The following is a 273833-nucleotide window of genomic DNA, read 5'->3' as shown; positions in this document are numbered from 1 at the left end:
TTTAGTCTCCATCTCCTCTTCAGTCGTGCTGCTTTTTGGAGCTGGCGAGTTGGCTTGCCCTTTGATGAACTGAGTTATGTTACTTTGTGATTTGCGCATCTGGAGATCTGGATGGCTTCTCAGGTTTGGTTTGTAGCTCCTCCCTCCCTCCTGTGTAGACGTGTCTACGGCAGCAGGTGCTGTCGCTGTGTCCCCGCCCACCAGTGCAGGGTACGCCTACCAGAGCGGGCGCTGTCGCCGGGGGCCCCGCCCTCCTGTGCGCTGTGCGTTCAGTGCAACAGGCACTTCGGCGGGATATGCCTCCCAGAGCAAGTCCTGGGTTGTTGGGTTGTGCTTGCGCCCTCCCACGAGTCCGTTGGGGGGGGGGGTATGTGTGGGGCCCAGTGGGATCGACTGTCCGGGTGTGGCTTGGCACCTTCAGACCTCACCTCCGCTGCGAGGAGGGGATGTGATCAGGCCCAGGTGACTCTGCTGGGCTGGTATTGCCCACCAGCGCCTGTGGTTTTAGTTGTAAGAGTCTGCGAGGTCCAGGCGCCTCAGGTGGGGTTTGCACAACCGGCTGTCTCCCGGCCCCTGTTGGGAAGGGGGCGGGGCCGGTTCTGCCAGTTCAGGAACCTGTGGGGTGTCGGTGCTGCTGAGCCCTTCCCCTGCTAAACTGACTTCCCAGCGCCTGATGGGAGCTTCCCCGCCTGATTTGGGGGTTCTTTGTTCCCTCAGGGGTGGGGGAGGGGGGAGGGGAGGGCACTCACTTTTGCTGCTTTGTGTGTGTGTCCCGCGCCCGTTGGCCCTCCAGGGGTTGGCTAAGTGTCGTGGTGGCTTCCCTGGTTCCCGATTTCTGCCGCGCTGGGTTCCCTTGTCCGAACCTGGTGTGGACCCGAACTTCTCGTCGCTGCCGGTGTGTCTTGGTCCGCACCCTGCCTTGTGTCCGTGGGGTCTCCCCCTATATGAATTCTGCGCTCCTGGCAACCTGTCTGCCGATCGCCGGGTTCCCCTTTCCCAGCCTGACCCTGTTTGGGCCAGGGTCGGCTGGAGGGGGGAGGGTGCCCCGGTGAGTCTCCGGCTCCATGTAGGTTTTCGGTTCTTCTTTTTTGCTCCTTTTTGTTTTCCTGCGTTTCTCCACTGCTTCTGGCTGCTGGTTTTGCTGGGTTCTTGATGGGGTGTTGGGTGTTGGGGTTCCCAGCTCACTATGCCGTTGGAGCGAGTCGGGGTGCCTCCCTATTCTATCGGCGCCATCTTTCTTCCTTCCACACCATTCTTTCTTGAGAGTCACATGTTACCGTTTGTTACTACACAGACTTCAAAATATTTAAATTATTCATGTATATTTTCTAACAATAGTGGAATTAAGCTAAAAATATCAACAACAAAGACAATTAGAATCTTTCTAATGGCCTGGAGACCAAACAATGTACTTCTAAATACTCCATGGATCAAAGTAGAAATACATCAGAGATGATGAAATAATTCAAACTAAATGGATGGTGCTGATGCAACATGTCAAACATGTAAAATGCAACTAGCACAGTATTTGGAGGGAAGTGTAAAGCATAGGGTTAGGAAAGAAGAAAGGCAGAAAACCAATCATGTAAGGTCCCAACTCAGAAACGAATAAAAAGAACAGCTAAGGGGCTGGGGATATGGCCTAGTGGCAAGAGTGCCTGCCTCATATACATGAGGCCCTGGGTTCGATTCCCCAGCACCACATATACAGAAAATGGCCAGAAGTGGCACTGTGGCTCAAGTGGCAGAGTGCTAGCCTTGAGCAAGAAGAAGCCAGGGACAGTGCTCAGGCCCTGAGTCCAAGCCCCAGGACTGGCCAAAAAACAAACAAAAAAATAATAATAATAAAAATAAAATGCTTTCTTTTTTTTTTCTTAAAAAAAAAGAACAGCTAAAAATACGAGGGAAGATAGCAAATAAAAATAAAGAATTAAAAAGGCAATGCAATAGTAAGAGAAAAAAACAGTAACGAACTAAAAATTAATAAGCTCCTAGTAACACTGATTGAGAGAGAATACAATGCCAATGTCAGGAATAAAAAATAAAGGAGGGAAGAGGGAGTCATTACGGATCCACTGAGTGTATGGGTCAAGTAATAAGGTACTTGCTCAATAAGAGCAAGTCCTTGACTTCAAATCCCAGAAGGAACAGGGAAAGAAAGAAAGAGAAAGAGAACGCGAGGAACCGCACTCAGTGATGAGCACACCCGGAACACAGCTGCTCAGGAGGCTGAGGCCGGAGAACCAAACGTCCAAAGGCAACCTAGACTGCGTAGTGAGACACCGCCAGCAAAATTACAGGATAGTACCAACAATTGCACACCAATATAACTTGAATAGTTAAATAGGAGAATTGGGGGCGGGGGGGGGAAGTGTGTCCTCTCATTGACAGTTTGACTATGACTAGAATTTTCCAGTCCTTCTGGATGTGACAGAGTAACACCACCATAAATAATACAAAACTAGACAACATACATGAAGAAACTTTTTTTTTTGTTTTTCTTCAGATATTGACAATGGCAGTAGAGAGCTGTAACTCCTGAGAGAAGAATCCATGACGCTCAGGCTTGCTTTTCTGGAAACTGCTTTTCAAGAACACAATGAGAAAGCAGGCATGAGACTCCTACAGTTGCTTAGATAGCTGCAATTTGTGAAGGAGCCACCAGGAGAAGGAGCTCCAGAAATCTACCTAGGAGTCTCGTCCCGGCTTTGCATCTCCATCCCAGCGTGGAGAGGTGAGTTCTCTGCGCACATCCCATGAGGAGGAGCTGGGAGCTACGGGCGGACAGGCCGCGGGGTGGGGAATTTCACTGAGCTTCAGGGAGGCCACAGCCCGGGAGTACAGCGATCCTCTCAAAACTATTCCTATGAAAAGCGAGGGCTTATCGAGATCAGCACTCCGACAGCTCAAAACAAGCCTCCAGGACAAAAAGCAGACTGGTGCACTAGGAAACTGATCATCTGCTCAAATAAACCTCAACAGCGGTTCAGGGAATCACAAAATCCCAACAACATAGAGTTTACATCGTACTACCAATAAAAATTCATTAGCAACAGCAACATGTACCCTATAAGTAAGGGGAGAAAGTTGTTTTTTTTTTTTTAAAAAAAAAGCAACCCCAGACATGATAGCAATATTAGAATTATGATACATGCCTTAAAACAGCCAGTATAAATATATTTAAGGACTTACAGAGAAAAACAGGATAACCTGAGTGAACAATGAAGAAATTCAGTAGCTCAATGGAACATAAAAAGCTCAAATGAAAATTCTAGCGCTGGAAAAGTCAGTGAGAGGGTGAATTCTTTACTGCATGAGTGTAAGGAAAGACCGGACAAGCAGGAAGGAAAACCCAGCAAATTCCATGGTAGGATCATAGAACTGTCCAAACAAATCACAGAGGAGAGCAGGGTTGGGAAGGAGGAAGCGTCTGCGTGGCTGGCGGGGCAAAGCCCAGCAGCGTGACACGTGTGTAATTAAGTCCTCGGAGGAAAGGTGAAATATTGTGGCAGGAAAAAAAAAGTGTTTCGATGAATTATTTTCAAATGTAATAGGAAAAGAAAATACTCGACAGACCTAAGAAGCCCAAATGCTGAAAGCTAAAGATAAATAAAAGAGTTTTTTTTTTTTTTAAAAAATCATAGAAAATGAAAGTGAATGAAAAAATAATAATAAGCAAACCCTGACAAGCTGGGTACCTGTGGGGCTCACGCCTGCCATCCTAGCTCCTCGGGAAGCTAAGATCTGAAGATCGAGTTTCAAAGCCAGCCTGGGCAGGGAAGTTCAATTAACCAACAAAACAACACAGAACTAGAACTGTGGCTCAAGTGGTAGAGCAGGAGCTTTGAGCAAAAAAGCTCAGGGGCAGTGCCCAGGCCCCAGTTCCAGCCTCAGAACTGGGGGTGGATCGCTAGGGGGGGAAACCTAATGTTACATCTATGGGAGATGGCTTCATGTGCCCCATTGGCTCATTAGGTAGTTGCCAAGAAATAAATGGATAAACAAAGCATAAATGGAGAAAGCAACAGTCTGACTGGATAATCAGATCTGTGCTTCCAGGGAAGGGCAAGTGGACAGTTTTATCACCGACCCAATGCCCTGCAAAAGATCCAGGGTCTCCTAGGTAATAGTACTGCTGAACCTAATTGAGAAGAAACACCTGCTTCCTGCTGGCATGCGATCGTGAAGTGCGCAAAATTGCCTTGGGAGTGTTCTGACAGGCACACTCAAGCTGTTTAAAACCATCAGATAAATCCAGAGTGACAGACTTTTCACAAGAAGCTCTACTCTCGCGGGTGTGGCGAGGCATACCTGTAATTCTTGAACTCCAGGGCTGAAGAGGATGAGTTTCAGCCAGCCTTCGCTGCACAGGGCGATTCTGTTCCTAAAAGGAAGAAAGCAAACCACTACAAAGTGTAGGTGGGCAGATGTGGTTGGGTAGGTGTGAGCAGGCAGGCATGGGCATGCCAGGTTAAAAGAGAAGAAGCAAACATTGTGACTGGCACCTGGTATACTGTCATTTCTGTAATCACCTGTATGGTCCTGGGTAAGGAATGACCAAAAATAATCTGTACAGCACAGACACACTTTCTCTGCTATCTCCTGCCTGCGGTTGGTTGGAATTGCAGATGCAGAACCCATAGGTCCTGGGGACAACGAACTATGTTTAGAGGTGAAATGGCATAATGCCTCCAGTTCTTTTCTTTTTTTTTTTTTAGTGTAGTTTATTGTTCTTATAGAGATGATGGGCAGAGGGGTTACATTCACACGAGTCGGGTAATGAGCACCTTTCCTTTCGGACAGCGTCTTCTGTTTCCTTCACTCTCTCCCAGCAACCCTTCCCGTCTCCACCCACGACTTGTATAGTTCACTTTCATCTGTGTCCAGTGAACCCCACTGCTGCACCCCTATTCCCTTGAGTTCTGTGCCCTCCCTTCCACCCTCCCAAAGATAAACACATGAGTACATAGACAGAATCATCAAAAATGAAAAAAGGGAAAAAGCCCTTTGTTTGCCTATCTTGGAGTGGGTTTCAGCATGTGTATTATTTCACATAAACATGAAGAGGCGGTTAGGCAGTGCGCCTCTGTGATTCTCTCCTGAGAGTATCCTCCTGTGGTGCCACCGTGTGTGAGTATCTAGAATGCGGTACCACATTCCAGTATCACATCCCAGTGCGTTTTAGATCAGATCGAATATGTGCCATCTGGCTCTCCAAGCTTGGCTTACCTCACTTAACATGATTTGTTCTAGTTCCATCCATTTCCTTTCAAATGACATTATTTTATTCTTTCTAATGGCTGTGTAAAATTCCATTGTACATAGGTACCACATTTTTTTAACCATTCATCTATTGTGGGGCACCTGGGCTGATTGTGTGTCTTGGCTACTGTGCATAGTGCAGCAGTGAACACTGGTGTGCAGGTGTCCTGATCATATCCCAGCTCATGATGTTCAGGGTAGATGCGAAGGAGTGGTATGGCTGGGTCATAGGGTATGTCTATGTTTAGTTTTCTGAGGAATCTCCAGACTGCTGTCCAGAGTGGTTGTACTAGTTTACACTCCCACCAGCAGTGCAGTCGGGTTCCTTTTACCTCACATCCCCGCCAACATTTGCTGTTGGAACTCACCATGTTGGCCAATCTTACTGGGGTGAGATGGAATCTCAGAGTGGTTTTGATTTGCAAAGTTTGGGAGGGGTTAGTTTCTTGAGCTCCTTGTATATATTGGATGTAAGGCCTTTGTCTGATATGTTGCTGGTAAAGATCTTTTCCCAGTTGGTTGGCTGTCTTTCCACTGTAGTAACTATGTCCTTTGCTGTGCAGAAACTTTTTATTTTGATGTACTCCCACTTTTTGGGTCTCTCTCATATCTATTGTGCCCCTGGGACTCTATTCAAGAAGTTTCTGCCTACACCTGTAAGTTCTAATGTTTCTCCTAGTCTCCCGTAGTAGTTTCAAAGTTTCAGGTCTGACATTGAGGTTTTTAATCCACTTTGAATTGGTGCTAGTGCATGGTGACAGAGACCCACATTTAGTTTTCTGCATATTATTGCCCAGTTTTCCCAACACCAATTGTTGAAGAGGCTCTGTTTTTACCACTGCGTGTCGCTGGCTCCGGAGAAGCTGCAGGGCTCCTGGAGAGAATTGCACCTTAGCCATTCTGGGAACGGGAGCAGCATTGCGGCCTCAGTTTCTCTTTATAACGGTGACATGGAAACAAATGCTTGCGGATGCCCAGCATGAATTTGGGCAGAGCAGCAACAAGAGTTCCCACCGCGACAGCCCCCTCACCCGCAGTCCCCACAGGACACCCCCAGGGTTTCTGAAGCGACACACACACGCACCACATGGGGGCAAACAGCTCCCATCAGTCCCAGGAAGATGACATTGAGAGGAGGCGAGACGTTGAAAGCATCTTGCAGAGAAACTCCGACTGGACGTGGGATGGGGGAGCCGGCCAGAAAATATCCTTCCCCCCTCCCCAAGCAGTTCCTTTCTAGGCACGGAACGGAACGCCCAGCTGCGCCCAGCAGGGGGAACCCGGTGCTAGGGAGGACAGGGGCGTTTTCTCAGCTGAGTTTCTCCACCGCTCCCTTGTCTGCTGGCCATTGGGTTGGGGGTGTCCACGGGAGGCGCTTCACCCCCTCCGCCAGCACCTTCCGATGTGTTTAGCCACTGTGTTTATCCATGCTGTAAATGCGGCTTCCCTCACTTAGGAGTGGAAGAACAGACCCATGAGCACACCGGAGGATCAGTGAGGAGACCCACTGTGGGCTTTGCTAATAAGGTTCCTTTGGGTATTAGATATGGATAGTATGAATAACTTTAACGAACTAGCCATGATGCATGTACTGTTTAAAAATGAACTGGAACTTGAATTCAACTAATACAGTTTACATTTCAAAAGATTTAAAAATGTTGATCGCCGACGCCCTGCAGTAAGAAGTTTGTTCTAAAGGGAATAATGTCGCCTGATAATTACACCATTGGAGAAAATACAATGTATTTAGTTGAAGTGAAAGCCGGTTGTCTACAAAGAAGACTTGATCATGTGAACCACTGAGTACAAAACAGGGACCGGGGCGTTTGCAGGTGCCGTGCAGTGTGTTCCTGGCCGTGGACTTGGTGCTGGCGGCCAGCCATGCTGCCCCTCCGCCCTCAGTCCGCTGGATTGCAGCGCGAACCCCGGTGCTCAAGTTTTGTGCGCTCGTAGCAATCAGCGGCATTGTAGGCAAACCTGTTTCCGTTAAAGGACTGGAAATGGCAAAAGCATGAAGCTTTGCCAAATCTTTTCAGCGATTATTGGATGAGTTAAAAACAAACATGAAAGCTTCTATTAAACCAGGAAAAAAAATTATCAAGCAGAAAAATGTGAAAGAAAAGGTAAGAGCTACTAAGGATCAACCCAGGACTCCAGTCGAACTGTATTTCTAGAAACTGACAGCAGAAACGTATGGCAGGTCGGGAAGAGCTCTCAAAATACAAGCCAAGAAAGCTTCCTACAGCTGGAGAACATGTGACTGTATCCAAGATCCCAGAGCAATGAGGGGAAACGGTCTCACCAAGGTGCTCGAGACCCCATCATCATGGAGGTTCAACGTGCTGAGGATTCATGGATGACTAAGGAGTTCAGAGCTACAAGGGAGAGAAGGAACACGCTACCTACAAGAGTCAAGAAGGAGGCCAGGCGTGGTGGGCGCATTTGTGACCCCAGCACTCAGGAGGCTGAGGCAGGAAGATTGTCAGTTTGAGGCCAGCCTGAGATAAATAGTAGGATGTTGTCAAAGAAGGGAGGGGAGGAGATAAAAAAAACCAAGTAGGGGTCTCAGTCCTTATCACAGATAAGCAGGATGCTCGCAGGCCCTGCGAGAGTACTCCTTATCAGAAGAAGCCCTAAGTATTAGGATGGTGGGCTTCTTTTCAGAAAAGTTCTTTTTTTTTTTTTTTTTTGCCCAGTTCCAAGTATTTGAACAAGTTTTGTTTCCGTATGAGTGCCCAAACCAGGCACACTAGCTACGCAGGAGGCTGAGATCTGAGACTCCATAAGCCAGCTAGCTGACAAGTCCAAGAGCCTCTTAGCTCCAAATGACCAGTGAAAAGCCAAAGATGAAGGTATACCTCAAATGGTAGAGCGCCAGCCTTGAGCGAAAAAGCCGAGAGAGAGGAAGAGGCTCAACAGGAACACCAACTTATTTATCTTTATATATCTTTCTCTTTGTTGTTTCTAAAGTCCTACAAAGAATACACAAAGTTCCTTTAAACAAACCGTAGTGGTCCTCTGCCTCTCATTCTCTGTGTCATCATTTCCTTCTCTCCCTTTTTCTGGCCCCTCTTTCTCTGCGCGCTTAGTTCTCTTGGAAATACCAGTTGAGAATCTGGGCAGGGCCCGGCCATGGGGTATTAGATGGTCAAAGACCAGCCCTGCTCCTATTCTTGATAGGAATTGATGATGGAGTTGATTTTATGGCTTTAGTTTCAACGTTTGGCTAGCTTTAATCTATGGGATTTCCCATAGGGCCGGAGTTCTGAAAGGAATGGCATTTTCTGCTCTCTACGATACAGGTAGAATCCATTACACAGGCTCCCGCCAGGGCAACCTCCTTTTCTTGTGAGTTGCTCTTTAAAAGGGGGACACCGCAGCACACAGATGAAGCCCCAGCAGTGTCTGCTTCTCTCTCCCCAGAGCTTTGACAATGGCCTCGAACCTGAGAGAGGATGGTGGCCGACAGTGGAGCCCTAGGTGGCATCGAAGGGCACCTGGGAGGCTCTCTGCAGACAGCTCCCTGGAACGAGCTCTCCCTGGCGGTCACAACAGGAACTGGGGCACCCTCGGCCAAGAAGAAGATCAACAAGGCCTTTCTACCTGTGCTCCATGCATGAACACACACACACACACACACACACACACACACACACACACAGAGACCCTCTGGGTGTCAATGTTAATGATGAAATTCAAGATTCAGGACCCTCCCTTTAACAAAGCCCTTCAGAGGTAAGGGAGAGGATATATAGGTTTGCCTAGTTTGCAAAATAAGGAAAGAGGGAAGGAAGGAAGGAAGGAAGGAAGGAAGGAAGGAAGGAAGGAAGGAAGGAAGGAAGGAAGGAAGGAAGGAAGGAAAGGAACAGAATATAACTGAGGGTCTGGTCAACTGTGGCAAAGCTGGCTCTCAGCAGCTGGCAGTGTGCAAGGCCTTCCAACAAGGGAGAACTCTCCCGGTCCAGGGAAATCACCGAAGGGGTTAACCAGGAAACCACTCACCTTCACCAATACCTAGATGGTCTAAATGTGTGCCTCGCGCTCTTCAAAGAGCTTTACACAATCACAGTCACATCTAATTCAGCACCCTTCCAAAGCAGACCCACCAACCTTAACCGCAATTCCCCAATGTGAAACTGCGAACCCAAAGATTTTTATAACGTGTTTGGCATCGGAGTTTGAGCTGTACTGACACAAGGCTATTTCTATCTTCATTTTCCCCCCACGTAATGTGAATATTCATATGTTTCACTTCAAAAATACCATTTGATTGCCTCAGATCTCACTAGGGTTGTTAAGAAACATATGACACATGCAAAACAGTGCCTTTTATGAAACAAAATAATTCTGGATTCTAAAACATATGTAGCCCCGAGAGTTTTTGGTAAGTAAAATCTGTAATTATCCTCATTTTTACAGTTGAGGAAACTGAAAGGTAAGTCGTTTTTCCATATTTACAAAGCTTATAATAAGAGAGCTGATAAAATAAGAGCCCAAACAATTTGGCCCCAACATTTCTTCTGTCCCCGGTCTAAGCCATTCTCTGTTTTTTGTTGTTGTTGAGGATGATGAGGGTGATGGTGGTGGTGTTTGTGGTTTTAAGGTGCTGGTACTAGGGCTTAAATGCAGAGCCTGGGCACAGTCCCTTAGCTTTTTTGCTCAAGGTTCATGCTCTACCCCTTGAATCTCACAGATCTTTCTTCCCAGGCAGGCTTTGAACTGTGATCCTCAGAATCTTAGCCTCCTGCATAGCTAGGATTACAGGCGTGAGCCACTAGTGCCCTGCTCATCCTGTTTTAAAAGTATGTCCGGAGTTACAGTAGGACAAAAGATTAGAGGAAGGACAAGTCAGAAAGCCGAGGAGGAAATAAAAGAAAGTAGAAAGCCAAGCCAGGCCCCAAGATAGTCCAACAGTAGGTAAATAAGGGAGCAGGGATTCAAGAGATATTGAAAAGTGAAATTAAGAGAACCTAATGGTCACGCGTTGGAGTGGGGTCCCTGAAAAGATCAATGAAAGGAGACACCTGGATTTCTGAGAAATAAAGGAGAGAAGGAGAAAGAAGAAAGTTAGGACATGGTAGATACACAGGACTGTGTTTAAGAAAGACGCCTGGGACCAAAATAAATAGTTTGAGGTGTGGTTCAGTGGTAGAGCACTTGCCTAGCATGTACATGGCCCTGGGTTTAATCCCCAGCACTACTATTAAAAGTTCAAAAAGTAGGAGGAGGCTGGGAAGTGCTGAGTGTAAGTGACCATTAACACAGGACCGCATTCAGAATGCTAAAGGGTGAAGCGTGGAAAGGAGAATGCAAGAGGTACGAAAGAATAGCTCAACCTGCATGAAGCCGGGGACCCTGCCTCAGAAAGAAGGAAAAGTTCAGAGATGTTGCCTGCTCCTTCCTGCTCCACCTGCCTGTGGAGGTGGACCTGGAAAGGTGGGCGAGACCTCTTTCTAAGAACTGGTTCTAGCATTCCACAATCCCAGGTCCTAAGTTCAAGCCCCAGAACCTGCAAGAAAGGGGCGGGGGAGAGGGAGGGAAGGAGAGAAAAGGGAGGAAGGAAAGGAAGGAAAAGAAGGAAAGGAAGGGAGGGAGGGAGGGAGGGAGGGAGGGAGGGAGGGAGGGAGGGAGGGAGGGAGGGAGGGAGGGAGGGAGAGAGAGAAAGAGCAGGAAGTTGTGCCTCAGTGAAAAGTGGGTTGGAGTCCTGATGACAAAACTACCTCCCTTTACCCAAATGTACCAAAACCTTGCTTAGCCTTTGCGTATTCTGGTCTTCCTGCCTAAGAAGCTGTCCTCCATTTCCTCCCCTAGCCTAAGTCTGCTCACTTCTCCACCTGGCTCCAGGATGACCCTTGAGGCTGTGACACGCCATTGGTATTGTACCATTGTCTCCAAGGGTGTTTCAGCACCGCAATGCTGGGGTGTGGACACCCCAATTCATGTCTGCATCTTCAATATTCATCATAGTGCTTGTCCTTTGATAGAGGCTCCTTTGTAATGTGTGACGTGACTGAGATGGAAAAACAAAATGAGTCAGGGGGGCCTAGAACATGGGGGTGGAAGGATTAGAGGAGACATCCAGGAATTGCCCCACAGGGAAACTACCCAAGATGAGGGGGCCAACAAGTGGCATGCTGAGGTGTTTGAGGGAGGTGATCAGGGAAGAGGAGAGTGCGGGGAATGTGCTCAAGAGTGAGGGATTTCCCCGTGTCTAGAGAAAAGCAGGAGGCGCGGACCAGGAGGTGCCTCTGGGAAAGAAGAGTGGACTTCCGCGGCCCCTGTAGCAACCAGGAACTAGCAGCCTGCGCTGGCCAGAGCCTGACCTCACATCCTGTCGAGCTGGAAAAGAAAAACAGATTGGGGATCTCCAGCGGGCTCAGACATCCCAGCCAGAGGAACCTGAGAGCCCCCAGCCCCGCGGTTCCAGGGCAGCGTGCGCCCACACAGAGCCCTACCTCCTCAGCCACAGAAAGGTCGAGGAGGGCCTGCGGGTCACGGTGCTCAGCGCACCACCCAGGATGGGCGGCGCCTCTGCCCAAGCAGTAGGACAGGCAGGGGAGGTATGGTCCAATCTTCTTCACCCTCCTGGAGTCCACCCCCCCACCCCCCACCCCTATTTCTTGCTATGATCCACCCCTAAGATAAGACAGGAAGCCCCCCCCCAGCCTCTCCTGTGTTCCTCTGGCTCTCTGAGAAGCAAGGGTCGCCATGATCTCTGACTTACTCCATTGTCAGAATGGTTTCAGCCGCTAGCTACAAACCTCGGCCCACATCACCTCAAACAATAGGATTTAGTGGTGCATACACGGAAAAGTCCAGGGCAGGGAGAACTTTGATCCCCTGATTCCCACAAGGTTTCCCAACATTTCTCTCAATAACACACAGCCACCCACAAGCCAAACACAACAACCGAAGGAAGAAAAGAAAATCTTCCCTGTATGTCAACATAAGGATATTAAGAGAAACGACTTCTTGGCAACAGTGCTATCAACAGTTTCTTAAAAAGTTGAACATGTAACTACCAGCAATTGTTCCGAGAATTCCATTCACATGTATTTACCCAAGACAAATGAGAGTTTATGTCTATACAATGACTTGTACACAAAGGTTCATCAGAATCTTTGTTTTTGTTTTTGTTTTTTGCCAGTCCTGGGGCTTGGACTCAGGGCCTGAGCACTGTCCCTGGCTTCTTCCCGCTCAAGGTTAGCGCTCTGCCACCTGAGCCACAGCGCCACTTCTGGCTTTTTCTACATATGTGGTGCTGAGGAATCGAACCCAGGGCTTCATGTATACGAGGCCAGCACTTTAGCACTAGGCCATATCCCCAGCCCATCAAAATCTTAATGGTGACAGCTTCAAATTAGTCTGGAAATGGCCCAAATGTTTGCCAATATATAAAATGATCAATGGTAGTGTATCTATGCAATGGAATATTATTCTGTAGTTTAAAAATGACATGCAGCCAGGCAACGGTGGTTCACATCTGTAATTGCGGCTACCCAGAATGTGGAGATCTGAGGATCACTGCTCAAAGCCAGGCAGGAAAGTCTGTGAGACTCTATCTCCAAGGAACCACCAAAAAAGCCAAAAGTAGAGCTGTAGCTTGGAGCAAAACGCTCAGAGACAGCATCTAAGCCCTGAATTCAAGACCTGGGACTCATACACACACACACACACACACGTATACAACAAGAATGTAGGCAACATCATAAGTGAACCTAAAACTAAGAATGCAAAGTGAAATAAAACAGCTAGAAGCCTGGCACTGAAAGCTCTCACCTCTAATCCTAGCTAGTCAGGAGGCTGAGAACTTGGGACTGTGGTTCAAACCCAGCCAAGAGAGGAAAGTCTGTGAGCCTCTTACCTCCTATGAACCACCAAAAAGCCGGAAGTAGAACTTTGGTTCCAGCAATAGAGTGTTGGCCTTGAGCAAGAAAAAAAAAAAAACCCTCAGGGACAGTGCTCAGGCCCTGAGTTCAAGTCCCAGGAAAAGCACAAGATAAAAAAGACAGAAAGAGTACACACTGTATGGTTCACTTATAAAAAATTAAAATGTCCCTGCAGTGACAAGAATAGATCCTTGCTGGCCCAGGTGCAGAGAGGGCAAAGGAAGGAATTCCCAAGGGCACAGGGAAACTCTGGGACACAATGGATATGTCCATTATCCTCATCGTTTATTGTATATCTATTATGCCTCAGTAAGGCTACTTAGAAAAAAGAGCCCCAAATGTTCTCAGTACTTCTCTTTTTCCTCTTACGATCTTCCCTTTGAGGGCTTTATATTTTATGTTATATTATTTTATTGTGTGTGTGTGTGTGTGTGTGTGTGTGTGTGTATGTGTGTGTGTGTCTTGAACTCAGGGCCTAGGCGCTGTCCCTGAGCTTCTTTTCCTCAAGGCTAGCACTCTGTCACTTGAGCCACTTCTGGTGTTTTTTTGTACGATTAGTTAGAGATAAGAGTCTCATGGATATTCCTTCTCCAGCTGGCTTCGCACCACGATCCTGGGATTTCACCCTCCTGAGTTTCGGGGATTACAGGCATGAGCCACCGGCACCAGCTAGGACTTTGTTTTAAAGGTCCTTTTTTTTTTTAATGGATGTGGTGGCACATGTTTGTAGAAGGCAGAGGCAGCAGCCCTATGAGTTCGAGGCCAGCATTGTGAAAATAGTGGCAAGACCCTGCCCCCAAAAACAAACTTGGTAGAGCATTTGCCTAGCATGTACAGGGCCCTGGGTTCAAACCCAATCACTGGGGGGGGGCAGGTAAGATATATGTTCTTGCCCAGTCTCTCACCTTCAGTTTCACAATATGCTTAAATTAGGCAAAACTCTTCCCTCTGGACAATAATATCACTCCTTCATAATGAGATGAGTCTACTCCTGGGGTGAACACACCTTCTGTGTCCTTTCATGGTGCCAAGTTGTTAGTCCTATTGCTCCTGGCCCTTCTCTAATTCTCTCAGAGAGCAAGGCACACTCTCCAGAAGGGGTGGATCTCACAACTATAGTTATCTCCTGGTGATAAAGCGAGCAGAGGCGTGTTTTCTGGGAAACATGACTGACTTCTGACCAGTCGCTAAATACCTGCTCCAAGAATAGGAGCTGTTTCTATACCTTTTATCACTTTCTCTAGGGGCGAAACTTGTGACTCATAATTGCACATTTCTTGTATCACTTAATGGACAATGTTCCTTACTCGTGAAAAGAAAACTAAAAAGCCAACAAAGATGGTTTCTAAACAAAGAAGGATTTGTAACAAGGAAATTTTTACCTATTTTAAGCATTTTCAATACAACTCCGGCTATATGCATTACAACTATAAATAATAAAGCCTGCTAATTTCACCTACTTCTTGTCAATGGAGGCTTTGTGGGGAGGGCTAGCGCTCTCATACTCTTCCCCGGCTTTCTGACTCATGGCTGGCACTCTACCACTTGAGCCATACCTCCAATTTGACTTTTTTCTGGCCAATTGGTGATAGAATCTCAAGGACTTTTCTGTGGGCTGGAAGCACAGTCATCCATCCAGGCCTTAGCCTCCTGACTAACTAGGATTACAGGTAACAGCCACCAATGCTCAAGTCAATGGCAGCATGTTTCCAAGATCAGATGGCCTCGCTCCATTGGTTTTATGCTTTCAAGTTCCCCCTTCCAACACCATGACCAAGTGATGTTCACCACCGGCTTCATTTTTCCATCACCCAGTCCTTAACTGATGATATCCATCTGGCTTTGGGCTCAATAGGCCCCAGCAGCCTCAGATGCTGTCCTTGTGACCTTTTCTCAGGGCTATCTAGCACCTGTCTAGTCCTTCCTCTCCCTCTGCCTTTTGCTGAGTCTTGCTACTTCCCAATTACACCAATCCATGGACTTCCCAACTGTATCCCAACCCCTTAAGTATGGCTACTTCCGAAATCCTATTTTTGGCTGGCTTTTCCTCTCTATGTACATAGTCTCTGAATATCTTTTATCCTCCCATGCTTCAAGTTTTCATTTATTATTCAAATGACTCCCAAATCTATGTATCAAGCCCTATCCAAACTTAAAATTCACAGATGGCAGACTATAAATAAGATAAATCCCTAACAAATGAAAGGAAAGAAGAAAAATTTTTTTTAATCTGCAACTCAAATCATGAAGGGGTCCTTTGGTGGGACAGAAATCATGGAAAATTCCTAAAAACAAAAGGTTGATGGGATGAAGATGGGAGTGGATTGAAGAAAGAAGACACAGTGCGAAATATAGAAGGGAGATCACTGTGCCCAAAGAAAGAAGGCCTTTGGTTGCTGGAGAGAGCGGAAGCAGCCCGCATGGAGAACCACCAAGAAAAGATGCCATGAGCTTGCCCTCTGCAGACCCATCCTGGTCCCCGTACACATGAAGACTCAGCCGGCCAGAGGCCCCCACGGGCTCCCCATCAAGAATACAACGGGTGCATTCCCCAAACCAGCTCCTGCCGGAGCCTCCCTCCAGTTGCCCACTCGGCCCCACCCACTTGTTCACTCCCATCCCACGCCTCTCGCGAAGAGCACAGCTTGGGTTTTGTTTCTTTCCCATTGCTTTGCTTGGTGTCGATTAGCAGGGCTTAAACTCGGGCTCTTGCGCTCTCCCTCCGGGTTTCTTTACTCACTGCTGGAGCTCTGTCACCCGAGCCACGCTCACAGGCTGGCTTCGATTGCTGGTTAGCTAGAGGCAGAGTCTCACGGTCTTTATGCCTGGGCTGGCTTTGAACTGCGGTCCTCGGATCTCAGCTTCTTGAGTAGCTAAGATGACAAGAGTGATACTAGCTACTAAGGGTGATACTAATACTAGCTCAGATACTAGAAAAATCTAAGTTCAACCATGAACACAGTCAACAAATACTCGAATAAAGCAAACATAAGGAAAGAAACAGAACAAATGAAAAAACCACAAATTTATGCCTGGTGCTGGTGGCTCACACATATAATCCAAGCTACTCAGGAGGCTGACATCTAAGGTTCGTGAGAAAGGAAAGTCCATGAGACATTTATCTCATGGACTCGAGTGGTGGAGCACCAGCCTTACGCAAAAAGCTCAGGGATAGCACTCAGACCCCGAGTTCAAGCCCCAGTACTGGCACACACACACACACACACACACACACACACACACACAATAGTCTAAGTTATAAATATATGTCCCCAATGTCAGAGCACCCAGAGAGTCAATGCCAACGTTGAGAGAACTGAGAGAAAGAGACAGCATAATAGTGGGATATTTCAGAACCCACATTTCCAATAATGGAAAGAGCATTCAGACATAATATCAATAAGGAAATGGGGAACTGAAAAAAATACAGACAACTGGATCTTGCAGACATATACAGAACATTCCACCCAGGAACCACAAAATACATATTTCCCCCAAACCTAATAGATCTTTCTCCAGGATAACTCCCATGTTCAGTCACTAAACAAGTCCTAACCAATTAAAGAAGATGGAAATTCTGCCAAGTATCTCTTCTGACCACAATGGAATGAAACAAAAAATCAACAGCAGAAGGAAAATTGGAAAATTCACAAATATGTAAAAATTAAACAACATGCTCTTGAACAACCATGGGCTCCAAGAAGAAATCCAGAAGGATACTAGAAAATGGCTTGAGGCAAGCAAAAATGAAAATACTAAATACCAAAATCTGGGGGGTGCAGCACAAGCAGTCTTAAGAGGGAAGTTCATACTGATACATTCCTACGCTAAAAAGAAGATCTCAAATAAGTAATCTGACTTCACACTTTAAGTAACCAGAAAACAAACGAATACCAAAGTTAGCCAAAGGCAGGAAATAAGGAAGCTAAGAGCAGAAAGAAGCAAAATAGAGAGCAAAAAATAGACCTGCTGCCAGTGGCTCAGGCCTGTCATCCTAACTACTCAGAAGGCTAAGATCTGAGGATTGCGGTTTAAAACCAGCCCAGGTAGGAAAGCTCATGAGACTATTATCTCCAATTAACACCACCCCCCCAAAAAAAAAAACCAAATGAACAACAAAAACAACCCAGAGTGGAGCTGTGGTTCAAGTGATAAACCACTAGAAATGAACATGAAAACCTCCCATGTCCTGAGTTCAAGCCCCAGGAACAGGAAGGAAGAAAGAAGAAAAGAAAGAAGGAAGGAAGGAAGGAAAAGAGAGAGAGAGGAAGGAAGGAAGGAAGGGAGGGAGGGAGGGAGGGAGGGAGGGAGGGAGGGGAAGGAAGGAAGGAAGGGAGGGAGGGAGGGGAAAGGGGGGAGAGATGGAGGGAAGGAGAGAGAAAGAGAAAGAAAGGAAGAGTGAAGGGAAGGAAGGAAAGAAGGAAGGAAGGAAGGAAGGAAGGAAGGAAGGAAGGAAGGAAGGAAGGAAAGGAAGAGAGCAGAAAAACAGTGGGGAAATCAAAAATTGATTTTTTGAAAGATAAACAAAATTAACAGACCTTTTGCTGAATTATCTCAGAAAACAAAGAGAAGACTCAAATCAGAAAAGAAGGGGGAACAACAACAACAGGAAACAAAAACATTACACCTGATGCTACAGGAAAAAAAAAATACTAAGAGACTTATCAATTCCCCATCAGCAAGCTAGGTAACTTAGAAGTGAACAGATTTCTACAAATATATGGCTTACTGAGACTAGATAATGAATAAATAGAAAGTATGAAGAGACTTGTAACTAGTGTGAAGATTTAATTACTAATCAAAAGCCTTACAACAAAGAAACAGCCAAGAAAAAATAACTTCACTGGTCTGAGTATTTTTTCCAGGCTGACCTCAACCTCTTGGACTCAAATGATTCTCCTACCTCAGCCTCCCATGTGTTGGGACTACAGTCAATACCACCATATCCAACAAATGGATTTTTTAGCATGTGGGACTTTACTGGCAGTATGTGTGGTGTGTGTGTGTGTGTGTGTGTGTGTGTGTGTGTGTGTGTGTGTGTGTGTGTGTGTAACTGAAGTACATGCATGTATTAAGTTGGGGAAAATCTACAATATTAGCTCAGCAGGTCAGAAAAAGCATTTCACAAAGTTCAATATCTTTTCATGATATAAAAAACAAACAACAACAAAAAAAAATAGCAGGGCACTGGTGGCTCACACCTATAATCCTAGCTACCCAGGAGGCGTAGATCTGAGGCTCAGGGTTCAAAGCCAACCCAGGCAGGAAAGTCTGTGAGATTCTTATTGACAATTAACTACTCAGAAAAGGCCTGAAGTAGCCCTGTGGCTCATGTTCCTTGATCAAAAGAAGCTCAATGATAGCTCTGAAGCCATGAGTTCAAGCCCCAGGACCAGCAAAAACAAAACAAACCACTCAGTGGGTCTGGGGGTATGGCTCAGTGATAGACTGCTTGCCTAAGAGGCTCAAAGTTCTGGGGTCCAAACTCATCACTGTTAAAAAAAAAAAAAAGAAAAGAAAAGAAAAAAAACCACAATCCTCAATCAGTTGTCACACCTTTACCCTGGAATCTGCGATCTGAAGATCAAGGCTCAAAGCCAGTCTTGGTAGACAAATCTGAGGGACTCTTATCTCTAACCAGTAAAAAGCTGGAAGTGGAACAGTGACTCAAGTGGTAGGGCAACATCTATGTGCCAAAAAGCCAGGTTCAAAGTCCTGAGTTCAAGACCCAGTACTCGCACAAATATAAAATAAGCCAGGTGACAGTGGCTCACATCTATAATCCTAGCAACTCAGAAGGCTGAGATCTGAGGATTGTTTTTTGAAGCCAGCCTAGGCAGGAAAGTCCATAAGACGCTCAACTTCAATTAAACACCAAAAAGAAAAAGGTGGAAGTGGAATGTGACTCAAGTAACAAAGTACTAGCCTTGAGCAAAAGAAGTTCAGGAACAGTTCCCAGGCCCTGAGTTCAAGCCCAAAGAGTAGCACAAAAACAAAATAAAAATCCACTCAACAAACTAGACATAGAATGAAAGTACCTCAAGATAATAAAACCCATATATGATAACTCACAGTTAACACCATAGTCAATGGTGAAAAGCTGAAAGCTTTTCCTGCAAATCAGGAACAAGGCAAGGAGGCCCTCTTTAACCACTTTTTTTTTTTTTTTGGCCAGTCCTGGGCCTTGGACTCAGGGCCTGAGCACTGTCCTTGGCTTCTTCCCACTCCAGGCTAGCACTCTGCCACCTGAGCCACAGCACCCCTTCTGGCCGTTTTCCATATATGTGGTGCTGGGGAATCGAACCGAGAGCTTCATGTGTAGGAGGCGAGCACTCTTGCCACTAGGCCATATTCCCAGCCCTCTTTAACCACGTCTATCCAACATCTAGGCAGAGCAATTAGTCAATGAAAGGGAATAAAAGGCACTGAAATGGAAAAGGAGGAAATGATGCCAAAGTTGTACTGTCTTCTTCTTGTTTCTTCATTCTTCTGTAAGCCCCTGACTCCTGTCAGGCAGGTTTTGGTTTACCATCCTATCCTGCCATTTGTGAGTTCTATAGGCCACAATTCCCTGATTTGATAAAGGCGGTCTATAAAATCAGAGACAATATTTGCAATCCATGGATCTACTAAGAACTTTCTAAATTATATAAGAAATGTTTACATAAAAATGGTGGGGGCGGGGCTGGGAATGTGGCTTAGCACTAAGTTGCTTGTCTGCCATGCACAAAACCCTGGGTTCCATTCCCAGCACTGCATAAACAGAAAAAGCCGGAGTGCTAGCCTTGAGCGGGAAGAAGCCAGGGACAGTGCTCAGGCCCTGAGTCCAAGGCCCAGGACTGGCAAAAAACAAAACAAGCAAAAAAATCTATAATAATCATTTGGAAAATGCTAATCAAAATAATGAGATATTACCTCATACCTTCATGATGCTTAATGTCCTAGTAAATAAATAAATGACAAATATTAGCAGAAACATGGAGAAAAGTGAAACCTACCTATGATTAATGGGAATGTAAGGTGGCACAACAAGTTGTAGAAACAATGTAGAAGTTGCTCAAAATATTATAAATAGAGCCAGGCATTGGTAGTTCATGCCTGTAATACTAGCTGCTCAGGAGGCTGAAGCCTGAAGACTGAGGTTTAAAGCCAACCAGGCAGGAAAATCTGTGAGATTCTTATCTCCAGTTAATCACCAAATACCTGGAAATTGAGCTGCAGCTCAAGTGGTAGAGCAGCAGCCTTCAGGTCAAAATCTCAGGGGCAGTACCCTGGCCCTGAGTTCAAGTCCCAGGACCAGCACCAAAAAATAAAAAATTAAAATTAGAAATAGTATTGCCATATGATCACATTTATCCAAATGAGTTAAAATTGGCATCTCAAGGAGGTATCCCTCATCTATTTTCCTTGAAGCACAATTCACAGTAGCCAAGACGTAAAAATAACTGTGTCCATCATAGATGGATATAGAAAAAAACTCTCTCTCTCTCTGACACACACACACACACACACACACACACAGAGAGAGAGTATTTTAAAAGCAGGAAACTCTACAATATGTGACAACAAGGGTAAATCCTAAAGACAATATGCTGAATGAAATAAGAAGACAAATATTTCATGATCCACCTATATCTACCTAACATAACCAAATTTGTGGAATGGAAGCGAGAATAATGATTATCTGGGTTTGTGGGAGTTACTAATCAATTGGCAGGAAGTTTCAGTTGAAAACAATCAATAAGCTCTAGTGATCTGCACATCTAGTGATGTGTAGCACTTACTGATGATCCATAATTAAGTATTAAACACTTATAATTTTGTTAAGAAGGTAGAAGCTCCCAGGTGCAGGTGGTTGAGATCTGAGGATCTTGGTTTGAAGCCAGCTTGGGCAGAAAAGTCCATGAGACTCTTACCTCCAATTAACCAGCAAAAAGTCAGAAATGGAGCTATGGTTCAAGTGGTAGAGCAAGAGCCTTGAGTAAAAAAAAGGCAAGCAAGAGCGTACGGTCCTGAGTTCAAGCTCCAGCACTGACACTAATTAATTAATTGATTGATTGGTTGGTTGAAAGCTAAAAGTACAAAATAGAACAGTAGATACTGCAATGCCGTGCTCCCAGCAACCAATGGTGATCTTTATAACGCATTACCAAATGTGCTTCACGCAAGTGGTGTGTGCATGTAGCTCCCACATGCCCAAGTTCTAGGGCTTTAAACTCAGGACTCTTTTGCTCTAGGATAGTGCTCCACCACTTTGGAGCTCCACCTCCACTGTGAGCTTTTTGCTCATGGGTGATAAGAAGCAAGCATCTCATGGCCTCAAGTAATGGTTTTTTGAGCCAGGGTTTCAATATATACTCCAGGCTGACCTTGAATTCTTGATCCTCTTGTCTGTGCTTCCTGACTGAGTGTTAGGACTGTAGGCATTGCCACCAGCAGCCATGTTTTAGGAAACTGAAATGTTACAGCTAATGCCAACAGCCCTATTGTACTCAAGCTCCACCCTCTCCAGTAGGGCAGCAATCACTGTCATAAATGTTTACCATTTGTACATGCCTTTCCAATACAGTTAATACAGAGCACAGTGGTGTGTATTATATAATATATATGATGCTCTTGTATGGGTTCTGCAACTAGCTTTTTTGTCCCTGAGAAGTACATTTTAGCTCTCTTTACAATTGTGAAGAGTCAGTTAATTTCTCTATACTGTTGTAGAATGCCATTGTAGGACTGGCTGTACCACATTTTTACACAGCGCTTTATTTATAAATGGACTTCTACAGTAACTCTACATTGTTGTGATCATGAAACAATGATAATAATAGTAAATTGTGTTTTACGTTCATAGCTTTTTGGTGATTAGTTGGAGATCAGAGTTTCCTGGGCTTTCCTGGCCAGGCTGGCTTCACATTGTGCCCCTCAGATCTCAGCCTCCTGAGTAGCTAGCTGGTCTTAAGATGTGATCCACTTGCACCCGGCTTCATTCCTTTTATGCATTTTTTTACATCCTGACTAAGCATTGCCTACCCAAATGTCACAAGGCTCTCTCTAATGTCTCCTAAAAGTTTTAAGGATTATATTTATTTTAGAGTAGGGAAGCATACTTAATTTTATGTCTTTCCATGTGAATAATAAATCTTCCAAGCATCGCTTACTTTAAAAGTAATGTCTTTCTCCGACTGATTTGCGATCACAGCTGTTGTGTCTTTTTCCCATCTGTGCGTGGGTCTCTTCCTGGGCTCTCTGTTCTGTAGCAGCACCTCACTCTATTACCATTCCTTTAGAATACCGCGACGTCTTGTTCATTTGTAGATTACGTCCTACTTCCTTGTGTTCTTTTCCAAAATTATCTACCTGTCCATCCTCCATTCAGATTTTCAGGTCCGCTTGTCAAGTTCCACCTAAAACAAAACCTCATTGGCATTTGGACTGAAATCTCCTTGAATGTGTGGATTTGGGAGGCGCTGGTCTATCCAGGGTGCCACGTGTTTTGATCCATGAACACATGTCTCTCCGCTTCTTTTCAGGTCTTGTTTTTATTCTTTCACCAATGGTGTGTCATTTCCCTCATTAAAATATTTGCATGCTTTCTGGGTACCTCATGCTTTACCTTGCCATTACAGAGGAGGATCTTAGTTTCTTCTATTATATTTTCTAACTGGTCCTATTGATGAATAAGAAAACTAGTGATTTTTCTATGTTGACCTTGTAACCAGCAGTATGTCTGAATTCATTTAATGTATCTAGTGGTTTACCTAGAAATAGTTTTTAATCACCTATGTAGACATTTATCGTCTTCAAAAAAGAGACTTGGATTTTTTCCGCTACTGTTCTTTTAGCTACCCTCTCCCCCTTTTCTTTTCTTCTTTTCTTTTTGCTCAAGCATAGCTAGGTTGTCCACGGTAGGAAAGTAGCCACAAGCACAGACATCCTTATCTTATTCCTGAGTTTAAAAGAGTGGCTTCTGACTGTGTAGTGCAAATATGCTTCTGGCAATTACAGGTGACATTTAGCATGACCGGTGTTCCCTGCTAGTCACAGTTTGAACAGTTTTCCCATGACAAAAGGTCAAATTTTACCAAAGGCTTTTTCTTCATCTATTAAGATGATCATGTATTTTTCCGTGTGTGTGTGTGTGTGTGTGTGTGTGTGTGTGTGTGTGTGTGTGTGTGTGTGTGTGTGTCTGGGGCTTGAACTCAGGTCCTGGGCACTCTTCCTTAGGTTTTTTGCACAAAGGGCACTCTTCCTTAGTTTTAGTGCTCTACCACTTGAACCACAGGTCCACGTCCCATTTTTCTTGGTTAATTGGAGATAAGAATTTCATGGACTTTCCTGCTGGAGTTGGTTTCAAATTTCAATCCTCAAAATCTCAGCCTCTTGAATAGCTAAAATTACAGGGGCAAATCAAAAGCACACATTTTAAAGTTATATCTTTAGCTACAAGAGGTTGGAAATAAAAAGATACCAACAGTGAAATCCTTCAAAGTCATAGCAACTGGGGGAACCACAGAAGGATGTGGGTGGGCTAGTTTAAGCTACGGGGAGGACTATCCCACGGTTCCCAGATCACGCATGCGTGCTGCCCCGACAGCAGATGAAAGGATTCCTCCCCAGAAGTCAGCCTCAGTGATCGACGCCTGTAGTCCCAACCTATTCAGGAGCTTGAGATCTGAAAATCACAGTTCTAACCAGTCCAGGCAGACAATATATAGGAGGCTATCTGCAATTAACCAGCAAAAAGCCCAAAGTAGAGTAGAAAGGAAGATCCCTCCCTGGAAAAGCCAACTAGCCCTAGAGAAAAAATAATCTGCACAGATTTATTGGCTCACGGGAAAAGGGTCCAGCCAGATCACCCTACGGTGAACGCTGTTGGGAACAGGGCCCCCCCATATACAATGAGCCCCAGAGAGTTTCTTAGTGCTTTAGCCTACATGTCAACAAGCAAGGGTGATTTAAGTTCATTCCGGCAGCTATAACAAAATACCATAAGCGGGTTTCTCTTCATTCGAAAGCTAGGAAGCCCAAGATCAAGGCAAAGTCAGCATCCAGTGAGAGCCCACGTTCTGGCTCATAGGTGGCATCTTCTTGCCCTTTGCTCACACAATAGAAGAGATAAGGGTTTTCCCTGGGGCCTGTTTTGTAAGGACACTGGCCTCACCCATGAGTCCTCAGCTCCTATGACCTAATTACCTGCTTACATCACGATATTGCAGGTGAGGATTTCAACACCGGAATTTGAGAGTGACACAAGCATTGCAACCACAGCAAAGGATTGCAGGACATCTGAACTTCCCATGTGAGAGACAAGAGAGGAAAGATAGAAAGAAAGAAGGAAGGAGGGAGGGAGGGAGGGAGGGAGGGAGGGAGGGAGGGAGGGAGGGAGGGAGGGAGGGAGGGAGGGAGGGGAAAGAAGAGAGATACAAGGGAAGGAAGTTTTAAGAAAACTAAAACAAGTGGGAGGAGGGTGAAGCAGCACTCTTGTGAGTTTGAGGCCTGCATTGTGTCAACAATGGGAAAAAAGCAGAGTACTTGCTTCAAAAAATAAAATATGCAATTAATATCCTTAGAGAGATAAGCAGAGAGCTGCGGAATATATATGAGAAGAAATAAAAACTATAGAAAAAAAAGTGGAAATAAAGATCTCCCTGAAAGCAAAATAGATTGAAAACGAGAGAGAAAGAGGTAAAACTTCTAGATATCAGTCAAGAGACCCAACATCCAAGTAACAAGACATCTATAAGGAGAAATGGAGGAGAGAGAAAAGTACTAAAGGAATGATTCAAGAAAAGAAAAAGACATGAGTTCCTAGTTTAATAGGGTCTCCACAGTCTCCGTACAACGAATTTCAGAAGGCAGCGACGAAGGCAGATAATCACTATGCGTCAGAGCAATGATATAAAAGGCCTCAAAAGGGGGGAGGGGGGGCTCTGGCCATGGGTGGCACACACCTATAATTCCAACTACTCAGGAGGCTGAGACCTGAAGATTCAAGCCAGCCTAAGCAGATAAGTCCAAAAGACTTTATTTCCAACTAACCAGCAAAAATGCTGAACAGGGGATGTGGCTAAAGTGGTAGAGCTCCAACCTTGAGCCAAAGAAAGAAAAAAAAAATCTGAGTTCAAACCTTGTTGCCAGAAAGAAGAGGAAATTCTGCATGTGGACTCTGGAATCAAAATAGCAATGGGCCAGGGATGGGGGTTTGGCTCGGTGGAAGAGCAAGACCCCAAGTTCAGTCCTCAGCTGGGCGGGGGCACAATGGACCACTGAACAGTAACACCTCAAGCTAAATGAAAAAGAACGTGTCCTGACATTATGAGAGAAATACAGAGTGCAGCCTAGCAATGACTGGAGTGACTCAGAGATGAATGGCTTCAGAAGGAGTACCTAGTCTTTGTTTTGTTTTGCTTGTACCTAGTCTTAGGCACTCTCACTTGGTACTGTTTTCGTGTCCCTGCTGGGACTTGTGTTCTCGTTTAGCATTTTTGCTCCAGGGTAGTGCTTCCGGCCACAGCTCTGTCCTGGCTAATCTCACTAAACCTTCCTGCCTGCAATGGCTTTGAACCCAGATTCTCAGATTTCAGCCTCCTACGTAGCTAGGATTGCAGGCATGAGTCACCAGCACCCAGATTTTTACGTGCTCTTGCTAGGCAGCTGTTGGAGAAAATACTCTATGCAATATGGAATAAACAAAGAGGAAGCCACGGGGCACAGAAGGTGTAGGCCAAGTGGCTCTGCAGAGTGAAGAACGGCAGCCCAGGACACCAGCGTTGAGTGGGCCTCGGAACAGCAAGCCCACAACGGGATGCAGGGAAAGAATTTCAGGGGGAAAAAAGTACCTAAGTTAATACCTAAGTTCAGACATTCTGAGGGAAGATGAATTTCTCATGAGAATAGAAATCTCAGCAGAAAAGAAGAGGCCATTATTCCGGTAGGAAAAAACAAAACAAAAAAAGTTACAAGAAAGGAAATGTAATCCCATTACCATAGCCAGAAATAACACGGCTATGGTAATGCTAAGATTAGCACTAACTAAAATGTATGCTATAACTACCTTGAAAGGAGGAGAAGGAAAGTTTGGGAGGAAAAAAAAAATAGCATCATCTACCATAAAAGGAAGTCAGTACAGGACTAAGATAAAAACAGTAAGAAGAATATAAACAAGGTAAATAGAAGCATAAAGATAAAACAAAATATGAAGGAAAGGGGCCAGAAGTGCTTGCCTTTAGGACTGGGACCTAGGTAGGTGAGAACCAGGACTATGCTACCTGTTACGAACCGTCCCTCAAGCTTATCAGCTTAGTGTAACAATAAACACCTGTTAGCTCACATCGTTTGGGTTAATCAAGAATTGGAGAGCAGTTTGGCCGGTAGTTCTGGTTGAAACTCTCCTGAGGTTACTGTAGACTCTGGTGAGGTCCAGGTGCCCCCAGTTCACACCTACAACTCTGACTACTTGGGAGGCGGAGATCTAAGGATAGCAGTTCAAAGCCAGTCCAGACAGCAAAGTCTGTGGGACTCCTACCTCCAATGAACCCAGCAGAATTTAACTGGAGACAGTCCTGGGACTTGAACTCTAGGCCTGGGCGCTGTCCCTGAGCTTCTTTTTGCTCAAGGTGAGCGCTCTACCACTTGAGCCACAGCGCCACTTCCTGCTTCTTTTCTTTCTTTCTTTTTCTTAGTAGTAGTTTATTGGCAGTAAGAGTCTCATGAATGTTCCTGACGGGCTAGCTTCAAACTTCGATCTTGTAGAATAACCAAGATTACAGGTGTGAGCCCCCAGCAGCCAGCGACAAGTCACTGACTGGATTACACCATGAGGCTCGCTCCTTGCTACATGATACAGCCCTCTTCAGCAATGCTTAAGTGTTCTTACTATGTGGCTTGTCTTCCCCTGAGGTGAGAAGTCCCAGAGAAAACTGGTGACAACTGAAGGAAACCCACCACATGGTTGAGGAGTTTATTGGGGGGAAGCGAACTGCCAGCCCTCATAAGATGGAGGTGTGGGGAGACAGAGGGGAAGGAAGAAGGGAAGAAAGGAAAGAGAGAGAAGAGAGAGAAAAGGAAAGGAAGCGGGGACTGTGTTGAGCCGGGTTATACAGGAGAAGGTAGGAGATCTGGCCAGGTGGGTTGGTTCTGACCTCAGAGAAGGAGGTAACTACCTCCAGGTGAGCCCGTTACCTAGTTAATGCAGGTACTGGGCACGGGCTTAAACAGGTGGGGGGCATCTGCATGGAGCCCCCCGGGGGTGGACCTTACACCTACCGTTGGTTAACCTCAGGTGTCATGTGCCATTGTTTTCTGCAGCTTTCTACTGGTTGTGCAGGTCAGCCCTATTCGTCTGGGGAGGGTTTGACCTGAGGACGTGAGGTACGACATAGTAGATGAGGGTTGTTGGGAGCCATGCAGGAAACTGGCGATCACATGAGCCTTCTAGAATCATTTGACTTTTTAATAATAGGCACATGTGGCTGGGTGCTTGGTGGCCCCTACCTGTGATCCTGTAATCAGGAGGTAAGATCTGAGGACGACTGGTCACAGCCAGCCCAGACAAGCCAGTCCCCGAGACTCTACCTCCAATGAACCAGCAAAAAAGTTAGCCGTGGAGCTATGACAAGTCGAGTACTAGCCTTGACTACGAAAGCTAACAACAGTGCGGAGGCCCTGAGTTCAAGCCCCAGGACTGGCACAAAAACAAAACAAAAAACAAAAGGATGTGTGTCTTTAATAAAAATCAGAATTTTAGAGCTGGGCAGAGATAGGGATTTTAAAGAGTTTTTGTTTACAGTCAATGGTTATGTAGCTCTGTCAACATGTTTTTATCGAATTCCATGCTTATTGTTGGGTTTGTTTGTTTTGTGGTAACAAGTTGGGGCCTATGCCTACTAGGCAAGGTACTCTACCACTTGAGCCACGTGCCCAGCCCTTGGTGCTCTCAGTCTTTTCCAGAGTCTCGTTTTTGTGGCTTACGTGAGCCTTGATTGTGACCCTATGTAAGATCCCCGGGGAGCTGGGATGGCAGATACAAATCACCACACTCGACTTTTTATTGGTTAAAATTGGAAGGAGGGGAGTATCTCACCGATTTCTTTGCCCAGACTGGCCTTGAGCCGTGAGCCTTCCAATCTCAGCCTCCTGAGCAGCTAGGATTTCAGGGGTGAGCCATTGCACCCCGTTATTTTTTTTTCTCAAGAGCTATGGTAAGGGTCTCTTTGCCTTTGGCATTCTGTAATCTCCCCCAAGGAAAATCCCCAGCTACAACCTCCCTAGCCACTGCTACCCTGTCATTCCTTCCCTTCGCGTCCCCTGTGGCCCCTCTGGGACCTACAGCTCCCTTCCTCCACATGCTCTCCCTAGCTTTCAGCCTTGGCCTCCACGTTCATGTCCAAATCAAATCTTGTAACTCAGTGACTCTCTATATCTAATCTACATCTTGTTCTCTCTGCTGTTTTTAGTATGGTGACTGTTAGCCCCTCTGCTCCCCCGCTGAAAATGGCCCCGTCCCTTTGTCCTCTCCCATCCATGTGTCCCTGGCTAGAAGTGCCCACCCGGCACTGTAATCTTGGTCACTGGGACCCCAGGGGGCAATGGGAGGTTCTCCGGGCCCTGAGGTCACTTCTGCATCCATGTGGACCACGTCCTATGTCTCCTATATCACCTCTTTCCTTGCCACAAGTTGGCCCTCTGCACACCTCCACTTGGTGCCAGGGACGGCTTGGTTCTGCTAGTAAACTCTCTTCTGCTGGAACAACCACATGGAGGTCTCCTTTCTCCAAACCTTACAATGATTAACTCTTTATTTCCAGAGTTCTATCATTTGTTTCTATACCTATTTATCCTCTCCACTTTTTTCTACCTCCATCTATTTCTCATCAATTTTCAATGGTGTAAGGCCTTTATTCACTACCACCCCTTTTTTGTCAGTCGTGGGGCTTGAACTTCGGGCCTGGGTGCTCTCCTGAGCTTTTTCACTCAAGGCTGGTGCTCTACCACTCTGAGTCACAACGCCACTTCCAGTTTTCTGGTGGTTCATTGGAGATAAGAGTCTCACACAATTCCCTGCCTTGGCTGGCTTCAAACCACCATCCTCAGATCCCAGCCTCCCGAGTAGCTAGGATGACAAGCCTGAGTCACTGGCGCCCAGCTTTTATTTGCCTTTTGTTCCGCTTCCTAAGCATTATTTTTACTTCTGTGAGATTGTCACAAAATTAATTTAATTTGAAGCGGATTCATTTTCCAAATGTTGACTTTTGTGAACTGATTTTCCTAGCCAGTATTTATTTTCCATATGTTTTGATTTACAACCTCACAGTGAGTTGAAGGATCATTTTTATTTTGGTTTCACATTTCTGTTTTTCACCCTGTTTCCAATTCTCCTAAGCCCAGTAGAGACCAGATGTTGACAGTGTTTTAGACCTTGCTCGCCCTCTTAGTGGCACAGACACAGAGGTAGAGGACAGCTCTGCGTCAGGCTGATGCGTGTAGCTCACCCCTGGAATCTTAGCTATTCGGGAGGCTGGGATATGAAGATCCCAGTTTGAAGCCTGTGATGGCAGATAAATCGTTATGACTCTTACTACAATTAACCAGCAAAAAATAGAAAATGGGGGTGTGGCTCAAGTGGTAGAGTGCCAGCCTTGAGCGAAAAGGCTAAGCAAGAGTGTGAAGCCCTGAGTTCAAGCCTCAGTCTAGACACACACACAAATGGAGTGGGTCTCCGTCCCCCCAAATCTCGAGCTCCAGTCTGGCTGCGTGGCGTCAGCTCTAGCTACCAGGGACCATGCCTCTGGTAGCGACTGCCATTTGAAGACCCCCCTGGCAAGCCCCCCACCGCCCGCCCCCTGCCCATTTGCACTTCCCATGTTTGATCCGCTGCTAATACACAGACATAGCCACTTTGGTCTGGGGCCCAGCTATGTCCTTTTGTGTATCATTTCTTTCTATTTTGTTTGTTTTTGATGTGTGTTTGGAACAGAAGGAAGGCTACAGCATGAACTCATTATACCAGCTTCCCTGGAAGTCAAGGACTGAACTGTGTCACGGTTGTTAGACCGGTAGGGAACTCCCACAGTTCCTTGTATGAAATGCAAAAGAGGAGAGATGGTGAGATCAACCCTCCAGGGCCATGGACCAAGCTTCCTCTCACCTCTCAGCATAGATGCCCCCAAGGGTCTGGAGTCTGCCTGCCTGTCTGTCTGTCTGTCTCTCTCTCTCTCTCTCACACATACACACACACACACACACACACACACACACACACACACACACACACACACACACACACACTGCGAGTGGCTCTCCGAAAGGGGAGGCACGCAGAAGAGACCCCATCCTCACCCGGTCCTCAGTTGATCCTTTCTCCTCAGAACAGAGCTGTGGGGAGGATAAGAGCAGGCGCCGCCTTGACCTTGGGTGCCACCGCAGAGGACTAGGAGAGGCTCCTCTGCAGACGCTTCCCGGTGAACACCGCCCCCTGGTGGCCAGGAGAGGAGGCTGTGGCCCTCGGCCAAGCGGAGGGTCAGAAAGGAAGCCACGGTTCCCTACACCCCGAAACCTGCGGATCTGGGAGCTGGGAGGATGGCAGCGCCCATCTGGCAGTCCTCGCCCCTGCCCGCCCTGCTTCCCCGGGGGGCAGAGCCCCCCCCACCCCCCGGCCTGGACCAGTTCTGTGGAGGTCGCTGTTTCCTGCCCGGCCCTTCTGAGCATCAGAGGCTTGACATGGGTGGCCATTAGGACAAGACGGCTCTCAGGACGGGTCCCGACACCCCTTAAAGCCACACCGAGAGCAGCCTGTGTTCAGGGGCCGGAACACAGGCCTGGGGATGAGACAGACCGGATCTGAAACGCTCCTCTGTACTCATCTGCTGTGCATTTCTAGGCCAGCTAGTCCACCCCTCTGTGCCTCTGGTTCTTCATCTCAGTGGTGTGCTCACTGATGGACTGCATCTCCCCTGTTTTGTTTTGTGGGGGTTTTCCTGGGGGGGGGGTCCCCCTCCAGGCTCATTGCTGGAAGCCAATGGCCTTCCTCGGCCTCTGCTGGGCATTGGGCGGCAGAGATGGGGCGAGTCTTGAGAGGAGCCAGGCTCAGATGAAGTGCACAAGGCAGGGCCCCCCCCACCATGGGGGCCAACGTCCTCCGGGGGCCCTGAGACACACAAACCTGCTGCTGTTTCTTTGTTTAACTATTTCCCCGCCAGAGGCCTGCAGGTCTCACACTCCAGTGAACACGGGCAGCATTCTGCATCCTCTGCCAGAGGCACAAAAGCAAAGGATGATGAGTAAGCCCTCGGCTGGCCCGGCCACCAACGGTGTGGAAGGTGCCAGAAGCCAGCGTGGGCTTCTCCCTGAGGCGTCCGCAGCGGGCCGGGACGGGGTCCACTCCCCCGCTGCTGGCCGGGCACCCGAGTGGAAGCCCGGCGAGCCGCTCCATGTGCACGGCCCTCTTCCCACCCACTGCCTGCGCCCTGCCAGGCCCCCGTGACGGGAAAGGAAACGGTGACCCTGCTGCCCGGGTCTGAGCGACACCCCCGCCAGGCCGAGGCGTTCAGCTCGTGCTGAACGTAAACAACGTCACAGGACATCAACCTCAGGCAACAGCACGCTGTAGCGGGGCTGGATCGAGACACACACAGGCCCCAAGCCGCTACGTGTTTCTGACACCCCCTCACTAAGACGCCCTCAGTGCCCCGGGCCGTGTTCCCCTCCACTGCCACAAGCCATAAACCCAGTGCTCAGCCACAGCTGGGCTCCTGGTGGCTTCTGGGTGGAGGACGTTGCAGTGAGGACTTCACACCGGAGCCTGAGAGAGAGGAGGCAAGGGGCCTGGGGAGAGGTGACAGACAGACAGCGGGAACACCAAAGCACTCTCCCACTGAGCTATTTCCTTAGCCCAATAGTTTCTTTTTGAGCAAGACCAAGTGAAAGAAACTCCATGCATTCCAGCTGACTCCTTCATGCTATCATTAAAGAACAAAGACAATAAGAGCAATCCTCCTGCCTTTTCAGATCCTGCCAGATAACACCACGGACATACACACAGGCCCCCAACCATACCAAAGAAAGCCCGTCCCTTTGGTTCAGATCTAAAGGACAACCCAGGCCAACCATATGGGTGACCCAATGTGATTGAGTAGTGAGCAGGAATGAACAAATTTCATCACCCAGCTGCAGTTTATGACCCAGAAAGAATTTTTTAAAAAAAGAATCTGCCTTTTAGTTGCTGGCAACATAAACTGGAAATTCCCTGCAGTGTCTCAAGGCTGCAGGTGTGAATACACAAGCACACACATGTGCTCACACACACACACACACACACACACACACACACATCACTGAGTCTCAACCCCAGCCGTCTGACAGCTCCTGGTGCCTAACAATGAAAGCTCCAGAACTAATATTTGTGAACAAAACTAAACTTTTGCTTCTTTCCATCTCTAGGGATCCAGACATTTGTGGCCCATTAAAATGAATAAAACTGCCAGGTGCTGGTGACTCACACCTGTAATCCTAGCTACTCGGTGGCTGGGATCTGTGGATTGATTGAGGAAAGCCAGCTGGAACAGAAAAAAATCTGAGAGATTCTTATCTCCAACCTACCAGCAAGAAGCCAGAAGTAAAGGTGTGGCTCAAGGGGTAGAATGCTACCCTTCCGCAGAAGACGCTAAGGGATCACAGGAGTCCCTGAGTTCAAGTCCCAGTAACTTCATTTTTTTTCCTTCGGGTCTGAGGGCTTGAACTCTGGGCCTGGACGCTGCCCCTGAGCTTTTGTGCTCAAGTGTTCTACCGCCGTGAGCCACAGCTCCACTTTGGTATTTTTTGCAGTTTAGTGGAGATAAGAGTCTCACAGAATTCCTGCCTGAGCTGGCTTCAAACTGTGATCTTCAGATCTCAGCCTCCCGAGTAGCTAGGATGACAGGCGTGAACCAGCAGGGTTTGGCTGCTTTGGTTATTTTTTTAGACAAGGTTTTGCGCTTCTTGCCTGGGGCCAGCCTCAGACCACCCTACTACCTATGCCTCCTCTGGAGCTAGAATTACAAGCATGAGCCAGCACCACCAGGTTGTTTGAGAAGAGTTCTCAGCTTTTTTGCTCAGGTTGGCCTTGAACTGTGACCCTCCTGAACTCTCTCATAATTCCTGGGTTTGTAGGAGTCTCTTTGCTTCCTGTCTGACAGCTTTCCTCCATCTGCTCCCATCATCATGAGTTCTGCCCCACCTGCTAGCCTCATGCCCATAGCCATGGAACAAGCTGACCATGTGGGCCCGTGAGTTTTGCACTACATTATAAAATCAAATTGTTCATGCTAACGAGGACTTCACAAAATTTATTTGTCCAGGGACTTAATATATTAGGGGCTTCCCTAGGATGAAGCTTCTGAAATTATGAGCCTCTTTTTAAATTGTTTCTCTCAGAGAAACAAAAAGCTAACACACCCACCGACATAGGTGCCGTGGAATAAAGAGAAGAGGAAAGTTGGAAGAGTTTTTTGATGGAAATTCTATTTGCCTGGACTCTAGGGTGCCCAGATAGCTAACAAAATAGAATATTTGAATGTGTCTATGGAGTTATTTCCAAAAGATATTAGCATTGGATTGTTATAGTGACTAAAGAAGACCCACCCTCAACAGTGTAAGGAGGCATTAGCCAATCTCTTGAGAGCAAACAGAACAACAGGGCAGAAGAAAGGTAAATTATTTGTCTTCCTGAGATAGGAAAAGTCTTTTTTTTTCTTATTTATTGTCAAAGTGATGTACAGAGAGGTTACAGTTTCATACATTAGGCACTGGATACATTTCTTGTAGTGTTTGTTACCTCCTCCCTCATTCCCCCCTCCCCCTCCCCCTTTCCCTCTCCCCGCATGAGTTGTTCAGTTGGTTTACACCAAACAGTTTTGAAAGTATTGCTTTTGGAGTCCTTTATCTTTTTATCCATTGTCTCTCAATTTTGGTATTCCCTTTCACTTCCCTAGTTCTAATACCAGTATACACAGTATCCAGGGTACTCAGATGAGATACAGTGATAGTGCGGGGACAACCACAGGAAGGGGATACAAGAGGATCATCAACAATGGAAGCTACGGTTCCACGTGGCATGTTGAAAGTAATTACAACAGTGATATATCACTCATTTCCATAACATGGAGTTCATTTCACTTAGCATCATCTTTTGTGTTCATAAGGACATAGCTATTGGGCTCTTGTGATCCCCTGCTGTGACTAGACTAAACCTGTGCTAATTCTTCCCTATGAGGGAGACCATAGAGTCCATGTTTCTTTGGGTCTGGCTCACTTCACTTAGTATGATTTTTTCCAAGCCGGACATTCCACGCACCTAAAGCATACAGCAGCGACCAGGAGGAAAGTCTTACCTTCAAACATCGGAGCTTCTAGTCCTCAGGCCTTTAACTTGGGCTGAATTCACTATCGCTTTCCTACAGCCCCGACTTGCAAAGTGTAGACAGTGGGACTTCTCTGTCTCAATAATTATTTGAGCCAATTCCCACAATAAGGCAATTCCCTTAAAACCTTATGGTATGTGTACATGTGGATAATGTGTGTGTATGTGTGAGTATGTATGTCATTATGCATGTGTGTATGTATGTATCTCCTATTGGTTCTGTTGCTCTGCGCAGCCCTAGTACAGAGAGAGCAAAACTGGTTGGACATGATGACTCATTGACTAGGGGATGGGAGTGAAAGACAGAAAGAGCCCAGGTCACGTCCAGGTTGATGGCGCAGCCATTTGGCATGCCTTCTCTCACCATCCTCCCTTTCCTCCTGACCTGCGACCGGTTCATCCCCCAGTCCAGCTCTCGTACGATTCCTCATCTCTTGTTCCCCCAAGTTGAGCTGGTCTATGGAGTTAGGCAGCCACATAAACACAGAAGACAGGGCCCTGGGTCATTGGGTAAGCAGCGCCTGTCCCTCAAGGCCAAGAGGGATAGGAATACTCACAGGAATGAGAGGTAGGGGTCTAGGACCTCTCCATGCTGCCCAAGGCAAGGCCACCTCCAGGGTACCGAGGACCCAGACAAATAAATGTTGTAGCCCTTGCCAGCATACAAATGTGTGGTTTCATAAGGTATTACAAAAATCATGGGTCTACAGGAGCTACACTAATTGACTGAAGAGGTACATTCACACCTGACTGCTGTCCTGTTAGTGTACACGAAGCTTCTCCATCGGGTGCAGACTCCAGTTCTCCTGCGCAATCCAGAACCACTGCTGCGCCTCCTTTCAGGTCGAGGGGTTATTTCTGGCTCGCTTCCTAAGTCTCAGGTGGGAAGGCTAGTCATGCTCACACGGCTCTGACTCTTCAGAAACCATTTCTATTAACACAACCGAGTGAGCGCTGGTAGCTCACGTCTGTAATCTTAGTGACTCTACAGGCTGAGACCTGAGGATCCCAGTTCAAAGCCAGCCTGGAAGACTAACCAACTAAAAGCTGCAAGTGGAGGTATGGCTAAAGTGGGAGAGCCCTAGTCTTGAGAGGCAAAGCCAAATGAGAGCTTGAGGCCTGACCCCATCGGCGCACACACCACAGGCCGCACGATGAATGCTGGTTCCATGGTTCCTCCGGAAGCTGAACCCCCCGTGCTGGCTTCCAGTATTTCCCTCCAAAGCCGTGACAACACTTCCTTGATAAAGATCACAAATGCAATCTTGCAGGGAGTAGGCAAAAGAGATGAGCAATATTTGTTTTCAGAGTATGTCAAAGTTATCTTGGGGAATTTTATAACATAAACATAGAACAGTAAGTCATCTAACCATGACTCCTGTAGAATTCCTTTAGCCATAATCACCGACTCCCTAGAAAGGGATCTTCTTCCTTCTTGACCCCACTCCAGCAGGAAGGATGGACCGGGAGGCCATAGGCAGCAGTACAGCCTCATCTGCGCTCCACTAAGGCCCTTCCGAGTGGACGGCCCTCGCCGGTGTCCAGCTGAGAGCCCTGGAGAACAGCCTGACACATCGCGTGAAGACCGCAGAGGGCCTGGGCTAACTTTCCAAATGCCAGGGGCAGGGCAGGAATCCCACAGGGCACCTTGGCCACCACCACGCTCGGTCGCTGCAGACCCAAGGTATTTTGGTCAGAGGACGGGGTGAGAGGTCGCGCATCCTAAGCGAGCCTTGAACTTGTCATTTGTCTAACAAACTCCTGTCGTTCCACGAAAGAAATCCTGTGCTCGCCAGTGAAAGCCACCCGCTCAGCAGGCTGCCATCCTGGTAGCGGGGTCCCAGGACGACCCGGGAAGTTCCCTCCACCCCGAGCAGAGGGTCAGCGGCCATTTCAACAGAGAGTAACAGGGGCCGGGCCCCACGTGGGTTCTGAGCTGACTCAGAGGTCTGCGGGGAGAGCGGCCCTGGCTGTTCTTACTCACCAGAAAAACCTTTAAGGAGCAGCGTCATTCAGCTCAGGGCTTGGTCAACATGTACGGGAACATCAGACCAAAGAGACGTGAGCTTTGGGGTCCTTGGTTCCTTTGTGCAGATATACACAACCTGCCCTGCCCTGGTTGCCCACACCTGCCCGTCCTGCCTTATCTTCCGCCCCTCATCCCCGCTTCAGCCCCGTTGAAGCCACTCTTCTCTTGCTATTTCTCCCCCCCCCCCACCCCCCCGCCAAGGACCCTTGGTTTCTTCGCTCGTGTCAAAAGCTACTTCCGCTCTGAGCTCTGCCCTGCTTCTCCAGGTAGGATGTATCTCCCTCCCCATCTCCAGTGGCCCCGTGGGTGTGATCAAAGGCCTGTATATGCATGGAGTACGCTGACAGGGTCACCCAAAAGCCAGGTGATTGCGTCTGTTGCCTTTGTTCCTTGATGATAACATTGAAGAAAATCTTGAACAAATGGAATTCCTTCCACTAGCTCTTGCTCAAAAAGAGGATGTTTTGGTTAGGAATATAGCTCAGTGGAAGAGAACCTTGTCTAGGGCGCAGAAGGGCCTGGGTTCCATTCCAATACTGGAAGAAAGCTTGCTTAGTGGCATTAATATTATGTGCATACGTCAAGTGTCTCTCCTCTCTCTCTCTCTCTCTCTCTCTCTCTCTCTCTCTCTCTCTCTGTCTCCCACCCCCAGTTGTGGGGCTTAAACTCAGGAACTGGGCGCTGTCCCTGAGCTCTTTTGCTCAAGGCTAGCACTCTACCACCGTGAGCCCCAGCTCCCTTCCCGGCTCCTGAGTGGTTAACTGGAGATAAAAGTCTTCCAGGGACTCTTCTGCCCGGCTTGGCTTCAGAGTGCAATCCTCAGCTATCAGTCTCCTGAGTAGCTAGGATTATAGGCATGAGCTACTGGCACCAGCAGGTCTCTCTTATTGGGAATAAGACTCCAAAGTGCAGCCAGGCACCAGTGGCTCTCATCTATAATCTTAGCTACTCAGAAGGCTGAGATCTGAGGATCGTGGTTCACAGCCAGCCCAGGCAAGAAAGTCTGTGAGATTCTTATTTCCAATAATCACCAAAAGTCAGAAGTGGAGCATGGGCAAAGTGGTAGAGCATTAGCCTTGCACAAAAAAGTGTGGGCATAGTGCCCAGGCCCTGAGTCCAAGTCTCAGGTCTGACACACACACACCCTAAAGAATTCAAAATGCAAGGTCTATATTGGTGCAAGGCCTTGACTAGTATGAGGAATGAGGAAGGAAATCCAGGAACCCAGGAAAGGAGCAGAAAAGCTAAATGGAAGGCAGAAGGCAGGATGGCCACAGTAAAAATCAAGTCCTGATTTCTTTAGAGCAAAAGAAACCAAGTTATTAGAGATATGAAGAGATGTTCAACATCTCTGGCCATACAAGATATGCAAATCAAGACAACGTTGCGATTCCACCTCACCGCAGTTAGAAGGGCCATTACCAAGAAAACTAACAGTAACAGATGCTGGCTGGGATGTGGTGAAAAGGAAACACTACTACACTGTTGGTGGGAGTGTAAACTTGTTCAACCATTCAGGAAAGCAGTATGGAGGCTCCTCAAAAGACTAAACAGAGCAGATGTACCAGTCCCACGGGTCTGTGTCTTGAGTCTATAGTGTTTGGATGGAACAGACCCGGGGACTCCTCTTTTCCATCACCAGTTGCCTTCGAATCTCCTCTCCACTCACAACCTCTGACCCTTATCTCCTCGCCCTTTTCCTGCTTCCAGGACCAACCATCGCCGTTGTGTGTGTGTGTGTGTGTGTGTGTGTGTGTGTGTGTGTGTGTGTGTGTGTGTGTGTGTTTAGCTCTGAGTCTAGCCATGAGCTCCCAGATTCGTCAGAATTATTCCACTTAGGTGGTGGCTGCTGTCAACCGCCTGGTCAACTTGCATTTGAGGGCCTCCTCTCTCTGGGCTACTATTTCGTTTGGGATGATGTGGCTCTGGAGGGCACGGGCCACTCGTGTCTGGAGCTGGCACCCACCGCCTCCTGAAGATGCAGAACCGGCGTGGGGGCCGCGTGCTGCTCCAGGATGTGCAGAAGCCTTCTGAAGATGAGTTGGGGGAAACCGTGGAGGCCATGGAAGCCGCCCTGGCCCTGGAGAAGAGCCTGAACCAAGCCATTTTGGATCTTCATGCCTTGGGTTCTGCACGCACAGACCCCCATCTCTGTAACTTCCTAGAGAACCACTTCCTGCATGAAGAGGAGAAGCTCATCAAGAAGATGGGCGACCACCTAACCAACCTTGGCAGGCTAGCTTCCCCTCAGGCTGGGCTGGGCGAGTGTCTCTTCAAACATCTCACCCTCAAGCACGACTAGAAGACTCCGGAGTCCAGCAGCCTTTGGGCGCCATCTGTGCATCGCGTGACATCAGCGTTTCCACCTTGAGCCTCTCCCTCTAGCCACTGGGCAACTTCCTAACTAACCACCCCGGAGCCCTTCCCAAGCCTTGGACCAAATGAAATAAAGCTTTTTGCATCCAAAAAAAAAAAAAAAAGACTAAACATAGAGCTTCTCTATGATCCAGCAATCCCATTCCTGGGCCTTTATACAGGCCACACTAAAGCCACCAGTACAACCATGTTCATTGCAGTATTGTTTACCATAGCTAAGGAAATCAACCTAGATGCCCTTTGATGGACGAATGGATCAAGAAAATGTGGTAAACATACACAATGGAATTATATGCTTCATCATAAAGAATGACATTGCTCCATTTGTAAGGAAGTGGAAAGAAAGAAATAGATAGATCGATCAAAAGATAGATAGATAAAGAAAAGTTAGCCAGATCCAAAGAAATATAGTTGTATGGTATCCCTCATTTGTAGTAATTACAATAGGCCTATAAATCTACACATAAACATAATGGATGGTAAAAGACAAGATAATTGGACATGAAAATTAAACAGGACTCCAGACATCCACACAGTGAGGCCAAAGAAGGATATTCTTAGCAGAAGATCAAAATGACTCAATACCTATGTGCATATGATCATATAAAATGATGCTTATTGAAATGAACTCCAAGAAACAGAAACAAGAGGTTTTTTATTGTGCTGTTTGAGGTGTTTATTTTTTCCATTTATCGCTGATTTCTTTATGTACCCTTTGTCTGGTATGTAAGTTTATCTGGTTTGGGGAGGGTAAGGGGAAATGGTGGGACAAAGGGTGAATTAATTCAGCAGTGATACTTACCAAACACTATTTTGGGAATGAACTATACAGCTTGGGGGGAGGGAAAAAACTGGAAGGAAGTGAGGGAGGGGGTGACACTGTTCAAAAAGAAATATACTCAAGGGGCTGAGAATGTGGCATAGTGGTAGAATGCTTGCCTAGAGTGCATAAAGCCCTGGGTTCGACTCCTCAATACCACATAAGAGAAAAACCAGAAGTAGTGCTGTGGCTCAAGTGGTAGAATGCTAGGCTTGAGCAAAAGAAGCTCGGAAACAGTGCCCAGGCCCTGAGTTCATGCTCCAGAACTAGCCAAAAAGAAATGTACTTAACATCTGATTTATGTAACTGCAACCTTTGTACATCACCTTGACAATATAAATTGAAAAAAAAAAAACCCAAGTTATCAGTGCATCACCACTATTTCTATCCACACAAATAAATACACTTTGACCGCTAGGAAATAACTGCCTGGCTCCCCGTGTTCTCTCCCTCTCTTTCTCTGAATGCGTACCTTCCCTACATACCCACACTCACAATCATGATTCTACTGTGTGACTGCATTCTCTGGCCAAATTCCATCTTCAGGAATTGGGTCTCAAATACAGCTAGGGACTCTGAACACTGCTAGAAATGAGTATCTGTAAACTGCGAGGCTGTACTCCGATTCAGAAAAGCAGAAAAGACCTGTGTCCAGAAGAGGGCTATAGCAGATGAGCCAAAAGAAGTAGTGGTCAGAGCTTATTTAGAAACAAGTGAGCAGGGCACTGGTGGACCATTTCTACAGCCCTAGCTACACAAGAAGCTGAGATCTGAGGATTGTGGTTCAAAGCCATCCCAGGCAGGAAAGTCCATAAGACTCTTACCTCCAATTAACCACCAAAAAGGCCAGAAGTAGAACTGGGGCTCAAGTGGTAGAATGCCAGCCTTGAGTGGGGGGGAACAAAAAGCTAAGGGCAAAAACTCCGGTCCTAAGCTTAAGCCCCAATAATGGCATGCATGCGCGCACACACACTGAAGTGCCACATTGACTTGGGGGTTGGGGGGGGGGTTCCAGGCACTAGAAGAGGTGGGAAGACTTGGAGAAGCATTGTAGGCAGACCCCCAAGTGTCCTCACCACAGTCCTGTAGAAAGGACAGCCATCAGAGAAGCCCTAGCTCCAGACAGCTTCAGCCTCCTGGATCCAAAAGCAGAGGCAACTGCCCCAGTGCTCACCAAACCCTTCCCATCCTCCACATAGATTCTCTTTTTGGCTAAACTTACTAGGGATGCTCTGTCACTTATGCCCCAAAGAGCAAGAAAACCCCAACCACACAGAGCTGTACCAACTAGGAAAAAGTCTAAATATTTTAGTTACACTAAGACCTTAATAGTAGCTATTTCTGAGTATTGAGATTTTTTAGATTCCCTCTTTACATGCTTTTAGATTATTCACCTAGGTTATATTTTCAATAAATATGTCTTATTTATAGATATACATATGTTTATTAAGCAAATACTAAATATTTTATGTGGCGAAGACTGTTCAGAAAAACTACAGAAGTTTTTCAGCAAGAATATTGTACTCAGAGTTTATGATTATTAGCCACTTGGCTTCTTACTCTAATGAGCACACGTACATACCCATACGCCCTCGCCCTGTGCGCCCTTTGAAATTTTGAGTGATATCACCTTGTATCCATTAAGTTGTCTAACTGGTACAAGGTGGTATCGTTCAAAACATGTGGTTTCTTATTCGCATAATTTGTGCTGGGGTGTCTTTCTTCTTTTTTCTCTTCTTTCCTTTCTTATTTGTTTATTTAGTTATTTATTTTGGCCAGTACCAGTGCAGCATGCTTGCTTGACTTGTTTGACCATAGTTGGTGCACTACCATTTGAACTGCGCCTCTAGCCTAGCTTGTTGCTGGCTATTTAGAGATGACTTTTCTGCCCAGGCTGGCTTCAAATGACAATCCCCGAGACCTCAGCCTCTTGAGTAGGTGTGAACTACTGGCTATAACAGGGGTTCATTGTAACATTTCCATACGCTCATACAATGTGTCCTTATCAAATCTGCCCCTCTTCCTAAAACCTCCTCCACTTCCTAATTCCGAAAACAATTTCCACAGGTTTCATTATTCTGTTGTTGTTGCTTTGTGCCAGTCCTGGGGACTTGAACTCAGGGCCTGAGCTGTCCCTGAGCTTTTGTGCTCAAGGCTAATGCTCTACCACTTGAGCCACAGCTTCACTTCTAGCTTTTTGGTAATTAATTTAGAGATATGTGTCTCATGGACTTGCCTGTTCTAGCTGGCTTCAAACCATAATCCTCAGATCTCAGCGTCCTGAGTAGCTAGGATTATAGTGTCTGGCTTATTGTTCTGTTATCATACATGCAAATAAACTCTTGGTCCTCACTCACCCCCTCTGGGGTTCCCCCATTGGTACCCACTCCCCAGCTGAACCTATTTTACTACCTTGTCATTCTTGTTTTCCCTACTATGTATGAATTATACCAATGGATTTCTAGTATTCAATACATGCATATTTTATATTTTAATTAGACAGCTTTCTTTATTGCTTCCTCTTTCCCTGACCACCCCCCCCAACTCCAATGATCAACAGCTTTCACTGAGATTACTCACGCACCGTTTCACCATAATTTGAAATTATTCACTGTCTTTCTAAAAGATATGTTTTACATCCATGACAAATAACTTGAACACTAATCCCATTTGAGATCACACAGACATACAGCAATAATACATTACTGAAAGCCAGGCACTGATAGAGAGCTGAGGATCAAGGTTCAAAGTCCCACAAAGTCTGTGAGACTCCAGTTAGCCACCAGAAAAAGCCAGAAGTGGAGCCGTGGCTCAAGTGGTAGAGCACTAACCTTGAGTTCCTTGTCCCTGAGTTCAAGCACCAGGATCGGAATAATAATAATAATAATAATAATAATCCATTATTTGGTAGATGTGGGGCAGGGTGAAGAGGCTCAGCGAAAGCTCAAAGCAGAGCAGCGGCTGGAACGCCAAGAAAGAAAGCACTGAGAAGGAGGAAGTAAGTCACACTCTGCCACAGCAGAAGGTCAAGGCCAGCAGTGAAATCAAGATGGCCTGGGAGGCTGCTCTCAGACACCTCAAGCTTGCTTCCTGGCTGGAATACTTATCTCTGAAGTTAACAGGCCCGGGGACGCCTGGTTGACGGGTGTGCATGGCTGACGGGACAGGAGGGGGCCAAAGACTGACCATCAGAGAGAAAACAGAAAACACAAAAAACCCAAGTGATCAGTGCGTCGCCACTATTTCTATCCACACAAACAAATACACTTTGACCGCTAGGAAATAACTGCCTGGCTCCCCGTGTTCTCTCCCTCGCTTTCTCGTACCTCCCCTCCATCCCCACGCTCGCGATCAGAATTCTGCCGGGTGACTGCACTCTCCCGCCAAATTCCACCTTCAGGACCTGGGACTCTGAGCGCTGCCAGAGACAGAGGGCCATGCAGGGAACAGGGAGACGCGGGAGACGGAGGCAGATGCTGGAAGCAGGAATGGAGAAGGCCTCTAAGTTAGGGGTGCTGTCGTTCATGAGAGGTGCGTTCTACCTCCATCCTCCTCCGCATGGCAGCCCGCCTGAAGAAACAACAGGGGGACAGGCTTTGGCCTCATCTTTTGGTAGTTGCCAGAAATGGGTCCCGCACCCTGCTGTTTGAGACAAACAACCTTAGCCAAAGCCCCTAGGGGTGAGGAGCCTCTGGCATCCCCACAGGGTGGTCTTCCTTCCTGAGCACACGTGATAAGGTTCCTACCGTGACAAGAGTATCCCGGGCCCTGACTCCTTCCCTGGGGGCTGCGCGGGCGCTCTGGACAGGCTGGCCCTGCCTCCTGGTGTCGCCCTGGGAACTGTCTTTGTCCTCTCCCTCACCGCCACCAGACTCCCAGAGGAGCTGGGTAAAGCCCCGGCCTGCAGGAGTACACCCTCGGAGGACAGAGAGTTTGTAAATCTCCAAGTCAGGCTCCTCACGACGAATTGGCGTCTTGCAAAAGCTCTCCAAGCCCCACAAGGGAACGGCCACAGACGCCACACACTGTAGGAGGCCCCGCAGATCGCTCCTCGCCCGGGGGCCGGGTCCTGAGCACAGACCCAGCCCTCAAAGCCGTCCTGGGTGCAGGTTCTGTGGGGTCAGATCGCCTTCGAATCCCCACTCAATCACTTAGTAACAATGAGTCTCTGTATACATTAGTTAATCTTACAAAGCCTCCATTTCCTGTTCTATAAAGTGGGAATGACGGAAGCTGCCCCAGGATATTCTGAATGAAATTAATGTATATCACAAAGCAAAGAGGCTTTAGACCACACCACACACACACACACACACACACACACACACACACACACACACACACACACACACACCACACACCAGGTGGTTCCTGCTCAGAAATTTGTGTTTACAAGTTCATTTGGTACCTCCTGTTGTAATCCAATGGAAAATAGAGAGCGGCGTTCCTATGAACTATTCCTGTCAAACATTTAAATTAAGCTGGACACCAGTGGCATGCCTATAATCGTAGCTACTCAGGAGGCTGGGATCTGAGAATCATGGTTCGAAGCCAGCCACTGGAAAGTCCATGAGACTCTTATCTCCAATTATGTAACCCCAACACACAGGAGCCAAGGAAGGAGGAAGGAAAGGCCAAATTCCAGACCATCCTGGGCTACATAGCAAGATCATACCACAAAAAGAAAACGACAAGAAAAAATAAAAAGATGCTATACTTAGTTTCAGAAAGCTAAATTAAATGTTACTATAAGTAGGCAAAAAAAATAAATCTACACTGTGAATCATTCTCTAGAGAGAAATAATCCAACAATGTCTATGCCAAATTAATAGCAGTAAGTACAGTCGGAAGGGGCTGCCAGGCTCCAGTCGCTCATATTTAAAATCCTAGCTACTCAGGGGAATGAGATCTAAGAATCAAAGAATCGTTCCAGGCAGACAAAGCCAAGACTCTATCTCTAATTAGCCAGCAAAAAACCTGGGACTGGAGGCTTGGCTTAAGTGCTAAAGTGCCAGCCATGAGTGAAAAAAAAGCTGACTGAGAGCAGGAGACCCTGAGTTCAAGCCTCTGTACATCACACACCCACACCTACACACACACACCGTGTACACACACACACGCACACACACACACACGAGTGAATGAAGGGACAATGACAGAATAAAATGATAGTATGAACAAAAGATGTTACTTGGCAGCTAGAGTGGGCTGGGAAGATGGCCTAGTGGTAAAAGTGCTCGCCTCGTATACATGAAGCCCTGGGTTCGATTCCTCAGCACCACATATATAGAAGAAAAAAAAAAGCCGGAAGTGGTGCTGTGGCTCAAGTGGCAGAGTGCTAGCCTTGAGCAAAAAGAAGCCAGGGACAGTGCTCGGGCCCTGAGTTCAAGCCCCAGGACTGGCAAAAACAAAAACAAAAACTTGGCAGCTAGAGTATTCTTAAAGATATTTAAAGAGCAATTCCAAAGTTAATCATAGCAATTTTACTAGTAGATATATACCCAAAGAATTAAGTGCAAGAACTTGAACATACGTGTGTGTGTGTGTGTGTGTGTATGTGTGTGTGTTGCTCCTGGAGCTTTCACTCAGTGCCTGGATACTGTCCCTGAGCTTTTTCTTTCAAGGCTAACCCTCTACCACTTGATCCACAGCTCCACTTCCAGCTTTTGGGGGGTTTAATTGGAGATAAGGTCTTATGGGCTTTCCTGCCTGAGCCAGCTTCAAACCGCGATCCTCAAATCTCACTCTCCTGAGTAGCTGGTAAGGTTACAGGTGTGAGCCACCAGTGTCTGGTTGAACATGCTTTTGCACTGGCTTTATAGCAGCATTGTGTGTGTATGTGCCCGTGTGTGTGCTGGTCCTAGAGCTTGAACTCAGGGTCTGGGCACTGCCCCTGAGCTTTTTGGAGCAAGCCTAGCACTCTAACACTTGAAGCTCCACTTCTGGCTTTTTTGTGATTAGAGGTAGGAGTCTCACAGACTTTCCTGTCTGGGTTGGGTTCAGACCACAGTCCTCAGATCTCAGCCTCCTGAGTAGCTAGAATTCCAGGTGTGAGCCGCTGGCATCTAGCTTATAACACCATTATTAATAATAGTCAAAAAGTAGAAACAACCCAAATGTCCATCAAAAGATAAATGGGTAAAGAAAATATGGCAGAGAGAGAGAGAGAGAGAGAGAGAGAGAGGTACATAATGTAAAGCTACTCAGCTTTAAGAAGGAATGAACTCTGATGCATACGACTGCTTCATGGGTGAAACTTGCAAACATATGCTGTGTGAAATAAGCCTCACATAAAAACCAATACTATACAATTCTGTATAAGTGTGTCAACTGTAGAATAACTAAACTCCTGAGACAGAAAACAGAATAAAGAGCATGGGTGGCCCATGCCTGTAATGCTAGCTGCTCAGAAAGCTGAGATCTGAAGATCACAGTTCCAGCCTGAGCAGAAAAATGCCTAAGACTACTATATCCAATTAGCCAACAAAAAGCTAGAAGTAGAGCGTGACTCAAGTGGTAGAGTACCAGCCTTGAGCGAAAAAGCCAAGTGGAAACACAAGGCCCTACATTCAAGCCCCAGTACTGGCACAGAAGAAAAAGGAAAGAAACAAGAAAGGAGGTTACCCAGCACCCTGGGGGAAGCCGAGTTACAGAGGCAAGGAGTTGTTTAATACTGCAAGGTTCTATCTGGTAAGGCGAATGATTCCTAGTAATAGATAGTGACCGTGGTTGCACGACATTGTAAATATACTTTTTTTCATTATTTCACTCTGTACTGTGCTTATTAATGGCCTAAAAGAGGAAGATGGGAAGGAGAGTACCGTCACAAGACTCCACAGAACCAAGGGTGCAAATCAGTGCCTTCTCCTGTCTCTGTCTGAGACACCCAGGAGAAAAGGGTGCGGTGGAGCTGGAGGGATTCCATTTGCTCTGGATTTTTCCCCTAGCCTTTCTGTACTGTTGTTGCTGAATAAAATAAAATAAAATAAAACAACAAGAAGAAACGGTCAGATGCCGGTGGCCCATGCCTAAAATCCTAGCTTTTGAGGAGGCTGAGAAGTAAGGCTCATGGTTCAAAACCAGCCTGAGAAGGAAAGTCCATGAGACTCTTATCTCTACTTAACTACCCCAGAAGCTGGAAGGGGCGCTGTGGCTCGAGCGGTAGAGGGGTTCCCTCACCCGCAGACCCTGGGGCGCCACCCTTGGTGGCTGCGGCCTAAAGCTACAGCAAGGGGCGCACCCTGAGGCGGGGCGCGCTCCCCAGCTCCTCCTCTGCCGGGCAGAGCTTCAAGGGGAAGCTCGGAGCCATGGGCAGAGACAGAGGCCGTCCCATCGGCAGAACTGAAGCCACCTGCCTGGCTAGCAGCCCACGGGCTCGAGTCCCGGCCTGGCTTTCAAGGCCTCGCGGGGAAGAGCTCAAGGCCGTGCACAGAACCCCTACGCACTGTCAGCAAGCAACACAGGAGGGACCCCAGGGTGCTGGAGGAAAGCCACCCCAGTGCTCCAATCCCTTCCACCGTGATGGAATTGACGGCACCCGATTAAATCAAATTTAAAGGTAACATTTTCTATTGTGTGTTACAAATGTTACTACAAAAAGGAAAGGGACCCCAGTTTTTTATTCATCTCCTGAAAAATAGTGAAGGACCCAGGAACAAAGTCTACCTAATTTCTGTACACCTATCCACTCCCCTCTCAGCCCCCAGAAACCTGGCCACACGTCTCCAGACACCTCCACCCCCCCACCCCCCTCTACATCCATCGCTCCTCCCAGGGGATCCCCCCTCCCGCGCCTCCTCCCTCCTCCTCCCTCTCCCTCTCCCTCCCCTTCCCCTCCCCCTCCCCCTCCTCTCTCTCTCCTCTGTACACACCTCCTTCTCCCTCGTCTCTGGGTAGGAAAGGAGGGTGAGCTTCCTGTCGTGACAGAGGATTCTCCTTGACAGACCGCGCAGCTGGGCATCCAAGGATGTTTCTAGGCGCAGGGGCAATGGCCGCCCTTTCTATCTGGAATGTCCCCGCCACGGGGAGCGCTCCAATCCTCCCCAAGCTCCTCACAGCCGCCAGCAGAGCCAGCGAGTGCCGACCATACGCCAGGCACACCGCAGACAGACAGGCCTGGCCACAATCGCGCAGGTGACCGCCATTCTCACCAAGGACATCTCCAAGGTCACCCAGCTCACCAATCCGGTCTTGGATCCAAATCTCTCTATGCAGCTGCTGCCAGTTCAAGACTCATCCTGTTTCTGGGACATCTTCACAAGCAGGTAAACCGAGGTGACAGGCGGGGGTCAATGGCCTAAAGGGCCACTGGCGAAGTCGGATTTTCCTGCTCGCTCCTGGGGGGCTCGTGGGGCCCCAGATGCTCCCCGCCCGGCGCACAACGTCAGTGTTCCGGGCCCTCATCCACTCAGCTGTGTCTTCTTGGCAGCCGGGGTGAATACACACGTTGCAAAGTATTAAGGTAACCACAGCTATGTGGGGAGCCCGCGCCTCGGGGGCTTGGACGGAGCTCCAGGCAGCCCTCGGCCCCCCTCTTGGAAACGCACCCAGCCCCTGCCTGCGCCTCCCGGTGGCTTCGGCCTCATTTTGGGTGTCCCAAGTCCTCTCTCCTCCACTGGCACGGTGGTGGCCAACTCTGTGCCCTGCGGTCAAGGAGAGCCCCGCGCGGGCCCACGGGAGGGCGGCCTGCTACAGGGCCTGCTTCCTCCAGATGTGCACCACAGCAGCACCCCACCCCCACCCAGCCATGGCCACAGCCAGGAGAAGTGGGGGTGCTAGGACCACGCCAAGAACACGGGGTAAGCTCCACGACACACACACAGAAGGAAGAAAACCTTTCCAAAGACCTGGATTCCCCAGAAAGCATTTTTTTGTTTTCCTGGTTTGGTTTGTATCGTTTGTTTGAAAAAAATTTTAGACAGATGTTTTTTTCCCCCTTCAAGCAAACATCTTTCTAACTAAGAAGGTGATTCAGCCAGGCGGGATGGCAGATGCCTAAAACCCCAGCAAGGAGGCGGAGACTGGAGAGCTCAGGCAGCGTTCAGGGCCAGCTTAGCCACACAGGAAGATACTGTCTTCAAGAAAAGTGCCATCCAAAACGTGGAGAGACAGCCACGCACCGCCGCTCACGCCTGCCTACTCAGGACGCCGAGGCCCGCAGATTGTGATCCTAAACCAGCGCGGGCAGGAAGCCCTGTGAGATCCTCTCTCCAGTTAACTGGAAGAAGAAACAAAAACGCTAGAACTGGAGGTGTGGCGCAAGTGGAAAAGCGCTAGGCAAGGGAGAGTGTGAGGTGCTGAATTCAAGCTTCGGTACCAGCACAAAAATTCATTGCGAGATAAACCACGATGCATTAGATGTGTGTGTATGTGTGCATGCATGTGTGTGTGTGTATATATTTCTCCATATACGTATATATGGAGAAAAACCAACAGTAAAACTCAGAGCAACTAGATCACTCCATTTTATGCAGCTGTTTTCCAGAACTTGGTTTCTAGTGAAGAATCATTACATTTTTGATCAGATAAAAATAAACTACTGGGCTGGGAAGATGGCCTAGTGGCAAGAGCGCTTGCCTCGCATACATGAAGCCCTGGGTTCGATTCCCCAGCACCACATATACAGAAAATGGCCAGAAGTGGTGCTGTGGCTCAAGTGGTAGAGTGCTAGCCTTGAGCAAAAAGAAGCCAGGGACGGTGCTCAGGCCCTGAGTCCAAGGCCCAGGACTGGCAAATTAAAAAAAATAAATAAATAAACTACTGGGCTGGGAATATGGCCTAGTGGTAGAGCACTTGCCTCGCATACATGAAGCCCTGGGTTCGATTCCACAGCATCACATATATAAAAAAAGCCAGAGGTGGCGCTGTGGCTCAAGTGGCAGAGTGCTAGCCTTGAGCAAAAAGAAGCCAGGGACAGTGCTCAGTTCCTGAGTTCAAGCCCCAGAACTGGCAAAAAATAAAATAAAATACTATTTCTTTTATTACTGTCAAAAAAAAAATCCCCTTGCTCATCTGTCACTGGGAGTTGTTGTTGGGGGGAGAGGGAGCCGTTAAGGTACTTCTGAAGATCTTTCTAGGTGCCACTTACAGTGGTGCCGCCTTGGTTAGAACCTATAAGAAAAAATTTCCTTCACAATGATGTCAGCCTTTCTTTAAAAAAAAAAAAGAAAAGTCTCTAAAACTCATGAAAAACACAGTTGATGTGAATCATATGGCTGAGTGGCAGCGTTCCCGCTGAGCTGGGCGAGCGCACAGATGTGCAAGGCAGAAATTCCTCTACACCCAGTGACTGTTGCTCCTTGGAGCCAATGAAGGTAAATAGTCTGACCCTTGCCAGTGTCAGGCCTGCAAGCTGCCTGCGAGCCGGCCCGGATCCCTGCCTTCCCGCCCCACGGGTCACCTACGCTTTCTCTAACCTCCTTGCAAAAAGAAAAGAGAAAGAAATCTGACCATAATTATGCCCACCGACTGATTATACTTTCGCTAATGACGGAATGTCATAACCAGTCATTAGCACTTCCAAACTCCTATCCACATTCGCTGAAAAAGCTCAGCTATCAGCCCAGCACTGCTGATTCCCACCTGGAATCTTAGTTACTCCAGAGGCGGAGGACTCGTGTCTTCTGGCAGGGTGCTTCCTTCGGCAGTATTCAGTCCGATTTCAAACTGCAACCTGCCTTGTGGGCCAGCCTGGAAGCTCTTTCTGCTTTCTGTGGCACTTTAGCCTCTAACATTGCAGACCGCCTAAGTACATGTTTGAATTACAACGCTTCCTCAGTGGAGATTTTATGATAGGTTCCCTCCCTAGTTCTGAATAATTCTGCCTTCTCGTTCCTCTTTTTCAGACTCCCGAATGCCTAGGTGGGTTGTAAGCAAACTCATGCAAGCACTGACACACTCACGTGTGTGACCTAGATTGCGAGATAATGGTATCTTCTCTCTCTCTCTCTCTCCCTGCCTCTCTCTCTCTGTCTCCGTCTCTCTGTGCCTCTCTATCTCTGTCTGTCTCTCTGTTGCTTGCTCGCTCTCTCTCCTTTTGTGCTAGTACTAAGTCTTGAACTCAGGGTTTGAGTGCTGTCCATCCAGTGGCTCTAGATGGCTGAGGGATGGCCTAGGAGGAGAAAGAGATGCTCTAGATACCACCTGCGGCGGTGGCATGCAGTGACTAGCTATTTGACTAAGCGGATCAAGTGGAAGATAGCTAAAGACCCCAGCTGCTTTTCTGTGGGGTGCGTCTCCCTCCCTGGCTTTCTTCCTCAGCAGCCTCCTTGTCCGGCTGCTTCTTGGCCCCTGCTGCACCTCCTTCCGGTACTGCTACCAGCATGGAAGGCAGAAAAGACTACACAAGTTTTGAGTTTTAAAGAGTAAGTTCTAGCCAGGCATGGGTGGCTCATACCTGTCATCCTCACACTCGGGAGGCTGAGGGCTGAGGATGGCAGCTCCAACCCAGCCCAGGCAGAAACGTCTCTGAGACTCCTATCTCCGATTAACGACATACATGCATACGTGCATACATGCATACATGCATACATACATACATACATGCATGCGTACATACATACATACATGCAGCTAGAAGTGGAGTTGTGGATCAAGTGGTAGAACACTAGTCTTGAGCAAAAAGAAGTTCAAGGACAGCACTCAGGCCCTGAGTGCAAGTCCCAGGATAGGGAAAGAGGAGGAGGAGGAAGAAGAGGAGGGGGGAGGGGAGGGGGAGGGGGAGGAGGGGGAGGGGGAGGAGGAGGAGGGAGGGAGGAGGAGGAGGGGGAAGGTAGAGGGGGAGGGGGAGGGGGAGGAGGAGGAAGAAGGGAGGGAGGGAGAGAGGGAGGGAGGGAGGGAGGGAGGGAGGGAGGAAGGAAGGAAGGAAGGAAGGAAGGAAGGAAGGAAGGAAGGAAGGAAGGAAGGAAGGTTTAAAGCTCTTGTTTTATTCATACAAAAAGCACGCCCTGCCCTGCTCCTCAGTGTCCCAGGCCTCCATGCCCAAGGTCCCAAGCCACCAGAGCAGGGGACAGGGCTGGGCCGGGCCGGGGCCCGCTGTGCGTGCCGTCCCCACGGCTGCCCTGGCATGTGTGGAAAGCCAGGGCCCCGGCCCCGGCCCCCGCTGCGCTCCCACCTGCTTCTTCCCGTCGGCCGTGTGGGCTCCGCGGGCTGCGGGGCGGGAGGCATGGACTCCGCAGCCTGGCGGCCCTGCCTGCGTGGACGAGCCCCGCGTGGTCAGCCCGCCGCCCCCTCCGCGGTGCCGGCTGCTCCTGCTGCTGCGCCCCAGCGCCGGCCTGAGCCGAAGGGTCGAGGGGCAGCGCCCAGGTCCCAAGGGCAAAGCCCCGAGACTGGCGTGTGCACACACGTGCACACACGCACACGCACGCACACACATGCACACGCGCGCGCACACACGTGCACACACGCACACGCATGCACACACACAGGGAGCCTCTGTCCCCAAAGTGCAGCAAGGACCCCAACAGCGTGTGAGGAGTTTCAAAAGAGGAGAAGCCCCCTGGGAGGCCCAGCCGGTCACCCCAGCCCCCCAGGAGGCTCAGCGGGTCACCCCAGCCCCCCGGGAGGCCCAGCCGGTCACCCCAGCCCCCCGGGAGGCTGGGATCTGGGATCTGAGCGGCACAACTTGAACCCAGCCTGGGCAAAAAACCAAAAAAAAGTCCATGCGAATCTCATCTCCAATTAACCAGCGAAAAGCCTGGCGCGGAGCTGTGGTTCAAGGGGTAGAGCATCAGCCTCGAGGGAAAAAGCCAAGCAAGAGTATGAGGCCCTGAGTTCAAGTCTCAATAAGTGTGTGGGGGGGAGAGAGAAGAGAGAAGGAAGAGAGAGAGACAGAAGGAGAGAGAGAGAGACAGACAGACAGACTTCAGAGTCTCACAAGAAATGTGTAGCTCACCAGCCTGGCCAAGGAAAGTAGAGAAGAAAAATGTGCCCTAACTGCCCCTCCCTCCATGCAAAGCAGGGGGGTCCTCACTGCCTGGAAGCATCCCCCCCTCCGCTGCCCCCGTGAGCACCACCCCTAGGCCCGCTCCACATCCAGCCCGGACCCCATTTTTAGTTCTAGTCCATTTGCTGAAAATCACATCACTGAACGCCAATTTCCCCAGTTCCCTGAGCTGCTGAGTGTTTCTCCAGCTCTCCGTTCCGCGCCTCTCCGGAAGAGTTCTCTCCCGTGCCCTCCCCCGTCCTCCCTCTGGGATCCGCTCCAGCTCCGCAGCCCAAATTAGGGCCTGCGCACTACTTCACGGCTGGCCGGCGAGGTGAGGACTCGGGTGCCCCGCGGCGTGAGGCAGGTGGGCAGGGCCAGGCCACTGGCTTGACATGTCCAACTTTTAAAACTACTCTCACTTTTTTAGTCATCGCCAGAGTTTAGAGAAACAGGTGAATTTTTCTTTTTCGCACACTTGCATATTGCCGTAATTATTCACAAATGGGTGTGTGTGTGTGTGTGTGTGTGTGTGTGTGTGTTGGGGCTTGAACACAGGGCCTGGACATTCACTGTACCTTGGGCCTTCTTTTGCTCAAGCCTGGTTAGCGCTCTACTACTTGAGCCACAGCTCCACTTGCAGCTTTTTTGGTGGTTAATTGGAGAGGAGAGTCTCACCATTCCTTAATCCTCAACCCAGCCTCTTGGGTAACTGGGGTGATGGACATAAACCATTGGCACCTGGCTTTGGAGTTTTTTCCATCAGTATCTCACTTTGCAGCCTAGCGAGCCTAACTTTTTTTTTCCAGCTTAAAAACTCATCCTCTGACAAAAGGCTTTACTGACAACTCTCTATACAGTCAAAAAAAAAAAAAAAAGGGCAGAAGACAGTATTTCATACACGAGGAGCCAGCGTAACAGAAATTTCCTTCTTGTTGTTGTAAAAAAATAAAAAAGAAATCCCCCAAATCTAGGGCTATCTTCACATGAATGAAAAGAACGCAGCGCTGGGTAGAGACGCGATCAGATGTGAAACGATTGTGGCTGGAAAGCACGGGTGTGGACTGGGTGGTCTTCTTCCAGCTTGCCCCGGGTCCTCAGTGCTGACTGCAAGCTAGCCTCTCACTCTTGATCTTCTCGGCTCAGCCTCCCCAGGGCTGGGACTCCAGGCACGCACCTCCACACCTAGCCATGATGGTTTACTTTGAGGCTGAGCGATTTGGGCAGCCCCCTTTGTATAACACATGTGTCAAAAGCAAACACCGGGTATTCAGATGCTCACACAGGCATTGCTCTGGCGACTTGACCAAAAGCGAACTGGGGGCTGTTGCCAGCCCTACCATGAGGTAGTTCTGAACTGGTAGCTGTTTGTACTCGGACATGCCAAAACCTGGACTGGACCCGCAAATAAAACATGGTGGGAATGTCGCCAGGAATACAAGTGGAAGGCGGCAAAGTAGAACACTATATGTAGAGCTGTCGCTTTGAAAAGCAGGTGTATTAGAACCATCTCATCTGCCCATCACCCAGCTTCTGTGCTCCATCTTCCTGCCAAAGAAGCCCAGCCATCCTGCCAAGCCCTCGTGGTTTGTATTTTGCAGTACTGGGGTTTGAGCTCAGGGCCCCCACACTTGGGAGGTAGATGTTCTTTATCTTTGACATGGGTCTTGTTTCCTACCTTGACGTGATCCATCTGTTAGATTTCCCCCTATAGCTAGAATAACAGGCACCTATCACTGGGTCCAACTCTCCATCGAGAAGGGGGCTCGCAAATTTTTCCGCTTTGGCTGGCCCCAAAACCACAGTCTACCCAATCTTAGCCTCCCAAGTAGCGAGAATTACGGGGGTGAGCCACCAGTGTCTGCCTTAGAAACCCAATTTTAAATCCTACCAGTCACTGGTTTTTGAGACCCTGAAATACTCTACCCAGGAAAATGAGCCTCTCCTTGGTTTTTTGTTGTTTAGGCGAGGCTTTTGCTGTGTTTTCTTGCCTACTTGGCTTGGTTTCCTTAAAGAAGGGAAAGAACCTGGAGTCCCTTGCTTACAGCTGAATGGCTGGGGTGCCCTCTTGAGGGCTTCTGCATGCCAGGCTTTGAGGCACCTCTCCCGGAGCTCAGCAAGCCCCCTGCCCAGGTGCGCACGTCCCTCGCGCTGGGGCTGGCCAGGCACAGGCCTGTCCAGCATGCGTTGGAATGCAGGCTAGGGAAGGGAACGCTGGTCTGAGAACTTTGGTCTGAAAAAGACCCTGCTCGGCCTGGACCCATCCCCTAGTCGGCTCACAGCCACTGAGGGCAGCTCTGAAGCCCTGCTCTGTGCCCCAGCTCAGAACCAGGGGAGGAGCAGCCCCCAAGCCATTCTGTGAGGGACTGCTTCAAGTCCCTGTCCCCTCCCACAGGAGAACAGTACCATCGGCACATCCATTCCCGACCAAATGCTCCTTCACACCATGCCTGGCGCTGCGCTCGGTTCTCTGCACTTACACCCAGGCGGAGTCCTCCTGACCCCTCTACTGTGACAGTCGAGGCTCTGGCCCTGGGCAAGTTTCCTTGACTATTCTGTCAAATGTAACGGATGCCCATCTTCACCCTCCCCCCTCCCTGCCTTCCACACCGCCTCTCGTTCCAAACCACCTCCTGAAATCCCACCACGGCTAGAGGGCCTCTTCCACCCAACGCACGCCCGGTACTGAGCGCGTCCTGTGAGAGACACATCTGCCACATTGAAAGGAGTGGGGCTCACCAAAGCGAAGTGACTCAGCCAGTTAACAACAGGACTCAGACTTGCTTCTTTAACAGGCTGGGCCTAATGCTAAATGCAAAGGCTGATTTCTCTTCCCTCTGGTCTACCAGGTGATCAAATCCCAGACTCATTTTGCCCTGCATCATTTATACAAACTAGGACTGCAGGTGCACAGGTCTCCTGGAGCCTGCGGGATCCATCAGAAGGCCCTGGACTTGATGGCAGGAATGGCGGGGGGGGGGGGGGAGGGTTCTCATCCTATTCTGCCCATCACACCGAGAGAGCTCAAGATGACCTCAGTCGAGAACTGGACGTCAGCTGCTTCGAACCCACTCTGACCAGGACTTGCACCCAAAGTGGCCCAGAATAGAATTCATTTCCAGAAAAAAACAACTGGAGGGGGGCGGGGAGCCAATGACTCAGTTTCGACAAGGACAGTAAAGGCTGCAGTCACTTTCATTTCCCTTTCTGGAGCAAGTTCAAACTTTGGAGTCAGCAGAAACGCCAGCGCTGTTTCCCTCGACTTGAGTCTAAATCCTAGACGCGCCAGTGTATCTGAGAGTCCCGATTCCCCCTGTGGGAAGCAGGTGTTTCTGCCAGCCTGCAACCTTTCCGGGAGTCCCGCAGCTCCCCACGGTGAGAGGGGAACCCCTGAACCCCCGCTTCTTCCTATCAGGGCCTCCTCTCAGATCCTTCCCCACTCGTCACAGAGCCCGCCCTGAGACACTGCGGGCACGGCTCGAATGGTAGAGCGCGAGCTGTGAGGAAAACAGCTGAACAAGTCTCAGTAGCAGCACAACAGACGTAAATAAAGTCACTGTGGTTTAAACAAACAAACAAAAAAAGAGCCTACCTTGAGCCCAGAGACAAAAGAAAAAGTTTTAATAAATACAAAAATCTCTAATAATGACTCTGCTCAGCTCAGGGGCAGCAGGAATGGTGTCAGGGGACCCTTGGGGCTGAGTGAGGATAAATTAAAAAATCACAACAAGCCAGTGACACTATGTACAGAATGAAAGGAGCTGGGCTTCCAGGGCAGGGGCCAGAGGGGAGCAGGGCAGAGCTGGAGCGGACCTGGCCTTGCTGGGGCTGCCCCCGCCCTGGTGAAGGTCTGCTTCCCGGAGGTAGTGGGGAAGGGAGAAGAGGCGGAGCGGAGGGGCCCAAGGCGCAGAGTTTCCCCCTGGAAGACGCAGCGTCCTCAGCGCCAGCCCTGCCCCAGCTCAGGCCCTTCCTTCCTCTTGGTCGTGAGGCCTGGCGGCTGCTCCCTAGGAGCCTTCCGCGTCTTTCTCTGGCTGTGGAACCGTCCTGGTCTCCAGTCCTGCTGGAGAGAGAGGGAGTGATCGTTGGGGAGTAGCAACAGTGTCACAGAGGGAGGTACAAAGCAAAGGCCTGACTTTCCCAAGCAAGGTCGGTTCCACCGGCTGCGTAACCTTCATCTGGGTTCTCAAATGCCCCGAGCTTCAGACATCTCATGTGTAAAGAAATGAAACGAAGGGCTGGGAAGGGGGCCTAGTGCTGGAGCGCTTGCCTAGCCTGCATGAGCCCTGGGTTCGATTCCTCAGCACCAAAGACACAGAAAAAGCCGGAAATGGCGCTGTGGCTCAAGTGGTAGAGAGCCAGCCGGGAACACAGAGAGGCTCACAGAGCCCAGGCCCTGAGTTCAAGTCCCAGGACCGGAAAAAGAAAGAAATGAAGTGAGAGCCCTGCCCGCATGGACTAGAAAGGCAGTGGGGGGCAGACTGCATGGCTCCGGGGGCAAAGGGCTCCCTCCCTCCGGGCACCCCACACCCAGGCCCACCGCCGCGCCCCCCCCCCCGCCCCCGGCCGCCCTCACTCACGCCGTCGGGGTGTGCAGTGGGAGCAGCACCGAGCCTCCTTCCCCGAGCCACAGGACAGTGCTGGGGAGCAGTCCTTGCGCTCACAGTGGGGCACCCCCGCCTGGGGCGGAACAGAGCAGCTGGTGAGAGTTCCAGGAGCCCCTGGGTGCGACGGCCCTCAGCCTCTCCAGAGACGCTTGAGCCACGCGTCTGCGTCCTCCCCCCCGGAAAGGGCTCCCCGCTCTGACGGCGGGACCCCAAGGCTCACCTCCCACAGCCTCACTTACCCCGCATCGACAGGTGATGCAGCTCATCTCCCCAAAGGGGGGCACTGAGGGATGCCAGCTCTGGCTTTCCGGGAACCACTGCCCGGCAAAACGGCAGCCCCGGGGCCCATCAGCCTGCATGGGGTCCCCCAGTTGGGGGTGGGCCACTGACCCTACTGCCGGGAGGGAGAGGGACAGAAGTCAGCCTTAGAGGGCCAGTTGGCTTTGGTTTCTCTGTGGGTCCCCGGCAGCTAGCAGTGAGTGGGTGACAAACAAGCGAATGAGGATGGGTAAATGGATGGATGAGAGGACGTGTAGATTTCTACTCATCTGCACAGGTAAGTGGGTGACTACAGAAATGTAGGTGAGTGGGCGAATGGTGCGCGAAGGGATGGGTGAGTGGATGGAAGGTGGGTGGGGGGACCGGAACTAGGCCGGTCTCACCCCGCTGCACCTACGCGTGCTTTGCGCGGCACTCAGAGTGCTGGCTTCCGGCTACTCCCAGAGCGACCCCCAGTAAGCGCTGAGTGGTGGAGAAGCCCTTCCCGCATGCTCATCCCGGTGCCTTTCCCCACGACAAGGCCTGCCCCGACCCCAAGGGCGGGGGGGGGCGGGGGGGGGGGCCTCACCTGGACACTGTTTGCAGCAGTCGGTGGGGTTGGCGCGGACGGGCTGGGCGCAGGCCAGCCGGGGACATTGCACCTTCTCACAGTGCACCTCTCCGGTGCCCCCCTGTGGGGAGCCAAAGGAGGGGGTCAGCGTCCCCCACCTGGGGGGACTACATTCGTGACCTTTAACTCTGAGGCCTGGGCTTGGCTCCTGTAGCTCAAGTCAAACCTCACTGTGCCCTGCAAGGCAAGCGCGCCCTGTTTGCTCACAGGAGGAAAGTGGGGGGAGGGGGGCTCGGACAGGTTCAGAAAGTGCTGGGGTGGCGGGGAGCCAGCCAGACGGCAGGGCAACCGTCCGCCACCCACCGAGGCCTGCGACCCACCGAGGCCGCTCCCCCATCCCGCGGCGCAGGAGGCTCCCAGATCTCAGGGGCTTTGTTTAGTTCCAACCTTGAGCCCTTCTCAGCAAGAAGGGGCTCCGCGCTCCGGGCCCCCCGCCCCAACTCCGCAGACCCCGCCGGGGAGGGCAGCAGCGACGCTTGGCCGGCCATACCTTGCAGGTGCAGACAGCACACTTAATTAAGCCAAAGGGGGGTACGACGGGGTGCCACCGGGTACCTGCAGCCCGCCAGCTCCGGTCACCATCAAAATAACAGCCTGGGGGGGGGGGGGGACAGGGCCCAGGCGCCATTGGTTCCCCGCTCCTCCGCCAGGCCCGCCCCCGGGGCTCACTCGCGGGCCACCAACCCTAAGGGGGCAGCCAGGGGGTCCCCCCCACCCCGCTCACCCTCTCCGGGGTCCCGGCTCCTCGGCAGCCCTGGCAGGTCCCTGCCGTCTTGTTTCTCTGCGGAGCCGAAGGAAGAGCCGGATGGCGCCCCTGGCCGCCCCGTCCCCAGCCCCGCGCCCGCCCTCCCGCGGGCACTCACGAGGGCACACGGGGCAGCACTGGCCGTGCGTCTGCACGGGGTGCGGGCAGCCGGGCGCGGGGCACACCACCGGGTCGCAGATCACCGTGCGTCTCTGCGGGGCAGGGCGGGCCGGGAGGGCGAGGGCTTCCGCGGGGCGCCCCCCCCACGCGCCGGGGCCGCCCGCCCCACCCGCGCCCCGCCCCCGGCCCGGGCGCCTACCTGGCAGGTGCAGAGCGAGCAGAGCGGGTCGTAGTGGGGCGCCCAGCGAGCCCCGTGGGGGCGCTGCTGCCCCTCGAAGAAGCACGTGTTGGGGTCCCGGGGCCGCCCGACGCCTCCGGGCTTGGCGGGCGCGGCTGCCTCCGGGGCGGGGCCCGCGGGCCAGGCCGGGAGCGCGGCGTCCGGAGCCCCGGGCGCCCGAGCCCGCGGCGCCCCGGCTGCCCCGACGGCCGCCAGGCGCAGGCCCCCCGCCTCGCACTGGTTGGCGATGTGCACCTGGGAGGGGAGGCCGAGGCTGCGGGCTCCACCCCCTCACCCCCCCCACCCCACCCCCCCGCGGGGCCGCCGCCCCCCTCCGGAGAGCCCCTGCCCGCCGCCCTGGGCGCCTGCCTCGGGGGCCTCACCAGCCCGGGTTGGAGGCCCCGCGGGTGCGGCCCGGCCCCGCCGCCCACCTACCTGCCCTCGGAGCTCCCCGCGGGGGCTGCCCTTGGTGGCGATCAGCAGGGACGCCGTGCCCTGGGCCAGGTGCCCCAGCAGCTGGGGCTCCAGATCCTTCACCACACCCTGGGCCTGGGGAGGGAGGCGGGGGGGCGGGGGCACTTCCTTCAGGGTGAAGCCCGCGGTCCCCCATTTGCAGACAAGGAAACTGACCCACTCCGATGTGCGGGAGAGCAGAGCCCCTTTGGCAGCTCCTGGGTGCGGAGTGGGGGCTGGCTGCCGCTCAGCTCGTGGGAGGGAGGGAGCCCACGGAGCCCAGGCCTGTCTCACTCGCCAGCTCTGTAACGCAGGCTCCCGCCTTCTGCTTCCTCAACCCCAGGCCCACGCGGCCTTCCAGTGCACGAGCCCTGCGCTAAAGCGTGCTGGTGGCTCTCGCCCGCGAGCCTAGCTATGCAGCTGATGCCATCAGGGCATCAGAGTTCAAAGCCCGGCCTGACACCAGAACCTGTGCCACCCTGATCTCCACCTCAGCAGCAAAAAGCGGCAAGCAGATGCGTGGCTCAGGCGGTAGAATCCAAGCCAAGCAGGAGCATGGGGCCCTGAGTTCAAGCCCCGCACTAGCACCCGGGAGAGGAGAGGTTTTCCAAGCCCCTCCTCCCATCCCATCCTTACCTCCGGGCCGTAGAACCCTCTGAGCAGCCGCCGGGGTCCCGGGGTCCCGGGCGGCCCCAGGAGGTGAGCGGTGACGGTGCCCTGCTCCGAGCCCCCGAGCCCGGCCAGCAGCACTTCGTAGTGTAAGTGGCAGTGCGCGTCCAGGGACAGCCACGCGTGTCCCGCCGCCGGGCTCCGCACTCGAGGCAGCACCAGCGCTCCAGCCAGGGGCACCGGCGACGCTGGGGCCGGAGAGGAGGGGGCAGATGAGACACTGGCCGCCACTCAGCGGTCCCCCCTCAGCCCCGGCAGGGCCGGGGCAGGAGGGGGCTTTCGATGCCTTGGGCCGCGCGACGCGGGGAGCGGGCCGGCACGGTCACTCCCTCCGCCCCATGTGCCCCTGGTCCCATCCCTCGCGCGCGGAAGGGCAGGCAGACCGGGCCGCTCACCGTCGTGGCGGGCACTGTGCCCGCTGTAGGGCAGGGCCGCCACGTGGCCCCGCAGCTCTCCGTCCGGGAAGTCCTTGGTGCCCACGTTCAGGAACAGCTCGTTCTGCAGCAACATGTGAGCCCCGCGGGCACCGAGCCCTGAGCAGACGCCCGCAGCCTGGGGGGACAGCGGAGGACGAGCCGCCTCAGCTCCCCCGAGCCCAGCTGCGGAGGAGGAGGCCTCTCCCGCGTCCTCTCCACGCCCTGACACTCGGCCTCGCAGGAGCCCTCTGCGCGTTCCTTGCCACACGAAAGCCTTACAGAGTCACTTACCCTCTCTGAGCCCCCAATTCCTTATCTACAGGATGTATACGATGAAGCAAGCGACGCAGCATCTGGGACATACGACGGCCCTGTCGTAGCCGTCACCTGATATTTCTTTTTGAGCCAGTGGTGGGGTTTGAACTCAGGGCCTGAGCACTGTCCCTAAGCTGCTGTGTGCTCAGGACCAGTGCTCGACCACTTGAGCCACGGCGCCACTTCTGGTTTTTTGAGGGGTTAATCGGACATAAGAGTTTCAGGGGAACTTTTTTGCCTGGGCTGGCTTTGAACCTTGATCCTCAGACCTCAGCCTCCTGAGTAGCTGGGATGGCAGGACTGGGCCACAGGCGCCCGGCCCGCTGGCGTTTCTCACACGGCCTATTGTACTATCCTCCTTCACACGGTCCGCCGTGCCTAGCCCCAGCTCCGCTCGGCGCGTCACAGGAAGAACGGAAGCCGTGAGCGAGCCCGTGGACCACAATCTATTTCCCTGCTCGGCCCCTCCGGCTTCCCGGGGCCCACGGCTCCCTAGAGCCCTCACCGTGCGTCCTCCGGGCTGCAGTCCAGCCAGGCGGCACAGGACAGTGCGCTGGTCCCTCCGCGGAGGCTTGGTCTCCAGGGTCATGGCCACCACCTCGCTGCCGGTCCCTACGACCTGTATCTGGGTGGCGGGTTCGAGAAGGGTCTGTGGGAGTGGCAGCCAAGGTGGAGGGCCTGAACTCCTGCACACCAAGGCCCTGGCCTGTCGCCCCCCCCCACACCCCCCGCCCCCAGCCCTGACTCTTACCTGGTAGATCAGGGAGCCGTTGCCTAGCAGCGTGAAGCTGGCAGAGCCAGCGGCGCCGGTCTGGACGGGGACCAGGGCCTCCGCCCCGCAAAGGACGCTCTGCAGGACTGCAAGACAGGGGGCGGCAGGATCACCCAGCACCCTTCTCCCCCGGGACCTCTCCCTCCCTCCCCCGTCCACCGTGGCCTCTTCCCTGGCACGGCATGGGCCTCCCGGTTGTGTGTACCCCAGGGGCCAGCCCCCCCCCCGCCCCGCCTCACCCTCGCAGCTCTGTCTGGCAGCCACGTGTCCGCTGAGGCGCAGCTCGGGCTCCCCCGCCCTCTCCAGGGCCATCTGCAGCTCCCCGAGCCCCAGCCAGTCCATCTCCTGGGCTGTCAAGTGGGGCAGCACCTCGGCGAAGCCCGGCTCCTGAGGGCAGAACAGAGTGTGGCCGACGACGGCGGCGAGAGGCCAGGGCGGGCGGGGGCCGGGGCCCGACCCTCCCTCACCTGCGCCGAGACGTTGGCCTCGAGCTCTCGCAGCAGCTGCCCCTGGTGCAGGATCTGGAGCCTCACGGGAATCTGGGCCGGCGCTGGAACGGCCACGCAGGTGGGTACTTGAGACACAGACACCGTCCCTGCGCTCTGACGGGCTCCCCTCCCGCTTACCCCCGGTCCTGGGGCCCAGCAGCCCCCGGAAGAGCAGTAGAAAATGCAGGGAGTCCTCGGCGTCGCTGAGGGTGAGCAAGGCGATGCCGCCCGTGCCCTCCTGCTGGGAGCCCTCCAGGGTCAGGATGGCACTGAATGTCTCTGGGGAAAGAAGGACCCGGAGAAAATCCATCAGGAAATCCTCTCCCGCGCCTGCCCCGCTCCCGGGAAAGAGAAACCTCAGATCTTCACGTCGGGGAAGACCGGGCTGCTGACCCCCTTACCTGCAGCCAGGGCCCGGTGGCGGAGGAGAGGACCCCAGACCTCCCCTGAAGGGTGGGTGGGCGTCACAAGCGCCACATGGAGCTGTTCTGCCCTCAGGAACCGCAGGGACAACCGAGGCACAGCCCGCCAGACCCCGCAGATCTGGAGCGCGGGGGAAGAAAGAAAGTCTGCAGTCAGGCAGCATCAAGGACGGGCCAGCCAGTGGGCCGGGACTGAGGAGAAGGGAACGTGGAAGAGACCTCCAAGTCCTCTTAAGACAGGACCCAGGAGCCAGGTGGCTGGGTTCGAACCCTAGCTTTACCACTATTAGCTATGTGGCCTTGAACAAAGCGTCTCCCACTCCTCATCCGTAAAACGGGCATCCCAGGGACAGGGCTACCCTCCCACGGGGCGGCGCAGAGCGGGCTCTCTGCGCAGTACCCCGACCTACTAAGCACTCAGAAACAGCACCATCTCACCAGGCCATCGCGGATGGGGGCTGCAGGGTGTTCAAACAGGACAGTCCCGGTGGGGTCGGAGAATCGGACCCTGCTGGGGCGCTCCAGTCTGTGAAGGGGAAGCCTGGTGAGACGGCATGCAGATCTACCCCCCCCCCAGGGCAGCAGGGGGACCCCCCTGCCAGCTTCCCCCCCCTGCCAGCTTCCCCCCCCCCCGCCCCGCTCACCGCTGGTAGGAGATGGAGAAGCGGAGGCTGGAGCGGAGCAGCGAGACCCGGGCGCGAGCCACGGCCCGCGACCTCGGCCCGGTCAGCAGCGCCACGAAGTCTGCGAGGAGGGGAAGATGCCCTGAACTCCATCCAGCCCTCGCCCGCGGCCCGCCCCGACGGCCGTCCCTCCCCGCCCCCCCACCCCGAGTCCCCGCCTACCCGAGTGGCCGTCGGCGGCGGCGCGGGGCCGGTCCTCGGCGCGGGGCGCCCCGCGGTCGCTGTAGCTGCGGTGCTCCGGGTCCCGGGGATACTCGAAGGGCAGGCCCGGCGTCCGCGGCTCGGGACCGCTGCGCTCTGGGCCGGGGTAAGAGGCGCGGGCTGGGGCTGAGCGCCGTCCGCGGGGCGCGGGGCGCCCCCTCCCCGCCGGGCCCCGTCCCCCCCCCCCCGGCCGGCCTTACCCTGGGGGCAGGTCTGGCAGCAGTGTCCCGGCAGCTGCAGCGGCTGCCCGCAGGCCGGCGGCGGGCACTCGGGGCTGACGTTCTTGCAGCTCACCCGGCCGGGGCCCCTCCCGCGGCGACCCCACGGGGGCTGAGCGCGCGGCGGGGCGGAATCGAGGGCAGGCGGGGGTCGAGCGGTCAGACCCCGGCGGGTGGGGGGCGGAGCCCCGGGGCCGGGGCGAGGTGGATGTGCTGCCCCCCCCCCCGACGGCTCACCCACCCGGGACTCGCCTCCGACCCCCGCTGCGCCCCGGGTCCCGGCCTGCGGGGCGGGGAGGGGGGCTGGTGGGAGACGGGGGGGGGGGGGTCCGCCCGCACCTGGCGCTTGGAAGTGGGGCCGCCTCCCCCTCCGCCCCGCGAGGGGGGACCGCCAGCACCTCCCCCCCCCCGCCCGCCCCACTCACCGCCTCGCAGGCGCACAGCACGCAGCGCATCACCCCGAAGGGCTCCCCCAGGTCGGGGTGCCACGTCTCGTCCAAGGCGTAGACCTTCCCGCCGAAGGAGCAGCCTGCGGGGACGGGCGGGACTGGCGGCCGCGGCCCCGCTCTGCCCCCCGCCCCGGGCCCCGGCCCCGCGCGCCTCCCCGGCCCCGCGCGCGGCGCCCAGCCACCTGCGCCCGGGGCCCCGCCGGGCTCCCCGCCCGCCCGCCCGCCCGCGCCACGCGCCCCCCTACCTGCCGCTCCCCGCACCGGCAGCGGCTCCTTCTCGGAGCGGATGGGCAGCGCGGGGGGCTCGGGGCCGGCGCCGCGGGCCGCCCGGGAGCCGAGCAGCAGCAGCCCGAGGAGCAGGCGCGGGGCCGGCGGGGCCGGGAGGCTCGGCATGACGCGCGCGGGACAGCTGGGGCGGCGGGCGGGGCCGGGGCCGGGGCCGGGGGGCGGCGCGGAGCGGGGCCGGGGGGCGGCGCGCGGGCCGGGGCCGGGCCGGCGGGCGGGGGCCGCGGCCGGGGCCCGGGCAGGGCGGCGAGGGGCTGGCCGGGCGGCCGCGGAGTCGGCGCCGGGCCGGGCCGGGCCGGGCGGGGCGGGGCGGTCGGAGCGCCCGGGAGGAGCGCGGGCGGGCGGGCGGGCGGGCGGGCGCTGACCCGGGCCGTCCTCGGCTCCCGTGCCTCGGGGCGCCGGCGCCGGCTCGTTTTATGCCCCTCGCCCGACGCCCCGGCCGGGGGCCTCCTCCTCAGCAAACGGGGCGGCGGCGGCGGCTCCGCGAGGGGCCGGGCTGAGCCCGGGGGGTCCGGCCCAGCCGCGGCGGCCCGGATCGCGGGCGGGGGAGGGGCGGGAGGGGCCGGGACCGGGCGGCCGGGAGGAGGGAGGGGCCCCGGGGGGAGGGGAGGCGCGGCGGGCCCCGAGCGCCCCCCGCCCCCCGCCCCCCGCCCCGCCCGCGGCCCCCGGGCGGCTGGACCCGGAGGTGCGCGTCGGGTCCCGGGCCCGGGAGAGGCAGAGCGGGGCCCGGGGCCTGGACCCGTCCCTGGGCCAAATCCGCTGGAAGGATGAAGATGGCTTCGGGGGCTCGGCTGCCCGCCCGCCCCCGCCCCCCCCCCCGCCTCGGTGCCTCCTGGGTCTCCCCCTCCCCTCCCGGCTCGCTCCCGTTCTAGACTCCTCCAGGTCGAGGACCGAGCCAGAAACAGGCCGCGGGTCCCCTCTGTGGAGTGACAGCCGTGCCCTCCCTCTAACCTGCCCTGGAGCCCATCCCACCAGCACCCCGCATCCGAGGGACCCGGCCCGTCCTCACCCTCCTTTGTCCGGGCTTTCGGCTCGTGCCTCCCTGCCCCTCCCATCCCCTCCATCCTCCCCGCTATCCCGCACCCTCCTTTCCTAATCTCGGGAGGCATCTTGCGACTGAACTGGAGAATTCCGGGATCTAGGCCATACTCCTTCGCAGACAACCAGCCCATCCTTGCGAGGAGGCACCGGAGAGCGCCTAAGGAAGAACGGGGGGGTGGGGGGAGGCAAGGTCAGTCCAGGAGGCCCAAGGACAGACAGGCTATGGGGGGACTGGGACCAAGGGGGGGAAAGCGAAGGAGCTGCAGCCAGGGCCAGAGGAAGAGGGGGGCCAGCACGGAGGTATTTGCGGGGGAGGTTCAGCAGCTGTCTTTCCTAAGACAGGGACACATGGGCCTGGTTATGGCTCTTGTCACATGGAAAGTGGTTAGAATGGAAGAGGGCAGGAGACAGGGCAGGCCGGCGCAGAGGTAAGCAGGGGTAGCGGTCCCCAGCCCCCAGGGCCGCAGCAGAAGAGCTCAGGTTAACTCAGCCCACGCCTGCATCCTCCGTGCCCTCAAACTATCTGCGCCTTTCCCCGTGACAGGATCCCGGACCAGGTCTTTCTCTGACACAGGCAACAGCGGGTTTCCACTTGGAAGGGGGAAATGACAGGAAAGGGACTCCCTGAGAGAGCACCAGAAATTAAGAGTCTCCTTGGATTTCTGCAACAGGTGTGGTGTCCAGGTCAAAGAAATGTGGATAGCCAGGAACTGAAAAATCCCACCAATCTAACCTAGGACCTCTGTGTCTCTTCCCCCAAGAACGAACATGCCTTGCCAGATTTCTCCTGTGATTCTCTCCCAACTGTCCTCCAGCTAGGTCCCAGGTTCCCATCTCCCAGACAGAGATAGACTCCTAGGTAAATCCTGCCCGTGGTGTGCATGGGTGGAGGACCAGGGCTCTGTTAGTGGACCATGGTCCAGCACCGGTAGGAAACATCGTCACTTCCGGGGGCCTTCGCCAGTGTCTAGTGGCTCTCTGCTCTCTGATTGGGCAAAAGTGGCCTGGGCAGGCGTCTGTTCCCACTGCAGTGGAGGGGCTGCGCCCCAACGCATGTCTTCCTACTCATCTGCCCCCCCCCCCCGAGTGCTGGCCTGCTGCGCACCTGGGCGCCGGAGCCCTTCTCCCCGGGTGAGTGGCACGCAGGGCCTGGGGCTCCCGTGAGGGGACGGTGGGAAGGACAGCAGAGCAGAAGTAGGCTCTCCGCGGGGGGAGGGGCCGGCAAACTGGAACCTACAGGCACTGACCTTTGTCGAGAAGAGTGGAGCTTTCCCAGAATGGGAGGAGCAGGGCAGAGCAGGGGTAGGGGGTTGGGTGCTGGTTTCTGAGCCACTGATCACAGACTTAGTGGGACACGGCACCGTCCGGGCCGGCTCTAGGGAAAGGAGACATGGGCCTCTGGAGACAATAAGAAAGGAGATGTGTGTGGAGTTCGAGAAACCAGTACCAAGGTGGACGTAATGCTCACGTCTGTTCCCACCTGGCCATTCCTTGCTCCTTTCGGGTTCTGGTTGCTGGGCCTGGGGAAGCTGTGTCAGGCAAGCCAGGATACAAGGAGAGGGTTGGTGGGAGGAGGGCTCATGGATGTTGACAGACCTACAGGAAATCCCAATATTGAATCAGGTGCAGGCCTCTTTGCACAACTTGTGAAAGGAGGAGGAAGCCGCGTGGGGGGTCCTGGGAAGGAACCGGAAGGGGTCTGCAGAGGGGGCGGGGAAGCAGGTGCGGCTAGGAGATGGTTATGTCGGTGCCGCGTCTGGAGTGGAGTCAACTTTGCACGGTGGGCATCCCCTCGCCCAGCAGGGGCCGGGTCCTGGGCCCTTTGCCTCAGGAAGGAAGTCCTGGAACAGTTGGCCCATCTTTTTGACTTGGATTACAGGGTAGCTCAGAACTTGGAGGCTTTAGGTGTCGAGTAAATAGGGAAGGGACGGGAAGGTGATGTCTTTCACGCCACATGTTAATCCCTGCCCCTCTGGGGGTCCCATTTCTATCTGTGCCCAATCCGCCTCCTCTCCGCCCCTCCCCGGCAGCGAAGCCGCGCACATCCGTGGGCTGCGCATGCCCTGTGACTCCCCATCCTAATCCCACGTCCATCCCGACTCCACGCGCCTCTTCAGCTTGCGCCACCCAGTACCCCCCTTCCCTAGACTCAGCCCCGGGGTTCTCCCGCCCTTCCACCCAAGCTGCTCAGAATTTGGGGCCAATTAAGATGTGTACGCACGCTTCTCCTGTTGAGCTCCTCTCAGGAGGGTGGAGGGAGTATGAGAGTCACCAAAGCGCCCACACAAGTCGAAGACTCCGTCTGCCACAAGCCCAGGGAAAGCTGGGAGCCGCCGGAGCTTCGGTGGGTCTGGGCTGGCCCGCAGCTCGAGGCCTGGTGACATCCGTTCTCCTCTTGGGGGACCTGCTCACCACTCCTGTCACTTTCAGGATAGACTCCAGACCCTCTTCCCCGGCCCACCTGTGCCCACCCTACTCTTCCCGGAAGCCCAAGGGCCGAGCCGCCTCCATGGCCCCAGGAAGGACTCAGGGGAGAGGCCCCACCCAGGGAGCCGCTGCAGACAGACATCCTGGCCAGAATGGAGCTGACTGGTAATAAAACACTTGAGGGACTAGGGCCAAATGGGAATATGGCAGGGGGGAAGAGAAAGGAGGCATGCCGCGCTGGGAGGGGGAGGGGAGGGGGGAGGACGCCACCCAATCTCCCAGGAATACAGGGTCTGTCTAAGCAGAAGATCCCCCCCCCCCCATTTCAGTGGGAATTCCTGGATCACCGGATGATGGTTTCTTCTTTGTTCCCCGCCCCCAACCTCACCTGTCCTCACGGAAGAATTGCTCCTCGTGGTCATGCTTCTCCTCACCGCCAGACTAACTCTATCCAGCCCAGCTCCTCCCGCCTGTGATCCCCGACTTCTAAACAAACTGCTCCGAGACTCCTACGCCCTTCACGGCAAACTGGTGAGCTTCCCCAAGCACTGCCCCTCGCGGCCCTCCTGACCGGTAAGGACGTTCCCTCCCATCACTTCCTCTCGTCCCCAGCCCATGACTCTTCTCCCAGGGTGATCCCAGCTCCCGGGCAAGAACTGTGATTTGCACGAGTGGCCCTTTTAGAAGCTCCAGTATGATTACAGTGCTCACAGGAGACTATCCCGGTCACATCCAACCGCCCCAGTGGACTCAGACACTGCATGGCCGGCCTGGGGTTCACTTACTCAGGTTCAAAGTCAGTCTGGACTTCAACTGTTAGAAGCTACCAGTTCCCTTCTATCTCAGCCCCTTTCTTCCCCTACCCATCGTTCTCCACAGAGCCAGTGCCCAGACGTCCGTCCCTTGTCCACACCTGTCCTGTTGCCTGCTGTGGACTTTAGCCTGGGAGAATGGAAAACCCAGATGGTAAGAAAGCCATCCTGTCACTGTGGCGCGTGCCTGTGATCCTAGCCACACAGGAGGCTACGATCTCTGCATCACAAAGGCCAGCCCTGGTAGACAAGTCCACGAGACTCCTACATCCAATTCATCCGCAAAAACTTGAAAGTTGGAGGCGTAATTCAAGTGGTAGAACACAAAGGCCCACCAGGAAGGGGTGCTGTAGCTCACGTGGTAGAGCAAGAGAGCTCAGGGACAGCATCCAGGCCCTGAGTTCAAGCCCCATGACTGACAAAACAGCAATGACAAAAAGGCCCACCAAATTTGTGAGGGTCTAGTGCTTGTGCCTGTGTGTGCACACGCACGCGCAAACACAACCTCAGTCAATCATGCACTTGCCAAACATACTCAAAAGGACCTGAGGTCAATCTCCAGCACCACAAAGATAATAAAAGAAGGGGAGAGGAAGAGCAGGGAGGGGAGAGGAAGAGAAAGAGGACAGAGACACAGAGAGAGACAGAGAGAGAGAGAGAGAGAGAGAGAGAGAGAGAGAGCGAGCACGCGAGTGAACGCTAAGCGATGTGGTGGTCATCAGGTCTCTACAGCTTCCCACAAACCTTTCAAAATTCTTTATTTAACTCCCTAAAAATATCTTAACTTCACTTTGGCTCTGCTAACCCAATCTATGATGATATTTTAGGGATAAGAGAATAGATTTGAGGCTCAATATTTCAAATAAATTCTAGGTTAAAACCATAAAAGGCTGGATAGAAACCTTTGACCTTTCATGCCAACTTCTGATCTGCAACCCGCCATCCATAGATGACCCAAATCTGGGAAGTATCACTAAAATAACAAAGGCCAGAATTAAGATTCAAATCAGTACTGGTCTTCGTAGCACCTGTCTGTAATCCCAGAACTAGGGAAGCGAACGCAGAGGATGCAAGTTTAAGGCCCGCCTGGGCTGCACTGCAAGTTCAGGCCAATCTGAGCTATAGTGCCCCTACCACAAAAACAAGCATGACCAGGGATAGCGCCATAGCAAAACAGTTGCCAAACATGTGCAAGAATATGGCTTCCATCCCAGCACCACATGACAAAAACAAAAACCAAGGTGAAATTTAAGAGTGATGTATATATAATTCTACATGTGTAATTCCTATTCCAGTTTTTAAGCCACGGCACGTTGATTTCCTCCTTTAAACTTCTAGCTCTCGTACTCCCTACCAAAAAAGATTTGGGAGTATTAAATAGACCTTAAATTTAGTATGTAACATATTATTGAAGCAGCTACTTTTTAAATTTAATTTCATTTTGTTATAAAGGTGATGTACCGAGGAGTTACAGTTACAAACATTTCTTGTTGAACATTGTTACCTCCTCCCTCATTTTTCTTCCAATCCACCCCCCCCCCAAGCAGCTACTTTTCTTCATTCTCTTCCCCCATCTCTTTCTTTCTCTCCCTGCATTTTTGTAGTGCTAAGGATAGAACCCAGGGTGTTAGGTGTGCCATGCAAGTACTCTACCACTGAGCTACAGCCCTGGTCCTAAAGAAACTACTTTGACTGCTTTTGATGTTCAACATCCACATTAGAAAAACATCCCTATAGAACTCTATAAGAAGTATTGGCCTGAATAGTGGACATCTCATTCCTCTTGAGACATATGTTAATTTCTTAGGAGGAACCACATTCAATTAACATGTGTTCAGAAGCAAGCAACCTGAACAGTAAGAGGCCGGAAAATGTGTTGTACAAGGAATGGTTGAGAAAACAAAGCCCAGGGGCTGGGAATATGGCCTAGTGGTAGAGTGCTCGCCTCGCATACATGAAGCCTTGGGTTCGATTCCTCGACACCACATATACAGAAAAAGCCAGAAGTGGCGCAGTGGTTCAAGTGGCAGAGTGCTAGCCTTGAGCATAAAGAAGCCAGGGACAGTGCTCAGGCCCTGAGTTCAAGCCCCAGGACTGGCCCAAAAGAAAGCTGAAAACCTATCTGATTGGCTTGGAGAGATGAGGTAGACAAGAAGTGCTTTCACCAGAGACCCAGACACCTGCTAGGAGGAAGCAGTCTCCTGTGCCTAAGATCCCTGCAATCAGGTGTGCGAGGGCCACTGGCCCACGGGAGAAAGGCAGCCCCTATCAACTGCTTCTATTTCCAGCCAGGAGTCCCTGCCCTTCCCTTTTATGATCATTATGGTTGTTTTATCTTTACATTTAACTTAAAACGCTGTACCACTGACTCTGTAACACTAGAGCCTAGAGCCACAAACTATCCTCGGGCAGAGCTTCCTGACTGGAAGTCAGTGTGACCAGGCTGGGCTGGCCGACGCTGGAGTTATTGAAGCCGAGGCCGATGACCAATCGTCGGGAGACTGTGAAAGAATTCCTGTGCTGGGTGGGACCGTGGTCCTGTCCAATTCTCGGCTCCTATGATTCATCCTGTTGGCTACTCCTGAGGGCACCCCACCCACTGTTAGCACACGCTCTGAAGCCCGGCCGTTCTCCGTCCATCTTTCCCAGGAGCAGAGCAAGGCACAGGACATTCTGGGAGCAGTGACCCTTCTGCTGGAGGGGGTGATGGCAGCCCGTGGACAACTTGGTCCCACGTGTCTCTCGTCTCTCCTGGGACAGCTTTCTGGACAAGTCCGTCTCCTCCTCGGGGCCCTGCAAGGCCTCGTCGGGACCCAGGTAAGTCCTCAGCGAAGGAGCTCAGGAAACTGAACTCCGTTTCTGAAGCGTTGAGGAAAGGAAGCGGTCCCGGGGTGCCCCGTCGCCCCATCAGGTCTGGAGGCTGCAAGCACGTTCGTGCGGTCAGGGAAGGGCCGCGGGGGGCTGCTCGCTGGCCTCAGCCCGTCCTCCGCCTGCAGGCTCCTCCCCAGGGCAGGACGGCCGCTCACGAGGACCCCGGCGCCATCTTCCTGAGCTTCCAGCAGCTGCTGCGGGGCAAGGTGCGCTTCCTGCTGCTGCTCGCAGGGCCGACCCTCTGCGCCTCGCCACCCCCCGCGCCCCACACGCTCCCCAACAGGACGCTGGGGGCGCTGGAGACGGCCGTCCGTGCCTCTGCCAGAACCACTGGCTCCGGACTGCTGAACCAAACCTCCAGGGCCCCACATCGGACCCCGAACAGGACGCACGGGCCTCTGCACGGAACTCGGGGACCCCCGCCCGCAGCCTCCGCCCGGCCCCCCGGAGCTCGGGACACAGGCTCCCTGTCCCCCAGCCTCCAGACTGAGCACCCTGCGGGGCAGCATGCTCTCCTCTCTCCCTCGCCCACCCCAGCTTCGCCCCCGCTCCACCCCGTGGCTCCTGACCCTCCCGCGCTCCCCCCCAGCTCCCCCAGCCCTCTCCCCCTGTCGGCCCACCCTCACCCCCAGAACCGCTCACGGGAAGGATGAAGCCAGCACCCAGCACGGCCGGCCGCGGAGAGACGGCCGCGCCGCAGCAGATGCCCGCTTTCACCGGAGCCCAGCGCCTTGCAAAGGACGGACGCACGACGGAAAGGGACTGTTTGCACTGTACAGCAGAAAACTTCAGAAGCTATTTTTGTAAAATTATTTCCAATATTCATCAGAGCAGCTAGTTATCTGTGGTCTATTTTCTGTATAAATGTACAGATCACTAAGGTTCTCTATGCTCTGATTCAGCCGAGTCCAGGCCCGGCCTCTGCAGCGAGGAAGGGCTGTTTGCCTCACGTCCAGTTTAAGGCCTTGCGCGGTTCCCATGCCGTTCCCTGTCACTCCGTGAGCGCCTGCGTGGCCCTCTGTTCTGAAGGATAGATAAACGAGCAGCAAGTGTCAAAGGCTGCTGCTGGAGCTGCAGGGACCGGCGCAGGAGCTGGAGACGGGAGGGTGGAGTTTGAGGTCAGCGAAACCCTAGAAAGAGGAGAGAGAGACCCCGCGCAGAGGGCACGCTTGAGCCCGTGAAAGAACGAGAGAGCCCACAGCCACGCAGAACGCCGGCAGAACATGTTCCCCACGGGGCGCTCGGCCCCCCGCCCACCCGAGAGCGCGCGCCGCGCCCCCAGGTGAGGCCGCGAGACCCGCCGTGGATGGCACAGCTGAGCAAACAGCTCGCCCCTCGCGGCTCAGCGGGCAGCCTCGCCCGGCCGGGCCCCTGCCTCCCCCCTGCGGAGGCCCGGGGAAGCGCAGGCAGGGCCACGGACGGGGCTCCCGCAGCCCACACCGCGGGACGGCCAGCACCGCGCGAGCTGAAGCTCCTGCCCCCGGGCGCCCCGAGGAACCCCGCCAGCCCCGCCGGGAGCGCCGTCAGAGGCGGGCAGGCGGCTGGGGCTTCGCAAATGGGGCCCGGGCGCTAACACCACAGGTCGCCGCAGCAGGGTGAGCGGGAACAAGGCAGAAAGGCGAGACGTGCCAGGACCCCAGAGTTCCCCACAGGGCCACCAACTGCGCAGGGCACTTGAAGGCCCACAGGGCGAGAGCCACGAGCTGTATGTCGTGTAGGAACTTAAAAAAAAAAATGCTTACGCAATTCTGCAAGACAGGTATTATCCACCTTGTATTCTGCAAATGAAGCAACTGAAGCCCAGAGAAGCCTAGTCAGCCCACCGTCCGTAGCAGGGAAAGGAACAGCTTTGGGTGACTCACTGTCAACCCCGTAAGCTCCCCAGGGTGGGGTGACATGCAGCGTATCCCCAGGGTGGGGTGACATCCAGTGTATCCCCAGGGTGGGGTGACATCCAGCGTATCATCCGCTGATTCTACTTCCCACGAAAGACCGCCAAGCCCCAAGGGACTAAATACAGACACTACTGAAGAACTCTGAGTAGGAAAAGCAAACGCGTTGGTAGGAGGTGACCATTGCGGACATCTCCATGTGTTCCTCCTCCTGAGCACAGAGGAAGAATCCACAAATGCACAAAATGCAAGGATTTCAGATGTCCAACTCTCAGATGGGAAAGAATTACTTTATCCATACTAAATTTCCAGCTGAAGCTAAGGGAGAAAATAACAAGTGGAAATTGTTATTTATTCAAATACTAAGTAGGTTAAAGTCAAGCACTGGTGGCTCATGCCTGTAAACCTTCTCAAGAGGCTGAAATCTGAGGATGACAGTTTGGTGGGGTTTTTTTGTTTTTGTTTTGTTTGTTTGTTTTTTTGCCAGTCCTGGGCCTTGGACTCAGGGCCTGAGCACTGTCCCTGGCTTCTTTTTGCTCAAGGCTAGCACTCTGCCACTTGAGCCACAGCGCCCCTTCTGGCCGTTTCTATATATGTGGTGCTGGGGAATCGAACCCAGGGCTTCATCTATATGAGGCAAGCTCTCTTGCTACTAGGCCATATTCCCAGCCCCGAGGATGACAGTTTGAAGTCAGCTAAGGCAGGAAAGTCTGTGAAATTCTTACCTCCAGTTAAACTATCGAAAAGACTGGAAGTGGAGCACTGATACAAGTGGTAGAGCACCAGCCTTAAGCAAAAGAACAAAAGAACAGTGCCCAGGCCCTGAATTCAAGCCCCAGGTTTGGGAAAAAATAATGAAAATTAAAAAGTTTAATGATCAAATGAAATATTTGTGGACACATGAAGAACCAATATCCATGACAAAATACACCAAAGGGCCAAAGAATTACAGGTCTCAACACAGTCACACAAGCAGTAAGGATGTAAAGCTGCAAATGTAGCTGGAAAGTTCCAGTATACTGGCATTTGACTTACTACAGGTTCAGAGCAAATCCAAGTAACTCATGAGCTTCTCCCATGTGAACTAATCTGTCCTTCTTAAAACTCTAATCCAGCGCTGTAGCGCAAGTGGTAGAGCCTGTCCCAAGAAAGCAAGAGGGCCTGAGTTCAAAACTCATTACACAGGCACGCATGCATGCACCCCAATCTAACCTAGGCCTGAGTATGGAGAAATAGAATTCCAAGTATGAAGCCAACTTGGGCTGTAGTGAGACCTTGGTGTTTTGTTTTTTGTTTTGTCGGTTGTGGGCTTGAACTTAGGGCCTGAGCACTGTCCCTGAGCTGTTTTTGCCCAAAGCTAGCACTCTACTGCTTTGAGCCACTGTGCCACTTCCGGTTTTCTGGTGGTTAATGGAAATAGAGTCTCAGGGCATTTCCTGCCCAGGCTGGCTTTGAACCTTGATCCTGAGATCTCAATCTCCTGAGTAGGATTACAGGCATGAGCCACCCAAGCCCAACTGAGACCTTGCTGCTAAAAAAAAAAAAAAAAGAATTCAACCCACTCTCAAATTATTATGCTTGATTCTATCCCACTTTCCTTTGACACACACAAAAAAGCAGGAAAACTTATAGAGGAATGGTAGTCTATGTCTACAGTCCTAGCATTCATGAGACTGAGGCAGGATCTTGAGTTCAAGACCAGCCTAAGCTACATAACAAGTTCCAGGACAAACTGGGAAAGTCAATAAGACTGCCTCCCCCCCCCCAAAAAAAAAAGTTCAGTGTGATGGTCCATGCTTGTAATCTCAGCATTTGGGAGGCTAAGGCAGAAGAATTCTAAGTTTGAGGATGGCCTGGACTACAATGTGGAACTCAAAAAACAAAACAGGCTGGGGCTAGTGGCAAGAGTGCTTGCCTTGTATACACGAAGCCCTGGGTTCAATTCCCCAGCACCACATATACAGAAAATGGCCAGAAGCGGCGCTGTGGCTCAGGTGGTAGAGTGCTAGCCTTGAGCAAAAAGAAGCCAGGGACAGTGCTCAGGCCCTGAGTCCAAGGCCTAGGACTGGCAAAAACAAAAAACAAAAAAACACCAAAAACAAAACCTCCCTCCCTGGGGCTGGAAGCATGGCTTAATAAGTAGAACACCTGCCTTAGTAAGACTTTGACCACAGTGCAGCCAAAACAAAACATCTTTACAACTACGACACTCTTATGCCTACTCAACTACTTGGTTTTGTGTGTGTGTGTGTGTGTGTGTGTGTGTTTCCCCAATCTAGTCTATTACAACATCCTAGACACTGTTACAGATAATTGGATCTCCTACCCTAAATTCATCTTTCTATTAAAAATTACTAAGGAAAAAAGTGCTAAGATTCCATAAAACTACATCTTGGCTCTCAATACCCCTCAAGGGAAAAGAAACACACGTTCCTGTTCCCTGCTGAGGGCCATCTTCAACACAGGTCTCTAACTGCTATTTCTAACACCTCATGTAAAGCAGTGGGAACGCCTGAGACCCCACTGCAGGCAGCCCAGCAGGGAACTGGCATCCGTGTGGAAAGCAGGACATTAAAAGAAACAGCTGAAAGCAAAGATTCCACCCCCACCCCACCCCCAACACAGAGGAAGAGTCCCACACTTTCCCAGACTTCCAACCCAAGTGGAGACCCGGCTCCCATGCTGGATGGAGCCTGGGCCGCCATCACTATTCCCTTCGTCTTTTCCTTCCCCAACTACTGAGTGCAGTGAGTCAGGCTCCTGTGTGTGTTGTTTGCACTGGAACTGGATTGCCAGCCTCATTGGTATTGGTGCCTTGTCCACCTCACTGGTCTGCGCAGCAGCTTCCTGTGCGGTGTCACCAGTGGGAGCTACCCTTGTCCTCCTTCTCCATAGAGAAGAACAGAGAGCAGACATCTCTGCCTGCTTCCATAGCCACCAACTTACCTCTTCCTTGTCATAGACTAGGTCTAGAAGCCTGCACCCCAAGTTCCACGGAAATGAGGATTTCCGGACTATGCAAGAGACTCATTCAAGTCAACGTGAACTGACTTTCTAAGAGACTGAAGGAGCTGGAAGAACACAAGCAGGGCTCCTTGCCAATTCAAAATTCTATGCCAAATGGGTGGTATCTTCCGGGCCTGGGGTTCTACCCTCAAGAGCCAAAGCACACCACTTTCTCCCAGATTGAAGACCACATTGAGGAATAAATACTGCCAACAGCCAAGAAACTAAGCCAACCCTAAGCCCGGATAGCAAGACTGGGGAAGATCCTCTATCGATAGGTGATGGCCTTGGGCCAGAAAGGTAGCACAGATAAATTGGGAGAAAAAATTATAACAAAGAAACCAGTTGAATTTGTTTTTAAAAGGGGGGAACAGGGCTGAGAGTGATTTTCTTTTTAAAAAGTACATTGTATGTATGTATGTAAATGACTAATAATGTATAACAAAAAAATCTTCCCCCCAAATTTTGTTTGGGTTTTTTTTTTTTTTTGCCAGTCCTGGGCCTTGGACTCGGGGCCTGAGCACTGTCCCTGGCTTCTTTTTGCTCAAGGCTAGCACTCTGCCACTTGAGCCACAGCGCCCCTTCCAGCCTTTTCTATATATGTGGTGCTGGGGAATCGAACCCAGGGCTTCATGTATACGAGACAAGCACTTTACCGCTAGGCCATTGTTCCCAGCCCCCCAAATTAAGACTTTTAAGGAAAACAAAATTTCTTTAAAGGGAGAGGAAAACCCTGGGCACAGTGACACAGGACAATAAACCCAGCACCGGGGAGGAAGAGGATCTTCAGTTTAAAGCCAGCCTGGAGGTGGGTAGTGGGGGCTCACGCCTGGAATCCTAGCTACTCAGGCGGCTGAGATCTGAGGATGGTTCAAAGCCAGCCTGGCAGGAAAGTTCCTGAGACTCCTATCTCCAATTCGCCACCAGAAGACCAGAAGCGGTGCTGTGGCTCAAGTGGCAGAGTGCCAGCCTGGAGCTGACGAGCTCAGGGACAGGGCCCAGGCCCAGAGCTCAAGCCCCATGGCCGACAAAAACTAAACAAAGTCAGCCCGGCTACATAGCAAGACTGAGACGAGGGAATGAGCGCTTCAAAAAGTAAAAATACAACAACACAACACCCACCAAAGGGAGGAAGGGGTCTGAAAAAGTAAAGTTTAATTTTTTTAAAAATCATATAGATAAAACAACGTCGGATTCGTTTTAAGCTCTCCCGGTGGGTCTTTCACAAGCAAGGGTCGGTTTCCCACTGAATCCAGACTGGCTCAAGTTTCGCCCAAGGCGGACCTGAGCCAAACTCTGCTCCACAGGTGAACGACAGCAACGCGTCTTCAGACCGGACCCACGCCGGCGGCGCGGCGGGCGGGCGGGCGGGCGGCCGGCTTCCCGGGAAGCTCAGAAGGCCAGCTTCTTCATCAGCAGGTAAACTCTGGAGTCCACCTCGAACCCGTGCAGGTTGTTTGCGTCCCCCTGCAGCCTCATGAGCAGGCCCCCGTAGGACACGTAGGCAGAGCTGGAACAGAAAGCCGGCCCGTCCTGAGGCTGCACGAGCGCTGGACGGCCGCGCCGCAGCAGTGTGTGTGTGTGTGTGCGCGCGCGCGCGTGCGTGTGTGAACTCAGAGCCTGGGCACTGTCCCTGAGGTTTTTTGTTTTTGTTTTTTGCCAGCCCTGGGGGCTTAGACTCTGGGCCTGAGCACTATCCCTCAGGTTTTTGTTGTTTTTGTTGTTGTTTTTGTTTTCTGCCAGTCCTGGGTCTTGGACTCAGGGCCTGAGCACTGTCCCTGGCTTCTTTTTGCTCAAGGCTAGCACTCTGCCACTTGAGCCACAGCGCCACTTCCGGCTTTTTCTGTATATGTGGTGCTGAGGAATTGAACCCAAGGCTTCATGTATATGAGGCAAGCGCTTTACCACTAGGCCACATTCCCAGCACTTTTTGTTGTTGTTTTTGACTCAAGGCTGGTGCTCTATCACTTGAGCCAAAGCTTCACTTCTGGCTTTTTTTTCTTTTCCCTAAACAGAATCTCACAGAGTTTCCTACCCAAGCTGGCTTCCAATTGCAACCCTCAGATCTCAGCCTCCTGAGTAGCTAGGATTACAGTGTGCGCCACAGGTGCTTGGCAAAGTAGTGTATTTTTGATCATCAAGGGTGAAAAATAGGGAAGGAGTGACATTACCCTAAAAGAAATATCCTCTCTACCTGACCTATGTAACTGTAACCTTTGTATATCACCTTTATAATAACAAAAAAAAAACAAAAATTTTAAGGAGAAAAATATCTATGTGCCCCAAATTAGAGAAATAGGCAAGCAAATTAAGATATACTGACTTACTAGTATGTTATACAGCTATTCACATTTAGGAAACATTTTAAACTAACTAGGGAAGAAAAGAAAGCCTTATAATGAAGAACATTATTTCAAAATCTTACAATTCTTAAAACTAATGACAGGAAAGTAAAGGAAGCTCTGTTGGAGCATAGGTACTAAAGGAAAGGGGGAGGGGCAAACAAGGAGGACGAATACTGACGGGTATGGTCCAAGGCATTTATTATTGTCATGCATGAAAACTAAGCAACAAAGCCTGCTGAAATTGTTTTAAGGGGGAGGGGGAGAAGAGAGAGTGAAAGCAATGAGGTTGACTGGATACACTGTATACACATATGAAAATGTCAGGGTGAAACTCCCCTCGTACAACTAACGGATGCTAATAAAAATGAACAGCCAGATGCTGGTGGCTCACGCCTGTCCTCCTAGCGACCCAGGAGGCTGAGATCTGAGGACCCAGGTTAGAAACCTGCCCAGGTGGAGAAATCTGAGAGATGCTTACCTCCCTCCAATGAGTCAGCAAAAAGCTGGAAGTGGAGGTAGAAGTGTGGCTCAAGCAGGAGAGCACCACCCTTAAGCAAAAAAGCGAAAGGAGAGTGCCCTGCCTCAGTTCAAGTCCCAGTACTGGCACGAGAACAAAAATAATGACGTCTTTGCCATGTTCTCACATCATCTCAAAAAAAATTAAAAACCTAGAATGTTCAAAATGTTTATGCAAAAGATTCCCTCTGGGGGCTGGGAATGGGGCTTAGCAATAGAGCGCTTGCCTAGCATGCACGAAGCCCTGGTTTGATTCCTCAGCACCACATACACAGATAAAGCTGGAAATGGCGCTGTGGCTCAAGTGGTAGAGGGCACTTGAGCAAAAAGAAGCCAGGACAGTGCTGAGGCCCTGAGTCCAAGCCCCAGATGTGCAGCTCACTTTTTTTCCCTTCATCACATTATTACTGTTTTAAAATTTCTTATAAACATATACTGCTTTAATTAAATTTGTAAAAGAAAAAAATAGGCAGGTAGACTAAAGAACTAAGGCTTGGGGTACAGAGTAGTAGAACATACATGTATACACAAATAAAAACAAAAAAGCCTACCCATTTAATAACTTAATGCTGCCAATAATTCCTAGGGAAGCTACTTTCCTTTGCAGTTTATACAACAAGATTACCAGTTTCTCATTTGAACCACTAATGGATTGGCAAAATGAGCTCTCAATATTGCAGACTGGGCCTGGTGCCAGTGGCTCATGCCTGTAAACCTAGCTACTCAGGAGGCTGAGATCTGAGGATCACGGTTCAAAGCCAGCCTGGGCAGGAAAGGCCGTGAGACTCTTATCTCCTATTAACCACCAGAAAACCGTAAGTGGCTCTGCGGCTCAAGCAGTAGGGCATTAGCCTTGAGCTGAAGAGCACAGGGACAGCACCCAGGCCCAGAGTTCAAGGCCCCACAACTAACCAAAACACACACACACACACACACACACACACACACACACACACACACACTGCAAACTGGTAATTTCTAAGATTTTTTTTTTTTAATGCTGTTGGTCATAGGTCTTGAACCTGGGTGCTGTCCCTGAGCTTTTTTGCTCAAGGCCAGCACTCTACTGCTTTGAGCCACAGAGCCACTTCTGGTTTTCTGGTGGTTAGCTGGAGATAAGAGTCTCACAGACTTTCCTGCCCGACCTGGCTTCAAACCATGACCCTCAGATCTCAACCTCCTAAGTAGCTAGGATGGCATGAGCCGTCAGTACCTGGCTCTCCCAGACCTCGGTCCGACCTAGGTCTGAAGTGCTTGAGAAAGACCAGCAGAGGAGTCAGAATCATGGCCCAAACTCTCAGAACAGGGAGTGGGAAAAGAATTCCCACCAGAATACAGAACTTACAGGCGTGTTGCTGCTTCCGTAGACGTTTCGTCTCCCTCAATCCGGTACACTTTCCCATACATGACGTATTCAAACTGGTCAGCCCTGTGAAACAATTGTGGCCCAGTTATTTCTCCATGGTAATGAACAGTATAGGAGGCCCTTTTAAAGTGGCAGCTGCTAACTAAGTACCAGCATTGTAACCAAGCACCTCAGAAGCACGGGGCCGAGTTCTCGTGGCAGTTGTGTGAGGTAGGCGTGATCTGCTCTATGTTCCTGACGAGGAAGTGGAAGCTGAGGCAACTGAGGTTACAGGGACTTAGCAAATAAGCAGAGCTGAGAATTGAACTCAAGCTTCAAAGCCTTTCCATCACAAGACACAAGGCCTACATAGCCAAAGTCAATCAACGGTTATTTCTTCAGCCTTGAAGAAAACTGCATCTCGCTGGGTGCCAGTGGCTCACACCTATAATCCCAACTACTCATGAGGCGGAGAAACTGAGGATCACCGTTTGAAGCCAGCTCAGGCAGAAAAGTCCCTGTGAGACTCTTATCTCTAGCAACTCAAAAACCAGAGTGGCGCTGTGGCTCAAAGTGGTAGAGTGCTAGCCTTGAGCAAAAGAACTCTGGGACAGCACCCAGGCCCTGAGTTCAAGCCCCATGACTGACCGCCCCCCCCCACCAAAAAAATAAGGCTACATCTCAAACACATAGTCAACTACTGCTTCAATAAATAATAAACCTGGTTGTTGTTCAAATTCCTTTTCGTAATTAAGGTATTTATTAGCAAACAGAACAATAAAACCTGTTGAAATTGTTTTTGGAAGAAGGCAGAATGATGAAAGGAGTAAGACTGATAAGAATATATTGTAAACTCATGGAAATGTCCAACGAAATCCTCCCTGTAAAATTAATGTCAAAATTTTAAAAAGGTTTCTATTACTAAACACAATATATACCCTATCAACCTCATCCCCACCTACCACTTTTCCTATCTTCTTAAAACAATTTCAACAGGTTCCATTGTTCCATGGAACAATGCACAGAAAGTACTCCAGCCACATTCTCCTTTCTACCGTCCCAACAAAGCCTGTTTTACTTTCCTCTCATTCATGTTTTTAGTTGTACTAGGGAGTTTCACCATGTTATGAAATTCTTGTTTATTTTTTATTATCTTTAAGTAGGTGTACAAAGGGGTTTCAGACCAATGTATCAACTTATGTTGGTTATAAAATTCCTTTTTTTGGGGGGGGAGGGGGTGCTAGTCCTGGTGCTTGAACTCTGGGCCTAGGCACTGTCCCTGAGCTTCTTTTGCTCAAGGCTCTACCGCTTGAACCACAGCTCTACTTCTGGGTTTTTGCTTGTTAACTGGCCATAATAGTCTCAGGGATTTTTCTGCTCAGGCTGGCTTGGAACTTCAGTTTTCAGATCTCAGCCTCCTGATCAGTGAGGATCACAGGCGTGAACCATCAGTGCTCAGCAGTTGTAAAAATCTTAAGCATGCCAACTTCTTTCCCATTACAGATTCAGCTAATCATCCCTTATTCCAGGAGTAAAATAAGTCTCAATCTATAATACTTGTCTACTTTAGTCCCTTCTCTTACCTGGAAGGTCTGTCATCTGTAGGGTTGTATTCACCATCATCCAGGGTACCATCTTCATATAAGGTACTAGCTATAACCAATCGGAACTTGTCGCCTGAAAAGAACATCAATATCCGAGGGCGAAGAGACCCAAAAACCTCTTGTTATTATCCATGTTCAATACTTACCCAAGTCTACAGGGTAAATCTGAATGTTTACATCCAAGATGAGGTCCATCTTGAAAGATTCACTCTCACAATGTAGTCGAGATACTGGGGAAAAGTAGGGGGGGGGGAAATGAATGAGGCAGATGCTGGTGGCTGGTACCTATAATCCTAGCTACTCAGGAGGCAGAGATCTGAGAATCAAGGTTCAAAGCCACCAAGTAGACAAATTCAAGGGGCTATTTCCAATTAACTGGCAAAATGCTGGAAGTAGAGGCATGACCCAAATGGTAGAGTGCCAGCTGTGAGTGAATGAAGACCCTGAGTCCAAGCACCAGCAAAACGAAACCAAACAAAACAAAATTAAACAGAACATTTAATCTGCCCCGGGGTATACCCACAGACCCATTTTGCGCCCGGCTCAGTCAAAACCAGAAATGCAAAGAAAACATCACAAGTGACCAGGATCTCCAGGGAGAATCAAAGCGCTAGGAGCAAATTAAGATCTAGGTTCCTGTCCTGTGTGAATGATTTAGAACCTGACTCTGGACTTGTTATTCATTCATCCAATGGTTTCTTTTTTCTTGCGTGAGGCACTATGCTGAGGGAATTTTCAGGATGCATACAAAAAACTGGTACCTGGGCTGGGTGATATGGTTCATGCTGGTAATTCTACCTACTCAGGAGGCTGAGTCCCAGAGGACTGGGGTTCCAAGGTAGCCTGGGCAGAAAAGTTTGTGCGACTCTGTCTCCAATGAACCACAGCACAACCAGCCTGGAGATGCCACGCAAGTAGCAGAGCACCAGTCGATGAGCAAGTAGGAGGCACTGAGTTCAAACCCAGTTACCAGCCCCTCACTCAAGAGAAAGTAACTCCTTTCTGTCCTGAACATCATCTCAGTCTCCAGACAAAAGCCAGGGAGAAACAATTACTCATCGATGGCAAAACAGAGGCGAGAGTCGAGCTGTTAGCTTGAACTTGGAGAACTTCATGAGACGCTAGGGCTCCAAGGACAACAGGAGGATGTGTCTGGGGGCCAGCGGCTCACACTGGCTGAGATTCTCGGGGTTCGAAGTCAGGCTGGGCAGAAAAAAGAACCCTGAGCCTTCCATCTCCAAAACATAACCCAGCAAAAACCTCAGGCTGGAGGCGTGGCTCACGCAGGAGAGCAAGCCCGAGGCCCCGGATTTAAACACCAAGATGATGATGATGATGATGATGATGATGATGATGATGATGATGATGATAACAGTAGAGCCTAGGAGCGCAGCTGGGGGGCGGGCTGCTTCCACCCCCTCGGAACACAATGGAGGGAGGTAGCAACCTCCCTCCCTCCGATTCGTGGGGGAATGAGCGGGGGGGGGGGGGGAGAAGTGTGTGACACGCGCACGACCCGGCGCGTGGGGCACCGACGCCGCTCGCTCGCGGGAAGCCCGGGAGGTGGGCGGGAGGGTGGGTGGGAGGGTGGGCGGCCCCGCCCCGCGGCGTCCGCCTCTCCCCCGTCCCCCCACGTGCGCTCCCCCTCACCTTCCCTCCCCTCCCCCCCCCCACGTACCACTCACCACGGTCAAACTTCTTCCCCTCCGGGTCGATGTCCTTCACGTCGAAGATGTCCTCAAACAGGATGCCCGCCATCGTGAGAGGGCGGCGGAAGGGACCGGGCTGCGGCCGCGCGGGCGGCCCGAGCCTCCCGCCGCACCCGGGGGGAAGAGACCGGAGCCGCCACACACACGCGCGCGCACACGCGCACACACACACACGCACACACACAGAGACGCGCGCACAGCGGCCCGGAAGGCGGACGGCGCGTGCGCACGGACCAGCGGGGACCACTTCCGCCGCCTCCCCGCCGAGCGCCCGAACTTCCGCTCCCGAGGACCGCTTCGGATTGGCTGAGGGGCGGAGGGCGGGCCTGCGGCCGGGCGGCTCCGCCCAGGGGGGCGGGGACTCCGCGGGCCCCGCCCCCCGGCCTGCGGCGGCCGCGGCTCCGGGCCGGGCCGGGCTCCCCGGCGCCCTCTCCCGAGTCGAGGCTCTGAAGGGTGGACCGCGCCGGGGCCTAACCCAGACCAGGACCTTGATCCTTGGCCCAGAGACGCCCGGCCCTGCCCTGCCGGCCCGCGTGCCCTCCGGGCACAGTCCGCTCCGGGGCGAGCCGGGGCCCGCCTCCCGGCCCCGCCAGCTGGCACCGCGCCCCGTCCCAGCGCCGGCCCGGCCCGGCCCGGCCGGTCGTTACCCGAGCCGGCCCCGTCGGGCTGGGGAATTTGCCATGATGTCACCGCGGAGGGCAGGAAAGGCCGCACTGCCCCCGCCCCGGCGGGACGCTGATCGGCGCGGACCTCGGTCCCGGGACAGCCGAGGACCGAGAGCCCCTCGCTCCGCCCCGGCCCGGCCCGGGCAGGCCCGGGGCTGCGGCTGCCCGCACGCACCGCCCGTCTCCGGGACGCTGCCTGGCGGTCATCCCGGCCCGGCCTTCCTCCCGTCCCCCCCCCCCCTCCCCCACCCCGCCGGCCGAGCCGCTCCAGGTGCACCTCCCCGGGGGAGCCTGGAGGAAGGAATTCACGCGAGGGGGTGGGCATGAGGAAGACCGCCCGCAGCCTCGCCCTGGGGCGCCCCCAGCCCGGCCCCGCAGCCCCGGGCCCCCCGGGCTGACCCCGGCCCCCCGCCCCGAGGGCCGGCTCCTCCGGGGAGGCGGATCGGGGGCCGCTCCGGCGGGCTGGGCCACGACCGGGGGATCTAGACCGCCCTGCGCCCCCCCAGCGCACCCCGAGCCCCGGCATCGGCAGCCCCGCCCGCCCCGCGCGCGCCGGGCCCGGCCCCTCCCCCTCCACGTGCCCGCCGCCCCGCCCGCCCTCCCCGGCCCGGGGCCCGCGCCGGGCCCTCCCCCCTCCTCCCGGCCCGTGGGCGCGGGCTGGCGCGCTCCCAGCGCCCCCTGCCGCCGCCGCCGCCGCTCCCGAGCCCCGGAGGCGGCCCCCGTGCGGACCCCGGCGGGGCTGGGCCGGCGGGCGGGCGGGGCGGCGCCCCGGGTCCCCGCCCTCGGCCCGCCCGCCGGGGAGGGGACGCGGGCGGGAGGCTGCGCCCCGCGGCGCCCGCGCGGGACCCGCGGCGCTCACTCTGCGCTCGGCCGTCCCGGCGGCGGGGAGCGCACGGGGGCCGGGCCGGGCGGGCTCTGCGGGCCGCGAGCCGGATCCCAGGCGGCGGCGCCCCGGCGGCCGGGCGAGGCGATGGCGGCCGCGGCGGCCCCGGCGGCGGGGGAAGGGATGGAGCCTCGGGCGCTGCAGTACGAGCAGACCCTGGTAAGCGAAGCCGGGCCGAGCCCCGGAGGGTGCGCACGCCCGGGCACCGCCGCCCTGCGGGGCGAGGGGATCCGGGGCTGCCCCGGCTCGCCCTCAGCCTTCTGAACTGGGGAAACTGAGGCCTGGAGGTCTGAGAGGCTGCAGGGCCGGGGCGTTGGAAAGCTGCCTGCCGGGCGGGGGGGGGGGTCTGCGGAGGACGTGACACCCGGTGCTCGGCCCAGGTGGCCCCGGCACACGTTTCCTTCCCAGCACCGCACTGCCCCGTGCACACCCGTGAACTTTCTCCACACCCCCCGTCTCCACCACTCAAGACGGTCCGTGCCCCTCGTGCCCCTGCCTCGTCCACAGCACCGGGCTGGGCAGAGGAGCCCAGAGTGCGGGGTAGTCAGATGGTCAGGTCCGAACCCAGCCCCAAGCCCTCGCCTGGGGGGGAGGGGGAGGGACGACCTAAACTCGAGCCCTGGCGGGAACCCCTCGGTGGATCCTTTGGGGAACAGGAGGCCTACCACCATAGGAGGAGGCAGAAGCTTTAAGAATGTGGGTGTGGGAATTGGGACCTTTGTTCAAGCCAGGTCTGGAGAGGCAGCCCCACCTGCCCGAGGGGTGTCCCTTGACCCCATTAGAAGCAGGGGTCCTATGCTCAGAGCTGACTCATGGCCATTACTGGTACTTGGTACTTGGGAAACCACACCGTGTGACCCTTCTTAGAGGTCTGTCACCGGGGTGGGGGACCCAAGTAAAAGGAACGGGCCCGGTGGCTCCTTTTTATCAGGCTGGGCTGGAATTTGCCCGGGAAGGTGACAGGGAGGAACCACTCTAGGAAAGGGCCTGGGCTGTTCCCCGAGGGAGGGAGGTGCCCAATTACCGGACAGAGTGACTGTGTGAAACTGGGTGACTGGGAGAGGTGGGAGGTGGGAGCACAGGGAGGGGAGAGGGGCGAGCCCCTGGAGTCTGAGGGGAGGACTGCTGTCAGTCTGCAGCGGCCGGGGAGAGGAGCCAGCGCGGTCCCCTCGGGGAAGCCGGCACCTGAGTCCCGAAATGGTGTCACTGTGGCCCCAGCCACATCTCCCGTCTCCTTCCCGGTGTCCCTATCTCTGGAATGAGCTTTCAGGGTCAAGCTCTCTCCTGGCCAGGCACTGTGTGCTCCGGCCTCTCCCCCTTCTCCCTCTCACCCCTTTGTCTCTCCCTCACCCCTCCCACTTACTGGGTCTCCTTACTCCCTGCTCTCTTCCTGCTCCCCGCTCCACCATTCATCCCCCTCCTGGGTTGCGCTCTCCCCTCATCTCCTCTCTCTTTTGCCTTCTGTCTCCAGTTCCTTTCCCCTCTGCTACTTCCATTCTCACTATCTGTCACCCTCTCTGTGTGTCTCTATCTTTCCCTCCCCCCCCCCCCCCACCCTGGGCCCAACAGGAGTCCTTTGTGTCCTAAAGCTCTGCGGGTGGCAGCCGGAATCTACTCCTCCCCACCCCCCAACACATGGCCAGCTTGGCAGGTCTAGCCCCGGCTCCGCGACTCTCCGGTCGCATCGCCCCATCTTCCCCGGTCCCAGCCTCTGCCGTCCCCGGACCTGACACCAGGCCACCGCTACCCACTCTCCACTCCCGCAAGGAGGCTTTCCGCTCCCAGCCGGGCCGGCTGGCCGGCCAGTGGGGGGGTAGGGGTGGAGAATGGGGACAAGGGGATTAGGGTGGGTAGGAGGAGTGCAGCTGAGTTGGTCACAGGCCAGAGGCCCAGCAGGAACGTGATAAGGATTGGGGCCCCGCCTGCTCCTAGGCCCATCTTGGCTGCCCTCAGCTCTACCAGGCTCTTATTGTTGCCCATACGCCCTTGACCATTTCTCGCTCTCTGACCTTTCCTCCTCCCACCTTCTGACTGTGCCTTCGGTTTTTCCATCCTCTGGGCCTTTACCTCCCACTCCTCCTCAGAGCCCCTCTCCCTCTCCCTGGGAGAAGAAGACCGATTATTCCACACGTGCACACCCCCCCCCCCCAGAGCTGTGGCCCTGTACCTTGGCTGTCCCCATCCCCCTGACCAGGACAGCCCCCACAGTCTGCAATCACTGTGCATTGTTCCCACCCGCGGGCAGAGAGGGAACTGTGGGTTCAACAGGGGGTATACAGCGTGGAAGCTGGGAGAAGGGGATGTTGAAGCCCCAGGAGCCCCCTCTGCACACCGATGCCAACACCCCCCGTCTTGCTCCAGATGTATGGCCGGTACACTCAAGAACTCGGGGCCTTTGCCAAGGAGGAAGCCGCTCGAATCCGCCTGGGGGGACCCGAACCCTGGAAGGGGTCCACTTCCGCCCGAACCCCCCCAGAGCTCCTGGAATATGGACAGAGCCGCTGTGCTCCGTGCCGCAGTGAGACCCGAACGGGGGGGCCCAGGGCCTGGCTGTGCTGGCCGGTGGGGGAGGGGCGGGCAGGGAAAGGGACTGGAGGATTCGGGGTGCCACCCTCCCCGTGCGTGTCCCCTCTCCTGCCCTAGTCTGCTCCGTACGCTGCCACAAGTTCCTGGTGTCCAGGGTTGGTGAGGACTGGATCTTCCTGGTCCTGCTGGGGCTGCTCATGGCACTGGTCAGCTGGGCCATGGACTACGCCATTGCCGTCTGTCTCCAGGGTGAGGGGACGGCCTGGGGAGGGCTAGCCTGCTTCTTCTACACCGCAGTTGTTGGGGCGTCTTGGCTGCTGAGCACTTTCCCCGGCCGGGCATAGCGAGCTGTCACCCCCACGGGCCGCGGCTTACCTGCGGTGGGCTCTGGCCCCGCGCAAGCCCTGTAGGTCCCAGATCCTGCCCCCTGGGGCCAGGCAGGGGGTGGGGGAGGGGGGGGACCCAGCAGCCCTTCTCTCCCCCACAGCTCAGCAGTGGATGTCCCGGGGCCTGAACACCAGCATCCTGCTCCAGTACCTGGCCTGGGTCACCTACCCGGTCGTGCTCATCACGTTCTCAGCCGGATTCACGCAGATCCTGGCCCCTCAGGCTGTTGGTATGGAAGGAGGGCAGGGGTGGGACCTGGAGCACTAAGTGCGCGCGGCGTGACCCTCCCGCCCCGGGCCTGCACCCCGGCAGGGTCCGGCATCCCCGAGATGAAGACCATCCTGCGGGGAGTGGTGCTAAAAGAATACCTCACCCTCAAGACCTTTGTGGCCAAGGTCATCGGGCTGACCTGCGCCCTGGGCAGCGGGATGCCCCTCGGTAAAGAGGTAACTCAGGGACCCCCCCCCCCCAGGACGAGGCCGGGCCCAGGTCGGGGCGGCCCCGCCCCCACTCACCGCGGTCCTCACCCTCCAGGGCCCTTTCGTGCACATCGCCAGCATGTGCGCCGCCCTGCTCAGCAAGTTCCTCTCCCTCTTCGGGGGTATCTACGAGGTAAGGGGACTGGGGGCGGGGGGCAAGGGCGAGGGGGCCGCTGAGGGCGGCCTGATGTCTCCCGCCCCCCTGGCAGAATGAATCCCGGAACACAGAGATGCTGGCGGCCGCCTGTGCCGTGGGAGTCGGTTGCTGCTTCGCGGCGCCCATTGGAGGTAGGCGGGGCTCCGCCAGCGCCACGCCCACCGCTGCCCTCGGGGTCCAGGCCCCCCCCCCCCCCCCCCCCCCCCCGTGTGCAGGCCTCAAGCCCGGCCCTCCCGGGCCTCCCCACCCCACCCCCAGGAGTGCTGTTCAGCATCGAGGTCACCTCCACCTTTTTCGCCGTGCGCAACTACTGGCGGGGCTTCTTTGCGGCCACCTTCAGTGCCTTCATCTTCCGAGTCCTGGCCGTCTGGAACAGGGATGAAGGTGGGGGTGCCTGTGGGATGCTGGGGGGGGGGGGGGACCCAGGAGGCGAGGCCCGCCAACCCTCCCTCTGTTCCTCCCTCCAGAGACCATCACCGCTCTCTTCAAAACCCGCTTCCGGCTGGACTTCCCCTTCGACCTGCAGGAGCTGCCCGCCTTCGCTGTCATCGGGTGAGAGCCGGGGGCGGTGACCGGTGGAAGGAGGTGTCCCGGAGAAGCCCTCCCCCCCCCCAATGCCCCGGTGCTCCCCTCCCTCCTCCAGGATCGCCAGCGGCTTCGGGGGAGCTCTCTTCGTCTACCTGAACCGCAAGATCGTCCAGGTGATGCGGAAGCAGAAAACCATCAACCGCTTCCTCATGAGGAAGTGAGTTCGCCCGGCCTCTTCTCCAGGCCACCTTCTCCGGCCATGTGAGGGCCACGGGGCGGGGGGGGGGGGGGGGACAGGGAGAGACGTCAGCCAGTGGCGTCTCTGGGCTGGCCGAGGGTCACGACGTCTGCGGGAATGGCCTGGGGACGGACGCTTCTGAGAGTTTAGTCAGGGACGGAGGGCATGTCGTGAGGAAGCACTGAAGCCTTCCCCCGCGTGCGCCAGCTAGCCGTGCTTCCCTGGAGGACGACCGAGCCTCAGTCTACCCTGCAGTCCGTGGGGAGGGACATGGTTCTCTCACTCGTGACCTGAGGGTCGTGAGAGGAAAAGCCCGAGCTGTGACTTCTGTTGGGCCTGCAGTCTGGAGGGAGGGAGGGAGGGGCGTGTCACCTGAACCTGCTCCCCTTCGGCACCTCGGTCAGCTTCACAGTGACCCCCATGCCTCCCCCCCTGCCGAGACACAGGCGGGGGCATCCCTCCCCTCCATACACCTGCCGAGACACAGGCGGGGGCATCTCCCCCCTCCATACACCTGCCGAGACACGGGCGGGGGCATCCCTCCCCTCCATACACCTGCCGAGACACAGGCGGGGGCATCCCTCCCCTCCATACACCTGCCGAGACACAGGCGGGGGCATCCCTCCCCTCCATACACCTGCCGAGACACAGGCGGGGGCATCCCTCCCCTCCCCTGCGCTCTTCAGCCAGGGCGCTCTGAGGGCTGAGGTGGACCTCCTGCTGCTGCTACCCACTGGGGAGTCAGGACAGACAGAAAGGCCTGTGGTCAGGTTCCCCCCCACACACACTCTTATCCCTCCCCCTTCCGTTGGGTCTGCGTGCTTCATGGAAGAGCCCCGGCTCTGCTCTACCCCGGCCGAGGCGTGTGCCCACGGGTGCCCGGCCCTCCACGGAAGGGGAGCCCCCGCGTCTGATACGGCGGCATGTACCCTCCAGGCGCCTGCTCTTCCCAGCCCTGGTGACCCTGCTCATCTCCACGCTGACCTTTCCCCCAGGCTTTGGACAGTTCATGGCTGGACAGGTAACCTTGATTAAACAGAGACACGCATCCGCTTCCCAGATGCGTTCTTTCCAAAGCCGACAGCCCCGGCGGCGTGCCCGGGAATCCGCGCGGCCCCTTCCCAAGACTCCGTCTGAGCCCCGGCCCGCCATACCCCTGTTCACTTTAGCTGTCACAGAAAGAGACACTGGTCACCCTGTTTGACAACCGGACCTGGGTCCGCCAGGGCCTGGTGGAGGATCTAGAGCTGCCCGGCACCTCGCAGGCCTGGAGCCCGCCGCACGCCAACGTCTTCCTCACTCTGGTCATCTTCATTCTCATGAAGGTAGAGCCGCTTGCCTGGTCACACGCGCGTCGACAGCGTCCGCCCGGGTCCCTAGGCAGGGCTCCTGTTGGAAGGCTCCGCCGTGCCTTCGCTCCCGCGAGGCAGGCATTCTTCTTGTGGGCCAAGAGGTTATTTGGCCCCAAGTCGCCACCGCTGGATGGTGTGAGAGGATTTAAGCCCAAGCCATCTGCTTCCAGAGCTCGGCCCCCTCCCTTCACCTCTGGGGGTGAGGGGGAGCAGGGAGGACTGCACCTGCCAATGCCAAGTGCGGAGGCGGCTGCCTGTACTCTCAGGGCCCAGGCGGCCAAGGAAGGAGGGTTGTGGATTCTGAAGCCAGTCTGCACTAGGACTAGATAGCAAGACCCTGTCTTTAAAAAAAAAAAGCCCGGTTCTGGCTCACCTCTGTAATCCCAGCTACACTGGAGACTGAGAGCTGAGGGTAAAGGTTCAAAGCCGGCCGGGACAGGAAAGTCGTGACACTCTCATCTCCCATTAGCCACCTAAAAACTGGAAGTAGAGCTTACAGTGGCAGAGCGCTAGCCTTGAGCAAAGAACCTCAGGGACGATGTCCAGGCCTTGAGTTCAAACCCCACGACCCACAAAAAACATAGTAAAAAACTAAGAACCCCGCGTTGTGCCTGCAGTTCTGGATGTCGGCCCTGGCTACCACCATCCCGGTGCCCTGCGGGGCCTTCATGCCGGTCTTTGTCATTGGTGAGTCTGCGGCTTCCTGCGCCCCCTCTCCCCCCCCCCCGGCCAGCCCCAGCCCAAACCCCCACCCTTGCAGGGCTGACTCCTGCACTGAGTGACCCCCCGGCCCCCTCCCTACCCTCTGACCCTCTGTCTTCCTAGTGCCCCCCGCCCTCCCCCTCCACTACCTCTCTCTCTTCCCGCCCCCCTCCCTGAAGGAGCGGCGTTTGGACGCCTGGTGGGTGAAAGCATGGCGGCGTGGTTCCCGGACGGGATTCACACGGACAGCAGCACCTACCGCATTGTGCCTGGGGGCTATGCGGTGGTTGGTGAGTGCCTGGGTCTGGGGTGGGGGGGGGAGAGTGGGGGGGGTTTGCAGGCTGCCCCTGCCTTAGAAAGCCTCTTGACCTCATCAGAGTCTGGGACTGTGGTGCCCCCTGCTGGCAGATGCAGAAGCCCCATGGGGGGCGGGGGAGGGGGCAGGCTAACTGGGGAAAGGAGGGTCCTTTAAAGGGGGGGGTGCCTGGGAGAGACTGAGCGCGGCTGTCCCCAGGGGCGGCCGCGCTGGCCGGGGCGGTGACGCACACGGTGTCCACGGCCGTGATCGTGTTCGAGCTGACGGGCCAGATCGCGCACATTCTGCCCGTCATGATCGCCGTGATTCTGGCCAACGCCGTGGCCCAGAGCCTGCAGCCCTCGCTCTACGACAGCATCATCAGGATCAAGAAGCTGCCCTACCTCCCCGAGCTGGGCTGGGGCCGCCACCAGTATGGAGGGATGGGGGACGGGGGGGGGGGGAGGCTACGGCACCCCAGGGCCCCCCAGAACCACTGGGGTACAATAAAGCTAGGAGACTGGCCACGTTGCTCCCTGGCCAGTAGCTGGCCCACACTGATGAGAGAGAAAGGGGGGCCCCCCGACCTTGACCATTAGCCCCTGTCCCCCCCCCCACCCCCCCCCTCTGGGCTGTGCCCCCCCCGCGCCGGCCACAGACGGGGCGTCTCCTCCGCCCCCAGGCAGTACCGGGTGCGAGTGGAGGACATCATGGTGCGGGACGTGCCCCACGTGGCCCTCAGCTGCACCTTCCGGGACCTGCGCGTGGCGCTGCACAGGACCAAGGGCCGCATGCTGGCCTTGGTGGAGTCGCCCGGTGAGGAGGCTGGGGGGCGGCCCGGGGGCCGAGGGGGGCCAGGCTCCGCCCCCCGGGGCCGAGGGGGCCCAGGCTCCGCCCCCCGGGGGCCGAGGGGGGCCCAGGCTCCGCCCCCCGGGGCCCAGGGGGCCCAGGCTCCTCCCCCGGGGGCCGAGGGGGGCCAGGCTCCGCCCCCCGGGGGCCGAGGGGGGCCCAGGCTCCGCCCCCCAGGGGCCGAGGGGGGCCAGGCTCCTCCCCCGGGGGCCGAGGGGGGGCCCAGGCTCCGCCCCCCGGGGGCCGAGGGGGGCCAGGCTTCGCCCCCCGGGGGCCGAGGGGGGCCAGGCTCCGCCCCCCAGGGGCCGAGGGGGGCCCAGGCTCCGCCCCCCGGGGGCCGAGGGGGGCCAGGCTCCTCCCCCGGGGGCCGAGGGGGGCCCAGGCTCCGCCCCCCGGGGGCCGAGGGGGGCCAGGCTTCGCCCCCCGGGGGCCGAGGGGGGCCAGGCTCCGCCCCCCGGGGGCCGAGGGGGGCCAGGCTCCGCCCCCCGGGGGCCGAGGGGGGCCAGGCTCCGCCCCCCGGGGGCCGAGGGGGGGGCAGGCTCCTCCCCCGGGGGCCGAGGGGGGCCAGGCTCCTCCCCCGGGGGCCGAGGGGGGCCAGGCTCCTCCCCCGGGGGCCGAGGGGGGCCAGGCTCCGCCCCCCGGGGGCCGAGGGGGGCCCAGGCTCCGCCCCCGGGGGGCCGAGGGGGGCCAGGCTCCTCCCCCGGGGGCCGAGGGGGGCCAGGCTCCGCCCCCCGGGGGCCGAGGGGGGCCCAGGCTCCGCCCCCGGGGGGCCGAGGGGGGCCAGGCTCCTCCCCCGGGGGCCGAGGGGGGCCAGGCTCCGCCCCCGGGGGCCGAGGGGGGGCCAGGCTTCGCCCCCCGGGGGCCGAGGGGGGCCAGGCTCCTCCCCCGGGGGCCGAGGGGGGCCAGGCTCCGCCCCCCGGGGGCCGAGGGGAGCCAGGCTCCGCCCCCCCTCCTGAGCCCTCCCGCTTGCCCCGCCCAGAGTCGATGATCCTGCTGGGGTCCATCGAGCGCTCGCAGGTGGTGGCCTTGCTGGGGGCCCAGCTGAGCCCCGCGCGCCGCCGGCGGCACCTGCAGGAGCGGCGGCGCGAGGCCCAGGCGTCCCCGCCCCCCCCACCCCGACGGCCCCCCCGGCCCGGAGCCCCCCGCCCGCTTCCAGGTGAGGCGAAGCGCCCCCCGCCACCCGCGCTTCCCGGGCGGCCCGGGCCGCGGCCTCAGCTCCTCCCCGCCCCCCAGGTGAACCCCGAGGACGCCCACGGGGACACGCACAAGCCCCTGAAGCCTGCCCTCAAGAGGGGGCCCAGCCACACCTCCAGCCACCGGGAGAGCCCCACAGGTGAGCCAGGCCACGGGGGAAAACGGGGGGGGTGGGGGGGCGCCCCCTCCATCCTCCCCGGGCCCGCTCCCCAGTGTGACGCGGCCCGTCCTGGGCCTTGTGTTTGGGACGCAGGCAACGGGGAGTCCACGGGCATCGCCCTCAGAAGCCTCTTCTGCGGCAGCCCCCCTCCGGAGGCCGCGGCCCAGGTGAGCGGGCCGTCGGGGGGCGGGGGGGGGGGGTGGCCCTGGGGCTCCCCCGCGGCTCGCTCTGCCGTCGGAGCCGCGCCTCAGCCTCGCCTTTGGCGGCCGGGGTGGGACGCTCGGGCCTCGACTCTCAGGCCTCCCGAGGGGCCGGGGTTGCGGATGGGAGCCGCCCGCACACCGCGCCCCGTCCTTGCCGTCGTCGGTCCCGGGGTGCCCTCCCCGACCTAAACTCCCCTCCGCCCTGGCTCCCACCCAGCTGGAGAAGGCCGAGCCCTGCGAGAAGCGCAAGCTGAAGCGGGTCCGGATCTCCCTGGCGGTAGGTGGCGCCGCCCCGGCACCCCAGCCACGGCGGGCAGGGCCGGCCGCGCCGGGGACCCCCTCACGCGCCTCCCTTCCTTCCCTTCCTCCTTGCTAGAGTGACTCGGACCTGGAAGGAGAGATGAGCCCCGAGGAGGTGAGGTGCCGCCGGACTCCGGCCCCCGCTTCCTCGTGGCCGACGGGCGGGATCACGGGGGGGGGGGGGGGGGGGAGCAGGCCGGCTTCCTCCCCGACGCTCGGTCTCCTCCCCGCAGATTCTGGAGTGGGAGGAACAGCAGCTGGATGAACCCGTCAACTTCAGTGACTGCAAGATCGACCCGGCCCCCTTCCAGCTGGTGGAAAGGACCTCTCTGCACAAGGTACCTGCGCCCCCCGCCCCCCGTCCCCGGCCACCGGGCAAGGAGAGTGGGCTGTGTCTGCCCTGAGATGGTTGGGACAGCAGGGGGGCGGGCAGCCAGGGCCCGGAGCCCTGTCCTGCTCCCACATCGCCCTGCCTCTGCTCAGCCTCACCCCCAGGGAACTGCGGACCAAAGCCACAACAAAGACAGGGCTTGAGCTGGGGAGCAGCCAAAAGGCCGGGCCGCGCTCAGAGCCAGGCAGGAGGCTGCCAGCGCCCAGCCAGGCTGATACACCCACGCCGGGGAAAATGGGTGAGAAACCAACAAGCTAGCAAACACCGCGGCGGGGCGGGGGGACCGCCGAGGAGAGATCAACAAAGACGGGGAACGCCCGGCGGGGGGCTTGGAATGTCAGACCCCGGAAAGCCTGATTTCATGTAGGTCAAAGGAAAGCTGGTAGGGACTAGGGAAGCTAGCTCGGCAGAGGGGCAGACGGGCCCACAGCCACCGCTGGAACGCGGTCCTGACTGCTCGGGAAGTTGGGGGACCCGGGAGCCGGCCCCAGGGGACGCTCACAGGAGTCCGGGTGAAGGCCTGGGCCGAGCTGTGGGATCCACGCCTCTGGAGGGCGAGGCAGGAAGGACAGGAAGGACAGACAGGAACGAAAGGCAAAGGATCACCAAGGAATTTGCAGCCTTTACATAAGGACTTCAGATGGAAGTGCGCGGGGAAAGGGAGAGGGGCCGGAGGACAGTGGAAGGCTTTGCTTTGAAGCCTTCCTGTCTGAGACCTCTCAATGATTTTTCCACAGTGGTCGATCTTATCATAGTCCTCAGATAGCCATACTGGTGATGACCATGATACTATTATTTTTTTGGGGTGCTAGTAATGTTCCAGAGCTCTTCACGTGTAATTTATTACAGCCACAGAGGAAGACAGATATTGCGATACCCCAGTTTTTATAGATTGAGAGACCAAGCAAGTTGCCCAAAGCTATACAGCTAGTAACAGAATTGGGCTTCGAACAGAAGATAGTCTGGGGCTGGGAGTATGGCCTACTGTGACCTACTCAGGAAGTTGAGTTCTAGAGAACTGCGGTCCAAAGCCAGCCCAAGCAGAAAAGCCCACGAGATCAATATCCAAGATAAACCAGCAGAGACCCAGGCTGGAGGAGCGCCAGCTGAGCAAGCAAAGTTCTCAGGTTAAAAAAGTTGTTTTAAAGGGGGGAAGAGGGGGCTGGGAATATGGCCTGGTGGTAGAGTGCTCGCCTCGTATACATGAAGCCCTGGGTTCGATTCCTCAGCACCACATATAGAAAAAGCCGGAAGTGGCGCTGTGGCTCAAGTGGTAGAGTGCTAGCCTTGAGCAAAAGGAAGCCAGGGACAGTGCTCAGGCCCTGAGTCCAAGCCCCAGGACTAGCAAAAAAAAAACAAAACAACAACAACAAAGGCAATGGTCTAAATCATTTTATTTGTTTTTGTTTTTGTTTCCAGTCCTGGGGCTTGGACTCAGGGCCTGAGCACTGTCCCTGGCTTCTTTTTGCTCAAGGCTAGCACTCTGCCACTTGAGCCACAGCGCCACTTCCGGCTTTTTCTATATATGTGGAGCTGAGGAGTCGAACCCAGGGCTTCATGTATACAAGGCGAGCACTCTACCACCAGGCCATATTCCCAGCCCCTGAATCATTTTAATCCATAGGGAAACTGAGGCATGCAATGCATGGAATCAGAGGTCATTTGCCTGAGTAAAGTTTAGCAGTCAAACCCAGATCTGGCCCAGCTCCCGGGATTCTTTCAGAAGGCCATGTTGTCCCTTTCCCTGTCAGTTCACTGTTCCCAGGCCCAAGAAATTTGGGCCTTCCAATGGGCTCCCTGGTGTCTAATTAAATTAAAATGAAAAAGAACAAAGTAAGCATTTGTTACAAACTTAAAAATCAGAGGAAGGAGAAGAAGCCTTTGAGGGACTGACTTACACAAGTACAAAGAACCGGAATGATAAGGACATAAAAGATTAAGAATTTAAAATGTGTTGCAGGCAGGCCTGAGAAACCAATAAGTAGTAGCCCAACTAAGTTCAGAGGGGGAACTTGGGAGAGAAGGGAGAATACACAGAGACCGTTTCAAGACATGTGCAGCCGCTGGCCACAGTGCCAGCTGGCTCCCTTGTGTATCAGAGGCGAGGAAGTCAGCCTATCAGTGTGGAGGCCAGACTTGTATAACCAGTGTCCTCACTGTGTAACCTCATCAATACCTTGGCCTCTCTCAGTGTCACATCCTTATCTATGGTCAGGATCGTGCCTCCCGTGAACTCTGACATGTGAAGGATTTATAATAGTGCCTGACACATAGCAAATATCCAACGTGTTAGGAATTCCTACCAGGTAAACAGGGGGTGTGGGGGGTATACCGAGGGAAGGATGGACGTGTGGAGAGAGACGGGTATGTTAAGGAAAACATGAGAAATTATGTAAGACTGGAAGCCGGGGTTCAGGGCAGAAGCTAAGGCTGGAAAGCCAGCCTGGGCTTGGCTTTGGGAAGGTTTCAAGGGCTGTCCTAAGGAGCCTGGGTGCTCTTCACGTTTGAGAAAGCTCACAGGATGGCAGAGTCAAGCTAGAGGCACAAAGTAGGAGGACCATTGCTGGGTTTTTTGCCACAGTAGCCCAGTCCTGGGGAACACAGTGAGGGAAGCTGTTGGGGACCATGCCTACATGTGCAACTAGTAGATTGGTAACCTCACACACTGACACAGACAAGCGGTATGGAAACCTACTGTGCACCTGCCAGAGTTCAGATTACGATTGTACAGAAAAGGCAGAGCACCGATGGCTCACGCCTACAATCCTAGCTACTCAGGAGGCTGAGATCTAACGATCTGATTGGAAGCCATCTGGGACAGGAAAATCAGTGAGGCTCTTAGCTCCAATTAAAAACCAAAAAGCCAGAAGTGGAGCTGTGGCTCAAGTGGTAGAACACTAGCCTTGGCCCCAAAGGCTCAAGGACAGCAAGCACCCAGCCCCTGCGTTCAAGCCCTAGGACTGGCACAAAAGAAAAAAAGATAGTAGAGAAAAAAAAATTCGAGGAACTTTTTTAATAAGCTTCTTGAGAGAAGATGAGAGGAATAATTTGACCCTAAAAAGATAGAGCTAGGGCTGGGAATGTGGCTTAGTGGTAGAGTGCTTGCCTAGCATGCATGAAGCCCTGGGTTTGTTTCCTCAGGACCACATAAACAGAAAAAGGCAGAATTGGCACTGAGGCTGAAGTAGTAGAGTGCTAGCCTTGGGTAGAAGAAGCTCAGGGACAGTGCCCAAGCCCTGAGTTCAAGCTCCAGGACTGGCAAAAAAGAAAATAAAAAAAAAGATTTCCATCTAGAAGAGACAGGGAAATGAAGGCTAACTAGTATGTAGATATGAGGAACTTTCTAACTAATGGGTAATTATAGGAATTAAAGGAACACAGAGGAACCTAAGTTCAAACCATAACTTCTTAGCTGGGTACTGGTGGGTCATACCTGACTACTTGAGAGACTGAGAGATTGGGAGCATTGTGGTTCCAGGGCAGCCCATTCAAAACCGTTTGCAAGACCCCTTCTTGCCTGAGAGGTGGGTACAGTGGTGTATGTTGGTTATCCTAGCCATGAGACATCAATCACGGCCCAGACAGGGAGACCCCATCACAAAAAGCAACCAGTGCAAAAAAGGGCTGTAGGGATGGTTCAGTGGTGGAATGCCTGTCTAGCAAACACAAGGCCCCTGAGTTCAAACAGTGACGCCTTTCCCCTCCACCAAAGTCCTGGACATTTTGACACTTTTCATAAATGCAGTCATGCCTCAGATGGAAAAAGGTAAAACATTCTGGAATTCCCTCCCTATATAGTTTCAGAGCATCAGAAAACGTTTTGAAAGTTCGAAGATAATTGAACTGAGTTCTGAGTAATATACACTCAAGAGCCAAAGACCTTCCAAGCCGTTTAGACATGGAATGCTTGTGCCCACTGGCTCTTGTTCTTATCCTGGGTCCTCTTATCTGCCAAAGCCTCCAGGCTTCTAATTCCGCAGCCTCCTACCCTCCCTGCCGCCGGCTGGTTCACCCTTTGCACGAAGAGGCTGCCTATGAGCACTCGGAACACTGAGATAAATGATAGGCCAGACTTCCAGGAACTGCTGAGTCAGGAGACACATTTTGAAGCCATCTGGCCCAAGAAAATCCACTGGGCATCAGGGGACCTGACATGTCTAGACCCGCAATCGTCACATTTGATTATTTGAGGGTGCCCAGAGAAAGGAAAATTGGGGAGTGCAGAAGCCCCACTATAGCTGCAGAAGGATTTCAACTTTCTGGTTCCTGGAGTCTAGCAACACGGTATCGTTCCCACGACAACGTTCCCTTCGGCAATCCCCCCACTATCTGTAGAACCCCTCCACACATCTGTCATTTTGAACCCCTTGTCCTGTGGTTATGAGACACCCCTCGCCGCCGTGTTTTCTCTCCACCCACAGACTCACACCATCTTCTCACTGCTGGGCGTGGACCACGCTTACGTCACCAGCATCGGCAGACTCATCGGGATCGTCACCCTGAAGGAGGTGAGAGGACAGGACCCCCAAAGCTGCTTCCACAGGGCTTGGGGTCTTCTGCCTGGACCTCCCCGGGAGCAGGGAGCTCGGAGTCCAAGCACCTCTCTCTCTCTTCCAGCTCCGGAAGGCTATTGAGGGCTCTGTCACGGCCCAGGGTGTCAAAGTCCGGCCACCTCTCGCCAGCTTCCGAGACAGTGCCACCAGCAGCAGTGACACGGAGACCACGGAGGTGCACGCACTCTGGGGACCCCGCTCTCGCCATGGCCTGCCCCGAGAAGGCAGCCCTTCCGACAGCGATGACAAGTGCCAGTGAGCCGGCCCCTCGACGCGTCGCGCGCGCCTCCCGCCGTGCAGGAGGCCCAGCCCCGCGGTCCCAGGTGCTCCCGTGGTGTCCCACCCCGGCCCCCACCGTGGAGGAGGCCCGGCACTGCCCGGGCAGGGTGCGTGGGGTCATGTGACCTTTGCTTCCCTTTTGATGGGGAAAGGCAGAGAACTAAGATGGGTTTCTACTGGAACCTACAATGACCAGATGTATATAGAGATTTACAAAGATTTTTATATTAATTTAATAAAACAAATTCTTAAATAGAACAAAATAAACACCTAATGAGCCACTGATAGAGTGCCGTGCCCACTGGCTCTTGTTCTTACCTTGGGTCCTCTTGCCTGCCAAAGCCTACAAGGCTTCTGTTTCTGCAGCCGCATTACCCCCCCCCCCCCACATACCCCCCCCTGCAGCCACAGAAGCCCAGAGCCGGTTCCGTGGGATGTGGGGTGGCGCCAAGGGCCCCTCTGCCCGGCCACCGACGCCCTGGCTGGGGCAGGGCCCCTCGCAGTGTGGCTGTGGCTGTCGATTAGGTCAGGAAAGGCACTGCCTCCTCTGCCCAAGGAGCCGCCCTCCCGCTGACTGTCGCCTGACTGTCGCTCACTGGCACAACTCTGGCCCCGCGTCCCGGCCCTCTCGGAGGCCCCCTTGTGGCCCTTTCTGGAAGAACACCGGAACCTCAGCTCTGCGCAGTCCCGGCCAGCCCACCTGGCAGCGCCCCACTCGAGGAGCACTGTGCGGGAGCCTGCCCATCCCGGGGGGCCTGGGAAAGGGCCACAGGCCTCACGGGAGGGGGGAGGGGGGTCAGGAGCAAGGCGGCGGGCACGCACGCGCGTCACTCCGGTGCCTCCTAGACAGTACCCGACCGAAAGAACAGACCAGAAACTCTCTGTCTTTACAAAACAAGGAGAAGATGATTTAGAGAGGGTGGAGGGGGAAGCACAGCACGAGCCCGGCCGGGCGAGGGGCCCTTCGGGGGCGGCTCAGTCCGGGGGCTCCCCAAGGGCAGGAGCCAGCCCCCCAAGGTGGAGGTGGTTCTATTAAGCACTGCACGTGGACTTGAAGGTGAGGAGAGAAGCGGAGGAGAGGGGTGGGGGGCCGGGGGGGGGGAAGAGGCCTTAGCCCAGCTCCCTCCCCCTCCCCCTCCCCCCCCCCCAGGAGTTCACATCGTCCAGGAGGAAATGTGGCATTTGAGATTGAAGAACATGAACGACACGGCCCGCCACAGCGGCGGCCATGCCCCAGGGGCCCCGGGCAAGCCCCGGCAAACCCCCGGAGTGGGGGCAGGACATGCGCCCCCAGCTCGGCCCCCGCCTCCTCTCCACACACTTTCATGCAAAACACGACGACGACGAGGACGACGACGGAGAAGCGAGGGCTCCCGGGCGCCCTGGAGGCTTCGGGGCGCACGTGCCGCCCCCCGGCACCGTCCGGGTCACTGTCCCTCGGGCTCCGCCTCCTCCTCGTCGAAGGACGCCACCCCGGAAGAGGCCACGTCCGAGGCGTGCCGCTGCCGCTCCCAGCTCCCCGCCGCGGGCAGGCAGAGCGGCGCGCAGTCCGCGCAGGGGTCGGGCTCCTCCTCGGCGGGGGAGAGGCAGGATTCCGTGAGGGGCGAGTTGTAGAGCGAGTCCCGGGCCTCCAGGGCACCCAGGCTGCGGAAGGCACTTTCCCGGCTGGGGGGCAGTTTGGCGAGCAGCAGCTCGTCGCCCAGCAGCTGCGAGGCGAGGCGGGCGGGGGAGCCCAGCAGGCCGTCCTCCAGGCTGCACAGGCTGGAGCACAGGGTGTCTGGAGACACCGTTTGGGAGCAGTCGCTCTCGGGCTCCACGGAGCCCTGGCGGACGGGCCGGGAGAATCGGCGCCCCGAGAACAGGTCCTGGAGGTGGGACCCCAGAGACAGCTGCCCAGACAGGTCTGCGAGACACAGGAAAGACACGGCAGCTCGTGTCAGTTGAAACGCCGGCTAACCCCGAAGCCACGCGGTCACTCCCCGGGCCCCGCTGTTTCTGCCGTGGCTGGGCGGAGGGCGTGGGCAGGGGCCGGGGAACTGTGGACGAGTCACGCTTCTCTAAGCCTTAGTTGCTTTCGTGGTGAATTAGGGATTCCACTAATACCGGCCTTATAGGGTTGCTGAGAGCACAAGTCTGGCACACAGGACACGGCAATAAACACAGGGACACCACATAGGGGCCTCCAGCTTGTCCACTGTGAGGACTCAAATGTGAGCCACGCTCTGCTCATCAAGCGGCATGCGGGGGTACGCCCACCGGAAAGGGGGTGCCTCCTAAAAACTGGCTTAAGAGCGGGGCTGCTGGTGGCTCACCCCCGTCATCCTCGCTATTCACAAGGCTGAGATCTGAGGATCGAAGTTCAAAGCCAGCCAAAGCAGGAAAGCCCATGAGACTCCTATCTCCAATTAAGTACCAAAAAAGCTGAAAGGGGAGCTGTGGCTCAAGTTAGTAGAGCTCTAGCTTTGAGCAAAAGCAGCTCAGGGATAGCACCCAGATCCTGAGTTCAATCTCCAGGACCTGCACACACACACGTGCATACACATACACACACACACACACAAACCAACGTTGCTAACGTTGAACACTACTCAGAAGATTAAGACCTGGAGGATTGAGGTTCAAAGCCAATCTGAGCAGAAAAGTCTGTAACAGTCCATCTCCAGTTAACTAGTAAAATGCTAAACTGGAAGTGTGGCTCAAGTAATAGAGCACTTGCAAGCACAAGACCCTGAGTTTTTAAATACTAATACCACTGGTGGGGGGGGGGGGAAGGTGATGAAGGGAAAAAAAATAACGAAACACGTGTTCAAAGTTTCCACATAGGCTAGTAGCAGCCCTGGATAAATGTCAAGTTATCCCCGATCCAAAGCAGAACTGGAACTCAACCAAGCGAAAAGATTTGTGGCTGAGGGTTCCATTTGGGCCTCTGGCCTTGTGGAAGGTAGAGCATGTCATCTGAGACCGAGGGGAGGAGACTCATAGAAACCATCTTCGAAGGCATAGAGGAGGGGCTGAGGATGGGGGTTCAGTGAGGCCCGAGCCCAGAAACTACAGAGCAAGCCGGTCCGGGGAAGGAAGATGAAAGGAAAGCCGTGCACAGCTGCACAGCCACAGCCCCAGGCTCCGCTCTGCAAGGACTGGCCGGGAGCGCAGCCCACGGGGTGGAAGGCAGGGATGCTGAGGGAGAGCCAGACCGTGGGGAGGCCAAGCCCAGCAGGTCTTCCTGTTTGCCTAGGAGCAGCTGCACTGTGCCTCGTGTCCTGCCGCAGTCAGACAGGCACCCCAAAACCTCCTACACACGGGGCTGCACAGGCATGGCTACAGTTCCTGACTCTGTGTATGTGTGCTAGTCCTGGGGCTTGAACTTAGGGCCTAGGCACTGTGGCTGAGCTTCTTTTGCTCAAGGCCAGTGCTCTAACCACTTGAGCCACAGTACCATTTTCAGTCAACAGTCTCACAGGCTTCCTTGCTCGGGCTGGCTTGGACCCACGACCCTCAGATCTTAGCCACCTCAGGAGCTAGGAGTACAGGCTCCATCTACCAGCACCTGGCAGGTCTCTGATCTTCTCTCTATCGACCGTTCTGAGGACTGCACAAGACACAACCGCACACATGGAAGAAAAACAGCTACTCCGTTTCCATCTGCTGATTTCCTATGCATGACTGTGGCCAGCCCTCCCTGCGCCCGCCCCCCCTCCCCCCCCCCCCCGGGGCTGTCTGCAGAGCCTGCCCTCCCCTCCCTTGAAAGCTAACGGTGCTCTGGGTGTGACTCAGAGGATGACGAGGCCTATCCGGCAGGTCCAGCTCGGCTCGCAGCACTTGCCCAGCCCACCCCTCACCTGTGTCAGTGCCCCCAGCAAAGTCCTCGTCGTAAGAATCATCGGTGGAATCGTCCCCGTCCATCGAAGACCACGCCCGGAGCTTGGCTTCTGCGATAGCAAACTGCTCAGCTACTCCTAGCGGGGGAGACGGGGAAGTCATCGGCCCAGGAACAAGCCCCTGCCTTCCTGGCAGAGACAATTCCCCAGCAAGACTAAGGAGAGCGGGGGCCCTCTGGCCAGCGCGGGGCTTGACGCCCTTCGGGCCACCCACCGGCTGCAAAGCGGGCCTCTTGCTCGCCCTCGCTGAGGTCGGAATAGGAGGAGAAGGCGGATTCCAAGGCAGCAGGAGAGTCGCTGGGCTTGCTCCAGCCCTTCCACTCAATGAGGTGAGCCACTCGGCCCTGAGCCATGGCTGTCGGCTTAGTCACGTGGTCTTTCACCACCTGAGAAATACCTGCGCGGGGGAGGGGATGGAGTGAGGGCACGCGGCCGGGGACACGTGGCCGGACACGTGGCCGGAGAGTGGAAGGGGGCGGCAGGCGGGACCCCGACGTGCCTTTGGGGGAAGCACGGGGATTCAATGGGAAGAGAGACAGCCCCGCAACGCCGAGGCCCAGGCCGGTGGGCGGAGGGAGGCCAGGGCGGGCAGCGCGCCGCCTACCGTGCAGGGAGGATCTGGCCAGCGCAGCGATCTCCTGGATGGTGAGGGCTCTCCGGGACTTGGGCAGCATCGCGACTGTGTCTCCAACATTCACCTGGGGTGACACACATCAGAAAGAAGGTCAGCGCCCTTCCCCCAACCTGCCCGGATCCCATCCCAGGGCTCAGCGGGAGTGGGGTGCTGGTAGGAACACCCAGGCAGCACAAGTGCCCTAGTGGCTGCTGGGGTCCGCTCCCAGGCAGCCACGGGCCCAAGGGAATGGAACTGTCGCTAAGCCTCCATCTTCCCAGCGCCCAGGCAGGAAGCAGGCAGGTCAGGAAGTGAAGAATCATGCAGTGGGACCTCTGAGGAGAGGGAAGGGAGAAACAGAGAACGTTAGGGTATCGGGAACTCCTTCCTGTGAGGTTCCTTCCCCGCCCAGCCTTCAGGATTCACGTTGTAGCTGGTCCTAGACTTCCTACCACCGCCACATTCTCAGCCCGACCCAAGCCAAAAGGAAACATTCCTCCCCACGTGGAGCCCCCCGCTTCCCAACCTCCCTACTCCGCAGTCACCCCACAGTCCTCCTACCCCCCAATCCAGTTCCCCACTTAGACTGTCATCAATCTAAGCTTTGCCTGTCCGCGTCTGTTGTTAAGACCTAGGGATTCCAGTTCCCAGACACCCCGGATGCTACCCTCATCCTTCCTATCCAGGCTGCCATTGCCCTTCCTCAAGTCTTCAGGGCCCCTGCCTACGTGAGCGCAGTCCCAGTTCCCCAACCTCCACATCTCCTCATGACTTTCCCAGCCTAGAACACTGTGTATGCAAGCCCGCCCTCCCTTCCTCCCTCCTCCCCTCCCTCCCTTTTTCCACGGCTGGCTGGCTTTCTCATTCCAGGTTTGGCTGAAACACCCCCTTAGAAGAGCTTTCTGGCCTCCCTGCCGGTGGTCCACCCACACCCTGGAGTCTACTATCCTCTATCCATGTCTCTTATTTGTGACCCTCCATCGCAGTGTGTAATTACAGCCCGGTTCATTTGTTTGTTGGCCTCTCTCGCTGTTGTGATGACGGCTGCACCCCAGTATTTAGCGCACTGCTCCATGTAAAACGCATAAGCTGAATGAACGAGGCGAAGTAGAAATGTAAACAAGTAATTTTCCTCAATGTGCGGCTGGTCCCAGCATCGTCTCTACTTAAAATCTCCGCCGGGCTCCTCCACTGGGGCGACATCAGTGCAAACTTCCTACCCAGGCGCTAAAGAACCCCGCCAGGCACTGGGCGAGGCCCCTGCTTTCTTCTCAACCTCCCGGGAGCCCAGCCCTGGTCCCTGCCCAGTGGAACCCCACTCTTGCGCCCTTCCTGTCCCTAGGCAGCCGGCCTGCCTCCAGGAAGAAGTCAACGTGCGCTGGTCAAGAAGGCCGCCACCCCTGGAGACCTGCCTCGAGCGCGCCCACCGCCCCGCTCTGACACAGCCTCCTCCAGCTCTGTCCTCACGCTGTTCCTGAGGCGACAGTGGGTGGATCCACCCGGGCTCCCAACTCCATCCTGTGCCTGGCTCAGGGGTCCTCGGCAGGCCCCGGTGACTGTTCCCTTCCATCCCCACCCGTGCCCCTCCTCTGGAGAATGTGCAGAGAGGGCCCACAGGCTGGGGTCTGTGGCCTCTGGCCAGCCCCGGGAGGGGGGGCGCTCCCTTCCTCCCCAACACCCCCAGCAGCATCGGTGCCTGGCATTCTGTTCCGCGCAGCCGCAGCCCAGACCCGCAGGAAAGGTGTATGTCTCCCTGGCAACCCATCACCATGCAACAGGGTCTCCTGGGATACGGCCAGGGATGCGCTGACGTCAGCGCCCCGGGCCTGGCAGGCCCGCCCGCCCGCCGCGGGGCTGGCGCGGGGCCCGGCGGGGCAGGGCGGCGCGGAGGCGGCCCTCGGGGCGGGGCGCCGAGCTGCGCCGGCCGGATGGATCGCGCCTCCGCTCGCTGGCAGGAAAAGGGAGGCTGGAGCAGGAAGGCAGGGCGGGGGTGGGGAACAGAGGCCTCCCTCCCTCCCTCCCTTCTCCCCCCATCATCCCAAGGAGCCCAGCACCTCGGGCAGGTCCTGGCTGTCCACAGAGGAAGGGCGGGAGGAGCGGCTCCAGCCACGGAGGGTCCGAGCGGATCCCAAGGAGGACAGAGAGAGGCCACGAGGAAGCTCGATCCACTCCACAGCCCACGCCGGGTCCGAGGCCACTGCGGGGGGGGGGGGGGGCAGACGGTTCAGCTGGATTCCCACCCCTGCCTGTGGATGCGCGCCCTCCCCCCCATCTCCCAGCACCTCAGGGACCACCTGGTGCAAGCCCCCCTCCACACCCCGTCCCACAGCTCTGCCTGGGGCCATCTGGGCGCGCCCCAGGGGCCTCTTACACAGGGTGAACCCCAAAGGTGGCTCCCTTCTAAAACCCCCGTTTCTCAGCCTACCTACCTCCTCCTCCTGGCAAGCGCACGGAACTCTCCCACCCTGGCCCTGGCCCATGACCACTCTGGGACCCTCGGCAGGCTTGCTGCCTCCCTTCTCTCCTGCTGCCTCCGTCCTTCTCACCAGCCTCAGCTGGTCCAAAGCTCTTTAGTCTTTTCTGGAAAACCCGTGAATTGTTTTCTTCCCTAGCCATCCGGAAAGCCCTTCTCCAGATAGATGCCCCCCCTCCATCCCCAGCCTGGCTCTCCTTTCTTCTGCCTGGTTCGTAATCCCTAAGCCAGAGTAATTTTCCTCTCGCCATCTGACCATGTCACTCCTCGGCTCCCCTTCACCTCCCAGCGCACGTCGATGGTCTCCGGTCTCACCTCTGCGACTTGTCTGACAAGTCCATCTTCCTCCAGGCCCTTCCCGCTGCCACAGAAACATTTTACCCAGCACAGAAATCATAGGCATGCTGGCTGTGTTGATGCGGAGAACCGAAAGCCCAGAACTGCTCCAGGCTCAGCTCCCAGTTCTATTCCTGTTTTGGCTCCGGATGCGGAGCCAGTCCCCTCCCCACTTGGAACTTGTGCCTAGTCACATAAGGAGAACACTCCTGCCTCGTGGCTCCGAGGAGGTGGGCGTACCGGGGCCCTAGCCAAGCTCTCTGGATTGGGGAACTGAAGCCCATCCCCTAGACAGGGCCAACAGGCCATGGACATCCCAACTGACCTTTAGCTGGAGTAGCCGTCTCTGTCCCTGAGCCTCAGCCAGTTGGTGGTCCCCAGAGATGCTACCAACCAGAAGGAAGACGACAGGTTACAGGCCGTCCCTGGCCCCCAGCTAATACCAAGTCAGGGCTCTCTAGAGCAGTCCCGAGGTCAGCCAAACTCCCCACTACAGGAAGAGATGACTCCCTACACTCCAAACGGGCCAGAGGGGTCCAGGTGGGCAGCCTGCTTCTCAGCTTCAAATGCCGGAATTCCTCAGGCCAGTAATCCTAACTTCTCAGGAGGCTGGGGTAGGAAAGTCCATGACACTCCAATTAAGCACCGAAAAAGCCGGACGTGGAGTTGTGGCTCAAGTGGTAGAGCCACACAGCCTTGAGCAAAAAAGCTCCTGGACAGAGACTACCTAGGTCCTGAGCTCAAGCCCCAGGACTGCCGTGCACACACGGAAGCACGCACTTGCACATGCATGCATGCGTGCGTGCCCATACCCCACACACGCTAGAATTCCTCAAGCAAAGTGCAAATTCAGAGTTTCGCCCTAAAGACCCTCAAGAAGCGATCCCATTAAACTGACCACTTTCCCTGGCGGTCCGAGGACCCACGCCAAACCCAGTCTTGGGTATCCTAAGCCCTGCCTGGCGTTAGGCGCTGGAGCCGTCCGTTAACACTGAGGTCCAGCAGGGGGGCAGACCCGGAGAACACAGGCCTCCCCATGAATCACAACGGTGCACGCTCGGGAGGGCGGCTCGCGTCTCTCTCTCGGCTCTTTTTTCTCTTCACAAAGTTAAAAATGGTTTGTTTTGCCCTGGCGGGGGAGGGGGGGTTGGAAAAGCAGCTGTGTGCCCACAGGTGCCCCGCACGGGGCCTGGGCCCTCCCCCTCCTGCTCCTCCACCGGCTGCCTCGGAGGTGGGGTGGGGGCCGGTGTCAGGCCCGGTCCGCAGGCCCGCTCCGGAGGGCGGCGGCGGGGCGGCGCGGGGAGGGCGTGGGCGCGCCGGGCCGGCCGCCAGGGGCCGGGCAGCTCGGGGCCTCGGGCCGCCGCCCCTCCGGGGGGGACCGCGCCAGCCGGGGCGGCCCGGACCACGCGTCGGCCCCGCAGTGCCGGGAGGCGGCCGGCCCCGGAGCGGCCCGAGCCGGCGAGCCCCCTCCCCGCCCCTCCCCCGGCCCGGCCCGCCCTCCCGGGCAGGCTCCTCCCCCTCCCGGCCCCGGCCCCCTCCCCAAGGCCCCCCGCCCCGGGCGCCCGCCGCCCGGCCGCCCCGCCGCGCCCGGCCCCCGCTCCTTACCCTGACCCGCTGGGCTCCGGGCGCCGACGCGGCCCATGGCGGGGCGGCCCGGCACGCTAGCCCGCGCTCGGAGGCCGCGCCATCGCCGTGCGGGGGGCGGGGGTCGGGCCGCGGCCACCGCCGGGGAGGGGACGGCCCGCGAGGGGGGCGAGGGGGGTGGGGGAGGCCGCGCGTCCGCCGCCGCTCCCGGGAGAGGGAGCCGGGCCGGTGACGTCAGCGCGGGGGCGGGGCCGCGCGCCGCCCCGCCCCGACGTCGCGGGCGCACGGGCGCGTCGCGGGGGGAAGCGGGGCCGGGAGCCGGCGGCGTGCGTGTCCCCGCGGCCGCCCCCCGCTCCCCGGGGGGCTCCCCGATCCCGGCCCTCCCCACCCCACCCCCACGCCCCCCTCCTCCAGAAGGAGCGGGCCACAGAGCGCGCGGAGGCGGGAGCTTAATTGAATTCATGTTTAATAATTACAGGCACCGTGCCCCCCTTCCCCCTGCCCAGGCAGCAGCAGGGGTGGCGCAGGGGCTGGGGCATCTGCCCCCAGCAGCGAGGACGGCAGTCCCAAGAGTGATTTTCAGAAAATAAAAAAGGACCCCCCGGGGGCAGGTGGCGGCGCCCCACCCCCAAGACACACCAAATTTCAAGACTTTATATATAATATATCTCTGTGCCCGGGGGAGGAAAGGGACACCGGCGGCATCCTGGAGGGGGGGTCCCCAGGCAGCCCTAGGCCATCCTGCCTCATCAGCCACTTTATTAGCTCAGACACATCGCACTACAGGCACCCGCCGCCGCCGCCGCCGCCGCTGCTACCCCCCTGCAGTCCAGACGGCTGGCCGGGCCATCCTTGTGTCCATGGGGCTCCGAGTCCCCACCCCCACCCGCCCTCAGTTGTGGTCAGACTCTTCCTCCTCTACGTCACGAAGCCAATTGAAGAAGGTTGTGACAGACTTAAGGGCCACGCCCTTGCCCTGCTGCTCCGCGGGGTCCTTGCTGTTCTCCCAGCTGTAGAAAGCATCCTCCTTCACCACGTCCTCATCATACAGCGCATCAAAGAACGCCCTAAGCAGGTCTGCAAATCAGCAGGACAACAATTAGGGGTGACTGGGCATAGCCCGGGCCAGACTGTCCCTAGGGGTCCCTTTCAAGCGCCTACCATCTTGAAATCTGTGCCCGGCCTGCCATCTCAAGAATGACTAGGCCTCTGACAGGATACCAACCACATGACCTAAGAAACTACATAGAAATCAATCAGTGGGCCATTAAACACACACACACACCCCCAACACAACAGGCTTAGTGGCTCACACCTGTAATCCCCACCCTCAGGAGACTGAGGCAGAGGGGGAGTTTGCACACTACTTGGCCACAACAAAGCTCTGCCCAGCCTCACCAGCGTATTACCCCTCATTGTTTATGGCAGCTTCCAGCTTCTCTACTTGTGTTACACTTAATGGGCAAAGTTACATAGTCTGGGCATTCCTGAATTGAGGGAACTCACACAAGTCCCAGGTTCACCACTCACAAATGCTAAGTGTTTGAAAATTCAATGGCCCCCCTGAACAGATCCCATCTGTCCGGCCTCCCACACACATCCTTTAAAGCCAGAAACATCCTTTTGCCACCCAAAGTGAATTCGTGACTGAGCTTAACGCATCCCCTTGCTCTTTTTCCCCCACCACTGGTCACTAAGGGAGTAGGTTTGGGGCTTTGTTTTTATAATCTCCAAACTCTATCTCATTCTTCACCTTGTAGTATTAATCTTTTCAAACCTAACTTAATGCTCCTAAAAATGGAGGCAGAGTAAATGAAATGAACAAACTACTGGATCTCAACTCAGATCAGGTGAAAATCCTAAACCAGAAGCTGCCAGCCAGGACATTTCTCAGGGCACCCCACCTTAGTTAGGTCCACAGACAGTTTGTGGCTGCTTCACACAGCAGTGGCAAGCAGATTCATTCTTTCTCTGCACTGTACTTCAAAAATAGGCGATCCAGAGGACCCTTTTCCCACACATTCAAGCCCAAGGTTTTTCATCTACAGACTTTAAACTAGTTTTTCTTCTTCTTCCTGTCACAGTTAAGTATTCCAGAGTAATAATTCCAGTAATCCAGAATCTGCCTCTAGCTCCAAATACTGGTTTTGCCAGGTTGGCCATGACATTTTTTTTTTCCTGGTCCAGTACTAGGATTTGAAATCTGAGCCTGGGTGCTATCCCTGAGCTCTTTTCGCTCAAGGCTAGGAGTGATCTACCATCTTGAGCTCCAGCTCCATTTCCAGCTATTTTACTTATTTATTTTTTTTGGTGGGGTGGGGGGGGTGCGGGGGGTAAGGTAGTCAATTGGAGGTAAGCATCTCATGAATTTTCCTGCCCTCACTGGCTTTGTGTTTAGGGGATCGCAGTAGAGATCTCTAATATCAACCTCCTGAGTAGCTAAGGACTACAGATATGAACCCCTAGTGCCTGTCCCTGGCCTTGACATTTTTTATTTCAGAGACCAATTTTCACATCTGCTCCTACCATTCTGCAGTACTGTCAACCATGGGTTCCTCTCCAAGTCAGTGTGACTAAAAGCTGTCCAACTCTATTTCCTAATTATCTCTTAAATCTGCTCCCTTTCTCCCTCTCCAGTTTCCAGGGAAGCCAAACTACTAGTGTAGATCCTGCTGAATTCAGTCTTCCCCAACTGTAGCCAATAATTCCTTCATTCCAATCCCAATGTCCTTATCCTGCTTAGGTCAAAGTTCAGAACCCAATAGGGCTCGTCTAGCCAGTCCGTGACCTCAATCACAACGGTCTTCCCTCAATAGCTCCTTTCCAGCGTCCTATTCCTTCCCACTCCAGGCAGTGCACCTTCATTTTCAGAGCTCTCCTTCCCCTCTCACTGAGCTAATTCCTACCCACCACCCATCAGACCCATGCCCCAACACCCATCACTCAAAGTCAATGACTACAGCCCAGATCAGAAATTGCTGGACTTCTTTGATTATCTCAACACCTGGATGCATACCTAACTGCTGAAATAACCGCAGACATGCTCACCTAAGCCTCACTGTAGAAAAAAATGAGAATAATACCATCTATCCTAAACAACATCTGAAAAAGAAACAAGAGGCAAGGTGAGCAGAGCATTTCAGCTTTGTGCCAGGCAGAGAGGCGCATGACATCGAAAGATGCTGTACTCCATCATCTCTGGACACCTAACAGATGGCTAGGCACAAAGCGGGCAGTAAATCCACATTTGAGGCTGTGACTAACTCCTTCCACGTAGAGGCAAGGAAACAAGTGAAACAAAGGAATCAAAACCAGGGCATGGCAATTCTGCCCTCCAATGACTTCCCATCCTTGCGCTGAGCACCTTCCACGACTGCCCTCCGCTGTCTGGCATCCCCTCCACCCCGCCCGCCTCCACCCCTGCAGCCTGGCTCTTACTGGCAGGCTGTTCTAAGGTCACTATGAGGGCCTGGAGGGCATAGAGCGCTTGCAGCTCCTTCTGTGCGTCACACAGGTATTTCTGTAGCAGCCTCGCTCGCGCTTTCAGCACTGCGACGTCCACTCGGAGAGGAGTCTCAACTATGGGAAGGAAGACAGGAGAGTAAATGGAGTGACTCAAACTGAGCCTGGTTCAGGCCTAGGACTGAACCCCTCTCCCTCCATTATTCTACTGGTCCCAACTTCGTCCCTTCCCATCTCTCTGGCTTCTCTTACAGATAATTGCAGAATAGCAGACAGTTGTCATAAGGGCTCGAACTAATGTATTGGATGCTATCTGCTGTTCATTCAAGTTGGCCTGTACAAGAAACAAACAGCCCGTAAGTTGCGAATCGTATCCATCCATGCATGATGTCTCCATTCTTGTAACACCCACTTACCCCAAGAAAGAACTTTCCTTTACCCTTCCCCAACCTCCAGGAGAATTATACCTCTATCCAGTCGAACACCCGCTGGTTACCGTTGCCCTCCTTCAACAGCTTTTCCAGCTGCCTTCTGAGTTCCTCGAAAGCAAGCGTCCTCTGCCCAGGAGTTTCAGGCTCCTCTCCCAGGGTATATTCTACCTTCTGCAATCCAAAGGTCCCCCAGTCAGAAGTCAAGTGTAGGGTGTGAAAGATGAGGAGGAAATGTTCTCAAAACGTTAGGATTAACCAAACTCCAGCCTCAAACCTGCTCAGCAATGAATGCACCCACGTCCTGGCCTTCGGGTAGAAATTCCTTCCAGCTGAGCCCCGCCTCTCGCCACAGCACCCCCACCTTTTTGGGACCCTGAAAAACACAAGACACGGCAACTGTTTCTCTCTCCAAAAACCCAACATTTGCACAACAGTCATCCAACACCTGTTGTTCAATGAAAGCCCACCAGTAACTAAGGATGCTGCCCAGCTCGCCCAGACACAAACACAACCGCGCCCGGCCCGGTGCCGAGCACTCACCCAGCACACCACAGTGCCGACACAGGGTGAACCAGGCGACCTAGGAGCCTAAAGGGAAAACGTCAACCAGCTCTGTAAAACTCTCAGCACGCTACTGAAATCTGTTTTTCATCATCTCAAGTAACAAATGTTTGTTGATGGGAAAAAATGACTCGTAACAAGTGTGCCTGTTTCCTAAGTTGAGAAAATCTTAGAAGCAGAAATACCCCAATGCTAACACATACCAAAATAACAGTCTCAAGCCAAAGTTTCATTCCTCCGTGCTCCAGATAACTGAACTCTTCTGAAATTACACATCCACCTTCTAATTGCCACTAACTATCATACCCAACTTGGCTTTCTCCATTTTTCCACCTTTTATTTTATACTCATCAGCCACTAATTCACTTCCTTTTTTCTTCTGAGGTACTAGGATGTGAACTCAGTCATTTCCTTTTTTCTTTTCCTCTACCAACTTGTTTCATGACCATGTTTTACCATTGCATTCCCAACATTCAGTATATTCAATGTTCAAAGAAATACTACTCCAATGAGTAAATTAATCATGGGTCTAGGGTCTTTTGTTTTTTGTTTTTGTCAGTCCTGGGGCTTGAACTCAGGGCCTGAGCACTGTCCCTGGCTTCTTTTTGCTCAAGGCTAGCACTCTGCCACTTGAGCCACAGCGCCGCTTCTGATCATTTTCTGCATACGTGGTGCTGGGGAATCGAACCCGGGGCTTCATCTCTATGAGGCAAGCACTCTTACCACTAGGCCATATCCCCAGCCACGGGTCTAGGGTCTTATATGGTCACTGTCCTTCAACCTTGGAACAGTCTGAAGCAGACTGTTCCTCAACATTTCTATTAGGTGCCACCACAATTCTGCCATCACCAATACTCCGGGCCACCAAGGCAGAGAATGAGCCTTCACTCAGAGCCACCAGAAGCCAAATCACACAGAAGTCTGAACGCACTGCACATATGATGCGCTGGAAAGGCTCACTCACCATGCTTTTGCACAACAGACCCAGGATCTCCAGCAACAGGGAAGCAGCTTTGCCCATGGGTCTCAGTGGCTTTGTAATCTCCCTAAAAGAGAAAGTCCCAATGGAGATCAACACTACTCCACCCCTTTCCAAGCCCAGGCAATTCAACCTTCCCACCATCCATCCAGTCTTCACTTCCTTTCAATTCCACCAGGGAAGGGGGGCTTACCTGAAGAGCTCTCCCATGGGAACCCCACCTTCCTGTAGCATGGGTGTTACCAGTTCTGCCAGGTAAAGCCACACATGGGGGATGTCAATTTCCATGTCCTCAGCCAATTCCAGAGTTTCATACAGCCTGCACAGGGAATTCAAAGACAGAGCAATCTAGGGAAAATGGGTCAGGACTCACTCAACCCTGCTGGTATATTTAGCTAAGGATCAACTGTGGAACCCTTCAGAAATAGTCTAGACATGGGGTAATCTGAAAGTAAGGCCCCCTTTTCTTATCCTTAGATGGTGCACTCCCCTAAAAGTTATGTAGACCAGGACAGAAGCACACACACTGTTTTTTAAACTCAGTCTCATTAGGTAACAGGCTAGCCTTGAACTCCTAATCGTCCTGCTTTAGCATAAATGTTAGGATTACAGGCACGCCCCGCCCTCTCTCAGCGGGGAAAGGATTTTTCTTGTGCTTTAACTCGAGCCTGAGCGCTGTCCCTGAGCTTTTTCACTCAAGGATAGGGCTCTATCACTTGAACCACACTTCCACTTTGGGCCTTTGATAGTTAATTGGAGATGAGGCTCATGACCTTTCCTGCCTGGGCTGGCTTTGAACCATGATCCTCAGATCTCAGCCTCCTGAGTAGCAAGAAGTATGTGCAGACAAGCAACTGGCGCCCAGCAATATTACTTTTTCTCTTTACTTTTTTTGCTGGTCCTGGGGCTTAAACCTGGGGCCCAGGCACTGTTCTTGAGCTCCTTTTGCTCAAGGCTAGCACTCTGCCACTTGAGCTACAATGCCATTTCTGGCTTTCTCTGTGATTAACTGGAGAGAAGTCTCATGAACTTTGATGCCCAGGGCTGCGGGCGACCACGATCCTCAAATCTCAGCACCCCAAGTAGCTAGGACTACAGGCGTGAGCCACCAGAGCCCAGCTTGGAAAGATTTCTTAACATACAAAAATAATTATCACAAGAAAAAAAAAGGGTTGGGGCTGGGGATATAGCCTAGTGGCAAGAGCGCTTGCCTCGTATACATGAAGCCCTGGGTTCGATTCCCCAGCACCACATATACAGAAAACGGCCAGAAGTGGCGCTGTGGCTCAAGTGGCAGAGTGCTAGCCTTGAGCAAAAAGAAGCCAGGGACAGTGCTCAGGCCCTGAGTCCAAGGCCCAGGACTGGCAAAAAAAAAAAAAAAAAAAAAAAGGGCAAAACTTGAACTCATCCACCGACTGAAGGATTTCCATATTGCCAAAGGAAAATGATCCCCAAGCTCTTACCCATATGACCCATGCCTCCAGCCCTTTTTGCTTCAGGTGATTTTTTTCAGAGGTCTGCACTTCTGCTCAGGCAGGCCTCGGAGTGCCATCCTAACTATGCCTCTCATGTAGACGTGTACAACAAAACTAGGCTTACTTGAGATGAGGGTCTTGCTAACTTTTCGTCCAGACTAGTCTTAAACTCAAACCCTCCCATCTATGGCTTCTGGGTAGCTGGGATTAAACAGCACTCAACCCCCAACCATTTCCTTTAAGATAAACCATAAACTTCTCACCATATACAGAATCAGCTCATACCCCTAATTGAAAATGGGAAATGAAATTATCCTTCTTTAAACCATCCAGGAGGCTTTAATAGTGTAGCTCTGTGGCATAACACCAGCTATATAGCAGGTGAAAAGTCCTGGGTCCAATCCCCAACACTTAATATGGATGAGGAGAGGGCAGGAGAAAGAAAACACACTTAGGAAGTAAGAATGGAATTACCAAAATATCTAGAAAGATGGCTGCTTCACCAATACCAGAAATTAAGAAAGGAAAAGGAGAGTGAGTATGTGTATGTATACGTATTTGTTTATTTATTTGCCAGTCCTGGGGCTTGAGCTCCGGGCCTGGCACTGTCCCTGGCTTCTTTTGCTCAAGGCTAGCATCTACCACTTGAGTCACAGCGCCCCTTCCCCACCTTTTCTGTGGGGGGGAGGGGGGGGCTGAGGAATGGAACCCAGGGCTTCAGGCGTGCGAGGCAAGCCATCTGCCACACTCCCAGCCTGGAACGTGGGACCCCACCAAGGAGAAGGCGTGTGTGGGTGTGTGAACGCGAGAGGCCGCACGAAGCTGGTCATACCCTTGGTAGTACTGGGCAGTGGAGAGGTGCCCAGCGCAGAGCAGCTGGTGCAGCAGCCGCCCCATGTGCTCCCGAGCAATGGTGCTGCGCTCCAGTGTGGACTCGATGCCATGCCGCACGAAAATGAAGAGCAGGGAAGGTGAAGCCAGCTCCTGCACACACTGAACTGCCTCCTGATGGGGGACAGGGCGGAGGGGGAGCGCGGTCAGCTGCCTGGCCGCGCCTGTCAACACGGCTCCCTCCCTATCCACCTGGAAGCCGCCATCGCTCAGCCCCTGCACGGCTGACCTTCATGTCATTGAGATGGAGGTATTCCTCAATGATGGCCTTGGATTTCTTCCCCAGCTCCTCTTCAGTGAGTGCAGCCTTCGGGGGGTTTACTGGAGGCAAGGCAGCTTCTCGCTTCACTGGGGGGGAAGAACAGATCCCAGATCATGTTCAGCTCCAGGCTTTTCTTAGCAAAGAGGATCTGGAATTCCTGACACCGGGGCCAGTTAGTCAAACCAGCCCACACCCTGCTCCGCCATCCCTCTCCCAGCCTCTCACCAGTATCCCGTCCGCGGTCCTCTGTGAGGCTAGCTGCCTTGCGCAGTCCTTCAGGCTGGGAGGAACGCTCTCTACTCCGCTCCTCTACCTCCTTGCTGAAGCTGCGCTTGGTGGCAGGTGTTCTTGCGCGGTCGAGCCGGTCCCCACGGTCCCCTCCCCGTTCACTCCGCTCTAGTCGGTCTCCCCGGTCCCCGGCTTTCTCACCTCGTTCCCGGCTCAAGCTACTCCTGGAAGATAGACACATTGTTTCCCAATTGCACTCATTGTTTCTCAAATGTACCCAGTTCATACCTGCATCTGACTACCCGGGGAACTACTCAACATGCTGAGCAACAGCTAGGTCTCAATTCTTGGAACCAGGAATATGCCCCAATCTTAAAGGTAAGAGGAATTTTCCATAAGGCAAAAACAAAGCCGAATCATAGTACTTTCAGTATGAAAACCAAAACCCCTAGGAAATTTACCTCTGTACAACCCGTCGGTTATCTGTGCTTTCCGTAGGTACTGCTTGTTGAAGGGCTGAGAAGCGATTCAAGGTACTGGTAGTTGGACGAGCAGCTTCTGATGCTGAGAAAGCAAACAAACCAATTTTTAAAAAATTACTAAGCCAGGAGTTGGTGGCTCCCATCTTTAAACCTAGGTACGAAGAAGGTGGGAATCTGAGAAATCAGAGAAAGTTAGAAACCAGGCTGGGTAGAAAAGTTTGAAATGTATTGGAGCCGGTGGCTCACGTCTATAAATCCTAGCTAATCAGGAGGCTCAGTTCAGAGTAGCTCAGTTCAAAACCAGCCAAGGTAGGAAAGTCTTCCCAGGCCCTGACTTAAAAACCCTAGGACTAGCACCAAAAAAAAAAAAATGCAAACAAAAAATCCCACGTAAGCAAAATCCCAGATTGGAGGAGTGGAACTGTTGGGGACAGCTGTGCCTTTAAGAGGCCACAGCTGGCTCCAGCCTGTCCCCTCCCCTTCCGCCTTTCACAGGAAGAGAAGCCCCCCCCCCGCCCCTGGGGGTCGAGCATGTGTCTGATGGCTGGGGACCCCAGAACCAAACCCTTGGGGGGCTGGGCCTCCACCCACAAAGGAAGTCCCCTGACATCACTTGAGGGACAGCCCTTGTGACCAGTCAGGGGCCCCTCTCCTGTGCCCACGCCTTTGGGATCTATCTCTTGGCTCCTCATTTGAATAAACCAGAACGCCCGAGGCTTCTCCAGGGACCCATGCACCCGTGTCTTCCTTGGCGGGTTTGGGGCACCCTGCGACCATCGCTCCCACGTGGCCAAGAGCGATAAAGGACCACCCAGGAAGGGGTGGACAAGCCCCCCCACCCCAAGCGGAGGGGGGAAGTACAGCGAGCCTAGCAGTGGAACCTAAGATTTTGAAGACAGCTGAAGCTCTAATTATGAAAAATCTTCAAAATAAAGTGAAAGGCCCTGAGTTCAAGCCCCAGTACCAGCAAGAGAAAAAACAAAAACCCCTGTTGCTACATTCTCTTAACTTGCCAGACACTTAGCCCAGCACTAACAATGAAACCGTATGGATGGCCCCTGTACGACATAAGTGCTTCTGCTCTGGCTGCCCTCCTTGAGGGAGCTGAGATTAAATAAACAACCTAGCTCATACCTGCATCAGAGGGCTTAGCTCCTGAACCCCCACTACTGCCTTTGCCCCAGCTCAGTCGTCCTCCAGGGGCAAAACACTGGTTGTTAGAGTCAATGGAGTTAGGCTGCAGAAGGAAAGAGTAAAACCACATACATATCTGTCCTGGCCAGAGCACTTAGCCAACAACATCACACACAGCCCAGCAGCCCAGATCAGGGAACAGGCAAACTTACTCTACATCATAAAACGTCATTTACTTGTTGAATTTTCTCAACCACTTAAGTCCCATGAACAACTATTCCTGGCCCATAGGATCTACAGAAGCAGGTATGGGCTGAATTTGGTATGTATGTCAGCTTTCCCAGACCAACGTGAGCAAACATTACAAGCCGACAGCATTGTCACAATCTAATCAAGCTCTAGCAATGTAACCAGATGGTCTAGGAATAAAAACTCAGCCATTACCTCCCCAACCTTAGGGGTTAATGCTTCGTGACCCCTCTTTACCCTACAAGGGCCTCAGTACTATCACCTGTTCCAAAATCCACCTCTTACCTTTGTGATTTTGGTGAGTCGTGAGGTGTCAATGGGGCGGCTGCCTTTGCTGATGGGGACTGTGTTCCAGCCACCATCGTCCACGTGGGGAGGGCCTCGGCCTGGGACAAAAAGGGGGCATAACGAAATAACGAGTAAATCCCAGACCACCTTTTTCTTTGGCCAGCCCTGGGCCTTGGCCTCAGGGCCTGAGCACTGTCCCTGCTGGCGTCTTTGTGCTCAAGGCTAGCACTCTGCCAATTTGAGCCACACACAGCGCCACTTCTGGCCGTTTTCTGTATATGTGGTGCTGAGCAATCAAACCCAGGGCTTCATGTATACGAGGCGAGCACTCCTGCCACTAGGCCAGGTTCCCAGCCCCCAGCAGACCTTTCTTGGGTCCACTCTAAGCTCCCTTCCTCAGATCCTCAGTTCCATCATGGGGTCTCAGTGGCCCAGACACGTGGCACTAACAGGAAGTCATCAGAGGAAAGCACAACTCAGTCTCCTTCATGATACCCTCCTTTTTCCCTCCCTTAGTTTTAGCCTCAGACTCACTGATGGGGGGGCCTGGAGGACCACCCCGACGCTTATCGCTGCCCTTGGCCATGAGCTGCTGCACTTTGATGTGTTCCCGATGCTCTTCCATCTCCGCTTCCTTGTGGATCTGGTCGATGGTCTTAGGACCCTGATCCCCTCGGCGTGGCACCCAATTGCTCTGTGGAAACAGGACCGTCGTAGTTCAGACAATTTGATGGGTGTCAGAACTGAGAGCAGCGGGCCTAGGAGAAAGACCCATACCTGCCGCAGATCTAGCACATCCTGAAGCATAAAACGGATGCGAGATGAAGTCTTCTTTTCCTTAATGATTTTTTCCATCTGGTTGAAATACTGATCCATTCGGGGCTAAAAAGATGCAAAGGGATAAAGAACCTCTATTTCTTTAACACCAGCTCAGCAGTCCTAGTTCATCGGCCTAAGAAGAATGTCATCAGCAGACAGGTGCTCACCTATTTTTGCTCCCCCCCTCACCATCCCAGGAGCCGTACCTTGGCTTTGGCGAAGTCTAGGTCTTTGCCAATGGTAGTGAGCAGACGACAGAGGCACTCCAGGGACTCCTCATCGTGGTTCTTTAGTAGCTTGACCACGCAGTCATGCATGATTGCCTCTGTGAGCATCTTCAGTTTGAAGAGCTCCCCAATAAACTTGATGTTTCCTAGAGACCGCCGGCGGGCTATGTCCCGCGCCTCTTCCAGCTCTTCCTTCAGGCGGCCTCGCTCCTCTGCCTGCCGGTCACAGGGCAGGGGTCACCTCAAAAAGACACCTGCTAGCCAGGTGCAGAAGCAGCTCAAGACTTAACTCTAGCAACTTGGAAGGTGAGGATGAGGGGATCAAGATTTGAGGGCAGCCCAGACCAACAGAAAGAAAAAGAGTTAACAAGACTCCCCCTCAATCAATGGCTGCGCAGTGGTACCTATGGGGAAAGCACAACGACTGGGCAGAGTGACGCAGCACACCTATCTATTACCCCAGTGACATGAAAGAACTACAACCGGGAGGACTGCAGCTCCAGGCCAGCCTGGACATAAACCCAGATCCCACTGCAAAATAAACAACAAGGGCTAGCAGAATAGTTCAAGTGGTAGAGTGCCGCACGACCAGTGCAAAGCCCAAATGCAAGTCCCAAGTCTTTAAAAATAAAGTCACCCAGGCACATGGCTGAAATCTTTCTTCCACTCTACTATCTGGATACTCAGCCTAGAAAGCAATCATGTTCTTGGGGCCAAAATACCCATTATTACTATTTCCACCACAAATTCTAGAGTCGAGCATCAGAAACCAATCATGTCTTAAGGCACATACGCCTGAAGTTTTCACTATCCCCACCCCAAATTCTAAAGCAAGCTAAAATATCACCTGGGTCGGGATAAAGGCAGGGAGAGAGTGGAATTAACAGTAGACTTTCTCACCGTAGCAGCTTCATCCATCTCTTTTTGCTTTTTTTCAAAAACCTCATCATCATCTTTGTCTTTTTCAAACTCTTTCTGACATCGATTCAACAAGAGTTTTCGGAAGTTGACAGTCCCGGCAGGCTTTTCTGTAGTGGGCACTTTCAGCTACAGGTAAAGAAAAAAAAAATGTCACACTCAGACTAGCCAGGAACAGCCTTCCAAGTCCAACAACCTAACCTGAAGACCTCTCGCCGTGGCTCCGCCCCCTACTGGCTGCCAACAGCAAGGGCTGGAGGGGAAAGCCAAGAAGCTGCTTTGACTCCTGGAGCCATGGGAAGTTACGCTAAGAGAAACTCACCGCCATGAGACAGCGGCACATGTTGGCGTAGGCCACAGAGAAGTTGGGCTCTGAAATCGCCTTCTCAAAGATGAGGTCTATGACTCCTTTGAGGCGTTCCTCAGTATCAATGGCCAGCTGTGTCACCTGCTTCATCAGCTGCTGGAACATCTGGGGTGTCAGCTTATTCAGGATGGAACGCACCCTGCGGAACAGGTCCTGTAGGGATGAAGGGACAGAGCAGATGGAGGAACCCGGGAAGTTCTGACAAACACAAGTGGCTGGAACTGGGCAGCGCAGTAAGGCTAGGATATTACTAATAAAGAACAACAGGCACAAAAGAGTGCAACGTGAGCTTACGTTGCTGAGCTTCCGGTGTAGAAATAAGAGAGCAAAAGCAGCAGGACTTGCCAGTACCTGGGTTTTGCTGCCATCAGCATCTTCTTCCCCACGGTCCTTATCAGCTGCTGTCCGTTTGCTGCTGGGTTTCCAAGCCTTCTCCGCTTTGTTCAGTTTTATATCTTCACTCATTAACACCGTGGCGATGATCTTGCGAGGCTCTTTTCGGGGGCCCTGCTGAGAGCGCCTGGGTCCCAGGCCAGCCTGCTGAGCAGTGGAGAGGGACGAGTGAGGGCGGCAGAGCCAGTGAGCGCATGGAACCTCACTGTCACCCAGTTTGTCTTCAAGGCATACTTGTCCCCACCCACCACCAAGACCCCCCCCCCTCTTATCCACCTACCCCTCCATCAAATCCCACTCACCGGCCCTCGGGGAAGCTCCCCACCTGGCCCACCCCTTGGGGGCCCACGGCTGCTAATGATTGGTCGGCCAAGGTTGGCAAAGGATGGAGTGAAGTCTGGGCCACAATTCGTGCCAGGTAGTCTGGAGGGATCCAGTGGCCGCAAAGGTGTTTTATTGGCCTGTAAAGAACACATGCATATATCTTAGAAGCAGGCTACATCTACTGACTCTTCTGTTGTTTTTTTTGCCAGTCCTGGGCCTTGGACTCAGGGCCTGAGCACTGTCCCTGGCTTCTTTTTGCTCAAGGCTAGCACTCTGCCTCTTGAGCCACAGCGCCACTTCTGGCCATTTTCTGTATATGTGGTGCTGGGGAATTGAACCCAGGGCCTCATGTATAGGAGGCAAGCACTCTTGCCACTAGGCCACATTCCCAGCCCTGACTCTTCTTTCTGGACCTTGGGTTCTTCCACAGCCCAAATTTACCCTCCTTCCCCCAAAACCACTAACCTTATCCAGCACCACATCAGTGATATGAGGCAAGCCCTCTGGCTTCTGCATACTGGCAAAGATGAACTGGAAGCCAAGCAGGAACTCCCGGTCATAACGCTTCTTCTCCTCAAGGTTTAGTGGCTTCCACTGATCTGAAAGAGAAGGTGCTTCAGTCACACCCATCTCCTGGGGTCTTGGCATGATGCTCAACCATTTTTTTTTTTAACCATTCTTTCAGCATACCTGACTTATATTCATACTTCTGCTCGCTGGGCTGGATATTCTCAGCATTCTGAATTTTGTCTTCCTTGGAGTCCCAGGTCTCTTCTGCTTCTTCAGGCCGTGGGGGCACACTGTTTCCCTCAGGCTCTGGGCCTGGGTTGTTGCCTGCAGGAGGCTGGTTCTCCACCTCTGGTACTGCTGGGTTCTCCTATAACCATACAACATCAGTTGTGGTTGCATCATGGCTACTGCCCATACCCAAACTCTGTCCTCTGACCTACTTCTTACTCCCTTACCTCCTTGAAGGCATCTAGAAGGTCTCCCACGGCCTCCTTCTTATTTAGCTCCTTAATTTTCCGTCTTCTCTTTGGCACAGATACTGCCACTAAGAAAGAAAAGAGGGGAAAAGAAAAAGAAAGGAATGATTCGAGGAATATCCCTAAAAGGAAAGATGCAAAGCAGCCAGAGCACAGTACTTAAAAAGTAAAAACGTACAGTACAGCCTAAAAAGCCCTCCCTCTAGCTCTTAGGTTTCACTACAGAAGGGATTCCACAGCCCAGAGGCAAATCAAACTGCGAGATCATCACTGAAGAGGAGCCCAGCTCCTCGTCACCATCCAGCCACACGTCACCTTGGATGGATGCTGCTGCTTCCAAATTCTGGGATGAGTGGGATGAGACGGGGGTGCTTTCCGAGGGGAGTTCCTCTTCTCCCTTCTCATTCTCCACTTCAGCTCCTTCTTCCTCCTCCTCCTCTTCCTCTTCCTCCTCTTCCTCTATTTCCTCCTCCTGGGCAGGGGAAGTAGCTGGAGGAACTGGAGTGCCAGAGAGGACGGTGGGGGGATCCACGGACGCGACGACCTCCTTGGCCTGTTCCTCGGGCTCACTGACTGGGCTTAAGTCCAGAGCTGGTGGCGAGGGGGCTCCATTGAGCAGTTCCTCAGGTTGGGCAGTCGGAGCAATAAGCACAGGGGACTCAGAAGGACACACAGCAAGAGGGTGAGGGGCAAGCTCTGGGCTTGACTCCGCCTCTGGTTCCAGATCCTCAGATGGGACCATGCCATTAGGCTCATGAATTTCCATCTTGCGAGGTGCCAGAGGGGTAGGAACCTGGAGAGGACTGGAAGAGAACTCAGGTTCTGGAATTGGTTTGCTGAGTGTCACTTCTACTTCCAGTATGGGTTCAGCAAGAGTGGGTTCTGGAGAGAGGCAATATGGCTCCCCAGTTTCACGAGAGATGGGGGTTGATTCTTCTACAGACATCTGTATCATCCCCGTTGTCAAAGTGTCCCCAGGAATAGAGAGGACTCCGAGATTAGGCTCAGACCCCGGTTCTAAGATTGGGGGTGGTGATGGGGTTGGAGAAGGTGATGAAGGCTGGGATTCTGAAGGGCTGTGCTCCGGGCCAGACAGCCCTGGCCGGCCCCCAATGACTGTTCCCTGTGACCGGTCATCTGTACCACAGGAAAGAAGAGTAAGTACCCAAAGGCAAACCCTTCACTGCTGCTACTCCTCCCCCCTCCCCCTTGAAGCCAAGGCACTCCCAAATTTAATGCCCCCACTCCCAACCTCCTCCCACCAAAGCTATTTTCCCTTTTCCATCCAAAACCCAGTCCAGCCTCAAATCCATGGAACCGAAGTCATTTTTCTCCAGCACGCAGTTCAATATCACCCCACCTTCCTGAGCTTTAAATCAAATTTCCCCGTAGAAGTTCTGTCGTACTGGCTTTCTTACCTGGCCGGACAATGACAGCAACCTGGGGCGTCTCCCCATTCGGTTGAGGCTCCAGACCACCTCCCGTCTGCAGGACACAAAGGGTTATTATTACTACTCAGCTTGCACGGGAGGGTCCCACACCCCTTCTTTACTAGTCATTTCTACTTTAGCGCTCTGCCTAGAAATCCTGGAAAGCAGGGAAATCCCTTAGATGAAGGGAAAAGACCTAGGGAGATGGGAATCCTGGGCAACATAGCCATCCCAAACAAGGCAGGGTCCAGAGGAGCCGGTACCTGTGGAGGGGTGGGTGTGGAGGCGGTACGAGCCCCAGACATGATCTCCTCCGTGATATCCTTCCCTCCTTGGTTTGGATCTCGAATTCGAATCTGGGGAAAGAAAACTATGGGATGAGTGGGAAGGAGGAGCCCACCTCTCCACCTTGCCTCACTCCTAACACTCTGGGCCAACCCCCCACCCCCTACTGGGAAGCAGGTGGGTGGGTGCCAGAAACCCCATGAGTTCTGTCAACCCATCAGGCTGCTCTTGTAGTCCCTACCCTAGCCCCCACCCTTCAAGAGACCCTTGACCTCACAGAGCAAATCTGTACATCACAATGCCCCTCCCTCCCTGCCCTCGGCCCCACTAGCAGTCCCCAGGTCCGTGGCTGCACTCCCCCGGGGCCAAGGACCCCCCTCTAGCACCCAGCCGGCTGATTTGTGGCCTCACTTGTGGCTGGCCGGTCTGATCTCTGGGGGCAGGGCCCAGATCCAGTGGGCGGAGCCAGGGTGACTCAGCGGCTTCCCCAGCCCTGGCACCCTATTCTGGGCACCACGCCCAAGGCTTGAGGACTGAGCAGAGGCGGAGGCCTCCTGAGCTTCCAGGACTAGGGGTGGAGGGGGTGGAGCCACGGGAAACAAACCATTTCCACGGCAAGCCACCAGAAACCCAAAACCAAGCAGAGCTCTCATGAATCCCCCAGAGCCCAGTTCTCTTGGTAATTACCCTGCTGGCCATTTCAGGCTTCCCGTGAGCTGCTTCCGCACTGAAATCTTAGGATCGTACCAGTGACCCCAATAATCCAGACTCCATTCTCTACCTACTCTCATCTATGAAGATCTGCAAGTCTGGCTCCTAAAGGCACGTTGCCCCACCCACGCCAGATCGATCTGAATTCTCCCACTCCGGACGTCCCAGAGCCCCTTGCTGCTACTCACTGTTTTACGCTCCCTCTTAGGAGCAATCTGGGGTGGCTGGTTCATCAAAACAGGGGCAGGGGCCACGCCAGCAGGAAACTGCTGCACACCTTGGGCTGGGTAGTAGGCGCCGGCTTTGGGGGAGGGAAGACGGAAAGGAAGATTGGTGGCAGCGTCAGGGCCCAACCATAATACTAATAGCTGCGTGAACGCCTCCCACCTCAGAACCTCTCATCACACACAGCCAGCCCCTGGCCCTGCCCCGTCGTCCTCCTCCTCCAGGGAATTAGATGTCTGTCAAAGCTGGAGAACCAGTCTGAACTGCGTTTACAAGCATTCCTGACACTTACACACACACACCTAGTGGGCAGGCACCCCTGCCCACCACCCCAGCCAGTAGGATGGCTTGCATCTGTCTCTGACCCCACAGGGCACCCGTACACACCCACCCTCTCCCAGCAGCAAGCGCGTCTACCTTCCAACCCCAAACACGATCAGCTCTTGGGGCCGGGAATGGGAAAAAAATCTGCCAACACTGATCCACTCAAAATCTAGCCCTTCTCAAGGGGCAAAGAAACAAAATGTAACACTATGAACTGGGCCCACGATAAAGAAAAACGAATCCCTAAAGCAATTATCTACAAAATGGAATGCATTTGTATTCCTGTCCACAATTTACACTTGTTTCGGACAAGTGCCACAAATGGCACCTGCTTGAATCACGCATCCATATACACAAAACCATACCTGTATTGGATCCATGCTCAATTTTTTTTTTTTCTGATAGGACTACATCTCCCAAACACAAATTACATTCCCCAACCGCGGAAGAGATACCATAGGGAAAAGGCCACTCACTCCCAAGCTGGAACTCAAACTGGAACCTGATCCTACATTTCTTGTGTGGGGAGGACTCCAGGTCTCTTGGCAGAAGAGCCAATCTTCTCCCCCACCAACGCCAGTTAAATATGACGCGCCAATCCCTACCACCTATTCACCCTATCGTGTGTAGACCAAAAGCCACGCCTAGAAAGCAGATCACCGTCGGTGTAGATGTTTCTGGGTTGCACTCCCGCCTGTGACTCCCTCCCCCTGCTTACCGTAGGTCCCAAACTCAGTAGGGCCTGCACCCGGGTAGAAGCCTGGGGCTCCTGGCTGCACAGGGTACTGCTGTGTCGGGACAACATAGGTGGAGCGCCCCTGCTGGGTGTGGGGAGAGAAGGCAAGAGGAGGAGTTGAGGATAGCTATGAAAACCGGACCAGTCCACAAGGGCAAAGCAGGGCAAGAGGCGTGAGCGTGGGCCAGAAGGAAGCCTCGCTTCTGGAGAAGAGGTGGGACAGGAGGGAGAAGACTGGGGCGCGAGGGGTCACGGCTTACAGCCCCCGGCCTCACCTGTCCGGGGATATAGTAGGCCCCCTGGGAGGCTGAGTAGGAGATCTGGGACGGGATCATCATTACTTGGGATCCAGCAGGGTAGACATGGGCAGCTGGGCCGGGACGGGCGGGGGCTGCACTCTGCACTCGGGAGGCTGCACTGCTGGGGGGCTGGGCCCGGCTAGGGTAGAAATGCTGTCAGGAGGGAGGGAGGAAGGCAGTTGGCATCAGGAAAGTAAGGTGACAGCAAAATCAACACTGAACAATGTCTCTACAGCCTGGAACTACTACTGCGGGCTTCTAACGATGGAGACCGATGCTTCTAAGACCCACCCGAATCACGGTTACGTGGCCTCTTGTGCCCTCACCTACACCCCCAGACCTCAGGTGCACAATTCGGGTCCTGCGTATATCTGCTCTCTCACGGCCATGCACTCACCACCATTTCCACTAGTCACTTCACCATTTCACCCATCTGCAGAGGATTCCTAACACCCAGATGCCCCAGGCCTATGTAAGGCCTTGTCAGGCGATCACTCCCCAGCATGCACTGCTCCACCTAAGGCACCGGAAGCTAGCTGCTAACATGCAACTATCTCCCAATTCCCAGATACGCTTCAAAAGTTCATACCTAACATGCATCACGGCCTCAAACTGAAGACTTAAACAGCAAACAAGTGCCCACCCAGAAGACCCCTAATCTCTGTCTAGCCCCCGATTAGGGTGGTAGGGGTGAGAACAGGAAGTGGTCCAAGATCAGAAAAAAGCATTACCTGCAGAGACCTGAATCCTCCCTGAGAGCAAATGGGGACAGGAAAGAAGAGAATTACCCCCAAGGTGATAAGGGTTGAGGGATGAGGCAGGACAAGTGTTCCCCCACGTAGGAAGGACGTAGCCAACAGAGAAAAGCAAAAAACATCTGGAACGCCCGCTCATCTCACCACCACAGCCCAAAGAGAAGACAGGGAAATGGAGTAATGGCAACCTCCCAGAGTAAAAGGAAGAACTATAAGACAACAAGAGTTGGCCGGCAGCAGGGCCCATAGCAAGGTCCTCAACTGTCAAAGGTGGGCCATCCTCACGGGCTCCCCAAGAGACCCAGGCACCACACAGAAGCACTGACAGCACAAACTGCGGAGCCGCAGGTAAGAACAGAGCAACAGTCAGGAAATTGGGGCCAGGCCCCCGGCCTCATGGTTTCCATCCTAGGTCCAAACTGACAGAGCTTTCCACAGTTCCCACCCAGGCCCCCTGCTCCCCTCCCCACAGCCCCTCACCTGGCGGGGCTGAGAAGGCGTGTTCATTTGTGTCGCTTGTGGCGTACTGAACACCACCGGTGCAGTCTGCCCCGGGGGAAACGCTGGCTGAAGGGGGGGGGGGGGAGACCAGAGTTCAGCAAGAGGGGAAGCCCCCGGGTGGGGCCAAAACCCAAGCTGGTGAAATAAGGGGAGCAGATCTACAGCAAGAGCCTCCTCAGCCCACAGGCCCCCTCCCCGGACAGCCCCCAGGGAGAGCCAGGAGCCCTGTCTCAATTTGGCAGCACGCAGCTGCACTTTGCCCTGACACAGATGGGGGTGGGAAAATCCAGAGGTTGGAACCTGTTCCTGACGGCGGCCTGCCTGGTCTCCCCCACCCCCACCCAGTCCTAATTCCTCCCTAATTACCTGTGGGAGTCCAGGGGATGGGGCAGGTGGGGGGCCTGTGGGCTGTGGAGCTTTGTTCATTTCATTTGGTGCCACATCAGGGTCCCCCCAGCACCTGTTGGGAAACAGCGGAACTCGGAAAGGCGAAGGAACCCCGGCTTAAGGCAAGTGGGCCGGGGGGAAGGAAGGAAGGATCGAAGCGAGGGCCGGGTCCCCACACGGGGCCCGGGAGGTGGTGCCAAGGGAACGCAGGAGCCGAGAAGATTCAGCCGGTGTCCCCACCAACAAACGCATCGTCAAGCCCGCATCGCCTCCAGTCGCTCCCCTCCCTCTCCCGCCTGCTGAAGCGGCCCCCTCACTCACCCCCTCGGTTAAGAATAAGTCCACGGTGCGGCCTACAGGTTCTGGGCATCCGAGGGCCTGGGTTGGGAGGTGAGGGGTATCAACCTGGCTCCGCGGGGCCCAAGACCAACCAGACCGGAAATTCCAGGTCTCGCTGGCACCAGGCTCCCAGATCGCAAACGAAGCGGGCGGCTTTCGGCCGTGGCGTCCCCACCCCCCCTCCACCCGGGGACACCGGGTTCGGGGCCCGGCCCAGGGGCACCCCGCGCGGGGCCCGAGGCGCGGCCCGCCGCCGCCCTCGAGCGTAGGCCGGGCAGGGCGGGACGGAAGGCTCGCGCAGGCCCGGCGGGCGGGCGGGCGGGCGGGCGGCGGCCGCGGAGCAGCCGGCTCCCGGCGAGCGGGGGTCGGCCCGGAGGGCGGGCGGGGCCGGGGGCTCCTCCCTTGCTCGCCGCCGCCACCTCCCGCCCCGACGCCCTCCCCGCGCGGCGCCGGCCAGTGCCAAAGAACAACGTGTCACTTCCCGGCGGCCCGGCCCGGCCGCGGAGGGGGAGGGGGCGGCGGGCCGGCGGGCGCCGCGTCCGCGCCGCGGGCCGCGGGCCGCGGGCCGCGGGGCCCGGGCCGGGGCATCGCGCCGCCCGGGAGCCCGGCGCCCTCCCCGCCCGCGGGGCCGGCGCGCCGCGGCCCCGCGCTCCCCCGCCCCCACCCGGGCCGGGGCCCGGCCCGGCACACGTGGGCCGGGGATCGGGGCCTGGCGGGCCGGGGCCCGGGCTCGGGCCTCGGGGCCGGGCCGCCGGGGCGGCGGCGCAGGGCGGCGGGTCCCGGCTCGGATGGCGGCGGATGCGGGGGGAGGAGGTGGGGGGGCCGGGTCGAGCCCGGACATGGCGGCTTTACCTTCAGTCTCCTTCAGTCCGCGCGGCCGAGCCCCACGCAGCCGCACAGACGTAGTCCACAACCATTTCCGGCTCCCCGCACGGATCCCGCTCGGCGGCCACCGCTTCTCCGCAGGCGCAGCCGGCGCCCCCACGTGACCGGCGCAGGGGGCGGAGCCGCGCCGCGCTCCCGGCGCCCGGGAGCACATGGGATTCGCTCCGCCCCGTCACGTGCCCGGCGCGGCCCCGCCCCCGCCCGCGCCCCCGCCCGGGCCCGAGAACGCCCCGCGAGCGCCGACCTCGCCCCGCCGCCGGGCCGCCGGGCCCCGGGCGGGCGGCCGGTTCTCCCCCGTTCGCTCACGGGGGCGCCCGCGCTCCGGGAGGCCTGGCTGAGCGCGGGGCCGGGCGCGGTGGGGGGGGAAACGGACCCCAGCCCCGAGGAAAGGGTGGGGAGGCGAAGCACCTCGAGTAGATGGGATCCGGGAAAGGTAAACCCACCCGGGAGCTCTGAAACCTACCGGCGAAAGCGATCGGGAGCGCCGGCTTTTACCCCAGCCCCGCCCGCCCCTCCCGGGGAGAGGCCACCAGCCCGCCCTGACCCGGGGGATCGTGAACCGCACCGCAGCGGAGAACCGAAGCCCGGACCAGGGCTATCCGGGGGCTGGGGTGGGGGGGGGGGGTTGTTTGGGTTTTTTTGAAACTGGATCTTGCTGGCTTAGTCAGCTTGTCCCAGCTCCAACTCTGGGGATGCGAAGTCCGGTACCACCCCCCCCCCCCCCACCGCGTGGAGGAGGGTTTGAATCCCGGCGCCCACTGCTTATTGTCTAGCTAGCTATACAGTCTATTGGACCTGCCACTTGTTGTAAATGGGAACATTTGGAAGCCGGTGCCCTCCCCTCCCACTGTACTGATGGTAAACTCAGGGTCATTGAGGTGTGTGATCCCAGTCCCCGCAATCCCGACCGACATGCCTGCCGCCACGCAGGAGAGGGTGGCAATACAAACAGGCACAAGAATCCCCTCCTCGAGTCACCTCTTTCTTCCGTGAGATGCAGGGTAGCAGCTCTAGAGGGGAATTTAAACGTGCACACTTCTAGGAGGATCCATTAGTGAGAATGCAAATGCTGGTCTCATGTTCTTGTCACTTGAGGTCTGTGACTGCTGTCGTGTAGGGGTTCCCTTCTCTTGTCTTTTCTGTTCTAACCCCTAAGCAAACTACATACGACAAGGAATCCCTCCCTAAGCCAACTAGTAAGTGAAATTCCATTGATGTGCAATTCCTAACAGTGACCCATTAAACTACTCTTGTCAGAACAAAGGTCTACCTAAAATATATCTTTACCTAATCCCTTCACAGCCTTCAGGAATCTCCAAGTGCCTATACCTAGATCCGAATTTGAGTCCCCTCCCCCCAAATCCACACATAAACTGTGAGGGTATTCCTTGCAATGAATACATAGCGCCCAACCTGAAAATTAAGGGTTCATCTTCACCTTACATTCCTTTTCACACACTATCAGGTACCAGGTCTCACTGGTGACTGGATCAAAATCAAGTCGATTTTATCTCAAAACTTATCCTCCTTCTACTACCCTAGTTGGGGCATTTACATCTCCTGCCTGACCTTCCAGCCTCCAGAATGAACTCCTTCACTCAGACAGGTGTCACTTTCTTGCTCTCATTCAGTGGACCCAATTGAATTTTTATTTTTTATTTAAATTTTTAGCAAAACAAAGCTCCTCTAAATTGGGCCTGAACTACTGAACCACTAACTGAATCTCCTTCCACACTTTGCCCTCGTCATATACAAACCAAATTATCTATGGTTTTTGGAAACAAGTCTGTTTTTCTCCTTCCTGCCTTCTCTATTTCCTAAGCCATACCTTACCTTTCTTTCCTCTACAAGTTTATCTTCTTCCAAGTCTGTTTCCCCAAAGCCTCCCCTGGTTGACCCTCATCTAGGCACTTAAGACTCAATTATTTCAATATCACAGGCCTCCCTGCATTCATACCTAGTATAGTGTTGAGCACAAAATATCACAACTGATACTTTTCCATTGCTTCTTGGTTTTTGTTGTTATTGGTTGTGGGGCTTCACTCGAAGCCTGGGTACTGACCCTGAGCTCTTTTGCTCAAGGCTAGCACTCTACCATTTTTTAAAATTTTTTTGGGGGGCCAGTCCTGGGGCTTGGACTCAGGGCCTGAGCACTGTCCCTGGCTTCTTTTTGCTCAAGGCTAGCACTCTGCCACTTGAGCCACAGCGTCCCCTCTGGCCATTTTCTGTATATGTGGTGCTGGGGAATTGAACCCAGGGCCTCATGTATAGGAGGCAAGCACTCTTGCCACTAGGCCATATCCCCAGCCCAGCACTCTACCATTTTGAGCCACAGCTCCACTTCCACTTTTCTGGCAGTTAACTGGAGGTAAGAGTCTCAGACTTTCCTTCCCAGACTAGCTTTGAACCATGATCCTCTCAGCTTTGAGTAGGTAAGATTACAGGTGTGAGCCACCAGGGCCAGGCCTACTTTGTTTTGATAGGATTTTTCTGCCTCCCTTCAAACTAGAATAATTTCTAGGATACAATATAACTCCATTAATAATTAATTGTTGCTGAATAATACGACTGAACACAAAAAGAATCACTATGAAAATTTCCCATTATAGGGGCTAGGAATGTGGCTTAGTGGTAGAGTGCTTGCCTAGCATACATGAAGCCCTGGGTTCGATTCCTCAGCACCACATAAATAGAAAAGGCCAGAAGTGGGCGCTGTGGCTCAATAGGCAGAGTTGAGCACAAAGAAGCCAGGAACAGTGCCCTGGGTTCAAGCCCCGGGACTGGCAGAAAAATAAACTGTCTCAAAGTTGTTTTCTTTTAAATTCTCACTATAAAGCACAAGCACCAACATGAGAATTATTATCTTTTATTTTAGTTTACAACTTTTTTCTTTTTGAGCACAACACTGAGGAACAAATCCAGGGCCCCAAGCATGCTAAGCATACACTGACCACTGAGCAACATCTCCAGCCCTAACTTATCTTAACAGAACCACTACTGGCAATCAGGCAAGGTAATTAATTACTAGATCCTCATTATACATTAAGAGGCCCAACAGGATAGTTGTACTATGTGGATACAATTGACTTGCTAATGTCCAGGTCTTTGACTATTCATGCAGAATGCCTAGTGAAAGGGCAAAGACAAGGGAAACAATTCCAATTTGCAGTTTCTCCAACAGAGACACTGAGTTATAATGGGACCCGAGTTTGCAAGGCTATGGAGATAGATTAATATAATGTGTGAGCTGTGGAATCTGACTCCCATTGAGGTCAGGTGCCCGTGGCTCATGCCTGTAATGACTACTCAAGAGGTGGAAATCTGAAGATCAGTTTGAAGCCAGCCTGAGCAGGAAAGTCTGACTCTCATCTCCAATTAACCTGCAAAAAGCCAGAAGTGGAGGTATGGATCAAGTTGTAGGATACCAGCCTTGAGTGAAAAAGCTAACAGACAGTGCCCAGGCTCTGAGTTCAAGCCTCAATATGGGGGAGGGGCGATGCCAATTAAGGCTTCTACTATTTGGGTGACTCTGGACAACTTACTGAACCTCTAAACTTTTTTTTACCAAAACATGGGCATATACCTACCTCTGAAAGTTATCAAGTCTCAAAAGCATGAAGAACAGTTACTCCGTCAACATTTCTACAAAACCTGTTTACTGCCAGCCACTGTTCATAGGTTAAACTCAGTTTAAGTGTTGGGTAAATGTTAATTTTGATTATCTGGCAGGACCATATATGTTCCCACTGCAGAGAGGTTCAGACCCTCGACAACAGTGTAACTACACGCGTATCAGTCCCATCAGGAAGGAGCACTGAAGATTAAGTGTGACTGATTACATTTCAAATATAACAGCCTCCCAATGGGACAGAGGGTGGATCACAAAAGGGAAAGATGTCCCTCACTCAATACACAAGAGTCAAGTTTGAAAGGACTGAGGATGACCACTGACTGGCATCTCCAAGGGAAGGGGGAAGAGTATGCTGGGTCCAATAGCTATTCACCTGCTAGAAAGGCCCACTGCATTTATTCGTTTCTAAGGTTCTAAGAAAATGACTAAGGAGGCGAAGGGAGCGAGATGGGGTTCCTTCCATTGAAGATCAGCCTCCCTGATGACCTAAGCTCTAGCTAGGTTACTCCAAATCACACCCACCCCACACTCCAGCCTATTCCCAGGTCAGGACACCCCAGACAGCAGACAAAAGGCCTGGGGGATAAAGGTCTTTATTTAACAATGTGATCTCACTCAGTAACAAAAGAAAGGAGGTAACAATTCCCCCCAAAGGTCTGGAGCAGTGTCCACCCCTGGCAGCAAGAAATATGGCCTGCTGCTAAGTGAGCTGTGGTCCGGAACCTTTGTGGCCACTTAAAGGTCGTAGTTTGGGTTCTTTCGAAGGATAACAAACCCTTCCAGAATGGGGGTAACAGGAAGAAACTCCTCAGTGGCCAGTTCTGCCCGTTCCCCGTGGGCCAACAGCACTGGGGTGGTATGTGTCTGGAATCCTGTGATGGTCTTAGGCTTACCAGCCTGGCCCACCACATCCACGGCCTGTGGAGTAAGAAAACGGAAATGAAGGGACTCCAGAAGGGAGAGCAGCAGTATCTCCCTCCCACTGACAGCATCGGTTCCAGAGAAGCCTCCCTCTACCCAACTGCTCACCTGGCCCACACGAACAGACACTGGCAATGGTCGAAGCTCCTCGTCGAATGTAACCAGCATTCGGGGCTGCATGGCAGCCACCAGCCCATACAAAACATAGTGTGACTTGCCTAGAATGACTGAAGGAAAAACACAGAACAAATGGCTAGACAACAGGGCAGAGCAGGCCAGCAACTCGGGACCCCACCTCACCCTTTTAACCCAGTCATCAGCTAAATCTATTCTTCTCCTCGTGATATACTGCTACTAATCAGAGATGCCACCATCCCCCACTGCCAAGAGCCCTCTGTCTTGAAAAGTCTTTTTTCCCAATCATTTAGAGACAAAACAAAACCTGAGTTAAAATGTTGCCATTTCTGAGGGGCTGGGGATATGGCCTAGTGGCAAGAGTGCCTGCCTCATATACATAAGGCCCTGGGTTCGATTCCCCAGCACCACATAGATAGAAAATGGCCAGAAGTGGCGCTGTGGCTCAAGTGGCAGCGTGGTAGCCTTGAGCAAAAAGAAGCCAGGGACAGTGCTCAGGCCCTGAGTCCAAGCCCCAGGACTGGCCAAAAATAAATAAATAAATAAATGTTGCCACTTCTGTTCATAAGCGATGTGATGCTGGACGAGAGATTCTTCTCTTTAGGGATGAGCGCGGCCATCCCTGAAGGGGAGCCAGTGGGCTCATCCACCTCAAATCTCTGGGACACATCAACGTGTGGCACGTTAAAGTGCCTCATGAGGCATAAAGAACCAAGAATAATTCAGAACTGATTTGGGCTCTTGACCCTGGTGGGAATCGAGGCCGGGTGCCGCAGAGACTCACTGTTTCGCACGTCCAGGAAAGAGACGAGCACGGCGAGCAGGCCAGCCACGGCCACTTGACTCATAAGCTGCCGGTCACTGTGGTAGGGGCAGAGGGTAAGTGTGCCCTTCCCCAAATGCGTCAGGCCCTAAAACACGGGGGGAAGTCGATGGAGGGAGTCACGGCTGTGGACACACCACTTAACCCGGCCAAACACATCCCACCTGCTCACACCTCCCCCCTTGCTCCGTCACCACACACGCTTCCCTTGCGCACACCGAGGGCAAGAGTTCTAGTCCTCACCTGTGCCAAGCGCACCATGAAGAGGTTATTGGGGTCCTTGGCGTGATATTGGGCTAACTGACGCAGCATTGCAGCCAGACGGGCATTATTAGTACCTGGACACAAGACGTATTACACAAGACGTTTTTTAAAGCGGACTTTGAATCGTCCTCGAATCTGCTTGGCATTGTTTCTTTTCTGCCACGTACTCACCACTGCCCACCATGCCCATGGCAAAGATGGAGTTATAGGAAACTTCTGGATCAGCATCATGAGAGAATTTGCTTAGAGTATCCAAGATGTTGAGTCGTGGATTTGAAACCGAAATTAGGGCCAATGCTAAAGGTACAGCCCTTCGGAGTGTAGGCTCCCCATATCTCAACTAGAAACCAAACAAAGTAACAAGATGGAAGATGTAACAAGATCAATGACAGGAAGGGGCTCAATGAAATGGGGCTTTTATGATTAGAAATGGTGTGCCTGCCCCCCACCCCCCACAAACCAAACAAAAAAACTACTGCTTCATAAAGAAGACCTATTAGGAAAGTCTTCTCCAACAAATCACAGGCATCAAAATCAGTGTATTCCAAGGCTGGTGCCAAGGGTTCACACCTGTAATTCTGGCTACTCAGGAGGCTGACACTCTTATTTCCAAAATAATCAGCAAAATTGTGGACCAGAGGTATGATTCAAGTGGTAAAGATAAGGTTCTGAGGTTCAAACCCCAGTACTGGCACCAATCAAAACAAAACGAAACAAAACAAAAAACTATATTCCAATCTTCTCAGGGTACTCACCAAATGACCAAAGGTTCGAAGCGCCATCTCTGCGCCAATCTCCTCCCCCATGGCAATAAGGGCAATCCCCAGAACAGCCACTCCCTGTGTGGAAGAGGCGACAGAATCCATGAAGTTCAAGGAAGAACAGTCATCCGAACAAGAAAAGCTATCCTGGGGGGTCCCCTCTGCCTTCTACAGACAGAACCCAGCTACCTGACATTTTGGTATACAGCGACACCGTGCCCCAAGGGGCTGTGACACACAGACAGGGCCGCCTTCCCCGCCCTCTGACACGCTCCTCTTTCCTCACAGCTTCCCCTCAACCTGATGTGCTCCCATGTCAGCAGGCGCTTCCTTCTTGTCCTTGTCCTTCTTCTCCTTCTTCTCTTTGTCTTCTTCCTTCTCCTTGGAATCAAAGTGCTCACTACAAATGTGAAGGAGCTGCTGCACCTTCAGCACATTCCCAGAGCCTGCGGCGGCGCAGTGCAAGGGAGGAGAGAGAGAAAGGAAAAGACACTGGGGAAAAGCTTACTTTGGAATCAGATGTCTAAAGAATCTACAGCAGAACAATATCAAAGACAAAAAGGAAAAATAACATAAAAAGGGACCAAGGGAGAAAGGGATTCACTGGGGAAGCCCAAGACATGAATGGAGACACAGACCTGCATAGGCACACACGTCCACCAGTGTGTTGGCAAAACTGCGGAATGGCTCTGATACAACCTCCAGTGCAGCCAGGATTGCTTCGATGGCCTCACCCTTCCCTACAAGACAGGTTTAGGAGATGAGAGAACACTTAACTTCTGTCCAGCTCAGCTTCACACGTAAAACCTCCCTGTTAAGCCGGGTATTGGTAGCTCATGCTTGTTGTAATCCTAGCTACTCAGGATGCTAAGATCTGAGAGTCACTGTTCAAAGCCAGCCCAGGAAGACATGTCTGTGAGACTCTTGTTTTGTTTTTGTTTTGTTTTTTTAGCCAGTCGTGGGGCTTGAACTCAGGGCCTGAGCACTGTCCCTGGCTTCTTCTTGCTCAAGGCTAGCACTCGGCGACTTGAGCCACAGCGCCACTTCTGGCTTTTTCTATATATGTGGTGCTGAGGAATCGAACCCAGGGCTTCATGTATACGAGACGAGGACTTTACCACTAGGCCATATTCCCAGCCCCGATGTCTGTGAGACTCTTATTCCCAATCCCCCCCCCCCCAAAAAAAAGCCAGAAGTGGAGGTATTACCTCAGGTGGTAGAGCACCAGCCTTGAGTAAAAAGTTAAGCAAGAGCATGAGGTCCTGAGTTCAACCCCCTAGTACCAGCACAAACACACACACACATACATAACACACACATCCTTATCGTATCCAACTACCCAACTACTCTCAGCCTTTTGATCCACAGACAGCCTCTCACCCAGGTGGTTGAGGCCCAGGCCAAGAGGAAGCCAACGAGCATAGGTATCCTTGAGCTCAGTCTCAGACTTCTCCATAATGGTCTGAAGGATAGTGGAAGTGACATCGCCATTGCAGGACCCCACTGCTATCATTCCACAGGCTAGAGCTGTCACGCCTGCCACCTACAAAAGCCAGGGTCACACAGAGTAAATACCCTAAAACTTCCTTTTTTCTACCTTGATTCCTACAAATACAGTCCATTGTAAGATAGCTTCCATAACTATCCTGGGTAATAATCACTTTTTTTTTTTTGCCAGTTTATGGGGCTTGAACTCAGGGCTTGGGTGCTATCACTGAGCCTCTTTGTACTCAAGGTTAGTGCTCTACCACTTGAGCCACAGTGCCATTTCTGGTTTTTGAGTGGTTAATGGAGATAAGAATCTTACAGGGACTTTTCTGCACAGGCTGGTTTCAAACCGCAATCCTCAGGTCTGAGCTCCTGAGTAGCTAGGATTACAAGTCACCAATGCCCAGCACAATCGCTTTTTGATAAATCAAAATAACAAAAGCAGTAATCATTTATTAAGTACTTACTATATGCCAGCACTATGGTAACTGTTTTGCAAACTCTTTAACATTTAATCCACCTAACAACTCCACAAAACAGGTCTTACTGTTATTCCTTTGGTGCATGAGGAATAAGGAGGCCTAAAGAGACCGAGTAACTGGTTAAGGTTCACATTGCTTGTCAGCAGAAGTGTAAAGATTTAAGTCCAGAAATCTAAAACCTCTGCTTTTTGGCTACTGTACTATTCATCCACCACTAAAATGACAAGAAAATTTAAGGTTGGCTAAAACTTAGTGAGAATCATGGCTATAGTTTAGATCTACAATGTCTCTCAAAGGCGATGTCTTGAAAGATCTCCAGAGTGATGCTATTTATTGGGAAATTGAAACTAAGAGACGAGGCCCAGTGGGAGGTCTTTATGTCAGTGGGACCACCCTAGAAAGGGATATTAGAACTTCACCCTTCCTTTCATTCTGTTTCCTGATTTGTGAGTGATTTTGTTCTGCCACATGCAAATGTGCTATCACGCAAAGCAACACATCTACATAACCACGGACTTGAAGCATTTATTATCTCAGGGCTGGGAATGTGGCCTAGTGGCAAGTGTTTGCCTCACTTATTATCTCAGTTATTTTGTTACAGTGACAGAGAGATGACTAATATAGTCATCAGTATTAAACTGCCTAAGTTTCTCCTTCTGGTCTAAGTAGTTCACAGATCTCAGGGACTAGAACTCAACACTAAGATGTTAACTTGTTGGCCTCGATTGCCCTTGAAATGGCCCAAGGTAACCCTTGCCCCATTATGTATGCCCTTCTTTTCCACTAGAGATCACAAAGGGACTTAGAGCACGTTTTTTTACCCACTGTAAATCACCACCAGCTTCTACCCACCTCCATGCTTGACTTTGAATCTCCCATCACAGGAAGTAGCAGTGTGAGAACATCTTCACGATTTGAGCCAGCATAGGCTAAGCCGAGCCTGCAAAAGCCCAGAACAGGCAGTGCCCCACACATAACCAAGAAGAGGAAAAAAAACCAAACAAACACTTCAGCAAACATTTCCCATAAACTAAATACCCCGTGGCACGTCATCTTTGGCAATAAGAAGGTGAAAAGCACTTCCGTTCCTGTTCCCCAGACCCTGCGGGCTGAGCACTGGAGAGGAGAAGAGGACGCCTTACCCAAAGATGGAACCAAGCCTCATGGCGTTGCTGTTGTGGAGCACATAGTCTGAGAGAAGTGCCAGGGCAGGGTCACACTCGTTCCGGACACCAGAGTTCACAATCCCACAAGCAAGGAGAGCTCCAGACTGAAAGACCAAGCAGACTCTTATGCTACTCTGCCTTCATCATCAAGGACAGACACAGAGGTCTCATCTGTACTCGCCTTCACAAAAGTGAAAAACGAGATATGCCTCACTAGAACACAGGAACAGGAAAGTTACCAACGGACAGAATGGGCTAATGGATAGTAGCAACGGATATGGATGTGCCGAGACCAACCTTGATGTAGTCCTCCGAGGAGTACAGGTACTTGTCGATCTGCGTGAGGCCACCGTCCACATCCCACAGCAGGATCATGCCGAGGGACGCGGCAGCACTCAGCATTCCTGTACCAAGGAAGGGCAGTCTGTCAGCTTTCAAAGGGCCTCGACTACTGTACAGGGCTCCCCCTAGCCACTGCACTGTGGCCCTTAAACAACAAAACTCTAGGAGGACAAAAAGAGGAACCGAAGACAGTTGGAAAGTAGAAGCAGGATTATACCATGGTCCTTGTTCTTGTAAAGCCATTTGTTGCCATCATCAGTCAGCAGTTTGTCCTGGCCAAAGGCAGCATTCACAAAGCCATTCACAAAAGAGGAGGCCAGGTTCATGCGGGCAGAGTCCACCTGAGAGCCGCTTCCCCCAAATCCTGAGCAACAGGGAAAGAGAAGGGAAAAAAGGCTGAGAGTAAGCCAGGCTCCAGAGGCTCAGGCGTGTGAAGCCAGTCAGGAGGCTGAGATGTGAGGATCAAGGTCCAAAGCCAGCCCAGGCCGGGAAGTCCCTGTGAGACTCTTATCTCCAATAAACTACTCACAAAAGCCAAAACCAGTTCCAAGTGGTAGAGCACTGACACTGAGCAAAAGCAGCTCAGAGACAGGGGCCAGGCCCAGAGTTCAAGCTCCAGACTGGGAACAAAAAATGTTTAGAGTACAACAAGAAAGGAACACAAGGGGCTGGGGATATAGCCTAGTGGCAAGAGTGCCTGCCTCGGATACACGATTCCCCAGCACCACATATACAGAAAACGGCCAGAAGCGGCGCTGTGGCTCAAGTGGCAGAGTGCTAGCCTTGAGCGGGAAGAAGCCAGGGACAGTGCTCAGGCCCTGAGTCCAAGGCCCAGGACTGGCCAAAAAAAAAAAAGAAAGGAACACAAGCAAGGAGCTGGTGGCCCACAGTGGTAATCCAGCTACTCAGGAGGCTGAGACCTGAGAATTGTGGTTTGAGGCTAGCCTAGGCAAGCAAGTCTGGAAGACTCTTACCTTCGATAGACTACCAAAAAAGCCAGAAGTGGAGCTATGGCTCAAGTGGTAGAGCAACAGCCCTGAGTTCAAGCTCCAGGACTGGCATAAAAAAAGAAAAAGGAACACAACACAGTAACTAGTCAGTCTCTGGTTCTGAGGTGGCGCCTTAAGATCCTCTGTCTCTATCCCAAAAAGTGACCTACAGAAAAGGCTCACTGTACAATTAATAAATACTAATTTCAAAAAAACCAAACAAACCCCAAAACCTTGAGAAAATGTCTGGGAATTCTGAGCTCTTGAGGATAGCAGGTTGGGGAAGAGCTGACAGGCCTCCAGCCCTGCACAGGGTTACTCACGGTTGTTCTCTAGGTGGGTTTTGTAGATGTCATCAGGCACCTTGGGCTCCATGATATCCAGCTGGAGAGAAGCCAAATGTCACAACTGCTCTCACCGCATCCCCCACCCAAGCTATCCCTGCTACCCCACTGAATGGCGATACTAACCAGGAAGTAGAGCGAGAGGTGTCAGGGGGGCAAAGTGACACATAGACTTACAACCAAAAGGCCGAGAAAAGGGCAAAGCCTCTCACCTCCCGGGCTAAGGCCAAGAAGTTGCTGTTAAGCTGCACGTTGGACATGATCTCTGTCAGGTCCTCATACTCCTCTACATCTTCACTCAGCTCCAGGAACACCCCGTGCCGGCCTAGCATGAATGCCATCTGCTTCTGAACCACCCTGTGAGAGAGAGGCAGCAGGCTGCTTAGCCTCATCCAGTAAGGGCAGAAGAGAGCCCCGTATGCCCCGACCCAAAGAGACAGGTCCCAGCTATTCATCTCCACGAAACCACGCAAAAAAGCCAGAAGAGGCGTGATGGCTCAAGTGGTAGAGCACTGACACTGAGCAAAAGCAGCTCAGAGACAGGGGCCGGGCCCAGAGTTCAAGCTCCAGGACTGGCAAAAAAAAAAGAAAGAAAAAAGAAAAAAGGTCTAGAGTACAACAAGAAAGGAACACACAAAATAACCCATGCTTGAGTGTATCCCATCCTTTTCCACCTTCTTGCCTACTTACACATCCTTACAGGAGGTGAAAATGTCTTCTACCAATTCCATGTCGTTGAGCATCAAAGCCAACCTCAGAGCCTCAGGGAAACGGCTAAACTTTCGAAATACACCCAAGGCACAGCGTAGCAGGGCAGAATTCTCAGGCTCCGGCACGTAGTTCACACAACTAAAAAGGTACAGATAATTTCAAAATATACATATATATTGACTAAGTTCCAGAAATTCATTTACCTTTTAAAATTCACTCACCAAAAATAGTGAATGCTTACTATCTACCAAGTATTAGAGATGCTATGACTAGTGAGGAAAAAGCCTCTCCTCAGTAATGATTCTGCATTTCTTCCCTGAAATTAATGGGCACCAATTAACTATCAGTTAACATATATTCTGGGAGCATAAAGACCGTACAAATAAAAGTGAGGAGCCAATGAGGAGGGCAAGCCTGCCATCCATTCTCCATGCTCCCTTACCTGGTGAGGTAGAGGCAGACCTTGGCGTAGGCATTCTCATCAATATCCTTCTCCAGCATATCCACCTGCTCAATTTCCATGAGCAGGTCACAGGCCTCATGTTCTGCATTGTGGGCCATATTATAAGGGACAATCTCCTTCACCAAGGTCAGCAGTGGCTCCCGTTGTGCTTTTTCTGCCTCATCCAGTTCCTGCCATTCCTTAGCCACTTCTCCTGCCAGATGTCTATGGATAGATACAGACCGTTAGGGGAGACAGCACAGTTTGCCGAGAACAAACAGTTCCCTACAGGTCAAGGAATTCCATGTCTAGGAAATGCAATACACTGATAGGGTAAGACAGTACTCCAAGGCAGAGTTCCAATTTATGCTTCAGAATCTCCTTCAGATTGCCAGGAAGAAAGGCCTCACCTGACATACTCGTGACCCCATGATGCCAATTCCTCTTGGGAGCCCACTAGCCGGTACTTGAGGCACTCGCGCTCCCCGCTCATGGTCATGGCCAAAACGGAGATGATGTCAGCAGCAAAACGCTACAAACAAACCAGTCCTTTAACGTCAAACCCAACAGTCCTTGGTAAGGCAAGTGTGACATTATGGAGTCAAGATGACTGTCCCCAAAATTAGTTACTCACTATATACCGGTCTTTCCCTCGTTACCTAAGCTGAATCTCGTGAAAACCCTACGGCTGATGCCGCCATCTCCCCCACCCTCCCTTTTTTTGCTGGTTGTGGAACTTGAACTCAGGGCCTGGGTGCTGCTCCTGAGTTCTTTCACTCAAGGCTGGCACTCTACCCCTTTGAGCCATAGAGCCACTTCCAATTTGAAGACAAGAGTCCCTCAGACCTTCCTGCCCTGGGCTGGCTTTGAACCTCGATCCTCAGATCTCAACCTGAGAAGCTAGGATGACAGGCGTGAGCCACCCGTGTCCAGCTCCAGCTCCCTCTCACACTGACACAGTTAAAGGTTTTGATAAACAAGGGAAAATGCAAAGAAAGACAGAGGCTCTGCATTTTATTTTATTATTTTAAGAGATAGGATCTCACTACATTTCCCAGGTTGGCCCTATTTCACAGGCTCAAAAGATCTTACAATCTCAACCTCCCGAGTAGCTGGGTTTAGGGGTGAGCCACCACACCCTGCATGAATTTTACTTGCAGTAATAACCTACTAAAAGATTGTAATCAAAATAGAGCAATAACCAAGAGAAATCACTGTAACTACTGTATAAGATTATGTTAAGGCTAGGAACGTGGCTTAGTGGTACAGTGCTTGCCTAGCATGTATGAACTCCTGGGTTCAATTCCTCAGCACCACATAAACCGAAAAAGTCAGAAGTGGCGCTGTGGCTCAAGTGGCAGAGTGCTAGCCTTGAGCAAAAAGAAGCCAGGGACAGTGCTTAGGCCCTGAGTTCAAGCCCCAGGACTGGCAAAAAAAAAAAAATAAAAAAAAGAAAGAAAAACGATTATGTTAAAAGGTCAAGGATGGAAGCAAGGCCACTAAGAAGGCTGCTACTATAATTCAGAGTGGACTAAAGATTTCTAGATTAATGTTGTATAAACAGGAAGAGAAGTGACTGAACTGGAGTTCAGTCTAGTGATGAGAGAAGTAATAAAATAAAGAAAAAGAACAAATATAAGGCAAGATTAAATGTAAGTTGGATATAGATCATGCTGAAGAAGGTCCAAGAGAAATGACAGAAAGATCTTGGAAGGAGTTGACCAACTTTCAGTTCTTTGGGGGACATTATAACTGTGACAAACTCATTAAACCTCCAGGACTCACCAGGAGCCCCACAATTGAGGCCCAGAATTTCTCAACTAGACTTCCACCAGCCTTTGACATCGTTTTACCTTATTCTCCCCGGGAGCCATGTTCTCGTAGATTTCCTTCAGCTTGCCATAGTGTGGACGTAAAAATTTCAGAGGCTTGGGCACTGAAGTCATGGAGGTTGTAGAAGAGCGAATCTGCCTTCGCAGTTCCTCCAGGGCTGGCCGGTACAGGGATGTGTCCTTCTCCTGAGGAGAAGGTATGAGGGCTCACACACGAAGAACTCACATTCCTCCAAGCCATAACGCAGGTGTTTCACCAATACTGCCCCCAAGTAATGTATCTGATTCCTCGGTGATTCCCCCAAATTCCCAGCACGTGGCTTGGCACAAATATTCCCGGTTCAGAAGTCCTCGGTAACCTCCAGAACACGGTAACAGGGACCCCAAAGCACGGTCTACCTCAAGGCAGTAAGGCAAAGAGGTGGGGCGATTCGTCCTACAGGCGCCGGCTTCTGTCCTGAGCATCAAGACTTACCCCGAGTCGTTCCACGAGCATCTCCAGCTCATCCTGAAGTTGTTTGTCCTCCTCGGACTGGAAGGTTGAGGGAAGGAAGGAGCTGGTGAACATTAGGCATCCCGAGCGCAGCCTCCTCCCACTCGCCCTGGGGCAGGTGGAGGGCGCGCTTGCCACTTCAGGAGGGGGGCGGGGGGGGGCCAGGAGAACGCGGGAACGGCTGCCTGGGCCAGGCTCCCTCCCAACACCGTTTTCGGGAGTGCGGCCGGCAGTGACCGGGCGGAGCCCACCCCGCGACGCGGAGGGGGGAGTGGGTGGGGCCCACGCAGGTGTGACACCGCGGGGTGGGGAGTGGGGGCCCGAGGGGCAGGGGGGCGCGGGGCCCCGCCGGGTGGGCCCCGTCCGCTCGCTCTCTCGGGGGCGGGAGGCCGTTGGGAGTCGCGCCCGCGGCCTGCCGGGCCTCCGTGACTCAGCCCTCGGCCTCCTCGGCCGGCTCCCCGGGGCTGCGCCTCACCAGCTCCTGTTCCTTGTCCTTGTCCCCGGCCTCCCGCCGCTCCTTGCCGCCCGACTTCTCGTCCGCGCCGCCGGGGGCCGACGCGGGGGGCAGCTGGGGCTGCACAGGTGCCTTGTCCCGGCCTCCTTCCTCCATCTCCACCACCACCACCACCACGGCCGGCCCGCTGCGCGCGCACCGGCTCGCGCCGCCCCGCCCCCTTCCCAGAGGGCTCCGCGCGCCGCCCGCGGCGCCCCGCCCACGACCGGAAGCGCTGAGGCGCGCTCTCGACCCTCAGCCCCGCCCCTCCCCCGCCCTCGAAGGCCAGGCGGAAACTACAATTCCCAGCGTCCTGCGCGCCCGCGCCGGCGTCGTCGCCCGGACTCGCTGGCGCCGGAAGTGCCGCGTGGGGGCGCCGGGCCGTGCCGTGCCCGGCCTCGCGCGCTCCGTCCGTCCCGCGGCTCCCCCCCCTCCCTGCGGAGGGAGGCCGCCCGCGCTCCCGGGAGCAGGCGGGGCCGCCTCGGGTCCTCCGGACTCCCGGGTGCAGTCGAAGTCGGCCAGGTAAGCGAGCCCTTGGCTCCGGACGCTGAAGCGTCCCTGGGTTATCCGCCGCAGGACTGCCCCGGTGCCTCCTCCGGGCCTTAGACCTCCGCCGGACGGGTGACACGTCCCACCCCGGTGCCGTGCCGAAGACGACGCCCGGAAGCATAGGCCAAGAGCCACCCGACTGTGCTTCAACTTCGTGGTCGACTTAAAAATGTTTCCGAATAACACGGTTGGAGCCCTTGATAGGTGTGCACGAAGATAAAACAACGAAATCTGTTGCAGCTGACTCAAGAAGTGAGAGCAGGATGGAGTTAGTGAGTTTGATCTGGATACACTGTATGCATTTAGGGGCATGTTACAATGAAATCCTTTGTGCAACTAATAGATGCCAATAAATCACAAATTTAAAAAAAAAGAATACATGCTGGGTGTAAAGAGCCCATACCTATAACACTAGATAGTTCAGAAGCTTAGAACTGAGGACTGAGGTTCAAAGACTGCCCAGTCAGGGAAGCACTTGAAACTCATTTCTAACTAACCACCAAAAAGCTGAATATGGGGGCTGGGAATATGGCCTAGTGGCAAGAGTGCTTGCCTCGTATACATGAAGCCCTGGGTTCGATTCCTTAGCACCACGTATATAGAGAATGGCCAGAAGTGGCGCTGTGACTCAAGTGGCAGAGTGCTAGCCTTGAGCAAAAAAAGAAGCCAGGGACAGTGCTCAGGCCCTGAGTCCAAGCCCCAGGACTGGCAACAACAACAACAAAAAAAGCTGAATGGGGACTTGTAGCTCAAGTGGTACAGTGCTAGTCTTGAACAAAAGGGGACAGTGCCCGTGCCTACAACTCAAGCCCAGGAAGGACAATAAGTAAATAAATAAGATAAATGTTAAAGTGTTTCAAAATTATAAATAGGAAGAAGGGCACCAGTGGCTCACATGTATAACCCTAGCTTGTCAGGAGGTGAGGTTTGAAGACAGGTTCCAAGCCAGCGAGCGTGGGCAGGGAAGTCCATGAGACTCTGATCTCCAAGTAAGCCAGAAGTAGAGCTGTGGCTCAAGTAGTACAGTGCACGCCTTGGGCAAAAAAAAAAGGCTCAGGGGCAGCATCTAGGCCCTGAGTTCAAGACCCAGGACTGACACACACGTACACACATGGCTAGACTCCAGTGGCTCAGGCCTGTAATGCTAGCTACTCAGGAGGCTGATATGTGAGGATCTCAGTTCAAAGCCAGCTCAGGCAGAAAAGTCCCTGTGAGGCTCTTCTCTCCAATAAACCACTCAAAAACAGAAGTGGCGCTGTGGCTCAAGTGGTAGAGCTCTAGCCTTGAGTACAAAGAGGTTCAGAGACAGCACCCTGGCCTGAGTTCAAGCCCCACATCCGACCCCCCCCCCCCCAAAAAAGCAGTGAGAATCAGAGTTCAGGCTTTAGAGATAGATCTGATATTAAAACTAAGTTCTGACTCAGGCAGTTTCAGCTTCTGCAAAATTTAAATCTCTTGCAAGTTATTTTATGTATATAAAATGTATGTAATTTATATAAATGTATATAAAAGTGCCTGACAACTAAAAAGAAAGGAAGTTGCCATCTTCGCAAATACCTACCGGGCTGAATTAATCAGTGTACCACCTTTCGCCTCCAAGTATTCAAGTTACCAAGACTCTAGCCAAATGCAAATGTCTGGCAGTTATTTTCTAGGCCCTTCAATATAAGTTAAATGTCCTGCCTCAAGCTTCATTTCAGCCAAACTATCCTCCCAGAAGCACTCCTTCGTATCATTTGGTCAAGCTCCCAACCTTGTCGCCAGATTGCTGTCCAGTCAGAAGCCAACCCTTTACCTGCCCCTTCCTATTTCCTTCCTTCCATTTGCATCCATATGCCTGTCACCTTTCCCTCCCACCTAAACACTGTCTGAGATGAAGTATATATTCTATGGATGGCTTTTCCCATCTGAAAACCATGTGACTCAAATCCATCACGTATGCAAACATTCATTTGCTCCTGGAAGCACACAAAACTAGCTAGCATCGCACTGTCCCCATTGGGTTGCCACTTTCTTGTATTGATATTTTTCAAACAGCTGGATTACTTCATGGTGGTTTTATTTTACTGTTAACTTCCAGAACTGACAACAGCTGTTACAGTTCCCCGTTTTCAGCTCTTGTGCCCCTGTTCTCTCCAGAGTGGCATTCTCCGTTATGTCCTTTTTCATTTACTCCCTTTGACCAAATTAAACATTTTACATGCTCTGCTCCTCTAAGCTGGTCTTTTCACTAGATAATGACCTTCACTGTTTATAGCTAGGGAATTCTCCCATCTTTGGAGCTCCAGCTCAATGCTACCTGTCAAGGATGCTTTTTCTACCCTACCTTTCAGCTTGTTCATTTTTTCCATGTGTTCCCACCACACTTGGCACATGCATTTCCCTTTCTATGCTCTGAGATCACGGAGGACAAGAAACTGTGTTTTATTCACCTTCATGCTCTATTCAGCAGTGCCCAGCCGGATGCCTAGCCTGTGGTAGGATGATGCCAAGTGACTTAAATGACTTTGCATTCATCTTCATGTCACACATATGTGTATATATGTGTGTACATATATGTATATACGTACCATGTGTGCATTATGTAGTGTTTAGGGGCTTACTTTGAAGCTCAGAACTGGGAATCGTAGAACTGGCAGGATTTTCCCAGTTGTGAATCATGATAAGCCCACAAATACTGTGCTTATTTTTGTGAAGGACTCCCTTTCGGCCTCACATTTCCACAGTTCTACCACGTTACTTTTCCACGGATGGGAATCAGTCAGACTTCCCGGTAGAATAGCATAGGAGACGGCCCAGCTGTTTACCAATAATTACTGCCATGTATCTAGGAGCACAGTCCTTTATTTCCCCTTCTGCCTCAATACACCAGAACATATCACAGATGCATATTCATTAGCTTTACGGGGTGAAGGTTACACCTGTTACCTGAGGTTCACCTTGCCTTACCTCAGGAACCACGCATCTGCAGAGTGCTCAGCACACAGTTGCTCCCTGCTTTCCCTTTGGCCCAGTGTGTGCACAGGTTTCCTGCGGCTGCCCGGGGATCCCAGGTACCTGGCCCAGGGGAGCTGCCTAGTATGGGAATGCACCTGCTGATGCTGGTGGTGAGGATAGTCCACTCAGAACATGATGGGTTGACCCAGAAGACAGGTGCTGCGTTGGAGTCGAAACTCTGTCATGACTTAGAAACTTATGGGGTGGTGATTAAGAGCCTCTGCACTCAACAACCGTGACGTTCATTCATGCAACGTCTGTGGTCTGACATTGGGAGTACTGTAAAAATTTCTCCCACACTTTCTCCGCTTGCAGAGACGATGATAAAACCTTAAAAATTGTGGACATTTAATGAGATGATATTTTTTAAAGGCTTAGCACAGGCTTAAGCAAAGTAGGGGAACAGTAAATGATAGCTAATACTTATTTTTACTTGACACATTGACCTTTTCTGAAAACACGAACTTCATGGGGAGGGGAGCAGTCCTGGGGCTTGAACACAGAGCCTGGGCATTCTCTCTCTCTCTCTCTCTCTCTCTCTCTCTCTCTCTCTCTCTCTCTCTCTCTCTCTCTCTCTCAGTTAATCACAGATAAGAGTCTCACAGGCTTTACTGCCTGGGTTGGCTTTGAACTGTGATCCTCAGATCTCAGTGTCCTGAGTAGCTAGGATGACAAGCGTACTTGCTAGCTGCAAGCACTCTTGCCACTAGGCCATATTATATTTATTACAATATGGAGGATTGAACCCTGAGTCTTGTATATGCTAGGCAAGAATTCTATCACTAGGTAATATCCCATCTCTTTTTTTTTTCTGTCTTTTCCCCCCTGTAAATCCCTTTATTTCCATTCTAGCTTACAATCAAAGTAGAGAATAAAATTAGGCCAGTTAAATAACTGGTTTCTTCTGGCCTACACAAAACTGCCATTAGAATCAATTCAGATTAAACTCCTTGGCTAATCTCTTTTTATTTCATTTTGAGACAGGGTCTTGGTAGGTTGCCCAGGCTGGCCTCAAACTCAGAATCTTCCTGCCTCAGTCTTTTAGATTTTAGGCATGCAATACCAAACCTGACTTGAATTCACTTTTTAAAACCTTCAAGTTAAATAGTTCCCAGAGATCTACTAATTTTGCAGACCAGTGAAGCCTGCCTGGTGTTATAGCTATGGGATGTGAGTCAGAACCTGGTGAAAGCTCTTCTCCTTCCAGCAAACCTTGCCACCCACCCTGAAGTTGTGCTTTAAGAGGCTCAGGCCGTGTGTTCCCCTGGCAGTAGAGATACAGAAGGCCTGGCCTTTCTGAGTCTGGTTGCTTCCTCTTGTTACCTTTCCTTTGCAGATAATATGACATGACCCTCTCTCTGCACAACACTTTATGGGGACAGTCTGATCCCCTGAAAAACTAGGCCAGAATATCGGCTGTGGGACACATGCTAGTGACATCACGAAGGGACCAAGGACCTCAGAAACGATCATGATAATCCCTCACTCTTCCCTTTACAAACATGACAAACTCACCTCTACTCGCACCTTGGGGAGCACTGAACTTTAGAGAGAGAGCGAGATTAGACTCTTTCCACTGTTGCTGACGAAGAAGTTGAGGGTCATAGAGGTTAGGGAACCAATTCAAGCATATACAATTATCAGACACTTAATTTCAATTGGATCTCTGACTGCAGGTGAGGGTAACATCTGTAAAAAGTGAGAGCCCTTATAGAACATGGTTGTCATGAACACTGGGTGAGCACATGCAGGTAAAAGTAGAAGGGTCACCTAAGAAACCATTAGTCACCTTCCTATCTCCAGCCTCTGACACACTGTAGGTGACGAATGTGTTCTTAACAAGTAAATTTATGAATGTATAAATTATTAAATGGATGAATGAATAAAGATATGATGCACCTAGCCGAGGTGCCTGTTGTTTTTTCTTCAATCGTTGTATCCTGCTTTAGAATAAAACCCTTGCTTTCCTACCTGAAGGGGCCCCGCGGGTATGCCGTGCTGCCTGTAGTTCCCTAGGCAACAGATGCCCCAGCCCATGACCAGAGGGCTGGGGGCTGTGAGCTCAGACTTCCAGAGCAATGAGACCGGAAGTCAGCCTGCCACATAGCTCTGTCTACACAGATGCTCTCGTAGCTCTTGCTGGGATACTCGTAGCTCTTGCTGGGATACTCAAAACGCCTCCAAAACGTGTGTAATCTCGGGTTTCTGGGACCCTCCAAAGGGCTTTGTTGCTAACATGCAAGCAAGCAACACTCAACAGTATTCTCTAAACTACCAGCTGTCGAGGACTGTATCTTAGTAGTGAAACTGAATTATAAAACATTTCCTAGGGCTGGGAATGAGGCTTAAGGGTAGAGAGCTAGCCTTGAGCAAAAGGAAGCCAGGGACAGTGCTCAGCCCCTGAGTTCAAGCCTGAGGACTAGCAAAAAAACATTTCCTTGTAGATCTATACAGAAGATAGAAAATGAAAACAACCATGTTTCAATCCTCCCATTCTCCTATAGTGCAGTTTTTCTTTGTCACTCCTGAATATTGTAAGGACAAAGATCAACAGCAACAATAAAAAGGTAAAAATACTTAAATCTTTGGATCCCTTTAAGGTAAAAATACTTAAATCTTTGGATCCCTTTATTCCATAGGTGCCTGTTTTGGGTTTTTTTTTTTGATTAAACATTCTTTTTCCCTTGCCCACTGTAGTGTGTAGGCCATATTTGCAGTTTTTGTGCCTGACATTTGGTAGTCCTGTGTGTGTATGTGTGTGTTTGGGGGGGGGGGGGTGCGAAATGACTAACTCCCTGAAACTCTGATCCTTTAAATCTTGGAGAAACACCTGTTTTAGCTGCAAGCAGAGGTTTGAACTCAGTACTTGACTAGGGCTCTTCCAACTGAGCCACACCTCCAACCCCCAGAGTCTCATGTTCTAAGCTCCAGGGCTTCCCTCCACGGCAAGGTAAGAACCACCCATCTTCTAAGTTGATCTGATCCAGACTTTACTCATACTCAGTGTTAGGCCAGCTCCATGTACCAGTGGAGGAGAGCTACAAATCCTTTCAGCAAGGGCTGGGAATATGGCCTAGTGGCAAGAGTGTTTGCCTCGTATACATGAAGCCCTGGGTTCAATTCCTCAGCACCACATATATAGAAAACGGCCAGAAGTGGTGCTGTGGCTCAAGTGGCAGAGTGCTAGCCTTGAGCAAAAAAGAAGCCAGGGACAGTGCTCTGAGTCCAAGCCCAAGGACTGGCAAAAAAATAAATAATAAGTAACAAATCCTTGCAGCAGTAGAGCAGAGAATGTACTCTGCCCACCCAGACTGAACAACACCCATTCCTTTACACTCTACCTCTTTATCTACCTTTGCAGGGCTTCAGATGGTCCCCTGGCTCTGATGAGTAAATGAGTGTCTGGAAGAATGCTGGACACATAGTAGCTTCTCAATAAGACATTGGTGGGATGAGTAAATGAATAAATGAAAACAGGACTGAAGGAAGAGACAGGCTGACTGATGCGGGTCTATTTATTGGCACACGGTCCTACAGGGCTGAGACCACACCCTCCCCACCCTCTTCCCTGTAAAAATATACTCTGTCCTTCCCTCTGTCCTTCTGCCTTCCTGTTTGGTTCAGGGACAATCCGTTACCCCTTACGACTTGTATCCTGAAATATAGAAACCAGCCTCCCCTCTCACCGCAGTGAAATGGGGCGTCAGGAAGACGAAGCCCATGGCCTTCCGCCAGCTAAGAGCCAAGCACAGCCATTTGCCTACTGAGCAGCAGAACTAGGAGCAGCAGCACACAGAGACGGGGAGACCCCCCCCCCCCCCGCGGGTTAGGGCTGAAGGAACTGAGCCCATTCCAACCCAGGCAGAGCAAACCTGGGGAGCAGCTGGATGACACAGTCCCAGGCCCATCAGAACCTGCAGCCCGCAAGCTCGTTAAGCTTGGGGCCCAAAGAGCCAGACTAGACTCCTTCCTTTAGGGAACTGGTACCCACATCTACGTCTCCAGGCAGGGTGACATGGAAAGATGTCACAGTGAATGGCGGGGGCTCTGCTGGAGGCAGGGTCACTCCCAAAGCAGAGGCACAATGTGGTGGTGGATGGGGGACTACTCTTGTCACCTAGGGTTATGATGGGGCTGGACCCAGCCCAGCTTCTCCTTGCTTTTCCTAACCTCCAAGTCCCGGGCCCTGGCACTAGCCGGCCATTTCTTCCCAGGTCTACCACACCTCGCACAGCTGCCCTGGGTTCATGGGGGAGCCGGCAGGGCAGCCGAAGTGCCGGAGGAAGTCTCGGGAGTTGGAGAGCGTGCCCAGCACTCGGAAGCGAGCAGGGCTGTGGGGGTCAGTCACCAGCCCCTCGTGAGAGCTCTCTGGTGTGCGGACTGAGCACCACACCTGCGGGCCAGGACAGACATGGCAACATAGGGGGTCTGGTGTGCAGCTGGGCCATAGCCTGGGCTAGGGCAGAGCCATGTCCAGGACACGAACCACCATGGGCCCAGCCCCTCCACCCAGGAGGCCTCCGGAGTCATGACGGGGTTTAGCCAGCCTCTCGCTCCAAGGAGAGGAACGTTTCCTCCCTCCTAGTCCTGATGGTCAGTGTGGACAAGGCCGAGAGAAACACTATCCTTCCAAGTCCCTGCTACAGTGCAAGGTGCCTAAAGAAGGCCCGCTTGGGGCCTCTCTCGAGCACTCGCCTCCTTCCTGGGCGGGCCTACGAGGCCACTCTGTACCCCCAGGCTTCGGTTTCTACCTCTCTCATACTGCCTCAGAAGGAGAGGACCCGCACGGGCTGCCACCCCCACCCCCACCCCCGCCCAAGCGGGCAGTCATTCTGGGGTCTCCTCCCCACGCTGCTTCCCTAGGCCCTGGGCGCAAGGCCTTCCCCACCCCAACTCCAACCCCATTTCCCAGCCCCTTTCCTGCCCCGCCGGGGCGTGGAGAGGAGGCACACCCCAATTCCTCCTGGGGGCGGTACCTGGGCAAATCCCACAAAGAAGAGTTGGTGGTTGGTGAGCCCCACGGCGGGCAGCTGCTGCTCTTCCCCGTGCTTCCTCAGCCAGGCTTCGTAGGCCTGGGGGAGGGAGAGCGTGGGCAGCGCACCGCCCCGTCCCCCCCCCACCCGCCCCCCGCGGGCCCCGCCACAGGAGGCCCACCGGGCCACTCACGTTGTAAGCAGCCTGAAGCCCCCCGTTGTCAGCGATGTTCTCCCCCAGCGTCTGGCGGCCATTGAGCCTCTCCCCATTGACCTGGTACCGGTTGTACTGTTCCTCCATGCAGGCTGTGTGGTTCCGGAAGGCTGCTAGGGACTCATTCTGCCACCAGGGCCGCAGGTTTCCTTCCTTGTCGTACTCCCGCCCTGAGGAAAACTCACCTTTGCACCCCACCCAGGTGCTAGCTCTCCTCTTGGGGGGCAAGAGCGCACCCACCAGTCCTGGTCCGCAGACTCCAGGCCCCGAGAGCCCCTTGGGGCCTGCCCCCAACATCCCAAGGCCCTGCAGGAGCCACTGGGAATTCTAGGCTGGGGGAGACGACTCCATGGGCCCCTACCTTGGTCATCAAAGGCATGTGTCAACTCATGGCCCATGACCACGCCAATGCCACCAAAGTTCAGGGCCCTGGTAGGTGAGGAATGCCGAGTGAGGACACAGCAGGGGACTTGCATATCCCTCCCCCTTCAACTTGGGCTCCCGGCTCACCCACAGGCCCAGGCCCTGACACCCAGCCCCTCCTGCCTCAGACACACTTGGGGTGGTGGCGGGCATAGAAAGGGGCCTGCAGGATGCCAGCAGGGAAGACGATTTCGTTCTTGGTTGGAAGGTAGTAGGCATTCACTGTCTGGGGGGTCATGCTCCACCTGGGAGGAAGAGGCGGACGGAGGCTGGGGTTTTCCATTTCCCTCATGCTCCCCCCCCCCCCCAGCAGGGCAACGGTGCCCTGCTTCCTCCAAAGCCCTGGGCCGTCCCTCCCTTCCCCTTTCGCCCCTCCCTTCCCCTTGATGCCCTCCAATCTGGGGCCTTCTGCTCTCACTGGTCACGGCTGGGAGGCTTGCGGAGCTGGTCAGCCATCACCTTAGCAGAGAAGTTGTACAAATTCAACATGTTTTGAAAGAAGGAATCTTCAGAAACTTCGTACTATGGGAAGGTTGACAAATAGAGAGCAAAGAAGAACATGTTGGAGATGATGATAGTCCCAGCTTGGCTACTAATTAGCATCTCCTAGCCTCTGTTTACTCAGATATAAAATTGGAGTCAAGTAGCTCGTAGATAATTGCCAACATTTATGCTGCAGGTGTGTTTTTTCTAACCTCCGAGGTAGGTTACTAATAGGATTTCCATTTTACAGATGAAGAAACTAAGGCCTTTGGTCTTATCCAAGGTTAGAGTTGATCAGATTAGAACATAAATTAACTCAGGCTTGACTCCAAATGCCCACTGGCTCATTAACACTGTGTTTTACTGCCATCTAGCACACAGGCTAGCACAGAGTCCACACTGAAGCAAGATTGGCTGTTTACACCTGTCTTTGACAGAAACCAACAAGCAGCTCCTTCCCTCCCACTGCTAGAACCCCCGCTATCGAAGCCTGGGGACAGTGCCCTCCCAGGGGCGGAAAGTCAGTGCTGGACACAGGTACTCACCCCATCATACACATCATCTAGCTCTTTGGGCTCTAGGATGAAGTCCGGGAAACCAATCATATCGTAGATAGCATCTGCCTGAGGAGACCGAGGTTATGGATTTCCCTACCCAGTTCCCAGCAACACTGCAGCTTCAACCCCTACCTGAAGATGGCGCCCCAACCCCACTCACTTTCTCCTTGGCTGCCTGCCGGGTCTTCTCGTCCATCCAAACCAGCTGTCCCAGGGCCTCCTCAAAAGCAGACCGGATCTCACTGATCATCCCTTCTGCCTGGGTGGGAAAGGCACAGGTCAGCCTCCCCGCGGACCTGATGCCTCCATCCCAGGGCGCTAACCCTGCCCCTCCACGAAGCTGTGGAGTGCCCATTCACTGTTCATGGAACGCCGTGAAGAAAGTCTGAACATTCCAGGAACGAGAAGGACGCATCATACTCGAAGGTATTGGCATTGCGGATAGCTTTATTTTCCTAATTAAACATTTTAATTGGCAATAAATTAATATTATCGCTTATTGATTTTGTCTTTGATGTATTCCTTTTTAAAAATTATCTTTCATTGTAGGGGGTGGGGAATGTGGCTTCGTGGTAGAGTGCTTGCCTAGCATGTACCAAGCCCTGGGTTCAATTCCTCAGCACCACATAAAAGAATCGGGAAGTAGCACTATGGCTCTCAAGTGGTAGAGTGCTAGCCGTGAGTAAAAAGGAGCTTAGGCACAGTGCCCAGGCCCTGAGCTCAAGTCCCTGGACTGGCACAAAGAGAGGAGAGAGAGAGGGAGAGGGAGAGAGATTTTTGTTGTTGTTGTATTGTTTTCAACAGTACTTAGGCCCTGAGTTCAAGCCCCAGGACTGGCCAAAAAAAATTATCTTTAGTGGTACAAAGGATTTTCAGTTCAACCTGTCAGTTTATGAATACAATGCATCTGTCTGAGACAGAGGCTCGCTATGTAACAGTACCAAGCCCTAAGCTCAAGTCCCAAGATAGGCACAGAAATTACAAAAATACAAAAAACTGTTGGGCTGGGGATATGGCCTAGTGGCAAGAGTGCTTGCTTTGTATACATGAAGCCCTGGGTTCGATTCCCCAGCACCACATATACAGAAAACAGCCAGAAGTGGTGCTGTGGCTCAGGTGGCAGAGTGCTGGCCTTGAGCAAAAAGGAAGCCAGGGACAGTGCTCAGGCCCTGAGTTCAAGGCCCAGGACTGGCCAAAAAAAAAAACCCCAAAAACTGTTAAAAACAATAACAACAAAATCTCTGTCCCTCTCCCCCCCCTTCTCTCTTTTCTCTCCTCTTTCTCTTTGTGCCAGTCAAGAGGCTTGAACTCAGGTCCTGGGCACTGTCCCTAAGTTTCTTTTTGTTCAAGGTGCTCTTAGGCAAATTTCCAAACTTTTAGTGGTTAATTGGAGATAAGTTGTCTCACAGACTTTCCTGCCTGGGCTGGCTTTGAACTCTGATCCTCAGATCTCAGCCTCCTGAGTAGCTAGGGTTAAATACAGGAACGGCCAGTGCCCAGTCAACAAAATCTCTTCATTCCACTATCCAAAGCAGCCACTCTTCATTTGTTTCTGAATTTCCTCCTTTTCTTTTTCTACATGTACATACATAAAAACTGAATTTTAAACAAAGCAAAAGGTAGTACTGGAAGAAGCCTACAGACTCACGATTTCCTTGCTTTGTCGGTCAAAGGTAGCCTTCACAAACAGGGAGCCCAAGGCAAAGCCAAGCGCGTCATCTGTGTTGGAGATACAGGTCTGCCATCTTGGTGTGCAGGACTGTAATGGGACAAAGGACCCAGAGCTCTGAGGAAGGACCCTTCTCAGCTCTGGACAACAGAGGCTTCGGCTTGGATTGCCATCTCTCCCTCAGCCTCAAGGGAAATGACGGAAATTCTCTCACACTATTCCAACCCCAGTGGCAAAAGCTCAGCAGGAACACATCTGCTACCTCCTCTATTCTCAGCACTCTGCTCTAATGTTTCTGAGAGGTCCCGTTGGAGTTCAAAAGTTTCTTTACGTAGGCCCACAATTCTGGCTTACATCCCGCCAATTTCCCATGCCAGAAACCTTGGGCATTATCCTAACTTCCTGCATCCTCCATCACCCACCCTCTTAATTCCGTCTGTTACTAGATTCTACTGTCTTGGCTTCATGTCTCTCCTATTATTTCTTGCTTGAAGAGGCTAAACGCCTCTGTCTCGTCTCCCTTCCTCCCTGGGCACTCCTCTCCACTATCTATTTGGACGCCCCAAAAGACTATGAATACATAACCTAAGGGGTACTGGGTTTCCATGGTTACCGCCGTGCTTCCCCTCTCTGAAGGAATCGCCACAGTCTTCCTCACAGGACAGCCGGGTCCCTTGGTGAGCGCCCCGTGCCCGCCTGTCTGTGCCCAGCCTCTGCCGTGCAGTCCTCCAGCTCCTCTCGGAACACGTACAAGCCCAGCCTGCGCTACCCCTTCTGGCCTCTGGGAATTTGCACCTGCTGTTTCTCCAGCGGGGGATGACGCTCTCGCACTCAGTCTTGATGAGACTCACTTTTCAAAAGTGACTTAGTTCTTTGGAAGGAAAACTTTCCCACCCCGTCTTCCCCCGTTGCTCCCCAGGTGGGGCGCTGCTCTACTCTTTCCTCTAGCACAGAGAAGATCTTTGATTTGTTGTGAACCAAGCTACACCCCAAATGTAATATGCTTTGAAGTGCATTCTCCCTATTTAAAAAGCATCCTGAAACAAATAACAGCATTTACCATCCTCCCCACCAAAGCTACGTCCCTAGACCGCGAAGAAGGTAAGCGCTTCACTTATGTTAATCCAGTAAATACCCACGACAGCCTGCAGATGATTCCTGCCTTACCGCCCAGGAAATGGAGAGTCCGAGACGCTGGGTGACAGATCCCAGGTCCTACGGGTTAAAATGGAGGTGTTGGGACCTCCGGATAACTTCACACCTTGCCTCTGCACCCCGTGAGGAGAAGGAACCTGACACGTTGCAGGTGTTTAGCACCACCTAGGTTGGGGCAGAAAGCGGGGAGCAGGAGGAGAGAGCCCCACCTTCTTGGTGCCATACAGGCTCTCCAGCAGCTTCTCTTGGGCAGCTTCAAAACGCCGGTCCAGGCTCGAGGTTGTCTTCTGCACCAAGTTCCAGATCAAGTAGTTGTTCAGGATACTGGCATCCATACGAGAAAATAAGGCAAGGGCATCGGGGGTTCCCTTCCCTGCCCCCAACGAGTGCCCAGGAATGGACAGGAGTCCTGGGAAGCAGGTGTGAGAGCGGTTCTAGAATCCCTGTCTCCGCCCTGGGACCCCACCCCTGCCCGCAGAAGTCAGCCTGGAGCAGGGGAGCCACAGCCTAGAGGAAGAGCCTACAGACACTCGTGGGTATTCGGAAGGTCCGGGCAGGGCCTTATCAAATGCCAGTCCGTCTGAATGCACGTGAGTGACCCCCAAGAGCAATCTCCACAGAGCCCTGAGCCCCACCCTCTGCACCTTGGACTCCCCCCCACTCCACCTGGGTTCCGTGCAGTTGATGAGATCTGACACCTGCCGTAAGTAATCTGTCCCATAGACCACCACAGGCTCCGAGTCACCCAGCTCCAACGGTGACAGCAAGAAAGACAGGAACTCAAGCCAGTCTATGGAGGGGGCCAGAGCCTGAGAGAGAAAGAGAAAAGCCTCAGACTTCTTCCTCTTCCCGTTCTGCTGCCAGCAGACCCCTCCCCCTCTGATGCTGTCGCCTGGGAGTTCTTCCCATTGCCATGGCAACAGCGACTGGCTGCTTGGCCAATTTTTTTCCCCTGCAATCATCCCTTTTCCAGGCTTGAGCGCCCTTCAGTCTGGGAGCCCAAGCACATACTATACAAGGAAACCCAGCATGTGTGAGATTCAGCTGAGACACAGATATTCAATATTTTCCTAACAGTTGATAAAATACCACTCCCACAATGCCTTGCACATGCGTGGCTTCTCCTCCAGAACCTCTCCTTCCCTAACCTTTCCACAATCCAACACCAAAAGGGCGGACACGGTAGAGGTCTAAAGGCGATCCAGACATATGTATTCTCGTTGTTTTGTGGACATCTTATCCAAGTTTCTAAAATTTAACACAATCTCTCCATGGGTCTCTCTACCCAACGAAAAAGGACCAAGGGACAGTCTTACGAGAGGTGGCTTAAAGGATCACCTTTTTCCTTTCCAGGGTAACAACAGTGCATCTGGGAAGCAAGGAAACCAAGAACGACTAGCTGACTGAAGAAAACAGAAAGGGGAGCTGGCAGTCTAGCCAGAGGCTGGCCCCTCCCAGTACCCTTTCCTGCCAAACCTGCAGCTCCGCGATGCTCATCTTGTGGTAGATCTTCTCCTCGTCGCGCCGCTGGTCCTGGGGCACTGTGATGTTGGCTAGTTGTATCTCCAGTTCTAGCACCTGCTGCATCTGTTCCCGGGTGGAAGCCGGCCATCCACCCAGCAGCGTTCCCAGCTCCTCCATGTAGTTCAGGTAGGCAGTAAGCACCTGCAAAACCCCCAGGTGTCCTCAGGGCCAGCAAGAAGTCTTGCCCAAAGCCGCAATGGGAATCCATTCTGCTATATTCTCTCTCTCTCTCTCTCTCTCTCTCTCTCTCTCTCTCTCTCTCTCTCTCTCTGTCATGGGGGCTTGAACTCAGGGCCTGGGCACTGTCACCGTACTTTTTTGCTCAAGGCTAGTGCTCTACCACTTAAGACAAAGCTCTACTTCTGAGTTTTTGGAGGTTTATGGGAGATAACAGTCTCACGAACTTTCCTCCCTGGGCTGGCTTCCAGCCATGATCCTCAGATCTCAGCCTCCTGAGCAGTTAGGATCAAAGGCGTCAGCGGCGTGAGCTTCCGGTGCCAGGCTTCATGATCTCTTCCGCTACTGATGGAAGCCTTCCTGCGGTGACCCCGCGTCACTTCTGACGCAGTGATTACCACTGTCCTGTCTTGCTTATTAATCTGTTGTACTTATTACACGTCACCAACTTCCCTGCAGAAAGTGTTGTTCAAATTACTGCCCCTGTCCACCACCATATCCCTCAACAGGGCTAAGAGCAGAATTGGCTTGCCTCGTGGATGGTCTATTTCCCATACTGCTTTGTGTTATTTCTTAAAGCCCCTTCCGGGTCCCAGTCCAGCAGTGGCCATATGCCTTCACTTGAACAGCCGACTGGGTCCCTCCGGGAATCTGGCCCCTGGAAGCCTCAAATCTCTTCTACTTCTCATCCTCCAGCGCTCAAACTTGCTGCTTTACACACACACACACACACACACACACACACACACACACACACACACTCCAATGACCGCGTTACGTGGACATAAGTTCCATTACCCAGAAGAACAAGCTTTGGAAGGGGACATGACTTGACTTCTCTCACAAACTACCACATAGAAGATTCGGAGTGGGGCTCAGGCCTGAAGGCTGCGGGGCTCAGCACTTGCGCTTGCCCGTACCCAGCCGGCCCTAGAGCCATGAGGACGGGGCTGTTTGCTTTGCTCTCACTACCGGTGTGTCTCAGGATAAGCACAGTGTCTGTCATAGCGTAAGTTCTCAGTAAGTCCTGGCTGATGGAAGGGGGAAAGAAGGTATGAACAGACGCTCAACACTGCTCAGCACCAACCCTGAGGCCCTCTTTTCAGCGATCACCTCCCACTTGTTTTTAGACATGATCTCATCGTGTTGCTCAAGTTGGCATCCGATTCATTAGGCCTTTCCTAAGTGCCGGGAGTGTAAATACGTGCAACCACGCCTGGTTTCACGCTCCGCTCTTTGTGTGGGTCTTAGGCCTTGAACGCAGGGCCTGGGCACTGTCCCAGAGCCTTTTGCTCAAGGCACGCATTCTACCACTTGAGTCATAGCTCCACTTCTTGCTTCTTTTTTTTTTTCTTTTTAGTAGTCTATTGGAGATAATTGTCTCCTAGACGTTCCTGGCTCCGAACTGTGATCTTCAAATTTCAGCCTTCTGAGTAGCCCACGTTACAGGCAGAAGCCACTGGTGTCTGGCTGACTCCCATTCTTAACCCGAAGCACCATCCTGGACTCCCTAAGCTGCTAAAGGCCACTTCTTCTTCTACTTCTTTGGAAAGTTTTAGAGTTCTGGATATCCATTCTCTTGACTGCAAAATGTTTCCTTTCCCCTGTCTCTTCCTTACTGCCCCTCTTTCTTGGTAGTTGCAGAGTAAGGGGTCTGAGTATCAATCTTAATCATCCCAGGTTCTAAGGTGATCTCTAATATGATCTCACATTACACCTCTCCCTCTCTACTATGCCCTTACCTCAGTTTAAGACTTCGTTTTCATCTTGTTTTTGCCCATTTGTGGAACTTAGATTTTAATGACATACTTATATTGCATATATATACATATAAATATATACACATACATAGAACTTGATTGTAACTATGGGACTTTTTGGAAGCACAAAGAGGATGGGGAGAAGGAAAGAAAATAATAGAGAATGAATAATATTAAAACACAATGTGCCTAAGTCTCAAGATCACCTAAGAAATCTCACTGAAAGTGGGACACTGTTGAATCACACCTATAATCCTAGCTACTCAGGAGGCTAAGATCTGAGGATCACAGTTCCAAGCCAGCCCCAGCAGAAAAGTCCATGAGATGCCTATCTCCAATTAGCCACTAGAAACCTGGAATGGAGCTGTGGCTTTAAATGGTAGAGTGCTAGCCTTCAGCAAAAGAGCTCAGGGACAGCACTCAGGCCCTGAGTTCAAGAAGCCCCACAACTGACCTCCTCCCCTCCCCTCAAAAGGAAATCTCATTGAAAGCTGTAAAAAACAAGAACAAAACCAAAAACAAAGTGGATCCTGGAGTTGTTGATCACACCTGTAATCCCAGCTACTCATGAGGCTGAGATTTATAGATTGTAATTCAAAGCCAGCCAGGAAAGGAAAGTCTGTGCGACTTATCTCTAATGTACTACTCAGAAAAAGCCAGAAGTAAAGCTTTAGCTCAGTGGTAGAGCACTCGTATTGAGCAAAAAGAAGCTTACGGACCGTGTCCAGGCCCTGAGTTCAAGCCCCAGGATCAGCACAAAACAAAAACAAAAAAGGATGTGGGAGTATGTGAAAAGAAAGCAATAGACATGGTTGGTTATTCTGGTTAAAATATAAGTACATGTGAAATATAGTAAAACTTCTTTGGAAGAATTAATATACATCAAGAAAAAACGAATTTGAATGGAGTGGAAAAGGGTCTGTTGAGGAGTCCCAGTGGGAGGAGTAATGGGGAATGAGAGTGAATGCGGTCAAAGTACTTTATATACGTTATAGAAATAAAACAATAGGGGCTGGGAACATGGCCTAGTGGTAAAGTGCTCACCTCGTATACATGGAGCCCTGGGTTTGATTCCTCAGCACCGCATATATAGAAAAAGCCAGAAGTGGCGCTGTGGCTCAAGTGGCAGAGTGCTAGCCTTGAGCAAAAAGAAGCCAGGGACAGTGCTCAGGCCCAGAATCCAAGGCCCAGGACTGGCAAAAAAAAAAAAAGAAGAAGAAAAAGAAATAAAACAATAATGGCTGGAAATGTGGATTAGTGGTAGAATGCTTGCCTAGCATGCATGAAGCCCTGGGTTCGATTCCTCAGTACCATATAAACAGGAAAAGCTGGAAGTGGAGTTGTAGCTCAAGTGGTAGAAGGCTAGCCTCAAGCAAAAGAAGCTCAGGTGCAGTGCCCAGGCCCTGAGTTCAAGCCCCATGATTGGCAAAAAGGAAATACAACATTAAGTCCCTATTAAAATTGTTTTGTGAAGTGGAAGGGAGCATGTCCAGTGGCCATGCCTATAACCCCAGACGCAGGAGACTGAAGTCTGGGGATCTGGATTTGAAACCAGCCTAGCAAAAAAGTCCGTGAGACTTTTATCTCCAATTTATCACCAAAACAAACAAATAAATTAAAAAAAAAAACCCAAAGTGAAGCTGTGGCTTAAGTGGTAGAGCACTAGCCTTGAGTGGAAAAGCTCAAAGACAGTGACCAGGTTCTGAGTTCAAGCCCCTGGACCAGCACACACACATACACACACACACACACACACACGCGCGCGCGCGCGCGCACACACACCACACACACAAAAGAAAAGACATGGGAGGGAGAAGATAAGGGAGTTGCTAGGTAGGGTGAGAATAATGGGTACCATGCACATGCGCACACCAAGGGTAACATGCACATATGAAAATATCACCATGAAAGGCTCTTTCTGCAATGTATGCTATTTTTTGCCAGTCCTGGGCCGTGGACTCAGGGGCTGAGCACTGTCCCTGGCTTCTTTTTGCTCAAGGCTAGCACTCTGCCACTTGAGCCACAGCGCCACTTCTGGCTTTTTCTATATATGTGGTGCTGGGGAATCGAACCCAGGGCTTCATGTATGCAAAGCAAGCACTCTACCGCTAAGCCACATTCCCAGCCCCTAACTTCAAAAATCTTAATAGAGAGCGTGAGCTGGGGACTGGTAACTCATGCCTGGTTATTTTAGCTACTCAGGAGGCTAAGGATTGTGGTTCAAAGCCATCCAGGCCAGAAAAGTCCATGAGACTCTTATCTCCAATTAGCCACGAAACAAACTGAAAGTGTGTCTATGGCTCAAGTGTGTAAGCACTAGTGTTAAGCACAAAAGCTCAGGGGCAGAGTCCAGGCCAAGTTCAAGCCCCAGGACTGGCAAAAGAAAAAGAAAAAAAGAGACTTTTGAGTCTTCCTTGGAGCCTCCGTACTCCTAGCTTTACCTTTTACATTGTACCTTCCCTAGGTGCTGGCAGGTTTCCTGCCAAGGCAACCAGAGAGCCAAACCTAACTTCCCTCTTGCCTTTTTCAAAGCATTGGGTAATATAGTTCTGCCCTGAATTCTCAAAATCTCTTCGGACTCGGATGATGTCCAAATCACGTTGAACTTTCTTTTTTCCAATTTCTTTTGGGATAAACCCCAAGTTTTGTCAGTGCAGTGGTACATCATTTCTATAGTTCCAGCTCTCAGGAAGCTGAGGCGGGAGACACACTTGAGTACAGGAATGGAGACAGGAATGGAGGGGACATAAAGACACCCTGTCCCATGCTAGGGATGTAGCTCTGTGACAAGGCCATTGTCTAGCCGAATACACAGGTGCTGCACGAGGTGCTGGGTTCTATCCCCAGCACTGCAAAAGAAAAGGGAAAGAAGCTCTATACACATCAGTTGTTGATGTAATTCCAGAACTCAGGACTCTGAGGAGAATGAGTTTGAGGCTAACCTGGACTCCATAGCAAGAGTATATATAAAAGAAAAAACAAGGCCAACGGACCGGTAGTTCATACTTAAAATCCTAGCTACTCTGGAGGCTGAAATCAGATGATGGACGAGGAGGTTGGAAACCACATAGAAATGTCCAATAGACTCTGTCTCCAATTAACCATCAAACTACTGGACTTAGAGGCATGGTTCAAGGGATAGAGGACCAATTATATGGAAATGAGCGACATGAGAGCACAAGGCTCCAAGTCCAAGCCCTGGTCACTGGCACAATCCAAGTCCAAGCCCTGGTCACTGGCACAAGGCTCCAAGTCCAAGCCCTGGTCACTGGTACCAAAAACAAAAGCCCTAAATCCTCAACTTGACCCACAAAGTTCATCCATTACATGGTCTGCATACCTGACCAGGAGGGATGTGGCCACCGTCTCCTCCCACGCCCGCTCTCCTTGAGTCTGTCAATAGGCCTCAGAGCTTTGGCCTGCGCAGCTCCGTTTGCAGAGACTGTGGCCTAACTTCTCCAGGCGCTCAGCTACTTCCCCGTGAGACTCAAACTGAGAAGCCTGTGCTTCTCTACTGCAGTCTCAACCACCGTGAGACAACCATGAGCAGGACAAGGCCACAGGTATTCCGTGGCTTCTCCGTCACTGAGAGGGCAGCGGCGATGACTTGCTCACTCTGTGCCTGGAGAAGGGTCTGGCTGAAAATACTCACCGAATGTGTGCAAAAGAATGACACAGAGCCAGGCAGGAATGGCTCGCGCCCGTCATCCTAACTACTCAAGAAGCTGGGATCCGAGGATCGCCGTTCCAAGCCAGCCATGGCAGAAAAGTCCGTGAGAGTCTTAACTCCAATGAACCACCAGAAATCTGGGAGTGGCGCAGTGGCTCAAAGCGGCAGAGCGCTAGTCTTGAGCTAAAAAGAGCTCAGGGACAGCGCCCAGGATGAGTTCAAGCCCCATGACTGACAGAAAGAAGATAGCCAGAAGTGGAGCTGAGCTGGTCCACAAGTGGTAGGGCACCAGCCTTAAGCAAAAAAAAGAGAAAAAAAGGTTGAAGGCAGCACCCAGACCCTGAGTTCAAAATCCAGTATTGACACAAAAGGAAAAAAGAATTCACAAAAAGGCAAAAGAGACTTCGCAGGTTGACCTATTCCATAGTGGTCTCAATGTGTTCTTTTCTCCACTGCTTCTTGAACGCTTTCGCTCACATGTCCCGCGTCTCTGCCTGGGTTTTCAAAGATGTCCCTGGAGCCGCTGGCTCCCTTCCCACTGTGTCTTCCGATGGTTCCACTGGGCTCTGACAGCTGCCACTGGCCTGTCCACAGAGCGTGCCCAGGTCTCTCCAGTGCTCACGCTGAGTCTCTGCCACATTCGGGAGCATAAACTCGCCCAGCAGGCTGTGTGCCAGTACTGGGGTTTGAACTCGAGGCCGCATGACCTCGCTTTCTGCTCAAAGCTGGACTTGTACCGCTTGAGCCACACCTCCATGTGTGATTTTTTTTTTTTGCTGGGAGGCTACAGAAAAAACTTCTTAGTGAAGCATTCAAAAGAGCCCCTGCATAACTCGTCCCTGATCCCCCTTCCTACCTCCCATCTGAACTGAGCGTCATGGCTTACCGACATGGATCCCTCCTCATGATCCAAACACACCTACTCCCACCCCCCCCCACTTTGTTTAACTTGTTCTCTCTGCCAAAAGACGCTTCTCTGTCTTCTTAAAGGGCCCAGCTCAAATTAGATTCTTCAGGAAACATCCTCTGAATCCTTCAGACTCTCCTTAGAGTCTTTGCTCAGCTATCTAGGCCACAAACCCATCACCACTGATAATGGCTCTGAAACTTGCATCTCAGAATTCTCTGCTATACCCGGCATGCTGTAGGTACTCATAAAACATTTTCCTGGGGCGAGGGTTATTACACAATGGGAGTAGCACTTGCCTAACATACATGAGGCCCTGAGTCCAATCCCAAGCACCACAAAGAGAAATTTTTTAAAGGGCTGGGGAGCTGAGTACTGGTAGCTCATACCTGTAATTCTAGCTATTCAGGGGGCTGAAATCTGAGGATTGTGGCTTGAACCCAGCTCACTCAGAAAAGTCGTGAGACTCGTATCTCCAATTAAGCACCCAAAAAGCCAGACGTGGAGCCGAGGATCAGGTGGTAGAGCACTACTCTTGAGCAGAAAAGCTCAGGGACAATGCCCAGGCCCTGTGTTCATGCCCCAAGACTGGCACAAATAAAGGGAGGGGTGCTGGGAATGCAGCTCACTTGTGGAAAGCTTTTCACACCAGACCCTGGTTTCAGTCCCCATCACTGCAAAAAGTTTTTTTTTTAATGTCTTCTGAAAGAATAATAGAATGGGCTGGGTGCCGGTGACTCATACCTGTAATCCTATCTACTCTGGAGGCTGAGATCTGCGGATTGTGGAAGAAAAGCCAGGCAGAAAAGTCCCCATGAGACTCTTATCTCCAATTAACCACTCCAAAACCAGATGCAGAGCTGTGGCTAAAAATGGTAGAGCACCAGCCTTAAGCAAAGCCAGCTCAGGGATAGCACCCAGGCCATGACAACCAAGCCCCACAACCAAGAAAAAACAAGCCACAAACAAGAGGAATGAGGGAAGGAAGAGAGGACGAAAGGAAGACAGGAAGGTCAGCTCACTGAGCAAAGAGAAAAGAACATGAGGACCAGCCCACTGAGGAGGGGCTGCGAAGTCTGAAGAGACTCCTTACTTTCTCATTGGCAGTTCTATTTAAGTAGTAATCTCGGGATGGTAGAAAGAGTCCTGACTGGTCCACCTGCAAGAGCACAGAAAGAAAATAGTTCCCCTCCCTTCTAGAACATGGTCCCATGTGCAGAGTGAGAGGCCCATCCCCGCCGGTCACTGGGGAGGGGCGTCTGGGTTCACTGGGGAGGGCTGTCTGGGTTCACTGGGGAGGGCTGTCTGGGTTCACTGGGGAGGGTCGTCTGGGGAGGGCTGTCTGGGTTCACTGGGGAGGGGCGTCTGGGGAGGGCTGTCTGGGTTCACTGGGGAGGGCTGTCTGGGTTCACTGGGGAGGGGCGTCTGGGTTCACTGGGGAGGGGCGTCTGGGTTCACTGGGGGGCGGCGTCTGGGTTCACTGGGGGGCGTCTGGGTTCACTGGGGAGGGGCGTCTGGGTTCAGCAAAGCATCCGTGAGTCCCTTCTCCAGCTTCCCACCTGGATGATGTTGCTGTTGGAACTCTTAGAATCGGCGCTGATGTAGACGGTGAAGAAGGGCGTGGCTCTGTAGGTCCCTGCCACTGCCTTCAGCACCTCCATGAAGTTGTACTGCTCCCAGGGCCCCGAAATGTTCCAACCGCCAATCTGAGCAGGGATGGTACATGGAGCCTCTGGCACAGGTCTCCTCAAGTCTTCCTGGGTCGCATCCTTTCCCTCCCCCCCCCCCCCACCTTGTCAATGAGGTCTCGAAGAGGCTGGGCTCCCAGCTCCTCGATGCGCTCCACCTGCAGGCAGGACAGGTAGAAGCGCTGGGTCTTCCTCTCCGCCTCGCTGCTGGAGTTGAAGGTGGTGTTCTCTGCGGGGTAGAACACGGGACGCGCAGAGCGGATCAGGCGACCATACGGGGGGAGTGGGAGACCCTGGCATTAGCTTGGCCCTTCTCCTTGCCTCTCCCCTAAGTGCAGACCCAACAAGGCTAACGCAGAAAACGGTGGCTTCTCCTCCCCTGTCCCCGGTGCCATAGAAAGGGGAGCACTCCCCCAAAGCCCCCCCCCCGCAGGCCCGCCCTCAGGAGCCCGGGCCTCGCTGGGGTCCCCCCCCCCCGAGCGCCCAGCCCCGGGGCCGCCGGGCTCACCCAGCAGGTGCTTCAGGACGGCCTGGTTCTGGTCCCACAGGCTGTTGAAGGTGTTCCAGCGGGAGCGGCCGTCGGGCAGGGGGTTGCGGCGGATCCAGCCCCCGCAGGAGAACTGGTAGAAGTCCTCGCAGGGGCTCACCCCTCGGTCCAGGGACTCCAGGATCTTCCCGGCCACTCGCACGCAGGCCTCGGAGAGGCAGGTTCGGCGGGACGGGTCTGTGGCCGGGGGCGCGGGGAGGGAGGGGCCGTCAGCCCGGGGAGGGCCGGTGTCCGCGCGGCGGGGCCCCCCGGACCCCCGCAGCGGTGAGGGCCGCGGCGGGCCGCCTACCTCTGCGGGACTGGATGCCCAGGGCCACCAGGCAGCCCAGCAGCAGCGTGGCCAGCAGGAGGGAAACGCCGGCCAGGACCAGCTCCCGCCGGGTGTGCGGGGCCCCGGAACGCCGGCCCCGTCCTCTTCCGGAATCCCACCTGGGGCGCACGGGGGGGGGGGAGAGGGGGTGGGGGGCGGTGACGAGGCCGGGGGGGAGGGGGGGCGAGGACGGGGGCGGAGGGGGCCGGCGGGGGGGGGGCGAGGACGGAGGCGGGGACGGGGGCGGAGGGGTTCGGCCGGGACCCCCCCGGGGCCGCGAGAGGGGCGCAGCGAGGCGCGGCCGGGGATCCCCGCGCCAGGGCGGCACCATAGAGGCCACGGGGGGGGGGGGAACCCGCCGGGCGGCCTCGCGCGGAGCCCCCCACCCCCCACCCCCCACCCCCCCACTGCCCACCTCCATGGCGTCCGGGGAGGCCCCGCCCTCGGCGGGGGGCTCGGGCGCGTCTTCCTCGCGGAGCGTGGCGCGTTTGTACTCCACCATCTGCGGGGCGGGGCGGGGCGCGGGTCGCGGGCGGGCCGAGGGGGCCCCGCGCGCCCCCCCCGGCACCCCGGGGGACCCCCCGCCCCGCCCCGGCCGCCCCCCGCCCCCCCGGGGCGCGCGCCCCCCCACGCACGGTGCCGAGGCCGCCGCCGCCGCCGCCCAGCTCCTGCAGCGCGACGCTCATGGCCGAGCCGGGCCGGGCGGAGCCGCAGGGCGCGCAGGGGCTGAGCCCGGTCGGGGTTCCGGCCCCCCGGCCCCCGCCCGGCCCCCGCCGCCGCCGCCGCCGCCGCCCGCTCGCCCGCCGCCGCCGCCGCGCCCGGGGTGAGGGCGGGGGCGGGGCGGGGCGGAGCCCGCGAGCGCGCGCGCCGCCCGGGGGACCCCCTGGCGCCCCCCCCCAGCCCCGGGGAGGAGGGACCCCCCCCTGCGATGCTCTCAGCCTCGGCCCCGTCCCCCCCCAACGCGAGCCCCCCTCCAGCCCCTCCCCCAGCACACGGGCTGGTGGCCTTGCACACGAGCGCACGCACCCCCCACTCACGGGGCACACACGACACCCGGTGCCCCGTCACGGGGGGGGGGAGGGGGAGGGGGCACACGCGGACCGCACACTCCAGCCGGGGTGCTTCCACGCCCCCCGGTAACTGCTGCCACCCGACCATCCCCGAGGGGGGGGGAGGGAAGGAGGGGGGGCTCCAGATGGTGACAAGCCGGCAGGGAAAAAAGCAGCCGGGCTCGGATATTTAAAGAAGAGCCTCAGCGCTCACACTTCTCACTCGGGGGAAGCAAACGGCTTCACTAGGGAGGGAGGGCGGGGGGGGGGGAGTGGAGGGGAGGTGGGAGGGGGGGGGATAACGCCATGCAATATTTAACTGAAGCGCGACGGTGTGGCATCCATGCATCTGCCTTCCATATTGTCATTTCCTAATCAGGCCTGGTGTTACAGTCTGCTGTGCTCAGGAGTGCCTGCCTGCCCCGTGTGCATTTTACAACGAGAGAGAGAGAGAGAGAGAGAGAGAGAATATGAATATGACTCATTCTCGCCCCCTCACCTCCAAGGAGAATATGGATTTGGCCTCAGGCGGCTTGAAGTGGTGGCGAATACATAATCCATCTCACGACTCCCACTCAGACATCTTGCTGCCAGTGGTTCCAACATGGCACAGTCTTACGGCAGGGAAAGGATGGGTGATGAACGGAGATGATCCTTTCGTAGGCAGTTTTTTCCACCCTTGAGAGTCATACACTCTCAGATACGAGATAGTACCGTGTCACTACCAAGATGGTAAATTCTGAGTCCCGACTCCGTTTCACCATCTGTTAAAATGAAAGCAAGTATGGTATCTACTTCAAAGGGTGGGTCTAAGGGTGAAATGAAAAGAAAAAAAAAAATTGTCAAGTGCTCAGAACAGTGCCTGGCACCTAAAAGGTGTTTACTGTGATCTTATTTTCATTATTATCATCCAAACTTTACAGCTAGAAGTTGGAATTGTAAGGCTGGCAGCTACTCAGAGGCAGAGCATGAAGAGTGTTCATGTTAGGGAAAGTTAGGGAGACCCTATCCCTCTTCCAAAAAAAAAAAAATACAGCTGGGCACTCTCTCGGGTAGTCTTAGTTACTCAGGAGGCTGAGATTGGAGGATCAAGGTTCAAAGCCAGCCCTAGCAGAAACATCCGTGAGCTACCAGTATCCAACCTTACAATTCATTCTTAAATACATAAGTACAATGCAAAATATATAAGTACAATGTAACCACAATGATGAAATACAAACATCAGTGCTCAGCATTGTCAAAAATGGGGAATATAGGTACTCTCATATACTTCTAGAAGTTTATCAAGTGGTGCATTTTTGCACTATGAACCAACAGGTATCCAAGTGGGAACATTCCAACACAGAAAGTCTACTTCTAGGACACTGTATCAGGAGATAATCATTATCTAAAGGATGTTTGTATCCATTAGCTTTTGCTTCATTACAGCCCAAATTTTGTGGCTTAAAATACCAAACATTGACTATTTGTCTTTCCCTTTTTGTACCTGTACTGGAGCCTGAGCACTGTCCCTGAACTCTTTGGCTCAAGGCTAGCATGCTAGCACTTGAGCCTACAGCTCGACTTCTGGCATTTTGTGGTTAATTGAAGATAAAAGTCTCCTGGACTCATCCTGGCCTTGAACTGCCATCCTCAGATGTCAGCCTCCTGAGTAGCTAGGATTACAGGCGTGAACCGCCGGTGTAAGCAGTGTCTTTCATAGTCTGTGGGTTGACTGGGTGGCTATTCTGGACTAAGGTCCAGAGCAGGAGCTGCCATGGCTAGGCTGACCTTTCGGCTTCATTTGCATTGGGCTTCACCTAGGATGACTTTCTTCTCTTCCAGTAAATGACCCATGACTTTTTCATGGTCTTACGATTCTCAGCAACCAAAAATGAGTGCATACCCTAGTACACAAACACATTTTTGGTTTTTGCCAGTTCTGGGGCTTGAACTCAGGGCCTGGGCACTATCTCTCAACTTCTTTTGCTCAAGGCTAGCACTCTACTGCTTGAGCCACAGCGCCACTTCTGACTTTTTCTGTTTATGTGGTAGTGAGGAATCAAACCCCAGGCTTCACGCATGCTAGGCAAATACTTTACCACTAAGCCACATTCCCAGCCCATACAAAAATCTTGTCAGCTTTGGCTTCATCACATTTGTTAGTGTCCCCTTTTATTTTGGTAAAAAGCTGAAACTCCTATGTGACACTCTTACGTACTGGCTAGCGCTCTATCACCTGATCCATGCCTCTAACCTCAGCTAAAGTCCCTACTGGGAAAAACAAGTCACACAGTCAGACTGTGATTCAGGGGTTGGAAATTGTGTATGTGTGTGTGTGTGTGTGTGTGAGAGAGAGAGACAGAGAGAGACAGAGAGAGACAGAGACAGACACAGAGACAGAGAGAAAGAGACAGCAACAGAGACAGAGACAAGAGACAGAGCGACTCATGTAACTCAGGCTGGCCTTGAACTCACTGTAGCCCAGGCTGGCCTTCTGCTTCACCTTTCCAAATACCGCAATTACAGATATGGGATACCAGACCTAGTTTAAATTTTTCTTTTTTCTTTCTTTCTCTTTCTGTGCTGGTACTGGGGTTTGAACTCAGAGACTGGGCACCTTCTCGTAGCATTTTTTGCTCAAGGCTTAGCACCCCATCCCTTTAACCACAGCTGCACTTCTGGCTTATTCATTTATTTTGTGATTAATTGGAAATAAGAGCCTATGTTGTTTTTTTCCCCTGGCTGGCTTTGAAGCAAAATCCTCAGATCTCAGCCTCCTGAGTACCTAGGATTTACAGGTATGAGCCATCGGTATCTGGGTTAAAATTAACTTCTTGATTGAAGGTGCTATGAAACATTGTGGATTTTTTCCCCCAGAACATTTGTTCATACAGCACTCTTCATAATCCACACAAAAATTAAGGAAAATTCAATGTCAAAGAGTAGAATACGGGTTGAATAAATCAAATGCTCAATGAGATACTATGCAACATATTAAAATGATAGAAAAAATAAAATATAAAAAATAAAATGATAAAAGAGATGGGAAAAGAAAGGTTTATAAGTTCTAATTTTTATAAAAAGACATAAATAGATGGATAGACAGATAGATGCACAGAATGAAAAAAGACTGGAAGAATGTTCAATAAAGGGTACACAGGAATACTCCTAATGATGTTACTTTTAAAAGTTTTTTGGAGCTGGGTACAGTGGCTCACGCCTGTACTCCTAGCTACTCAGGGGGCTGAGATCCGAGAATTGCAGTCTAAAGCCAGCCCAGGCCGGAAAGTCAGTGAGACTCTTAACTCCAATTAACCACCAGAAAACCGAAAATGGCCCTGTGGCTCAAGTGGTAGAGTGCTAGTCTTGAGCAAAAGAAGCTAAAGAACAGTGCCCAAGGGGCTGGGGATATAGCCTAGTGGCAAGAGTGCCTGCCTCGGATACACGAGGCCCTAGGTTCGATTCCCCAGCACCACATATACAGAAAACGGCCAGAAGCGGCGCTGTGGCTCAAGTGGCAGAGTGCTAGCCTTGAGCGGGAAGAAGCCAGGGACAGTGCTCAGGCCCTGAAGGTCCAAGGCCCAGGACTGGCCAAAAAAAAAAAAAAAAAAACAGTGCCCAAGCCCTGTGGTCAAGACCCAGGGCCTCTATACACACACACACACACAAAAAAAGGTTTAAAACCAATGAATAAGAGTCTCACAACTTTCTTGCCTGGACTAGCTTTGAACCATCATCATCAGATTGCAGCCTCCTGAGTAGGTAGGATTACAGGTGGTAACTACACAGAACCCAGTGGCTTTTTAAACCTTTAAAATAAAAATCATTAAGCCTAGCACTGGTGGCTCACACCTGTAATCCTAGCTACTCAGGAAACTGAAATCTGAGGATTGCAGTTCAAAGCCTGCCTGGGCAAGAAAGAAAGTTCATGAGACTCTTATCTCCAATTAACCACCAGAAAACTGGAAGTGGTGCTGTGACTCAAAGTGGTTCAACACTGGTCTTGAGCAAAAGAGCTCAGGAACAGCTCCCAAGCCCTGAGCTCAAGCTCCACCATCCAACAAAAAAGAAATCATTAAGATCTTTTCTATTGCAAATGTAAGCTACTCTAGAAGTATAGAGAATAAAAAGGTTAAATTCATTCTGAATAAATGAACAGTAATTCTGCTGGGATTTCTGTATGATCTGTAGAGATAATTATTAGCAGTTTGGTATGAGTCCTTCTAGATCTTCTACATGCATTTAAATACATGAGCACTAGGCTATGTACATATAGTATACGTATGTGTGTGTGTATGTGTAGGTTTGTGTATGACTTTTTCCACAGTGTCTTTTAAATAAAATGAATCTGGAACTGCCCTCATTGTATAGATTGTAGATTTCCTTTCAGTGGACAGGGTAGGGACAAAGGGTTCCTCCAGAGAGAGTTCAAAGACGAAGAGCGACGGTCATGAAAGATGACAGAAGAAAGATTAGTCCACAATATATGTAACAGCCGTGTTCCTTTCTTAGGAGTGCTATAACCTGTCACTGGGTGGCTTAGAGCACTGGGCTGGATGTGGGGCTCAAATGGTTGGGTTTTATCAGAGCAAGCAAGCTAAGCAAGCATGAAGCCCTGAGTTTAAGCTCTTGTTCAGGATGGGACAGGGGCGGGGGCGAGACAGAGACAGAGAGAGACAGAGAGAGGAGGAAAGAAGGGAAGGAGAGAGGAAAGAAAGGAAGGAGAGAGGAAAGAAAGGAAGGAAAAGAGAAAGAATGGGAGAGAGAGGAAGGAAGGAAGGAAGGAAGGAAGGAAGGAAGGAAGGAAGGAAGGAAGGAAGGAAGGAAGGGTGGGTGCTGGTGGCTCATGCTTGTAACCCTACCTACACAGGAGGCTGAGATCTGAGGGTTACAGTTCAAAGCCAGTTCAGGTAGGAAAGGCTGTCAGATTCTTATTTCCAACAAACTACTCAGAAAAGACAGGAAGTGGCACTGTGGCTCAAGTGGCAGAACACTAGCCTTGAGCAAAAGAAGTCAAGGACAGAGCAGAGCCCAGGCCCCAAGTTCAAGACCCAGAGCCAGGACAAAAACAAACAAACCAACAAAAATAGGCTGGGAACATGGCATAGCGGCAGAGTGCTTGCCTAGCATGCATGAAGCCCTGGGTTCAATTCCTCAGCACCACATACACAGAAAAAGCTAGGTGTGGCGCTGTGGTTTAAGTGGTACAGTGCTAGCCTTGGGCAAAAAAAAGCCCAGGGACAGTGCCCAGGCCCTGTGGTTCAAGTCCCAGGACTGGCAAAAAAAAAAAAAAGGAAGGAAGAGAAATAGAGTTGTGTTCATTAATTAGTCAAGTCCAGAGAATCTCATATGTATACCCTAACAAAGTAACTACTTGAAAAAAGTAACATGAATAAACAAAAACTTGTTGTTGGTTCTGTTTTCTTCTCTTTCAGTATAGTACGTTCACGTGTATATCTTTGGGAGGTGCAGGGGAGGGCACAGAACTCTAGGGGAAAAGTGTGAAAAAGTGCACCAGCGGAGCTCACTGGACACTGATAAAAGTGCACTATACAAGTCGTGGGCGGAGATAGGAGGGGGGCCTGGGAGAGTGAGGGAAGGGAAGACACTGTAGGAACGGAAATGTACTCATTACCTGACTCATGTAATTGTAATCTCTCTGTACACCACCTCTGTAATAACAATAAAGTAAAAATCTTAAATAACATAAATAAAAATTGATAACAACAATAAGCAGCCGCACACCCACGCTCATGCCTGTAATCCTAGCGAGTCAGGAGACAAATCCAAGGATGGAGGTTCACAGCCAGCCCAGGCAGACAAATCTGAGAAATACTGCGTTCTCCAATTAACCAGCAATAGCCAGGTACTGGGCTTGAACTCACAGACAGAGGTATAGATATCTATGTATAAATATAGATATGGAAGAGTAGTGAAAATCTTTGTGTTTCTGAAATTCTTCATTTCTGGTGGCTTCCAGTAGTCCATGCCTTTCAGCACAATCACTCCCCTCTCTCTCTCTCTCTCCCCGAGATGGTGACTCAAACTATCTGATGCTTTCACTCACTGCTGGGGCTCTACCACCTGAGCCAGGCCGCTAACTCCCTCACTCCTATCTCAACCACTTTCTTGTAACCTTCTTACCTGTGTATGTCTTTGAGAATCTGTCCTCTTCTTAGAAAGATACCTGTTTGGAATCGGCGGAGCCCACGCTAATCCAGTATGACCTTATCCTAATTAATGATATCTCTAAAGACTCTATGTCCATATTTCACAGTCTCTGATAATTGGGGGTCTCTATTCAACCTACCACAGAGGTCTACTGTATTTACCTGAATAAAAGTGATACTATTCAGTTGTCAAAATTACATAGCATTTTATTTAAAACCTGGAAGGTAAGTGCACAACCCTTTGAGGAATTTTACTTGTTTATTTTGTTTTTGCCAGTCCAGCACTCTACCCCTAAGCCACATTCCAGCCCCTAATGCACCAACTGTTCCTTAAAACCCACAACCCTGAGGTCTTCATAAAGGTCACTCAGAAAGTGGTCGGGTCGGATTGAAGCTCGTTGCTGGACAACTGTGTGCGCGTGTGTGCGTGTGTGCGCGTGTGTGTTCCTGGACTCAATGGCCTGGGCTTCCGCTTGCCTTTCCTCGCCGGTGCGTGTCGGTGCCCCGCTAGGGCTCCAGGCCCGGCCTCCACCCGAGGCTGGGGCAGACCCGAGGCAGGCGGGGGGGGGGGGGGGGGGGGGGGATGGGGCCCGCCAGGCCTGGGGCCTTGGGGCGGACTGCTCTTCCCCCGCCCCTGGTTCCCGCGGAGTTTCCCGAAGGCCGCCCGCCCCCTGCGTCTGCTGCGGAGTCCTCACGAGTGCCGGGAAGACAGTGGACGGAGGAGCCACCACGAACGAAGAAAAACAAACCCGGCCGCACTCGCCGCCCGCGAGGTCCGACGGCGAGGGAGGGCCGCGGCGCCGGGCCGGGGGGGTGGGCTGCGGCGATGCCCGCCCCGTCCCAGGCCGAGCCCGCGCGCGGCGGGCAGGGGGCGCGGGGACGTGCGCCCTCGGCCCCCCCCCCGCCCCGCCCCGCGTCCTCAGGCGCTCCGGGCGCCCCCGCTCACTGCGGCCCCGCGGCCGGCGCGCCAGCCGCGCCCCCCCCCCCGGGCTGCAGGGGCCGAGGCGGGCGGGCGGGCGCTCGCGGGGTGACCAGTGCCCGACGCGGGTCGGGACGCAGAGACGCGGGGCCGCCCGGACGTGGAGCCTGCCGCGGGCGCGCTGTCGTCTCCCGCGCCCTTCCCGGTGCCCCGGTCTCCCCGCGGTAGCGTGCGTCCCGCCCGCTCTTCCGCTCGCGGGCCCCGCGGTGGCTTTCGGCCCGAGCCCCCCGCGCCCCGCCCCGCCCCGCCCCCCTCTCCGCGCGGGGCGTCCACGCCCCCTCTTCCCCCAGGCCCGCGCGCGCCCTCCCCGGGAGCCCGCGTCGCCCCGCGGTTCCCGGCCCCCGGCCCCGCCCCCCGCCCCTGGCCGGAGCCCGCCCCGCCTCCCCGCCCCGCCCCCGCCGCCCGCCGCGCTCTGCCGCAGTCGGGCGCTCATCGTCATTCCGCTCCCGCCGCCGCCGCCGCCGCCCCCGCCCCCCGCGCGCCGCCCCCGCCCCCCCCGGTCCCCGCCACCGCCGCCGCCGCCTGCCCAGCGGCCGGGAGGCGGAGGAGGCGCGGGGGAGGAGGCCCCGCTCGGCTCCGCAGTCCCGGATGCTGCATGACTTCATCCTTCCGCCGGCTCCCCTGCTGAGCTAGGGCCGGTCCGGCAGCTCGCCCGCGCCCGCCGCCCGCGCCCGCCGCAGCCCCGCGCCCGCCCCGGCCCGCCCCGCGCCCGCCATGTCCGAGATCCTACCCTACGGCGAGGACAAGATGGGCCGCTTCGGCGCGGACCCCGAGGGCGCCGACCTCTCCTTCAGCTGCCGCCTGCAGGACACCAACTCCTTCTTCGCGGGCAACCAGGCCAAGCGGCCCCCCAAGCTGGGCCAGATCGGCCGGGCCAAGCGAGGTACGCGGCCCGGGCCCGCCGCCGCCGCCGCCTGACCCAGAAACCGGGCGCGGGGCGCCCGGCCGCGCTCCCCGCCCGGCGGCCGCCGCTCCCGCCGCAGCGCTTCCCGCCCGGGCGCGGGGGGAGGGGGCGGGCGGAGGGGGCGGGGGTCCCCGCGGCCGCGCTGGCCTGCTCGGCGCCTCTCCCGGGAGCCCCGTGCCCCGGATTCGCCGCTCGCCGCCCCGGGCGCCGGGGCCAGGGGGAGGGGCCGGCCGAGGCGCGCGGGAGCCCCGGGGGCCGGGGCCGGGGGGCGCCGGGGCCCGGATCGGCGGCGGGCGGGCGGGCTCGGCCGGGGGCTTCCGGGCGCGCGGTCCCGGGGCTCGGCCGGGGGGACCCGGGGCGGTCGTGGCGGCGGGAGCGGGAGCGCTCGCGCGGGGCGGCCGGGCGCGGGGGGCGTTCCGCCGGCGGCGGGGACCCCGCGGCTGACGCGCTCTCTCCCTGCGCAGTGGTGATCGAGGATGACCGGATAGACGACGTGCTGAAGGGGATGGGGGAGAAGCCGCCGTCCGGAGTGTAGACGCGCCGGCTCGGGCGGCGGGCTCCGGGCCCGGCCCCGCAGCGGCCAGGAGCGCGGGCCGGCGATGCGGCTGCGGCTGCGGGCGCCCCCCGCCCGGCCCCGGCCCCGGCGCCCGCGGGCGGGGGCTGCAGGGCTGCGCCGCCGCCGGGCCCTCCGGAGCTGTCCGCTTCAGCACCACGGCGGCGGCGGCGGCGGCGGCGCGGGCCCGCCCGGAGCCCGCCACCGCGCTCATGCACTTTAGAACCGCACCGGAACGGACACAGAGCCCCGCGGCCCCCGCCCGCCCCCTCCCGCACGGCTCCCCGTCCCGCCCCCCTCGGCCAGCCCGGTCGGGTGACCCATCGGCTGCAGGCGTGGGACTGCGCGCGGCCAGGGATGTTTGGCTGCGCGTCTGCATGAGCTTCCCACCCGAGCCCAGCCCTCCGGGCCGCTCCCACCCTCTCCCCTGTCTGGCGTGACCCCGGCCTCTTTCTAAGGGACTTCCTCAACACATTTGTATTTTTATATCCGATTCTTTGTTTACTGGCTCCGTTCATGGTTCGTGACCCCCCCCCCGCCCCCCCAGCCCAGTCTCCGCCATGCTCTTCTGCGCCTGGCAGATGGATGGGTGTTGAGGCTGGGGTGGATCAAGCCCCCCCACCCACATGGTATCCAACCACATGGCTCGTCAGCCCAGGCCTCTCCAGGAGGCTCTCGGGCAGACCTCTCCCTCTCAAGGTATCACCTTCTAAGGGCCCAGATCTGACTTTACCTGGGGCCCTAGTCGTACCCCTGGGAGCCCAAATGGGGACTGCTCTGCACCTTTGGATGAAACCTGTGGACCTGGAGATGTCCCCAACCCAGGGGTCTCCTTTGTAAATGTTCCTCCATCCTCACTGTGTCAGGAGTGTGTGAATAAACACAGACTTCCCTGTGCGTGTGGCCACTGCTTTGGTCTGCTCAGGGACCAGGCCAGAACGGGAGGGAAGCTGGTGCACTTTGCTGGCGGGTTACCAGGTAAGCAGGCCGGCCAGCCTGAGCTGGGAACATTCATTGCACTGTAGCTTCCTGGGTTGAGTACTGCACCCACCCTAAGCAGGACGGTCACCAGTGTTGGGGACGCAACTGGGATGAGAATAAAGCAATTGAGATTCGGTTCTAGATTTATCGGCAACCTCCTGAAGATAGGTCCAGGTTTGGGGCGGGGGGGTGTACAGAGGGGCTGTGTTGAGCTTTATCCCGGGGAATGAGCCCCTGGTGGCTTACTATAGTACAGGAGGAGGTGGAAATCTGGTAAAAAAATAGAAAAAAATCCGAGGAATCCAAGAAAGACGCCAGAAACCTGGGATCTGGGGCCCGCTTGGCCCGAGGCTGTTTTGGTTCAGTGGGCTCGATCCCACCAGCTCTATCTTCTGCTCAAGGCCTCAGGGATTCCAGCGTCTTGGCACTGACCCCCAGTCCTGAGAAGCCCATGGTGGACCAGCAGCAGGGAGTGCTGGGGAGCAGACTCGTAGCCTCACAGCTGAATGGCACTGAGGAAATCCTCCTGATCGGAGTCCTGGAGGCAGCAGGGCAGGGCGGGAGGGCTCGGGGGTGAGAGGATCCGGGCCCCCTGCGTCAGCTGGGCCTCGCTGAGCTCCCCACCCTTGCGCATGACGTAGAAGTGAAAGTGGAAACCACTGCCATAGGTCGCATGCCTCAGAGACCAGCCGTAACGGGCTTGGGCGTAGTGTCTGGTCCGGAAGTGGGGGCCTGCGGAGGTCAATGAGATGAACCGGCCCCCGGGGGCCAGCACCCGGCTCACCTGCAAGGCAGACAGAGAAGCCCTCAGCCATGAGTCATCTCCAGGTTCTCACAGGTCAGTACTGCCCCAGATTTTCCCATCACCCCCACCCACCCGTCCCGTTAAACTTCGAGTACTACCATACACCCAATAACCTAGACTTGCCATGACAGAGAGTAAACCACCTTCTCTGCCCACGGCTCCTCCATGGGGGTAAGGGCTACGTTCTGGACAGGGAGGAGCGTGGAATACAGGAGGCCCGCTTCCGTGTCACCTTTCTTGACCGCAGCCTGGCTACTACTTCATTCCTGTCCCCACTCACTAGCCACGCGCTGGCCTGTGTGAGCCTGAGCGCTGTAGCCTCGTCTTCTTGGGGGGAAGGAGGGGAAATGTGTCGTACTGGGGTTTGAACTTTAGCCCCTCACACCTCATTCCTGCTAGGAAGATGTCCCCCCATCTGAGCCCAACTCTCTCAGCTAATTTGACTGAAGCCCTCACCAGCTTTAAACCCGGCCCCGGGAACTGCAGCTCCCCCCGCCCCCCACCCCCCGCCCCCATCTCTTGACCGTGGCTCCCTCACCTCTCTCAGCACCTGGTCCACCGTGTGGACGCCTTCGGGAGACACCGCCCAGGGGTCCCGTTCCCCAGCCAGCAGGGCGTCCAGTGTGCCCTTCTCAAGGACCACATCAAAGGAGCCGCTGGGGAAGCGCATCGCCCGGGCGTCCATGGTCTCCCAGCGCAGCGTGGGCACGTGGGCATAGCAGGCCCGCATGGCGGCCACCACTACCGATGAGTAATCCACGCTGGTCACGCTGGGGAAACCTCCAAGGAACAGCTCATAGCTCAGGGCGCTGTTCCCACAACCTGGCACGGGGAAGATGGGTGGCAGAGAGTTAGGCTAGCTTTGGTTCTCACCACCCCACGACATCCACTCTTTGCCCCATTTTCTCTCCGTCCAAACCTTCTAGTATCGGGAAGAGGCAGCAGAATGTAGGAGGAACATGAGCTCAACAGGCCTGGGCTGCGAGTCAGGGCTCCGTCAGCCCTAGCAGTGCGGGGTGGGGCATGTCCTTTCCATTGGCGCTAGTGGCTCACACCTGGAGTCCTAGCTTCTGAAGATTGTGGTTCAAAGCCAGCCTAGGCAGGAAAGTCTGTGAGACTCTTATGTCCAATTAGTCAACCAAAAGCTGAGAGTAGAGTTGTAGAGTACCAGCCTTGAGTGAAGAAGCTAAGGGACGGTGCCCAGGCCCCTGAGTTAAAGCTCCAGTACTGGCGTGCGCGCCAGTACTTCGTATTCAGAAAGGCAGTCAATATAACTGTCCATAGCCAGCCTACACTTAGGACACAAGGCGTTTAATTTCAGTCTGAAGTCATCTGGCAAATAGGTGAAAGAGCCTGGAACTTAAAAAGAGGTCAAAGATGTGAGTTCTGCTACTTGTCATCAAACAGCCACGGAAAAACATGAATCTCATTGCCTCAAACTCAGAATGGTATGATACTGAGCTGGCCACTCGTGAACCACCCTTGTCATCCTAGCTGCTCAGGAGGCTGAACTCAGAGGATCAAGATTAGAAACCAATCCAGGCAGTAAAATGAGATTCTCCTCTCCAGTTAACCACAAAAAAGCCAGAAGTGGAGCTACAGCTCAAGTGGTAGAACACCAGTGTTCAGTAAAAAAAGCCAAGCAAGAATTGTGAGACCCTGAGCTCAAGCCAGAGTAGCCCCCAATACACACACACTCACACACACACACACACACACACACACACACACGTACAATAGTAGCATCATTAAGACCATATTAATATTATCCTAAACCTTAACCTTTTGGGGACACTGAAGATACCGAACCTGAGAAGGTTTCATCTTAGGAATTCTCTGTCATTTTAACTCTGATTTCCAAGGCAGAATTTTTATGCTGGTACCGAGTCTTGAACATTGGGACTTGAACTCAGGGCCTGGGCACTGTCTTAGCTTCTTCTCTCAAAGGTTGGCTCTACCACCTGAGCCAGAGCTTCACTTTTGGCTTTGTGGTGGTTATTTGGAGATAATACACTCACAGACTTTCTTGCCCAGGCTGGCTTTGTGTCAGATCTCATTCTCCTCAATAGCTAGGATTACAGATATGAACCACCAGCACCTAGCTTTGTATGTATGTACTCTTCATGTATATACAGAAGACTAAATATAGGGCTTTGCTGATGGGTAAGAGTACCTGCCATCAAGAAGTATGTGTTTTGTTTGGGGTCTGGGAATGTGGCTTAGCGGTAGAGTGCTTGCCTAGCAAGCATGAAGGCCTGGGTTCGCTTCCTCAGCACCACATGAACAGAAAAGGCCAGAAGTGGCGCCATGGCTCAAGTGGCAGAGTGCTCGCCTTGAGCAAAAAAGAAGCCAGGGACAGTGCTCAGGCCCTGAGTCCAAGCCCCAGGACTGGCAAAAAAAAAAAACCCAAAAAACAATAATAATAAAGTATGTGTTTTGATGGGAAGAACAAGCATGGAACAGGCAAGTGATAATGCCATGAGTGAAAGTTTCTTTTTCTTTTTGTGCCCTAGGCTGGCCTCCAACATGAGATCCTCCTGCTTCCACCTCCTGAGTGCTGGTATTACAGGCACATCACCACACTCAGCTGCATAAGTGGGGTTTTGTTTGTTTTGCTTTTGCCAGTTCTGGGGCTTCAAGCTCAGGACCTGAGCACTGTCCCTGGCTTCGTTTTGCTCAAGGCTAGCACTCTACCCCTTGAGCCACAGCGCCACTTCTGGCTTTTTTCTGTGTATGTGGCGCTGAGGAATCGAACCCAGGGCTTCATGCATGCGAGGCGAGCACTCTACCGCTAGGCCACATTCCCAGCCTGCATAAATGTTTTCATAAGAAGAAGCTATAGGATCACAGAGGAGGCCCCCTGACCTGAGTGGGTCAATCAAGTGTTTCAGGAGAGCTAACAATCAAGCAGCATCTTCGACAAAAACAAAAATGCCATAACCTTCAAGTTTATAGTACCTAGCTGGGGGGGGGGGGGGGAAGAAACTGGGGAGGGGGGAGGCGGGGGGGAATGGAGGAGGTAACAAGTTGGATAAGAAATGCACTTCCCTTACATATGAAACTCTAGCCCCTCTGTACATTACTTTGACAACAAAGAAAAAATAAAAAATAAAGTACCTAGTACACAGTCTCAGGGCAGAATTAGGAAAAAAGGAGGGTAGAGGTGGGCAGAATGGACATGAATCTATAGTCCAACGGGCATAACTGCTTTACACGATCCAGTGTTGTCTTCTAAGCCCTTCTATGGCCAAGCTCAGGCTGAGACTAGGGCTGGATGACAGCTTTTGGAATTAGTCTGCTTTTAATCCTCATTTACCTCTCTAAGAAGATCATGGGATCAGTTGTTGGGATAGCCCTAATGTAGCAGGGTTTGGCAGCTGGACAGGGCATGCAGCACACGGCTGGCTAGTCCCCAGCAGGACCATGCTCCCATCAGGCTGCGGAGAATACTGACTCCCCTAGGGAAGCCTGAGCATGGCTCCTCCAGCTGCGGCCATAGCAGGTACAGGTAGATACAGTACAAGAGATGAGAGAGAAGAGCTGAATAAGACCCTAACTCAATCCCAGGCTGAGATCCCTTTATCACCTAGTACCTGACCTCTTATGCCACCAGAGCTCTGTCCCATGCTAGACAAGCCCAAATTTCCTGCCGTTGTTCCCCTTAATGCAGGATGGCACCTTCCATGAGCACCCAAAGATGAAGGGAGAAAAGAGCCAGACAGAACCAGTCAGGCTTTCATGTAATGATTTCTAGCCAGGAGCTGGTGGGAGAGTCCGTGAGGTTCTTATCTCCAACTAACCATCAAAGAGCTGTAACTGCAGAGCTGGGAATGTGGCCTAGTGGTAAAGTGCTCACCTCACATACATGAAGCTCTGGGTTCGATTCCTCAGCACCACATACACAGAAAAAGCCAGAAGTGGCGCTGTGGCTCAAGTGGTAGAGTGCTAGCCTTGAGCAAAAAGAAGCTCAGGGACAGTGCCCAGGCCCTGAGTTCAAGTCAAAAACTGGTTAAAAAAACAAAACTGTGGCACAAATGGTAGAGCACCTGCTTTGGGAGAAAAAGCCAAGGGACGGTGCCCAGACCTTGAGTTCAAGCTCTAGTAGGACTGGCAAAAAGGAAAGAGAAAAAAAGTAGTGATTTCTAATTTCGACCTGAGTAATTTGGAGCCAGCAATGAAGATAGGATCAGGAAGGTGACCACTTTCTAAAGTGGGGCCTTAGGGAGGCATCGCCCTGAAGAACTGACCTAAGAACACACCCTATGGGGAACCAGAGCTAGGAGAATGCTAACCCAACCCAATATCAAGAGACCGGGATATGAGCCTGAAGGCTAATTCACTAATTTGGAACAGAAAAACAGCCATCACAGTCCTCTGGTCAGTCCTTTCTCTTCTCAGTAGGAAACTGGAAGCCAGATTATGAAGAGAAGATTCCCACAGGACACAGAATCAAATATAGAGAACCAGAAAAGTATGATAGAAAAGCTGGGACAGCTATCTAGTTGCATTCGCTGACCATTAAAATATTCTTGGCAGGGGCTGGGAATGTGGCTTAGCAGTAAAGTGCTCGTTTCACATGCATGAAACCCTGGGTACGATTCCTCAGCATCACATACACAGAAAAAGCTAGAAGTGGCGCTGTGGCTCAAGTGGCAGAGTGCTAACTGAGCAGAAAGAAGGCAGGGACAGCGCTCAGGCCCTGAGTCCAAGCCCAGGACTGGCAAAAAAAAAAAAAAAAAAAAAAAAAAAAAAAAAAAATTTCTTGGCAGTCAGGCACTGGTGGCTCACACCTGTAACCCTAGCTACTCAGGAGGCTGAGATGTGAGGATTGCAGTTCCCAGCCAGCCTGGGCAGAAAAGTCCATGAGACTCTTAACTCCAATTAACCCCAGAAGTGCTGTGGCTCAGAGTGGTTAGTCTTGTGGCATTAGTCTTGAGCAGAAGGGATCAGGGACAGTGACCAGGCCCTGATTTCAAGCTCCATGACAGACCCCCTCCCCGAAAAAAAAGAAAATACTCTTGTCATTACAGGTTGGAGGCACGCCTCAGTTGGTAGAGCACTAGCCAGTGAGCCAAGTGTCAGGTACCAACTCTGGAGTTCTGGTCTCACAACGAAAAAAGGAAACCTCTTTGTCAAGCGGGCACTAGATTCCTTAATGGCTGTCACAGAAGGAAGATAACACCTTCACAAAAGATCATACAAAAATAAATGGGGGGGGGGGGGCTGGGGATATGGCCTAGCGGCAAGTGCTTGCCTCGTATACATGAAGCCCTGGGTTCGATTCCCCAGCACCACATATATAGAAAATGGCCAGAAGTGGCACTGTGGCTCAAGTGGCAGAGTGCTAGCCTTGAGCAAAAAGAAGCCAGGGACAGTGCTCAGGCCCTGAGTTCAAGCCCCAGGACTGGCAAAAAAATAAAAATAAAAATGGTGGGCTGGGAATGTGGCTTAGCAGTAGAGTGCTTGCCTAGTATCCATGAAGCCTGGGTTCAATTCCTGAGTACCACGTTAACAGAAAAAGCCGGAATTGGCACTGTGGCTCAAGTGGTAGAGTGCTAACCTTGAGCAAATGAAGCTCGGGGACATTGCCTAGGCCCTGAGTTCAAGCCCCAGGACTGGCAAAAAAAAAAAAAAAGAATAAAAACAAAAATAAATGGCAAGCAAAATTTATATCAATGGATGGCTGAATGCAGCCATCCCCATTCTCTATGTAAAATAGCACATCACCTAAAACCCTGTTTCCTTCACAGGAAATAAAGATAGCACCCCCCACCCCCCAAAAACAGACATTCAAGTCCCAAGGACCAGACACACAAGTCCTCAGGCCTTCCTAACTCCCATTAAAGAAAATTATTATAAAGGTAACGTACAGAGGGGTTACAGTTATACAAGTCAAGTCAAGAGTATATTCCTTCTTGGACGATGTTACCCCTTCTCTTGGGCTGTTTTTCAATCTCATCCCACCCACAAGTGGTATAGTTCATTTTCGACATCGTGTCTCGTGAGTACCAATGCTGCATCCATTCATCCTTTGTCCCTCCATTTCTGTGCCTCCCCTTACATGCCCATGTAAATGAACATACAGAACAAAAAGAAAAGAAAAAGGCTCAGAAAAGTAAAACCTTTTGTTTTCATTGCCTGGAGTTTTAACTCCCATTTTTTTTCCTACTCACATTTTGTAATATAATATTTTATTTCCTTTTTCTTTCTGCCAGTCCTGAAGCTTGAACTCAGAGCCTGGGCTCTGTCTCTGAAAGTTTTTGCTCAAGGCTAGCACTCTACCACTTGAGCCATGGCTCCACTTCTGACTTTTTGGTGGTTAATTGGAGATAATATTCTCACAGACTTTCTTGCCTGGGCTGACTTCAAGCCGCATTCCTCAGATCTCAGCCTCCTCAGCAGCTAGAACTGTAGGTATACATCACTGACACGTGGCTCAGTAATAATTTTCAATAGTAAGGCCTGAAAGACAGTGGAGTGCACTGGACACTGACGAAAGTGAACTATACAATTCGTGGGTGGAGGTGGGAGGAAGGCAATGGGAGGGAAAGATGGAACAGATAACACTATATAAAAGGAAATGTACTTATTACCTGACACATGTGAAGGTAACTGCTCTGTAGATCACCTCTATAATAACACTTAAGAAAAAACAAAACACTGCAAGAGCAATCTCTAAGTAACTGGTTGAAAAAGAAAAAAGGGCTGAAAGTGTAGCTGAGTGGTAGAGCATTTGGACAGTAAGAACATGGCCCTGGGGTCTATCCTCACAACAAATGCACCCGTGGCTCACAGTAATGCTAGCCACGTCATTAAACACCAAGTCCCATCATAGGCACTTTATAAGAATTACCTTGTTTTTACAGTATTGATATGTACGGAAAGTATATGTGTGTGTGTGTGTGTGTGTAGGAAATGGGATGTGTGACTCAAGTGGTAGAACATCAGCCTTGAGCAGACAAGCCACCTGACAGCATGAAGCCCTGACTTCAAGCTTAGTACTAGCACACACAAGAGAGTGTGCGCACACGCACAATTTATTGCCAAGCATTGGTGGTTTGCCCCAGGAATCCAACCAGGAGGCTAAGATGTGAAGATCCTAGTTTGAAATCAGGTCAGACAGGCACATGGGAGAGACTTTTATCTCTAATTAACAAGCAAACAGCTGGAAGTGGAGGTGTGGATCAAGTGGTGAGTGCAAGTCTTGAGCAAAAAAAGCCAAGCAAGGCCCTAAGTTTAAGCCCCAGTACCAGCCCCCGGCATGTGTGTGTATAGAGAGACTGACTGATGAATGAATGCTATTATTACCATTACAGTGCCTGTTTTCAGTGGTACTGGAGGTTGAATTCGGGGACTCTACCACTTAAGCCATACCGCCAGTGTTTTAATTATTACTTGGATAAGTCTCTCAGACCATGATCCTCTTACCTATGTCCTGTCTGTTTGTTGAGATGGGGAGCACTTTTTGCCCATACTGGCTTTGACGTCCATCTACCACCCAAGAAGCTGGGATTACAGGTGTAAAACACCATACCTTGCTTCCTAACCCCCATTTCTAGATGAGAAGACTGAGGAGAGTGAATAAGGAATACTTCCAAATATTTCACACAACCATAGGTAGAGCCAGAACTATTTATTTATTGCCAGCCCTGGGACTTGAACTCAGGGCCTGGGCACTGTCCCTGAGCTTCTTTTGCTCAAGGCTAGCACTCTGCCACTTTGAGCCACAGCACCACTGCCAGTTTTTGAGTGGTTTGTTGGAGATAATAGTCTTACGGTCTTTCCAGCCCAGGCTGGCTTAGAACCATGATCCTCTGAACTCTGCCTCCTGAGTAGCTAGGATTATAGGCGTAAGCCACCTACTGCTGGAGCTAGAGAGAAGAGTCTCTTGGGTTTTCCCGCCCAGGCCGGCTTCTCAGCCTTTTGAATAGGCAGGATTACTGGGGTGAGCCACCAGTGCCCGGCTCCTTTCTAGCAAGTTTTGTATGTGTCTCGGTTTGGGTATGTGTTTGCTTCTAGTAGTTTATGTGACTCTTTGGGCTGAACTGTGCTCAGGAAAATTTGACCTGAGTCCACAGTTTTGCTTGGCTTCTTCCCTTTCCCTGTGCCTCCGATTTCTCTTGGGAGCTTTAATCTGATGAATGACTGGACTGGAACCCTCACCTTGGGAATTGCTTCTGGAGAACCCGGCCTAACACGGTGACCCAAAGCAGGGGTTGCCAAGTCCGGTGCATCATCTGTTTTGAAAATAAAGTTCTGCCGGGTGCCGATGGCTGTAATTCTGGCTACATTCAGAAAAAGTTTACAGTTCCCAAATCTAGAATAATTTCCTTTATATTTATCTTTGTTTTTATTCATCTTTAGTATGAGTCATAAAGATTAAGTTAGAAAGGGCCTATGTAGCATCTACCCAGGCACCTGGTAGGTTCTCAATTTTTATTTACTGATATGGAATGGAACATAGGATACTCACCACATTGTGTTTTGTTCTTTGACCTTGGAGATCTAAGCTATCTGGAAAGCTCTTACTTATTTGGGGGTATGGGTACTGGGGACCTTGAACTCTTGTTTGGTTTTGTTTTTTTGCCAGTCCTGGAGCTTGGACTCAGGGCCTGAGCACTGTCCCTGGCTTCTTTTTGCTCACTCTACCAACTTGAGCCACAGCGCCACTTCTGGCTTTTTCTATATATGTGGTGCTGAGGAATCGAACCCAGGGCTTCATGTGTATAAGGCAAGCGCTCTACCACTAGGCCATATTCCCAGCCCCAGGGACCTTGAATTCTTACTTGGCTTTTCCACTCAAGGCTGGCTCCACTTGAGTCACAGTTCCACTTCCAGCTTTTTGGTGGTTAACTGGAGATAAGACCTCATGGACTTTCCTGCCCAGGCTGATTTTGAACTGTGACCCTCAGATCTCAGACTCCTGAGTAGCTAGGAATACAGGTGTGGGCTACCAGCACCTGGATAACTTTTACAATTTTAGACTTTTTATCTCTTCTGTTCAGAAAAGGATACCTCCTAGTCAAGCAGATTTTACAGCAGTGTTATTCTGCCAACCACCAGCATGAGAATCAGCTGTTGAGCTTGTTGAAAATAGATTTCTGGAACCCACTCTAGACTCCCTAGAATTAGAATCTCAGAGTAGGATCAAGCTTACCAGGTGATTCTGATGCACATAGCTCTATGGTAAATCTATAAATACAATAGTTCACAATCACAAAATTCAAGAACCTTTCCCCCGAGGGTGAAAGGGTTCTTGGGAGAACACACAGAAAACGGAGATATACACGAGATATACATATACATTTTATTCTGCAAGGCATTGTTCTAGAAATCTCTCATGTACCTTAAAACTCCAGTATAGAAGCACCCGTTTTTGCCAGGCATGATAGTGGATGTCTACAATCACAGCTAATCAGAAGGTGAAGATAGGAGGATTGAGGTTCAAAAAGTTACAAAGTTCTTGGGGCCGGGAATATGGCTCTGCATATGGCTTATGCATGCATGAAGCCCTGGGTTCGATTTCTCAGCACCACATAAACAGAAAAAGCCAGAAGTTCTGTGGCTCAGGTGGTAGAGTGCTAGCCTTGAGTAAAAGAAGCGCAGGGGGCTGGGAATATGGCCTAGTGGTAGAGCGCTTGCCTAGCATGCATGAAGCCCTGGGTTCGATTCCTCAGCACCACATAAATGGAAAAAGCTGGAAGTTGCATTATGGCTAAAGTGGTAGAGTGCTGTTAGCCTTGAGCAAAAAGAAGCTAGGGACAGTGCTCAGGCCCTGAGTTCAAGCCCCAGGACTGGCAAAAAAAAAAAAAAAAAGCAGCAGCTCAGGGACAGCGCCCAGGTCTCAAGTTCAAGTACCTTGGTGCCAGTGCTAAGGATTGAACTCAGGGCCTGGGTGCTGTCTCTGAGCTCTTTTGCTCAAAGCTAGTACTCTACCACTTGAGCCATAACTCCATGTCTAGCTTTTTGGTGGTTAATTGGAAATAAAAGTCGCATGGACTTTCCTGCCCAAGCTGGTTTGACGGTGACCCTCACATCTCAGCCCCTTGAATAGCTAGGATTATAAGCGTGAGTCACCAGCACCTTCTACTTCACTTAAATTGAGTAGGGCAGAGACACACAATGGGTTTATTATTTATTCTGTACATATACACCGTATGTATACGGGTATTCCATATATATATACATATATATATATGTCAGACATCTCACTTACATATAAAGGCTTTTACAGTGCAGGTGCTGGTGGCTCACCCTTGTCATCCTAGCTGCTCAGCAGGCTGAATTCTAAGAATCGCTGTCCAAAGCCATTCCCGGCAGCAAAGTCCATGAGACTCTTTATCTCCAATTAACCACCAGAAAAACAGAAGTGGCGCTGTGGCTCAAGTAGCGGGAGTGCTAGACGTGAGCTTCAGGGAAAGAGCCCAGGCCCCGAGTTCAATCCCCAGTATCGGGGCGTGTGCACACAGGTGCAAACACACGCCAACACACACTGAAGGACACATCACATCACAACGACCCGTGGTGGAAAGCAGTTCCCGGCTCGCTCACACTTCACCAAGAGCCTCCGAGGCTGACGGCAGGGAGGGAGGGAGGGAGGGAGGGAGGGAGCGCCACCCCGGGCGGAGCGGCTCGCCCCGGGGGTGGCTCCCGGTCCTTTCTCCCGGGGGGGGGGCGCCACGCACCCATTCCTGCGGTAACACCCCGGGGGCATCCAGACTGAGTTTCTGCTTAGGGGGTAATAATTCCCCCCTGGGTGACCTAGGCGCCGGGTGCCCACGGGGGCCCGATCCCACGAGCGCGCGCCGGCTCCGCTTGGGGAAACGCGGCTGCCGCTCCCCGCGGGTTCCCGGGGCTTGGGGTGTCTCCCCGGGGCATCCTCTCAGGGGAGCGGGGGTCAGGGCCGGCTCACCCCCCCGCGCCCCCACCCCACCCCGGGCCGGGCGGCGCCGCCGGGGGCACCCACCTAGCACGAGGATGCGGTCGTCGGGCCGCAGCTCCGGTTCCAGGAGGGCGCGGAAGGAAGCGAAGCCCCCGAACCACTCGTAGGGGGCGGCGTCGGCCGCGCCTCGGTAGCGCCGGTCCCAGTACTGGACTTGGCCGTACTCGGAGTTCCGCCGGGGCGACGGCGGCCCGGGCGCGGGGGCCCGAGGGGAGGCCATGCCCGCCCGCCTGCCCGCCGCACAAACACGTGGGACTTCCGCCCGCGGCCCGGCGCTCCCGCGGCGATCCTCCGGCTAGGAAAGTCCCGGCGCTCCGCTCCGGGGTTCCCGGCCCGCGCCGGCCCGTCGCGCCCCGCGCCCCCGCTCCTGCGGTCCCCCAGGCCCACCCGGGCTCCCCACCACGCCCCCTCCGCTCCGCTCCCGACGCGATCCACGAAGACGCGCGCGGGGGACTCGCCGCCACCGCACCAGAGGGGGGGAAATGGCGGGGGGCGGGGCCTACGGCGGGGCGCGTGGCTCTCCGAGGGGGACGGGCTGGGAGGGCTGGGCCCTGTGGCGAGGGCGTGGCCTGATACGGGGGCGTGGCCATGATGTGGGGGCGGGCCCTGCGATTGGGGGCGGGGCTGGGAGGATTGGGCCCTGCGACGGGGGCGAGGCCAGCGCGTGGGGGCGAGGCCCATGCCACTGGGGGCGTGTCTATCCGACGGGGGCGGGGCTGGGAGGGCTGGGCCCTGCGACGGGGACCCAGCGGCCTGGGGCGTGGCCCAGCGCTGGGGGCGGGGCCTGAGTCGGGGGCGTGGCTGGGAGGGCGGGGCGGGGGTCGAGGGCGGCCGGACCGGAAGAGCACTTACCCGCACCAGCCTTCCGCCGGCCGCCTCTGAGGCCGGGCGCTGTCCTCGCTCGTCCGCCCGTGGAGGCCGCTGCGGGCGACGCCTCGCGTGAGCGGTGCAGGCGGGAGCGCGGCGACCCGCCGGGGCTGCGGGGCGACGCCGGCCGGGGGCGGGGACGGGGCGGGGGCGGGCGCGGAACCCGAGGGCCGCGGGGCCGGGTTTCCGCGGGGAGGTAGGCCCGCGAGAGCCGGGGCACCGGCAAGATGGCGGCCGGGCTGCGGCGGCGCGGCCGGGCGGGTCCCGCGGCCCCGGCGGCGGGCGTCTGCGCGCGCTGGCTGCACCGCGCCTGGCAGGAGCGGCGCCGGCTGCTGCGGGAGCCGCGCTACACGCTGCTCGTGGCCTCCTGCCTCTGCCTGGCGGAGGTGGGCATCACCTTCTGGGTCATTCGCAGGGTGGCATGTGAGTGCGCCGCGTGGCACGGGCGGGGCGGGAGGGAGAGCCCGGCCCCCCAGGCCCGGACCCCGGGCGGGACGGCGGGGCGCCTCCCGCGGCGGCCGACCCCCCGGTCTGCTCGCCCGAGGTGGAGAGGCGGCTCCTCCGCCGGCGCCGGAAACGCGGCCAGGCCGAGCAAGTGCAACTGGAAGCCAGTGATTAGGTCTCGAAAATCCCCTCTTCGCTGTGGCTCTGGGGGTGAGGTGGGGGGGTGGGGAGGGAATCGGTCGTGGGGCTTGAACTCGGGGCCTGGGCCCCGTCCCGCAGCCTTCTCCAGCTCAAGGCTAGCCTTCTACTACTACACAGCCACTCCCGGTTTTCTGGAGGGTGGTGGGAGGTGAGGCTCCCGGGCTGGCTTCCAGCTGTGATCCATCCGATCCTCCGATCGCAGCCTCTTGGGTAACCAGGCTTTCAGGCGTGAGCCACTGGTGCCGGGCCAACCATAGGCATTTTTCTGACCCTGTGAGTACAATGGGTGTTATTATTGGGTTGCTCCTTTTCCGGCTGGGCCCGTCTCAGGTTTCTGTGGAAGAGGATTCATGCAACACATATTCGTTGAGTGTTACTTAAAACTGGTCTGCCATTACGTTAAGTAGCAGATGTACAACAAAGATAGCAGGCAGTTTGTAAGTCAGGGTGCTATAAAGGATATGAAAGGGCCAGGTCCCAGCCCTTGTGGTTCGGTACAACTGTAATTCCAGCCCTCTGGAGGCTAAAACAGAAAGATCTCAAAGTTTAAGACCAGCCTGAGTTACATATCAAGACCCAGTCTCAGAAAACAAAACACCAAGCATAAGTAGTTAGGGAATTTCATTGAATAGTTAACGGGAACTAGCCAGGCAAAGATATTAGGAAAGGGGGAGGGAAAGAACCCTCTCAGGAGAGAGACTTCCATGTGGAAAACCTCCAGGCCAAAAAAAAAAAGAAAAAAGAAAGCCTTCCTGCTGGGCCTGGCTGGGCCTGGTGGCTCCGTAACCTTAGCTACTCACAAGGCTGAGATCTGAGGATCACAGTTCACAGCCAGCCCTGAGCAATAAAAGCTCAGATAGACAGGGCTGGGATGTACCTCAGGGGCATAGCTCTTTGCCTAGCAAGTGCAACATCCTGGGTTTTATCCCCAGTACTAAAAAAGAAAAGACAACAACAGTAACAGAAAAACTCAGCACTCAGGCCCTGAATTCAAGTCCCAGGACCAGTACACATACACAAAACAAGTTTAATGGTGCTATAACTCAAGTCACAGCTTTTCATTCAAGCCTTGAGTGACAGAAGTAAAGAGACAGTGCCTGGGCCCTGAGTTCAAGCCCCAGTACACATACACATACACACAGCCAGCTGCATACCAGTAGCTCACACTTGTAATCCTAGGTACTCAGGAGACAGAGGATTGGGATTCAAAGCCAGCCTGGGTAATAAAGTCCATGAAACTTATCCCTAATTAACGACCCAGAATCCAGAAGTGGAGTTGTGGCTCAAGTAGTAGAGTGCTAGCCTTCAGCAAAAGACCTCAAGGACAGCACCCAAGCCCCAAGTTCAGCTGGTGCCATGGTGCTCAAATGAGCACCAAAAAACAAAAAGAAAGCGGCCAGAATGTGGCTTAGTGGTAGAGTGCTTGCCTAGCATGCATGAAGCCCTTGGGTTAGGTTACTTTGCACCCCATAAACAGAAAAAGCCGGAAGTGGCGCTGTGGCTCAAGTGGCAGAGTGCTAGCCTTGAGCAAAAAGAACCCAGGGACAGTGCTCAGGCCCTGGAGTCCAAGCCCCTTATTTTGAAGAAATGAACAATGAAATCCGAACTGAATTGAATCTGAATTGAAACCCTTGTTTAAAAGCATTGTTGTAGGGAGGGGAAAGGGAAGGAAGGGGTGGTATTGTCCAAAAAAAGCAGTGTGCTTATTACCTGATGTATGCAATGAGAATCCCTCTGCATAATACCGTAACAATGACAATAAAGTTATATCTTAAAAATGAAGAAAAAATTGAAAGGCAGCATTATCCAGTCACCCATGGCTCGGGCCTGTAACTTAACTACTCAGGAGTCTGGGATCTGAAGATTGTGGTTCAAGCCAGCTCAGGCAGGAAGGTCCATGAGACTCTTATCTCCAGTGAACTTCCAAATATTCAGAAGTAGAGCAGTGGCTCCAGTGGTAGAGCACGAGCTTTGACCTGAAAAAGCTCAGTAACAGTGCCCAGCTCATGAACTCGGGGACCAGGGGTTAAAAACGTCAGCATTGTAGCTAAGAACATGGACCCCCGACCCCATCCTTCCTAGATCACTGATCTTTAGGCTCTTTGTTCTAACATAGTAATAGTAGTGATTGATCTTTGTCCCCAGAGCCTTTGGGGGGGGGGTTGTTTTGTTTTGTTTTTTGCCAGTCCTGGGGCTCAGGCCTGAGCACTGTCCCTGGCTCTTGAGCCATAGCTCCACTTCTGGCTTTTTCTGTGTATGGGGTGCTGAGGAATTGAACCCAGGGCTTCATGCATGCTAGGCAAGCAGTCTACCACTAGGCCGCATTCCCAGCCTCCATGTGTTAAGCAGAGGTGTGATAATGGTTTGTAATTAAGAAAGCTCTCTGTTGTCGCGTAGAAGATAAATTGTAGTGAGGTTAAAGTAGATGCTGGGAGACTGTGTAGGAGGCAGTAGTGTTGTGGAGGCTAGAGATTTCTATTAGACCCAGAATTGAGGAGAGTATAGAAGCATGAGCTACCAGGGATATTTAGAATGAATAGGCAGGACTCGAAGGTGGGTGTATTAAAGATGTTATTTGGGTCTGTGGTGCTATTCGTGGAATCCCGGAAGGAGAGCAGATTCGAAGTGAAAAGGAAAATCATGCAGTCAGCGTTGAGTTGTAGGTACCTGAATACACCCAGAGATGTTAGATAGGCAGATTAGGGGTGGTGATGGAAGAAGCCCTGAGCATGAGCCAGAACTGTCTCAGAAGCAGACACGTGGTTCACTGAGAAATAACCAGACCGTCTTGTCTTCTTCCAGATACAGAGATCGATTGGAAGACCTATATGACGCAGGTGGAAGGTGTCATCAACGGCACGTATGACTACACGCGGCTGCAGGGTGACACCGGGCCGCTTGTGTGAGTGGGGAGGGGAGGTCCCGGAAGGGCGTGGGGCGAGCTGGGTGCCGGGCTGGCTCTCCCCACGCAGGCTCACACTCTCTCGTGCCAGCTACCCAGCTGGCTTCGTCTACATCTTCATGGGGCTGTACTACGCCACTGGCCAGGGCACTGACATCCGGATGGCCCAGAACATCTTTGCTCTGCTTTACCTGGCTACCTTGCTGCTCGTTTTCTTAATCTACCACCAGACCTGTAAGGTGAGTCCGTGCTCCCGCCACCAGAGGACCCCAGCCGGAGGGAGTGGGCGGTGAGGATGGCTCACAGGGAGGGAGCCAACCCTCCTTCTCCCTGCACCCTCCCTCAGGTGCCGCCTTTTGTCTTCTTCTTCATGTGCTGCGCCTCATACCGCGTCCACTCCATTTTTGTGCTGCGGCTCTTCAATGACCCGGTGGCCATGGCCCTGCTCTTCCTCAGCGTCAATCTTTTCCTGGCCCGGCGCTGGAGCTGGGGCTGCTGCTGCTTCAGGTCAACACCCCTTCCTGCCCTCCTCTCGCTTCCAGCATTTCCATCTCCCCAGTTTTCTGCAGCAGCAGGAAGGACCAGATAACCTTGGCTACTCGGGGACTCACCAAGTCTAAGATCTGTTAGGAAGCTCCTGTCCGGTCAGCTCCTGACCCCCGCTTTTCCACACGTGTACACACATCCTGTCCCAGCCTCTCCCACAAGTCCCACTGTTAAGTTCAAGTTGATCCGTGCACTAAATAGGTCACTCCGTATGTGTTCATTCAGTCTGGACATGGAAACTATGTATACGCTGCCCTCTCCAGCTTTTTGTTGGTGGTGGTGGTGGTGGTAGTGGGGCCTGAACTCAGAGCCTGTGTGCTGTCTCTGAGTTCTTTGCTCAAGGCTAGCACAGAGTTGCTTCTGGTTTTCTGGTGGTTAATCAGAGATAAGAGTCCCACAGACTTTCCTGCCTGGCTGGCTTTGAACCGTGATCCTCAGATCTCAGCCTCCTGAGTAGATAGGATTATAAGCGTGTGCCGCTAGAGCCTGGTGTCCTTCAGCTTTTTTTCTGAGGTACTTTATCCTCCTCCAGTAGCTCTGACTGTGGGCCCCAGCGATGGTGGGTACGTCTTTCCCTGGGGCTGATATTCATGGCTTTTCTCCCTTGCCCGCGCCAGCCTGGCCGTCTCTGTGAAGATGAACGTGCTGCTCTTCGCCCCTGGGCTGCTGTTCCTTCTTCTCACTCAGTTTGGCTTCCGTGGTGCCCTCCCTAAGCTGAGCATCTGTGCTGCACTTCAGGTATTCCACCCCCCACCTTCCCTTCCGATGAAGAAGACATCCTGTGAGGCCTTCCATCCCATGAGACTTCTTCAAAGCCAAGAGGCAGTTTTGGACTTGATTCTGAGCTGGGCAGCCACTGTCTCTGTGCTTTAGTTCCCTTAGCTCTAAAATAAGGTTCTTAAAGCAGCTGAGCTCTGGAAGGCTTCCTGGCTCTCTGTAGGACCGGGGAAATCCAAGCCTTAAAGCATTATTACCAGCGGTTTCTTCCGTTTCTTTGGTGCCAGCTGAGACTTGCGGGTAGCTGTGGGGATGACTTTTCTGCCCTTCCTGTTTGGAAACCTCTGGGGCCCCCCTCCTCCTGCCCCCTTAGACTCGTGTGAAGTGTGGGGCAAACCTTGACAGCCCCGCTGACGCCACGCTCCTTCTCAGGTGGTGCTGGGACTGCCCTTCCTGCTGGAAAACCCCGTGGGCTACCTGTCCCGTTCCTTCGACCTCAGCCGCCAGTTTCTCTTCCGCTGGACAGTTAACTGGCGCTTCCTCCCCGAAGCTTTCTTCCTGCACCGTGGCTTCCACCTCGCTTTGCTGGCTGCCCACCTTGCCCTGCTCTTGCTGTTTGCCCTGCGCAGATGGCACAGGTGAGAGATCGGCACCACACCATGGGTCGATCTGGGGAAAGGAGTGAAAGCTCTTTAAGGGATACTCGTGGGGGATGTGAAGCTCGCAGGACTGAGCCTTGAGTTTGGTTCACAGTAGGGGCTTGATGAACTATCTGAATGGCTTCTCCCCAGGACAGGGGAAAGTATCCTGTCGCTGCTGAAGGATCCCTCCAAAAGGAAGGTTCCACCCCAGCCCCTCACACCCAATCATATCCTTTAAACTATTGGAAGGTAAGTCTTGAACGCCCCTGGTGAAGATGGAGTCCCAGTGCCATTGACCTTGGGCAGATGGCCTGGAGGGAAGGAGAGTCTGTTTATAGAGCTCCTTTCTTCAACAGATACTACACCGAGCATGTTCCATGTTGAAGTACTATTTATTTGTCTGTCTGTCTGTTGTGGGCTTGAACTCCCAGGCCAGGGCGCTGTCCCTGAGCCTCTTTGCACTCAAGGCCAGCACTCTACCACTTTGAGCCACAGTGCCACTTCCCGTTTTTGAGTGGTTCATTGGAGATAAGAGTCTCATGGGGACTCTTCTGCTCTGGGCTGTCATCAAACTATGACCCTCAGATCTCAGCCTCCTGAGTAACTAGGATTACAGGTGTGAGCCACTTGCTCCCTGCTTGAAGTACATTTTATTCTCAATTCTAGATATTGAGCTAGCATTATGAATACTGGTACTGCGTGTCCTATCTGCCTGGTGCTGTCCGAAGCTTTCCATCCATTCTAACATTTAAAGCTTACAAAGAGACTCTAAGTAAGGAAGTACTCTTAATTTTGTAGAAGGCATAACTAAAGCTTTAAGAGATGAAGTAATTTTGCCAACTTGACAGCTAGTTAGGGACTAAACTCATTCAGCCTCTGGCCCTCCGTGTTACTGTCTCCTAATTGGGGAACAGGTCCACAGAGGTTAAGAAACTTACTTGAGGGCTATATGTAGGAAGAGCAGAGCCGGGTACTCTCTGACCCCACATTTTTTTCCATTCTGTTGGGATCCCCAACCTCAACCTCAACCCGTACCCTTGGCCTTAACCATCATGTACAGATTGTTTCCACCCTGTTCACCTCCAACTTCATCGGCATCTGCTTTAGCCGCTCCCTTCACTACCAGTTCTATGTGTGGTATTTCCACACTCTGCCCTACCTCCTGTGGGCCATGCCTGCCCGCTGGCTCACACACCTGCTCAGGTACTGGCTGGGGAAACCTGGGCAGTGGAGAGGGGGGAGGCTCTGGTCCCAAGGTTGTGGCTAGTGGAGGAGGTAGATGGGGGGGCGGGGGGGCCGGGGTTGGGACACGAGAAGCCAAAGGGGGGCAAGCCTTGAACCGGAATAACACCTGCAGCCTTTTCCTCATGTCCAGGCTGCTGGTGCTGGGACTCATCGAGCTCTCCTGGAACACGTACCCGTCCACGTCCTGCAGCTCGGCCGCCCTGCACGTTTGCCACGCGGTCATCCTGCTACAGCTCTGGCTGGGCCCGCAGTCCTTCCCCAAGAGCATCCAGCCCGGCAAGAAAGCCCACTGACGCCCGCCGGGCCGCGCTCTTCCCAATAAATCCCGCCAGGCCCGCCCCGGGCAGCCTCCGTGGGAGGCAGTGACCGGGCCGGAGCAGGCGGGGGGAGCGGACACCTGCGGACGACTCGAGTCCTGATAGGCACTTTATTGCGTAGGGTGTGGGGACGGGGACTCCCTTCTCCCCTCACGATGCTGCCGAGAGCGCAGCGCACACGGGAAGAAGGAGAGGGAAGAGAGTGCAGGCAGGCACTTGGTGGGGTGGAAGATGGGGGGGGGTGAGGAGCAGTGGGGGACAGGCTGGCCCGGCACCGCGCAGCCGGCCCTGGGTGGCAGTGAGCGGACGGACGGGTGGATGGGCGCAGCAGGCGGCCTCACACGCTGGAAGGGCTGTAGCACAGCAGGCGCAGCTGCAGGTTCTGGTCCCAGTGGCGGAGCAGCAGGAAGAGCCCCTGGGCCGCCGCTTTGAGGGCCGCCAGGTCGAGCCCGTCGGGCAGGCGTTGGGCCCGCAGCCAGCCGTCGGCCTTGGCGGCCGTCAGCTCCCACTCGCCGAAGGCCGCGGCGCAGCGGTGCTCCAGCCACGCCAGCGCCACCGCGGTGGCCCAGGCCCGGCCCCGGGGGTCCGCGTCGCCGGGCCCCTCCGCGCCCTCCGAGGCCGTGTCCGAGCCCCGCCCGCTGTCCGCCGGGGCCGGGCCCTCGGAGCCGGGGCTGGGGGCCGGGCCGCAGGCGCCGTCCAGGCCCAGGAGCGCCCAGGGCGAGGCGGGCGAGGCGGGGCTGAGGCTGGCCCGGTGCGCGGCGAAGGGCGAGGCGCGGCGCAGGCGCTCGCCGGGGATGCGCACGGCCGCGCAGAACGGGGCGTCCAGGCGGAAGGAGCCCCGCGCCTCCTGCAGCCGCACCTGGGGAGACAGGAGGGGGAGGGAGCGAGCGGGGGGGGGGGGGGGGCCGGCCCCGGGGCCGCCGCCCGCCCGCCCCCTCCCGAGTCCTCACCAGGGGCAGGTAGTCGGCGTGGCCGCCCTCGCTGCTGCCCTCCCGGGCCGGGCCCGGGCGAGGCTGGAGGGGCGGGCGCCGAGGACCGGGGGCGGCGGGCTCGGGGCTGTCGGTCTGGTCCAGGCCCCCCGCGCCCGGTGGGGAGGGCGCCCCTGGAGCCCCGCGGGGAGCCGGCGCGCCCTCCGGGGCCCCCACGCGAGCAGCACCTTCGGCGGGGACGGCCGCGGCGGGGCGGCCCCGGGAGGCGGGCGGGCCCGGGGGCTCCGGCGGCTCTGCGGGAGGAGAGGGGTCAGATTCGCGCCCACCGCAGTCCCGGAGGAGCCGCGCGGCGGGGCGGGGCGGGCCTACCTGAGCTCCGCACCTGCAGGGCCCCGGGCAGCGCCTCCCGCGTGGCGGCGTCCACGGCCACGGGGCAGGTGAAGCAGGAGGGCGCAGAGCTGGCCTTGCTGGTCTGAAGGGCTCGGAGCCAGGACCTCCGGGCGTGGCCTGCGAACCCAAGGAGCCGCGTGCGGTGCCCCGTCCCCGCCGTCGGTCGCCCTCCCCGCAGCTCGTGCCCCCCCCAGCTCGTGCCCCTCCCCCGTGTGCGCCTGTGTGCGTGTTTCTCTTTTCCAAGCTCGGACCTAAGGGTCGCAAACTCTCGTGGTGACTGTGCTCCACCACCCGATCCGTGCCTCTAGCGTTGCGCTGGTTAGCTGGGCATGGAGTTCCACAGGCTCTCCTGCCCCAGCTGGCTCTGAACCGTGAGCTGATCTTAGCCTCCCGAGTATCCAGGGTTAGAGCTGTGAGCCGCCGAGGCCCACCCAGATCCCGCTTGCCACTGAGTAAAATACCTTCCCAGGCTCAGGATTCGCTCAGATGCAACTCTGGTAAGAAGTGATCACATTGTACCCAGAAACTCAAAGCAGGGTGGGAACCCCAGACCACCCGCAGAAACCTCCAGCGTTGAGAGATTAAACTGCTATGCAAGGACCCTCCCGCTTGAACTCCTCGCGACCCTCCTGTCTTCGCCTTTCCTCTGCTTTTCCTCTGCTCCTTTGAGCACTGTCTCACAGAGCTGCAGGCATGGAAGTGTTCTGTAGCCCCTATGACTTGACCAATGTGACTGGGGAGCCGGTTGCTTTGCTCTTCTCTTCTTTTTGGCTGTACTCGAGTTTGACTCTGGGTGGGTTCTCTATTGCTTGAGCCATGCCTGTAGCCATGAACTTAAATAGTGAACTTTTTTGTGCCACACACAAGAGATTGGCCTTGAATCACAACCCTCCTGATTGCCACCTCCTCTAGCTTGGATGACAGGCCTGAGGCACCGCTTCGGCACAACTAAGTTTAGTAGCCTCTTTGCTTTTTCTGTTGGCACGGCCTTTGGGGTTGGGGGGAGGCCAGTCATGGGGCTTGAACTCGGGGCCTGAGCTCTTTTGCACACTCTACCACTTTGATCCACAGCACCACTTCTGTTTTTCTGATGGTTAATTGGAGATGTCTCATGAACTTTTCCTGCCACTGTCCCTGGCTTCCTTTTGCTCAAGGCTAGCACTCTACCACTTGAGCTACGGCACCACTTCCAGCTTTTTCTGGGTATGTGGTGCTGAGGAATCGAACCCAGGGCTTCGTGCATGCCAGGCAAACACTGTACCACGAGGCCAAACTCCCGGCCCCGTCTTGTTAGTTTTTACAAGGTTGATCTCCCTGCGTATTGGGAGCTTGTCAGATGCGGACCTCATGCTTGCAGGCGTGTGTACCGCTTCATTCTGGAACCATCTTATGTTCACTTTTTCTCACTGCCCCGCCTACTGCTTTACCTTGTCAAGCTGGTGAGCCATCTCAGCCCCTTTGTGAACAAACTGAAGAAGGGAGTGATCCCTGCCCTGGGTCCCAGCTGGACTTCCTAGCAACGTACCCCGGTCAGCCGTGGTCTCAGCCCCTCCCCGGAGAGCCAGCTGCTCGTTGTCCCGGACCACGGAGGCGGCCGTCAGCCGGTGGAATGGCTGGTCCCACAGGGCTTCTCCGGCAGGGCTGGGTGGAGTCGGCGGGCCATCCCCAGGTCCCCAGAGTGTCTCCAGCCCAACCCCCACCTCCCAGCACATGAGCTGCTCCCCACACAGGCCCCGGATCACCACGTGGCACCGGGGGGCCTGGGGGGGCCAGGGCGCTGCGGGAGGAGCGGGCTCGGATGACGCCGCGGTGAACAGGAAGGGCGGCTCCATCAACATGTCCCAGTCCATGGGGGAGAGCAGGTTTCCTGGAGAGAGAAGGTGGCCAGGGGGGCGCTCTGGGCTCCGTCTTCCCTCGGCCTCCCGTGCTGTCGGGGAATCTAGTTTCCCGTCCAGCTCTTACCTGACTCCTCCAGGCCCTGCCCCAGCTGTGGGCCCGGCTCAGGGCCTGGCCCATCTGGAACGGCACCCAGAGAAGGGCGCCCAGGTTGTCGGGGGGCCGGGCTTGCCCGGCCTGGGGGAGATGAGAGGCTTCGGCCAGGCAGGGCTGCTCTGTGCTGACGACCCAGCACCTCAGCGCTCAAAGCTCCTGCCTGCTGGCGAGACACGGGGCCACGGGTCAAGGAACGCAGACCTTCTGGCCATCTCACGTAAATACGCCACTGGCTGCGTGCCCCTTGTCTGTCTCTTAGTGGCCACTTGATTGCACTTGTGTTCATCTCCTTTGCTCTCCCGGCTTCTAGTTATGGTCCCAGACATGGCTGTTAAGTGCCTGAGTCACCCTGACGCTGCCCTTCTAACTCTGAGCCCCATAATACCCTGTCCCTGTGCTCACGGCGGATTGCATTGTGTCACAGTTGACCCCTCTATCTCTCTGGTTAGACTCGATAGTAAACATCGCACCATGTCTGCCACCGAGCGGGTGGTACATAAACGTGTGCTGGAACGACTCTCACCTTGAACGAGGCTGGTGGGGGGGCGGGCAGGGGGCAGGAGCGGGAAGCTGCAGGTTCTACCCAGGCCAGGCTGCGGCAGCCCTGCTGCGAAGGGGGCTCCCCGGGAAAGCTGCCCTCTGGAGAGCCCGGGCCTTGAGAACCTGGGGACTCGCTGCTGCCGGTGGAGCCCGGGCCCGGCTCGGGGCTGGCGGAGCAGTGGGTGAGCACGTACTGCTCCCGGATGTACGACGACTGGAAGATGCGCCTCCATATGGCCGTGTCGGAGGAGGGGTTGGGCCCAGGGTCCGTGGCTGGGTCCGTGAGCGCCTCGGAACCTGCTGGGAGGGAGGCGGGAGGATGGGCCCCAGCCCCGAACCCCTCCTCCGCCCTCTCCCACGAGCCACACACGCAGGCCAGCCCGGGCGCTCACTGTGCTCCGAGTCCCCGGCAGCCCACGGGCTGGAGAGGTCCGCGGACACCGTGCCTGCTCCCGGTGGCTCTGAGGTGCCTGTGGGCTCGGTGCCGGGGCTGGTGACAGATGGCGTCTCCTCTGGGGATGGGAACACAGAGCCACCCAAGCTTTGCCAGCCCACCTCTTGGCCCTAGAGAGAATGGCAGTGGGGGAAAATCGATTGCAGCTATACACTGATCTTTCAGGTAGCATTTTAAGATCACTCACAGTAAGAGGTAACAAAGCTAATAAGCCAGATGTGAAAGATCAGTCCTAAGAAGGAAGAAACAAGTATTTATCCACAGGGCTAACAAAATACTGGGGAGGTTGGCTTTAGGTTTGGCCCTGGTCTTCCTGGCAGGCAGGCAAAGAGTCACACCACTTATTATATAGCTCTCATAATCAAAGAGGTACACGCGTGCTTAGTCCTCCGAGGATGATACAGCTTTTGTAAATAATAATAACTACTATTTCTTAAACTCCTACAGCTCACTAGACGAGTCCATGAGGGATGTCACCTTAGGGGTCCCAGTGTGATCTCTGTGGGACCCTAGAGGATAGTAAGGGCACTCAACAGAGACATGGGAAGGGAAGAAGAGACTTCAGCCACCCAGACTCGACTACTGCAACCCAGAGCGGGAGGGCGGGCGGGCCTACCCCTGGAGGGCGGGGCCGGAAGCCGTCCACCCTGAAGAGCGAGCAGTAACCGAGCAGCTGGTCCCCAGGGTAGAGTGCGGGGATCTCCCGGGGTGTCAGCAGCGCCTCCACGGCATCAGGCACAAACCAGTCCACAGAGATGTCGCTCAGAGCTGGCTCCAGTGCCTTCCGCAGAGCCTGCACCAGCTGCGGAGAGTGGCCGGGGGAACAGGAGGAAGATGGACGGAGCAGACAGGCTGTCCTTGCCTGATGCCCCCCGCTCTGCCCTGGACTGAAGGAACACAGGGGCAGGGGCAGGAACCGGGCACTGGAACTCCAGTGGGACTGAGGGCCAAGTCATCAGGCGTGGCCTGTCTCCGGGCCTTACCTTTGCCACAGGGAGGTGAAACTCGGGGATGTGCCCCCTTACTTTTGGCCTTCTGCAGCCCCCCAACTCCACCCCCCACTCCCCAAATAGCACCAACAGCTCTTCCCCCCGTTGGGACTTCAGGTGGGAGGTGAGGAGGTGTCCCGGTGGGTGTGGGAGAGACTCCTAAGGCCTCTGATGGGCCCCGTTTCAGATTTGGGGTGTAACAGGGAAGAACGACCTGTGGCGACCGGGGACCAGGCTCACACCTACCAGGGGCTGCAGCCTCTCCCCAGTCCTCAGGAAGAAGGCCTGGCCCCTGCTGAGGGCCGACAGGTCCCGTAACAGCGGCTGGCGGGGGGTCCCCAGCCCGAAGGAGAAGCACCTGACAGCGAAGAGAAGACGCCGACTTTCTGGAGCGTCCTCAAGGGAAGGGCGGATCTCAGCCACCTGGCCCTACGGCCCCTCCATACCTGGCTGCTCCCCGGTGCCACCTCATGAGCTCCAGGGCCTGCTGGCTGGTGGCAGCCAGGGGCGGGACCGCCGTGAGCAGGAACAGCTGCCGAGGGTGGGCCCTGTGCTGGGGTTGCCCCAAAGCCCAGTCCAGGGCCGCCAGCACGTCCGGAGAGGCCCCCGCCGGCCGCAGGCTCTCGATGCTCTCACAGGCCGTCTTCACGGTGTCCTGGGTGCAGAGGCTCAGGCTGCACCCCGCTGGGTTGAACCAGCTCCCCGAGATGGCGCCCCCCCACCCCCCACCCCCGCCAAGCCCGACCCCACTCACATCGGTGCAAGGCCGGCTCTCGGGGAAGAGCGGCCGCACGGAGGTCCCGCAGGTGGCCAGGTTGACGAGCGTCTGAGACGGAAGGGACTTCACAGCCAACACCAGGGCGTCCTAGCAAGGGCCGGGGGCCGGGGAGGCGATGTGAGGGGGAAGCACTGGCCTTCCCGGGCCAGGACTCGGGGGGGAGAGGCCCTCCCTGGCAGGTAAGGGAGGCCCGGCAGCTGCTTGTCCTTGGGAGAACGAGGGAGCCTCCCCCCCCCAGTCTGCTCTCCCCCCTTCCTTCCCCAGGGCTGCCCCCCCCCCGGAGCCCCACGGGCCTTGTAAGCTGCGCAGCTGCCGTCCAGCAGGAAGAGGAGCTCCCGGGTCGCCGTGGCCACCTGGCCGGGCCGAGCGCTCAGGTCGGGGCAGAAGCTCAGCGCCAGCACGGGGTTCAGCAGGATGTCCTTGTGGAAGCGCCGCTGCAGGAACCCCACCTGAGCCCACGGGGGCCGCGGGCAGCGGGGGTCAGGCCCGGCGGGGGGCCGGCTAGGAAATGAACCGGCCGCCCAGAGAGCACCTGCGCTGCGGTGATCTGAACCGAGGCGCAGGGCTCCTTCTCAGCTGTACCCCAGAGGGCCTCCCTGGGGCCTCGCCACCCCGATACTAACGCGCCCTCTACTTGACAAGAGGCCCTGTTGTCCCGCCGGGAGCCTGGGACCTGCCCCTCCTCCTGCCCCCCTGCCCCCTGCCCCTCCTGCCCTCCGCTCCCCTGCCCCCCCGCCCCTCCTGCCCCTCCTGCCCCCCTGCCCTTCTGCCCCCCTGCCCCTCCTGCCCCCCGCCCCCCTGCCCCTCCTGCCCCCCGCCCCTCCTGCCCCCCTGCCCCCCGCCCCTCCTGCCCCCCTGCCCCCCGCCCCCCTGCCCCCGCACACACAGGAGCCGTCAGCACTGAGACCAGCGGTCAGGTCCAGAGCCCGAGCCCACCTGCCGCTCCCCGTCGCTGTGCCTCCGCTGCAGCCGCTGGAAGTCGCGGCGGGCTCGCACCCGGGCCTCGTACTCGGCCGCGCTCAGGCTGCCGGCCCGCAGCGTCAGGTGGGGCTGATGCGGCTCTGAGGAGCGGGAGACCGGCTCCGTCAGGGGAAGCCCGGCCGCTGGGGCCCACCCTTCCTCCCCCGTCCCCCCTCCCTTTCCCGGTGGACGGAGGCTCCACCTCCGGTCTCCTGGCACTGACGCCATGCCCCCGCCTCTTCATTTTAGTTGGGTTGTCAGGTAAGATCATGGAGGGGTTTTTTTCGTTCTTTTTTGTGCTGCTACTAGGGCTTGAACTCAGGGCCTGGGGGCTGCTGTGCCTTGGCTTTTGCACTCAAGCCTAGAACGCTACTCCTTTGAGCCACGGCTCTATGTTGGGCATCTTACAGATTTCCCTGCTCAGGCTGACTGCGAGCCTGGTCCTCAGACAGGCGCGTCCTGCGGAGCTACGGTTACGAGCACGAGCCGCTGGCACCCCCGCTCGACGGTGTGCTTTTGTCTCACACCAGACTCTGCCAAGGTCCTCCATCCTGGGAGCTGGGATTCCAGGCGTGCTCCACCATCGTTGGCTGGCCCAGTCCCCCTGTCTTCAGAGGGTCCTACAGGTTCCGCCTCCCTGTGCCCCAGGGCCCACGTCATCCATCTTCCCCGAGACCCAGGATCTGTCCTGGAAACGCGCTCCGCGCGGGTTAGAGTGGGCCCGTTTGTGGGCCCCCGTCTCTCACCGCTGGGGTGCAGCAGGATCTCCAAGGCCCGGTCACACCGGTGGCACTCTGCCAGCGTGACACAGATGGTGGCTGCAGAGCTGGCGTGAGGGGGGGCATCTGCTCGCAAGGCGTGAGACGGGCTCTCCAGGCCTGAAGGACGGGGGGGGGGGGCGGGTCACGTCACCCCAACTACGAACTTCAAGCCAGCATGCAGAACGCAGACATGGCCCGCCTTCCCACGCGTCAATGGCCGTGGCCGACGCATCTCAGCCCTGATTCTGCTCTGCAGGGTCAGGTGAACAAGGGAGGGGACTGTCTGCTTCCAAGGGCTGGGATGTGCTGTTCCTAGCACTGTTCCCAGCTAGCAAGAGGGTTACACATCCACCAATCGGCATCCTCCCTGACCTCTGGCACAGAGAGAAGCCCACTCACCACTTGGGCTGCCCCCATCCATTACTGGGGAGGAGACGATGAGCGCCGGCATGGGGCTGTCCGAGTGGCCGGGGGACGCTCTTGCTATTAGCTTTGAGGCTCCTGAGACTTAGGTCCTCATCTTCCCCGTGCCCTGTGTTCTTCTCACCCCCGAGTCTTGAATTCTTCCCCAGTCCGCCACCCTGGGAGGGGCAGGCCAGGCCAGGCCAGGGGCACCCACCTGCCAGCAGGCACGGGCCGGTCACCAGCATCTCGAAGGAGAAGGCGTAGGGGGCAGGGCAGCGGGCGGGGCCGGAGAACACATCCGGGGGGACGGCCGGTTCCTCCCGGGCCAGCCCCTCCTCCTGAGGGCTGCCCACCCCGAAGCAGCTGGTGGGGCTGGAAGGAAGCGCCAGGGGGGTCACCCGGCCACTCCCCACACCCCGGACCCCTCCGCTGACTGGCCCCCACCCTGCCCAGCCCCCGGGGCCGCTTGCCGAAGCCCCCTCACCCGCACTAGACCCAGAGAAGCCGAGGGAGGGACGGAGAGAATCACCATAGGCCCAACCTGTCGTCACAGAGCCCCGGAGGCCTGGGGGGCCCTGGAGGGCCTGGGGGGGCCAGTGGGGTGAGCACGGTGGGCAGAGCCACGCGCAGCACCCCGTCAGGCCTGGAGGGCAGCTCCCGGCTGCTGTGCAGGGTCACCGTCATGGTGCCGGCGGCAGCGATAAGGCCGGTGGGCAGCACCAGCGTGGACCGGGCCTGGGCCAGATCCAAGACAAGGTGACCTGTGAGGAGGGAGGAAGGAGGTCAGAGGGGCGGCCAACGGCGGGGGGGGGGGGGGGGGGTTGGGGAAGACGGAGCTGAGAGCAGGCACGGAGCCGCCAAGCCTGGGTATCGTGATGCAGGATGGGGACCGGAAGCAGATGGGGGGGGGGGACGGGTTCGTGGTGGAGGCTCTGGCTGCTTTCAGGCGAGGGCACGGTGACACTGGCACGTCCTGGCGAAGGGAAGACGGAAGCGAAGGGAGCACATCCAGTCCCAAGGTTCTGAAGGGACCCAAACGCTCTGCCTCCTTCCCTGCCTGCCCCTCTTCAAGCTTGGAGCGCCATCATCTTAAAGGCCCCCCCCCCCCGATCCGCTCTGCTCACATGCTCTGCTCATGAATGGCCAGCCGCACCCCAGTGCCCACTACACGGGCTCCAGAGGCTTCTACCCCACAGAGGCCAGGGGGGCAATCTTCTTAGTGGGCTAGGGGACATAAAACTGCATAGGCGTACCTGCACACACTTTCCTAACACTGCAGACTCACTTCAGGATTGGTAGGGTCAGTAGTTTCCACACCCATCTTACCTTATTTCCTCACAAAAACCACCTGCTTATCCTCTCAAGAAACTTTGCTGAATAAATAAAGGGGGGGAAAGGTAGAGGGCAAGGAAAGACAGAGACAAAAAAGGGACTTCCACCCTAGCCAACAAAGACCTGATGCAGTAGGAGATTGGTTCGTTTCCGTGACTGCTAATTGTGTCTTTGGACAATCAGTCCTCTTAGGAGCCTCAGTTTCCTTCTCCACAAAATGGGAATCATGCTAACTCTATCTCCACATAGGGGAACAAATGAGATAAGGTTTGCAACACACCCAGCATACACGTGGCTGTTGCTATGAAAAAGAACAGAAACAACACACATTATTCATCTCTCCTGGATTCAAATAAGGTTTAGATCAGTGCTTGAGCTTTGCAAAGTATAAATCACTACAAACACGAGATGTTGCATTACCACTTGTCGGCATAAGCTACTTACAAACTTTTGCTCATACGGTCACCTCTACTTTCTTACTCCACCTAGTCCTACCCTCCTTCCACTCAAAATCTGGCTTCCCCCTCCTTGGAGAATGTTCTTGGGGCCTGCGCCCAGAATTCATTTTTGCCTCTCTCCAACCATCTGCTAGGCTTAATTCAATTTTTGACACCACCAGATTCTATCCTCTCAGAGGGATAAGTCCCATGGGCAAGACTCAAGCGAACAGATGAATGAATAAAAGCACAAAGCGCAAGCCACAGACCCCAGCACAGACCTGGACTTCTACCTCCTCCCCCCGCATTCCCTGGGCCCCTGAGCCAGGTTCTCTGTGACATAAAAATCCAGTCGCACGCTTAGGAGTGAATGCTGCAGAGGGAGAGACAGACATGCAGACCCACGGTAACTATTCCTCCTAAGTGCTGTAATTTGGTGGCCCCCAATGCTAGGAAAGCAAGAGACGTGTGGAATCAGTTGCTCGTGGAAGAGTAAGGGAGAGTTTCCCAAGGAGTGACATTTGAATGAATCCTAAAGAGCAGATGCAAACAGACTTGCGATCCTTGCTACTCAGGAGGCTGAAGTGTGAGGATCACCGTTCGAAGCCAGCCTGGGCACAGGAAAGTCGGTGATACTCTTGTCTCCAATTAACCACCCAAGGGCCTAAAGTGGAGTTGGGTGTGGCCCAAGTGGTACAGTGCCAGCCTTGAGCAAAGAGAGCTCAGGGACAGAACTCCAGCCCGGAGTTCACGCTCCCAGTCCTGGTACCCGCTCACCCACAAAAAGTACATGCTACACCATGGGAATACAGAGCGGGGAGGTGTAAAGAGGCCTATTGGTGAGGGTGTGTGTGTGTGTGTGTGTGTGTGTGTGGTTTGAGGGTGACTGGGGAGTTGAAGACCTAGGCTATTCATCCATCCATTTGACCCTCGATCCGGAAGCTAGCCAGTCCACACGCAGCCTGGCTGAGGAAGTGCAGATTGCATAAGATGAGGGGCTCTGGGGGGGCCTGGGTGTGTGGTGCATGTGGGCGCGCGTGTGTGCGTGCGCGCGTGCGTGTGTGTGTGCGCGTGTGTGGTGGCCCTTTCCCCCCCCCCCCAGAGACTGGCAGGTTGGTGCCAGGACCAGCTGTGCGCTGCGTGCTGTGCCGTCTGCCTCCCCGGCTGGGGACCTCGGGCCGGGTGCCCGTCCGCGACAGTTGGGATGAATCAATGAATGGAAAGAAAAAGAAAAGAACAAAACCCAACACGCCTGGAGGGAGGGGGCGGGGCCACGCGGGGGCGGGGCCGTGCAGGGCGCGGGGGCGGGGCCGTGCAGGGCTCGGGGGCGGGGCGATGGGCGGGGCCGTGCAGGGCGCGGGGCGGGGCGCGGGGCGGGGCCGTGCAGGGCGCGGGGCGGGGCGAGGGGCGGGGCGAGGGGCTGCCCGGCGCGGGCCTCACCCTGCGCGCAGCGGCGCGGCGTCGGGGCCCCCGGCCCGGAGCCCAGGGCGCGACAGCAGGCGGCTGGCGCGCGGCGCCGGCTCTGCAGCTGGAAGGAGACGCGGCGTCCGGCGGCCTCGGCCTCGAAGCCCGACACCACCTCGGCCTCGGCCAGCGGGTACACGAACACGCCTGCGGGGAGGGGCGGGCGGGCGGAAGGCGGCGTCGCGGGCCGCCCGGGCCCCGCCGCGCCCGCCCCGCCCCGCCCCGCCCCGCCCCGCCCCGCCCCGCGCGCCCGCCCCGCGCGCCCGCCCCGCCCCGCGCGCCCGCCGCCCGCCCTCACCGTCCACGGGCTGCGGCTGCGGGTTGCGGTAGGTGAGCCTGGCCCGCAGGCTGAGGCACGGGCCGTTGGCGCAGGCCCGGACCCAGGAGTCGGTGAGGGGCAGCGGCGTCCAGCTGGAGGGGCAGTAGAGGCCGGGCATGGTGCCCGGGGGCCGGGCCTGCGGGGCCGGGGGCTCCGTGAGCCGGGGCGCCGAGCGGACGGGCGCCCCGCGCCCCTGAAAGCCGCTTCGCGCGGCCTGACTCGGGCGGGCCGGCGGGGGTCGCCAGGCGGAGCCCGGGGCTCCCCCCCCCCGCTCCCGACGACAGGTGGCGGCGAGGGGAGCTCGGAGGCGGAGGCGCGGGGCTGGCGAGCCGGGCATCCTCGCCCGTTACCCGGGCAGCCGGGGCGCGGCGGGCCGCGGGTTAATGGTTAACGGCGCCGGGGCGCCCCTCGGGAGGTGGGGAGGGGGGGTCACAGCTGTTCCCCCGCCCGCTCCCGGCCCCCCCCCTCCACCCGGCCGGGGCTCCCCGCAGCCGCCCGCCGTCGGAAGTGGCCCTGGGTGGGGAGCCCAGGGCGAGCGGAGCGGAGCGGGATGGGCGTCCGGGCCGAGGGCAGCGCTTCCCTCCCGGGACCCGAGCGCGCAGCGGGATGCCCAGCCGGGGGGGGGGGCGAAAGCACGGGGAGGGGCGGCACCGAGGGGGCAGAGGGGTGCGGAGGGCGCGGGGCGAAGGGGCGCCGGGCCCCGCGGACCTGGGGGTGGGGGGCTGCGGCGGGCCGAGCCGGCCTGCGCCCCTCCCCGCGGGCAGCCCCAGCCTCACCGTGGCTCCCCCGCCGAGTGCGGGCCGTGCGTGGCGCGGTGTCTCCGCTCCGGGCTCCGGGCACCTGCGGGGCGCGGGCGGCTGCGGTGTGTGTGAGCCGGGGCCGGGGCGCGGGCCGGGCCGAGCCGAGGGGGACCCCGCCCCGGCTCCGAGGGGCCGCCCCTCCGGCGGCCTGGGCCACGCCCGCCGCTGCGGCGGGGCTGCCGCTCCCCCGCCCCCCCCGCCCCGCGGGCTCTGCGGGCGCCGCCCCGCCTCCGCCTCCGCGCCGGGCGGGACACCGCAGTGCGGGGCGCGCGGCGCCTCCGAGGCCCCGCCCCTCACGGGCGTCCCGCCACCCCGCCGCGGGGTCCCCCCTCCCCCACCCCCGCCCCCCGGAGGCCCGCCTCCCTCCTCCGCCGAGCGCCCCCGATTACTGCGGCCCCTTCCTGGCGGGCGCTCCGAGCCTGGCCCCCCGAGGGCCCGCTCCCCGCCCTGGCCCGGGGCCGGCGAGGGGTGGGCCGGCTGGGCCCGCGGACGGCGCCGGCCACTGCCCGAACCATCGCGGGCCCGCAGCGCCTCCGGGGCGAGCGCCCCCGCCGCGCTCACGCGTCCCCCGCGGCGGCCGAATCGCCCTGCGCGTGACGGGGTGCCACTGGGCCGGAGCGCCTCCACGGGGAACGCGCCCCCCGCGCGGGTAGTGTCAGGTCGTGTTCGAGAAAGTCACAAGACCTCTCCCAGGACCCCACCGAGTCTGGGGTCCCTTGGCGAAGCCAGAGGGGCGCGTGTGTGGAGACCACCCCGCAGGCCTTCAGGTTCTGCCGGGGGTGGGTGCGGTGGGGGCGCCGCCGGTGCGGGGCGGGCTCTTACTCCTCCTACCCATCAACCCCTCCCTTCTGGTCCCAGTCACCGTCACCGCGCCGGCCCCAGGGGGTTCCCTTCCTCCTGGAGCACCTGAGCCCTCCCTCGAAGCCAGGTCCCCTGCTCAACCACTTAGTGCCACCGAGATGGAGGTGGCTCGGGCTTCTCCCAGGGAACCGGGTGGAAAAGTACAAGAATAGGAATAGAGCACAGACACTGTGTCTGTGTCGGCATAGACACTGCCACACCAATGGAGTCCACAGGGAGCGGCAGCTCACCTCGGCTCTGTCTCCACGCTGTCTGAGCCACGCGTCCACCAGCTTGTCCCTTCCTCTCTGGCTGAACTGACACCCAGCCTCAACACTGAGCAGAAAGAAATGGCCTGGTGGCTCCCGAAAGATGACGGACATAGGCCCTCAGGCGGGACTAGCTCCCGGGGAGGGTCCTTGGAGGTGTAGGCAGGGGCCACCTCCCCCAGGCACTAGGTTCTTCCCCTTCTGCAAATGAACCAGGCCAGACACCGGGCTGCAGAGAACTGTCACGCACCAGGGAGCCTCCAGCACACAAATGAAAAGAGAAGAAAAGGCCTGGCCCTGCCATGGCTCCTGGGTGGAGCTTCGACCTAAGTCTGCCAGGAAGGTGGTGTCTCTCTGAGACAACACAGACAGACGGACACACACACACACACACACACACACACACACACACACACACACCCCTAGAAGCCACCCTGGGCTAGGGCATCTGGACTGGCCCTGGCATCTGGTGGGAAAGCTGACGTTGGCTGAGGCAAACACGGCAGGGCCCGGCAGGAGCGGCCCAGGCCTGGGGCTGGCTGCAGGAGAGCCACCATATCCCACTCACGGCCTGAGGGGGCCTTGGGGCAGGAAGAACAAGGCAGAGAGGTGGGCTGGGAATATGGCCTAGTGGCAAGAGTGCTTGCCTCCTACATATGAAGCTCTCGGTTCGATTCCCCAGCACCACATATATGGAAAACGGCCAGAGGGGGCGCTGTGGCTCAAGAGGTAGAGTGCTAGCCTTGAGCAAAAAGAAGCCAGGGACAGTGCTCAGGCCCTGAGTCCAAGGCCCAGGACTGGCCAAAAAAAAATAAATAAATAAATAAAAGAACAAGGCAGAGAAACCAAACACAGGGACTGGGGTTTTTGGTGGTGGTTGGGCAGACAGGGAGAGATGCCGTCTTTGGTAGGAAGAACCAGAAGGCTCTCTGAGGAGCGAGGAACCCCAGAGCCCTGAGGTCCTAGGGGCCGGTGTTGTGGGAGGCGGAGACCAGAGCGCAGCAAGAGTTGCGTGGGGCTTTCAAGGTGGGCTCGGTGCTAGGCAGAGAGCGAGGAGTCGCGGGATAGGAACTCGCTCCCGCCATAATGAAACAGAAGACAAACACAGCCACAGTAGATTGAGATAAGTAATGGTTGTTATAAAAGCTTTTACCAGGAGCTGGCAGGAGGGCTGCCATGGGGCTGGTATTTACACTGCCTCCTATATGGGAGGGCGGGCGGGAGGGAGGGAGGGCAGACTCAGGCAGAGAAAGTCAGGTTAGGAAAAGGCGAGGGAGCCTGTCTCTCTGAAGGCTGCAAAAAGGTGAGAGCCGGAGGGACCAAGGAAATTTACAGGTAAGAATGTGTTTTCTTCTCTTTCTCTCTCCTGCCCTCCCTCCCTCCCTCCCTCCCTCCCTCCCTCCCCCCTCTCTCCTTCCCCCCCCCTACTAGAGATTGAACCCTGGGCCTCAAGCTTATCTCTGTAGTTTGTTCCACCGCCCCCCGCCCCCCGCCTAATTTTGAACTGGAGTCTGACTTTTTTTTTTTTTAATCTTTCATGCCTGTCTCGAACCCCTATCCCCCGATCTCCTGGGTAGCAGGACTATAGCTATGCGTTCTCTTCTCGTGGTTAAGACTTGTAGAGTGCTGTGCCGGGCTGGGCACTGGAGTGGGCGTGGATTACCTCACTCACTAAGCGAAACAGGGAAGCCCGGCGCTGGCTCACGCCTGTCATCCTCGCTGTTCAGGAGGCTGAGATCTGAGGATAGCAGTTCAAAGCTAGCCCAGGCAGGAAAGTTGGCGAGATTCTTCTCTTCAATTAACTGCCAGAAAAGCCAGAAGTGGAGTTGTGGCTCAAATGGTAGAGCACTACGCTTGAGCACAAAAGCTCAGGGACAGCACCTAGGCCCGAGTTCAAGCCAAGAAGAGGAGGAGGAGGAAGAAGAAGAAAAAAAAGAAAGAAAGAAAAATCTAAACAGGGGCTGAGGGTGTAGCTCAGCGATAAAATGCATGCTTAGTACCATTTTTTTTTTTAATCACCACATTAAGATTGAAGAACCAGGGCTGGGAACGTGGCCTAGTGGTAGAGCGCTTGCCTCATATACATGAAGCCCTGGGTTCGATTCCCCAGCACCACATATATAGAAAAAGCCAGAAGTGGCGCTGTGGCTCAAGTGGCAGAGTGCTAGCCTTGAGCAAAAAAGAAGCCAGGGACAGTGCTCAGGCCCTGAGTTCAAGCCCCAGGACTGGCAAAAAAAAAAAAACTAACAAAAGTTAAAGTAGTAGTTAAGATGTTGAACTCAGAGGGTCTGGTCTCAGAACTCTTGGACTCATTCATTTTTTTTTTTTTTGAGACAGGATCTTACTATATAGTCTAGGCTGGCTTTGAACTCATGATCCTCTTACTTCAGCCTTGCTGGGATTACACCATGGTGTGTAGAGGTTTTAATTTAGGTTCTTGTTCTCTATGCTTCCTGCCCATGAGTTTTCATTTTTCTATTTATTTATTTATTTTTTGGCCAGTCCTGGGCCTTGAACTCAGGGCCTGAGCACTGTCCCTGGCTTCTTTTTTGCTCAAGGCTAGCACTCTGCCACTTGAGCCACAGCGCCACTTCTGGCCGTTTTCTGTATATGTGGTGCTGAGGAATTGAACCCAGGGCCTCATGTATACAAGGCAAGCACTCTTGCCACTAGGCCATATCCCCAGCCCCGAGTTTTCATTTTTCATATGTTAGTTGTACCAAACTGTATGTGTATGTGTGTGTGACTTGAACTCAGGGCCTAGGTGATGTCCCTGAGCTCTTTTGCTCAAAGCTAGTACTCTGCTCTACCACTTTGAGCGATAGCTTCACTTCCAGCTTTCGAGTGGTTAACTGGAGATAGAGTCATGGACTTCCCTGCCCCACCTGGCTTTGTATGGTGAACCTGGATCCTAGAGCTCAGGGTCCTGATTAGCTAGCATTCCGGCCCTGGCTAAGGGAAAGTTTTATTGTGACAGTGCCACATATATATACAATGTATCCAGTATATATGCCCTCTTTTATTCTCCCCTATTCCTCCACACTTCTTAAAATAATTTCGACAGGTTTTATTCAGTTTTTATACATGCAATAAAAACAACTACTTTGACCATTTATCCTCATTCACACACACACACACACACACACACACACGCACGCACACACCATTAACCCCTCTCCACTGGTTCCCACTTCTCCCACCCGAGCATGTTTTACTTTCCTGACATTTTGGTTTTTTTTCCCCCTCAGTGTGCATTAATTGCACCAAGAAATTTCACTCCGGTATTAGGTGTGCATGATTATGTTTTGCTCAGCATAGCCCTCTTCATTCTGTTCTCTTTCCCACGTTTACCTAAACCTCTAATAATCAACAGCTTTCCCGGAGGTTCCTTCCGCCATCTGCTTGCAGGATTGTGATTTATTTTAAAATTAGTCAGCTTCCATCCTTCTTTTTCCCTCTCCCCCTCGCTTAATCCTCTGGAACAGTCTGGCAGAATCATGTTTGTGTGTTCATACACACATATGCACACATGCACATGAGCGTATGTCCATATCCGTGTATGTATGTCCTTTGGGTCTAGCTTCCACACGACAAAATCATGATATTTAGCTGTGTGTGTGTGTGTGTGTGTGCGCGCGCGCGCGCTAGTACTAGGACTTGAATTCAGGGCCTTGAGTTCTGGCTGGGCTATTTCTGCTCAAGGCTGGCACTCTACCACTTGAGCCACGCCTCCAGCTCTGGCAATTTGTTGTTTGTTCACTTATGCTGGTACTAGGGCTGTAACTCGGGGCCTGTCGCTTGTGCTTGGCCTTCTCCTCTCGAGGCTGGCACTCTAACGCTTGAGCTGCACCTCCATGTCCTGCAGCTTGCTGGCTGATTTAAGATGAGAGTCTCTCGGATTTATCCGCCCAGGATGGCTTTGGACCTTGATCCTTATGTCAGCTTTCTACGTAGCGATTGCGGCACAAGCCACCTGGGTCCAGTTGTCATTAGCTCTCTGAGCTTGATTATCTCCCTCAACATGATGTTCTCCAGTTGCATCTGTTTTCTTGCTGATAACATGATTTCATTTTTCTTTATGGTTGTATGATATTTCGTGGTATGTATGTCTCTTATCTTCTTTTTCTGAGGGGGGAGTTAGGAAGTAGAGACTGTGGAGAGGTCAATAGTCATGGGTCATTAAGATCCTTACTCAAGACCTTCAAAGTGACTTGAAAACTACTGAGAAGTATGGGAAGGGTTACATGTTAGGGAATGCTAAGGTTCATTTCAATCTAATTAATTGCTCAAGGCTAGCACTCGCATGGCAAGCGCTCTACCACTAAGCCACATTCCCAGCCCTATTATTTTTTTGTGTCAATCTTGGTACTTGAATTCAGGGGGTGAGCACTGTCTTTTTTTGTCGTTGTTGTTAGTCATGGGACTTGAACTCAGGGTCTGGGTGCTGTCCTGAGCTCTTCAGCTCAAGGCTAGCGCTCTACCACTTGAGCCACAGCGCCACTTCTGATTTTTTGGTGGCTAATTGGAGAGAAGAATCTCACAGACTTTCCTGCTTGGGCTGGCTTTGAAACCGGATCCTCAGGTCTCAACCTCCTGAGTATCTGGGATTACAGGCATGAGCCACCAGCTTTTTTTGTTTGTTTTGTGGCTTTTTTTTTCTGCTTCAAGCTAGCACTCTACCATTTGAGAAACAGCTCCATTTCTGCCTTTTTGGTGGTTAATTGGAGATGAGAGTTTCATGGACACTCCTACCCAGGCTGGCTTTGGATTATGAATTATGTTTTTCTGTTCACAGTCTCCTGAGGAGCAAGGATTACAGGTGTAAGCCTTTTCTCTTCCTCCTCTTCCTTTTTCTTCTTCTTTGCCTCCTTCTCCTCTTCCTCCTCCTTTCCTTCTCCTCTTCTTCCTCCTCCTTTTTCTTCTTTTGTTGGTACTTAGGGGTGCCTTGCACCCTTGCTTGGGTTTTCACTTAAGGCTGGTGCTCTACCCCTGAAGCCACACCTCCACTTCTAGCTTTTTGCTGGTTAATTGGAGATGAGATCCTCACTCATTTGCCCGCCCATGTTGGCTGTGAACTGTGTTCCTCAGATCTCGGCGCCTCTGAGTAGCTAGAATTATACACACGAGCCGCCAGTGCCCTGCAGGACATGAAGTTTTCATGGCTATTGAACAGAAAATAGAAGTCCAGCCTGTCATGTGGGGCACAGAGCTTCTGCCTTAGGGCTCTTTCCTTCCACTTTCCTTTTATTCACCAGCAATGCCATGGCTGAGACGACACAGCCTTTACAGTTAGCAATCGTTCCATTAGCCAGAGCAGCCGAGGCCCTCAGGGGCATATGAGCTCCTAGCCTCCAATAAGCAGGCACTGTGGGAGACCGTGGGAGGTTCAATGAACTGGACCACGTAGCCTTCCTAAGGCTTTCTTCTTTCGTTCTTAGAAATGGGGTCTTGTTATATAATCCAGATTGGCCTGGAATTCACTATGTAGAATATAGGCTGTTCTCCCACTCCTGCCTCTGCCTCCTGAGTGCTGACAGGCGCGGGCAACCACACCTACAAGCATATACTTCTTTTCTTTTCTTTTTTGTCAGTCATGGGGCTTGAACTCAGGGTCTGGGTGCTGTCCTGGAGCTTTTCCACTCAAGCCTGGGGCTCTACTGCTTTGCGCCACAGTGCAACTTGTGGTTTTCTGGTGGTTCACTGGAGATGAGAATCTCATGGGCCTTCCTGCCTGATCTGGCTTTGAACTGCAATCCTCAGATATCAGCCCCCTGCAGAGCTAGGATGACAGGTGTGAGCCACCACCAGTGCCTGACACATATTTCTTTTCTTCTCTCTCTCTCTGTCTGTCTCTCTCTCTGTGTCTCTGTTTGTCTGTCTCTGTCTCTGTCTCTCTCTTTTTTTGGCCAGTCCTGGGGCTGAACTCAGGGCCTGAGCACTGTCCCTGGCTTCTTTTTGCTCAAGGCTAGCACTCTGCCACTTGAGCCACAGCGCCACTTCTGGCTTTTTCTGTATATGTGGTGCTGAGGAATTGAACCCAGGGTTTCATGTATACGAGACGAGCACTTTACCACTAGGCTGTATTCCCAGCCCACAGCTATATTTTTGTTTTCTGCTTTGATCTTTTCCTACTGTTTCTTCAGTCTGACCTTCCAATTCATTGATTTCTTCTTCAGCTGTTTGTATTTTATTGTTATTTTGTCTATTATGTTCTTCATTATTTATTTGTTTATTCCTTTATTTTGCCAGTCCTGGGTCTTGAAGTCAGGGCCTGGGCACTGTCTCTGAGCTTTTGTGCTCAAAGAAAGTGCATTACCATTTGAGCCACAGCTCTGCTTCCAGCTTTTTGCTAATTGGAAATAAGACTCTTACAGGGGCTGGGAATATGGCTTAATGGTAAAGTGCTCGTCTCGTATACATGAAACCCTGGGTTCAATTCCTCAGCACCACATACACAGAAAAAGCCAGAAGTGGCGCTGTGGCTCAAGTGGCAGAGTGCTAACCTTGAGGGAAAAAAAAGCCAGGGACAGTGCTCAGGCCCTGAGTTCAAGCCCCAGGCCTGGCAACAAAAGCAAACAAGAAAAAAACTCAAAAAACAAAAATGTAGCCATGGATATGGCACAAACATGTGATCCTCCGAACTCTGGAGGGCCAGGCGGGAGGATCACTATGGATGTGAGGTCACTCGGAGCTGGCCTGTAAGTCCCTGCCTTAAAACAAAAGGCCTGTAGATATGAAGGGTAGAGATAGAGATGTGCCAGCATTCAGATAGTGCAATAATAAAACATTCAGATAGGAGCTGGGAATGTGGCCTAGTGGTAGAGAGCTTGCCTTATATACATGAAGTCCTGGGTTCAATTCCTCAGCACCACATATATAGAAAAAAGCCCATAAGTTACACTGTGGCTCAAGTGGCAGAGTGCTAGCCTTGAGCAAAAAGAAGCCAGGGACAGTGCCCAGGCCCTGAGTCCAAGCCCCAGGACTGGCAAAAAAAAAAAAAATATATATATATATATATATATATGTGTGTATATATGCATATACACATATATATAAATTCAGATAGCAGCATTATATAAGAGTGAAAAACAAAAGCAGAGCCAGGTGCCAATGGCTCACGCCTATAACCCTAGCTACTTTGAAGGCTGAGCTCTGAGGATCATGGTTCAAAGCCTGCCTGGGCAGAGAACAGAAATCCATGAGACTCTTATCTCCAATAAACCACCAGAAAATGGAAGTGGAGCTGTGGCTCAAAGTAGTAAACTGTTAGCCCTGTGCAAAAGAGCTTAGAAACAGTGCTCAGATCCTGAGTCCAAGCTCAGAACCAACAATAAATAAATAAATGAACAAACAAATAAAAGGAGAGAAGAAATTATGGAGATAATTTTTTCAGAACAAAAGAAGGTTAGGTTCCTACTGTAGTCTCATAGAGCTCTACACAGAAGACAACAGGGAAATAAATACACACACGCACACACATGTGTGTGCACACACACATTATAAGGAAGCAGAAGAACAATCCGTGTTAAAAAAAATACCCAACAAGCTTTGGAGAAACATATGAAGAAATAGATCAGTGACAATAGACTAGGAACCAACTGATGTAAGATTTCTTGACAGGCCAGGGATAGTAGTGCATGCCTATAATTTTGGCATTTGGGAGGCAGAGGCTAGAGATTCTGAAATTCCAAACCAGCCTGAGCTACATAGGAAGATCCTGTCTTGGGCTGGGAGCATGATGGTACTTGCCTAGCAATGCCCTGAATTCAAATCCTAGTGTTGAAAAAAAAATCAGCAAGGTGCCAGTGGCTCATGCTTAGAATTCTAGTAACATGGGAATCATAAGTCAGTGGATTTCAGCCAGGCCAAACCAGGCATGGGCAGTATATCTATTTAAAAAGCAAAGACTAGGCCAGGTCAGCGGCTCACACCTGTGATCCTAGCTACTCAGGAGGCTGAGATCTAAGGGGCATGGTTCAAAGCTAGCACAGACAGAAAGGTCTCCACGGGTTTCTTATCTCTGATTAACCACTCAAAAACTGGAAGTGGAGCTGTGGCTCAAAAGAGCGCTAGCCTTGAGCAAAAGAACTCAGGGACAGTGCCCAGGCCCTGGGTTCAAGCCCCTAGACATACTAAATAAATGAATGAATAAATAAATAAAGGAAGCCATACCCCTCCTATAAGTCTAGCTACTAGGTAGGCTGAGATTGAGGATCTTGGTTCAAAGCCTGCTCAGGGAGGAAAGTCTATAAAACTCTTCAATTAACCACATAAACCTAAAAAAGAAGCAGGTAGTGGTAGAGTGCTTGAGGGATAGTACCCAGGCTCTGAGTTCAAGACCTAGGATGGGCACAATGAAAAAGGGCTTAAACTGCTGGACTCAAAAGGTGAAGTCCCTGCCCACCAAACACAAAGCCTTCAGTTCACCCCTCAGTTAAAAATTTAAAAAATGGGGTAGGAGGCATGGCTAAGTTGGTAGAGTACCAGACAATGAACAAAACATCAGGTACTGAGTTTGAGTCCTGGTTGTACAACAAAAAAAAGAAAAGAAAAAAAATTCAAAATCCTGTCTTAAAATAATTGTCATAAAATAGCAAGAAATACAGAGTTTAATATTGTTAAAGCATAGCCTTAACTGAGAGAGTTGGGGGGAAAAACAAAATCTTCTTTTTTTTCTTTTGCTGGTTATAGAGCTTGAACTCAGGACCTGGGCTGGGTCCCTGAGCTGTGTTTTTTTTTGTGCCAAAAGGCTAAAGCTCTATCTCTTGAAACCACATCTCTACTTTTGTCTTTCTGGTGGTTAATTGTAGATTTTCATTATTTTTATAAGTATAAAAAGTCCGTCTTGGGCTGGGCATGTGGCTTAGCGGCAGAGTGCTTGCCTAGCATGCATGAAGCCCTGGATTTGATTCCTCAGCACCACATACACAGAAAAAGCCAGAAGATGTGCTGTGGCTCAAGTGGCAGAGTGCTAGCCTTGAGCACAAAGAGGCTCAGGGACAGTGCCCAGGCCCTGAGTTCAAGCCCCAAGACTGGCTGGATAGATAGATAATTCATTGCAATCATAAACTGCCTTTTTTTTTTGTAATTTATAAACTGACTACTAAAGTGAAAAAATATTAAAGCCAGGCACCAGTGGCTCACGCATGTAATCCTCAGGAGGCTGAGACTTGAGGATTGCAGTTCAAAGCCAGCCCGGGCAGGAAAGTCAGTGAGACTCTTTATCTCCACTTAACCACCAGAAAACCAGGAGGGTTGCTATGGCTTAGGGGATAGAGCTCTTGCCTTGAGCTGAAGAGCTCAGCACCCAGGCCCAGAGTTCAAGCCCCACAACCCCACCAAAAATAAATAATAGAACTTCCCCTCCTAGGCCGTATTTCCATGCCTTCTTTCCTTGCTTTTTCAGTGTTTGGTGGGTTTCATTATTTTGTCTTCCTCACTTCTTAGTATCTCCTCTTCTTTCCTCTCTCCTCCTACTCACCGGTGATTCTGACTAAATAACAAATAACTATTTTTCTTCACAGGCTACTCTGGACAAATAGTACTTAGGGAAAAATAGTACTTGATAGCCTATGATTGTGGCAGACACCTTAGGTAATCAGCTCCCATCAGCAGTTAGGGGACAATTGACATCACCAGCCTCGAGATAAGATGGCACCAGGAAGGTACAGCCGTCGCTTCTGTGGCATTGCTGCCAGAAACGCACAGCCAAATTCAATCCTGAGGAGACCACAGCCTACGCTAAATTAATCAGGGTCCTGTACTCTTCCAAAGTGTCAAGGTTATGAAAGATAAGGGAAGAATTGTTTCAAATAAAGGAGACTAAAAAGAGACAACAACGAAATACAACATGGGATCTTGGATTGGAAACTGAATTCTTCTCCAATTGTTTCTCAGAGAGAGAGAGAGAGAGAGAGAGAGAGAGAGAGAGAGCACCCATACTGGGACTTGAACTCAGGGCCTGGGCACTCTCCCTTAGCTTTGTTGCTCAAGGTTAGCACTCTACCACTTGAGCTACAGCTTCACTTCTGGCTTTTTGCTGGTTTTGGAGATGAGGCTCAAAGAATTTTCTGCCTCTGCTGGCTTTGAACCTTGAATTTCAGATCTCAGCCTCATCAGCACCCGTGTGTGTAATTGTGTGTGTATGTGCACGTGTGCACACGCGTGTGCATGCAGCCAGAACTGGGGCTTTCACTCCGGGCCTTGCATTCTCACTTTTCTCTCACGGTTGGTGTTCTGTCTTCTGCTTGATACAGGACTCCGGTTCAGGAGAGAAAATTCTTTTGCCAGTGTTTCTCCAAGTCTAAAATTACTTCAAAATAAAATGTTACAAAATCTAAGAATTTCTGTCCAGAGGACTCTATGGACAGAGCTAAAAACTGGCACAGGAGAAAAGACATTGCCATGCCTGCAAATTTCCAGGTTTTTGTGTCTGAGTGCAGATTAAGTTTGGAATGATACATATGAAACTGGCAACAAAGGCTTCCTTAGGGAACTTGAATTGGGAGGGGATATTAATGTCCTTGGAATGCGTTCTTCAACTTTTACAGTGTATGGGCTCTCAACACTCACTTATTACGTTCATATTTTAAAACTGAAACTATCCAGCGTACCACAAGAGTGAACAGCGGAATAAAGCTCCTCTACGAACCACTCACAACCAGGCAATCTGATACCTTTTCCCTCGACCACTGCAGTGTGTGTGCTGCCTTCAAACCAGGCCACTCTGCCATACACCTGCACGACAGCATTACCCTGGAACCAAGACACTAGCAATGACACATCTTTACATTCTTTTTATTTATTTATTTTGGTTTGTTGTGGGGCTTGGATTCAGGGCCTGGGTGTTGGCCTTCAAGTTTTCTGATCAAGGCTAGAGTGCTTACCATTTGAGCCTCAACTCCACTTCTGGTTTTCTGGTGGTTTATTGGAGAGAAGAGTCTCATTGACTTTCCTGCCTGGGCTGGCTTTGAACCGTGATCCTTAGATCTCAGCCTCCTGAGTAGCTAGGATGACAGGTGTGAGCCACCAGTGCCCAACTACATCTTTATAGTCTAACCTTCAACCTTCATCCACTCAGGTTTTGCCTAGTGTCTCTGATACACACACACACGTGTGTGTGTGTGTGTGTGTGTGTGTGTGTGAATGTATGGTTGAGCAGATGACCTGGACCCTTTTTTTCTCTAGTCTTCTTCAGCATGGAACAGTTCTTCAGTGTTTTCTTGACTTTCATGACTTTGCTATTTGGAAGAATTACAGGATATTCTTCAACTTCAACTTGTCTGATGCATCCTCATGATTAGAGTCCAGATTTGCTTCTTCAGCCCGACTATTGAAGAAATCCATGCTGTGTTCTAAGACTGTATCCTAGCAGGTACAACAAGGCCCTGATCTGTCTTTGTACTGATAATATTGACTTCTTGGTTGAGGTAGTTCTGCCTTGCTTCTTTTGCCACTCTGAAGGCTTTTATGTGTACAAGAAAAAAAATTCCGGCCCCAAATCAATTAGGTTCTAAGATAATAAGTGTAAGGTTTGGTGAAAGGAGACGGTCACATGGTTCAGGTAGAAGAGTTTGGCCGGGGGTGGGGGGTGGGGTGGGGGAGTGGGGTGGGGGAATGCCAGCCCAGGCGAGATGGAGGCGTCAAGACAGAAGAAGAGGAGAGGAGGAGGACAGAAGCTGTGGGTGAGCAGGATTGTACGGGGAAAGGGGGCAGGAGGGGTGACCACAGCTGATACAGAAGTTCCTTGGGAAAAGCTCAGGAACCTCTTACTCTCCAAAGGGGGAGAGTGACCGGGGTGATTCCGGAAGTGACCTCAGAGGGTGAAGATGTGACCTCAGAGTCTAGGATGCTTTGCTGACTCAGCTGATGAGCAGGTGATTACTGGTTTCAGGCAGGTGATTTCTGGTAAGGCTACATGCTGTCTTTCAGGAAGAGGAAGGGGGGAGGTGTCCCCCCCTGCCCCCCCCCCCGGCCCCAGACCTGATACTCCAGCCTTTTGATAGTTACAGAGCGGCAGACTATAAAGTAGCGGATTCTCTCGGGCTACTTCCTGCTGACAGGGGGCATCCGCCTGAGGGGTAAAGGCAGAGCTGTCATCCGGTCCAGACGGCAGCAGTGGGAGGTCCTGGTGGTGAACGGGTGTAAGGATGAAATCCGTAGGAAGTCGTATAAGGCAAGGGATGAACAATAACGAAGGGTATCATTAGAGGGCACACAAATGCCAGAAGGAGGGCAGCCATCCGCTCAGGGTGGAGAAGCATCAGAAAACTGTGGGCTGGCAGTTCCCCGCCCCCCCCCCCCCCCCCGCCTGCCCACCCCATAAACTCTTCTCTGCCTGAACCATGTGGCAATCTCCTTTCGCCAAACCTTACAAGCACCACCACTGGTTTTCCACTCAGGGCTGGTGCTTTACTGCTTGAGCCACAGCTCCGCTTCTGCCGTTGCTGGTTCACTGGTTCCTGGGCTGGCTTTGAACTGAGGGCCTTAGATGTCGGCCTCCTAAGTAGCTAGGATGACAGACATGAGCTGCTGGTGTTCAGCAAAAATGCCTTCTTATTTTTAAATCGTGTCTATTGCTTGCTGGTCCTGGGGCTCAAACGCCTGGCCCAGGCACTGTCCGCGAGCTTTTGTGCTCAAGGCTAATCCTCCACCCGTGGGGCCACTGCTCCACTTCTGGAGTGTTGTGGATAATTGGGGAAAAGTGTGTCACAGACTTGCTGCTTGCGTCGGCTTCGGTGATGAATAGGCCCTCCAAGAGCCACTGGAATCACGAGGATACACGCCCAAGTCAAGAACTGTCTCTGCAGGGCAAAATGTATTCCTGCAGAAGTGTGCCACCATCAGCCAAGAGTCTGGCGAGCCAGCACGCAGGGCGGGCGGGCTGCTCCTATGCCTCCCTGAAAAAGAAGACCCACCCCTCTGCTCGGATTGAGCGAGCGCAGGTTCACAGTCTGCTCAGGACGGGCTAGTCTGAATGGGGTAAGCTGTATTTACATGAGATCACCACTAAAGGACTTTGAGATAAGATGAACGTACCTAAACTCTTCTGCTATTTCTTGAACAATCTGAGGTGTATCTTAATTCCACCTTGGAAAAACCAGATAAGACAAAAATCTTACATTTCAAAAATCCTACCTTGGCGGGGAATAGGTCCTAGTGGCAAGAGTGCTCGCTCGCCTTGTATATGCGAAGCCCTGGGTTCGATTCCCCAGCACCACATAAACAAGAAAAAGCCAGAAATGGCACTGTGGCTCAAGTGGCAGAGTGCTAGCCTTGAGGAAAAAGAAGCCAGGGACAGTGCTCAGGCCCTGAGTCCAAGCCCCAGGACTGGAAAAAAAAAAAATCCATGTCTTAGAAACCACTGCCTATTTATTTATGTGTACCATTTTCTGTATATGTGGTGCTGGGGAATCGAACCCAGGGCTTCACGTATACGAGGCAAGCACTCTACCACTAGGCCATATCCCCAGCCCTATGTCTTAGAAACCACTGTCGATATTTAATAAAGCTACAAAATAATTTTAAAAAATCCTTCCATATCCCAAAGCAGTTCCTCTGTTATTTTTAGGCCAAAGCAGGAAAAGAACTTTTTTCACTCTTCAAATTGTAATTCTCAGATCGCCGCCTCCTGAGTAGTTAGAATTAGTCAGGAGCTAGCAGTGTCTGGCAAGCATGTTTTTCATAGTGCCATCTCAAGCCCTGTGAGGACTGGAGAAATCCTTTCTCTCCCCCCCTCCATTCATCTAGCAGGTCCGGGGCTGTGCTACAGCGAGAAGGCGGAAACGTGGCTCTTACTACGCAGTCCAGCTAGTGTCAGGCACAGGGCACAAATAAGGTGATTCCACAACCATCTGCCAGAGCTGCGCCAGGGATGGTGCCCGCTTCCGGGGAGCACGGGGGAATTCAGGGAGGTTTTCCAGAAGGTGCAGGGGCTGACATGACAGTAAAGTGTGGAAGGGTAGTTTTTACAACTGTTGGCCTTGCTTTGCTTTTCTGCCTTTTCCCCTGGTGAGGGCAGAGACCCTTGCTATCCTCAAGGGTCCAGCACCACAGCCTGCGAGGCGCCATGACAGAACCACCTGGAAAGCCTCGGCAGAGGCGCCGGGATACACTGCCCACTGTCCCCCGAGGGAGCAGCTGAGCCGCGTGTGTGGACATGGCAGGCAGCGGCGGCTCACGCCTGTCATCCTAGCTAGGAGGGAGGCCGAGAGGTGAGGATCGTGGCCCAGAGCCGGCCCAGGAAGACCCAGCAGAGAGACTCTTCCGTCTCGAATTAACCAGTGCGAAAGCCAGCAGTGGAGCCCTGGCTCCAGGGGCAGAGCTGACCGGGCTTGAGTGAGAACGCGGAGAGGCAGGCTCCGGATTCAAGCCCCAGCGCCCGCACGCTTCCATTGTTGTGGTGGTTAAGGAAGGTGCAGGTCTCCCGGGCTCTCCTGCCTGGGCTGCTTTGAGCCAAGGTCTCAGCCTCCTGAGTGCGAGGACGCGGGCCAGTTCCCAGTGCCTGCCAAGAGCAGTTCTTCTCTTAGTGCTGGCAACAAATAAACTGAGTTGATGACGGTTGATAAGAAACTGTGATTAGCTTTTTTTTTTTCTTTGTCAGTTCTGGGGCTTGAACTCTGGGCCTGGGCACTGTCGCTGAGCTCTTCAGCTTAAGGCTAGCGCTCTACCACGTGAGCCACAGCGTCACTTGGCCCTGAGTTGTTTTTTTCTTCTCAAGAATAGTGTCCCATTACTTGAGCCACAGCTCTGCTTCCGACTTTTTGTACGTTCACGGGACATAAGCATCTCATGCACTTTCCAGCCTGAGCTGGCTCGGAAGTGCGGTCCTCAGCTCTCAGCCTCCTGAGCAGCTAGGATGACAGGCGTGAGCCACTGGTGCCCAGCAGTATATAATTTTTCTTTTCAAAAATAACTACTTAGGAATGGGAACGTGGCTTAGTGGTAGAGTGCTTGCCTTGCATGTATGAAGCCATGGGTTCGATTCCTTAGCACCACATAAACAGAAAAAGCCAGAAGTGGCTCTGTGGCTAGAGTGTTAAGAGTGCTAACCTTGAACAAAAGAAGCTCAAGTACCCAGGCCCCAAGTTCAAACCTCAGGACTGACAAAAACAAAAACCAAAAATGATTACTTAACAGCCCAGATGCTCTACAGTAGATGAGTGGATCCAAAATTGTGGTCCTTACATACAGTAGAATTTTACACAGCCATTGGAAAGAATATTATATAATTTGCAGGGAAATTGATGGATCTAGAACAAATGAGATTAAGGTAAGCCAAGTTCAGTGACACAAATGGTACGTCTTCTCTCATATGTGGAAGCTAGGTCTAAAATACACTGGGGCCTGGGAATGTGGCTTGGTGGCACAGTGCTTGCCTACAATACATGAAGCCCTGGGTTCGATTCCTCAGTACCATATAAACAGAAAAAGCCGGAAGTGGCACAGTGGCTCAAGTGGTAGAGTGCTAGCCTTGAGCACAGAGAAGCCAGGGACAGTGCTCAGGCCCTGAGTCCAAGCCCCCCCCCCCCTCAGGAATAGCACCCAGGCCCAGAGTGTAAGCCCCAGGACTGCCCCCTCCCCCAAAAAGTGACTACTTAAGAAAACTTTTGAAACACGGTACTTCCTGGCAGGCAGCCGGATGGGCCCCAGGACCCAGTACCTGCTCAGGTTATCACCGCCGTGGTGCTCACCACCTTAGGACCCTAATAGTGACGTGCCTGGGTGCCCTACAGCGTCACAACAGGCGGGACTGAGCGGCGAGCCCCATGCAACTCGATCCAAGGCCCACCGCGCAGTGCCGCCTGTAAAGAACTCTTTCAGGCCTCCATTTCCTCACTCACGAAAGGGGGTACTATATATCTCCTTGGTTCACTACAGGGATTAAATGAGCTAATTCCTAAAGTGCTAAGCACAGTACTAGGTGAGGTAACACTAGGCTAAGTTACTAGGACGGACTCGGGCTAAGGGGACCTTAGTGAAACGTGAAGAGACTGACAGATACATCGAATGCCGGTTTATTAACATTATTAGCAACGCAACGGCTGCCGGGCGCTGGCGGCTGGTAGCCGTCATCAGCCAGTTGGGAGGCTGCGATAAGGAGGGTCATGAGTTGATACCAGCTTGGGCAAGGAAGTTCGCGAGGTACCTGCTTCTCACCAATAGCTGAATCTGGTTGACATCTTAGATTTGTAGGAAGGTAGACTGAGGTCCGGGCACGTGCCTGGGCAGGAAGTGAGACCTTATTTCACACAAACAAACAACAGACCCAGTGAGATCTGGGTGCTGCGTGCTCACCGCTGTATATTCCTAGTTACTTGGGAGCCTAAGAGCAGAAAGATCTAGATTTGAGGCCAGTCTGGGCAGAAGAGTTCTTGAGACATTATGTAAAAAACGAACAGCAACAAAGTAGAGCTGGAGACATGGCTGAATTGCGAGGTCAGCCTAGCAAGAGCAAGGCCCCGAGTCCACCCTCCAGCCCAGAACCACACACACAGAACAAAAGGGGAAGAAAAGCCTGGACTCCTACAGCGATGCAGGCGCCCACCTGGCCAAAGATCTGGGTGACCCAACAGAATTACAACCGGGCCTGCGTGTTGTGTAGAAGGATCAAAGAAAATGTCTCTATAGCGGGAGAAACATCCACGTAGCAGGGCCCTCTGGGAGACAGGGATGCTGCTAAGAGAGACTCAACTATGACCAAACGCGGCGGTTCCCAGCGGAAGCATTATAATACTTCGCCGAAAATCAATTAAGGCAACAGGGTTCCAACAAATACTAATAATCACAATGGCTAAACTTATTACTTAATAGTTTTCCAGTTACCTATGATTTCCTCCTATTGTAGACCAGGAAACTGAGATTCAGGGAGGCTTACTTTGTTAAGGTAATAGAGCTGTCAGATAACGGAAGCCAGGCACCAACACGCTTCTTTCTGACTGCAGTAGAGGCCCCCTTATTTACATGTAAATATGTAAACATCAGATTTAGAGCCCTTCTTCCCATTCTGGCTTCAGTTCTTCCCTGAAGGCAAGAGAGTCCACGACCTGGGCTAAGCCTGGGCGACAGCAGAAAGTCACCGTTGAAATGGCTGCGGGGCAGAGTTGAGAGCAGCCAGCCAGGATGGGAGAGGTGTGCGGGTTCCCTCCCCTGCATCTTGCATGTACAGGATATCTAAACCCAAGTCTAACTCTCCTCCTATAAAATACGTTATAAGCTCCATGCAAGATGATCAAAACGGTAAAAACTCATATATCCTGCAAGAGTGGAAGTGAGGGAAGGGGTGGGTGGAGAGGGCAGGCGAGAATGATAGAAGATGCACTGTGTTCATAAAGCTGCTTTTGTTAAATGGCAACTCCTTTGTACAACTACTTAAAAAAATAACAATAGAGCTGGGCACCCTTGGCTCGTGCCTGTACTCCTACTCTGGAGGCTGAGATCTGAGATCACGGTTCAAAGCCAGCCCAGGCAGGAAAGTCTGTGAGACTCTTGTCTCCAATGAACCACCACACCCAGATGTGGTTCTGTGGCTCAAAGTGGTAGAGTGCTAGCTAGCCTTGAGCCAAAGAGCTCAGGAACAGGGGCCAGGCCTTGAGTTCAAGCCCCATGACCAACCCAAACCAAAACCTAACTACAATCAAGATAAAAACCAGACCGTAGCAAGCACTAGTGATTCTCACCTTTAATCCTAGCTACTCGGGAGGCCGAGATCTGAGGACTAAAGCTGGCCGCTAGCCCTGGCCACTGAGTCTTATTGCCAATTAACCACCAAAAGCTGGAAGTGGAGTTATAGCTCATGGCTGGAACACCATTCTTGAGCAAAAGAGCTCAGGGACTGTGCTCACACCCTGAGTTCAAGCCCCAGGACCAGCACAAATAGATAACCAGAAAACCAGCCAGACACAGGTGACTCATGCCCGCAATCCTCGCTATCAGGAGGCTGAGATAGGAGGATGATGGTTTGAAGCCAGTCTGAACAGGAAAGCCCCTGAGCCTCACGTCTCTAATGAACCACAAAAAGCTGGAAGTGGAGTTGTTGGAGCAGTAGAGCCCTGACCTTGAGCAAAACAAAACAAACAAACTCAGGAGCAGTGCCCAGGTCCGGAGTGTAAGCCCTAACCCTCCAAAACAAGAAAAAAAAAAGCAACTAGACGACTTGTGACAGCTTTTCTGTGCTGAAAATGCCACGTGGCGGACAGATATTTACCCTAGGGTTTCGAAGTCCTTTCTATGTATGCAGCGTAACTGCACGTTGATTTAACGTAAAGGAGACAGAAGCCCGGAATTCCTGACCGGGTCTGAGCTACGGGCGGCGCTGCGGAGCGGAGCGCCTGGCTTCTGCCTCACCTCACACCGCCCCGCGGCTGGACGCAAGGCGGAGGGTCTCTCGCTGTGCTCCTGCAAGCAGGCTTTCCTCTACTGGCCCAGCGCCTGTGGAGGCTGGCGGGGCCCCCGACTTGACCGTGCGCACAGGGGGCTCTGGCTTCATGTACTTCAAGTAGGACCCAGCTGAAGGCAGTGCGTGTCTCCGAGTTTAGGATCTTTCTCCACACTTGCTCTCTCCATGTTGTTCCCCCTCACCATGAGCGCAGGAGAAACGCAACCAAGTGACTATGGACTGGAGCCTGCAAAACCATGTGTCCAAATAAACCTCTGCTCATTTTAGGACTCTTTTTCAGAGTATTTTGTCAGAGCAACGGAAAGCTAGCTGAACACCATTTTATGCCCAAACAAATCTCTCTACCAGCTTTGTAATGTGCTGTAATACTGTCAGCAGCTCAGTTTCTTGGTTGACCTTTGTGACTAGAATTTCCACACAGCTCCCAAGTTCATTCTGTGGATTCTAGTTTCTCTGCTGTCACTGACAGCAGAGTAGGTCTCCATCTTTTTTTTATTTCCAAGTCCTGGGCCTTGAACTCAGGGCCTGAGCACTGTCCCTGGCTTCTTTTTGCTCAAGGCTAGCACTCTGCCACGTGAGCCACAGCGCCACTTCTGGCCATTTTCTGTATATGTGGTGCTGGGGAATCGAACCCAGGGCTTCATGTATACCAGGCACGCTCTCTTGCCACTAGGCCATATCCCCAGCCCCTAGGTCTCCGTCTTAATGTCTTCTCCCTACCAATTACATAGAGCAGCTAAATCTTTGAGAAAGAACATTTATAAGGCATACCTCTAGTTGGGCTAGCAGCACATGTCTGTAGTCTCAGCAGTCTGGGCTAAGGCAGAAGGGATCAACCTAGATAACATACCTAGATCCTTGTTTTGTTTTGTTTTAAAACAAGCAGTAAAATCTTACTGCTTTTGATCAACATGTACCTCCCCACTTTTTAAAAAGAGGTACAGTCTTACTATGTTCCCGACCACCTGGGGCTTAGGCGATCTTCCTGCCTCAGTCTTCCGAAGAGCCGGGACTACAAGCACATGCCACTGCTCCTGACCTCCCCTCTTTAACACTGCTTAGGTTGAAATCAAAGTGCCCTATTTCCTCCCATTAGACTCGGTTCTTAATTCTCCATTTCTGGGCTTCTCTCACATGGCTAAAGGGGAAAAAAACAACACAAAAGCACTCGAGCAAAATGGGGGCAGAGGTGGCTTCTCTTGAGTTCTGAGGGTCCAGATCAGAGAAGTAGGGGGAGCTGGGAGATGGGTCAAATTCCTCCTTGACCCAGAGAAGGCAACTGGGCACACCCCACGTGAGGGGGGCCGCGGTCCAGAGTCAGGTCCACCCCCAAAGCCGCCGAAGGCCCCTCAGGGGAGGCCGAGCTCGGGCTGGGAGACAGACACCTCGGCGATCCCAGTGCGCGGCTCTTCCCGCCCGGCTCGGCTCAGCGCACCCCGCGGGGCCGCGACTGGAGATCGGGCAGCGGTGTCCACCGGCGACGGAGGCCAGCGTGCCGGGGAGGCGCCCACGCAGCGCCCGCGAGGGGGCCGCCCTGCCATGGAAGCGCAGAGATGTGGCCGGGAAGATGCAGGGACATTTAATTTACATAGCAGCCACATGGGGCCCGGTGGAGAAGGGGCGGTGGGGCAGTTTATACCCCCGAGGGCGGGCGCCCAGCCCTTCCCCCGCGGCCCCGTCCTCGCAGGCCCGGGGACGGGCCCCCGCCCCGCGTCCAGGCTCCAGTCGACGGGAAGGGGCGGGGAGTAAGGCTGTCCCCGAGGAGGGCAGGTCCGTGGCCCGGGGTCTGCCGGGCCGGTCCGCGTCCTGGGCACCGGCTCCGCCCCGAGGCCTAGAGGAAGCCCTCCCGGCGGAACTGCTCCTGGAGCAGGGCGCGGTACTGGTCGAAGCCCCCGTCCACCCGGGTGACGCCGCCGCCTTCGCACACCCACAGCTCCCTGCACACCAGCCGGATGAAGCGCTCGTCGTGGGACACGAGGATCACGCCGCCCTGGGGGGCGGAGGGCACGGGTGGGCCGCGCGCCAGGGTCGCCGGGAGCGCGGGGGCGGGGGCGGGGGGCCGGGGCGGGGGCGTGGGGGGGGCGAGGGGCGGGCGAGGGCCCAGCCACGCACCTTGAAGCTGTTGAGCGCGCGGCCCAGGGCCTCGATGGTCTCCATGTCCAGGTGGTTGGTGGGCTCGTCCAGGATGTAGAAGTTGGGGCTGGAAGGCAGAGCACGGGTGGTGGCCGCCGTGGGGACGAGGACGGGGCTCTGGGCGCGCGGAGAGGCCGTTTCCCCGCGGGCGGGGCGGGGCGCGGTGGGCGGGGCGCGGGGGCGGGGCGGTGGGTGGGGCCGTGCGCGGTGGGCGGGGCGGGGCGCGGTGGGCGGCGCGGTGGGCGGGGCGCGGCGCGGGGGGGCGGAGCTCGGGGCGGGGCCTCACCACGGCATGGTCATCTGCGCGAAGGCCACGCGGCTCTTCTGGCCCCCGGACAGGCTGGCCACGGGCCGCACGGCCAGCTCCCCGGAGACGCCGTAGCGGCCCAGCTGGTGGCGGTACTCCTCCTCGGGCCGCCCTGGAAGGCTCCCCGCGTTAGCGGCGCCGCGCCCCCGGCCCTTCCTCCAACCATCGCGTCCTTACGCCCGCACCCAGGCTGCTCTCCACCGGCCCCCGGCCCCCGCGGCCGCGGGGTCACCCCTGAGCCCCTCCCCCCCGCCTCAGCCCCCAGCCTCCCCAGCCGCGGGGTCACCCCTGAGCCCCTCCCCCCCGCCTCAGCCCCCAGCCTCCCCAGCCGCGGGGTCACCCCTGAGCCCCTCCTCCCCGCCTCAGCCCCCAGCCTCCCCAGCCGCGGGGTCACCCCTGAGCCCCTCCTCCCCGCCTCAGCCCCCAGCCTCCCCAGCCGCGGGGTCACCCCTGAGCCCCTCCCCCCCGCCTCAGCCCCCAGCCTCCCCAGCCGCGGGGTCACCCCTGAGGCCCCCCACCTCCCCAGCCGCGTGGTCACCCCTGAGCCCCGCCCAGCCCCCAGCCCCCCCAGCCGCGGGGTCACCCCTGAGCCCCCCCAGCCGCGGATCACCCCTGAGCCCCGCCCAGCCCCCAGCCCCCCCAGCCGCGGGGTGAGCCCCCCCCGCGGGGTCCCCCTGAGCCCCCCCCCCCCCCGCCCAGCCTCCAGCCCCCCCGCACCGGGAAACTTGCGGGCGAGCAGCTCCACGGCGCTGACGTTGAGGTCGAGCTGCTCCACGTGGTGCTGGCTGAAGTAGCCAATCTTCAGGTTCCTGCAGGCACACAGGAGGCCGGGAGGCAACGGGGAAGGGGCGGCGGGTGGAGTGGGCGCGCGCGCGCAGGCGGGGGGGGGGGGGGACCCCTTACCTGTGGGCGTGTCGGATGCCTCTCACGGGGGCCAGGTCCCCCATGAGCAGCTTCAGCATGGTAGACTTCCCAGCCCCGTTCTCCCCGACCTGTCAGAAGCACGCGCGTGTTAAGGTGCAGAGGGAAGGGGAGGGGACGAGGGTCCCGGGGGTCCTGACAGCGCCTCACACAAAGCCCACCCAAGGGACCAGGACCGGGCGCTCGCGGCTCGGGAGGTGGAGCTCTGAAAATCAAGGCCGCCCATCTGCAACTAACTAACCATCAAAAACCCCAACAAGAGCTGCGGCTAAGTGGGGCAGTGCAAGCCCTGAGCAAACACAACTAAGGGACAGTGCCCCAGGCCCCGAGTTCAAGCCCTAGTACCAACACACACACACACACACACACACACACACGAGAAAGGAAAAAAAGACTAAAGAAAAGCACAAAGGGCCACATGCAGGTGGCTGTAACCCTAGCAACTCAGGAGGCTGAGATCGGAGGACATGTGTTTGAAGCCAGCCAGGGCAGGAAAGTCCGTGACGCTCATCTCCAATGAACCACCAGAAAACCTGAAGTGGCGCTGTGGCTCAAAGTGGTAGAGCACTAGCTTTGAGGAAAGAGAGCTCAAGGACAGTGTCCAGGCTCCCCAGCTGAAGCCCAACAACAGCCCTAAAAAAAACAAAATACCAAAGGCAACCAATACTTGAGAACCTCCTAAGTGCTAAGAATTTATCTTCCCTAATTACGAAGTGAAGCGGGTATGAACTCTTTATTGGAAAAGGAAGCTGCCGGGGGGCCAAGCTAGAGAATGCTGCGGTTAGGATCTAACCCTAAGCCTCCACCTTGAAGCAGGAGCTCTTGCTTCCGGGTTCCATTGTTGAGATAACTCAGAACTGAGCCCGAATGCCAGCGTTGGCACGTGGAGGGCAGGCTGCAGGGCTGGGGTGGGGGAGCCCTGCCCTGCATGCCCCCTCCCCCACGGCCCCCGGCGCAGCCCAGCCCGCACTTGCTGGAGTGGTGGACTCCTAGCACACGGGGCAGAAACAGTAACCGTACCACGCAGATTCGAGACTCCAGGTCAGCAGATACAGACAGACGGCTGAAGATGATGTGTTTAGGATCATAGTAGAAATCCACCTCATCCAGCTGCAGGATTGGCGGCGAGAACTTCTCGAAGCCATCAGGGAACCTGTAGGAGGCGCAGGTGAGGGGCGGGGGGGGGGAACCAGAAAAGAAGGCTCCCCCCCCCCCCCCGCCCGCCCTTTTGGCTTGCCACTCACTTCATCACCACTTCCGATTCCTTGTCCACGGGCTTCAGCTCAGGTCTGGGGGGGGAGGGGAGACAGGACGCACTCGGTTTCACGTCTTAACTTTGGTGTGCACGTGTGTGCTGATACTGAAGCTTGAGCTCAGGCTCTCACATTCCTTTTATTTGCCAGTCCTGGGGCTTGAACTCAGGGCCTGAGCACTGTCCCTGAGCTTCTTTTGCTCAAGGATAGCAAGCTAGCACTTGAGCCCCAGCGCCACTTCTGGATTTTTCTATTTACGTGGTGCTGAGGAATGGAACCCAGGGCTTCAAGCATGCTAGGCAGGCACTCTACCACTAAGCCACATTCCCAGCCCTGGTTCTCACATTCTTGCTCAGTTGTTTTGCTTACAACTGGCACTCTATCAAGGGGTAAGTGGAACTGAGCCATCCCTCAGTTTCAACAGTTCCAAAGCTTTCTGCTGGGTAATGGTCTCTCTGGGTTGGCTTTGAACTTTGATCCTCAGATCTCAGCTTCCTAAGTAACTAGGATTATAGGTGAGATACTGGCACCAGCAATTTTTTTTGGGGGGGTGCCAATTCTGGGGCTCGAACTCAGGACCACTTGCTCTTCCTTAGCTTTCCCGTTCAGGGTTGGTAGCCTCCTACTTGAGTAACACCATTACATTTTGCTTCTAGCTGGTTATTTGGAGATAAGAATCTCATAGACTTTCTTGCTCAGGCCTCAGCCTCCTGAGTGACTAGGACTACAATGCCCAGCCTTGATTGTTTTCTTGGTCATGGGCTTGAACTGAGAGCCTGGGCGCTGTCCCTGAGTTCTTTGTGCTCAAGACAACAACAGGAAGAGGCGCCGTGGCTCAAAGTGGTAGAGCGCTAGCCTTGGTTGAAGAGCTCAGGGACCGCGCCCAGGCCCAGAGTTCAAGCCCCATGACTGACAAAAAAAAAAAAAGCAAAACAACAATAAAAATTCGCAACATTTATGAACTGTTAAAAGATGACTTTTAGTTGCTCCTTTTATACAAATAATTGTAGTACAAGCTCAGAGAAAACTTAGAAAGAAGCCTATATTCCTTTCACTGGTAAGGTTAGGATATATTCATCTAATTCACTATCTGCTGAAAAAGAAAATCATCTTTTTCGTAGCTCTACTGGTACTGAGTTGAACTCAGTGGCTCTACCACTTGAGCCACGGCCCTGGACCTTTTTGCTGTTTATTTCTGCCCGGGCTGGTGAGGACAGTGATCTTCCTGTTTAGCTTCATGAGTAGCCAGGTGAAGGGCATATGCCAACCTATTTTGTTTGGGCTGTCCTCGAGCCTTGATGCTCCCCATCTCTGCTGCCTAAGTAGCTGAGATTATAGGCATAAGCTGTACCCAGCTAAAAATTTCTGATTTTGTTTCTCACTACTAGGAAATGAATCTATAGTCTCTCACGTACACATGCAAAGAAGATGCTCTACCACTGAGCTATGTCACCAGTCCTTTTTTCTGGTAATCTTTACTTAGTGAATATAATGGTGATATATGTGTCCATGTCATAAAGTTTTAAGCCATACCAATCTAATTAACTTCCCAAACTTCTAGAAAGGTTGCTTCAAGATTAAACTCCCCAAGTGCATTACCATTCGTTGTTAAAGAAATGTAAATCAAAGCCATAGTATGGGGCTGGGCATGTGGCTTAGTGGTAGAGCGCTTGCCTAGCATGCATGAAGCCCTGGGTCTGATTCTTCAGTAGCACATGAACAGAAAAAGCTGAAGTGGCGCTGTGGCTCAAGTGGTAGAGTGCTAGCCTTGAGCAAAAAGAAGCTCAGGAACCATGTCTAGGCCCTGAGTTCAAGCCCCAGGACTGCTTAAAAAAACAAAAAAATAAACCCACCACAGTAACACCCCACATGTACCAGGACAGCTACAATTAAAAAATAAAGACGTGTTGGGAGCAGAAGGTACAGAAGTATGCAATCCTAGCACTTGGCATGAGAATTCAAAGTCTGAGCCCCAGCCTGTGAGAGGGAAAGGGAAGGGGAGGAGAGGAGAGAGGCAGGGAAAGGTGGGGAAGAGTAGGGAAGGAAGTGAAAGGAAGGGGAAGGGAGAGGAGGGAAGGGAAGGGGAGGGGGGGAAGGGGAGGGGAGGGGAGGGAAAAGGAGTAGGGAAGGAAGTGAAAGGAAGGGGAAGGGAGAGGAGGGAAGGGAAGGGGAGGGGGGAAGGGGAGGGGAGGGGAGGGAAAAGGAAAAAGAAGGGAAGAAGGAAGGAAGGAGGGAGGGAGGAGAGGAAGGAAGGGACCCACATAAGCAAAACAGAAAAACAAAACAAAACAACAAAGCGGTCTGACAAGCAGGGTGGCAGTGCCTGTCATCCCAGGTCCTGGGAGGCGGAGGCAGAGACGGGAGGCTGGGCTCCAAAGCGAGGCCCTAACTCAGAGCAGCAACATGCGAAAAACCAGCCTGGCAGATGCTCAGCGAGTTCAACTGAGATCACCACGTCAGCCAGCGACTCCTGGGCATGCGCTCAACGGAAAGAGAAGCTCTGACGGCCTCCTGAAAACCTCCAAAGGTTCACAGCAGCACAGTACCACAGCCAAAAGGGACGCTAAACAATGCCCATCGCTTGATGACCGATACACAAAAAGTTGTAAAGCGACAATGGACTGGTAGTCGTGACAGAGAGAAATGAAGTGCTGATGCCCGGAAAGTCCGCCAAGCGAGAGAAGCTACACAGGCAAGGCCGCGTGCTGAAGGGTTCCGTTCACATGAAATGTCAAGCTCAAGCCCTCGTCCCGGCCTCGGCCACACGAACCCTCCAAGAGTCACCCACCGCCCTTCCGCCCTCCCCGCAGGGGAGGGAAGCAGAGCAGGCGGCCGGGCCCCCTCCCGGGCGGGAGCCACGCGGCCTGACGGAGGGAGAAGAGGAGACGAAAGGGGCGGTCCCGCCGGGGCAGGCACTCACAGTTTCTCCAGCATCTTGAGCTTACTCTGGACTTGAGACGCCCTGTTGGCGTTGTAGCGAAAGCGGTCAATGAAGACCTGCGGGCGGAAGAGCAGCAGCGCGGGTCAAGCTCTCCCCGCCGCCGAGCCCGCCCGCCCGCCCCGCCCGCCCGCCCGGTGCAGCGCCCCTGGGGGCACCTGGATGTGCTGCCGGTACTGCTGCTGCGCCTCGTACTCCCGCTGCTGGTTGAGCAGCCGCTCCTGCTTGCTCTTGATGAAGGTCTCAAAGTCGCCGCGGTAGCCGTCCAGCCGCTGGCTGTGGAGGTGGATAATGTCCGTGGCGATGGCATTCAGGAAGTTGCGGTCGTGAGAGACGACTAAGATGGTGGAGGGCCACGTCTGGGGAGTCACGGGACAGCAGGCTCGTTCGGAAGGGCGAGCAACTCCTGGGCCCCCCAATGGCACGAAGGTAAAACCTTCCCAGAACCTGCTCCGCAGCTTCTCCCCCAAACTCACCTGCAGGTAATTCTCCAGCCACAGAATAGCCCTGACGTCCAGCATGTTTGTAGGTTCTGAGGGAAAGTCGGGGAGCACAGACTTGGGATCAAAGGCCTGGAGCCTTAGGAACACCCTCCCAACCCCTCCCAAAGTCACGGTGCACTGTTTCAAACTCACCATCTAACAGCAGGAGATCTGGCCTGTAACAAACAAGAATAGGGTGTGAGGTGTGGGGTTGGTGACTTACTGTCACATCCTTACAGCCAAAGCCCACGGGGCCCCAGATAGCACCCCACGACACTCACCTAGCAAAGAGCGCCCGGGCCAGGGCCAGTCTCATCCTCCAGCCCCCCGAGAACTCCCTGCAGACAGACAGAACGCAGGGGCGGGAGTGCATCCGGGCAAGCGGGGTCAGAGGCCACCGCGCCCAGGGCCAACCAGACGGCCAAACCCACTCACTTGGTAGGCTGCTGCTGCATTTTTGGTGTGAAGCCAAGCCCAGCAAGAATGACTGATGCCCTGGGAATGAAGAGATCGAAAAATCCAGTTGGGACAGTTTAGAAGAGAGAAGGTGAAATGTGACGGAGCGAAGGGGCCTGTTCAGTACCTGGCCGGTGCCTTGTCAGCTTCAATCTCCTCCAGTTTGGCATAGATCTCTGCGAGCTGTGCAGCTTCGGAGCCCTCTGCCCTGAAGAGCAGAAGCGACAGCGTTAAGCTGGGGAGGTTGAGGCAGAATGCATTCTGTGCCTCGGCAGGTGGAAAACAGGCCGCTGGTTCTCTCGTTGCAAGGGTAAGAATAGAACGCAGGAAAGGCCCGCTTGAAGTAGCGAGAACGACGGGTACCGCGCAAAGAACCAGGGCTCTGGGGGCCGGCAGTGCCAAGTTCCCGGCTTAGTGCCAAGGATGGGCACGTCCATCACGGACGGCGATGGCACGGCGGACACGCGGGAGGTACCGAGTGCGGGGCGCGCCCCGGCCCGGGCCCCGTACCTGCCGGCGGCCACCTGGCCGCTGAGCTCCCGCTCCCGCCGAAGCAGGCCCTCTCTCACGCTGTCGCTCTCCAGCACGCTCTGCAGGGCAGGGGTGTCGTCGCCGGCAACCTCCTGCTCTACATGCAGCAGGGAAATGTGGGCTGGGACCCGCAGGCTCCGGGTGGCCAGCATCTTCAGCAGCGTGGTCTTCCCCAGCCCATTCCGTCCTACCAGCCCATAGCGGCGGCCCCAAGCCAGGTTCACGTCCGCTCCGGCCAGCAGGACTCTGCAGAGGAGACGGACAGGGACGCGACCGTGCCTCAGGAAGGGGCATGCAACGCGGACCGGGCCCCACCTGGCCAGATCCTCCTGTAATGGGGAAAAGAAAAGGCATGCCTGCGACCCCCCCCCCAGCCCCCACTCACCGATCACCAAAGGATACATCAAAGTTCTCGATCCGTACATCGTAGGACTTGTTCTTGCCAGATGATTCCAACCGGTTCTCCTTTCTGCTGCCGGCTTGGCTCGCTGACGCCTCTTCCAGGACTCTATTGAAGGGGAAAACGGGTGTTTTGTTGTTGTCTTTATTTTTAAAGGATCCCACTCTTTAGGCCCAGCAGACCCTTCTGTCTCGTAAGCCACTCTTTCCAAACTCACAGAGGGTTGCTGGTCTTCACAGTGTCCTTTTCTGAGCGTTTCTCCTGTTTTGCCTTCAGTCGAGCCTCGGCCTTCTCTAGCTTCTTTGCATTCACTGTCTAAGTGATTTCCAAACACAACCACTTCACTCGGGGTACAGGCTCAGGAAGGAGTCCCGAAAGAGAGCCCTTCGAGTAACTCCTCACCACTTACCCAGGATGAAAAGACTCAAAAGGCTCAGGGAGAGACACAATCCACAAATCCCTCCCCAAAGAGACGCCAACACTTAGCGTTAAGGCCCACACCCAGCCATGGCAAGCTCGCTCCTCCTCACCGAGGACTGTTCCCTCTTTAGCAGTCCTGGAAGTTTGGTGTCACAGTCTGTAAGCGAGAAGAAGAGCAGTCACCTTCTCCCTGAGGGGAGGGAAACTAATATCCTGAGTGACCCATAAGAACTAGGCACAGATACAAACATTTTCAAGGAAGTTGCTAGAATCCCGAGAGTACCGTCTCTCACGAGGAGGGCACAGGTGTCAGAAGCACCGAAACTCTGACAAGATCAGGCTGCCGGTCAGGAAGTCGCAAAGCCGGGGAGCGGAACCAAGTCCACCCGGGTCCCGTGGCCGGGGCCCTGCCCGCCTGCCTTCCTCCCATCCATCCCCGCGGGCTGCCTGCTCCTGCCCTGCCTCCCCTCACCGTAGCTGCTTTCGGTCATCTTGGACAGCTGGATGGGGGCGTCCAGGAGCACCTGGCTGTTCCCCGCGCTCGCTGGCTCAGCCCTGGACGGGTGGGGCGGGAGGGAGGGAGGGAGGGCGGTGGGTCGGGGGCGAGCCGGCGGGCCCCGGGCCCCCCCGCCGCCCCCCGCCCCGGGGCCCCCGGGCGCAGCACGCACAGGCGCAGGGTGTTGTACATGCGCTGGCACACGGCGCGGATGCCCGCGTCATCCTTGCTGTCCCCGGACACCTCCTGCAGCAGCTCCCCCACGGCTTCCACCAGGTCGTCCACGGACTCGAAGTCGGCGCTGCCGCTGTGCAGGACGCCTGGCCGGGGCGCGGCGGGGGCGCACACGGGGGCACGGTCAGCGCGGACGCGCCCGCCGGGCTCCGCACCCGAGCGGCCCCCGGGGCCGCGGGCCGGGCCGGGGGCGGCCGGCGGGCCGTCCGCAGCGCCCGGCGGCCCGCGCCCGCCCCTCGCCACCGCCGGGGCCGCCCTGGCTCACCCGTCACGTAGTCGAACACCTGCCCGTCGATGTCCGGGAACTCGCTCCGCAGGATCTCGGCGCAAGTCGCCATGTTCCAGCCGGGACCTCGTCGGCGCAGACGCCGTGAGCTCTCGGCCTCAGGCCGGCCCCTGCCTGGCCTCCGAAAGCGGGCCGCGGCTCCCCGGGCGCATGCGTGACGGTGACGTAAGCGAAGCGGAGCGCTCGGAGCCCGGGGGCGGGGCGAGGGGACCGGAGCGACCGTGCGCACGCGCGGGTCTGGGCGGGCGGCGGCCCCGGCGTCCGCGTCGCGTGCGGGGTGGAGGGTTGGCCGCACGTGCTGTCGGCGCGGCCGGGGCGCCGGGCGGGGGCGTGGCCGGGCTCCCGGCGGGGGCGTGGTCGGGGCGGGGCCTCCGCGGCGCTCCGCCCTCCGGCCCTCCTTCCCGCAGGCGCCTTGGCCGGGGGCGCGCCCGGCCGCGTGGAGGCCCTGGGGATCCGTGCTGACTCACGCCCGGGCCCGCGCGCCCTCCCTCCCTCTCGCGGCTCCTGGCCGTGGAGCAGCGTGCCGCCGCCCGCTTCCTCCGCCACGCCAAGGCAGCACGCCGGCCATTCTTTCCGCTGGCCCAAGCAGGCCCACGGAGGAGGGTGGGAGGCTCCCCCCGCCCCCCCGCCGAGGCGACGCTTCGCGGCCTCCCATCTCAGTCCCAAACGGACCCAAGTTCATCCCTGTCGCCCCCCGACCCCGCCTCCCCTCCCCCCCCCCCCCCCCCCCCCCCCCGCCGCCTTCTTGACAGGCCCGGGCCGGCCTCCAGCCCCAGACCCCCCTGCCGGCCTGACTCCGCCGCCGGGACCAAGCCTGGCCACCACCAGGAACCAGTTCCACCACTGAGCCTCCCTCCAGATCCCACAGCCGTCTTATTGTAGGAATCGCGACTCAACGGGAACGTTAAGTCATCATGGGGGGGGGGGGGCGGGCAAACTGTGATCAGGAAACTAGAAGTCAGGTTCTCCAAGTGTGGGAGGTGGTGGTGGAGGGGAAGCCTACCGGGGGATCCCCACGCTAGCGGTGGACGCTCCGGTGTGATACAAACGGACCGGCTGCGAGTGGATGATGTTGAAATTGAGCGGGTGTACACCGTGGTTCCTTGAATTGTTCTACTTCCATCTAGGAAAATTTCTCTAACATGTATTTTTTAAATTAAAAAGCTAGCATGACGCTGGTGGTCCACATAGTAGTCCGCGTCTCACAGGCGACTGAGAGCTGGAGGGTGGAAGCTATCCTGGGCATCTCCAACTAACCAGCAAAATGCCAGACTGGAGGCTTCATGGCTTAACGTGGTAGAGCACCAGCCCTGGGCAAGGACTGTAAGTTCTAAGTTCAGGCCTTGGAACTCACAGACGCATGCACATGTGCATACACCGCTGAAACCAAACTAGAAAAAAGTAATGAAAGCAAATGTGGCTGTTCTTTTTTTAAAATCTTGTGTGTGTGCCAATCATGGGGCTTGAAGTCAGGGTCTAGGAACTTTACCTGAGCGCTTTTGCTCAAGGCTAGTGCTCTACCACTAAGCCACTTCCAGCTTTCTGCTGGTTAATTGAAGGTAAATCGCATGAACGTTCCTGCCTGGCTGGATTTGATTCTTGGTCCTCAGATCTCAGCCTCCTGAGCAGCTGGGATTAGAGGTGTGAGCCCAGCAAGGCCATGCCTTTTCACTGGGGCTTGAACTCAGGACCCTTGCCTTAGCTTTTTCTACCCAAGGCTAGCAGTATGCTACTAGAGCCACAGCCCCACTTACGGCTTTTTGGTGGCTAAATGGAGATTAGTCTGAGACTCAGCACCCTAAGATCTCAGCCTTTTGAGGGGCTAGGATTACCGAGTGTGAGATGCGGGCACCCGGTGCAAACCTTTTTTCTGACCTAGCACTCCACTCTGCCTCTGGATGTGGAACATTGCAGAAAGCTGAGCTAAATCTAAGGATGGAATTAAGATTCTGAGGATGCCTGTAAAATTATTAGAAAAATATTGCCCAAGTTAGGAAGTATATGCTTAGAATCAAAGCACTCCTAGCACTCCGGAGACAGGCAGACAGATCTTAATGTCAAGGCAAGTCTGCGTTAAGCAATGAGCCTCTATACCAAGCTAAAAAGAAGAGGCTGGGTGTCATTGTCTACAGTCCAAGCTACTCAGGAGCTGAGCTCTGAGGATGGAGGTCAGCCAGCCCAGGCGGATAAATCTGAGACTCTTATCTACGTAACCAGCAAAAAGCCAGAACTGGAGGCGTGGCTCAGCTCACTTAGGGCCAGCCTGGGGAGGATGGGGAGAAACAAGCATGAGTACCTAGAGTTGAAGCCCCAGTACCTGCACCCAAAATGAAAACACCTTTTAGCAAGTACTCTCCTCTCAGGGGACTGAGGCCAAGTGAGGCTACTTGCTGTTGAGGCTGTTTAAGAGTCACAAGACCCAAAGCAACACCTAAGGAAGGCCCAAGACACCCCTCACTGGAACAAAATAACCTGGAGAGTATTTAGAAAAGTCTACTCAACCAAATTACGGGAAAGGCAGTCTTCCAGTTTCCCTCTCCCCCGTGGCTCCCCATCAACGCTCAGCCACCAACTTTGTTCTAGTTTATTGGGTTTATAACTGGACGAGTCACACGTGTACAAAATGAAGCTCACACTATCCCAAAGCAGGGAAGGGCCTGGAGGCGGGGGATCTGTTACTGGCCTTTGGGGAAGCTCCAAGGCGAGAGAGAGGCAGCCAACCCTGCCACTCCAGAGGAGCGGCGAGGGGGGAGAGGGGGGGAGGGGATGGGACTCCACCTGGCTTTGGTCACAGAACTCAGAGCCTGGCACTGGGCCAGGACAGATGGATGGAAGAGCAGGAGTCCAGGAAGCGGAGGGACTGCTCTACCAGTCTCACTTTCAATGTCGTTGGTCCAGACCTAGGCTCAGGGGCTGGCGCGAGGGGAAGGCAGCAAAGCAGTGGGGAGGAGACACTGATGTGTGGCGGCCAGGGGTAGCTAGACCTGGGGGAGGAGGCGGGTGGGGAGCTGGGCTAGTTGCCTGGTGGCAGCTAGCAGCGGGTTTCATAGATGCCGCTGCGGCCAATGTAGCGCACCCATTTGATGACATCGTGGTCGCTGTAGTTCAGCTTAGGCTCAAACACCTTCAAGTAGCGCACCTTGAGGCCAGAGGGGGCAAATGGCACCTGTAAGGAAGACAGAGCCAGTCGGGAATGGGGCTTCAGGGCAGCTCCCCTCTACCTCATGTTCTCCAAGTGTGTGAAGAACCAGGATTCTGAAAGGAGCTGGGGTAACAGGGAGTCCTCAGGGATGTTAGTAAAAGAAAGCATATGAAGCATAGCGACCATCTTGGGTCTGAAGTCAGGCCCCATGTGCAGTAACTTCAGCCAACTCCTCAGTAGGTGGCAACAGCCACAGAATTACTTTAGAGAAGTGCTTCCCTGCTCATATATGGACTTGAAACATAGGTGGAGAAAATTACAGGTCTAACAGGTATGAAGTAGTCAACTCATAGCTCTGTCTGAAAGGAAACTTGCTGGCTTACCTAGCACTCAAGCAGTCTAAATGTTTCTAAAGAAGAAATGGCCTAGTGGAAGAGTGCTTGCTTCCCATACATGAAGCCCTGGGTTTGATTCCTCAGTGCCACATAAAGAGAAAAAGCCAGAAGTGGCGCTGTGGCTCAGGTGGCAGAGTGCTAGCCTTGAGCAAAAAGAAGCCAGGGACAGTGCTCAGGCCGAGTCCAAGGCCCAGGACTGGCAAAAATAAACAAATAAATAGAAAGTCTCATGCAATTGTGTGCTCAGGCTGGCTTTGAACTGTGCTCCTCAGATCTTAGCTTCCTGAGTAGCTAGGACTATAAGCCATGAGCCAATAGTGTTCTATAAACAATTTATATTAAAGGAGTTGAAGGGCTGAATGCCAGGGCTCACACCTGTCATCCTAGCTACTCAGGAGGCTGAGATCTGACAACAGTGATTTGAAGCCAGCCCAGGCAGAAGTCCAAGAGACTCCTGTCTCCAATTATCTACCAAAACAGCCAGAAGTGGCACTGTGGCCCACGTGCTAGAGTGCCAGCCTTGAGCAAAAAAAAACCAGGGACAGTGTCCAGGCTTTGAGGTCAAGCCCCAGGACCAACATGGGGGGAAAAAAGGGAGGGGGGTTGAAGAGAGAAGCGCTAGGAATTAAAGCCATTTCCCTGCCTTCTAGGCTTCAGGTTCCTCATCTCTTAAGGTGCAGGGTTATGTGACTATCTCTTAGGTCTGTCCCAGCATACCCCGCCATGATGCTTAGAGTCTTCCTTTACCGTACGTACCTCAAAGTTCATGGAAATGGGGGGGTCGAGCCCATTTCTTCTTGTCATTGGTGGCAGAAGCTCAATCTCTGCACTGATCTGCGATTCCTTCATGCCAGCCATGCGCTTGATTCTGGGAACACAGGGAATAGGCACTTGGAGGTATTTCAGAGCAGGGTTGCACACTGTACGCTGGGAGGCAGGAGTGCCCAGGAGGGCGTGGGAGGACAGGGGACCTGGCCAGGACTCCGGGCGCCACCTGCTGTGGCACCTGGGTCTGCCACTCCTGCAGCGCTGAGGGCTGCGCTTGCTGCTTAGAGGGGTGAGCTAGCCTCGCTTTCAGACAGAGGGCAAGGAAGAGCAAGTGGGGAACGTTAAAGGCTCTTGAAGAACCCGGTCATTTTGGGGCCAAGCCCAAGTGCGGGCTCACAAACCAACGCACACGCACGGGGACAGCCCAAGCACCGCACGCCTCTCCCACGCCCGAGCCCCGAGGGGAAGACTCACTTCCACACAATGGCGTTCTCGCTGGCCTTGTACTTGGCCTTCCCCTTCATGCAGATTACCTGCACCCCGCTCGTGTTCAGCGGAGTGGGGATTCGCACCTAGAAACCACAGTGTCAGGGAACTGAGTTCCGTGACCCAAGCGAACTGCCTTTATTTCTACCAACAAGTTGTCCCTCCCCAAGTCTGCTGTCCTCACCTCAATCTTCTGGCCAGGAGTGAAGGCTTGAAGTTGGACTTGATGACCACCTTGACCTCCAGCTTGGTGCGCCCCACTTCCCGCACGAGAGGAATCACTCGGAAAGGAAGGATGATGTCCTTGGTGGTGCGATACCTTTGGGGATGGACACGGTTGGCCCTGCAGGGCTCGTCCTCGCCCCCCCCCCGCTCCCCCGCCCCCCCCCTCACGCGCAGCACCCCGGCCTGCGCACACCCAGCGGCACCTCATGAGCTCGAACTCTCCATCTGGCGGGATGAAGCTGATGCTGCGCTCGGAGTCGAACTTGCTGAGCCGCACACACTGGTGGAAGGTGCAGTCGTCGATGGCGATGGATTGCTTCCCACTGCAGACACGAGCAGACACGTTCTCACCGGTGCCGGAGGGGTAGGTGGCGGGCTGGGAGCCCCCCACTCCTAGCCCCTCGGGCTATGGAAGCTGCCACGAGGCAGCCTTTCGGGAAGGAAGTCTCTGTCCCGGGGTTCAGGATAAGATAGCTTTTCAAGGTCATCATCATCTTTGGAGATTGCGGCTATGGAGACCGGTGTTTTAGGCATGAGCGGAGACTGGGGGTAAGTACAGACCAAGCAGAGGAGCTTGCTAGGACAGTACACTCTCTCACCAGTGATGCTGAGAGCAACTAGCCAAGTGTATGCCCAGAAGGAGTTTTCAATCCCACTGGACACTTCAGAAGGCACCCCATGGAGCACGACTACTTCCTCTTTCCCCCGTTCTCCTGACGTAGGTACCTCTTGCTTGTTTCATCAGCTGTGCCTTTGCCCTGCTTTTCAATGACAATTTTGTCATTCATCCCAAACTTGCACTCGGGCATGCCACTCAGGTAGCTCTTCATCACCACCCGGCCTGACACGTGGGCGCTCAGGACCTGCCCTGGTGACAACACAGACAGAAGCAGCTGGGTCAGGCAGGCGGGCCCTGCTTCCTGCCCGGGCCCCGCCCGCCTTCAGCACGCGAGGCCTGCCTTACCCTGTGGGGACATGAGCAGGTTTACGCTCTCCAGCACATCCAGGAAGAGTTCGTTCCGGCGATACTTGATGCCTTCTCGTCGCCAGCCAATCTGCCCAGTCACTTGGCTGGTGATCTGGGATTGCTCTTCTTTTGTCTGGAGGAGGATCGAGACAGGCAGCAGTGGGCTCATCCATCCCCCCCCCCCCTTTTTTTTTTTTTGGCCAGTCCTGGGCCTTGGACTCAGGGCCTGAGCACTGTCCCTGGCTTCTTCCCGCTCAAGGCTAGCACTCTGCCACTTGAGCCACAGCGCCACTTCTGGCCGTTTTCTGTATATGTGGTGCTGGGGAATCAAACCTAGGGCCTCGTGTATCCGAGGCAGGCACTCTTGCCACTAGGCTATATCCCCAGCCCTCCATCCCCCCTTTCTATCACCCTGTCTCGCCCCACTCCATCCTCATCCCACCCAGCTCTGGTGTTCATCTTGGTCCCACCCTCCCCTGCAAGCCTCAGGGGAAGGACCTGGAGAAAACAGCCCACTGCACAAGTGGAACGCAAGGGAACGCTCACCTGGTGCTGGAGGCCACAGGGCCCACGGGGTTCCCACAGGGAGCAGCAGGAGAGGCAGTCAAGAAGGAAAAAAGGCAGGCTTAGGTTCCAAAGGAGAGGCCGTGTGCTCTTCCCTTGAGGAACACCAGCCTCCGTGCGGCCCCCAGCCCTTCCCCCCAGCGCAGAGGAAACTGCTCAAGCTGTATTTATGGTGAGAGATGTGCTGAGTTGGCCGCTCGTGGGATGGGAGGGCTACGAGGGCTACGCACAAGCCGGCAGCCGTGGCAGGAGGCTCAGGCTAGCACTTCCTGTCAAGGGCAGGCTCACGACGGCAGTCCGTCTTTACCCGGTCTGTGCTCTAGGCAGTTCCAATACCTGACTCTTGATGCCTTGCTGGGTGATAAAGGTTTTCAGGGCGCCTGTCTCCGAGTTCTGTGGATAGCCAAAGTCGAGGATCTCTGCAAGAGGAAGGGAACCATAAACTCCTGGATAAAACCCAAGGCTCCATCCTTCTACCTTTCCTCAGGCCTGGACGTGTCTGCCCAGCATAGCTCCTGCCCAGATTGCGGCAGGGGCTTATTACAATTTTGCAGCTTTTACTCTGTGATGTCAACTTCCTAAGAAAAGTCAAAATGTTGTTCTCAGAGAAATCACAAGAGAGGAAGGCACATGGCGAGTGAGAACTGAAGCCCTGAGCTCTAGTTTTCTTTAGAAAACAGATGTTGGGAAGGATAAAGGACCTAGAGAGGAACCAGGAAACAGTTCGCCCCAAGGGACTAGTACAACTTCCTTTCCCTGAAGCTCTGAAACAGCTGTTGAGATGAAAAGCGTAGGACTGTCACAGATCTAAGGCCCAAGTCACGAAAGTGAGAGGAAGCAAGCATACGGGAAGCTCAGGGACCAAGCCAAGTCAGGTTCCAGCCCTGGGAGACACCAACACGTTCCCACCCCCACTTGCTGGCCTATTTTCTGTGTTCCACTTCCGAGTGGCCTTCAGGTGTCGCCTGTGACTGGCCTTCCCAGGTGCAGGGAGATTCTAGGAACCAAAGCGCTGAGTGTGCTGAGACGCGGCTCGGTGCCCACTTCCAGGCCCCACCCCACCAGCCGCCAAGCCGTCCTCACCATCCAGCAGCTCGTAGATGAGCACAAAATTGTTCTTGATGTTTTCCTCACTGATCTTGCCAAAGTAGGCAGCCATTACGTCACACATCTTATAGAGGAACTCGAAGACCATGGCAGCATTGACATTCTGCTTGGTGACAGCTGCCAGCCAGATGTTAGAGCGCTTGACGTGGAAGAAGCTGGTGCGCGCGATGTTGGTGACAGGGCTGCGCACCTGCTGCCGCGCATGGATGACATTGACGCGGAAGGCATCCACTGCGTTCCTCCTGCGGGAAGGAAAGGGCACGCCGAAGCTGCTCAGCACCCTCCCCGGGTGGGAAGCAACCACAGATCCCAACGGCCCCACCCTCCACACTGCTCCAATCTGACGCTCACTGGAAACCACTAGGGTGGTTCCCCTCTTAGGGCTCCCAATGCAGACACTGAAGGACATGAGCTAGGCTGGTGTCTGAAGGCCACTGGAAATAGGGAAGTCAAGTAGCAATGATATGTGATAAGAGGGCAGACGTAACCTCAATGAAATGAAGTTCATCAAGGATAGAGACTCCCCCAAGCCTGGCCCCCACCTCCCAGCTATGCCATAGTGCCACCTTGCTAGCACCCCAGCCCAGGAGAGAAAGTCCCGGTGAACCCGCTGGGGGGCAAGCCACCTCCTTCGCAACTTGGACACAGGCAGCCTGACCTCAGAGAAGGCCCTCATCTACGGGGGGGAGAGAAATACCACGGAGCCATGGAGCTGTGCTGCCCATTCGTGTCCAGGATCCAAGTTTAGGGCAGTTCAGGGAATAAAAAAGGATGATGAAAAAACGATGGGGGCAGGGCCCGCCACCCACATGTACCTGGGTGGCAGCTTGATAGGCTGCTTACCTATTGCTACGGCAGCCAATGAGATGGGATGAGAGAAATGACGCCAGCAAGAAGAGGAAAGTGACAGCAACGAGAGAGAGGGTTAGACACACGACACACCAGGGAGGGCAGCATTCGCTAGGAGGTAGAAGCAGACAAGTCAGGCAAGAGGTGGAGGGCACAGCAAGACATGCAAAGGTGTGTGACCAGGCCGAGGCTTAGCCAGGTCCACCCAAGGCAGAAGGAGCCAGCCAAGTTCCAGAAGGCAAGGCACTGTCACACATCTAGCTTAGCCTCATTGCCAACCAATGGACAGACAGCCACAAAGGACAGGCCAAGCCAGCTCAGCCGCCGGGAGCCAAGGAGCTAGGGGCGCTCCCCGTCAGGCCCATTCTGTGACTAGGTATCCCAAGCTGTTTGAGGAAGAAAAACAGCACCGACTTGAGGAGCCTAATCGCATTAGGGCTGCTGAGGCTAGAACAGGTCTCGAAGTCATGAAAGAACCGTGGCATACAGGGCGGGGCGAGGAGCAGACAGACCGTGGGATTTCCCGGATCCAGGACATGGAGCTCTCTAGGTCCACTAGGATGGACCAGAAAGAGCATCGCTGACACTGCCCAGAGGAACTGAAAAGAGCTAAGTCAGCAGCGTCACTTCTGAGAAAGGGCGTGGAGGATTCAGCGGCCTGCAAAGGCCTCTAAGTGAATCCGGCGAAGGCCTGTCAATGTGAGAGGGGCATTGGGATCAAGACTCACATGGGTCAGTACCTCCAGCCCCGCACTTAATCATCTGCTGAGGCAGCGCTCCACCTACAAGGAGGAATCGACCTACCTAGGCAAAAGCAATCAGGCCCGTAACCAAGGAACACAGGAGACGGGAAGGGCAGGAGTTCCTAAAGCTGTGGGGCGATCATTCCGTAGGTCATTCTGCAAGTCTCACCTAGCAGCCAGCACACGGACTGCTAGGCCCACGCCAGCAGTCCCCATGGGAACCAGACTGAACTGCATGCCGGGCGGAGGGGCTGTGATGGTAGGGACACAGCCGGCTCGGTCAGGGGACTCACCCGATGTCATCTCGGTAGACCCGGGAGATAAGCACCTCCCCCTTGTGATTATAGATGAATAAGCCTCCAATCATGGCGGCAGCTCAGTCTCCTCGGCCCATCGCTCTGAGAACAGACCTAGGGCAGGCAGGGGCGGTTTAAGTGGAGACTTCAGAACCCCTGCCAAGGTCCCCTGTGGGGCTTTGCAGGTCACCCGTTTACTTTTCGTCCTGACTCAACACTCCAGAAGTGACCCTTCGGACCTCCTAGGCAAGCTCCTCTCCTGCCCGCCCCGCCCCCCCCCCCCCCCCCCCAGGCTCCAGTTCCTGTTTACCCCACACTGGAGGGGAGAAGGAATCGAGAGCCTCAGGGCTCAGGATCCTAAGGCCATTTTGACCCTCCTCCCTTCGGTGAGGCTGAGTCAGAACGGCCCCGCCCCCACCCCTCCAAGAGCGGAGCTCAGGCCCCCTCTGGTGTAGACTCAGGCTACAACCCATGAGTCACTGGGAAGGCAGGCTTGCCGGCGGTGCCAGGAATGGCGGTGGGAATTACTCCCGCTCGTCCAGGCCCGGGGGCCCTATAGGTACAAGCTTCAGAACGCCGTCTCTCAGGCTTCACTACCCTTCTAAGAAGGCACTAGGGCCCGGATCTCCAGAAGTCTCGCACATTCCAGGAGAGGGCGTGCAGGATGGGTTGAGGGGAGGGAAGGGAGGCCTCGGCCCCGACACAGACCCAGGAATGTGGCCTAAGCCAGCACACCTCTCCAGGCAGCCAGATAAGTAAGCAAAAGAGCAGAGTTCAAGAGAGGCTCCAGTGCTGGTAAACTACGCTTTGATGACCTAAGCTGTTTAGTACAGTGATTGCTGACCACCCCTCTTTCAAAGAGTCCTGGAGGGCAGTAAAAATTAGTGTGTTTGTCCAAGTTTATAAATTTAATAGGTCCTTCCGGTCAAAATTGACTCCAGACCCACAAACAACTCATTTCTGGACGGAATGCTCACAAGCAAGGGGGCAGGGTACGTCAGAATGCCTGGATCACCTAAATTAATTTTAGACTGCTCGAGAAAAGGTGTTAATCTGGCCCTAGATTTCCTGCATTCGCCACAGTATTAAAATTTCACGGGGAGGGGGGGGGTAGCTCAGCAGACTTTCCTAAGCTGGAAAATAAAGCCTTTCACGGTGAGGGCCACTGTCACGCAGACCCGTTAGAAATCCGAGTCCCAAAGAAGCTGGGAAAGGAAATGCAAAATGGAGGGAGAGCCCCGGGCAAACGACCAAGTCCACAGGTATCAAGAAGTAGGTGGGTCGGGGCCCCGGAACCAGAGCTGGGGCGCTGGACGGGAACAAAATGCTGAACGTCTGGCAGTAGCTGCGGGCCGCGTTGGGCCCCTGGCAGCCGCCGGAGCCGGCGGGGGCCCCTAAAGGGAAAGAGGATCCCCTGCGGCGAGGCTTTGCGGGGGAAAGACGTGGACCCGGCTGAGCATGGAGAAGGAGGGGGCGCTTCGCGGGTCCGGTGCAGAGGCGGGGGGGGGTGGGTGGCCAGCAAGGAGACATCTTGGGAGGAGTGGTGCCCGGGGGTGGGGGGCTGTCACGGCTCTGGGCCGGGCGGAGGGGGATCCGCGCCGCCTGGGACCTGTCACCACCCCACACCCGGCACGAGGGGGGGGGGTGTCCCGGTCCCGGGGGAGGCCCGGCGTCGAGGCGGAGGGGGATCGCCGCGAGGCGCCCCGGCGCTCCCCGCCCGTCTGCCCGGAGCGCCCGTCTCCCCGGAGCGCCCGGCGGGTGAGGCCCGGGAGGGCGTCGCTCTGCGCCCGCCCGGCAGCCGCGCCCAGGGCTCCCCCGCCCAGCCGTCAGCTCGCCGCCGGGGCCGCCGGCGGAGGCCGCTCCCGGCCTCGGAGCGGGGAAGGGCCCGGCTGGGGGGCAGGCAGGGCGGGCGCCCCGGGGCCTCCTCTCCCACCCGGCAAGGCCACAGCCCCGGCTCACCTGGCGTCCGCGGCCCACCGCCCGGCCGACCCGGCCGCTCTCCCGATCCCAAGATGTCCGCCCGCCCCCCGGCTCGTCCGCCCGCCCGGCCGGCCCGCTCGCCGCCTCGGCTTTCACTGCAATGCCGTGGCCCCGCCCCAGCCTCGGTGGCGCCTGCGCACCGGCCCGCGCCGACTACAAGTCCCATGAGACCCTGCGGCCTCTCCGCGGACAACTAGGAGAGCCCTAGGCTTAGGAGAACTACAACTCCCGACAGCCTTTGAGAGCTAGCCCCCGTCCTGGGGGGGGTGGGCTGGCGTGACCTTAGCACTCCCGGCCCGAAGTACACGCCCCCGCAGTCACTGTCCTCGCTGAGCATGTCGGGAAATGTAGTCTCTCGGGCCCCGATAGTTCAGAGCGTCTCAGGGAATTAGTTTGGGAAGTTGGGGAACGTTGAGATGCCGCAGGCTTTTCAGTTCCGGGGACCGGGGGCGGCTGTCCTCACTCGATGAGCTACCGCACAGACTGGAAGAACTGCTCGTGCTGAATTACTGCCTTTTAACGCGCCCTCTTATTGTCTCAGGATTGCAAGGGCGCAGATTAATTCCTGGAAGAAATCGGGTGAAACTTCTCTGGAATGTGTCCGTGCTCTCCTCAGCCACGTTCGCATGCGCCCTCTGGTACAAACAAATGTGTCTCAGAAAACAGGAGGAGGGCTGGGAATGGGGCCTACCATACATGAAGCCCTGGGTTCGATTCCTCAGCACCACATATACAGAAAACGGCCAGAAGCGGCGCTGTGGCTCAAGGGGCAGAGTGCTAGCCTTGAGCAAAAAGAAGCCAGGGACAGTGCTCAGGCCCTGAGTCCAAGCCCCAGGACTGGCAACAACAACAAAACCCACAAAACAACCCCAGAAAACAGTAGGTGTCCAAAAAAGAAAGAGCTGGACATGGGATACAAAATCCAAGCGTAGAGGAAGCGGCAGAGCCAAGCCTTGAACAGGTAACTGCACCTGACAGGTTCTTGCAGGATCTGAAGAAAATTTGTTGGCTCTTTTTTTTGCCTAGGAAGATGTTCTGCTTCTCCTCTGGGCAGGTCTCAGGACCATCGTGGAAGGAAGAGGAAAAAAGGAGGAGGCGAATCAATTTGGAACCTTCCTGTCCTTGGCAGCATCCTCCCAGAAGCCAGGCTGCAGCAGGATCTGGCTTTCCTCAAACTCTGGTCAGAGCCTGGCAGTATTAAGTGATCAAAGACAGATCCTGCGCATCCTTGAGCCCTGCCAAGGGTTTATATTCCAAACGTACCCAAAGGCTTGTCGATTTAAAGTAATAATGATAGTGATAATAATAATAATAGCTACCATTTATTGAGCACCTACTCCATTGTGTGCCAGGCACTGTGCTAGGCACTTTTCGTACAATATCTATTTTAAATCCTCACAACAACCCTGTGAGGTAGGTATTATTATCATCATTTTACATGAGAGGACTGAGGCTCGAGAGAGTTAAACGACTCCCCTATTACACAACCAAAAGTAGCGGGGCTGGAACTTAAACCCAGACCAACCTCACTCCAAACTCCATGCTCCGGTAAATTAGAGGCAAAGGGGAGAAAGGGCTAAATTCCAGAAAGACTGGATAGGGAGGATGTGATAGGCTGCCTAATAAGATATAGAAGGAATTTAAGCCCATAAATGTTTCTAGCTGGCAGGCCCGTGTAAGTGTAATGAAGGTCACAGGAAAGGGACTCAAGAACACACTTGGTTAGGACATAATTTCAGTCCATATGGACATGTCCATGGAGATGTCCAGTGGGTAAAAAAAAAAAAAAAAAAAGCAAATCTAAAGATTGAGAAAAGTTGGGGTTAGAGCTATATATTTGGGGGTCACCAGCATATCAGCAGCAATTGAGGACATCAGAGTAGATGGCACATTTTGGGGGATATAGAAAGAGAAGTGGACCAAAGATAGGCTGATGGAAGCACCAACACTGAAGGCGTGAACATAGTGGAGGAATTCTCAAGGCAGAGTCAGAGAGACACCCGGGAGATAGCCCTGTAGCAACGGCTAGAAGCCTTGGCCTGTGTTGGGGAACAAACCCTGAGGTTCCAGAAGGCCGGCAAGACTGAGTCCTATTTCCCACACAGCCCTTTGTTCGCGAAAACCCCTGCAAGTATTTGTTAAATTAATGAGTGCTAACATGGCCCCTATCTTAGTGTTACCCCAAGTTAAGGACTTGACCTCACTTTTTTGGGGGGGGGGCAGTAGTGGGGTCGAACCTCGGGGCTTTGCACTTGCTAGGCAGGCGCTCTACCACGTGAGCTGCCACGCCTCCAGTGGGCGGCACCTCATCCTGGACGAAGCAGTGCAAGCTCAGCAGTCTTAAAAAGTCCCAATCTGTCTAGGGTAGAGAAGATGGCAGAAAGTAACTGGAACTCTTGTCTAAAAGTCCCCGTGCCCCACTGCAGCTGGCCTGTGGGTTCCTGTGCTTGTTCTAGGATCCCAGGGTGAAAACAGGGCGGGGTGGGGGGTGGGGGGTGTAAAAGGATGGCCTGTCACCCGGAGAGTCCTTCGCCGAGCCCAGCCTCAGAGCCCTCCCATGGGCTTGATCCAGATGGGTGTTGGGGGTGTGCTGGAGGACGATGAGGAAATGAAGAGGGAGGTCAGGGGACCCGCCCCGCTAACCAGGGGGGGGGGACTCGGGAGGGTCCAGCCCTCTCCGCAGGGACCAGCCCTGAGGCTTCGCGTGAACTTGCATAGGCACCTGTGTGTACGTAGGTGTGTGTACGTGTGTGTGTTGGGGGGGGATGATGAGAACCTCCTCGGGGAGAGGAGGGCAGGGGGTCTCCTGCGTGGGTGGCTGGGGACACTGCGGTGGGGGTGGGGGGCCGGGCATCGCTGGGAAGCCCGAGGGGCTGCTGAATGAAGCCGGCTTCCCGGGCTCCTCAGAGGCTGGGCCTCCTTTTGCTGGGGGCTCACAGAAAGTCAAACAGCCCGAAATTCTTGGCTGCTCCAGGCCCAGGGTAAATTGGGGGGAGAAAAGAGAAAGAGAAGACACATTTCAGGCTGAGGGGCGGGAGGAGCCTGCTGGTTAGTAGGGTTAGGCTGGAAGGAGTCGGCACACGAGGCGGGGTGGAGCGGGGGACTCCGGGGAGCCCCCCAGCTTGACCGGGGTGAGGACAGGCGGGACGGTAGGTAGGTAGCACGGCGGGCTCCTGGAGGTGGCTGCGGCTGCGGGGCGCGGGCAGCGGGCGGGGGTCAGGGAGGGCGGACGGAGGGGCCGTTTTGGTGTCAGTAGTGGGGGACACGAGGGTGGCGCGCATGCTTGAGGGGGCTGCCCCGGGGCCACGCGGCGGGGTGGGGCCTGGGGGGGTGGGCACGCCCCCGGGGTCAGCTCCTGAAGTGTGGAAGGTGGGGGGCCCCGGCGGGCGGGGGGGGGGGGGGGGCGGATCGGAGGCCGCCCGCGCGCGCGGCTGGCTGGACTCGGCTCCGCGCGGTTCCCTTGGCGGTGGGGCGCGGGGGGCGGGCGGGGGGGCGGCCCCCCCTCCGCTCACATCACATCCACAAAGAACTCACTGGGGTTTCCCATGGCCATGCGGAAGGACTGTCTGCTGGCGGTCAGTTCGGGGGGCACGGAGGCCAGGTCGCGGCCCGGCGGGGCGCCCGGGGGCCCCGCGGCGGCGGGCGGGGCGGCGGGCGGCGGGGGCCCCAGCAGCACCGGGGCGCCGTAGAGCGGGGGCAGGCCGGGGGGCGGGAGGTGCGCGCGCAGGCCGCCAGCGGGGGGCGCGGGCGAGGCCGGGCCGCGGAGCAGGAGGCTGCGCTCGCTGGGCGTGGCGGGCGCCGAGCGCTCGCTGGCCGCGCGCTCCCGCGGGCCCCGCAGCCCCCCGCCGCCCCCGCCGCCCCGCGACGCGGGGTCCGACTCGCTGCCGCTGCCCCCCGACTTGGACTCGGCCGCCTTGGCGTCCTTCTCCTTGCGCCGGTCGCTGCCGCTGCGGTTGGAGCCGCTGCTCCGGCTGCCTGCGGGGGGGGGGGGGGGGGGGTGATGGTGGGGGCGGGGCCGGGTGGGCCCCCCATTCCCCCCGCCACCCCGATCCCCCCCGTCACCCCATTCCCCCCCCGCCACCCCGATCCCCCGCCACCCCGATCCCCCCGTCACCCCGATCCCCCCCGTCACCCCGATCCCCCCCCGCCACCCCGATCCCCCGTCACCCCATTCCCCCCCGCCACCCCGATCCCCCCGCCACCCCGATCCCCCGTCACCCCCGATCCCCCCCGTCACCCCGATCCCCCCCGCCACCCCGATCCCCCGTCACCCCATTCCCCCCCGCCACCCCGATCCCCCCGCCACCCCGATCCCCCGTCACCCCGATCCCCCGCCACCCCGATCCCCCGTCACCCCGATCCCCCGCCACCCCGATCCCCCCCGTCACCCCGATCCCCCGTCACCCCATTCCCCCCCGCCACCCCGATCCCCCCCGTCACCCCGATCCCCCGTCACCCCATTCCCCCCCGCCACCCCGATCCCCCCGCCACCCCGATCCCCCGTCACCCCGATCCCCCGCCACCCCGATCCCCCGTCACCCCGATCCCCCCCGTCACCCCGATCCCCCCCGTCACCCCGATCCCCCCCGATCCCCCCCCGCCACCCCGATCCCCCCCGTCACCCCATTCCCCCCCCGCCACCCCGATCCCCCGTCACCCCGATCCCCCCCGCCACCCCGATCCCCCGTCACCCCATTCCCCCCCGCCACCCCGATCCCCCCGCCACCCCGATCCCCCGTCACCCCGATCCCCCGCCACCCCGATCCCCCCCGTCACCCCGATCCCCCGTCACCCCATTCCCCCCCGCCACCCCGATCCCCCCCGTCACCCCGATCCCCCGTCACCCCATTCCCCCCCGCCACCCCGATCCCCCCACCACCCCGATCCCCCCGTCACCCCGATCCCCCGCCACCCCGATCCCCCGTCACCCCGATCCCCCCCGTCACCCCGATCCCCCCCGTCACCCCGATCCCCCCCGATCCCCCCCGCCACCCCGATCCCCCCCGTCACCCCATTCCCCCCGTCACCCCGATCCCCCGCCACCCCGATCCCCCCGCCACCCCGATCCCCCCCGTCACCCCATTCCCCCCCCGCCACCCCGATCCCCCCCGTCACCCCATTCCCCCCCCGTCACCCCGATCCCCCCGCCACCCCGATCCCCCCCGTCACCCCATTCCCCCCCCGTCACCCCGATCCCCCCCGATCCCCCCCGCCACCCCGATCCCCCCCCGTCACCCCGATCCCCCCGTCACCCCGATCCCCCCCGTCACCCCGATCCCCCCGCCACCCCGATCCCCCCCGTCACCCCATTCCCCCCCCGTCACCCCGATCCCCCCCGATCCCCCCCGCCACCCCGATCCCCCCCCGTCACCCCGATCCCCCCGTCACCCCGATCCCCCCCGTCACCCCGATCCCCCCGTCACCCCGATCCCCCCCGATCCCCCCCACCACCCCGATCCCCCCGTCACCCCATTCCCCCCCGTCACCCCGATCCCCCGCCACCCCGATCCCCCCGCCACCCCGATCCCCCCCGTCACCCCATTCCCCCCCCGCCACCCCGATCCCCCCCGTCACCCCATTCCCCCCCGTCACCCCGATCCCCCCGCCACCCCGATCCCCCCCGTCACCCCATTCCCCCCCCCGTCACCCCGATCCCCCCCGATCCCCCCCGCCACCCCGATCCCCCCCCGTCACCCCGACCCCCCCGTCACCCCGATCCCCCCCGTCACCCCGATCCCCCCGTCACCCCGATCCCCCCCGCCACCCCGATCCCCCCGCCACCCCGATCCCCCCCGTCACCCCGATCCCCCCCGTCACCCCGATCCCCCCCGATCCCCCCCGCCACCCCGATCCCCCCCCATCACCCCATTCTCCCCCCCGCCACCCCATTCCCCCCGTCACCCCGATCCCCCCCGTCACCCCGATCCCCCCCGTCACCCCATTCTCCCCCCGCCACCTCGATCCCCCCGTCACCCCGATACCCCCCGTCACCCCATTCCCCCGTCACCCCGATCCCCCCGTCACCCCGATCCCCCCTGATCCCCCCCCTGCCACCCCGATCCCCCCCCCTTACCTTCGCTGTGCTGACTGCTGGCGCTGCCCCCGCCGTAGCTGTAGCCCAGCTCCGGGAAGCCGGGGTGCGGGTTGTAGGGGTGCGGGGGCGGCGGGTACTGGTACGGGAAGGCCAGGGGCCACGGGGCGGCGCCCGGGTGCGGCAGGGGGGCCAGCGTGTCCTGGTCGGAGGCGCCGCTGGAGCCGTCGTGGTCGTGGAGGGACAGGTTGGCCATGTCTGCGGAGAGGGGAGGGGAGGCGGCGGAGTGGGCGAGGGAGGCGCTCCCGTCGGGGGCGGGGCGGGGCGGCCGCAGGAGTTGGGGTCCCCAGCCCATCCCCCTGAAGCCCCCGTCCGTCCGGACGGACGGGGGCGCCTTCTGCTTCCTGCTCGGGCCGCGAGGAGCAGCAGAAGCCCCCTTTTAGGGGGCAGGCTGGGGGGTTCACCTCGGCGCCTCCGGCCCTTTCTCACGCTGGTGATTCTGGCGGGGTCTCCTCCCCACCACCGACTTTGGGTTTCCCTTCACAGCCGGGATGACCGGGGCAGGGCACTCTCCGGTCCCCACCCGCCCCGTCGGCCGCCCTCAGGACAGCCGGGGCTGCAGTGCCCGGCTGTGGGCTGGGCAGGGACTTCGGAACCCTCCCCATCTCAGCCTCCCAAGTAACCGCGATTACAGGACCGCGCCATCCATTTCCTACTGCGGAAAACTCCTAGGCGGCCCCTTTCTCGTGGGTCTCCGCCGAGTGTGGGCCCAGGGAACAGGGAAGACTAAACTAGACAACCCCAGGTCGTGCCCGTCTCCGCTTCACGCAGCACAACCCTACAGAGACTGCACAGCGCCCCGCGGGAGGCGAAGTCCAGAGAACGGAAATGAGCATCTGGAGGGCAGCCTAAACGAGACGCACAACAGAAGCTAAGCCTCGCTTACTCCTCATCTTTCCAGATGAGATTTCAATTTGAAACCGTCAAGCTCTAAACTGCTATGTGTCTATCAGGACTCCATACCGGGAGCCAGGGACAGAACTGCGCTCGGCAGGATCAGCTATTCTAGAGCCTACGGCCTAATTAGTACAGCAAGTGAAGAGTGAGGCTCTGCGTGCTAGGAAGCACCACTGTCCAGACGGAAAGGTCCTTTGGGCAGAGGTGGCTGCTGGGAGCGGCCTTCTGCTCCCAGCACCGGCAGTGTGGTTCTTTTTGTGGTGCCATGTTGCTCTGTTCTGAGGAGTCCCATCCCAGGCTAAGGAGGAGGGAGAAGGAAAGGGTTCTGCAGTCTCCTGCTTAGTCGCTCTCACTTGCTTTGTCCTCTCTCAGTATCAAGTCAGAATTCCTTGGTGCATCTTGAAAAGTCCTCTGCCACCTGGTCGTCATGGAAGAGCCTATCCTCAGGGAGGGGAGGAAGACGTGGGAGAGTCTTGCCTGCCCCAGCATCCTGCCCTGGTGGAACATGCTTGGCTCATGGAGCTGGGGCAGGTCCTTCGCTTGAGTCTTACTGTGGCGCCCAAGAGCCAAGGAGGTGTGAAGCGCAAGACCTGCGCGGCCCAAAGGCCTGGACCCAAGGCCCAGCTCCTCTGCTTCTAGTAGAAACGTGGAGTGACTATTCCACACTGACAGACCTTCCTTTCCTTCGTTCATAAAGTGGACAGGACTGCATCCCTTGGGGGCAGGGCTGGAAGGACTGAATGAGATTTTTAAGATGATTCTTTAGGAAGTACTAGTCCTATGCCAGGCCCAACAGGAAGTTGCAGCGCTGGTGACAATGCTCCCCAGGTCTGCTGTCACACCCCTGGACACCTCCCCACCCCCAGCCGAGAAGGTGAGAGAGAGCACATACTGCCGCAGAGGTCGCCGAAGATGTAGTAGCACTGCTCGGAGAAGGTGATCTTGTTGACGGTGTGGCGGATGAAGCCCGCCTTCAGCAGGTTGCTGGCATACTTTCGGGCCTCCCGCCGGTCGGTGAAGCCTTCCACGTTGTGGTACAGCCAGTCCACCACATCTGAGCCTGGGGATAAGGCTGCCAGTTGACCGAGAGGCCCGCCTGATTTGGGGTCACTGGCCTCACAGACACTGAGACCGGGGCAAGTGCCAGCCCCAAAGAGTAGCCCATGGGAGTTCTGGGGTCCCTCTCTCCTGTCCCTGCCCCATCACCCACCCATCTTTTGTCCCACAATGGGGCCCTCTCACCGATGAAAGCGTTGGGAATTGTAATCTTGAGCCACATGCGGTCCCGGACCTCCAGGCCCGATTCAGGGGAGGCCATGGCTTTCACGATGGCAGCCATGTCACTGTGGGTGGACAAGTGGAAGTCATCTAGGCCTGGAGATGGGAGGCAAACATGAGGCAGAGAGAGGTTTGGAGTTGGATGTACAAGGCTTTTCCCACTCTATCACCCAGCAATTATCGGGCCAATTACTGGACAGATTACTAACCTCTGAAACACTCAGGTTTTCCCTTCCGTAAAAACTGGGATTTTACTATCTACCTTACGAGGATATATGAGGAAAATGAAGGTGGTGAGCACGGTGTAGGTGTGCGCGTTATGGCAATAGGAATGCAGAGCTTATTTCATGCTACCTACTGATGATGTTCCACTGCGAGCCTCTTATTAGACCCCCAGGAACCTGGGCATGCCTATCTTGACAGTGTAAGAGACAGGCTCTCTGGGGGCTACCTATAGAAGTTCAGAAGCAAGCCACGTTCAGGGAGGATCAGAGTGCCTACCGGGGCAGGCCTCGATGTGAGGAGCTGGACTGAATCGAGTCCCCTCTCGGCCCTTCCTGACGGTCCCTCCCACGTGGCCCCGGCTGGGGGGCCCAGGGGACCGGCTTAGACACTCACGCTCTGTGTCGGGGATGGAGCTGGTGATGGAGGAGCTGGTGGAGGTGATGGTGCTCAGGGAGGGGCTCATGCCGTAGGCAGGGAAGGTGCCCGTCATGGCGGCGGTATGGGAGACCCAGGCCGCAGGGTCGATGGGCCGGATGGGCTCACCTGCAAGGAGGAGGCGAGTCGTGGGACGCTCACCCTGCCCACTAGGGGGACTGGGGGGAGAGTGGGGGGCGGGGCAGGGAGGAAGGTCGTGGCTTTCGTGTGCCAAGCACCACGTTCAGAAGGAGCCCCACCGCTACTTACTCCTGGGCAACGTGAAACAGCCCCGTGGACTCGGGTCCCAGCACTTCGCTACCGTCAGGGTGATGGGCCTGAAACCGAGTGAGCACGGAGGTACAAAGGGCAGATGGAGCCCCTGGCCCGACAGCCGGCAGCGCGCACCCTGACCCCCCCCACCCCCGGCGCCCCAGCCCCTCCATACCCTGGTTTGTGGACGATCTCACGCAGCACACGCACGGCGTCGTCATTACTCATGTTCTCAAAGTTGATCTCGTTCACCTGGGAAGGAGGGCCGGCGAGGGGTCACGGGCGTCCCCGGGAGGGGGCGGGGGAAGCTGGGCCCGGGGGCGGGTCCTCCTCCAGAGGGCAGGGACTCCTCCCCCGGCGAGGTCAGGCGGCGGTACTACCTGCAGCAGCATATCTCCTGGCTCGATGCGTCCGTCGGCAGCCACGGCCCCGCCCTTCATGATGGAGCCGATGTAGATGCCTCCGTCGCCCCGCTCGTTGCTTTGGCCCACAATGGAGATGCCCAAGAAGTTATACTTTTCTACAGGGAGTGATTGAACACCTTGAGAGGGGCAAGGTTCCTGCCCAAATCCCCAGCCCCTTATTAGCAAAGGGTGGAAAGGGATAAGGACTGATGTTGACCGAACCTTCCCTGTGTACAGTGTACTTAAACATGCTTTTATTTAATCCCCACTGGCTGTGCGATGGGGACTCCGAGGTCTCGTTTTACAGAAGAGACAACTGAAGGTTGGTGAGTTTAAGTGGCTTTTCTAAGCCAGTAAGTGGCAGAGTCAGGATTCAAGTTGAGATTTCATTTTCCAAGTGGGCTGTTTTTATTCGCAGCTATTGGCTATGGAGTTCCTAGGGCACAGATCAGAGAGCAAGGATGCAACGGCTAAACACCGGAAGGGCAAACACTCAGGAATCGGTTCCTCTACGAAGTCCTCTGTGGTGCCGTTTTCTGCTTCTACGACTCTCTCTGCTCATCTGTTATAGCCCTGACCGTAAGCTGCTGAAGTGATCAGTTTCTACAGCAGTACGTATTTGTAAAAAGAGCTCTGTTTGAGGATAGGGAACAGGCCTTCCCCTTTTCTCATTCCCCACAGTTCTGGGAGTGAAACCAAGACCTTGTGCTCTACAACTGAGCTACATCCCCAGACCCAGAGAACATGCCCCTCGTGCCGGTCCAGGGTCCGTCACATAGCAGGTGCTCACGAATGTCTTTCTCCATCCAGACTCACCCATGTTGAGGGTAACGGTGATGATGTTGAGAGACATGGTGGAGTCCGTGATGCTGCTGAAGGAGGAGGACTGGAAGAGACGGGGTTCTGAGCGGCGCCGGAGGGGTGGTGGGAAGTCGCGGCTCCCACCAGCGGCGGCAGCCTCCCCCCCTCCCACCCCGTGAAGGGAAGCACCCCGAGGAAGGGCGGGCGAGCTGTGGCCCGGTCCCCACCCCCCACCCTCAGCAAGCGTCCCCGGCCCCATACCCGCTCGATCCGGGAGACCTTCTGCTTCCGCCGCCGCCGCTTGTGTCTTCTCATCAGGCGAGAGGCACTGCTCTGCTCGGTGGAGCTGCTGAACCTGGGGGAGGGGGGGCCCACAGTCGTATCCCACCAGGCCGGCCCAACCCCGCTCCTCCGGGAGAGGCCCGGCGGAGCCCACGGCCCTCCCAGGGGTACCAGAGCCTGGGGCTTCAGAGCTCCCGCGGGCCACGCCACCCCACACCCACCTGCTGGTGGAATCGTCCTCATCTGAGTCGAAGAAGCTGGTGGTCTCCAGCTCGCTGCTCATCAGCGTGGATGAGCTGTCGTAGCCGCCGGGCTCTCGCCGCCGCTCGGCCTTGGCCGTTCCGTTCAGCCGGGTTGCTGTAGGGGAGGGAGGCAGCTGGGTTCACACAGGGCCCAGTGCTGGGGAGAAGGGAGGAGAGAGAGACAGGCCGAGCCAGAGCTTAGGAAGTAGGGCAAAGAGTGGGGAGCTGACTGGAGGCTGCGGGAAGGGGCAGGGGTGGAGAGTCACACCGTGTTCGGGGCCATCCCTCCTGCGTGGCCGCTCTCGCTGGGCAGACACCAAGGAGTCCGTCTCCGTGTCATTGTCCAGGTTCTCCTGGCTGCCCCCGCCAGCATGAGGGCTGCGGGGAAGAGAAGACTTGGTAGCAGGAGACAGGCTGGGGACTCCCTCGCGAGTCCAGGCCTGAGCTGACCTAGCCCTCTCCTTAGGGCCCTCCCCACCCCGGGGTCACACGTACTGGAAGGAGGGGGGCCGAGAGTCCCCGATGCCTCCGGTGCGCTCCACAGGCGGTGGCAGCTCTGACGGGTTGTCGGCACAGAAGGGGGCTGGCTCCGGGTGGGAGCCCTCGGCCGACACCAGCTGAGGGGGAGAAACGGGGGGCTACTGTGGTCATGGACGCAACCAAGTGAATGGACTTAATGGCTTCTCGTGGGACACAGCGGCAGGAGAATGAGTCAGGGAGGAGCAAGGGCGGCTGCCCAGGCTGGGCGAGGGGTGGCAGGCGGGGGTTGGTGAGGTGGAACGGGGCAGAGGCGGAGGGCCCACAGCCTCAGGCAGCGTCCACCAGGTGACAGCAGATGTCTCCTTGGGCATAGGAGACAACTTTATCTCGGCTATGTGTTTCTGTCTCCTCCTGCCCCTGTGCCCACCATTCTCCCGCTTTTCATTAAAGGCGGAAGAATCTGAGGTGAGAAATGGAAATGATAACGGAATTACCAATGCATGAGAACACTGAAGGGAGAGTCAGATGGGGAAGCATGCTGGTGGTGACCAGCCCTTCCCCCCCACCTCCCCAGCAATGCCTCCCTCCCTCTAGCCAGCAAGGGGACACAGCTGGATGAAGGGCGAAGGGCGAGGGCTCCTTACCCAAGACACCACCCGGCCATTGAAGCAGGGGAGCTTAGCATTGTCATCCGAGATCTCCTCCTTCACCACACTGCGAGGGAAAGGGGGCGTCAGAGACCTTTCAGCCGTGAAAAGGAGGAGCCTCATAACCCCAGGAGCTAGCACAAAACTGCTGAAAGGGGAGCAAAGGCGGTAACCCAGGGACAGCTTGTTAGCACCATCAGAAAAGCCACCAACCCAGGCTGGGCACTGGTGGCTCACGCCTGTCATCCTAGCTACTCAAGAAGCTGAGATCTGAGGATCAAGGCTCAAAGCCAGCCCAGGCAGGAAAGTCCACGAGACTCTTACCTCCAATTAATCACCAGAAAACCAGAAGTAGAGCTGTGGCTCAAAGTTGTAGAGTGTTAGCCTTGAACCAAAACTCTCAGGGATAGTGCCAGGCCCTGAGCTCAAGCCCCATGACTGATTAAAAAAAAAAAAGTGAGATACTGACTGGCCCTGTGTTGGCCAGGTGCCTTCTGCAGCATCCTTTCAGTTATTAAGTGATTATAAGTTACAACCAACACGTTACCACTTCCCATCCCATGCCCCAGAACCTCCTGAGTGCTTTGCCCAGCCCGATGTGACTTTCCTGGGCTGAACTTGCGCTTTCCCCTGACCTCCAAACTGACCAAAGGCACACAATTATTACTGTCCTTCACTTCGTAGCTAGGAATCCTAACACTGTTCTGGAAGAGGTGGACAAGGAGTTTAAGGAAATTGTCAAGAAAGGCACTTATTGAACACGTGCATCATGGTAATGAGTTAAGTGCTGGTGGCTCACACCTAGCTATTCAGGAGTCTGGGGCCTGAGAATCGAGGTTTACAATCAGCCTGTGCCAGGTGCTGGTGGCTCACACTTATAATCCTAGCTACTCAGAAGGCTGAGATCTGAGGATCAAGGTTGAAAGCTAGCCTGAGCAGAAAAAGTCCATGAGATTCTTATCTCCAATTAGCCACCTAAAAGCCAGAAGTGGTGCTCTTGCCTCAACTGGTAAAGCGTTGGCATTGAGCAAAAAAGTACAGGGATTGCACCCAGGCCCTGAGTTCAAGCCCCAGCACTGGTGCGCACACACACACACACACACACACACACACACAGAGATAATTAACAGTAACAATTGCTTTCATTCATTGAGCATCCATTATGAGCCATGTTACACTATGCTAAGCACTTTACTTAATGCTCACAATTCAACAAAGTAGGGACGGACAAGGAAACGAAGTTCAACAGATTCAGTAATTCAACCAAACTCATACTATTAGTGAGCAGAGTTGGCATTTGAATCCTGGTCAGTCTATATTCTTACCTATTATACCATCTTAAGTCCTTTATAGTTAGAATGTATCTTCTCAGCAGCACTAGGTAAACAATAAGATCCTCACATTTCATGAATAAGCAAATGACATTAAGTAACTTGTCCAACCAGGTCATAAAGCAGGTAGATGTCAGAGCTAGAACGTAGGCCAGGCTCACCTGATTCCCATATTGTTTCCAGTGTGTGTCACATTCTTTCCTGCACAAGGCAGAGGTAACTTGGGTCTGTGAAGAGGGTGGGTGGCAGGTGGTGGTGGTAAAAGCCCACAGTGATACAGGGCACGCAGGATGTGCGACTGTGGTACGCAGTTTGGCCGGGGGAATTAGTGACGTAACAAGTCCGATACTGGCTAGTGTTTGGGCCCAGGGAAAAGAAAAGTTTGAGGATTGTCAGGCTGTCAAACATCCCAGGGGTACAAAGCTGGGTAGGAGGCTGACCCATGCATAGAGTTCAGAGCAGAGGGAAGGCAGCGGGAGGAGGCTGGGAAGCCTAGTCCTCCCTCATTCTTCCAGCTGCCTCCACTGAGGTGGGAATGTGCTTGGCTCCTTGGGGTGCTCACATTCTTGGACTCACAGCCAAGTTCCCAGGCCAAGCCAGCCTTCCTCCCTCCCATCCAGCTCTGGCTCCCACCACTGCCACTCCCATAGCCATCCCAAGAAAACAGCCTCACTTACCTTCTCAGGCTCACGACGGCAGAGCACTGAAGGGCAAGAGCAGGAGAAGGGAGAAGAGGGGACAGGACCTGCAGCTGGTCTAGCGTCCCAAGCTTACAGCCCCGTCTGGGAGCCTGGGCTAGGCCTTGAGAGGGCCTCTCTGGGGTAAGCAACTGCTGCCGGGTGACCTCCGCCCCCCACCTCCCTGAGCGCGCCTCGCCGGGCTGCCTCGCTCCACAGATGTTTCCTCTCTTTCTGGGGATCACTGACAGGTCACCAAGGCTCTGGCGACTCACAGTGATCAGCTGATCTTCAGCTGCCTTTGGGGGACCTCAGAAAGGCTGTACCCTTCTATCGTACAGTCCAATGGCTTAGAGTTCCATAGCACTCACTCTTTTTTCTTTTTTGCTGGTCCTGGGGCTTGAACTCAGGGTCTGGGCGCTGTCTGTGAGCCTCTCTGTGCTCAAGGCTAGTGCTCTACCACTTGAACCACAATACCACTTCTGTCTTTTTCTGTTTATGTGGCACTGAGCCCAGGGCTTCCTGCGTGCTAGGCAAGCGCTCTACCGCTAAGCCACATTCCCAGTTTCAGCACTCACTTTTTCTCATTCCAAGTGGAATCAGACAAATGGGGGTTCAAATTCCAATTCTCCCACTTATTAGCCATCCTATCCTAAAGAAAATCTTAGCTTTTCTAAGACTTTGTCTCACCCTGGTAAATGGGATCCTTAAATGCCTAACATGGTCTAAACACACAACAAACGCGAGCTACTCTCCGCTTCCAGTGGGATCCACACTCCAACTAGGAAGTTAGAAACTAGTAAGTTTCTAAAAGCAGGAACAAACGTTCTGCTGGACAATCATCATTCATTCAGTTAAAAAGCTCCTGCAGAGAATCCTGGGAGTTTTAGGTCTTACTGTGGGATGAGGGTTTCATGACGTGTCCAGCCTGGAGACTGCCTTGTTCTCAGAGCCTACTAGACCTTGGAGGTTTATTCCAAGTGGTAAGGTTAGAGCAGCAGATGTGTTCAGTTGCTGAGTGTTACTTAGGCCTAAGAACTGCAAAGATAGAGGAGAAAGTGCCTATGAGGGAGGCTCTCATGGAAAAGCTTGACTCTAAGGATGGGAGAATTTGGATCTGCCGGAAGGAAGGAATGCTCCGGGTAGATGGCCCAGAGGCAGACAGTGTGTGACATGAAGAAGGAGCAACACAGTGACTGCACTTGCCACTTGTCCCACAACTTAAGCCTAGACTAGCGGTGAGGACCTTGTTCCACCTATGATCTCTCTGAAAATTTTGGGCTGGGCCTATCCTGAACTTATCAGATACTTCTGGAGTCCAGATGGGAATTGGGAAGTCCTCAGAAGGTGAGCGTGGAGTAGAGAGACTGGCAGGACAGCAGCCTTCCTTCTCTGACACTCTTTCCCTCCACTCAGCAGAGGTCCCTGGCCAAGGCTCTGCCAGTGGCAGCCCTATTACTTTCTTTACTAAGGTTTACTATCTTCCTGTACATGAGCATCTGTAAAAATGGTGATGTACACAGTACTCCTCCCTGCACAACTCTCTCTCTCTCTTTCATATACACATGCACACACCCCTACAACTAGGTGATTAAGGCTTTAGATTCTGAAGCCATACTCTTGATGTTGAACCAAGCTTTGTGACTTGCTCGCTGTGTGATTTGGGGTAAGTTATTTAAGATTCCTGCTTTCTAGATGCCTCATTGCAAAGTGAGATACTACCGTGTATTTCACAGAGTGAGGAGGAGGATTTGGTAAGTCAAGGTGTGCTAAGCATCTAAATTACTGGAAGAGTGTAAGCACCATAAAAGAGGGTTGTAAAAACAAGTGAATTATACTATGTACCTAGTCCCCCATGAGTCCTCTGTGACAGGTTAGCCCTACCAAGTCTCTTCATCTGTCCTTCTGGGGACAAATACAATCAATCGATTTCTTCTGCTACATTTTCAGCACTGTCCTCAGTCCTGTTAGACTAGCCAACACTAACAGTTTATAAAAAGGTGCTTCAATTACCATTGTTGTATGCAAGATGGCTTCAAATGGCACATGATAAATGTTGCTTAGTATAATATTTATTTGTGACACATTTTAAAAAGAAACAAATAGAAAATCAGACACATAGTTGATTTCATTAGTCCAGTCAAGCGGGTGCGGGGGGGGGGGTAATGACTCGACTGGCAGTAGAAATCTACTAAAAGTAGATTTAAGGAAAAGAATTAAGCAAACAGTGAGCGGATCTAGCGGCCCCTCTTTGGGCTGTGGTTAGACCTGACTCCACAGCAGCCTAGGCAGAGTGGGTGGCAGCCCACTCCTGCTTGGGAGGTAGGGACGGGGGAGGAGTGGAGGCCTAAGCCCATGCTAGTCTTCCAGGCGTCTGGCCCCAGCACACTGAAGGCTGGGCTGATTGTCTCCCATTCCACATCCTGCAGTATCCACCCCTTCCACGCCAGGCCCTCTTCAGAATCTTCTACTCAAGCCTATCTGCCTCCAGCCTGAAGCCAGACAAGCACCACCACACCGAGTTCTCCTCACTCCCCGCTAGAAACAACCCAACAGTTCTCCCTACCGGATAAGTAAAAAGTACTTAACCTCTGTCCTGTCTCTCAGTCTGTCTCCATGGAGCTAGCAAGGCCAAGCCTGGGGACAGAAGCCAGAATGATGAACACTGGGGAGAAGAAGGTCTCTCCCTGGTTCTGGGGCCTCAGCTGAAGAAAGCAGTACAGGCCTCCAGCTAGGGCTGAGGAGGGCCTTTAGGCCTGGAGGGCCCAATGAGGCCTTCCGTGGCTTTCACGCCCAGCGCCCAGATCCTGGGGGGCAGGCTACTGTGGGGGGCCTCCCCCAGTCCCTTGGGAGGGGTGTGTGTGTGTGTGTGTGTGTGTGTGTGTGAGAGAGAGAGAGAGAGAGAGAGAGAGAGAGAGAGAGAGAGAGAGAGAGAGCCAGGCTCCCCCTCCTAGACCAGCTGCTACAGAACCTTCCAGCTCCAACATTCCAACCTCTCTTAAAGGGCCAGTGTCAGCTTTCAAACTCTGTCCGTGGCCCTTCAGCTGGGTTATGGGAGACCTGGCAGAGACGGGAAGATGGAGACCACCAAGAGACTCTTCTCAGCCCTCCCTCCCGGCTTAGGCTCTGAGGCCTTTCCTAACGCCAGCACCGATCACCGTCGGTAGGAACACAGCCCCCAATTTCGAGGGGGCCTGAGCACCCGGGTTAGTGAGGGCTCCTCGGGGTGAGGCCCTGGGCTCCCTTGACAACATCCTAATCGGCCCGCAGGGAAGGAAGAGCGGAGCCGGTGCCACAAACATCAGGACAGCACAGCCCGGCGTGGGGCGCCCCCCACCTCCCCCCCCCCCGAGTTCAAAGTCCCACAGCACAGCCGCAGATGCGGGGGTTACTCCAAACACGGCTCTGTGTGGCCGAGCTGAATAGCCGGGGAAGGGAGGCCGGGTGCCCAACACCCCAGGGCCTAGGCTAAGGGCTGGGGGGCACCGGCACTGGACTCGGTACAGCGAGTGCCTCGGCGGCCACTGGGAGGGACGGGGTGGGGTGGGGGGGGCTGACTGGCAGACGGGCACTGTGATGGCTCTGGGGGCGTCGGACGTCCCTCGACTACGGGAGACCAGACCTCCCCGCCCCCCCCCCCCGGGTCTCCAGAGGGGCCGGGGCTCCAGCTCCGCCGCCGCCGGCCCCGGGAGGCCCGGGGGGGCCGGGGCTGCCCGGGGGCGGGGCGGGGCGGGGCGGGGCCCGGCGGGGGCCTCCTCACCCGAAGTCGTCGTCCATAGACTTGAAGAAGAACTTGTAGCTGGGTCGCTGCAGGACGCCCTTAAAGTCCGCCAGGGTGACGCGCTCGGCGGGCAGGGGCAGCTTCACCAGGTACGGCGTCTCCTGCCCGTCCAGGTGGTAGATGATCTTGGTCTCCCCCATGGCTCCGGCCTCGGGCCCAGCGGCCCCCGCGCGCGGCCTGCTCCGCCCGCCGGGCCGGGCCGGGCCGGGCCGGGCCTCACGGGTGGCGGCGGCGGCGGCGGCGGCCGGCGCCCGCGCTCGGTGCGGCCCAGCAGCTGCTCAGGGCCGCTCGGCGGCCGGCCGCGGCGCCAGCTCCCTTGTTCTCCGGCCGCTCCCGGGTCCCAGCGCCGCCTGCCGCCGCCGCTTCCGCTCCCCTCGCGCCGGGGCTGGGCTGGCGACCGCGACTCTTCCGGTGGCCGCGGCCCTCCCGGCGCTGGGATGCCGCCGGGCCTGCTCCCCGCCCCCGGCCCCGCCCCCCGGCCGCGGGCCCCGCCCCCCCGAGCGCCGGCCCCGCCCCCGGGCCCCGGCCCCGCCCCCCGGCGCGGCTCCGCGCTGGCCCCGCGACTGAGGGCCGGGCCTCGGGGCTGGGTCCGCCCGCGGGGCGGCGGGGCGGCGGGGCCGGAGCCGGGGCGGCGGCGCTCTCGCCTAAGCCGCCGCGGTTCCGGGCCCCCGAAATGGAAGGGGAGATCCTCCCCACCCCCCAGCCCCCCATGGCCTCGTTTCCGGGCCCCTCCAGACCCTGACCCCGGACCCCAGCGGCCGCCAGGGCGGGGCGGCGTGGAGACGGGGGCGCCTGGGACCCGCCGGGGGACTGTCCCCCACGAGGCGGATCTCGTGAAGAGTGGGCCCATGCGTGCGTGACCCCAGGGAGACGGGGGCTCGGCCCGGGAGAAGCGGCTCCCAGCCGGGCTCACCCCCTGGCTTCCGGTGAGCGAATTCCCCGTCCCCACTTCTGGCCCGAGCCCGGGGCCGGGGCCGCCTCAGCCAGCCCGACGAGGTGGCCCCGGAGCCCGCCGCGCCTCGGGCTCGTCGGGAGCCTCGGAGCCGGGAGCCGGGAAACGCCGCGTGGTCCGAAGAGAGTTCCCCGGTGTGCGCCGCGAGGGTGGAAGCAGCCCGTAGATCCGGGGGAGGGCGTGCGAGCGGGGCACACACAGCCCAGCGCCGGGCTCGGCGCCGAAGCGAGCTGGCCGCGCGGGCGGGACCGCGGAGCTCCCCGGAGGGAGGCTGGGGGCGGCGGGGGGCGGAGGCCCGCGCCTCGACGGGGTGGAGCGGGTCCCCATCTGTATGAGTGCGACAGATCGGGCATTCCAGCGGTTCTAGAGGAAGATGGAGGCCCAGGCTGGCCCAGCCCCCTCCCCTCTAGTGAAACTCTATTCCCAAAATAAAGCAGTGCCTTACACACCTGTGATACTCGCTACCCCGGGGGGGGGGGAGTGGGGGGGCTTCTAGCTGGAGGATCTGGTTTGAAACCAGCTCAGGAAAATAGGAAAAAAAAAAAAAAAGGAAAGGAAAGCTCAAACTGTGTGCGCCTTACATATATATTGTCACTTTATATCCTTTTCTTTATAATTTCTCTCAAAGAAATATGTATACATAATGAAATATTAAAACTTTTTTTGCTCTCTGTGTGCGCGCACCAGTCCCAGGGTTTGAACTCAGGGCCTAGACACTGTCTCGGAGCGTTTCTGCTCCAAGTTAGTGCTCTACCACTTGAAACACAACTCCACTTACAGCTCTTTGGCGTTTAATTAGATAATGGTCTCGGGAACATTCTTGCTCTGAAGTGCCATCCTCAGATCTCAGCCTCCCAAGTAGCTAGGTATGAGCACC

The 273833-nt window shown here is 54.9% G+C and overlaps 14 protein-coding genes, 2 long non-coding RNA genes, 1 other non-coding gene and 1 pseudogene across 34 annotated transcripts; 6 read left to right on the top strand and 12 right to left on the bottom strand.

The window, feature by feature from the left end:
• The first annotated feature begins 38374 nt into the window (after window positions 1-38374).
• LOC125351353 lies at window positions 38375-39032 on the top strand (annotated as a pseudogene).
• A 17261-nt stretch (window positions 39033-56293) lies between these two features.
• Window positions 56294-64756, bottom strand: Chrd (chordin). Of its 7 annotated transcripts, none has more exons than XM_048347267.1 (23): window positions 64596-64756; window positions 64327-64430; window positions 63884-64013; window positions 63645-63779; window positions 63444-63543; window positions 63238-63325; window positions 62779-62920; window positions 62516-62656; window positions 62357-62439; window positions 62129-62276; window positions 61869-61975; window positions 61623-61742; window positions 60782-60938; window positions 60354-60574; window positions 59700-59813; window positions 59247-59519; window positions 59046-59139; window positions 58907-58963; window positions 58673-58776; window positions 58141-58243; window positions 57533-57690; window positions 57267-57366; window positions 56294-56749 (listed from the first exon to the last, which is right to left on the bottom strand). In XM_048347267.1, exons 1-23 carry the CDS (start codon window positions 64741-64743, stop codon window positions 56694-56696), a joined length of 2883 nt encoding a protein of 960 aa, XP_048203224.1. In that variant the 5' UTR covers window positions 64744-64756; the 3' UTR covers window positions 56294-56693. The 7 variants fall into 7 exon arrangements, with proteins under 7 accessions (XP_048203224.1, XP_048203225.1, XP_048203226.1 ...); XM_048347268.1 differs by having other exon boundaries at window positions 57533-57687; XM_048347269.1 differs by having other exon boundaries at window positions 56294-56746; window positions 57533-57687.
• Window positions 64757-65703: 947 nt separating this feature from the next.
• On the top strand, window positions 65704-72439 carry Thpo (thrombopoietin). Its single transcript, XM_048345868.1, has 6 exons — window positions 65704-66807; window positions 68107-68268; window positions 68507-68634; window positions 68983-69069; window positions 71565-71732; window positions 71912-72439. The coding sequence occupies exons 2-6, from the start codon at window positions 68256-68258 to the stop codon at window positions 72437-72439; spliced, it is 924 nt and encodes a 307-aa protein (XP_048201825.1). The 5' UTR covers window positions 65704-66807; window positions 68107-68255.
• A 5581-nt stretch (window positions 72440-78020) lies between these two features.
• Window positions 78021-84527, bottom strand: Polr2h (RNA polymerase II, I and III subunit H). Its single transcript, XM_048347261.1, has 5 exons — window positions 84180-84527; window positions 82641-82724; window positions 82474-82567; window positions 80891-80974; window positions 78021-78194 (listed from the first exon to the last, which is right to left on the bottom strand). Exons 1-5 carry the CDS (start codon window positions 84250-84252, stop codon window positions 78077-78079), a joined length of 453 nt encoding a protein of 150 aa, XP_048203218.1. The 5' UTR covers window positions 84253-84527; the 3' UTR covers window positions 78021-78076.
• Window positions 84528-85672: 1145 nt separating this feature from the next.
• Window positions 85673-100699, top strand: Clcn2 (chloride voltage-gated channel 2). The gene is given in 25 exon segments (XM_048347257.1): window positions 85673-85910; window positions 88113-88269; window positions 88395-88526; window positions 88765-88893; window positions 88977-89110; window positions 89199-89276; window positions 89353-89431; window positions 89559-89684; window positions 89768-89852; window positions 89944-90045; window positions 91003-91087; window positions 91236-91391; window positions 92036-92105; window positions 92300-92410; window positions 92635-92848; window positions 93098-93231; window positions 94244-94368; window positions 94370-94420; window positions 94498-94597; window positions 94712-94785; window positions 95039-95098; window positions 95198-95236; window positions 95355-95459; window positions 99934-100020; window positions 100130-100699. Coding segments are annotated over 25 exon segments (2700 nt in total). The 5' UTR covers window positions 85673-85838; the 3' UTR covers window positions 100325-100699.
• Window positions 100700-100768: 69 nt separating this feature from the next.
• Window positions 100769-109433, bottom strand: Fam131a (family with sequence similarity 131 member A). Of its 3 annotated transcripts, none has more exons than XM_048347259.1 (7): window positions 109250-109433; window positions 107970-108030; window positions 106890-107032; window positions 104827-104920; window positions 104437-104619; window positions 104184-104300; window positions 100769-102247 (listed from the first exon to the last, which is right to left on the bottom strand). In XM_048347259.1, the coding sequence occupies exons 4-7, from the start codon at window positions 104894-104896 to the stop codon at window positions 101772-101774; spliced, it is 846 nt and encodes a 281-aa protein (XP_048203216.1). In that variant the 5' UTR covers window positions 104897-104920; window positions 106890-107032; window positions 107970-108030; window positions 109250-109433; the 3' UTR covers window positions 100769-101771. The 3 variants fall into 3 exon arrangements, with proteins under 3 accessions (XP_048203216.1, XP_048203217.1, XP_048203215.1); XM_048347260.1 differs by lacking the exon at window positions 109250-109433 and adding an exon at window positions 108543-108586; XM_048347258.1 differs by lacking the exons at window positions 107970-108030; window positions 109250-109433 and adding an exon at window positions 107624-107959.
• A 240-nt stretch (window positions 109434-109673) lies between these two features.
• Eif4g1 (eukaryotic translation initiation factor 4 gamma 1) lies at window positions 109674-130686 on the bottom strand. Of its 3 annotated transcripts, none has more exons than XM_048347253.1 (33): window positions 130549-130686; window positions 129679-129735; window positions 129337-129430; window positions 128950-129036; window positions 127691-127867; window positions 127398-127497; window positions 126319-126431; window positions 125398-125490; window positions 125123-125189; window positions 124020-124841; window positions 123684-123772; window positions 123409-123595; window positions 123184-123317; window positions 122697-122855; window positions 122353-122541; window positions 121957-122154; window positions 121617-121763; window positions 120696-120932; window positions 120448-120552; window positions 120205-120364; window positions 119668-119768; window positions 119134-119236; window positions 117979-118081; window positions 117515-117741; window positions 117257-117375; window positions 116969-117141; window positions 114855-114980; window positions 114647-114728; window positions 113396-113494; window positions 113158-113292; window positions 112943-113024; window positions 112667-112807; window positions 109674-110305 (listed from the first exon to the last, which is right to left on the bottom strand). In XM_048347253.1, exons 3-33 carry the CDS (start codon window positions 129394-129396, stop codon window positions 110121-110123), a joined length of 4800 nt encoding a protein of 1599 aa, XP_048203210.1. In that variant the 5' UTR covers window positions 129397-129430; window positions 129679-129735; window positions 130549-130686; the 3' UTR covers window positions 109674-110120. The 3 variants fall into 3 exon arrangements, with proteins under 3 accessions (XP_048203210.1, XP_048203211.1, XP_048203213.1); XM_048347254.1 differs by having other exon boundaries at window positions 122353-122538; XM_048347256.1 differs by lacking the exon at window positions 128950-129036.
• Window positions 110996-128344, top strand: LOC125352063. Its single transcript, XR_007211091.1, has 3 exons — window positions 110996-111136; window positions 113332-113334; window positions 128333-128344. It is a non-coding gene; the product is annotated as an uncharacterized LOC125352063 (long non-coding RNA).
• On the bottom strand, window positions 120063-120138 carry LOC125352106. Its single transcript, XR_007211111.1, has one exon. It is a non-coding gene; the product is annotated as a small nucleolar RNA SNORD66 (small nucleolar RNA).
• A 4105-nt stretch (window positions 130687-134791) lies between the features above and the next one.
• On the bottom strand, window positions 134792-146092 carry Psmd2 (proteasome 26S subunit ubiquitin receptor, non-ATPase 2). The gene is made up of 21 exons (XM_048347252.1): window positions 145881-146092; window positions 145388-145444; window positions 144934-145098; window positions 143491-143612; window positions 143081-143305; window positions 142618-142776; window positions 142140-142284; window positions 141907-141967; window positions 140812-140958; window positions 140550-140656; window positions 140229-140356; window positions 139939-140026; window positions 138497-138659; window positions 137755-137856; window positions 137417-137562; window positions 137111-137194; window positions 136527-136695; window positions 136335-136429; window positions 136053-136179; window positions 135242-135360; window positions 134792-135130 (listed from the first exon to the last, which is right to left on the bottom strand). The coding sequence occupies exons 1-21, from the start codon at window positions 146013-146015 to the stop codon at window positions 134948-134950; spliced, it is 2727 nt and encodes a 908-aa protein (XP_048203209.1). The 5' UTR covers window positions 146016-146092; the 3' UTR covers window positions 134792-134947.
• A 6832-nt stretch (window positions 146093-152924) lies between these two features.
• Ece2 (endothelin converting enzyme 2) lies at window positions 152925-192125 on the bottom strand. Of its 3 annotated transcripts, XM_048347248.1 has the most exons (20): window positions 191891-192125; window positions 181463-181746; window positions 169910-170003; window positions 169481-169603; window positions 169153-169368; window positions 168749-168873; window positions 168516-168662; window positions 168050-168115; window positions 160395-160583; window positions 159585-159727; window positions 159128-159242; window positions 157743-157853; window positions 156255-156353; window positions 156083-156160; window positions 155473-155576; window positions 155189-155299; window positions 154993-155060; window positions 154611-154801; window positions 154421-154516; window positions 152925-153837 (listed from the first exon to the last, which is right to left on the bottom strand). In XM_048347248.1, exons 1-20 carry the CDS (start codon window positions 192084-192086, stop codon window positions 153661-153663), a joined length of 2733 nt encoding a protein of 910 aa, XP_048203205.1. In that variant the 5' UTR covers window positions 192087-192125; the 3' UTR covers window positions 152925-153660. The 3 variants fall into 3 exon arrangements, with proteins under 3 accessions (XP_048203205.1, XP_048203206.1, XP_048203204.1); XM_048347249.1 differs by lacking the exons at window positions 181463-181746; window positions 191891-192125 and adding an exon at window positions 170137-170225; XM_048347247.1 differs by lacking the exons at window positions 152925-153837; window positions 154421-154516; window positions 154611-154801; ... (13 more) ...; window positions 169481-169603; window positions 169910-170003 and adding an exon at window positions 179924-180903.
• Camk2n2 (calcium/calmodulin dependent protein kinase II inhibitor 2) lies at window positions 178307-179263 on the top strand. Its single transcript, XM_048347251.1, has 2 exons — window positions 178307-178564; window positions 179050-179263. Exons 1-2 carry the CDS (start codon window positions 178396-178398, stop codon window positions 179118-179120), a joined length of 240 nt encoding a protein of 79 aa, XP_048203208.1. The 5' UTR covers window positions 178307-178395; the 3' UTR covers window positions 179121-179263.
• Window positions 192126-192935: 810 nt separating the features above from the next.
• Alg3 (ALG3 alpha-1,3- mannosyltransferase) lies at window positions 192936-199823 on the top strand. 5 transcript variants are annotated; one of them, XM_048347242.1, is made up of 9 exons: window positions 192941-193156; window positions 196181-196280; window positions 196372-196519; window positions 196627-196787; window positions 197444-197564; window positions 197976-198181; window positions 198335-198411; window positions 199243-199387; window positions 199560-199823. In XM_048347242.1, the coding sequence occupies exons 1-9, from the start codon at window positions 192961-192963 to the stop codon at window positions 199720-199722; spliced, it is 1317 nt and encodes a 438-aa protein (XP_048203199.1). In that variant the 5' UTR covers window positions 192941-192960; the 3' UTR covers window positions 199723-199823. The 5 variants fall into 5 exon arrangements, with proteins under 5 accessions (XP_048203201.1, XP_048203200.1, XP_048203202.1 ...); XM_048347246.1 differs by having other exon boundaries at window positions 192944-193119; XM_048347243.1 differs by lacking the exon at window positions 198335-198411 and having other exon boundaries at window positions 192937-193156; window positions 199245-199387.
• A 196-nt stretch (window positions 199824-200019) lies between these two features.
• Vwa5b2 (von Willebrand factor A domain containing 5B2) lies at window positions 200020-211614 on the bottom strand. The gene is made up of 18 exons (XM_048345867.1): window positions 211476-211614; window positions 211154-211324; window positions 208486-208705; window positions 208159-208316; window positions 207525-207656; window positions 206755-206879; window positions 206112-206267; window positions 205795-205905; window positions 205487-205695; window positions 205287-205398; window positions 204668-204853; window positions 203990-204161; window positions 203581-203894; window positions 203028-203217; window positions 202591-202932; window positions 201024-201182; window positions 200697-200968; window positions 200020-200632 (listed from the first exon to the last, which is right to left on the bottom strand). Exons 1-18 carry the CDS (start codon window positions 211612-211614, stop codon window positions 200084-200086), a joined length of 3717 nt encoding a protein of 1238 aa, XP_048201824.1. The 3' UTR covers window positions 200020-200083.
• Window positions 211615-233366: 21752 nt separating this feature from the next.
• Window positions 233367-242787, bottom strand: Abcf3 (ATP binding cassette subfamily F member 3). The gene is made up of 21 exons (XM_048347240.1): window positions 242639-242787; window positions 242312-242459; window positions 242116-242198; window positions 241754-241800; window positions 241441-241538; window positions 241209-241331; window positions 240803-241069; window positions 240420-240500; window positions 240272-240331; window positions 240118-240174; window positions 239990-240012; window positions 239831-239886; window positions 239513-239713; window positions 239337-239413; window positions 236408-236452; window positions 236184-236316; window positions 235146-235234; window positions 234960-235051; window positions 234222-234354; window positions 233915-234002; window positions 233367-233792 (listed from the first exon to the last, which is right to left on the bottom strand). The coding sequence occupies exons 1-21, from the start codon at window positions 242709-242711 to the stop codon at window positions 233634-233636; spliced, it is 2133 nt and encodes a 710-aa protein (XP_048203197.1). The 5' UTR covers window positions 242712-242787; the 3' UTR covers window positions 233367-233633.
• LOC125352056 lies at window positions 237695-238110 on the bottom strand. Its single transcript, XR_007211090.1, has 2 exons — window positions 237870-238110; window positions 237695-237793 (listed from the first exon to the last, which is right to left on the bottom strand). It is a non-coding gene; the product is annotated as an uncharacterized LOC125352056 (long non-coding RNA).
• Window positions 242788-245228: 2441 nt separating the features above from the next.
• Window positions 245229-254314, bottom strand: Ap2m1 (adaptor related protein complex 2 subunit mu 1). The gene is made up of 12 exons (XM_048347241.1): window positions 254161-254314; window positions 252199-252315; window positions 250290-250555; window positions 249543-249625; window positions 249189-249194; window positions 248640-248775; window positions 248402-248543; window positions 247879-247998; window positions 247636-247769; window positions 247439-247538; window positions 246953-247064; window positions 245229-245825 (listed from the first exon to the last, which is right to left on the bottom strand). The coding sequence occupies exons 2-12, from the start codon at window positions 252270-252272 to the stop codon at window positions 245691-245693; spliced, it is 1308 nt and encodes a 435-aa protein (XP_048203198.1). The 5' UTR covers window positions 252273-252315; window positions 254161-254314; the 3' UTR covers window positions 245229-245690.
• On the bottom strand, window positions 252338-272448 carry Dvl3 (dishevelled segment polarity protein 3). Of its 2 annotated transcripts, XM_048347237.1 has the most exons (17): window positions 271984-272447; window positions 266213-266282; window positions 265584-265705; window positions 265357-265466; window positions 265068-265203; window positions 264826-264919; window positions 264580-264649; window positions 263740-263879; window positions 263535-263611; window positions 263357-263424; window positions 263066-263215; window positions 262412-262543; window positions 262062-262229; window positions 260255-260470; window positions 257682-258156; window positions 253186-253194; window positions 252338-252889 (listed from the first exon to the last, which is right to left on the bottom strand). In XM_048347237.1, the coding sequence occupies exons 1-15, from the start codon at window positions 272142-272144 to the stop codon at window positions 257690-257692; spliced, it is 2181 nt and encodes a 726-aa protein (XP_048203194.1). In that variant the 5' UTR covers window positions 272145-272447; the 3' UTR covers window positions 252338-252889; window positions 253186-253194; window positions 257682-257689. The 2 variants fall into 2 exon arrangements, with proteins under 2 accessions (XP_048203194.1, XP_048203193.1); XM_048347236.1 differs by lacking the exons at window positions 252338-252889; window positions 253186-253194 and having other exon boundaries at window positions 255482-258156; window positions 271984-272448.
• Window positions 272449-273833: the final 1385 nt, after the last annotated feature.

Source organism: Perognathus longimembris, chromosome 5 (assembly GCF_023159225.1).
Source record: "Perognathus longimembris pacificus isolate PPM17 chromosome 5, ASM2315922v1, whole genome shotgun sequence".
In the NCBI taxonomy this organism is placed as follows: Eukaryota; Metazoa; Chordata; class Mammalia; order Rodentia; family Heteromyidae; genus Perognathus; species Perognathus longimembris.
Note: the sequence above shows the minus strand (reverse complement) of the source record. Positions and strands in the feature narration are given on the sequence as shown.

Coding starts and splice junctions, on each gene's coding strand:
- Alg3 (XM_048347242.1), top strand. CDS start 192,961: ATGGCGGCCGGGCTGCGGCGGCGCGGCCGGGCGGGTCCCGCGGCCCCG. Junction 196,520..196,626: donor TCTACCACCAGACCTGTAAG/GTGAGTCCGTGC, acceptor ACCCTCCCTCAG/GTGCCGCCTTTTGTCTTCTT. Junction 198,412..199,242: donor CCAGCCCCTCACACCCAATC/ATATCCTTTAAA, acceptor ACCATCATGTAC/AGATTGTTTCCACCCTGTTC.
- Camk2n2 (XM_048347251.1), top strand. CDS start 178,396: ATGTCCGAGATCCTACCCTACGGCGAGGACAAGATGGGCCGCTTCGGC. Junction 178,565..179,049: donor GATCGGCCGGGCCAAGCGAG/GTACGCGGCCCG, acceptor CTCCCTGCGCAG/TGGTGATCGAGGATGACCGG.
- Polr2h (XM_048347261.1), bottom strand. CDS start 84,252: ATGGCGGGCATCCTGTTTGAGGACATCTTCGACGTGAAGGACATCGAC. Junction 82,568..82,640: donor GATTTACCCTGTAGACTTGG/GTAAGTATTGAA, acceptor TGTTCTTTTCAG/GCGACAAGTTCCGATTGGTT. Junction 80,975..82,473: donor ACAGATGACAGACCTTCCAG/GTAAGAGAAGGG, acceptor ATTGTTTCACAG/GGCTGACCAGTTTGAATACG.
- Chrd (XM_048347262.1), bottom strand. CDS start 64,743: ATGCCGAGCCTCCCGGCCCCGCCGGCCCCGCGCCTGCTCCTCGGGCTG. Junction 63,326..63,443: donor TTCTCCATCTCCTACCAGCG/GTGAGCGGGGCG, acceptor TCCCCTTCACAG/ACTGGAGCGCCCCAGCAGGG. Junction 59,140..59,246: donor GCTCGCTCTGCACCTGCCAG/GTAGGCGCCCGG, acceptor CCTGCCCCGCAG/AGACGCACGGTGATCTGCGA.
- Eif4g1 (XM_048347253.1), bottom strand. CDS start 129,396: ATGAACAAAGCTCCACAGCCCACAGGCCCCCCACCTGCCCCATCCCCT. Junction 127,868..128,949: donor CGCCTTCTCAGCCCCGCCAG/GTGAGGGGCTGT, acceptor CCCTCCTGACAG/CATTTCTACCCTAGCCGGGC. Junction 120,553..120,695: donor TAGACTTCGCCAAAGCCAAG/GTACGGCTCCTG, acceptor GCATCTTTTTAG/CCCCGAATGGATCAGTATTT.
- Thpo (XM_048345868.1), top strand. Junction 68,635..68,982: donor ACGCCCTTCACGGCAAACTG/GTGAGCTTCCCC, acceptor CGTTCTCCACAG/AGCCAGTGCCCAGACGTCCG. Junction 69,070..71,564: donor GAGAATGGAAAACCCAGATG/GTAAGAAAGCCA, acceptor CATCTTTCCCAG/GAGCAGAGCAAGGCACAGGA.
- Ece2 (XM_048347248.1), bottom strand. CDS start 192,086: ATGGCCTCCCCTCGGGCCCCCGCGCCCGGGCCGCCGTCGCCCCGGCGG. Junction 160,584..168,049: donor ATAGAACTGCCAATGAGAAA/GTAAGGAGTCTC, acceptor GGGGTTTTGCAG/GTGCTTACTGCCTACCTGAA. Junction 155,577..156,082: donor TAGATGATGTGTATGATGGG/GTGAGTACCTGT, acceptor ACCTTCCCATAG/TACGAAGTTTCTGAAGATTC.
- Ap2m1 (XM_048347241.1), bottom strand. CDS start 252,272: ATGATTGGAGGCTTATTCATCTATAATCACAAGGGGGAGGTGCTTATC. Junction 249,626..250,289: donor CATCTACGAGCTGCTGGATG/GTGAGGACGGCT, acceptor TTCCTCTTGCAG/AGATCCTCGACTTTGGCTAT. Junction 245,826..246,952: donor CCATTTCCATGAACTTTGAG/GTACGTACGGTA, acceptor TCTTCCTTACAG/GTGCCATTTGCCCCCTCTGG.
- Psmd2 (XM_048347252.1), bottom strand. CDS start 146,015: ATGGAGGAAGGAGGCCGGGACAAGGCACCTGTGCAGCCCCAGCTGCCC. Junction 145,445..145,880: donor AGGACAAGGAACAGGAGCTG/GTGAGGCGCAGC, acceptor TCAACCTTCCAG/TCCGAGGAGGACAAACAACT. Junction 140,959..141,906: donor AACCCACCTAGAGAACAACC/GTGAGTAACCCT, acceptor CCTGTTGCTCAG/GATTTGGGGGAAGCGGCTCT.
- Fam131a (XM_048347258.1), bottom strand. CDS start 107,711: ATGCCTATGATTTCTGTGCTGGGTAAAATGTTTCTGTGGCAGCGGGAA. Junction 104,921..106,889: donor ACAGCCAGGACCTGCCCGAG/GTGCTGGGCTCC, acceptor GTGTCACCCCAG/GTGAATGTTGGAGACACAGT. Junction 104,620..104,826: donor GGCCAGATCCTCCCTGCACG/GTAGGCGGCGCG, acceptor TCCCCCGCGCAG/GTATTTCTCAGGTGGTGAAA.
- Dvl3 (XM_048347236.1), bottom strand. CDS start 272,144: ATGGGGGAGACCAAGATCATCTACCACCTGGACGGGCAGGAGACGCCG. Junction 265,467..265,583: donor TCTCGGCCCCCCTCCTTCCA/GTACGTGTGACC, acceptor TCTTCCCCGCAG/CCCTCATGCTGGCGGGGGCA. Junction 264,650..264,825: donor AGGTCTCCCGGATCGAGCGG/GTATGGGGCCGG, acceptor CGTCTCTTCCAG/TCCTCCTCCTTCAGCAGCAT.
- Vwa5b2 (XM_048345867.1), bottom strand. CDS start 211,614: ATGCCCGGCCTCTACTGCCCCTCCAGCTGGACGCCGCTGCCCCTCACC. Junction 205,906..206,111: donor GCAGCTGCGCAGCTTACAAG/GCCCGTGGGGCT, acceptor GGCCCTTGCTAG/GACGCCCTGGTGTTGGCTGT. Junction 205,696..205,794: donor AGAGCCGGCCTTGCACCGAT/GTGAGTGGGGTC, acceptor CTCTGCACCCAG/GACACCGTGAAGACGGCCTG.
- Abcf3 (XM_048347240.1), bottom strand. CDS start 242,711: ATGGCGACTTGCGCCGAGATCCTGCGGAGCGAGTTCCCGGACATCGAC. Junction 241,801..242,115: donor GATGACCGAAAGCAGCTACG/GTGAGGGGAGGC, acceptor TCTCGCTTACAG/ACTGTGACACCAAACTTCCA. Junction 240,013..240,117: donor GCCCGGGCGCTCTTTGCTAG/GTGAGTGTCGTG, acceptor TGTTTGTTACAG/GCCAGATCTCCTGCTGTTAG.